Below are 288,358 nucleotides of genomic sequence, written 5' to 3' on the forward strand. Positions count from 1 at the left end.
AATGTCAATATCTTCTCCTTCATCTCCTGTCAGCTGGACGCCCGCTCCTCGTCACTGAAACAGGCTGGAAATGGAGAACTCCCACACTCACTGAATGACAGTGCTGGAGCTGTATAAACAAAGGTTTCTGTGTCAGTAATTCAGGGGTATCCAGACTTCCTCCTCTGCTGTCTCCTGCAGTCCCGGACCTGCCTTTAAAGGAGTAGTTCGACATTTGGACTAAACACTTCTTGCTGAGAGTTAGATGAGAAGATCGATACCACTCATGTCTCTCGGGTAAATATGACATTACCACCAGCAGACAGTTAGCTTAGCTTAGCATAAAGACAGGAAACGGGGGGGGGGGGCAGCTAGCCTGGCTCCATCCAAAGGTAACAGAATATGCTTACCATGGCTCTTGCTTCATATTTAGCATACAGATATGAGAGTGGTATTGATATTCTCATCTAACGCTGTAAGAAAGCAGAAAAGCGGATTTCCCAAAATGTCAAAATGTTCTTTTTAAAACGGGTATAAAACCTCCATCGAGGGGTGGTTTGAAGGTCTGTGTCAAGAGATGAGATTTGGCCGGTTCAGGTTTTGAGAAAAGCGAACGACACCCAACATGTTGTGGTGCCCTTGAGAAAAAACATTACTGTTTTTATTCAGTGACATGCCCAAAATGGGTGTGAAGACGTGCAGTGGTTTATTCACATATTGGTGTTAAAAGCCTGAGAAACCTGGGAAAGTGTCAAAATGACTCGCTTCTGTCGTCATGTACTGAGGTGCCCTTGATTAGATGTTTTTTCTGGTTAGCTTCCAGATGAAGGTGGTCCATCTGTGCAAATATAAAGCAGGGGTGTGCTGCAAAAAACTATGACGCTTGGAAAAACAAAGTCCCCCTGAAAAACCTGTTAATGCTGAGTGATGCGGGCCAGAGACAGCACACGGATCTGTGCGTCTCCCTGGTGAGTCATGTGGCTTCAAGAAATCTGCCATCATGTAACCCAGCAACAACACATGAAGCCAAGGCTGACTGGAAGTAAAAAAAACAAAACAAAACATACACACCTCACCCTCATTCTGTCACACATGTAAATCTGTCAGGTCCAGCTTGACAACTCCACGAAAACATGTGCAGCCCTCAACATCCCCCCCAAAAAATTGTGTTGGCGTAATCAGATTAATTCAGGAGCTAATTTGTTGCCGTCGACTGGGCCTGGCTGCCTTCAGTAGCGCAGATCCATAACTTATCGAAAGCTGATTAACACATCAATCCTCCTGCTTGTGCGTGCTCAGAGCACCGAGCTGTGTGGCTGTCAGGATTACTTAAAGTGTGAACAGAAGACCAAGGCATCCAGACGTGAGAGCTGTGTATTAACTCTCACTCCTGTCACCGCAGGCTCTCATCACAGTGGTACCTCAAGTCGGGCATTACATCTTCAAATATATTATTGTAAGTCATCCCATTTCATAAAATCAAAAACTGTTCACTCTTCTGTGAATGTAAAAGTGAAGGATGGGATTTGGTGAGAATCACCAGATTGTGTCTCAACAGTGACCTCTGTGTCCAGCTGTGACAAAGCGTCCTTGAACAAGAACGTCATTAAAGGACGCAGCTGCCTCTGACCTTTGACCTCTCCAGTGGAATGTGCACATCTCTAGATCTAATGTCTGACATCTCGAGTAACTCCTTCCCAAATGCAACTGAATCTCAGATTGAAGCTCTGTGTTGCTCTTCTCCAGCTCCCTCTGGGACTCAGACTGTGTGATGCCTCCCGCTGGTGACTTTTGGCAGAAAGGCGACATCCAAAACTGTTCCCCCAATCTGCTAATGAGCCTAAGAGACAAACGGAGTGGGGGGTGGGGTGCAGCAGGCACGTCTCGTGCGGGCCCCGGCAGGATGGTAAACCCGAGCTGGCGTGATAGGTCCTGACAGCAGCACAGTCTTGGCCATGAGCACAAACTGCCTCGCTTACGTAACCAGCCCATTGTTCCCCACCATGTCATGGCCATTAAAATTCATAGGAATCACATTACGCCCCAAACAAGCGTTTGCTGCAGCAGCAGGAAGGTGATGCAGGGTTTAGTCGAAGAGAAAAAGACGAAATTTGAATGAGTTAAAGTGGAAACACGAGACACGCGGTCAGGCAAATTCACCTCCCCCTGTAAGTCAGTGGGCGCTTTCCAAAGAGCAGAGGCGGCAAACTGCTTAGCTGACATAACACAAACACTCCTTCGCACCTATAAGGCTGTGCTGACACTTCACCACCTGTTCATAGCACTTCTGCCATCAAAAGATGATCACAGGCAGGTTATTTATAGCTGTACATCTGTGAAGAGACGCATCTCTTTAGAGCATCAGTCGTTTTGTCTTGTGATCCTCGTCACTGGTTGCTCCTGCGTCGCTGAGCAGTTAAATCAAAGAACCGTTTCCTTTTTTCTGGTTGTTCGGTGCAATCCAAGGGGACAAACTAGTCGGCATTGAACAAATACGACAGCAAAACCTGTTGAGAAAACAGGTGCGATGACAAATGAGCATCTCAAACACACTGAAGAGTCCAGACACTCAGTTTGAGAGATACATACATTTAAAATAAAGAGATATTTCTCTTTAAATATCTCTGATCTATTACAGACTACAGAGCATGCTGTAGTTTGAGCTGTTGGTCTCCATTTCCAAACCTGGATGGGCCTCACCACTCTCAACCTATCACGTTCCAAGTTCCCTTGAGCACCTCAAGGATAGATTTAGATCATTTTTGTGAGCCATGATGGAGTCCCTTTGTAGCGTGACTCCATTGTAAGTAAATAGTACTGTCAAGATGCCCTTGAGCAAGGCATTTAATCATTTTAACAGAAAATTACTAATTTCATTATGGCCAAATGTTCTACGTCCTATTGTTGAATCCATCTCTGCTGAATATTTCCACTATGGACTGTTAAATATATAAATATGTCATGTGTTAAACCCTAATACAGTGTGCATTCAGAACACACACACACACACCCACACACCCACACACACACACACACACACACACACACACAGAGGGAAAAATGCTTGTATGCTCCACACTCCTCACTCTCTCACATGCACACTGATATAATGATGCAGGTGTTTCCACACTGTTCAGATGGAATGATTTATTCATAATCATGATAGCATAATAAAACAATGAACATTGAAAGCACTGACAGTTGAACCCAAGGCCTCTCACACACAGCATGCACCACCCTGACCCCAGCGTTCACAGAGACACTGAACATTCCTCGCGCCAGGAGACTCCTGGCTTCATAAGTCCTCCTTTTTTTTTCTTTTTTTTTTTTTTTTAATTCTCCGCCCCAGTCAGTTTTTTTCCTTGTTCTTTTTTTTTTTTTTAATCCTTTAAATATATTTTGATATAAAAAACAAGCCCACGTATGATGAATCAACCATGTTTGTGAACTGCCTCTCCCCCTTGTCCTCCTGTTATTGTCCTGCACCCCCCCCCCCACACACACACCACCACACACCACCACTCCTCCTCTGGGCTGTATTGGTTGGAGGACGAACATGATACTGGCCTCCCAAATCCTCTCTCTTCTTGCACCTTATCTTCATGGACACTTGGAAAAACCCCCCAAAAACAACAGTCTGATGGGGTGATGGTGGAGGTAGGGGGAAGCAGCACTAAAAAACAGTTTGATAACCTCCCTGAAAAAAAAAGAAAGCAATAAAAAAGATTTCTTAAAAAAAGTAATTAAAAAAAATCAAACTACAACAGTCCAATTGAAAGAAGTGCTGGAGGGAAGTCTGGAGCTCTGTAGACTGGAGGCACTTTGGCACAGAGCGAAGGCCCCACACCTGACACCACGCCGAGGGGGAGGGAGGGATGGGAGGGAGGGATAGAAGGAGGGATGGAATGACAGAGAGCTGGGCTGAAGTCATGCAGAGCCACACGGTGATACAGAGGATCCAGGAATGATGGAGGGTCAAGGGGAAGAAGAAAGAGCACCTGACAAACGTGGAGGAAAAGGCCAGCCTCCCCTCCAGTTAATGCCATGTTCAGGAGAGGAGGAGGGGAGGAAAAAATGCGAAAGAAAAGGGATCCTCCAGGCAGAGGAGGACGAGAAACTTGGACCAAGAGAGAAGAGACAGAGAGAGCGAGTGAGCAGCGGCAGGTATAGAAGGAGGAAAGAGCAGTGGCCTATCGAGAGAAGAGGAAACTGTCTGGCAAAAGCTATACAACACAAACAGAAAAACAGTCCTTGTATGGAAGCAGAGGGCGGCTGGAGGGCGCCTGAGGTCGGGGGAGGGGGCACAGGTCATGGCAGTCCCACAGGTCAACAGGCTGGGCAGGCAGGAGGAAGGTGCTGTGGTCCCTCTTCTTCTCCTCCTCCTCCTCTTCCCACTCTACAGCTGTGCTGGGCTGTGTCCCGCCCCCCTCCTCTATCCCCCTTCGCCCCCCACCCCGGGCCTCCTCTTCACAGGTAGAGCTCCTTGGCTCTGATATGCTGCAGCTTCTCCCTCAGCATGCGGAAGGAGGGGCGCACCACGGAGTCCAGGGTCCAGCACTGCTTCATCAGGTCGTACACCACGGGCGGGCAGCCGTCCGGGGCGTCCATCTTGTATCCCTTCTCTACCCGGGGCACCACCTCTTTCAGCGGCTGGGAGACAGAGACAGAGTGATGCTGACGTAGATTCATGTACACCACAACACGCCACGAGGTCATTCCTCACAACAACAAATAACTGAATATGTAAATATTACAAGTGGCGAATAATTTAGTCACATTTTCATCCCCTGCTCCAGCAGTCTGGTGGCACAAATCTAATTATTTTGAGGTCAACACAGGTACAAGACTCCTAATTCTCTAATCTCAGTACAAAAACAAAGGATAAATGAATAAATAATTAAATACTGGTCCCAGCAATGAAGCCTGCCATCTGCTGGTACAGCTCAGACCCTGGTGAGGCTCAGAAATCTGGTGTTCAGGTACTTACAATTCTGGGGTAAGGCACACGCCCAAAGGAATAGATCTCCCAAAGTAGGATTCCATAACTCCAGACGTCCGACTTGGTGGAAAACCTCTGTTGTGCAAAAAAAAAAAGCAAAAAAAGCAAAGGCATTTAGAGAACAGCTCAAGTAGTTTGTGCTTCCTCTATCCATCAAAACTAAACTAGGTCTTGGTTTGTTTTAGTGCTGTTTCAGGAGTGAGGAAACGTGAATAATATGACAACAACCATTGTTTTGATGGTGTCTATATTGAAGTTTTTTTCAGGGGCAACTCCAAATATGTTCAGTGAGTTGAAATAGCCAGGAGAGAAATATGAGCTAAAAGCTGTCCAAGCTTTTCTATCAACACATTAGTGTCTTAATTAAATGTATGAGTGATTTAAGAGAAATTCTACTTCAAAGTTCCTCTAGTATGAACAAAATTCATGAGTAGTCCTGACCTGTGGTACGACTCATCTACAGACAGCCTGCCTTTCTTCGTAGGGGAGGGGAAAACACTTGCCTGACTTAAGAATTATAAGCTGAAGCAAACTTTTTACATCAAGTTTATGCAGTTAAGAGAGTTTGGTGAATCTGAGCTGGAACAGTCACGTAAAACAGTTAAGAGAGATTTAGGATAGGAAAACAAAAATGTTCTTGCATGAGGCCCAATGTTTGATTTTTCTTGGTTAATGTGATGTCAGAGCAGAGTCAACAAACTATTGTTATTATCATCCGTACTTAAGAATTGTCCTACGACTTGACATCTCAGTGCGCCCCCCCATCTTCCCTCACCTTCTCTCTTAGTGCTTCGGGGGAGGTCCATTTGACGGGCAGCTTGGCAGTGTCCTGTATGGAGGAAGCCTCCTTGGTGAGGCCGAAGTCGCTGACCTTGGCGATGTTGTCGTCAGACACCAGCACGTTACGGGCGGCCAGGTCTCTGTGGACGAAGTTGTTGGCCTCCAGGTACTCCATGGCTTCACACACATCACTGGGTGACACAGCGCGGCAGGGGAGATGATGAGTGACGACTAAGATAATAACAACCCACAGGTGTGCATCTGCTCCTTAATCTATGCGGACATATTTGTGACTGCAGTTACGACTTTTATCATTCGCTCTGCCAGGACACATCGAATAATCAAATACAATGAATGAAATATAAAAGGTGGTGAAATTGGAAGAGAAAAAACTAAATCCCAATACTTTTCCTCCTTGACTTGCTTTATGTTCGTGCAGTTGAAATCTAATCTCTTTCACTCATCTATCAAGTTCATTCAAGGGTTACATGGCTCACCCTGAAGATGCATCATGAACCACTTCCTTGTGGACGCAGTGTTTACACTTAGGTAATGGTAGCACTCATTCTAAGTTGTGCTGGGTTACAGCATCAGCTAAATGCCTGCTAAATTAAAAATAAATGAGACTTCAAGGCACTTGACTTGCAGATAAAGCAGCCGTTTATCGAGGCGCTCAACCTGCAGGGTGGTTGCTTGAGTAAACAAATGGTTCTTTTGTGTTTCTAGTCAAGAGTGTGACTCTGCTCTTTTGAAATTCTATTCAAGTCCTGACAGCTAAAGAGCAACAGTTTAGCTCCAGACCCTGAGCTGTGCTGATTAAACAGTTGTCTTTTCTACAGATGCAATAAGTACTTGAACAGAGATGAAGAGGACTCACAGTGAGAACTTGAGTAAGCAGTCTCCACCGAGCACGGTCCGTCCTCGAGAGCGCAGGTAATCCACTAGGCTGCCCTGTGACATGGTTCAGATCGTTAACACAACGTGTGGAGGACATGGAGCACTTTTAGCATGAATGGTTCATCTGAAGAACAAATCCCTGACACAGAAAGTGTTGGTGTATTCTCATGTCAATTTACAGATTCAAACATTGAGGTGGCTACAAACAGGACTGAGTGACAGTTCTTGTCATTCAAATGTCTTTTCTAGGACATCTGTTATTTAGATTATTAACTTGTTATTTAGGTGATTGTTAATATTGGCTTGACTTATTTACATATTTGCTAACTGGCGAAGAGTTAGATGAGAAGATCAACAAAAGTCTCATATCTGTACATATGAGATCGTGTCTGTCAGTAGTCTGTTAGCTTAGCTTAACATAAACACTGAACACAGGGGGAAACACCTAGCTTGGCTCTAGTCTACCGACCAGTATCTCTGACGCTCACTAATGAACGTGTTGTATGTCATTAGATGTGCCGTTCTATTTCTTGTCAGAGAGCAGTTGCCAGGCAACCAACAGAGACTCCTGGAAGTTACTGCTCCGAGCCAAGAAATAGTCCGGTACATAATCCTCCGTAAAATGGTGTCGGTTTTTGTACAGATTAAGCAAATGAAATGTTTGAAAATATAAGCATATTTCCAACACTGTTCCCACATGATTGTGAACACGTTGAGGCTTGTGAAAAAGCTCGTTGTGTGACAGACCTTAGCCATGTACTCTGTGACGATGTAGAGACTGCCCCTCTCCTCGACAATTACCCCTAGCAACTGCACCAGGTTGTTGTGCCTCAGTTGCCTGCACAAAACATAACAAGGTGTGTGAAAAATAACCTGTGATAGAAAACGAAAGAGAAGTACACCACACACACAAAAATATATTTCACAGGTAGTGTGAAGGCCAGAGGAACAGTTGGAGGATCTTACGTCATGACTGAGGCCTCGGCAATGAAAGCCTGCGCTGTGGCGTCATTTTTGATACACTTGACCGCCACCTTGGTCCCTCTGTAGTCTCCCACCATCACATCTGACAAGGACGCAGACAAAGAGAAGTTTTAGTACAATATCCAAGGCGACCTTGGTCTCTGTTATTATGGCTCTGATGTATGAAATTAAATGACGCAGAGATCCTTGTGAAATCAGTTCCTCACCTCCAAACTCCCCTTTGCCAATGGTCTGCAGGAGCTTCAGCTCCTTTCTGTTCAAGGCCCAGCCGCCTGCCAAGAGAGGACCCATAACACTTAGCAGACTTCACAGTCAACGACAATCATGCTCTAATGAGATTATCTTAAATCACCAAGGGAAAAGGGTGCATTATAAAAAGGCAAAAAACATTTTCATAGCACATTTATACCATTTTGAAAGTAACACTGACATCAAAGAACCAGAACTACTAAACTCTTCGGAAAATGTAAGTGAGTTTCTAGATGCATCTCTCATGTGGGAGGAAAAGTGTTGATTTATTCGAACATTTAGCTTTTCCCAGTTTTCTGGTGTAAGGATTAGCCGGGTCAGATGGGCGCTTGCAGAGGACTGAAGAGAGACAGAGGTGGAGGAAGACTCAGATTGACCTTGAGAACTAGTGAAGCCCAGCAGTCGTCCCCAGACACACAAAGATTAATTATCCTCTGTTGATTAATGCTATTAGGACGAGGGTGATAGTGGATTCTTGTAGGAGATATAGGCTTTGTCTGTTTACTGTGCATGTGCCACAGACTTGTGAGGTTTACATGAAAGTATATGAACACAAGCACAATAATGTCCCTGTGTGCATTGGTGCCAGTGTCCCTGTAGAGCAGTGTAATGAGCTGAGTTTGTCCTTACTCCTGGAGAACTCGTCTTGCGCTGCCACTGTTCCCTCCATCAACTTGGGTTTAATCAGCCTGGTGCAAAGGCCATCGGCATCTTTGGTGTAATGCTGGGGACAGAGTTAGAGAGAATAAAATGCATTTATTAATACATAAAGACAAGCATCAGTATGCTTAAGTGTTGGAAATTACAATAAAAATAATTCAGTTTATTATTTTCGTAAAGTGCTTCACTGTCTGAATAAAAAAAGTCTTCAGTATATACTGAAAGCCAATGCATCTGTACTGCAGTCATAGATCTATTGAGGTGACAGGATGAGGCATTTACTGTGGGAACCAGCAGCAGAGGAGGAGTGTGTGGGTGTGAGAGAGGTCAATGCATTTGACCCTTCACCCCTAGAAACACAGCAAACCAAACAAACCCCAAACCCATCAATATCTGCTCATCATCAGGTTAGACATTAGCATCATGAATGCAGATGTCCCATTTTGGTGACATTCTATTAATGTGAGACAGAAAATGAACCTTGAACTCCAAATTTAAGAGACAGAAAAAGAAACAAATGTGTGAGACAAACAGTGAATCAGTGTCTTCCTAACAGACAGCTGAGGAAACCTGTGTGACCACTAAATTAATAAAAACAGGAAAAGAGGACGCTACCCCACCAATAACAAAACCAATGTTATACAACTGCAGCATGACGAATTGACCGAGTGTAGGTCACCCTGACAACCACCAGGGGGCAGCATGGTGAAGGAAGGGTCAGCTCCACATCATATTTAAGATTTTCTTCAGCATACATCAGAGACGTAACTCTATCATGTAGTATTATATATAGTGTTTTCTACATCATCTGAAGTGTGCAGTAAAGAAAACTCTAAATGTTGCATAATTAGTACTGCTTTAACACATTACAAGTACTTAAAGTCAGTCGTTTAATGCACAACAATGTGTTTTTAGTACGCAATGGTATTGGATAAATCAAGATCTTCCCATATACTGTATAATTAACTCAGATGGGTGTAACCACAGAGTAAAAATACAAAATGGGCATTGTAGCTGAAAATACTTTCATTGTCCTGCTACACCCATGTAAATACCATATGGAGCCATCTTTGTTTCACAGGCCTGGGTCTGTACATATTTATGCATACAGTGTGTACATGCTATATGTGTGTATATGTAGGTCTGTGTGAAACCTGCTGTGACAGGCCAATAAGAGCGGGTCAGGCAGAGGAGAGGAACAGTGAGCAAGCCAGAAAAACACACATGAATGTGCGAAATCCTCTAATAGGCCATTATAGAGAGAAAGAGAAGACACGGGGGAATGCAGACAGCGGAGAGGAGAATGATATAGGCAGAATGAAAAAGAGAAACGTAGGGAGGGGAGGCAAAGTAAGAGGCTGAGATGGAAAACAAAGAGAGGAGGAAAGAAAGCAATATGCCAGGTAGACATGAGGGAACACAAAGAGAGGGAGGGAGGGAGGGGAGGTGGAGAGAGGAAGAGGAGGCAGGGCCGAGCCTGGAGGGTGTGAACGAGAGAGAGAGAGAGAGAGAGGCTAGAGAGACGGAGATCGTGGGTGGCAGATAACAAGAATGCACCGGGGATGTAGATGGTCTCAGTGCCAGCTGGCACATTCCTGTCGTCCACTTCCACTGCCCCGCAAGGCAGAGAGATGAGGTCCAATTAAAAGTGTGATAGCCGCCAATCCTGCTCTTCTCTTTATCCGAGAGGATGAAAGGCCTCTCTCTCCCTCTCCCCCCCCCCCCTCTCTCTCTCTCTCTGTCATCATGTCTCCTGTCTTCCCCTCTCTACTCTCTGCCCTTCCTCTGAACTGGCTTTCAGACAACAGGCAGGGAGTGAGAGGATCAGACAGCTTTATGAAGAATGTGAACATGTACTTGAGTCTGATATTTAGGGAAACTCCATGGGGACGCTGAATGTGCATGTATGTGTGTGTTTACAGAGTTATGTAATCATAGTGCTGCATGACTGATCACAGTGTAACTAGATGTAATTAACTCATTGTTAATACTGGCATAAACACTGGAGGATGGATTCCGTATCTCAATCATAACATCATAAATATATACACTGTTTTATTCCCAACTTCACATAGACGTATAGATCCAATTTGTAATGAACTGTAATAGACTTGTAATTTCTTACACGGGTGTACAGCAAGATTATGAGAAATGCCATGTTAGCTGAGGATTTAGTCAGTAAAATAATAACATAACAGACTTTGACTGTTTCACTACAATGTCTGATTGACAATGAGTGGTGATCCTAGGACGATTTTGACAACATACATATCACCTGAGACAAAGTGAGAAACAAAGTCGAGTTGATGAGATAACTCCCACCGACTTGTTGGGGACGTATCTACGGGTGTTTGCTGTTTTTATATGTGGATTGAAAACAAGAGCTGACTCTTTTTTTTACTGATGTATCTGCAGATTATATTATTTTGTTGATCAATCGTTTGGTCTATAGTCAGAAAATAGTGAAAAATGCCCATCACAACTTCCAACAGGACGTCTTCAAAGGTACTCAGTTTACTATCACAAGAGAGACAAAAACCAAATCCTCACAACTGAGAAGCTGCAACAGCAGAATATTTGGCATTTTTGCTTGAAAAATAACAATTAATAAATGATTGACTTTAATGATTAATTGACTGTTTTTAAGCTCTGTTCTTCCTGAAAAAACGGATGTGGCATTATGTTTGTGGACTCCATATTCTAAACCACATTTTCTGCCACAGCAGAATGAAAAGCATGAACTTTCAGGAGAAAGAGGAAGTATCTTCTGTAACATGAAACAAGACTGAAATTTATGGACTGAACTTCAGTGGTTAAAGGTTTCATTTTCTTCTTACCAACAACTCTCTTTGCAGGCTCTGTCAGTGGTTCAGCTGAACACTTTTCACTATTATTAAAGACAAACCAACCAATTGACACTGATAATGGGTGGCCAAGTATCCTTTTCATCTGCCAAACCGAAAGCCAAAAGTATTATGGGTAGCAAGGGTATTATGTACAGAAAATATAGGAGCTTAAATGGCAGCTATGCTCTCTGTTGGGCCTCACCTCAACCAGCTGCATGAGGTTCTCAAAGTACTCCTCCTCGTCGATGGTGAGCTTGCCGTTGTGGTAGATGATGCGGTAGTGCTCCACCTTGCCGTCGCAGCTGACGCACAGGGTGTAGTCGCCGGGATAGTTGGTGCTCTCCCTCACCAGGAACAAGCCCGTCTCCGGAGGGTAGAGGAGCCGCTCGGCCTGCTCCCGAGTTATCTTCCCATGGAACCAGCTACGAGGAGGGAAGAGGGGACAAGAGGAGGAAAGGAGGAATACAAAAGGGAAAGACAGAGAAGACTGGTTAGAGGATTGTTTGAGATTTAAAAACTGACCTGCACTGTTTGTTTACACACACACACACACACACACACACACACACACACACACACACACACACACACACACACACACACACACACACACACACACACACACACACACACACACAGTCACTGCACTCATTTGGCTTATTTGCAACTTCAACCAGACCGAAGGATCCACTTCCACATATCACAGCCCACAACCCTCCTCTGAAATGAGAAGTAAAAAACAAGAGTGTGGCGGTAATGGGAAGCCGGCAGCCGCAGCACTTCCAGTCTGTTCAGCTCGAGCGGAGCAGGGGTGGGGTCCTCACGACTCCAGGTGTCAGTGAGAAAGTACCTGAATCCAAATAACAGGAAACATGGTGCTCACAAACACACACATGCATGCGAGCACACACACTGATTTGGAAATCAGAGTACTCCAGCTAGCATATCCATGTTTCTCAAAACCGGGATAAGATGGTTTACGTGTGCAGCACATAACCAATCATAACCAGGATACTAGTGTGCATGCAAATGTCTTAAAAATCTCTTCTATGCCAACACAAATACTTCTCACTGACATTGTGTTTCTGTTTCAAACAGCAAATGAACTGTTACCTGCGATCTGCAGCTGTTCAAGTGTAATGTATCTTAGAATCCCGATACAATACAGTTAGACTATAACAAAATCTGAGTCCTCATTGTTATCAGAAGAGATATCACTTCTCTTCTGCCTCTACAGACCCGTGGTCCTGAGCTCAAACACACCATCATTCCAGCACCGTATCCCATCGATTTATGTCACTTCTTGGTCATATTAGCCGCGAACAGTGGCAGCCCACAGGGTCTCTCTATCCGTCTTGGCTGGTGAATGTGTGGTAATCAACGGCTATAATTGATTTAGCCCGTCTTCCCGTGGCCGCCTCGTCACTCCCGCCTCCTCCTCCTGTTCGTACTCTGCCTCCTCAGACAGCAGAGGCCCTTGTGGCAAAGCAGCTTAATACGGTTTGAGTTGATTAGATCAGTACAGGCAGCTTCTCCGATGGACAGCAGCTCCTTAACTCCCACTAATCCGAGAGCAGGCGCCAAGCGTGGACGGCCCAGAGACACACATAGCCCTTTGGTGGACACACACTAGCTGTTCTGTCCATGGCAATTAACTGCAGTTTTCATACATTACGTCATACTGAAATAAGAAAGGCACAAAAATGTGGTAAACAACTTAGTGGGGACAACAGGAAAGGAGGAAGTAGGGCAGCAGGATTGAACACCTCAGCTCTCATTATGGGTGGTGCTGTCGTGTGTGGCAGATGTCTGCCACACGGGGGCAGCAGAGAGAGAGAGCAAGCTGTTAAGATGCCAGTGAGGGAGGAGAGGACTGTATTTACTGCAGAGTATCAATCGGCCAAAGTGAGCATGGGGACAGAGGACCACAGCTGAACCCTTATGTAACCCAGAGGAGAGGGAGAGGTCTTCTCGGAGACATCTGTTAGTCATTCACAACTAAATCGACTAGTCCCTGTGGGTTACAGCTAATGGCTCCAGAAAAAGGACTTCTGATGACTTGAGTGTTTTGAAAACACGTAACTATGCAGCGATCTCGAGATATGAGGTCAGCAAGTGTAACCATGCTAAATATGTGGGAGTCTATTCATTCCTTTAAGTGAGATCTAAGTAAAATCTATGACTTCTTCTGTAGTGTTGACTGATGTTGTCAATCAATCGCTTAACATCTTTTGTGCTGCTTGTTTCTCTCAACAAAGAAAAACATACTAGTATTTGGTAACAACCCTACCAAAGTGGAAACCAACTACTTGTCAGACTACAGGAATAATTACATGATCAGTCAAGGTGAGCATCTCTTAGTAAAGTTAAATGTAATCAGAGCGACAGCAAAGACAGAGCTAGCATTGGAGTTTAGTAAACCATGCTGTTGTTGTGTGTTTGCAAAGTCCCCACAGTTGCACCAGGCTAATTTAAAGTAACCACTGGGCCTCTTTAGACCACCTACAACAACATGCCAGTGCTGGATGACCCTACGACCATGCTCTAAATGGTGTGGACAGGCAGTATGAGTGGTGGCAAAAGGAGAGGTCAAAGCTTTCAGCAGCAGCTGATGAAGTGAGACAAAGAGGGTCAAAAGTCTATTTAAATGTTTCCTGCCAACGAGATGTTACAGTGGCATACCACCGTCGCTGTGAGTACTGTTGAACTAAAGATTTCCCTGCTTAGGACTTCCTAAAAGTTTGATCCTGGGGCTGATCACTGTATTTGGAGAGCACACATTCTCTTAGGGTATATGGACTTCCTCCTGGGATTACAATGTAAGGATGGGTCAGTTCAGTCACACAAGACAGCCCCTAATATTTATACACTAAACAGTCTTTTCTGTAAAAGCACCAAAGCACAATATTGGAAACACTGATGAACTTAAATAACTATGTTTAAAGATTGGGTATAATCCTACATTTCCTCACATCAGACTGAAATTAAAAACTTTCTACTAATCTGTAAAGTTTCAATACTTGTTTATTATCACTTGAGGGATACACACACAAGCTTTGGCGGCTTTCAGATGACAACATCTCATAGCTATGTGATGATACTGTAGCAGCCTGTGTGCTCTCGGCTTTCCTGTCTCGTTTCATTTGCATATGCCTCTCGTTATGTTTTCCTCTTTTTGAAATAGCTGCTGTTTCAAAAGAGCCTGATTCAAATGTAGTACGCAGCTGGTCGTGGCCTCGGCGGCAGCCAGATGCAGACAAGAGAAGACACAGTGCAAACCAAAAGACTGTAAGACTTTTGATGCGTTGCCTGACTTTTGAAATCAACACTACATTTCCCCTCGCTGCAGGGAGCAGAAGTGAACAGGGGTACAACAAACTTGTGCACACACTTAAGAAGGAAAAAGAGCATAAGATGTCAGAGACATAACCATAGCAAAAAGAGTTCATATTCCTGTATTATACTTTGGCATTATGTGTCATCATTGTCCTACAATGTTCTATTATAGAAATGCTTTTTATCACAGCTTACACTATATAAACCGGTTTACATGGACTCAAATTATGTGTAAACACAACAACACAAAGAATAATGTTTGAGCGTGTGCGTATGTTTCTAAATAAATACATGACACATTCAAGAAAGTCCACACACACACACACACACACACACACACACACACACACACACACACACACACACACACACACACACACACACACACACACACACACACACACACACACACACACACACACACACACACACACACACACACACACACACACACACACACACACAGTTACAGTTACATTGGGTTTCTCAATTACTCCTCTGGTACTTACGGCATAAGACTGAGTTTCCCTCCTGACTTGACTCCTTCCCTTTTCTGGACATAGTTAGCCGGGATTGTGCCCTCTCTTCCCACTGTGTTCCTCGCTCTGTACCAGTTGGGATCCTGAAACAACCAAACACACGACAACACAACCTTAAGATTGGTGCTAATAATTGAGGTGTGCTACCAAGTTATTCTGTAGGTGAGGAGCATTCCTGTCCCTAAAGTTGAGAGTTGGTAGCAGAAGTGTAGCACTGGGGTTAGAAACCTACAGTACTTCCAAAATCAACTTACACTACTGGTTCAATTAGATATTTGTGGGCATTAGTTGTTGTATTAGTTGTTGCATTAGTTGTTGCATTAGTTGTTGCATTAGTGCGGGCTGCTGTATATCTGAGGCACCAGCAGGAGCCAGAGAGTGCCTCTTGCTAAAAGGAAGTATATTTTGCTAATTGCATGTTTCCTCTGATTGTTAGCAGCATGCCTGTTGATGTATTTCTGTATCAGGATATCAGCATTAGGGGGGAAGCTTGTAGTTGTCTTTTAGTATCCCACTTTAACTATAAACTACTAGTATTGGTTCATAATTTAACTTGACCCAAAAATATGAAAATCAATGTTATCCTTAAGACAGGAGTCTTATTAATATACATATTGTGGCCCAAATAAGACACTATACACTTCAGCTAAATGAAATTGCTGCTTTGGATATTTCAAGCTAGAAGAAGCAGCTGTCCCTTTAGCCTGTAATCATTAATATAAGTTGGTTTTTGAGAAATAAACAAAAATGTGGAATATGAAGACTAGTAGAGACAACGTTAGCAGTGTTGAGGTGGATTGTGGGAAAGCAGAAACAAGTATTGAGCCTTCTGGAGGTGTGATTACCCTAATTCCTTTAGATTAAGTGGGCGAAGAATGGCACTGTTAGTGTGACAGTCCTGTAGATTTAAACTAACATAGTCAGCCACTTTTTCTTTTCAATTAACTTCTTAATACTTGTTTCAATATTCTAATTGTTTTCAGTACATGATCAGTAACTGGGGAAATGAAAACTGTAATGTATAACTGTGCAACCTCATGAAGAAGTCAATTAAAAAGCTTTTAAACAATTAACTCTTCACTCATTCCTCCAGTAATAATGATTAGGCCGGTATAGCAGCTTTGGAGGGCTTATTTAGTCCAACGCACAATATATTCCGAGCCACCTGCCTACTTACCCTGGTGACTCCGATGATGGTCAGTACATCTCCCTTACAGAAAGGCAGGTCCTGTTCGTTGGCAGTCTGGAAGTTGTACTTGGCTACACACTCTGTGCCAGTCGACCATGGTGCCTACATCACACAGGGCAGAGAGGTACCAACGTTAATCACAGCGATGTATGTCAGTTTAGTATGAGGAGGTGAACTGAAGTATTTGTGACAGACAAGTTACAACACACAGTCAAAAATAGAGGCAGAAAGGCACTGACATAATTAAGTGGACAGTTAGATCTATTTCACAATGTTATGACATTGTGGCTCAGTCATTAACACCACAGTCTCACAGCAGGACAGTTCTGGGTTTGAAATCTTTCTTTGTGGAGTCTTTCTATGTTCTTCCCATGTTTGTGTGCTTTTCTTCCGTATTCCAAGGACATGATTTATCGCCTCTTGTGATGGGTTCATCCAGTACAGTTAGCTACAAAAAAAAACTCAATAAAACTACAACAAATAAAGTCGTAAATAACACAAATTTGACTCTTATAACAACAGGCATTCAAACACAAAGCAGATGTCTAAACAGATATTCACATGGACCTTTTGTGATTTTCACACATATGCCACCACAATTTATTAATTGGTAAAATAAATGATATATATTTTAATATGGCTGGAGGCATGTTATAGTGGTAGTATAGTGTGTCAGAATAATTAATATTTTGTTTTCATTGTCAGACACAAATGTAAATGACAGCAAGAGTAAGGATGCTTCGTGTATTCAGTTTGCACCGTTAGATCAGTACAGTGGTGTGATCAAAAACATACCACAATAGAGCGAATGAGATGAAATGAGAAAGCCAGAGTACAAAGCAGCAGGTGTGAATGAGTGAGTAAGGTCCTTGTACAAGCGGCTTTATTCCTGACAACAAACGGTACCACTGATTGTGTCTGATGCAGTCTCAGTCAATGCTGCATAATGTGCTTGGACCACTGGTGACGACTGCGGCGGAGGGTTATGTAGATATAGAAAAACCTTGCTTCTCCACATTGGACAAATTGGTTTGGCTAGATAGAATGTATTGGTGGGGACATTTCCTTGAGGATCTTTAGTTATAAGAAAAACACGGGCTACATGTAACCTGAAGCTGCCTTCACAGATTTTAGAGCCAACATAGGTTTTCCCTGTGTGTGCCACTAATTATTCAGTTTTGTTGGGATCTGATGGCTAAACATTTTAAAATGGCATATTCACGTAAACATCTTCCCCCAGCATAGTCAAATATATCAATACGTCAACTATATACATTATGTCATTATTGCTTCACATTCCAACTCTAGTTCACCTCACGAGCGACCTACCGGTCAGTTCGGTGGTTTACTGCGTTTGCTTGCTCAATGGATGGCTGGATGCTGACGCTCAACACTTCACATAAACACAAATCTTTGCCCTTTTGGTCGCAGGTTGGTAAGATTACAAACAGGTCACACTTCAAAATATTCTGGGTCAAGAACACTTTGTGACCTCATAGTTCCAGAAACCCAATCAATATGAAGCCACAATCACACTGAATCCATATGCATATATGGTGCTATAAACCACAGTTTTCTGTCAGGGTCTCGAGGCTCACATATGTTGAGTAATCTGACATGGTTATTGATTGTGGCATTACAAACTGAATTATTAGTTGCAACTTAGATTCACTGTCAAAAACATGAAAACTTCAGTAAAAAAGCATACGAAAAATAAATTCAATGCATGTATCACAACCTAACTCATATGCAGGAAAACATTACATTCTCATTTTATTTGCGATTCTTTTTAAATTTGTTTTTAAAAATGTCACCTGACTATAGTGAAGCTCTGTGGTGTGAGAGCTACAAACAACCTAAGGACATGTGACGGCAGAGGATGCAGGGGAGAAAGTAATCCTACTCTGAAGCTAGCACTTGAGAAGCATTAGTTAAACCACTGAGACAGCCAGGTAATGTGAAACCCCTAAAGCTGAGCCAGACACTTTGATGGATATGTGCGCACCAGCTATGTGCGCTAATACATTACTACAGATGTGGGTTCATTTCAACACCTCGGTGTCTTGCACACATTCCCTGGCGTGCACATGCATGCTCACATTTGTGTACGTGTGTGCATGTTAGTTAACCTTTATTCAGTCAAATAGTCAAAGTTATGTAAATTATATAACAGTATATCTTGAATATTGGTCGCTAAAAATATATATTCAAAGTGCATCTTTTCTTCATATCCTCTCAGTACCTGTGGTGATTGTTTTTTTCTGCTTAACTAATCTTGAAAAAGTGCTACGTGCCTGACACATACTGCTGAAACAATTAGTCTATTAATCAAGTGAGAGAAAATTAATAACCAACAATTCTGATCATTGATTAATAAGCAAAAACACCAATAAATTGCTGGTTCCAGCTTCTTCAATGTGAGGATTGGCAGCTAGATTTTTGCTGAATATCATTATAAGCTGCATATCTTTTCTGCTTGTTTGACAAAACAAGGTGTTAAAAGATGTCACAGTGAAACTGTGATGGAAATGTTTCACTATTTTATAGACCAAGTGATTCATTTAAAACAAAATTGGCTGATAAATTGGTAATGGAAATAATCATCAGTTGCAATTACTTCCACAATTTACCTTTTAATTTCTACCTTCCTTGTTAATATGGAGTGTTATCCACGCAGTAGCTGAGGGTGTGACTTCATGTGATGTCGACCTCAGCTTAGCACACACAGAGCGGAGCAGAGGAGAGACAGGTGAAGTGAACATTACTCGAGTTGACGACAACTCGTTACATAACGCTGAAATTCAACCGTGTTGTTCTGTCAGGAGATGCCGTGACTTAAACAGTGAGTAATATTGTTTTATCTATGAGCCCTGCAGTTTTAGTACTATGTGTATTCTTACAATTTAGAACAGTAGTATTGTAACAGTATTGCAGTCACATTCCCTTCCACAATCACGATGTCTGTTTCCTTCTGCTGGTGTGGCTGCTAAGAAGCCAACGGTAGCAGATTCCGGTTACTGTTGTGTGTGAACTGTGAACCTGTGCACAAGTACACTGGGAATTTTGCAATTTGTGCTTCACTTACGTGCATCCCAGACATGATGAAGGGAATTGGGCAGCAGGTGTCCTCAGGCAGGTAGCGGTCACTGTTCAGCTAGTACCATCAGAGCTGTAACAAAAGAAGCAAATCATTAGAAATACAACCAACGACAATCTCTTTGATTTAGAAGCTAAATACAAGCTACACTCTGAAATTGGCACACTTTTGGTGACTTCTCTACATTACAGATAATTAATGATCTCTGTCTTTGTCTGCAAGATGTATGTATGTATGTATGTGAGTAATCATTGCTGACAATGGTTATTGCAGTCCATATTTTAATATCTTGACATGTGTACACACTGCTAACATGGACAATTGCCCATCCACAGAAATCAAGTCACAACCTCATCTTGTTTCCCATTTCAGTATTCAGCTATAGCAGGGTTACCAAGTCTTTATCAGTTTTTGTTTAACAAAAACAATGTACAGGTCTCCATCAACAAAACATTTTGTAGCACAAGAAATTCAGTAGGGTAGTTTGTATGGGTATGTTTTATAGTAATGCTATACGGATTGGATGCAACATCTGAAATTGTGAAACTGTTGATGAGTGAAAGGCAGCTCTCTGGTATTAGCCAAGTCTGTTGAGCATCTTGATTTTGTAGCCAATTACTTGTCTTTTAAAAAAAGGTGACCTTGATACAGTGATAGAGAGAGAGAGAGAGAGAGAGAGAGAGAGAGAGAGAGAGAGAGAGAGAGAGAGAGAGAGAGAGAGAGAGAGAGAGGTTTCTGGCAAAACATCACCTACTTCCAAGGTGCATGGAGAAGGGGAAAGTCTGAAGGAGTCAAAACTAAAGCAACACTTGTAGTATATAGAACAACTTTATTGTTACACTGACATGTTTCGACTTGAGGCCTTCATGATGACCCTGATGAAGGCCACAAGCCGAAACGTAAAATTGGTAAAATAATGCAAGAAAGTGTGTGCCTGAGGGTGTGTGTGTCTACATGTGTGCTTATATAAACCCATAACTGTGTGGTTTGATTTATGTGTTAACGGCCACGCAGCCTTTAAAAGTTGTTTTTAAATTTCTTTTTATTAAGACAGTGGTAAATCAGTGGCAGCAAACTAAATACTACCACAGTTTGAAGGTGTAACAGTAACTGAATAAGGCCTCCCACAGTAGCCTCCATTCAAAGCATCTCACTTCCGACCAGTCCAGAGAACAGGAAGTTGAAATGGGGAGGGAGAAGGAGGAAGTTGCTTACGCATATTTTCCAGTGCTTTGTACAAGGTAGGGAGGGGCTGTAGCTGGAGTCCAATGTGACCATGGATACTCTGGTCACTGCCTCACATTAGACTGAATACAGCCACTCTTCACTCTTGTTTTCCCACTTACACAGTAACTTAGTGCTCTGTGTAATTTTAGAGCAATGAAAATGATGCATCTCCTTCAGAGGGCCTGGCTACCGGTTAGCATGCTCCCTGAGAGCGTCTATGGCCAAGCTTCACAGTACTGCCATATCCTGTGTTTAAACAGGAAACAGCCTAATTGCAGGCCATTGCAGATCTGTATGCAAACTGACGGAGCCAAATATATCCAAGGCCAGGCTGCTCTGCTGCACCCCGAGGGCACCCGCTTCTTTCCCTCTGCTCTTCTTTAAGTCTAACACACAGCCACACTAGCTAGCCAATAGAGGAGAGACAAGTGAGTGCTATTCTTATCTCTATCTAGTGCTGAGGAATGCCTTCAAGCTATTCAAGAGCTTCAGCATCACACTGCTCACATCGCTCTCCTTAAGTTAGTCAAGTTTTCTATAGCAGACTGTAGAGCAAGGCAGAAGAGGAAATACAGGCCAGGAAATCCGGTTGGAAGACTTATCAGATGGCAAGATGCTGCACAACAGTTTATATCCCTTTAAAACAGGATTTTACAACTCTGCTATAAAAGATATCATAGCAGCGATGATCCTGATTTATGCCATTTAAAGTGTAGTGTAATGTCATGTAGTTTTGCCATTAGCAAATTTTACCAGGTGCGTGTGCTTGCATCAATTGGAATGCACTTCTGGCTGTTGTTGCCGTGTATAGTAGCTACGGTTGAGCTGGAATCAACTGTTTTGCCAGACTGAGCTGCGTTTTTTTGCCGAAAGCCCTCAGAAGAAATGAACAGAATGAGGAGCCCAGCATTTTTTGATGCAGGGCTATTGCTGGTCTAAACGCGGCCTAATAATTTATATTCTAACCATGATCTATGTCTAGCTGAGTTCTTGACACCACCACTTGAATCACAACTTTTTCACAAATAGTCTAACTTTATGGCTCTTCATATGTTAAAAGGTCACACATCAAAGTACACACTTTACATTCTAGTTCACTCTAGCTACCAGATGCGCCAAACACAAGTGGAAATCACTTCCTTCTTAACTTCCCTCCTCCTAATTTTCTCCCTTTATGCAACAGGAGCTGCTGGTGACAGTGTCATGGCAACACACTGGGAAGTGATGCATCAAACGCTGCTGTTACATCAGCACTGCCTTTTCCTTTGCTATGACAGTAATATTGCTATTGTTTGTGTCTTACATGCCATTTTCATTGTAACTAGTATTGTGTTCTACTTAAACCGTCTTTGTGCTGCATATCCACTGCTACAACCATCTTCAAATCCAGATGAAAGTGATAAAGTGAATGTGGGGTCTTGCAGCGCTACTATCTACTTTATGTCTATATGATTGTTTCAACCCAGTAGTTTTCATTGCACTGTGCCTCTAAGACAAATTCCTGCATATTCATTATACTTTGAGAATAAAGCAATTCTAACTTGTTTCTGCACTTCACCAACATCCAGAATCCTGAAGCTATGCTGCTCTGTTCAACACAAAGCACGACTTCATCAAAAGACATCCTATGGCAAGTCTGCGGCTTTGCTTGAAGACGTCCAGGACTTGTTAAAGTCTTCTCCAATGTGTTGGAAGACAAATCATCTATGAAAAGACCATCAAGGAGGTCTCTACCACCTCTGTTGAGATAGCAGTGAAGAAAAGATCATTCCTACACTCACATATCAGGGGGAAAACCATCACCACCAACATATAGCTGCTCTGGCACTGGATGAGAGACTGTCTTGGTCCAGTGACAGTACAGACAATGATGACAGAGTAATAGCACATTTCCCTAATTCACAATTGTTAGCAATGACAAGAAACTAAGCTTAAATCACCATCTTACAATTGCACAAATCAGTCTCCCGGTTAACTGTCAATGGAGCAGATTTGTCTCTTGATGGAGTTAAGAGACTTGTATCTCCATATTTTTCCTTTAGTAGCAAGTTGCAATTTACAATTTTGGATACTCAGATTACACTCTAATCCAGATCTTATTAGCTGACACCCCACCCAAGAATCACAACGCTGTTTGTACTGGATGCCTACCATGTGTAAGCAACAGTGAGAATGTTTAGCTGATTGTTGCTTTGTCAGCTTTCCCTGGATAAATAAAAGCTTGAACAGAAATCACCAGAGAGGGCTGGTGTTTCACTGAGACTGCTGTTGTCGGTTTCTAAAACTACTGTGGCAAAGCCTCGGGTTATGTAAACAGAAGACTGGTCCAAGCAGGCCCAAGGCCATCCAAAGATTACAGTCCTGCGAGCACAGCATCTACCAGAGGTTAAAAAAAGTCTACTTTTACTTGGGGTGTCAATTTAACTTGGCCCAGATACATGTCCATTTAAAATCCGGATATCATTAATTGTCCTGAGGGAAATTCAGTTTACTGAGTCAGCATTGAACAGCTCCTATCACGCTCAACAAAGGACATCATTATTCATCATTCATTAAGCAGTAAACAACATTCCCATCAAATTCCAAGTCTGGTTAGTCAACTAATGCCACACAAGAGCTCCTGTATACTGCAAGGAGAGCACTATACACAACACTGAATGTTTTTATATTTGTTATAATACAGCTGTGTGTTCATTCTTTGAGAACGCAGTTTTTCTACATTGGTAGAAATACTACCCTCAAAGGACTCAAATCAATACTCATGTTTTGCCAAACGTTTGTTGGCAATCAAAGAGGATGGGCATGAAGTAGGGGAAGGTAAAGTTGCATATACTGGTTGCAGAGACTGGTGGAGCTGGAAGTAAATAAAACCATGTGCTCACGTGAACGTGGATAAAGCTGCATTCAACCTGACCAAAGTCATATCATGTTGAGGTCAGGTGTCTGGTCAACTTTTTTGGATTTCTATGGCTGACTGATTTGAAAGTGAGAACCATTGTTTGCACCTGCAGTGAGTTTAACATACTCAGAGATAAACATCTTTATGTACAGACCTGTCTGTGACCGATTGCCTTCCTGTGCAATCAGACTGCAGGTGGGTGGACGCAAACAGGCCTGGACACTTCCCTCTACAAACAACCACAATTCATTTATACATTTATTTCTAGTATTGTATAACTATGTCTGATGTAGTATATATAGACTGTCTATTTTTAACCATGAAAGACTCCCAACAACAATGTCTTATCTCTTAAAAAGGATTTCCAAGGCAGCATCACAAGTATAGTTCAGCTATGGCTATCGAACCTTGACTCAGGCTCAGTACAAACTTTTTATGGTGGAGCGTACTGGAAGCAAAAGAAACGGGAGAAATATGGAAATGTGACCTACTGGGTATGCAAATATACAGTATAAGCTCCCAGTGCTGGAGGCTCTGCAGAGTGGACAGCATGGAACTGTCAACAACAAATGACTCGTGGCTGCATCACATTTCCCCATATGTTAAGTATTTGACAGCAGGCCTGTTTGCAACAGCAAATGATGAACACATATGAGGCGAATCAGGTGGTGTTCATGGCACACAGTGAACAATACGATACCCCTGGTTGGGAAATATGCAAATACAGATGTGTGTACAAAAGTGAGGTAATACATTTTAGTGTCTGCCCCTGTTTGATATTCAGCACAATTTAACATTTTAACTGTCACTGTTTCACATTTACATTACAGACATTCAGCTGAGGCTGACAGATCCTTTTTATTACAGGATAAACCCTTCATCTACTTGACCACTCTGCTGTCCAAACTGTGAGTTTCAACTTACAGTAACAACGCTGATTTGTGAATAAAAGAAATATATCCTGATCAAAAGAAATTCAAATGGTCATTTTAAGTGCAAGTCTAACAATAAGGAACACACAAAAAAAAAACAGACAAGCCTTTGAAAGATTGTGGCTGACCAGACTGTGTCTTCATTAAAACACAGCACACTACAAGACCAACAGGCTGACAGTTGAATAGAAGAAGCAGATCTGAAGAAAACATAGGGAAGAAAACACCACCAGACAGAGACTTGTCCACCCTAAGGACTGTACTGAACACAATGTAGCAGGGCTGTAGCTGGATTTAAAGAAGTGGGGGAGCACATCAAAGTGGCCACACACAGACATGGCAGCCTCTCTTTGTGTTGAGCTCCCTCCCTGCATCTGCAACGATGTGAGAGGAACCAGGAAGTGGGCTTCCATTAGTGCAAATGCAGACGGATAATGTTCCCAGAGATGGAAGTCGTATCCCCAGACATTTAATAAGCCTCAGTGTCCTCATGTCCTTTTCATCTGGATGAGCTGTCTCCCACCACAGCAGGCAGTCACTACAGGGCCTCCACATGCTTCAATGATCACATGACTCTGATAGTGTTCAGTGCAATGATGAGGCAAAACCACCATTTCTCCAACATGTTTAAACAAAACCAAATATTCTTCTTTCCAAATAACATCAAAATAACAGACAGAATAAGGAATTTAAAAGAAATTTCCTTTCTGATGCCCAGATACATATAGTCCTGGCATAATTTAGGTATCGGCTAAAATAAAGCCAATCAAAATCGAATCCTGTCTACTGTGTTTTGTCCACCTCAGCCTGCAATGCTTTGCAGCCCTGCTCTACTTTACAGCAGCCAGCTCACTGGATCAGCATTCTGCTGCATTTCCAAGTCAAAAGTTGTATTATTAGTGTGTGTGAATGTGAAAAACTATTTGGGCACACCAGTTCAGACAGAGAAGTGGTCACTTTTAAGTTTAATGCTAACAAATCTGTTATCTCTCCTCTCTCTTTGAGTGTGCAACACCTTTTTAAGCCTGCGCTGTTTACCGTCACTTTCACCTGCTAAAATGACAAACAGCACCGGCGGCAGATCATTCCAGCTGTTCCATTCCAAAAATTAATTTTTTTTTCTGTCATCAAGTTACTCTTGGAATTAGTCTGTTGTCAGGTTTGTATGCTCTCTGCAGCTGATGTTGGTACTTGGCCACAGATCATTTGTGAGGGAAGAAGCTCCACTCTATAAAAACAACTGTCCAATCAGAGCGACTGAGTGCTGCAGTAATTCCAACAACTCCACAAGAGTGAGGAGTCCTCCGTCTCAAGTCAAATTCAGGAGTCAAATTCTCTTACTTAAATCTTCATTCATATTGTGTCAATAATTTAAGCTTATGAACTGATAAAATCAATTTTGACCCAGGACTTCCAGTATTTGGATCAAGGAACTCGTGAAAAATAAGGTGCATCAGATTTAGTAGTCTACAGCTGTTATTTCAATGTGTCAGATACACATTTAATCAACATTACAATAAATATAAGTATCAGATCCAACTCTGTTTCAGCAGATACCCATTATTAAAGACTTTTTTCCCCCTACTCTTTTGAGAAAAAGAGTGACATGGTTATTTCATTGAAGTCCTATCTCTCAGCACTTGTCAAATGCAAATTCCATATTCACTCTTGCTTTAGACCTGGTTTTGCCCATTAAGTCGTGAGAACAATATCTAGGTCTCTGGCTTGTTAGTTGTTCAACTCTGTGCCAGACAACCCTTTACTTGGCATCACTGTAATTACTTGCCGGACATGTAAAGTAAACCAGGCATGAGTGATAGCTGAGAGGGATTCAGACTCAAAACATACAGACTGGAGACAGCAAGCTGAAAGCGCCTGATGACTGAGATGTTGATTTTCAGTGGGATTACTGGCAGTACATTTTGACATTACAGGGAGTCATTATGTTTATATTCATATTAAAAAAATATTGCTTATTGGAGGTCTAAAATGCCTTAAGCAAAGGACGCATTGCACCTGTGCATCACTGTTACAATTACCTGATTTACAGCTGGGGAGGAGTGAAAAGTGGACTGAAAGTCAGGCATCCTACTCTCACCTACATCCATCTACAACTACCGCTTACTGTACACCCTCAACCCCAGGGAACAAGTGGTGGTAGTCTCTACTCATTTTACACAAAGTAGGAACCTGATTTGAGAACTGATACTACATTTGAGCCATTTCAGATAAGGGTGCTTATTTTGTGGTGTCTATCAACATATTCAGCAGGTTAAACTAAATTCAATCAGGTACTTAATTCTATATTTACTCAGGGTTGGGTGATATGCTGATATATAAGTTGAGACGATAGAAATTTGCTATTCCATTATCTCTGGGTACATTACAACATTGAAGGCTATATTATCACTGAAGTTTTTGCATTAATGATGAAGTACCATGATATGTCAGGTATTCAATATGCTGGATTAACCAAAAAAGGACAAATCTGACGGTGTAGTTTTGCTGCTGAACAGGTAAGAGCAGTTATGCAACTTTAAAATATGTCCCTCAGAAAAAAAATGCTGGAGTGGTAATCAAAATCAATGTTGACAACAATCCTTGAGCACATGCTGTGCCAGTGATTTAGCCAGCAGGAACAATTTACCGCAAATCACATCACTAATCAAACCTTTCAACCAACAAAGATTAGAAATGTATTACTAAATATAAACTTTAAAAAAGCTCAGATACTTTGAGTATGATATCACTCAAACAATCAATCAAGAGATAATACCAGGAAGGAAACTAAAGTTGAGTAAGTATTCTGGTACAAACAGGTGCATGGAAGGGACACTCAAATCTTAAGTAGAGCAGAGAGACAGGAGAGGGCTGCAAGGGATGGTAAATAATAAAGGAGAAGATCATGGAGAAAAAGGAAGTTAAGAGAGACTGTGGCTTACTCAATCATTACAACTGGGTGCCTGCCTCTGCCATCTGCCACATGAAACATTTCTAGCCATCTTCACCTGCAGTTTTCCTACAGAAATGCTTTTCCCTGTTCTCTCCTCTTTGGCTAAGCAGCAATATAAAGAAGGACAAATGCAGTCTTCTGGGTTGAGGTTGTTTTGCGGGCTTTTAAGCATTTATTAGCAGCAACCAGCAGCTCTATAGCTCGCTCCATCGGTCAGTGCACAAAAATTTCTCCAGCCTTTGGCGCCCACAGTCAATGTTCATGCCAATTGGCTAAAAAGGACCGTGACAATGGGAGTGGCCTGTCAAAAAAAGGAACATAACTTCCAAATGGATTCACAGACTTGCACAAGATTTGGTGGAAAGGGTTGGCCATTAGCCAAAAGACAGCTGATAATCATTATTCAATGGCCATATAGCATATCTAGGAGGCTGACATTTGCCACGGAGGTCAAGTGTTTGTGAGATCGTGTGGGTGTGTGAATGCATGAACATGTGGATGCATGCGCGTAAGTGGTCGCAGCTATTGCGAATTTGTGCTTGTTTAACTATAAAACTGCCCAACACAACCACAGCTTCTAGGATCAACCAGCAGCTGCACTAGAGGGATTATATATAAATGCCTTGCTCAAGGGCATCTCATGGTTAATCTTTGAGTGAGGAGAGGAGTGCAAGATTAATGATATTTCCCCAAAACAGATTTACCAGCTGGCTCTGAGATTTGAACTTACAACCTTCAGTGCACAAGTTTGGGACTATTTGCCATGCTCCCTGTAACAGACAGTAATAAGACATGATGGCTTGAATAAGTCTGAATGTGTCACCAACTCCCAAATGTGATCAGGAATACCAACAAAGTACACAGGGGTTCACATCCTCTATTTGCACTACAGCAAAAGAGTCATGTGCGTGTCTAATCCACAGCCGTCGTCCCCTATTTTTATCTAACTGAATGAAAAATAGAGCAGCGTGACAGAGAAACTTCTCCCACTACAGACAGACAGACAGGCAGACAGACAGACAGGTGGGTAGACAGGCAGCCCTCCTGCCTGCCTCTCTGACGTAACAAGTGACAGGCTCGGGCTTGCCACTGATGACAGATTACAAAAGCAGGGAGGCAGGAAGTGGAAGAAAGAAAGGAAGAGAGGGAGAGAACCCCCCCCCCCCCCCTTGAGCTCTGGGAGGGTGCTGGACTGGAGAAAGCAGAGGGGAGGAAGGGTAGTGGTGGTGACAGCTTATTGTTTGAGCTCTGTGTGCTGTGGTTCCAGCCCCAGCGTACACTCATCCAGGCCTGGCTATTTATATCCTCTCAATATCCATGCAGGGGGAGGCAGGCTGCAGTCGTTTCCATCATTGCATACATTATGGAGACGCTGCATTAAAGACTGCCTGCTGTGAGTGTGTGGCTGCTTGTACTACTTTTCTGTTGGGTGCTGTTTCCAGGATTGTATGTGGTTTTATTTTTTTACAAGCACGTTTGTACAAGTAAAAAAAAATGTTAGAGTAACCAAATATATTAAAGGGGCAGTCCAATTTAGCATTGCATTTCCATAAAATAGGGGCACTTATAAGAGACAGATCTAAAATTTAGACAGATTTAAATCATGATGTTACAATGGTAGAGGGCTCAGTGGTGCGGGACGATGGAATCGCCCTACCCTAGTTGAGTACCCTCTTAAAAATCAAAGGAATTCAAATGAATGTAAGTTGCAGGAGGTATGCATGTGTCTGTGTTAAAATGCAGAGTGGGATAGAAGGATAGAATGACTGAGGACTACCGTGTCCTGAGTGCAAAATGATATGGAGATGTGGAGGCCGGTAAGAGTAGGAAGCTCCCAAAGTGGTGATGGGAGGGTTGGGAGGTGGAGGTGGAGAGGATGCAGGCTGAGAGCCAGAGAGTTGTGGGATTCTGGGACTCTGTGCTCCTCTGACAAGACATCTGCTTGGCAGGTGTGCACACACACACACACACACACACACACACACACACACACACACACACACACACACACACTTCAGCCTTTGCTTATCCTGTCAATGTTACTGAACGTTCACTGACAACATACACACAACCACCACCAAGTACACCCAAAATGCCCTCATCCTTTCCCTAATATATGCTGCCACATACATATGCATACACATTCTTCCTTCGTGGCCTAATGTATGCTGTCTCTCAGAGACACACACACATACACATGCAGAAGTGGCTTTAAACATCCCAGGGGGTGAGAGAGAATGAGTGAGGAGGAAGGGGGAAAGCAGCCTGCTGCTGCTTCCATTGCCTCTCCTCCTCCTTTGATGGCAACACATGACAAGTCCTCCATTCAGAGGAGGAGGAGGAGACGAGGAGGCAAAGCACGGGGATGGAGACACAAAGAATGTCATTAGCGGCAGCCACAGCAGGGTGCTGGTACAATATGGCAGCGGCATTAGCGGTGACTGGAGCTCCAAATCTCTTAAATAAAAGAAGCATTCAGTGGCAGCAGCACTGACACCATGGAGAAAATCAGACACAGTGGACTAAAAAGAAGGGAGAGAGGGAGGAGAGAGGCACATAGGGAGAAGATGGAGACTGAGAGGGAAAGGCTAAAGGCAAAATCCAAGTTGCAAAGGACACTGAAATACTATTTGGCAAAAAATAGAGATTATACAGATTACCTGAGCAGTGAGTAATCCCAAATTGAGAAAGAAAATGACTGTGTGCAGATTCAGAGAGTGCAGCCTCTAAAACGAAGGTAGACACAGACAAACCTGCTTGCCCGAGAGAGAACAAGGACAGATAGGATAAGAAATGTACTTTCTTCTGAAAAATGAGATACACAGGTTGTCACGTTCAACACAAGGGTGGTCTATACCTGGAGCACTGGAAAACTGTGCAACTGTTTCTGCTCAGCAATCCTCCCTGAAATGATTTCTAAACATAATGAATTTGACACATTAGCAGATGTTACATGAATTAACTGACAAATGAGTTTTGGTAGATAAAAAATAATAAAGGTAAGTTGAGTGAAACTGCCCTAATGTTCATTATTCTCTTCAAGTAGCCTAATTATATGTTTGAGCTACATTTCTGGCCCAGCTATACATCTTTGTTTTCTGTTACATAATTACATTTACTGTTACATTTTCTAACTGTAAATTAATCTTACCATTTCAGTGTTTTGAAATTTAAGAAACATTTTGTTCCAAGGAAGTGCAGTTGAATTAACAGTTCACAGCTAGATAATGACAGCACAACACAGTGAGACCGAGACATGGGGAGATGTAGAAAGGGAGACGCAGATGATACAGAGAGAGAGGAAGGGAGAGAAAGAGATGCTCACAGATGGAGAGGACAGAGATCAGGAGAGCAAGGGCATAGCAAAAGAGGAGTAAGAGGAGTGTAGAGGAGTGGAGTAGAGGGGTGTAGACGACAGGAGGATGGAGGACAGACAGACATGGAGGTGTCGAAGACTGCCTGGTTTCTTGGCGGAGGACCGGGTATCCTGGTCCTTAATATTAACAGCAGTCATCTGTCAGTTCCAATGCCAACCATGAATAATAGAGGCTCCACCCAGCTATGCCAGCACTCTGAATTATTAATTCACAACCACAGACTTGCATTAGCGCACAGTGTGGGGCACTCTCCACTGTGGGGTACAAGCGTGCGCTCACATGCAAGAAGTGAAAATGTGTGTGCACACACATGCACATTCTTGCATGCATATTCACACACTGACAAGAAGTGAAATCATGGTACTCTCTCCTCTGGTGCAGAGCTGCTGATATATTTTACATTTTCGACAACAAATGTGGTTTATTTAGAATAAACATTGCTGTTACTTTAATGTCACCATCATGTCATATCACCATTTCAGAGAGAGTGAATAATCGTGGAATTATGGACATTCAATCAACACTAAAAAGGGTCTTTATATTTAGAATGCTTGTTGCCAAAAATGTCAATACACTGATATAAATGCCCCAAATCTTTGAGAGACTAAAGTGATAAAGTGCCCTTGAAATATCTAGCAAAATAAGCAGTTAATAATCATCACCGTTTCAGCCACAATAGTACAACCCTAGAGACAACGTTAACTAGGTCATTAGTTTCTTTTCATAGGCTAGGTTAACAAATGTAGCCTAATTATCTGAAAGGAGAACTGCCTGTCAGTGTAATGCTACTTTGATAGTACATTGTACATTGTGTATAAACTGGTTATCAGTGAAGGTCTGAGTGCTGGGGTGTGTGTCTGTCTGAATGTGTGTGAGTCATTGACAATACACTGAGGAATGTATTGTCATTTCTCCCCACATACCATGTGCCCTAGTTTATTAACTTACACCACACATACAATGATTCACATGCAAGCACAATCATGTGCACACAGACAACTCTTACTCGTATCACTGGCTTTGCATCTGCTGTAAGGAGTACCTCATCTAGAAGACAGATTCTCCTACACTCCACACCTCTCATGATCAAAGCAGAAAACGACTCTTCTTCCCCTCACACAAGGCCAGCCAGCGCAGCCTGCCAACCTGTCTCTAGTGTCAGGCAGGAAAACAAAACATCAGCTGAAACTGAAAAGAAAACTGAAACACGGCGAAAAGCCCACAGTGCATGTAGACTAAAAGGACATACAGCTGAGTTAAAGTATAAAATGTGTCTGTTTTACAGGGAGAGTGTTGTGTAGGCTGAGCATTTGCATTTGGGCACCACATTCAGAGTCTGTTTTCACCTGTAGAGGAGGACATTGGGTTAAAAGGTGATGGTAATGGTGTGGGTGAGAAAACCCAGGGAGAGAGTGAAACACACAGGAGGCATCACAGAGGAGAATTTCTCCTAATGCAGAGCCAATGTTTGCAGAGGCAGCAACTGCAAATCTTGCCTGCGGAGAGCAGGGCTCAGGGATTTCTTCAGTAAATTCACAAAAAGCCTCGCACACACTGCGTGCAGTGATAACCCTGCTCACTCTCACAGCCCAGGGACGGGCACACAGCCTCAAAGAGGATTCTGTGTAAATAGGGCTGAGCAGTACGACTATAAATCTATATCACAATATATTTTCAATATTACCCAGGGACAACGTATATCATGATCATTTTGTTCCTCGTAATTCCTAGTGAATGTGAATTTATGTGAAAACAAACACCCATCTACATGTACCTCCTCCCTATTCACTCTGCCTTTGCTTGTATGTTCACCTGGAAGGTAAACCACATCAAAGACCATTGCAGGGTCCCAGAGTAGCACTACGGCTGTCCTGACACCTGTAGTCCAGTACTGTTGGTCCAAATAAAATAAAATAAAAAACCACTGGTGTGAACACAGCATTAGTGTTCCTCTGACAGCTTCTTTAAACTGCTAGTGGTACTAAGTAATGGTTAATTTTAGAGCCACAACAATTAGTCAATGAATTGATTAGTTGACGGAGAGATAATTAATCGGCTACTATTTTGATAATCAATACATTTTTAAGACAAATACTAAGTCTCTGTTTCCAGCTTCTCAAATATGAATATTTTTTGGTATCACAACACTTGTATGATAATGAACTGAACAATTTCTGATTCTGAACACTTTTGGTTTTTGGACCTCGTGCCCTTTGGGAAATTGTGATGGACATTTTTCACCATTTTCTGACATTTTGCAGAGAAAATATGACAGATTAATCAATAATGATAGTAATCACCAGTTGCAGCCCAAGTTATTTTCAATATCTATTAATCTCAACTATTTTTCTTTCTGATCAGTAGTTAAAAAGCCAAATTATATTCAATTTACAATTATACAAACAGCAAAACACACAGTAGAGAGACAGTAGGAAGGAACAGCACAGGACACACTATGGACACCTGAGATAATATAATGCATTGCATTTTGCAGTTAAACACAGCAAGCACAGGCTCTCAAATTAGGTAAGACTTCAGCCATGTGCTGGCTTCAACAACAACAACAACATACTATTCAATATATATACATGTATGGCCATACGCTTATAACGGTGTTCAGCCCTAGTCCAGGAACAATGCTTTACATGAGAATATAAACAGAATGGTACTTTCTTACTGCAATAACATCATGGTGATGAAGTGCCTCCTATGCCAACACCAATAGACAATCTCCTGGTTGCTTGGCTGGGCCAAAATGGAGGAAGCATATTTGGCAACAACCATGAAAATAATCTACGGCCTAACATTTATCCAAACTCTGCCCCTTACTTGACACAATGAGGTAAGCACTGAAACAAGTCAAAGAATATGCAGGGAGGGGTCAGCGTATCCTAAATGGCTGGTACATTCTTAAGTTCCCAGGAGACTAAAGACGGAGCTTTGCAGAAACTTGAGACGGGTGGCTTTATTTTCCTCCAATGCTGACCCAATGGTCTACTCAGAGGCTAGGACATCAGCAAGAACAGCAGATGATCTGCGCACATGTGTGTGTGTGTGTGTGTGAGACAGAGAAACTGACCAAGTAATAACATATATAAATATATAATATATGGGTGTGTATATGGTGTGAGGGACTGAACACGTGTACAAATAAGTGAATGAGTAAGACTGAAACGAGAGACCCCATGTGAATTTGAAGTGTGAATGTAATTGTGAATGAGCGAAAATGAAAGTCAACGGGTTAGCAATATCACCACGGCCTATAAATACAAATCACTACAAACACTCAACTGCAGTATTCCCATTTCTGCAATTGACTGACATTTCTAGGAACCAAGAACCGAACAAGCATTCCATGTCGAAAGGAAAAAATTGATGTGGTGACTTGTAGTCACATTTACACGGCAAAGCCACATATTTAGTGTGGCTATTGTTTAGGCCTACACCTACTAACTAAATTGATCACGAAATAAGATGTATTGGGTTCTGGGTGGCTTACCACTTAGGCTGAACAATTTCCAGGGAGACACCATGTATCAGGTGGCAAAACAATATTGATTTTTCACAACCTGCACTGAGCAGAGGACAGACAGAAACGACGCATGTACATACACATTAATATTCTGAAAATGATATCCCGGATAAGGTCTTTACTGGTTGATTCGTGCAAATACTATATCCTAGTAAACAGTTTACTCTGGGAATAATATTTAGGAATAATAGTTTTCCTGCTGTGTTCATCAGTGGTGTGCTACTTTGATACTCACAACTCTGTGGAAACAGCACTTGCACTGGTCACCAGTCCCAACAGTAAACAGGATATTTTGATTACAGCCCATAACATACCAGTTAATATCCATATATCTTTGCTGGTATAATACTATAGTATATTACTGATTTATTACAGTAAATGAGTGCATGCGACAACTCACAAACATACCCTAAATATGATGATGTTAGGATGCATAATGAGCTAGTGAGCAAGAGAAAAACAAAAATAAAAGGCCAAAAAGGGAAGTGATAGGAGACAGAGGGACAATATTGCTGTAGAACTCACAAGACTGCTGTTGTGATTTACAGCTGTGCTTCATTATGATCAATGATTATGTGAAACTGCTGCCTTTTCTGTTCTAAGTCTGAAAACATTCCAGGGAAAGACGCCCACTAGGTCATAAATAATCACTCGTATTAAATAACCACTAGTAATTCTGTATAATATTATGAATACGTTTTAAATGACCTGCACCAGGCTGACCACAGCCTGAGAGAAGATGGGTGAGGAGAGCGGAGGGATGTGGACACATTCAGAAATGTTACCAATATCAAATCTGTAGCAGCAAGGAAAAACTGGACAGATACCACCAGATACCAACCCATCCAGGCACTGGAGTAGCGACATGGACACAATCCCTCACTGGCTTCCCACAGGTGAACACAGACTATTGTATTCATTACACATCCAGCTGTTTGTATTTCTAATAGTATGTGCCGTTGGCCTACATGTGGCAGTTAATGGGGATTTAAATAAATAATCAAAAGTATTGATTCTCAGATACTGCAAAGAATATGGGGTCAGCTCCTCCAGCTATGGCAAAACATTTTTACATTTTACATGTTAGCTGCAACCCTAATTCAGAGCGTGCAATAAGACAACATGGACCATTTCCCTACATTTTCAACATTTCAAGCAGTGATTGAGAGGGTTATGGGTATCCTAGGTTTTCCGTGTATGATAAAATGGTAGAAGATAAGACCTAAAGAGTTGTCCATCTGCCCATCTCTAAATCCATCTTTACATGCATCCATCTATCCAGCTACCTACCTCTCGGTAAGCCGTGGGGCTCATCAGCTGGTGTATTGGAAACATGCTCAGATGTAGGCCACGGTCAACAATAAACATCTCTACACTGCGCAGATCTTCTGGTTTAATCTCTCAATTGAAAATATCAGGAATAAAATTTGCTTTTATTAAAAAGATAGCCTGAAGGGAATTCTACATTCAGAAAAGATCAAGTAAAAGCTTCCTTTACTAGACACCCCTGTGTAGACCTAATTCAGGTCCCTTTACTTTTCAGCACTCTCCGTGACATCATTAAAGCAAAAGCGTTTACTGTATCTTTGAAGTGCATCGATGATTCAATTGCGCAAAAAACTACTCTGGAGTGCACTGAACAGCGGATAAAAGAGGGAGCACTGGAGCCTCCCTGCTGAGACAGGATTCATTGTCATAATCATCATCACCATCATCATCATCAGTGATTCATCCTGTATTCCTTTTAGGACTTTCACAATAATGGCAGCAGAGTTTAATATCTCTATAAAAACCAACTATACTGTCCTGACTGCACTACTTCCTCTTTATCTCCCAGGATTGGCCTAAATTTGAAGGACTTCAGTGAACCAGGACACTGGTGGTGTTGTGTGCAGGGAGACAGTGTTCGGACAGTGGAAGCCTCCACATATAAATGACATGTTGACAGAGGTCTTTTGGTACAATCAACTTTCTGCTTGTGTCCAGAGATCAGTTTGATACTTCATCTCTGTGTGTGTATGTGACACTGGGTATACTGTGCATCAATATGGATAAAATTGTCCACATCATGAGAGTTGCAGTACATTTTATGGGGATTAAAATTTGTAACAGTTTATAGGTAAAACATCCAGATGGCAAAGTCTGTTTTAAACAAAAAAACAAGAGCGAGAGAGATGCGTCGTCGGCCCACTTTTATTATGCACCAGGCCACATCCTCCTCAAGATCCTCAATACCAGTTCAACTGGTGCCTTCTGTTGAAGCATGTTCAACTTTCCATACAGTTGATGCGCTCGTCATTGTCACTTTTCGTGAACCAGCCAATCACAGCCTGGATGGGAGGGGACGTTAAAAAGGTTGATGTGCTACAGTAAACTTCCGAAATGTTGAACGCATTGTTACGTATGAATGGTAATGATTATTGACAAGTTAATAATAAAGGTAGTAAAACCCTAAAGGAAACACTGTAGTAATTTCACATGTGCCACAGTGTCATTTGACAATGTCAAAACAAGTAGGCTGATGCGAGTTAAGCAGACCTGCATCATATGTGCTTCTCCCAAATGAAAAGATGCTCCAGGCCTCGGCTTTTCTGCATTTTCTGCACTCAAAGGAGGAACTGTTTCCCTCAGCTCATTAATTAAAATCAGCTCTCGCACTACCCAAAAACAAAGACTGATGTCATCCTGCTGATCTGTCATTTAAATAACAAACCACTGTGTCGCGCTGGTTTGCACCACGGGGTAGCTCAGGGTATAGATGGGGGTGGTTAGTGAGGGATGAGCAGGGCCATATCCAAGCTGGTGACTTGATAGTTTTGTTTAATTTATGTCTTGGAGCTGAGGAATTCTTCACCATGCCGTTTCTAAATTATCACCTCAGGTAGAAAATCATTATGTGGATAATAAAACATTTCAGCTGCTGGTTGTTGTTTGTTTGTTGACAGTTGCATATTGCAAGTATACAGTGTTCAAAATGAAAATGTTATTCTTTGACGCACGGATGGAGTCCCTAATTTTGAACGCCACATCAGGTCCAGCAGCAACACATGAACAGCACAAAGAGGAAAAATAAACAATGAGATATGACAATGTCTGAAATGGCATATTCTAGAAATGCTAAAATGTTGGATTATCATTATCCTTGCAAGAAAGAGTTCCCAGTGGGAAATCTCTGGAGGCCGGGGGCGTAGTGAAAGACTCGGCATGTGTCAGGCCTGCAGCTCTACTCATTGCCTACATTGTGCAGCTAGCCAGCAGGCGTGGCGATAGAAGCCTCCCAGCCTTCAAGGAGCTGCCTGACTGACCGGCCGCTGCCCAGATGGAGAGGCCTCACTGAGTTTGCACGCAAGATGGCAGCCACAATGCCACTATTCTACTGGGCAGCGTGATCACTAGGAAGAAGGGTATGAGGGGGGCTGCCTCTACCACAGCTTGGCAGGTGCTGAACAGAGAAGATACAGGAGTGACACAGCACTGGGGAAAATATTTAGGACCAGTCATGATTGTGGTCTTTGTATTTTAGGCAGCCTGGCCGGGTTTATGTAGCACCTTCAGTCAATTTTCTATTATTATTTAATTGACTAATCTATGATGAAACAACACTCACATCACACTGCATCTAAAAGATTATCGAGGCAAAGAAAAATATATATAAAATACTGTGTTGCAATGGCAGGTTTTGCCGAGAGGATTAGTTGATTAATGGAATAGTCGACTGACAAAAATGAATCTGCAACTATCTTGACAATGGATTCATCATTTAAGTCATTTTTAAAGCAAAAGTACCAAAAAGTTTACTGGTTCCAATTTCTTAAATCTGAGGATTTGCTGGTTTTTGTTGTGCCAATTTGAAGTTGAGCAATTTGAAGACATCAACGTGGGCTTTGGGAAACTGCAGACATTTTTCACTATTTTCTGACATTTTACCAAACAACTAATCGGTTAATCGAGAAAACAATCAGCAGATTAATGGATAATTCAAATAATCATAATCATGCATCCCTAATGGGAACCCATATGTTATTATTATGTACAATACATACAACAGTTTATTTGCTTCACTCTGATTAGTAGTATGATGAGCAGGCAACACAGTATATATAATCATCCAGAAAGACAGTCATGTCTGGTATCCACAAATCACAATGATGAAACTGTATACAGCACTGTTAAAAGGATACACCTCTTCTGTTTCTCCAAAAGTTTAAAAAGAGGAAGCACTGCAGGTGCACTGCAGACCTGCTGCCAGTTTCACTTTCTATCACTCTTCCTAAGTAAGTGGACTGTGGCACTGCTCGCCACCTTTGCATCTTTGAATGTCTACAATAAACCAGCATGAATAAGAATGCGCACATGCCTTATCAGACACAGTGTGTGGGTTTAAAGACTCATGCACTTCATTTTGCAGCTACTAACACACTATACCAGGCTGCTGAAATGCAGGTAGCCATGAAGTAAACGCTGTTGAATGCATCTATACAGAGTGATACAGCCTACTGTGCGGAGTATGTCTTCCACCATCTGTGATGTCCTGTTGCTCATGAGTGTCAGTATACTGTTAAGCTCTGCACCAAAGTCACTACGATAAATTCCTCCTCTGTTATGGCACTCGCTGATTAAAGAGACAGCGGACATTGAAGAGAAGAAGCTGGAGGGGAAAAGCGAACAAAACGCGGTCATTGTGTTGAGGTCAGCAGGGCCTTGGACAGGCTTCAAATGTGCAATGAGATGGTCAGTGTACAGACAGAGGAGCCATTACTTCCCTGCTGAGCACATAAGCCAAGCTCAGAGCTTAACGTAAGACAGTAACACAGCTCAGCTCCTCGCAGCTTTAAGGATCGACTAGACAGGGTTTTTTTTCTCCTCCTCATAACTCATCGTTAAAAAGAAGAGAGCCGACATGTAGCTGGGCTTGCAGACATGTCATGTCACCTCTAGTCCTCGTCCGGCTGCACCTCGATTAGACTACTCCGATCTAGTCAGTCAGTCAGTGAGACTGGAAGGGAGCTATTGACAAAGAGAAGATGGGGAAGGGAAGAACTTAGTGCGGTCGAAGATTTAATCTGTGAGTCTTCTGCCACTTTACTAGATGGGTCTGACTTCACAGATGGAGAGCTGTACAGTCTCACTACTGAGAACAGGGCTGAGTCACGCTGTGTTTAGAGGACTGATACATTACACAGAGTGCTGAACTAAAACATTTTGTGCTTCAAATTTTGTCACATATAAAAAGGACTTCTTGCACAAAAAGAAAAAGGCATTAATTGCAACTAATATCAGCACAGACTCTCCGGGCACTATGTCGGACATCCTAGCATGCAGGTTAGCCCTGACAGACGCAGCATATGGATTCCTAACATGTTGCAGTCTGGTTCACAAGATTCCTCTGGGGATAATGAATGCCAAAGCCCTCACACCCCCACCTTGCTCCAAACAATCTTCGTAACAGATTTATCCAATAGAAAACCCAAAGCTGTCATGCTGCTTCATCAGCACTCTGCACTCACTATAATCAGCACAACAGTTAAGACAGGTGGGCATCAAAATGAGTCATTTAATGTAATGTTCTATGAAATCATACAGTCCACTTGCCCATGTCTCTATCCAGATTGCAGGTCAGCCTCGAACTGACTGTTGCAATCAGTTATTAAAATAGGCAACAAGATCTGGAGGGAAGATATTTTAGATTTTGAGCAGATAACAAGCGCAGACATTGAGATAACACACTAATCATAAGATTTGTTCCCTGAAACAACACAAGAGTAGGATTGTAAGTGATAAGATGTGTTACAAAGCAGAGCAATCAGGTAGCCTTCACCTAAAGTACATGGGAACAATGTATAACAAGTAACAATGCACTACATACATGGCAACAGTCATGCCACAGCTTGCACAGGTATGTACATTTCAACATTTCAACATTTTAGTCAGACAGTTACCTTGAATTACTGAGTGAGGAACTAACAGTGCCAAAGCTGCAGGGACAGCAGGCTTCATGCTGCTCTGATTCATCAAATACAAACGCCATTTAAACAATACCACAAATTATTTTGAATGCATTCCATGTTCTTTAAACTGTGCGTTAGCAAACATACACGCTCAAGTGTCCTTGAGCAAGACCCAGAGGATGGTGTTCTGTAGCTTAATCTGAACTCTGACCTCCCTGTGGAGGGGTGCAGGAGAAATCTATTTCCCTGTGGGATAATCAGTATCATCATAACAAAGCACCCCCACCCCAATTATCTGCTGTCATCATCTACAGGCAACTCAGTTGGGGCACTGTCCCTTCATCACCATTATATACAGTGATATGTGTTCACTTAAAACCAAGACAAATACTAAAGAATGTAATCATGGAAGACACATTATATTAAGACAATATCAGTGGAGAGATACAAATCAGAGTTGCCTCAATGTAAGGGGCTGAGCCTCAGCTCCAGCCCTGTGTTCTAACTTAGAGCAGCGCAGAGGAGGCTAAGATTGCTAGGTCCATTATCGGACAGAATCGTCCGTTAATTTTACGTCCTCTTTTCCCAGCTAAATACACAACAATAACAAAAGGCCAGACCATAATATAAGCACAGGTTCAATATGCACATGATTATTATTTCAACGACACACTAACTGCCCCTCTACAGTCACTTCCACGACATTTTACACAAATCCAAAACGGCGCATCCGCCTGTAGCACAATGCTGCATGGTTCCATGTTTTACTGACTCCCAGCTTTATCTTTGGGTTTCCCTACAGTGCTGGACCACACCGTGTCAACAAATACTGATGGAGGACAGAGAATAGAGGCAAAGGTAAAGGTCAAGCCCACAAAGCGTTAGCCGTGACCAAGACGTCCTACTATGGAGGGGGCGAAAAAGGTGGGTGACTCGGGGGTTTTGGGCACAGCCGCAAAATCGCCCTTAACAAAAACCTAATAGTAGGAAACATAAACGAACACAAACGTCGTTTAACAGTTGCGTTGAAGTGTTTGCTGCTCTACTGTCAAACCTAATGAATGTAATGGGGGATAGACTGGAGGGACAAAACCTATTAAGACCTAGCATAAATTGTGTCCGACAATGGATCTCGTGACGTTACACTGTATGTTAACTAGCAGCTAACGCTAACGCTCTCAAAACAGGTTTAATGTTAGCTCTGGGCAGTGAAAACCGCTCGTCACAACATGACACTTTAAAGCTGTTGGTGAATGTAAAGTAAACCCAAGACAGATACAGAATATACAGCCCAACAATGACACCCCTCACCCCCCGCCCCCCGCGCGCTATCCTGAAGCTTCCCAAGCTAAAAACGTTGCAGCGGCAGCAGCAACACACCGAGACAAAACAGTGACTGCGCTGTGGGCAACTCACCCAAAATATACCACTGTAGTATCGACCAGATGTTGCTGCAAATTAGCGATGAAGGCCCATTAGGATGACTCCTGCGGTCGGGGGGCATCCAGGTTGAGCGGCTTTAGGAGTAGACAATCCCAAACGTGGCTTCCCTTTGACGGTTGTCCGTACTCGGTCTGCATATGTGTGTATGTTTGCGGGTGCGAGGCGAAGCTCTGCGAGGCCTGCTGCTGCTGCTGGAGGAAATGGTCTCCGCTCCGTCAGCGGAGCACGCATGCGCAGAGGAATAGAACAGCCACGGGGCGAGCGGTCTGTGAGCACAACCGTGTGGCCAACAGGTGAGACTGTCAACTGATGGCAGACTTGTTACTGCCTGCTGCGCTTCAAACCGGGCAAAACCACAGTATGGATGTGCTCTCTGTGGTAATTCAGTGCAGTATGTTCAAACTGGACTCCCACAAGTGTTATTCATTAAGGGAAATTCATGTGACGAGTGTTAAAATATTCCATGCAGTAATTAAAATGAATGATGGGTGAATTCCATTTAGCTGCGTCAGTGTCATGGCTTGCTGGGACACTTGAATAGAACACAGCCATCGTTAACAGGATTAGCAACACCTGAGCTTTTCCTCCTAGGGCAAGTCAAAAAGTCTGCTGTGAAATGCGTTTCATAACTTTATTGCAGTGATACAAGAAGTATTCAAATTTGTGTAAAAAAGGGTGTGTAAAGTGCCAGTGTCACTACCAGAAAATTGACCCCACAAATAGTCTTATATTATTATGAAAAAGTAAAGATAAGTATCACAAGTACAGTACAACTCACTATGCAGAGTGTTATATCACTGGATGGCTATTCCTGATGCATTCACGTGTAAGTCAAATTTGAATGTTGCAGCTGGTCAAGGGGCCAATTCTTCCTCCTTTCCTGGGTTGAATCTATAAGAACACATCATACCATTATATTTTTTATTATATGTATGTTAAATCTTAAAATCCAAAGTATTAACCAGTAACTATCTGTCAAATAAAGTAAAAAGTATAACATTTCCCTCTTAAATGTAGTGGAGTTGAATTATATAGTAGCATTAAATGGAAATACCCAAGTATGACCATGACCCAGATCCAGCACACTTTACACAGGGTTTGCAAGACTTATTTTTATTTCATTTGTGTATAAAGCAGCACCCGCTGTCACCCTGGCATCTGAATTTGTCAGAGGATCCAGGCTGAATGTTCATTAATGAGATATTTTTTGCTTTGCCTGGTGCTTCATGTGTATACCTAAAGATACATAAACAACCTACACAGCATGTCTTTAACAGTTAGTCTTACAAAATATTTTCAAGATTCTCCAGAGTTGACTATACTCCTGAAAACTGAGATACAAACCCATCAGAAATAAATGCACCTTATTTTGTATTGCAAGGAATTCTTTTTAAAATAATTTCTTAATCACAATGATCCCATGTGAAGTGTTTCATTTAATCTTTGCTGGAATCTTTGCTGCTTAAACTGTCTGGGTTTCCCTGAGTGAGGCTCTCAGGGAAATTTTAAATATTTAATTTACATTAATATTCAGATCTCTTATTTAGAACTTTATAGAAGCACCAACAGTTTAAACTTCATCTACCCTGCCGCCCTCTACCAGCTTTACATACCTGATTCGGGAAAGGAGATAAAAGCACAATTCTCAGATTCCTTGGGGAGCCGTCAATTGAAAAATAAATGTGTGGCAGAAAAGCCCCAGCCATTGCTTTAACCAAAATCGATCACCCCTCCAGTAAAAGGATGTGTTTAAAGACTGCAGTTTGCGGTTTGTGAACATTAAAGGATTCATTAAATCCAAGAGTAGAAATTAGTTGAGAGGACCCATCCATCTGTCATTTATAAATTCTTCTATAACTTATTTATGCGTTTTTTGACTATTTTTTTTCAGTTGGAAAAGAAGTTCATAACAAAAGGACTTCAGGGCTCTTAAAAAAAAGCTACCTACAGAATTTCATAGTTGCCAGTCATATACCACTCAAATAAGGTTTTTTGTTCTTGTTGACATTTTGCTGATCTGAGGTTTTAACAGAAGATCACTACGCTAATCAAAAAGGGAGGAAGCTGGTGGTTATTTCACTGGAGGTGGCTGAATCTGACGGGTCCAAATGGGAAACTATCTTTAATCCCTATAGATGAACCTGGTCCAGGATATCTTTGGTCCTTGGAATGTGTTCTTCAAATTCCTGTCTAATCTGCAAGACTTCAGAAATACAGAACTTGAACCACTTTTAATTTTCAGTGTCAGTGGTTATAAACTCAAAGACACCCAACAGTGCAAGAGTGCTATCTGATGTGATGTCAATGCAAACAGAATGATTTTCATTCATTATTCCTGAGACATATTCCAAAAATAAATACAAATATACATGTTGATTCTGTGTAACATCACCTTTTCAGAGAAACATGCTACAACCATTTCTAGACAAAACCCAAACACCCATTTGAGTAAGTAAAAAAATGCATTAAATTGAAAGACAATGGACATCAACTGTAGGGAAGATGAATGGCAGATTTGGGTTGGCAGATAGCTTTAGGCCGAGCTGTGCTGCTCCCAGTCACAGGGTCAGGATCAGACTCCACATGCAATCTAAAGGAGGAAACAGGAACTGTGTCTCTGCTGCTATGACCCTGGTCACAGGGTCAGAGGTCAGAGAGACTTACAGTGGTCAGCATTTTGTAAACATATTCACGTCGTCCAGAGCCCTTATCAAAACACGCCAAAGAACAGGAAACCTTTCCCTCTCAAAAACAAGAGGTGTCGCACGCAATGTGCAGCAAACCCTGGGAGTTTCCAGCGGGTGAGAGGAAAAACCCACACCATAAGCTTTCAGATGGGTCAAGTTGTATACATTTTGTAACAAAATACTGTTCTGGTCATGAAGTTGCTCTTCAGCCATTGCCACATAAACAATGGTACCTTTACTCACTGTGGAAAAGCAGACCATTCCTCCTATTGTCCATTTCTAACTAAGTGCAGTGTCAGTGGCTACTCTGTTATGCCTGGTGCAGAGGAATGACAAATTTACTTCCAAAAGGTGAGTGGTAGCTGATTCCAACTTCCTGGAAAACCAGCTTAGGGATGCCAATGTCACAGAGGTAGACTCTGCTCTCCGCCTTGGCTAAAGGTAGTGGAAGGCCCAAAGAGAGGGTCCACTTTGCCTCGACTGTCTGATGCTGCTCGCTGACCGCAGGATCGATACTCAGGACAGGAGCCCGGTTCTGGTTGGCCCAGTCAGCGGCTGATTGGTACCAGGACTGCTCCCTCAACAGTCGGTTCTCGTGGCAGTCCAGGCAGTTGATGACCAGATCGACGGGGCTTGCTGGCAGATCTGGGTCAGAGGAAAAGGAGAAGCGACGTTAAGTTTAATGGACACAGTGTTTCAAAACTTCCTCACAAAACCACAAGAGAAAACATTTTTGATGCATGCGATTCTGCTAAAAACACTCTTTACTGCCTATCTAAAGGAATTTTAAATGTGGAGATATAAAGGAGAATGGTACAACATGAGTCATGCCTTACATGCTGCTGCTCCACTAGAGGGCAACATTTATCTGCACTGGTTTGTTCCAACAGAACAATATGAACTGATCCCAACACAGACACTCTGAATGATGTTTACATTTATCACCATCACTTTGGACACAGATCATCCCACACACCTAGCTTGGTCCTTCCCATCATTGTCACTGTATCCTGAGTAGACGGGGCTTAATCATCTAAATACTGTTTGTGTGTTTTACCTTTGACGCTGGCCACCTGCTTGCTGCTGGTCCTGCTGTAGAGGTTGACCTCACTGGTGACTGACTCCTGCATTTTGAGAAAGTTGGGCAGGAACAGGATGACCTCCACTTCATGGTTGGCCAAGTGTCTACCACAGCTGATTCCCTGGGCTCCCTGGATGTGAGGCCCACACAGAAGGACCACGGTGGGCCTCTGGTGGACATTTTTGGGGGTGAGTCTGGGGACATTCAAGAGATGGAGAAGTTACTCGACAAACAAAGACAACAAATGTAGTATTCATATCCATGTCATAAGAGCTTGATGCTGTCTGGCTGATATCCAACCCTAACCCAGTCCACTCGAGGACAACATAAGACATGATTGTTTAAGGACACCAGGGAGCCCTCAGTGCTGCCAGTGTACAGCATGTGCCGTTCAGAACCTGCATGCTATGCCAACTCATACTGTGATTCAATCACTTACAGTACAAGTAGGTTAAAAACACTACATACACATTTGCTTCAAAAAGATTCCTGGCTCATCATTAATCTGTGTCAGACAGGACAGAGATACATAGATACATATACATAAAAATCTTTTTAGAAAACATTAACAAACATTAACAGCAATAACAAAGGTGGTAAAGCATATCTGATGTTCAACAAGACCTTGGTAGTGTGGTATGTTTACTGAATTTTGATATTTTACAACTTATTTTTAATGACTACTTATTCTCACCCCACAATCTCCATAGCCCATCACATCATCACTTACTTATTATTAATCTTTCTTGTTAGAAACATGGTTCAAGTTTAAAACAGGTAACAGTGAAGACATTTATTGTTATAATGACAAAAAGCTGTCCATAAATTGAAGATTGATGTCCATGGTCCAATTGTGCTGTTATTTACAATAGTTACCATTACATGCATGAATAACTTAAATAATTAATAATAAAGACAGTACCTGGCTGAAACTATGCTCACCATCTTATTCATAATCACAGCTTTAAAACATCCTATTAGTTATGACTTACTGGACAGTTTTGGAAGCTTGGTCTAAGGGTTGCATATCTGTTCACTTTTTGAGTATGAATTGAGTGCCTGTTGGCTGTCAGGGAAATAGTGGAACACCATTGTAGTGTCTGTGATTACTTGCCTGGTATTACAATACAAAAATTAAACTTAATCTGAGCTCTCCGTAGTTCGTGCGTAAATTTGAGACATGCAAGTATTACAGTGCTAAATCGAGAAAAGGATCTGAGACAGTAAACCTGTTTGTTATGTGAGCCTCCGCGCTGGGGTTCTTTGATCTTAAATAAGACTACGCCGCTCATAAAAGGTGCAGGTAAATAATACCAAACAGGGCTGCTTCAGTCTATTAGGATGTTCTTGACCTGCAGTGTGACTGGTAGAAACATGGTAGTAAAGATGATTGCCATGGAAACTGGAAAACATGACATGAAAACAAAAAGTTGGACAGACCAGCTCTAATGATTGTATAACTACTCTGACAGGGAGGTTTGGCACCTTGCTGCGCATTCTTCTTATTATTATACAAATGACAGTGGCTCTCTCTGCACAGTACTGTACACCAGATGAGAAGTCATGTATGCCAGGAACTGATTAATAATCTTTTACACACCTAGCAGACATTGGTAGACTACCTCATTACACCAGCGCCCAGAGTGGTATTTTTACATTTCTTACCTGTTTGGTCCGCCCAGCAGAGTGAGAGCCATCTGACTGGAACAAACACCTATAGTCTCTAGCCTGCGCTCCAGAGACAGGCCCCAACGCTCTGCAGCTGCTAGTAGACGCTTATGAAGCTCATAGGGGACACTGGGAACCACCAAGCCTGAATCTGCAGAGAGAAAACATGGGGGGGGAGATTAGATAGCATGTCAGTGCTATTCTAAACTTTGTCATTTCTGATATAACAGAACATAGAAGCAATGAGCAAGAAACTATCCGTGTAACAACACTGATTGTATGAGTTAGTAGTATATTTGATGTATGCCTAAATCTTACATTTCAAAATCGCTTACTCTCTGAAACAGAGAAAGACAGAGAATTTATCAAATTTAGGGAAAGGGTAGTAAATTTAATCTGGAAATATTTGTCCAAAATTAAATCCTGAAAAAAAAAAAAAAAGCTGAATATACATACACGTATTTGTGCCCTCACATTCCTGCATCCATTGCAATGGTCTGACATGTATCATCTTTCTAAATTAGACCTCAATTGTAATACATCTTCAGTAATAAGTCCTATGTCATTTTACAATTTATCTCCATCAGCACACTTTGAAAAACAACAGCTGGACTAGAAGTAAAACCCAGAAACTTGACTTCCAAGATAACGACAAACGTTGGTCTACAGATAAACACAGATCCTCATGTGAGGAACCCATTCCCCCCAGGGAAAAGCCCTTCCTCCCCCCCATGACCTGATCTTATTCCCATCACGGAAGATTCTCCATTTCCTCTACTGTTTGTCACTGCTGTCTGCGGCAACAAAGGGAAGATTGGCAGCCTTTACAAAACATGACAAACATGAGGCAGCCAGAGTGAGACGCCTATTCCCAGCGGGCCCGAAGTTCACACGCACCATCACATGGTTTCTGACCAATCCCCAATCCTCAGCTCTGGGACGGGCCTGCACTGAGCTGGACCCCCCACATCGGCTGCTGTCTCAGTCAAAACATACAGCAGGTTGGCGTGACAAAAAGGGGACAAACATCATATACATATGAACACCTGCACTTGTATCCAAATGGCTCGTGGTGAGAGATTGAGAAGGACTGAAGATGGGGGAGGCATGGTGGTGACTGGGCTCAACAGTGGATTCAACTTTTTTAAGCTTTTTCAGTATTTCCTAGACTGTAATTTTAAGTTTGGACTAAGTCACGCAACTTATTTTCAGTTGTCCTTCATGTACAGAACTATGTAATGCATTTAAAGGAATGCACAGCTTTTTTCAAATAGGCATGTCTTTGATGGAGCACTCGTCAATACTTAATGAAAACGCAACATCAAAACTATATATATTGCCACGTCAGAAAATGCAGTGCACCCTAGTCTGTTTTCATGGTTACACAGCTGTGCAAAAATCAAAAACTACAGCAATTCCTCCTGTTCGCATTAGGGGTCAAACTCAGATATTGGTTGTGGGCATAGACACAAGTCTATTTGGCACCAAGGAAGCAATGCTGTCACTATGGCAAAAATGTTTTACCTGACAAACATATAATACATCCATCACTTACAACACCAGGGAAACTATCTTTTCTACTCTTGCACAAATAGCCATATAAGTTAAACCCTTGATGAGTAAAAAAAAAAATATACATATTATAGTTTCTGGAAGGTGACAGACACAGCCAATATATATATGCCGATACCAATATGTCTATATAGATATATCTGACTGGTCAATTTATCAGTCTCTGCAGAGAACCAAAAAAAATGGAGTAAAGGAGAATTGTGTCACATGGACTTTGGGCTGCACTGCTGTAGTCCCTCATTACCACAAGGGTTGATCTATTTTATCTCAGGAGGCCTGACATGCAGCACACAATGTTTAGATTTTATATAGAAAATTCTCAGATCAGATATCTAGTGGCTACATTTAACAATTTTCACATTTCCACTCACTCCCACTATTACTTCGACCCTGTTTTTCAAAAGTATTTTCTGTTATGAAACTCACCTTCTCTTTAGTTACCATCTTTCTTTTGAGAAAAATGCTTAAATCCCTTTGGTTTTATATGTCTTGTCATGTCAAGTCACCTAACCATGTCAGAATTGTTCTCTCCTGTGTATTTTTTGAATGACTGTATTACAGAACTACAATTCACCCTTTTATCACTGTACAAACTGAAGTGTGTGGAAACCTTTTAAAGAGCCGGAGCTAATCCCTAGCTGTCTATTGCCTGTGGCACATTAGAAGGGTAATGAAAGTCAAGCTGGGGGAACTGCACGGCTCAGGATCCCTTTGATAAATAAAGCTGCTGGGAGGCACTTAAGTCCTTAATGGCCTCCTACAGATCTCTGGCCTGGTAGCTGAGAACTTGGTGGCCTCATTGGTGTGCACGATTTCACACTGACAAAACACGCGCACGCTAGCATACACCTCATCCTGCGTCCTGATGTACAAACACATATACAAGTTTTCAGTGTTTCAACATGGACAGAGTGACACACACATTCAACCATGCAACATACACACACACACCCACTTACACCAGATAATTACATATAAACACAGAGACTCATGCCGTGCCGGACTGAAATTCTCGCTTATCTTTAGGTTGGCCCTGCTCCCCTCCCACTATTCTTTTATCGATAATGCTCAAAGACTGCTCATATGTTTCAGTGGGCAAAAGAAATCTGAAACATGCCAATCCTCACGTGAGCGATAAGCACAGTAAAGTCAACTGCCTCTTGTCATGCAAACTGCTGCCTTGAGTGCCAAGCTCAGGGGAAGTGGGAGTTGCACTTGTGTGCACTAATTGCTTTTCAACCATCCCACCAGGTGCACTTCTTAATAACTCTCTTGCTGAAGTTGTTCCCCCCCCTCCTTCCACATACACACGCCATCTCCTCCTCCCTCACGCTCTCACATAGATGCAGTGATTTACACACACACACCCACTTTCGATGTGGTGTGAAAACAAACTCAACAGTCAACTAGCTAAACCGGGCAGCCATGAGTACGCAGCGGCACTAAAATAAACTGAGCTGGAAGCAATCCTTCAAGCATGACAAGGGAACTGACGGGACTGAAAGCAATACACGCTGGCTGGATGCGGGCCATGTGTGACTCAGGCTTGTGCGGGGATAGGGAGGGTTAGACGAGGCAGCTCCATTCCTCGCTGCTGCGCTGCAGGAGATGAACTACGTTGACCTGAACTCTGAGGAGGTAACAAAATGGGCCTCAGAAAACAAGCTTAATTCTCTCTTTATCATTTTGGTGCATCTTTGGTGCCAACAGCTCATTGTTGGGGCTTTCTGCACTGTGTTTCGCACAGATCGCTTATTAATCAAACCATGTAAAATACTGTATTTCATTGGATTTTATGGTAGTTAAGTTTGCTTCTGTAGATAGCCCCCTACAATTCGTCTGTTCCTGTCAATTACTCGGTTAAACTGTGAATTTTCCAAGCAAGCTATAATTGCTGCTGCTGGACACTTCTCCTCAAATTCATGTAAAGCATAAAGTGTTATTGACAGAAGTGTAGGATCAAAAACTCTTGACTTCAAAGAAACCAAAGAATATTTCACACAGTCGACCACTTCTACTCACTTCACAGGTGAAAGAACAAAAAGAAAAATCATATGAATTTTACCTGATGATGGTTTGAGGGCAGAAAAGTGAAAACAAATGGTCAACAGTGTGCAGGATTTTTGGATTTATGATCATATAAGACTTTAATTAAATATAAAATTCATATGAAGGTCGATGGATCAAAACCTCAAAACTGCAGCTTAAAACTTCCCATGTTCCCAACTTCCCAGGCATCACTTCCCCATGTTTACTACAGTTGCTGTGTTTCCCAACCCCCCAGTGCTCGCCTTCTGCTTACTGACAGCATGCAGTTTCAAGAGATCATAAAACACACAGAGGTTCACATCTATCCCAAGGTCACTGGGTCAGACAGGTTAAAATATTTTGTGATGACACAAACTTACTTCAAAGTTTGCATGCTTGCTTTCTCCAAAAAAAAAAAATGGCACAAATAACTAAATAAATAAATAAATAAAAGAAAACTGGGAAAACCAGCTGACGGTTGGCTTGGTTGCAATTTGTGTTGTGGCCTGTCTTGTTTGCGCTGAGGTTTCACTGCACAGCTGGACTCAATCACACCACAGGAAAGCAAGACAATAGCAGAACTAAACTTACACAGACTGCAACAATACAATAAACAATAGTCTATAGAAACTGGCCTGTCAAACCCCATGCCAGTGCGTTATGGCAACCCTAACATACAGCTGGGCACTATGTGTTTCTTTGTTGATTTATCTGTTTACTGGCAAAGATTCCAGGTCAAAAGCACTGCGGTTTGTTCCTGCTTCAGAGGTGCTGTTTATGTAAGGCTGTAGGGCGGCATGCTAATTACAGAGTGCAGAGGATGGGGATTATGATGACAGCCCTGGGAAGCAGATCTGCCTGCACGGTAAGAAAAGGAGGCTCTGCTTGGCAGCTCTCTGCTGAATGGTAGACAGCTGCTCCTGCTGAGCTGCGCTGTGTCACCACAATCAGATAGACAGTCTGGGATAGAAATCCTAGAAACACCATCACTGCTACAACCGGCCTGTCACCTACACAGCCTGGGGAATAAGTAGCTAAAACTCTTATCAACCATCATCCTTGTTCCAGTCATGCTAGCCCTATTATTCTCCAGGACAGGGGAGATACTGCATATAGGACCATGAATGCGGAGCAAAATCACAAACATGAGATAAGAATCAATTCTGATAACCGACATAAAAACCCCCAGAAATTCATATTTAATGCACTGCTGTCAACGTGAAACACAAATCATATTTCAAGAGATAACTTGGACGTGGACCAGCCAAAAGAAGGGCTTTTATTGAGCATCACGATGGGGCTGATTTGTCCAACATATACTTGCTTCCCTAACTTACTCCACATCAACCCTGTAAACTACTTTATCTTGTGACCCCTGTCGTTCCAGCATAACCAATCGGCATACACCATACCACCCACCACTCTCTCCATTACCATCCACCCTCCACCTTCTCACAGCTCCAGTTCTTACAGAGTGAAATGATACAAAGACTGAGCCATTTCCCCCACACCATGGACTCCAGGGCCTGTGTTAGCGTGCTGTTCGCTTATCTTATGTCTGTATTAACCAGTTACGTAACAGTCAGGTTCCTAGAGTGAGCTGAAGTGTGGCAGGGGGAGTGGAAGTCCATGATTAACAGTAACCAGGAGCACAAAATTCCAGTCAGCCTGCCCCAAGGTGACCTCTCTCTGGCCAATGGGATAGATAGGCGTTGCGTCCACTGTGACCCCCCCCACACACACACCCCCACCCTTCTCTTACAGTGCATGTGTTTTTTTCCCCTCATTGTGTTTAATAGAAAGAGACACTGCAGCACATTCCTCAGCGAGAGCTTGTCGGTATTGTGCTCAGGATCAAGTGTAAAAAAAAAAAAAAAAAGTAAAATATTTAAACTTTTAGGAAGAGCTGTAGCTGTGCTTCCCAACTGTGCTGCAAAACAGTGTTATGAGATAAACAGATGGTACTCCTGGTCAAGGTTTAAACACAGTGGAAAAAACTACTCCCTCCAATACAAACACCATGTTCACAAAGCTGACATGCTCACTGATAAAATGTCCCAAAGAGGGCCTTCTTTTTATCTCAAGGTGTTTCCCAGTACAAAAAGACACAATGTTAACTATCTCATGTGAAATTAGATTATGGTGAGTTATCTTATATAATTATCTTGGAAAGCAGGTGGGTGAGAGCAGGCGTATAGTAAGGTTGTCAAAGTGGGTCCATAAAACCTTAAACACCTGAATTATTCTTTTTCTTTCTTCCTATCATATACACAAAACCTCTAATGACAGTCTTGTCTGCACACACCTTGTTCTTACACACTAGTATTGTGACTGATTTACTTTATGAATAATAACATGTTTTGTTTTATAAGAATAAACTTTATATAGTTTTACTGATCAAAGACTGTCTCTTCATGCACAGTAGCTAGTCCATAAGTGCTGAAATGATTCATGAATTGATAGAAAATTAATGTAAAATATTTTTGATAGTTTCCAGCTTCTCAAATGGGAGAATTTGATGATTTTCCTGTGCTATATATTTGTAAATTAAATACATTGGTGTTTTAGAATGTTGGGAAAAAAACAGGCAATATAAAAAGGAGGCTGGCAATGTTCTATATTTTTTCCTAAATATCAACAAATCCCATGAGCAAAACTACTTAGTCCGTCTCTCAATACTTTCTAACTTTCCTACCCTGTCTGTGGTACCCAACCCCAAGCCCATTGGTTGCTACTGAAAATGTAAATCTATAAAAATGTTTTTTTCAAAGGCTTAGTCATTTTTTTTAACAGGAGTACATAGTGCATTTGTTGGGGGACTATTCATCTGTGGATTTGGTGCCCCAGTGAGTATTTACAGCGGCAGGACAGGGTATGTGGGACTGACTACAGTGACAACATCAAGGTCTTAGGCACAGAGGAATAAGATATATCAGTCTATGGCTACACAGACACTACTTGGGGGAGGAACAATTAATTGTTGGTTTTGTTCTTTTCTATGCATTTCCTGACAATAAGAAAAATATAAAATATCACAACAGTTTTCTTTAAGGTAGTCATCTTTGGCTCTGGTAAACTGGCAGATTCCATGGGTCACGTCAGGATCAACTACACAACTGTGTTCAAGGATTCTACAAAACTGTGCCCAGTAAATATTTCTTGTTGAGGCAAATTGAGCATGGGTCTTTGACAGCCAGTTGCACTAATACACCACATGATTCAACAACTGCCTCTTTGCAAATGACCAGTTTCAACATTTGTTGAAAGGTCCATTGCTGCCATATAGATTGACAACACTATGTTAAGGAATCTAGAGTAACAGAAGAGGCCATAAGAACGTGTGTGTGTGTGTGTGTGTGTGTGTGTGTGTGTGCGTGCATTTTGTTCTCACCGGTACAGTACTCTTTGCCCCCATGCTGGGGCACTGTTATCTGTCGGTATATAACAGGCTTCACCTCCAGAATATTCTCATCGTGGCGATAGGACAGGGCCTTCTGTTCGCCCTGCGTGCTGTGATGCTGTGCCCTGTTGCTGGTGCTGTTGGTCCCTTCAATCTGGGAGAAGACGGCAGCTTTGTCGAAAAGAGCCAGGTTTCCCTCGAAGTCAAAGTCTGTGCCCATGTCCTCGTCAGTTCCGTCTCCGAAGCACTCGTCATCCTTTGGCCTCATCGGCCCTCCGTTCCTCACACTGCTTTTCTTTGGTATGGCCTGTGAGGCCCCTCTGCTGTTAGATGAACCTGTAGGGGCTGGAAAACACACACACAGAGACATTGACATGTAAGCGAAATGACATGAAATGTTGTGTTTTATAGTTATGTTCAGAATCAGAATGTCCATACTTTAAGTAGCATCGAAATCGAGACAGCCATATACTGTATGACCTTCCCGAAAATTTATAAATTCTCACTAACACAAACAGCAAAAATCCCCATGTCCTCTCCCAGCACACTCACTCTGCACATGTAACTTACATCAACCCACACCCATGCCCCACCTTTAGCCTTCCTGTGATGTAATGTTTGTCTCATGGTTTCATTGTTTGTTTTGTCATCTTTCTATCGAATCACCTATGTTTTATCCTACTTCACCAATAATTAAAAAAAGACAAAATCCAGCTTACTTGGCATGCAATGATTCATTACTACACTAATGCGCTAAAATAAATAAATCAATTGAGAAACTCTGACGTCAGCAATAATCCATAGGCAATGCTTTAAATTGAACTTATTGTTATTAACTCAATTTCAACAAAAACAGTATGTTTATTTCATAATTCTGCTTTATTTGACCTTGTAGAAAAATAAAGTAGTAATAGTTACTGGACAAATGGTGACCTAAAAAAAATCAGAATACAATTAGTTCAGCATCTACGTTAACCAGCATTTCACACCCCTACCTTCAACCAATGTCATTGAAGATGAAGGTTGACCTACAGATTATATATGAAAAGAAGGGTTGGTAAGGTTGCCCAAAAATATATGATCACATTTTACTGTACTAGCAACACTTTAAGTCCCCCTATTTAGCATTTATAAGCAATATATAAACATGTGACAATGGTAGTAATGTAGTTGTAAGCAGATTAGGTGTTATTGTAAGTAAGTAAGTTTATTTAATATAGCACCTTTCACAAAGTAAGGTCACAAAGTGCTTCACAATAATAAAATTGTAAAAAAATAAGGCCATAAAAACAGTAAAAAATAAAGAGACAAACAATAAGAAAGCAACGAATAGGCCTTAAAAACACACAATTACAAGCACTAGACACCTAGAGGCGAGAAGAAGGCCAGTTTGAATAAATGAGTCTTTAAAAGGCGTCAACAGAGATGTGTATTAATGTCAACACCTACAACTCCTCCCGTGGGCACCCATAAGTGGAGGCTGCTGTGTAGATCATTGATGACAATATAGTAAAACACAGTTGTAATAATATAAAATGTTGTTATAGCTGCATACAGCTACATTATATTGTGTTAGAAAGCATTTATTAAATGTTTGTATACTGCTTATAACATGTTATTGAAATGTTTAATATATCCCCGAGTGCAAGACGCACTTGTCATTTGTTATTATGAAAAATAATCATATATACTTGACATATAACAGTAGGTTGGAAAAGGAAACGTAGGAAATGCAATTGCAGTTCATTGGATGTTTAAGGTTATAAAATTGTATTTTACTCCAAATTTAATTCCTGAGGAAATATCTCCAAAACAGTATGAGAATCATAATCTAACATACAGTGCAGTCAGTTATGTAAATGCTAAATTGATAACATACAAATTTGGCATGGGTTATTACCAAGAAATACCATCTCTCAACTCTGCTCACCTCCGAATCACCTCTGAAAGGAGCTATGAGCTGTACTATACATTGGCGTATTGAATAAAAGGTATAACACGCGCACAATAAGTTCCGACACTTCTGACTGGATGATCGAAACTCCTTTTATCTTGTGTAACTCTTCTTCTCCTCTCACGGTTAGTTACTATAACCCGCTGAGAACAAAACACTGCTGACACACAAAACATAAAATGACCAACTGAGCGGCACTCAATAAAGTTTACATACATGTAAGCGCAAACAAAAAAAAAAACTAAATGAACAGAGAACAAAAAAAAAAGAAAAACTGGAAAAACCTGGCCTTCAACTCCAACCACACTGAGCTCTCACGCTAACCAGGACACAGAGAGGCACAGTCGCACGCTACTGTCACTGTGACAGCTAAGGTACTTTGGACTCTCACGCAAAACACTGGGAGGCTCAGTCATAGTACACTGGCATTGATACAAAGCCACAAACCAACTATGAGCTAATTGAGACCTGCCTCAATATCACAATACTACCTTACAACCAGCACTACAGCAACAGACAGGACTGATTTATCAGTGTTTCCACCACTGCTCTGACAAAATATTAAGTAATACTAATGGGCCTAATTTCCCTCTAAACACAGACAAGTGTACTATTACTGCGTGTAGTGTTACTATTAAGTGATTTACTAATTATAACACATTACAAGCAGCAAGAAAAACATTGTTGAGACTGGTCCAACATGTTGGGGAGAAGGGTGGTGGGTTAGTGTGTTCACCTGTGTGAGCAGGGATAAAAGCCTGTGTCCTTATTACCACAAGCCAGCAATGTCTTTATTTACAAGGAAGTGTTTTGTCATGCTATGAATCAAAAATCTGAATGAACTGGGCAGAGCTCCAAGTCAAACAGGCTAATGAATAACAAGTAGCGAGACAGACAGCGAACTTCACGGATTTCAGTTTAGACAAACGTACCATCACAAATTAGCACGACTACACAGGCCAGGAATATTTCAAACTGAAATATGGGTTACGGTAAAATTGTACCGTTAAATACACGCATGTTAAAAGTAGGGCTCGAAAGTAGGCAATAGTTATTACTAGAGTTTTCACAGCAGTTACAGGCCTGGAAAATTGAATATTTAAGCTGTTTGTCACCATAATCTATACTGTTTATCAATGTTATCAAGGAAGCATTAATCAGATGATACAGGTATGGCTATAGAAGATATACAGAATCAGAATCAGAATCAGAAATACTTTATTGTTCCCCGGGGGGGATATTGTACAAGTACAGGAGAAGGACAGTGTGTAAAACCTACAGGCCAAGTAAAGGCGTTCAAATGTAAGACTAAATGGACGTCCAGCTATAGCAACTCTGTCTATCTGTAACATCCAGTCAAGAAAAGGAAGAAAGAGCGTGTGGAGACTGTACGAAACAGAACTAGGGCTGACAAGATTGAGCTACCAGCACTGCTATATATAAGAAATGTGCTTGTTGCCGGTTTGAATGACTGAACCAGCAGGGAAAATCTGAAATGGGAACAAGAATCTGCGACACCTCAGTAACTAAAGCTGATGTGCGCGCGAGCCAGGCATTTAAAACACACAGGAGATGCTGTGTGGTTCATTTGTCAAAGTCTGTAATCACACAATGTGAAGCTAAACAAAACGTGGCCGCACAGCAAAGCCTTTAAAAGATATATAGAGGTTTAAATGAAATCTGAAGCAGGGATTTATGGGAAAAACACCAAGCTGCACACAATTTCACTCCATATACAGAGGTAGCATGCTAGTTATGGGAACAGTTTTCATAAGGGCAGAGTCATGAGAATGCCCTTTTAATGAGATGTGTTGGATGGAATTCGACGTCTGGAGGCCTATGCATCATTCACAAAAGCACTTTCTAAATTCCCATCCTACTCTCCCAGAAAGATCAATGGCAGATATTCAGAAACCATTTCTGGAATCCGTGATCTTGTATAAGCAACAGCCCACCCTGCTTTCCCTCCTTTGTGGCCGGGGGCTTCTTGGGAGCATGGCATTGCGTGTGAAAGGACCAGCCCTGCCCAAGCCACTCAGCACTTTGGCCCCATGCAATTTGGGCATTAGCTCCCTGGCCACCAGCCTGAGAGCTGGAGATTAAAATAAAAACTCAAAAGGTAAACACTGCTTCCACAATTGATATCGCTTTGGCCTTCCGAGCACACTGGGACAACACGGCTTCCTGTCGGGGAGGAGGGGGGGTCTGGTTTCCTGTGCTGAGCAGGAGCGAGGGAGGGAGAGGAGATGGGGAGAGAGAGACAGAGGACAGGAGGGCACCGAGGCACGAAAGCCAGGCTTTGCATAACCTTCTCTTTAGGAGCAGACACGGAGAGGGAGGGGGAATGTTTATTGATCTTAGTCACACACATATTGTAAAGAGGAACTTTGGTACAAGCCTTTAGCACGCTATGGGAATCTTGGGGGGAGGGAGTCATAGCAAGACAGTGTTTGGTCCCATGCTCGAACTTCTTAATAGGAACTAATGACACACAGGGAGCAGGAGCAGAGGCTGGGTCAACGGGCTACGAGTCTTGCTGACACAAAACAAAAAATGCAGATATGAACACATTTCTTTTCACAACAGATTTCCATGCTTCATCTTCCATGCACAGGAAAAAGCACCAAGGCAAGAGGTCATTTTTACAACCAGGCTGAAGAATATTACACATTGTCCATTAGCCAATCCTATTGACCTCTGACTTCTCCATTGTTTGGTGATCATGAGTGTGAAAGTGAACGGACTTTAACTGATTCCGGCAGAGGCCACGGAGCTGTCCAAGCAGACATCCTGCTGACTGGATGTTGACAAGAGGAAATGCCATTTTTAACCTTTATCTAATCAGGAAGGTTGAGTAACACATTCTTATTTTTACAACTACATGTACGACTTAGGACTAGAGAATGCAGATGTGTTTTTCTGTATAAACAGGTGTCAAAACCATCTCCACAGCTCATCACTGTAGTTATTTAGATGTTTATTAAATCACATTTTGGGTAGAAAAAGGTTCATTTCTGTTAACAAAACACTTAAACTGATTCCTGCCATAAAAGCCAAACTACAGCCAAATTGAAGGTTTTAAGGTTAGCTATTTAACAGTTAAAATGACAACAGTTTTCAAAAAGTACCTAACAGCACACACATAACCTCAAAGCAAACCACTACAAACAATGGCATCACAAATTACTACAGAGCACTACTACTGAGTTGAATCAATCCTTCATCTGCACAGTCTGAGCTCTAATATTAAACAATAACATCAGCTTCACAATGGTAGAATGTTTTGGCTAGGGCCACTGTGTGACACTGCTAATTGTTCCTGTTACTTTGTCTCCCCTTTCTTTAGACTAGTCGAGCAGGTGGTAACATAAACGTCAACATTGATCAAAACCTCACATTATATGAATTACTTTAAACTAAATTCTTATCCCTAAGAAACTGTTTTCCACCAAAGCCAAGCAACGTCCAACACACATTCAACCCTGGTCTGGAGGAAGGTCTGGTATCACACTGACCCACTTGGATCGACTGCAAGGAGTGTCAGTTACTTTAAAGCCCCTTTTCAGAGTGTATTATTTATTTTGTCTCTCCCCTGTATGAAGATGCATACTGATATACAGTGTATACTTATTTTTGGGATGACACGCTTTGTCAAATTAAAGTATTATGTCCGGTGATTTTTTTATTGTCAATAAATCTCATGAAAAGAGCAAAACCCTAAATGAATTGATCGAACTAACAAATATAAATAATCTCATTCCTCTGTTCCATAAAGCTCCATTGTTGTCCAAAAACAAATCAACGAGGCTCACCGTTGCAATGGGTGACATGTTCCTTCATTGCCACGAACACTGTCATTTGTTTCTGAGTCGATCCCACGTTCACCGATCTGGTACTAGTGCACAAAATCTGTGGCTGAAAATGTTCCCCTACAAGTACACCATTTACTCTAATTTGAACAATGTTTGCTAAAAACTACAGTACCTATGTGTTTTTGAAATTGACTGAGCTGTAATGAAATTAAATGAAATATTTGTGACCCGTTTTTAAAGAATTTCAGAAGGAACTAATACCTGCTGGGTAAGTAAGGACGTATTGAGAGACAGGCCGCTGCACTGTTGGTTTTTGTCTTTTCAAGGGATTTGATGACAATGACACAGAGAATATCGGCAGCCTTATTCAATAACAAAAAACCTGTGTGCTTGAAGCATCACGCTTTTAGTGGCACCGGAGTATTGTTATTTGGTCCACATGCAGTGTGTGAAAACTTGTTAGACAGTATAATAATCTGAAAAATAATTTGATCTGCAGAGAAAACTGACTTCCTTTCTTTTGTAGGCCACAAAACATCACATATATCAGTGATGTTGGGTGACTTTGCATTTTTTGCACATCTGCAGTGGCAACTTTCTGGGAAGTATGAATGAGTGTTGGGTAATGTGTGACACTGCTGTGTGTCACATTTCCTTCAGCCAATGAACAATATCTATTTACTGTCCTTTAACAAACGAGTACTGTACGGCCATCGCTGAGTAAATTCCTGTCATGTAGTACATGACTCCCAACATGCATTTTGCAACAATAGCTCTGTGGTTTAAGAACTAGGAAATGCAGCTTCACAATGAATAAGCAAAAGCTTCAAATAAACGGGGCTTTCTTAACCTATGAGAACATCAATCTGTCTTAATATTTTGGAACATTTGTAAAATAACCCGTCAATCTTCTAGTATTCCACTACACTGTCCCGCTCTCTTCGGACAGAGTTCAGTTGTTGAAGCTTGATTAGCACCTGCAGTGAAAAGGTCACAGGCTTCAGCACAAAACCTGATTCTGTTATCTGCTGCTGAAGCTGTTAGCAAATATAACTCATACTTGGAGAGCACAGTTTACATTAGGAGATGAGCCAATGGTGACAAGTCAAGTTGCTGTATGAGCTAATGCTCACATCCGGCTATCTCTTGGTGTATTTCTTACCTTACCAGACGTTAATTACACAAAAGACGTCAAACCATTATAAATGAAAGGGACTAGAATTCACCAAAGTATGTCCAATTAATTAGACATTTTATGTAACATTCTACATATTAGGCATTATGAAACTCTAAATAATGTCAATATGTTTTCACTATGGTCTCTACCAAAGAAAATGAACTGTGAGTGTGATTAAACCCTAGGTCTACCTACCTCTGCGCAGGATGGTGATTGGAGCAGTGCAAGACTGAGAGCTGCTGCTTGTTACTGGGGGGTGAGAGATTCTGTTACTCTGACCAATGCGTCCTGAAGGCATGAGGCTGGCCTCTGTTGCAGCTCCCTGGCCAGAGCCGGCCTTGTTGACTGTATTCTGAATATCTAGGAACTTCAACTCCTTGATATCCATGGCACTAGAAGACAAACAAATTACTGACCTTACTCAAACTGTGTTGTGCTGGTCTACTGGAAAATGCACCACTCCATACATGGTTGCTACAAATTTATCCCCATTTTAAAATTCAACATGTCTCCAGACATTTATTTTCAGTCGCCAAGTTTAAACAATCAGACATGGCCTGTGTAGCTCATTGGGTGGAAAAAGGCACTAACATTTAAAGGGATAAGGCTTGAATTTTGAATGAATGCAAACAGACATCATGCCTTGTCAACCATGTAGCATTGTAGCTGTTTACAGAGCAGCTGTGAAGATGGAAGAGAGACTAATTGCCACCATGATGACCTTTTCAGAGCTGTACAACCCTGCCATGAGGGAGTGCAAAGATGCCGGCGCACAATGCTTAACATAGGGTTTAATTTACACACCTCCACCAAGGGTGCACAATCCTCTACATTTGGTTAAAAAATAGTTGGAAAATTTACATTATCTACAACTAGAGCTGGATCTGACATTTGGATCTGGATTGACAGACATTTTAATACAAGTAAGTGCAGTAGATCAGAAAGACCAAAAAGTGTACAAAAGCCCTGTCTCATACGAAATAAAATCGTTTGGATCTAACTTGCATTAAAACGGATCACTGGTTTGTCAGCCTTTTCCACCAAATGTTATTGAGACCTTTAAACAAGTTTTCACTAAAAATACAAAGACAAATCTTCTTACGGAAACATTTGAGTACTTGTAGAGCCTTCAACATTGCCTAAGAAGAATTGGTTAAATCTGTGCATTTCCTGTTGATGTGCCGGATCTTCTTTCTCACCTGAAAGTGACCTCAGGGACAGGGCATCTGACCCCATTGTGATAGGGCTGTCTCAGTGAGATGGTCTGGCTGCCGTGATCAACAGATGACACCTCTCCCTGATAAACTCCCAACGTCAGCCCACAGTTAATAGACACAACACTACCCAACCAGTCTGTGGCCATCCTGTTTACTGTGATCCTATGGTTCAAAATCACAAACAAGAGAAATGATAATCAACCTACAGCAGTTATAACATTTACTGTATCTTAAGATTGTCTTGTCAAACATTTCAGAGGGGTGGGGGTTGCTTTGGGGAGACTCAGACTTATCAGAATCAGAAGTACTTTATTGATACCCGGGGGGAAATTGTGACCTCAGTATTTCTAAAATCATGGCTATGGCCCTGATCATCTGGCCTCCCTGCTATGAAGTATTAAACCAAACACCATTGAATAATCAGCTAGATTATAGTTGCTAATCTTATGGGCAAATGATTTACCCAGCACACTTTAATTGAAGGCATACACATTGAGATGGTCCTCTGGCCCACTCGGTCCACTAACGTTATGCAGCACCTGATGTTAATTAGTTGGTTCACGCTGCTCCCCTGCACTGGAACTGGGGAGTTAACGCTACTTCCACCGGTGCAGAGAAGAAAAGGCGATGAAATGACCATTTATATTTGAGATTTAACTAATTTAACTTAGAACTAATGGACAGCTTGTCGTTATGGGATGCCCGTCGTATTAAAAACAGGACGCTTACATTGAAAGGGCGTCATTTATGTCCCACTATGCACCGGGCTTTGTGGAAATACTAGCTAACATAGCTAATGTTAAGTTAAAAGGTTTTTACATGTGTTGCGTGAACTTGGCTGACGTAGAATTGAGTATTAAAAACTTGGGGGACAAAATAACCTTAAAATGACATCCATATGATGGCAGTGTTTAGAGAAATATAAGGACAGTCACATTTAAATAGCTATACAACCAGTAAGCTGTAATTGCTAGCTGGACAGCTAACATTAGCTTCGCTCCTGTCCGCCTTGTATGCTGTTTATCTAAGCGGACTGTTGTAAACTTGTGACGAGTGCTTAATGTTTTTGAATACTCAACCTGAGCATAATCAGTCAATGATGGAAAGATTTACCTTGTCGACAATCTGTAGCGAGGTGTGAAGGAAAGCCAAAGCTCCAGCTGTTGTTTGTGCCGTTTTCCGGGCTGATACGCGACGTCACTTCCCGGATCTCCCACGTGGGTTTGTTGTGATTTTTTTTCTCTCTTAAATTTAAATCCGTTCTCGTGAGAACTCAATATTCTGACACATTCTTCACTGTACCACTGTGTGGTTGACTTTCTTTCAAATCAAGCAAACAACAGGAACAAGATCATTACAACATATCTTTTATTTTATTTGTGTGGCTGACTAAAGAATGCTCCGATCATATGCCCTTAGACTTTATACAATCATTGATACATTAGAGATAGAAATACAAAATTGTATAGCCTTCTAATATTGTCCAAAAATCACTGGGACTCTTTTGGCGTCCTGATATTTCACACAGATGCACAGCAAAACTACTGCACCTCAAATATATACATAAAAATGACTTTATAAAATATAAAGAACTCAATATACACACAAAATCACATTTTGGGATACAAATATAGCTGTTCAGTTCAGAGACCTGTGTCACAGAAGAAAAACATGTAGGTTGCAGTGGTCTAAATAGTAATGCCTATCCAGTAAAACATACTGCTTGTCACAAAGTTGAACAAGGCAACTTGTTTTCTTTGTCTCTGAGTGTTTAACTTTGTATAACTTCTTACTGGGAGCAGTATAGTTTACAACACAATGCGGGGGAACCAAGTGTCTCCTTATACTTCACTTAGAAGCAGCAATCATGCAGGAATATCTCTTAGAGAAATCAAGACAGAGATGTGTTCATACAGACTTGGACATCTCTAACAATCTGCAGCAAGCAAAATTCACTTATTAGCTTCAATGTCATTAGCTCTGTATATCAAATTCGGCATCCAGTGCCTCACAATCTGAGAAAGATGCTTCTTTCACTGACCCCTGACCATGACCCATACAGTGTCAGTATCAACTTATACCACCTTTTGAGTCGTATATGGTACATTCTAAAAAACTTCAATTCTCATTCCTCGCTCGCATCGTGGCTCTCAGTTGGCAGCGTTTGTGCTTCATTGTGAGTCCGTATTCTGGAGTCATGTCCACCGTCTCTCCAGGAATCACGTGGAAGTGCAGCTTCTGGACAATGATTGCCAAGAAGAGGAAGACTTCATTTCGTGCAATGACCTCGCCGATGCAGCGCCGCTTTCCCATGCCAAACACCATCACCTTCTCCCCCTCTAGCTTGTTGAGCTCAGTGCCATCGACGCTCAGGAAGCGGTCTGGGTTGAAGGAGGACGGATCTTTCCACAGCTCCCTGAAAAGTGCAGAGAATGAAGAAATAAGATAAGCTGCACAAATAGCCATGTCAGGGTTAGAAAAAAACGCAGGTCCATGACCAATTATTGGTTTAATTGGGTTTGGGACGTGACTGAGGATTGCTATTGTCTTCCTTCACAACTACCAATGAGGTGCCCTCGAGCAAGGCATGAAACCCCCTCTGCTTTGACAGAGCTCTCTCTACAGTATGAATGTACAATCTTTAACCGTTCCAACAAAGTGTAACAAAAAGAACTTACGGATCGTGGTTGATCTGCCACTGATTGATGAAGACACAGGTGTCTTTGGGGATGAAATACCCGTTCAGAGATGTATCTTTTGTTGTGCTGAAAAAGAAGGACAAAGTGTTAGTCGATTGTGTATTTACAGGTTTAAATCACATTCATTCTAATGTTTGTGTGGTTCTATGAGAACTTAGCATGTCATTTAACACCTAATTTATGTAGGCACATGTGGTACTCTTGTGCATCTAGAAGAGATGAACCTCACCAGTGTGGGATTGTGAAGGGCAGGAATGAAGAATGGCGAAAGATCTCCAGGATGAAGGCTTCTAGAAATGGTAAGTTGGGTTTATCAGAGAGAAGAGGAGTGCGATCCACACCCACATTTTTCTCTGGAAAAGAAAAGGACATCATTGACTATTAGTTCAGCATGATGATGGAGGTTGCAGTCTGTAGTCCTGTCTCACATTTTTACTTGTTTGAAGAATCACAATCAAGCATTTAACTCAACATCGAGAGCAGCAAAATGTATGTTCCTGCATTGTATCCAGTATCATCAAAGCATGTGCTTATTAGACTTTTACTGTCCTGTGAGATAAATGTGATATCATAATAACATAATGTAATATAAATATCAGTACTTACTCAGTTCTTGATAAAGCCTTTCCTGTATCTCTGGGTTAGCCACCAAGTACATCACTGACCAAGACAGGGCAGTGGAGATAGTGTCAAAACCTGGAAAAGAAACATAACCTCTGTGAGGACGCTTTTATTTACGGAGAGGTAACTTCCAATCAGATCATTCGACATGAGAAATTCAACCTACCAGCTCCAAACAGGTCATTGACAATTCCTACAATCTTCTCATCTGACATCTGGACGTTGGAGTTCTCATCCAGCTTCCTGTCCTCGCAGTGATCAATGAGGGAGTCGGTGATGTCACGAATGTTGTCCTGAAAGAAGATGATTGGACCATCTCAGTAAATCTTTCACACACAGTGAAAAGTAGAAACAATTTCTCATTTTCATTTATGAAGACAGGAATACTGTGGCATACCTTGTTGTAGGTGGCATAGTGCTCGTTGACGATCCTCTGCACAAATGTGTCGAAGCGAGCGTTGATGTTCAGAAAGTTCTTCATTGCTGCACTTGGCAGAAACTGAAGAGCAGGGATGAAGTCTGCAGGGTTGCCGTTGCTCACCACCTGGCCAAACTCCTCGCTGAGGTTCACCAAGCTGACCAGCTCCTGGTCGTTGTGGTCATAGCGTCGGCCAAAGCACATTCCACAGATGACATTAGCAACGGAGACAACAATGTGGCGGAAGGGGTCGAAGCTGCCGTCAGCCTTCATGACAGAGTTGAGCTGTTTGACCAGATACTCTCCCTCCTTGCAGATGTGTTCCTCCAGCATGCAGCAGTACTCTGGGGTCGTGCCCTCCAGGGTGGAGAAGGAGCGCAGTGCACTGTAGGCCAGCTTCCTGCGGGCGCGCCAGACGCCGGCCTGATCGGTGCTGAAGGCCAGACTCTTGCCGTTGTTGATGAACCTGAAGCTGTACAGGTCAGGCCTGCCCGCAAAGTCATCCCCCTGCTTGACGAGAGCCTGTCGAACGGTTTCACTGCCACTCAGCACGACCACAGGCCGCATGCCAATCTGGATCTGGAAGACATGGCCGTAGCGCTTGCTCATGGCAGAGAGACTCAGGTAAGGTTTGCTACCCACCTCCAGCACATTCCCAATGATAGGCAGGGGCTTAGGTCCGGGCAGCCGACGAAGCCCCTCAGGAATCTCAGTGTGGAAAAACTTTAGGATCAGGTAGACCACACACACCACTGCCATGGCCACCAAACTCTCGGACACTGACACTGATCCAATGAATGGCAGTATCATTAGCGCCATGATGACAACTCCTTTTTTTTCTAGCTTCTGCACAACCTGGGAATTAAATAGGAGGGGCATTAGAGTAGTGAAGGCAGGGAGGAAGATAAGTGTTGTGCAACATGTTGACTACATGCACCGTAAAGTTTCAAGTAACTGAAGACTGTCACACAGCATGTGTTTGTCATTAATTGGACTCTATAGGTTCACATGCTGCACAAAAACACTCTTTACAAGTGGTATGCTAAGTCTGTTCCCACCATACCATGACTCATAGAAACCCCATGAATACAACATAATGATTAAAAAGAATATGCATATTAAAAGTTGCCACCGCAAAAAAGCCAGAACTCATACTTATTAACAGCTATGCTTGCAAAATAATTTCAGCACTTTGCTCTTATCACTGAGACAATGCCTGCTCAGTTAGAAATCAATCTGTCGTCATATGCATGTATTAAGCTTACCTTAGTAGAAGGGTAAAAGAGGAGCGATGCTGTGGTCCCAGAGGCACCTTTCAAAAGGCAGTTTTGTATCGTGGAGTAGAGTTATTCTCGAGTTAAAGCTCTTGATAACCCCGAAACAGAGAATGGGCTCTTGCTTTATAGTGCGCTCCACAACTTCATTGGCTGCTGTTCATGACGTAATCTCTCTCTCTGTCTCTCTCTCGCTCTCTCGCTCTCTCTCTGTTTGTCATGAATGAAGTTTAGGGCAGAGAAAAGGTGTGTGTGTGTGTGTGTGTGTGTGTGTGTGTGTAATTTGAAACAGTTTGAAACTTCGTGCCAGTGAAGATAGTGATTGTGTATTTCACAGTTGTTGAAACTGACTTTATAGCCTAAACGCGTTTTATGTTTTATAGCTTATGGACAGATAAAACACACTAGCCATCACAGGCAAGTATCATTTCCAACACTATAAAAATCCAATCTGTGATAACACGCTTCAATTTAATCCACGACATCTACTGTTCTGCAGGTTGTTTTAAAATGACCTGCAGATGCAATCCTGATTTTGTCTTTTATTTATTTATTTTTTGCAATATTTGGGCTGTGATATGTATTCCATGTTATATGTTTGTATTAGCCCGTAAATGCGCTGCCTATATAAAATATGACCTGTGCTTGCTGATGCAGAAACCTTATTAATCTAACTCTCTTCTGATCAAATAATCAGATCCACGGGGCTATCAATATCTCACGTGTTACAAATGACCTTCCTATACCTATGAGGTCTTTATTGCAGAGGAGTTGTCATTAAGGCGACGCACGCGATGTTGTTGCTTAGCCAGTCCTTTGATGAGATGATATTGTGATTTCAGACTGACTTAATATTTTGGGTGGTGTGATTTTATTGCTCAAGACTGAGTAAAAAAAAGAAACTACAACAGTGCTAAATGAAAGGCAGTAATCTAAGACATCAGGAAACTTGTCCCACTTTAGAAGTGATGGAATATTGACCACCATGTCCGTGTCATAGCTTTCTGTCTTCTAAAGTCAGCCCTGTTTGCGTACTGTAATAAAATCAAAGTTTGGGGGTGAGAATAGGAGTTTGTGATGACTGCCACAACAACCAGCCAGGCGGGTTTACGTCCTGATAAAACTCTCAAATGCCGTGTCGTGCTTGTACCTGTTGATTCTCAGTTAAACATTGACCAGTTGCGTGAGAGCGCAGTGATCAAACCCTCACCTCCCCTTTGAAGAGGATGCTGGGGGGGGAGGGCGGGGGGGGGTCAATGAATCGTGCTGCACTGCTGGAGTGCGAGGGTATCTGAGTTCAGTACCATTCCTCTTAGTCCCCTTTTCATTCTTTTGTGCCCACGGAGCGTTTTCAAAGTAATGCTGCGTGCCATTTGCTTTTGTGCGCCAAATCTAATATCTGATCACTTCATTCGATGCATGAGCCGAGGAATGAGAATTATAAGCGTCGGTACGTTTCTTTTTTAAACCTTCAAACTGTTACATATCACAGCTGGGATTTACCAACCTCCGTCGGTATGTCCACGGTCTGTGTGCAACAAGTGCTGCACCGAAATCTGCTGAAAGTCTGCGACCGTCAGCGATGGAGAGAAGACTTGTGGCTCTGCAGACAGATTTAATCAGACCGACAGATTCTGCTATCACAGCGATCAAAACGTTCACGGTGAAAGTATGACCCCAGATATGATGAAAATAAGATTATATAACAGCCTCCTTCGTTCGGCTTGCGTCTATATTCTGCTTTGTTTCTCTTTGCATCTGTCCATGTTAGTATTGCAGCTTTGACACAAACTAACCAGATGCTAAATGAATGGGAGGATTTTCCACAGACATGGCCAAAGACTCATTATATGGTAAATCCTACTTCATCACCAACAACAAAGTTTATATGGATGAATCTATCTTTTCCATAGACTGATCAGTCATCCTCATTTAGCTCATGAAGAAGCTGATTTGTTTTCTTTCATCTGGAGCTTTACATGGAGAAACCTTGTCATTGAAAACTCTGAATCTAAAGCTGTCAGTGTGGCTTTGGGTTTTTGTTTTACTGAATTTGAACATCAAGTCTGGAACTGAAGAGTTTTATTCAGTCCCAGGTGGATTTTGAGATTTGGATCAGCACAGCCACATGACAGTGAATGGATGAAGGACTGAAGTATAACCAGTAGTGGATATCATCGTCATACTTGTGTCACTTTTGTGGGGGGAAAAAAAGCATTAAAAACTGCCACATGAAGAAAAAAATGTGAAGGCTCAGGGCTCCAAAATGATTCTCAACACAAGCACTTTATCAGTGGTGTGTGAAAGGTTCAGCCATTTTCTTTTATTCAAAATATTATATAATCGAGGACAATGTAAAGGTCAATTATAATTGTGATTTAATCAGTGAAAAATAACAAGTTCACGCTATGGGATTTTAATTTTTGTTTGCCTTCCTTTAATGATGTATTTCTAATTGTGCAATTCCAAGCGGCCTAGGAAGGAGCCATAATCACCCTGTTATCTCCTGAAATTAGACTCACAGCCTGAATTTATAAATATACTCATTAAAGTGCTCTGTCTTCCAGAAGTGAGCATATAAACAGAGGAGGCTGATTTATCTTCATTTAATATTTTCTGGTAGTGTGTCCAAGATGTGTCTTTAATTCAAGCAAGTTATGCAGCTGGTTGGTTCCAAACAGAACAATTTTTGGGGGTTTTGCCAAGGGTTTTTTTTTAAGGTTAGTTGAGTTATTATTAATGTTGTTCGGCGTGTATTTAAACTCGCGCTTGAAGCTACTTGTTTGTCTCCACAAACAGGCCTACATACATTGCTATGAAGTCAGGGGAGGCTTTTGAATTAAGGAAAAAGTCCGGCAGGTAAAGGTTGTGCTTGTTCATTTATTTTGGTAATCCGCGCGGCTCAGCGCTGTCCTGATCCTCCCGGACTGTGTGCTCCCTCTCCGGGGACTCTCGCCGTGCGCCGCGGGGCTGCGCCTCTGGTGCTGCAGGTTGCGTGAGAAGCGGAGCTGCCGTCCAGAGGGGAGGGTCTCGGTCTTCTGGACAATCCTAAATCTGCTTGGTCAAGTCACGCGAAGGCAGCAGCCTCTGGAAAAGACACAAGGGTCTTAAACCTGCAGAACAAAGAGCGCAGGACGCGGGAGTCTCTTTTTTTCCCCCGCTTGGGCACGAAGGTGCACATATTTGCGCGCTATAGCTTCTGTAAATGCGAGGATCTTGGGGCTTTGGAGTCATGCAATCTGCCACTCAGGCTTCATTCATTTCAGTCATGCAACACTGGTGGGGCCGGACTGGGCAGCCACACAGGCGAGAACCCACCAAAACAAGTTATGAAAACTGGAACTTAAAAACAAGGAGAACTAGTCTCCCTTTCTCTCACGCAGCGGGTCCCGAAGTGGAGCCCGGGGTCCTAGAAGAGGAAGTAAGGAGTCTTTCGGCCAAATTAAGACTTATTTTAAGTTGATCATTTTCTCACCAGTCTCAACAGTGAGAGAATGGAAAAGACGCCTAATTTGATCAGTGGTTTAATTTTCCGATCTGATTTAAATACCAAAAAAGTTTACATTTCCATTGTAAAAAGACAATATATTAATAATATGAACATTTTGAGAATCCCACAATGAGATAGAAAACCCAGCTCTTAATCCAATATGTTTAAAATCAGACAGATTTAAATCACATACAATATGATTTATAGCTCAATGAACTAGAGTGAAAAACAAACACTGAAAGAAGACATTTGTCATATTACAGCTGCAAAAATAAGCCACAGTGCCGGTTGACAAATAACAATGAACTACTGTCTGTGTAGTTCTGATGGACATAATGCTGGTTATATATTGCACATCAGGTGACATCCTGTTGCTCTTGTGGGTCAGTAGGTAAAGAGAAATCCCATCTCTCAGCAGTGTTACAGAACAGGTCCAAATTAGGGAGAATTAGTCAGCACAGACTCGTTTTAGTACAGTGCAGCGAACCTCAACACATTTGAATCTTGAGAAATGTTTCCAAGTGATCCTGTTACTGCACAGTGTTAAGTAATCAAGGTGAATCTGATCCACACTTCAATCACTGCGTCTCTTAAGTGAGTGTGATTGTGTTCCTCGGGGATGAAACTGAACCTGATTAAAGATGAACGTGACTGTGGTTGTGGACCGCCCGAGGTGAGAGCCGGCTGCATTCTTAGTGAGCGCTCAGGCTGCAGGAGTGTGCGTCAGATCACAACAGGTGAGCAGCACTCACAGCCGGAGACGGAGCAACTGTAAATGTCACACACACAACTGGGCTGAAAAACGGCACCTCACATTTTACATTTACATTCTGGGCATATAGTCCTCGCGTCAGCCAAGCTTCAACTTCTAGAGGTCACAAATCTGACAAGCACCTGCTCCTGCAAGAAAAAGAGCAGGTGAAAGAATAGAGAAAAAAATCAAAGCTGAAGTAAGAGGAAGGATGTGGAAGCTCGGCTGCGAGTCAGTGGGGGGATTCTGTGCTGAGGCAGTCTCCTAACTTCTTAAAAATATTACAGAGATTGCAGGCGCCTACAGGAAGTGAGGAGTAGTGCTACTGTACAGATCCACAGCCATGTGTAGAGTTGACCACAGCCCAAGCAGGGGTGGGTCGTGTGAGGATGAGCTGGAATGCAGAGCTCGATGCTGGCCTGGAGCTGTGTGGTGTCCACTTCACACAACTGGGAAGAAAAAACAGGAAGAAGAATGTTTCGCCCACAGCCATATCCCTCTTAAAGAATTTTTGGACATAAAAGCAGGTGTAATGACTGTGAAGGTTGTTAGTTTCTACTCACGCAAAGGCTGTCACGCACACACCTTCAGCAGCAGGTGTGTACCTCCACTGTGTGAGTGTCTTTGCATACCGGCGCTGTCAGGTTTTTTCTTTGTGCAGGTTTTCCTGATTTAGCACGAGCTGAATGACTGGATGCACCTCCACGGGTTGTCATGAAGCATAGAACCTCTTCAAAACATGTAGATAAAGATAATAAATTAAACCACAAACACTGAGGTTTTGACCGTTGGAGTCGTCACTGTTTGTTACCTGTAATAGGCTGACTGTGGCACTCCAGCAAATGAGTCTTATACTTCCATAAAAATGGAGGACTCACAAGCAGTGTTGGGCAAGTTACTTGAAAACGGTTATCAATTTACTCATTACGCATTGCTCAATGAAAAAGTAGTTACATAACTAATTATTCAACAGCAAAAGTAATTAATTACTTCTTACTTTTTTTTATTTGTTACTCAGCACAGCTCCGTCAAAGGTGCCTGTAACCAATTTCAAATCCTCCACATCCACATGTCACATCTTTTGTATTTAATGTGTGGTTTAAGATATCCTGACTTTTAGTCCTTAAGGGTCAGGCTCTCTCTAAATTTCCCACAATGCCATTCAGTAGCATCTACACCACCTCACCACCAGGGTTATTGTTTTCAAACTTTAGAAAAGCCTCAGACGACACACAGCTGTTTCCACAGTAGCACTTCTCATGAACTGAACTTCATGTGTAAAACTGGTGGAGTGGCCCTTTAATGCGTACTCTACTGGTGCATTAAGTGCAAATTCAAAAGCTAAGCTACTGTAACATGAATGTACTAATACAGCTGCTCTGCTATCAAAGAGAACAATGGCTTGACCAGCGGGACATCGGTGAACAGGCTCCTGGCCTTGCGTGTGCTCCATCGGGCAAACCTTAATAGGATTATTTTGGACTGCAGGTCGTGACACCTCACATGAATGTTGCCAATGACCTAATACAAACTTACAGCGTATCCCAGTCACCGCAATGTGGAGCTGAAGTGCGTATGATTGTGTCAGACACAGTGATGAAGTTTTTGTACATCATCGCGTGCTCCACAAAGCTGCATTTGAGGTTTTCCATCACACATTATCGTCTCTTATCTTATCAGTTGCAGGTGATGTGGTCAAAGTACTCGATTTGACAGTAAAACAATATACGGCTGGGTGTAAAAGTTCTTGTTTCATTAGGTCGTAGTTGCAACTTACAGTGTGTTAAGTGATATACATATATGTCATTTGATGAGGTTAGTTACAGTACTGATGTACTTTTCTTTCTTTTTTTTTTTCTGTTTCCCTTTTTAGTTATGACTTGCAGTTCTAGTCATATAGTTAATATCGCATCATTATTATTGATGCATTACTTTACTTTTTGTAAGCTGATCATTTATTTTATATATAAAATAAAAAGTACAATATTTCCCTCTGAAATGTAGTGGTGTAGAAGTATGAAGGCGCATGAAATGGAAATACTCAGGTAAAGTACAAGTACCTCAAAACTGTACTTAAATACAGTTCATGTGGAGAAGGGTTGCATTACCTATCGACTTCAGTTATATCGGTTTGCAACTCCTCAGTAAATGTACTTAGTTATGTTCCAGCACTGGAATGGATGATGTTACCAGATGCCACGTAATATTTTAGCTATAAATGCAACATTGTCAACAGAAGGGAACAAACTTCTAAACTACAATTTACATGTTCATATAGAACAACTTAAGTTTTAAGCTGTTTTTACACTTCAGATCCTGTTTAAAGCTGCATTAATCAGCCACTAGACAGCATAAGTTAGAGTTAACAGTTGCAGAGTTGTGTTTCTGTCCAGCTGACAAATATAAATAAATCTCCTTTTAACTCTGGTTTGGTTTTGGGAAAAATATTTGGGTCTTGAGTTGGCTTGCTGTTTGACTTTCTAACTTTAGTTGCAAACTTTGTTTTATGAAATGCTAAACTAAGAGAAAAGGCTTTAGAGCTGTAGAGTGGGGTGATGATTCTATACAGGTTTGTCACTGTGAGCAACACTTCTCACATTACTCACAGTCATTCTATTATCTATAAAACATATTGATTAATGGAGGTTTAAATATTCTCCTGGGAGATGGGAGAAAGTTTTTTTTTCTTTTCTTTTTTTCTTCACCATGGCGCCAGCATGCGGCCACGACCAGACAGTTAATTAGGGTCATGACCTCAATTCACTCACTTGCAGAGGTGGATGGTGTGTGATACTGCCCGCAGTCAGGATTTGTCCCACCGTCACTAAACTTGTGTTTTAAATATAGGATAGGGGTCCTAACTTAAGGAACTCTTCTCTCATTTTGTCAAAAATACATCTTCCAAAATAGACATAAAAATATTTTAACTTTGTTTTATATAAGCTCTTTTTGACCTTTTTATAGGCATTTATTTTACATTTTAACTCAACTATCCCTAGAATACAGTGTCACAATCCCTATCCATGTGATACCAGCTTGTGCTGTTTGATGGTGAATACATGTGGTAACTTTCTTTGATTATTTCAGTGTTGGATATTTTGCAATGCAGAACATTGATATTTTGACTCAAAGTGTATTTCATTTCCATTTGGTTCAAATAAAAAGAGTAACCTCAACAATAAGTGTGTATTGGTTTAGAATAGCAGGTATGATGGTGCAAAACTATTTGAGAAGTTGTTCATGAGTTATATCCATTATGCTGTGTTAAGCTGAAACTAAGCCAAATGTTCACACGCGCACTGCGTGTCTGGCCACGTTTACTTCTCTGCAGTGTGGGTCATGACTCTCCTCTGACACGCATCTTAAGGGGTTTCCCTTTATGATCTCGCCTTCCCTGGCCATGCCTATTTACGCTCAGTCATGACACCTTCGTGCTCCGCTGGAGAGGGAGAGGTGACAGAAAGATGGATGACCGAGATATTTCCGCACGCAACTATTGTTATTGCCGCGGAGCGTAAATACTGGCTTGCATAAGGACGGAGGAGGGTTGTGGGCATGGGAGGGAGGGGAAACCATTAGCTCAGTTACTAATCTGGTATTCACGAGTGTCAGGAAGGGAAGGTGATCCAGTACCCCCCCCCCCTCCCATACACACACACACACACGCACACACACACAATAGCCTATGTGAAAAGCATTTCCCCTCTCAGGGACTCTGCACTATATTTACGTTGAGTTCACGGTTGCGTGTGAAAGACAAATCAGCAGCGGCTGATCAGCTGATTTGGGTGCTTACGTGGTGACCCACACTGACCCCGTTATCTATTGATTGTCTCTGTTTTGACCCGAGCTAATGTAACATCCATCTGACTCCATCCTTTAAAATAGTCACCTGTTGCACCAGCCAGCGGGCCTTTTGATGAACCACAGTCTTATCATGGTGTCCTGGAGTGAACATCTACTACCAACATGTTTCAGAAAAACATGGATTCTTTGCCTTTTGTTTCTTCAAACACTGAACCTTACACATGACCACATTAGTTTGATAGTGATTATTTAAACGTTAAATATTACCTACTATTGTTATATCAACTTGAAAAATCTGCTCTGTGAGAGAATTAGGTGTATCTGTTAAAACAAAATAAAATAAAGGGACAAAATCACAACATGAAGAGCACCTTGAAAGACAGCTGCATTGCACAAATTCAAATTCATCAGTGGGTGAAAGCTTGATACTGAGGCAGAATGAAATGCCCAGTGTCATGCTAGATGTATTTTGTGTGTGCATCTTGTGTATTCCACAGTGAATCTGAACATCTAAATTACAGTAGGTGGTTTCACATTTCTGCTGGTGATAAAGGTAACAGTGTAATTTGGTGCCATGAGTCCATTTCCTCATGTTACAACAAACTATCATCGTTTGTCATGTCTGTGTTGTGAGCATCTTTAAGGTCCGACACTGAGTGGTGGAAATGAGATGAACAGTCTTTAAATTCTTGAATTTAATACATAAAAATACTGTTTGAGATTGATTCATATGTAGGTTTAATATTGCTGTAATATTCTGTCCATGTAGTGAGCAGAGATTCACTGCTGTTGACCTCATCAGTTTGTGGTCACTCTTATTGTGTCATGATGAGGCCATTTATCCTCTATAGGATAAAACCCGGTGTATAGTTTTGTGTATTTGTTCTGGTAGCCAATCCTTTTTTTTCCTATGGGGAAATAAGATATGGATAAGCTTGGCACGCAAAACAAGTCATGCATGACAGAAATTAACCTCTTCTGCCCCCTACACACACACACACACACACACACACACACACACACACACGTTGCCCCCACCACAACCTTCATTCTCTCTGCAGTGCAAACCAACTAGGCCGTCAACCAGCCTATCATCTACGAGTTAATCCACAGAGAATGATTTCAGCAAAGAGGTCTCACTCTGATCCATTTTCTTAGAACCATAAGGGATGGGAAATTTAGCATAATCAGTTGTTGTAAATAACCGTCATTAGAATCATGTTAAGTTTGTCCAAATAAGCACTCATCTTGTGGACATAAGTGTTACCACACATAAGTAAAAGACTCTAGAGATTGGAGTGAGAAATCTATTCTTAAGAACTACTGTCTCACCCTCAACATGTGAATTTAAGCACATTTATACATGAGTGTATGTGTGTATTATCTATGCTTGTATGTGCATTGTGACATTGTTGGCAAGTGTGTTGTGTGATGCAGCGGCTCTGAGCCCAACACAAATATTTCCGCGGGAGTATATCTTATCTTATCTTATCTAATTTGTGTGTTTGTTTGCTCAGTGTGGTGAGTCATTAAAAAATTTCCATGCAGAGAGAATTTATAGGAAAGCATTTCTCTTTAGTGCAGTAGGGTTAACATAGAGCAGGGCAAAAACAAAAAGAAAGAAAAATAGTGGTGCATGTTGTTGACGGGAAACTGGGCCAGTTTTTTTCACCTACTGAGTGATTCCTCCCTCAATAGACGATCTACGGGTTAATCATTGTGCATTGCGTGCAGACTGTGTTTGCTTGGACAGAGCCAAGGGTCGGGAGGTTGTGTACAGAAAGAGCTGAGTGAGGTATCGGTCACCCTTTTCTATCAAAACAATCATCGGACGTTTTTTTTAGACGGCACGCTAAGTTGTGTAAAATCAAAAGAAAGAAAAAAAGTTTGCGGCCATGCACTTGTGGGCCAACTGTGCATTTTGGTGGAATAATGCACAACATGAGTAAAAACAAAATGAACTTGAAATCACTCTGCATACATCAGCTCCTCACAGGGAAATGACAAAACAAGTTGTAGTAAAACTAGAAAAAGGAAATGTTCTGACAGACAGACAGACAGATGGAGAATAACTATTTTGTTGTGCACACTACAGAACATGGAGCGTGATGAGACTGAAGTCTGCTTTGATCCGAAACCAAAAAACAGACAGATCCTCTGTGGTGTGAACTCATGAGTGTGAGTGCTCTTCCATGCGTATTAATATCTCAGTTATCCTGGCTCCAGAAACCTGGAAAAGCTCTCATAATGGTTTAGAGAAACCCAAGCTATCTGTAGTGCCCATAGGAACCGGATTGCTGTGGTATGTTTATCCAGGTTTCTGCAAAAAACAAAAAATGTGATATAAAACAATGATGATCTACAAACTGAAATGAAAGTGAATAAATGTTTATAAATGGGTCTTCTGGTGACCATCTCCATGTTTGAGGGAAGTTGCTGAGGATGTATGTGTGTGTGTGTGTGTGTTGTTGCCAGGAATCTATCTGCAGTGAGTGGTGTGTCTTCAGGATGCATCAGTAGGCCTCTCCCCAGGGTGCTGTTAATTAATCAAATCAAACGTATTAGAGCATAACAGTAACCCTTCTGAGACAGGGTGGCCCACTCAACTGGTTACATACGCAGACATATACAAACAATAGTGGAGAAGGATGCTGTCTACTGAACTTTTAAAAGAACAAGGAAAAGTCAAAGGCAAAGGCAAAATTAACAGTGACTGGAAAGAAAACCTTTGGAGGAACTTAATGAATAACATCCTCCTGGCTCCTGAGTCTCTCAGGAGAGGGCGTCTGCTTGTGTTGGAGAAGTCATAACTGGTTCAATCTATTACAATACAGCCCCCTTGCCAAATCTGAAAGTATGCTATAAATGGTTGTGCCCATTGTGTGTGGGGGGGGGGGGGGGGCAAAAGTATTCCTCCTTGGTCATGTGATACACCTCCTTGTCATTGCACCTTTCCATGCGCACCCCCCCCCCCCCCCCCCTTGCCAAGTCAAACAGGTCAGATGCTGGAACCACGACACAGCCTGGAAAAGTTGTTCATACAACGTGCAGCTTTGTGCAGGTGTCTTGCCATGTGCCAAAGTGGGAGGAGAGACCCAGTAATGGTCTGTCATCCTGAATCAGCAGGCTCCATAACTGTTTTGGTGTCAAGAGACAGCACCAATCTGAAAAGTGTAGCCAATGCGGAAGTGCCTTAACCCTGCATTCTTTCTGATGGCCAGCCGGGGGCGTCTCCATGGGCTGCAAAAACAAGTTGGATTGTACAGAAGTCTATGAGACCCTAAAATGACCCTACCTTGATTTATTACCTCAGTAAACATTTTCATAATGAATTTAGGGTCTCAATTGCTAGATTCGCCTTCAATACAGCATGATGTTCATTTTGTCAATCATGGTCCCATTTAGAGTAAAATTTAGAGTCGCCTTGGTAGCGACCTGTCAATCACAATCCTCTCGTCCAAATATGGTCACTTCTGGTTCCAAAAAAAACTAGCCGAAAGCCAAAATGGTAGTCCATAAAGCAATGGGTGATGTCACAGTGGCTACGTCCACTTCTTTTATACAGTCTATGGTCAAGAGTCACGGCGCCTACAGTGCATGGCACTCACTATGCTCTATTTTGCCACTTTAGTTTGTAGAACCACATTCACATATACCTCTCCAAAATCACAAAAAACCTTTTATGTATGTTATATTTGTCTGTTACTTTCATTATAGACATTTTAACCTGGAGACATGTTTAAATGTTCAGCAAAAATATAGCTTCCTTCCGAGACTGGCAATAATAGCAGGAAGGTGAGCTGTTGTATGTTGACACTTGCGACTCAGCATAATAATAACAAAGGAATATGATATCCTCTGAGGAGAAGCTGGTCTGGACTTTCTAACCAAACTGTCGCCATGCCATGTTGGGGAGAGCGCTGCTTTTTAAGTCGATGAGATGAGACCATGTGAATGTCAGTGATTATTACCAGCCGCCAACCGACCCACTGATAATGTATGATAATTAATTCTTTCTAAACCCACCTCGTTTCCATGTGGCCCATGGGTGTACCATCCATCTCCAAACTACCAAAAGTGCGCTGCCATGTCCCCTGCTCGTTGCACTTTGTACACTTGACTGGGGTTTGCACTCAGTCCAACAAAATCTATTTCTACTCTCTACTCTCGGGTTAGGTCTATAATGCATAAGTGCTCACGTATGTATTGTGTGTTATAGTGCAGAGTTAGTAATACTTTTACTACTTTCTTGGGAAAGAAGGGAAAGAATTTCACATAACTTTCTGCACCCCTCAGTCTTGTTCAATAGTTGAATTTTGCATAAATGTGACCCAAACGTTTCCCCACATTGCAATACAGATAATAGTCCTGCTCCTTCATACTCACTGAATTCTGAGGTAACAAGCAATCACACTGAAAAACTCTGGTTTGCAAATTTATTACAGATGAATACATTTTCTTTCTTTCTTTCTTTCTTTCTTTCTTTCTTTTCTGTCGTCTGCATTCATAGAAACTTGGGTACAGAGGGTGTTAGAATCCAAACAGAATGATCGGCAGAGGTGAATAATTCCCTTGCGTGAGGAAGCTCTGGTTATGCATGTACACGTGTAGCACTGAGGCTTTTGTGTGCCAAGCTTTATCTCCTTAATCAGTTCTCTTTGCCACCAGTTAATCATTTGTGCATGCCAGGGCTCAGACACATTGGATTCATTACACACGGTGGGAGAACAGAGGCAGGATGACGACACCCTGGCTGATAGTGCTGACTTAGCCGCTGGACAGTGGTGTAAATTACACAGCCACTGGCCTTCCTTTTTTACCAGTGGGAATAGATTTAATCGTGTGCATTGTGAAGCACTCCAACATCTGATCCCTCTGTGTCTCAACATGCTCTTTTGTGCGACACAGTAACTGACAAGGAGACAGATAAAAAGAAACGCAAAAGGGCTGACACATCTGGCCACTGGGCTTGTGTGTGTGTGTTTGCATGTATGCATATGAATGGGTTATTGTGTGTGACAGGGCCCATTTGTGCAGTTTCACAGCTTGTTTTCAACTTATCTACAGTGATGACTTATGGTAAAACATAAAGGAAACGTGAGAAAACAAACACACTTCCATGTGCTTACATATGCATGTATACATTATGCAAATCCAGGCCGATGCAGAAAAAAAGGGAAGAAGTACGTTAACAGCGCTGGTTGTTGTGTGCCGTGCTGGCATGTGTGATAAGTAAAGGCAGTAATCCAGCAGCTTGTTAGCTCGCTGGCCCTCACTCAGCAGGAGATTAAAGATGGTCATCATGATACGGGAATGTTAAAGAGACACGACAGAAAGCGCTGAAGGAACAGGCCACACCTGGCATACGTATATGTCGCAATGCTTGTCGGTGTGCGTGTGTATGTCCGCCGCTGTAGTTATGTGTAGAGGTGAGGATGCGTGTAAACTTTAGGCATGCGTGTGTGTGAGAATGATTGAGAGAGGAGTCTGGCTGTGTGCTGCCAATGGGTGTAACCTGGCTTAAATAAATTTTGATCCCTACAGGGCAGCACTGCTTGTCATCCACCCTTCTCTGGGATGTAAGCATCGCATAAACACCACAACAAAAATCTGGCTCTCCTCCCATCATCTCCTTCTTCCACCCTTTCTCCTTCACACGTTTACAGAAAGGCTCATCTTGTCTGTCCACAATCTGCATTCAAACAAGCATGCTTCATAACAAAAACTGAGAGCTAATGAGTGACATGGAAATCACATAATTGATACAATTGATAATGTAGTTTGGACTGATCTCATGTCACATGCGGCGACAGGACACAGCGTTCGCACAGTCTGCCCTCCGGTACCACATCAAATCAGGTGACAAATAGATCTGCCAACAGTCCCATTATCTTGCCTGTCAGGTGAGAAATGATTCTGATTTGATCTCGAGCCAGTTCTCAGCTTCCAAATGTAATTTATGAGCAATCATAATTGTAGCAGTTCCACAAAGATCTGCCTAAAACGTTACTGCTTGGCCTCAGGTGCACTGTGGCTTTATAATGTCGGACTGAGTGTCTTTGATGTTTGTGTGTTCTGCCAGTGATACTCCAAAATCATTCTGGATACTTCTAACATGTTACAAGCTTCCTTGTTGCCTTAAAACGCTACAGCAAGTTACCTAAACTCGGATATATAGTACTCAGATTTGTTCAAAGATCATTAGTGGACCGTCAGTTCAATCAGCAAATGCTTTCCAGTGATAGCAATCATTTCATTAGTGAAGTGGTTTTAGTATCAGCTGTTGTGTGATTTAATGTGTCAAATAAACACTAGACCTTTTGTTGCAAGGTAAGAGGCTGACGTCAGCAGAGAAGGTGGACGCTGTTGCAGCTGTAGATAGGAAGATAAGTAGATAAGACATTAGCACCAGTCTCTGTGAATATTAGGTCCGTCTCTAATTCACTTTAGTTTATTTCCTGTTTCGGTGCAAGCTCCTGGTCAGCTCTGGCAGACTTCAAGGTCCAACTGTGACCTGCAAATGTGCCCGGTCAACCAACAGAAGTAGCATTGTGTTGATGCATCTTGAGTTTGGAAATGGAGAAGTCACTCGTTTAAGGGCATGCCAGCACCCAGTTTTGCTCAATATTACATTACTAGACTACATACTGATTATTTACTATTGACATCGCTGCTGTGTGCGGGGCAGTTTCTTTAGACTGAAGACAAATGTGGCCCAGGGTTGCAAAACCTTAATCATTATATTGTCCACAAGTAAGTGTCAGTCTGTTTCATGTGATTCACCCTCTGCACGCTCACTCTCTGTCACGACACAGCCTGACCCATTGTGTAACAGGTCAACCAACAATGACACACCACATCCAAGTATAGGTAGGCATTATGCAACAATGTGTGAGTTACAGTGCCGGTGTCCTAAGTTGCAAGATTGATAGGGTTGTTGATCACTTCCATTCAGTGGATATTTCACTTGTCTCTGAAATTTTCATTTAAAATATCCAAAAATATCAGCAAGATTTTATGCCATTGAAGAAATTGTTTGATATTTTGAGTAATACGCTCATTTGCCTTCTTGCACAGAGTTAGATCAATACCACTTTCATGTCCGTACAGCACATATGAAGCAAAAAGCAGCATTCTGTTAGCTTAGCTTAGCACAACAACTGAAAACAGGGGGAGACAGCTACACTTTGTGTATTTTTTTGACAGATTCGACAAACGAGATATAACGTGTTAATTAGTGAGCTTTAGAGGTGCTGGTAGGTGGATTTTGTTACATTTGGACAGAGCCAGGCTAGCAGTGTTAAGCTAAGCTAACCAGCTGCTGGCGGTAGCTTCATATTTAGCACACAGACATGAGCGTGCAACACAAAATATCTAAAACATTTTCGATGTAAATCCATGCAGTGTGCATAAAGAGGGCAGCAAAGGAAGGGGAGGAAAGATGTTCACACATGGGTGTGGCACCAACGATGTCCAACGCCTCAGTTTCTTGTATGTGCACAAAGGCAAGTGAGTAAATGCGCAAGTATGCCACTTTGCATTCCAGTTCCCAGCGTGACTCATATGTATGCTTTCGAGCAATCAACCTAAATGCTTCAGACTTGCAAAGAGAGGTGGTGGTGGCTGCAACAAAAATTGGTTAAATACAGTATGATGATCCTCATGGAGACTAATGATTTGGCTAATATAGAAATGCACAATACTGTATGTTATAGGTGTCACTATTAAATAAATTACACAATATTAACACTGTACAAACTGTACAGAAGGAGCCACATGTAAGGCCAGTTTTGCAGATATGCTTTTTTGTTTTTCTCCAAATGAGCGTCATTAAGCTCCAGGCTCCACAGTGAGGACATAAACAATCTTGGAGACACTCCCAAGCAGATATGAATGAAAACTTTTTTCTGAATGACAGCAGCTGCTTGACAAAGAGTTGTCTCTGTCTGTCATTCAAGACCTTTTCTACTGACAAGGTGTTTTCTTTGGCAGTGGCGGGCTCCAAATTGTAGGGCAGAGGAAATATCTGACAGTACAGGCATGGGATCTGTTTGCCATTGGTGCATCATAGCTCCTTTGCTCAAATATAATGATAATAAGATGGTTTTATATGTGTTATCATAGATAGGTAGGGAACAGTTGGAGGACCCCTCCCCTTTGTATTGTGTTTACAAAGCAATAACTGGGAACGGTCGTAATTCTTAGAACGCCATTTGGAGGGACTTGTTTAGCTCCTACTTCAGAGTACGAACTCTCCCAGAACAAGAGGAACCTTGAGTGACATAAGTGTACATTAATTGGTCGAACACGAGCCAATGCAGCAACGGTAGCCTTAAAAAATTTACCAAAACACAGACAAATGGACCGACTGTGTCCTGGCTTTATTGAGTGTCTATGTGACGGGGGAAATACAACGCAATTTTGACTCGTCAAAGTGAAATATAAAAATCTTGTGTGTGACATTGCTATACCAACCTCCCGCCGGCTTACGGCACTTCAGCACCTATTTGCCGGTGCAAATGCAAACAGAAAAGAAGCCCTTGAAGGTATGACGTTCTTGGGAGAGCTCCCCAGTAGAAAGTTCTTCTCAGGGAGTCCCCAGAACTGTTTGGTCTGAAAAAATAATCTCATGTATGATTTTACACACCACATATTCAAGTTTCAAAGTAAGAATTGTTTCGCTGAACTACAGTGATCTGTTTGCTTCTCTTCTCTTTAGAGAAAACTTTGTGTAAACAGTGTTTCCTCGTTTTGTTTTCTTCAATGTGAACTCACCTGGCAGATACTGAATGTTTGCCACTCAGTAGGGAATGATCGTGGCAACAAAAACACATCTTTCATGGGCTTACCACCCATAAACAGCACCAGTTGTGTTTTGATGGAGCCACTGCGAATGGGACTGATCCCAGATCTTGCACTGTACTTTAAAATAAGTTACCATAACACACTTAGTTGAACAAGTCATGTTTATTTGCTGTGTTTATCAGATGACAAAAGTATAGCGTGAAAAGGCAGGCAATTTTGAAGATTCAAATCTGGAAAACACTGATTGAAAGTTGACTCAGCCTGACAGATGTGTGTCTCCAAACTGAATCAACAACTATTTGATGACATTTCAAACACAGCTGCTATGTTTTTCAGTTTGAAAATCAGATTCAAATACCCATGGCCACCCAAAGAGTGGTGTGAAAGAGATGAATATTTTGTACAGACATTCTGAAGTGTTGTCTGTCCCAAGCAAATGCCTGTTGAGCCTTGTCAGACCACAGTGAGAAAAGCCAAAATTATAAGCTGCTGTTGTGCAAAAGGACATCAATGAGTTACTTTTAATGAAAAATGAAAGCCATGGTTTCAGATTTGAGGATCCAGATTCTCATCCCAACCAACACACTGCTCCAGTGTACACCCTAATGTCACCAAACAGGACGTTTCCTGACCTCTGCTGCAACTTGATATCCCCTCCATGACTATCACAAATGGGAGAGGTGACACCCTTGTCAACATGCCTGACTTTGTGCCAAGAATGTAATCATAGCTCTGACTTCCAGCATACAGGAAGTCTTGCTGCAGCAACCCCTTCATAATCCAGAACTTTCCTCAGGGAAAAATGGTCACAAGTGGTTTCCAGAATTACAAGATATATGCACACCACATTAGCAAATTCACCCGTCAGTTATCTGGATCTGCACTATGGGATAGTTGTTCCTCCTAAATATGAGGTTCAACAATCATCTTTTTTTCAGGACCATGACATAGGCTGTCCAATGGAAGCTGAGTATGATTCCATGACAGTTGAAGAAGCATCTTTTTTAGGCAGTCTGTGTGTTGGTCCAGGCCACTTTGGTCCAAACTGAAATAACTCAAAACCTATTGGATATATTGCCATGGAATTTGGTACAGATATCTACAGTGCCCATCCAGAAGATAAATCTTAATGACCTAAGTGATCCCTGACGTTTCCTATAGCACCACTAGAAGGTCAAATCTTTCACTTATCCTGCTTATCCTCTGAAACATTTTAATGTCCACTGGGTGGATTGACACAAATCTTTGGGTCCCAAAAATGTATTGCTCCCAGACAATGTATCCAGGCATGTCCCTCTCTGGATGAATTGTATTGACTTTTGTGATCCTCTGACTTTTCCTCCTGTGCCATTGTCAGCAATTAGCAAATATTTTAATTTGTCCAATAGTTTATGACCAAAATGAATGGCAATCCCATCAGCCTCAGTTGTACTTTGTGTTATGTGCTCATGTGCAATTGTTAGCATGCTAACATGCTTAACTGAGATGCTCAACTTGGTAAACATACCAACTCTACATCAACATGATCAAAGTAGACACGGTGACCAGACATCCCGGTTTTGTCCCGGTTTCAAGCTGGGTGTCCCGAGTCCCGACAAATATCTGCAAAACACTAAAATGTTTCGGTTTTCAATATTCACTATCAAATCGTCCCAGTTTTCACCACACTTAAAATAGTAATTATAATATTATACTTGTTTTACTCAACACTGATTTGTCTGTATTTGTGTCAATCAATCAATGTGTCGTTGTCAAGGCTGTTGCTAGGCTATGAGTCATATGATGGTTGTGGCTCTTTCTGATAGAACCTGTCAGTATGCTAAGAGGTAGCTGTCATGACGAAGAAAAAGTCGGTCTTTTCCAAAAAGCTCCAGGAGGTTTACTCCTTCCTTCATAAAGTCCCTGGCTACAAAAACGCTCCGTTCATGGTGTTGAAAGGTGCGTTCGGTAGGTGTGCTAAGCGCTGAAATACTTGTCCCCCATCCTGATGAAAACGCCTATGGTGCATGCATAAGTGCATACATGTGTGTGCGCAAGAATGTGCAGTACACTTAAAGGTCCCGGTTAGGGGGTTTGGAAATATGGTCAACCTAGTTATACAGCTAGGGGCTCTAGCATGGCTGTACACTCTTGTGTGACACCAACCTCTTTGTCAATCCAGGGCCATTGTTCCACGATATACATGTGACATTTCAAATATGTGCCATCCATGACAGCTCAACAGTATTTCAAGGAGTCAGCCCATGCCATCAGGCTCAGCTTGACATCACTGCTTTTGCATGGCTAGATTCCTCAAAGGCAACATGGCCATTGAGGTCTCTTAGTAGGACTATAGGGGATAATCGGTCTCCCTCTATCCACATAACTTGCCTTGGAAACCTGGGTCCCAAAAATACTGCTAGAGGTTAGTTCCTCAAGAATATCTCAGCACAAGATATCAGCAAATTGGCTGCTTCTCTCCAAAAAGGTATCAGTATAATGTTCACCCTTCAACAAGCTGTTAACATCGCGGGTATGAGTGTATGATTCATAGTTATGCAACAGAGAAATGTGCGCACAATGAGGAATGTAACCTATATTACAGTAACCGAGGGTTGAGCTCAAAACATAAATATCATTGAGAGCAGTGCCAGGGTTAATTACATGCTTTCATGACCCAGCAGGCACTGCTCTGTTGTTGTCTTAACTATTATCAACAGGATAGGCATGCTCTCTCTGTGTGTGCTTTATTTTTATTGTGTATGTGTGAATCCATGTGTGAATAGAGAGAAAGAAAGAAAGAAACAACCTCTGTCATGTTGCTGTAGCAAAACCATCAACATCTAAATGACTGGAAGCATTGACTTCTTTTCATTCAGATTCTTTTTAGATCTAACTGCTGTGGAAATGCCCCTGTTCCCTTCGGATGAGTCCATCAACGAGACACGATGAAACACCACCACAGCCTTTTGATGTTGCCTGATTTCTGAGATAGACTGTAAATCAAAACTCCTTTTAAACTGTCTGTCAAACATTTTTGTAAGTGGAATGTTTCCTGCCTTTCTCCCCAGTCAGACTATACACCTGGTGATACACACATTAGCACCCATGCATGCATACTAGCACATATAGACGTTATGCATTCACTAAAGAAAATGTTTACCCCCGCACCTTCAACAGTTGATCACATGTTGGTGGTATTTAGGGGGTCCAGCGTATGTTCAAAAATGTTCAAATTTGGAGAAGGCCCCATATTCCCTCAAAATAAAAAGAATAGTCCACAGTTTGATTGTACAATGTTCTGACATTGACCTACATGGTTGTACTTAAATTACATGATATAGGCCTAAAATATGCCAAATACCCTTACACCAATTAAGTTGTATTGTACTTTTTCAATGAACAAGATTGAAAGGGGAGTACTGAAATAGCGTTGCAATTTCTTTAAGCATAAGATTGTATTCAAACAGCGTTAACAATAATATACATTAACAAACCACATTAACAAAATACGTAAAACTGGAACAACAGGAACATTGATAACAATCTCACACAAGATAAAGGATACCCACTGAGAGAGACTGCACAGCTGGTGCTACTGTGTATTATTAATGGGGAGCAATACATTAAAGCAGACTACATCACTGTCATAATGCAGTGACTGACTGCTCTCTAATACAATTCTATACCCCTCTTGTCCCCCATTGTACTTCCTGCTTAGTCGGATCAGCTTGGCCTCCAATTTCCTCCACTTGCTACGTCCTGGTAGGGGAGTCTCTGCCATCAACACTTTGTCAGCTGGTCCTTCAGGTGCCGGATGAAGAGCCAGAGCAAAGGGTGACGAACTTGGACCACATCATTCAGTATCCTCTGATACACTAAGCTGACAATGCCTTGAGTCTGATGAGGTGGCACTGAAGGGTGTGTGGGTGTGACCTCATGACTGCAACCATGACCTCTGAGACCCTGTAATACTACTGGAGGGCTGAGGGAACATAGGGTGAGGGAACATAGACACGCTCCCGAGTTCAGTTGTCCCAGCTGGAAGTTCATAAAGTGTTGTGTTTTTCTTTTTTAAGATCAGAAAGACTTGTTTCTTTAAAGCCATTTTTGTTTTCTTAGTCAGTGGAACAGTGTTTATTAAGCTTGGGAGCCTGATCTTACTGTATATGAAAACACAAGCCGCTATATATACACAGGTATATGTACATATTTTGATATATGAATAGTGTAAAATGACAGAAATTAAAAATGGGTAGTGTATTTTCCATTTTGGGTCCCACATTAGTTTTCTGTCAAGTTTAGCCTGTTGCTCAATTTACCAACAGAACAGAGACATAATAGTCCATTACACAGTACAATATGTGAGCATACACTAGGTGCAGATGCTCCTCCTGCACCTGTACATTCCTATCAAATTCACATATGTTTAGACTGCTGCTGAACCAAATCTAAACATCCATTTAGTATTCTTATTAGCCGGTCATGGGGAAAGCTTTGTTGGCTTTTACACATTTGGTTTTCTTCCCATTCTCAGATTGTGAAATAATAAGAGTAAAACAACTTTCCAGTGCTTACAGATATAAAGAGAAAGTAGAAGTGTTGATAATAATTTAACAGTGCCTGACATGTAACTGGATACTATTTGGGAACTTGGTAGGTTGGTGGTGGTTTTCAGATTGGGGTGTTCACCGACATGCTGTTAGTTATGTCCTATAACTGACTTTTCCTCTAGCAACACTAGCAGGTTAAATGTTTCACTTATTCTGTGAAATATTTTAATATCCACTGGATGGATTGGCACAAATTTTTGGGGCCAAAAAATTAATTGTTGTGATTGCTGTTATTTTAGTTTAACATCTAGTGCATTGGTGTTTCCTACTCTATATTTGTTGAGACAGAAAATATTTGTATTTATTGAGAGAAAACAGGAGGTGGGAATGTGTTTGTTGCCATTAAATTGTGTTGTACAATTACCTGTTAATATAATTAAGTGAAACAGCATGACAGCACTGCTGAGCACCATTTGTTGTTGTCAAATTCACATTATCCCTTTTTTGTAAAAGGGAGGAATACAATCATAGAAAGAGGAAATTCAAGCCCCTGGTGTCCAGGCCAGAAGTTAATTTATTGTAAATCTGTGAACGCCTGCTGCTGGATGAATAACAAATAGTAATGGTTCAAAAAAGGGCACGAGACTCCAGTTTCCATGCCACTCTCCAGCCAGTTCCACACAGCTGCTGTCTAAGCAAGACCTTTGTTATGGTGGGAGTCATTTCGTAATGCTACTGGTGTCTGCACATTGGTTGCCAAGCTCTAATTGAATTATCAGCCTGTTTTCCAAAGCAGGCCACTTGGAAATTCCACTATCATAGATACTACTATCATGCCAGAAAACTCAGTATGCTTGGGCCAAAAGCAACAGTTTGTGTGTGTGTGTGTGTGTGTGTGTGTGTGTGTGTGTGTGTGTCTATTTCTCTGCTCCAGTGTGAGCAGAATGAGTGTGCTGTGCATATATCAACCTTGACAATCAAAGTGATTTGTACTGAGATTAAACAAACACAAGGGTTAAACCTGGAAGCTCCAGGTGTCTTAAACAGCTCTATTGCCCACATGAGCACCTTTGGTTGATTTAGTGGTTCGTTGGCATGCCATCACAGCTACCCAGCTGTGGTTTGGCCCCAAAATATCAACAAGTCCTCAGTTTCACACAACAGGTAAGCGGAAAGCAGACGTCGGAGATTAACTGCCATTGCAAAGCCAATCACTGTTGACAGGAGATGTTACAACTTGCATTTGTTTTGAAGAATGTGAAGACTGTAGGAACACACGTCATTATGGCAATATTATTATTTTCTTTAATCATAAAACAAGCTCATGTAAAATGCTGCCATTATGTTGCTGACAGGAAAATGATTGGCAGGGTTACGTGCAAAGAGTGACTGCTGTGAGAACGGGGAACTGATTAATTTGAAACACCGGTGATATTGTGAAATAGGCTCATGGATGTTATGATGACTTGAAGCGGAAAGTGTTCATGTTGTGACTAATTTACCAAATACTGACATTTGTATATTACACAGAGCAAAAGGGAAATGTATTTCTGCATCTATGAAATACAGGTAAAGACCTCATAGGACACTTGAATTCAGTGACCTTCTCTCCATCCTAGAGGCCACCAGTTATTTACAATACCTAAGGTACTACTCAAAGTTAAAGTCTTCAATGTTGCAGGTAATAATAAGCTAATGCTAAAGGTGAAATAGCTTTACAACCACAACACCAGACACTTAGTCATCTTTGCTGTAGATTGAATGTCTGAAACTTTTTGGCTATAAAGCAACATAAGCATTAATGTGGAGTTTTGTTTCTGGCAAACTGATGAATGTCCAATATTCACTCTGCTTTTCTGTTTTTGGTCTCCACCGGCTCCTGAGGGAAATATCTGGCTTAAGCTGCTAAATGCTCCACATATGTACTGAAGTTTTTTTTTTTTTTGTGCCAGATTTCCACTAAGTCGAGGTACTGGCTGCATTTACTAACACTTCCAGGGTTGGAGGTTTTATTTCCTGTGTTGCTAATCACTGTGCAGAGATTCGCCTCTTGTGGTAAGATGCTCCAAATAGTCAGTTGGAGACATACGTATATGTTTATGTCTGTCATTGAGAATTTACATGCCTCTAAGCATGTAAAAAGAAAAAAGCTAGTTGTAAGTGCCGCTGCCACAGGCCAGGTGAGGAGGTCGGTAGGTCTAAAAAGATGAAGCTGTTGTCCTCACGCAAGGCAACTCTGCAACGAGGCAACGCTCTTTTTTTTTCCCCCTAAAAAAACAAGAGAACTGTGGACTCGCTCATCCGGTTTTTCACAATCTTGGCTCTGCTGCGTGCATGCGAACAGCTTGTAAATGACAGAGGAAGCCAAGGTGTATAGAGACCAAGTGCCTCAGGCCAGGGGAGTTTACACAGCGTGTTGCCATTAATCCACCCTCTCAGATTTTTCTCTTCAATTCTGCCATAACAATGCCAATCAAGTGCAACTCTCCTGTGAAGCTAAGTAAAAGCGTTTGGCAACTCTCTGATATGCATTCTTGACAGATGTGATATTGTGTCTACGTAAAGTCCGCCAAGAGGCACGACTGAGGAGAATCAAACCATGCGTGTGTCGTTAGCATGGCAAATAAATCTGTGAGAAAATGTGGAAATCCAGTGCTCTTGCACTCCATATTAATTGTTTACATTAAACCATTTTTTGTGTTTTAACCATTTGTTGCCTACACTGAGCTTCTCTGAGCTTGCATGGGTGCATCATAGGGATCTGCACAGAAAAAAATTCTCAAACACACTAGGACCAATTACGGTGAGCATACAACTTCCTCTGAAAGAAAATGTCAGGTTAACCACTGTTGTAATGTCAGGTCTTGATTGAGGGATCAGTGCTTCTGAAAGAGCCTCATGCAGTGGCTCCTTAAACAGACACCTTTAGGACAACAGATGATACATACTGTTCATGGGATTGGTGGCGTGTTTTTGACACAGCTAATAAGTCCATTACTCATCAGACAAGCTCCGATTCTCAGGCCTCTTAGCAGCTTCATTATGAACAGAATGACAGAAGTCGGCCTACAATCGGAAGAGGGTGTGCCCAGAGACAAGGACTGGAAGAGGAACAAGCTTCAGAGAGTAAACTAGGGTGCTTAGCACTCAGCCTCAGGCACGTAACTCAGATTTAAGAATGAGTTAGCGTGTCAAGATAGCGTGTCTTGCAGCAGACCACGCCTGCACCTGTCAGGTGTTCTGTGGCATGCCTGTGTTTCGTGCGGGAGATCATATGTACGTGCATGGCTGCACGTTAGATAGTAGGACATGTCTATATGCGTGTGGGCTCCCTCTTCTTGTTGCACGCAGCTGCATACCCTAGCGATGATGGACACCTGTAATTTACCCTTAACGCCTTCAATGGCTACGGATCCCTGGAAACATCTAAATATTTTTCAGGAACTGCAGCGGTTCAGCTGCTGGGCCATGGCAACTTCCTAGCCCTTTTTCTGACACATTCAATCTGATTATATAAACTGTAAGATTTCTGTGTCACTTGTAACTGTTCCAATTACCTGACCGAGGCTGTTCCAACCTGTGTTGTGAGTGAGCAATGTTCACAATTTTCACATTACATAATCCACATATATAGCAGAAATCCATCCTGTAGGTAACATCTGCAGGTAACTTCAGGTGACCCCTGACATGTAGGTAATGAATACTCTTCACATGCCTCCTGCTGAAAAATCTACTTCCTGTCAAACTGAAACCTCAAATGACAACAGGTACATATCATCACATTATAAAGTTGTTATAGCTAACACATCCAGCAACATTAGCCTTCATTTGGAGCGGTTTGCCTGATGAATGCACTCTATATTCACTCTTCTTGTAGCTCTTTAGTCGCTAAATGCTCCACTATGCTCACCAGTTATTTGCTAGCTAGTTGCTAGTTGTCCCTCTGCCATTTGGTGCTGGGTAGGTTGCAAACAGTACTGTGGGTTTATCAGAGCTTTTTTGCTGAAAACATCTGCTGAGACTGAATCAAAATAGTAAAAAAAAAAAAAAAAAAAGGCAAAGCAAAACAATGAGCTTAAAGACGCTGTAAAGCTCTGTAAAGCTGAGAGAAACTTCAGAGTTGGGTGATAATTTGCTGTGGGTTTGTTACTATGAGCGACCCCTTTTGCATTACACATAGTCATTTGAGCCATTGTGAATATAAAAATACTGACTAGTGCAGCTTTAAAGTTTGCACTCCATGCTATCATACCAGAGGGCTTTAAAGAAATGATAGAGGTGAAAGATGTTACATAGGCGCACTCACTTGCTGCTGTTTGTATTTCACTCTTTTAGGTTTTGTCCTGCCCATGGATGAGATTTTCTGCCGGTCTCCATAGCCAGCACCTGAATGTTATCATTGACATGTGTACGTGCCTCTTCTTTCTGTCACTAGGTGGTTCCTTCATGGGTTTCAAAGACGAGATGAATGATAAAGTTGCAGCTATGTTGACCTGCTTCTGGAGACTGCATTCATTCTGAAAACTATTTTTATACTTCTGTGAAGGGAGCTTACTTATGCTGCTTTCAGGGTGGATATGCTGTTTTTTTTCTGTCCTCTATGAAACTGTGGGGAAAAGTTCTTCTCCTTCTCATGGGATGAATGCTGTGTCCATATTATTTCATGGCAAAAATGAAGCAATAACTGCAGGGAGGTTTCAGGAAGCCCACACACAAATAATACCATAAAAGTCCCTGGTGTCATTGTGAGAATTTAGATTAGGATCGAGTACTTTCTGGGTGGAATGAAGAGAATGAAGAGTCAGTTAGAGGACACTACCAAATGAAGAATAAAGAAGAAGAATAATGTTTGTGATATGTGTTTGGATTACCAGGGTTTTTTCCCCCAGAGGCTGATGGTCCTGGTTGTCCCCTGACCTCTGTTTTCCTTACAGAACCACATCAGATACTTGGCCTCCAGAAGCTGATGTGCCCTGCGAATTTCTTAATCATTGGATGTATTGATGCCTGCTTCATTAGCCATCAGTACCATCATCATAAGAGTGGTTATTTACTGACACATCATTTCTGGCGTAGTACAGACACATCAGTGTATGCAACTTACACACTATTCACATTACCATTAACATTTAACTAAGCATATCACATTTTTAAGATTTCTTTTTTTATATATCATTATTTTGGGGGTATTTTGATGCCTTTATTTGTTAATTGACAGTTGAGAGACAACAGGAAATGAGGGAAGACCTGCAACAAAGGTTCCTGGTCTGATGCAAACCGGGGACGTTGTGGTTTATGGTGGTCACCTCAGCCCCATTGGGCACCTTACATTTTTAAATGCATGTTTCCTACCTTCAACGCTGAGAGTGTGAGGCTTGTGACAGGTAATCATTGCTTTGGGATGATTTGAAAATGATTATTATTTTTATTATTATTATTTTTCAGTTTCCAGTTTCTGCATGTTGATTTTGTATTGTACTGTATTGACCAGAAGGCAATGATGATGATGATGATGATGATGCCTGGAATGTATGAAATCAATTCCCAAATGGTATACATTGGAAAAATGGTGTTCTCTTTTCATAGCAATTGGGGGCAGTGAGTTGGAGAGCCTTTCTGACCTGTTGAACACTGAATAATGTACCACTTCTGATTGTGACCTCTGACCCTCCCCTGAAGGCAGCCAAGATGTCCAAATGCAGATTAACAGAAGAGAACATAATAACTGCATTAATAGACCTGAATATACACTCAACCGCACACATGTCCAAGAACACACACACACACACTAACAGACATGCACACAGGCCACTCTTACAAGCTCCTTCACACACGTAAACACACGCAGGAGCCCAGACTGTTTGAAGTGACAGCCCTGTCGTGCATGACATGTATTTATGAATGCTATAGTGCGCCAGGACGGAAATTCCCCTCATACTAGGAAACATCTGGCCAAATTTTATCTGTTGTATCTTTATTCTCATCTAAAGATGCCAGCAAATAACTGAGTTTGGCATCCCAACATTATAAAAATACTTATGTTATGTCATAGTCAGTGATATGATTGTAGAAAGAGTTTTAAAAAGAGATACAGTATATATTTTTAGAAAACCTGTGATCTTAAAGGGGTATCATCAGTGATGCCAATAAAAAATATATTTTTCCTCAATGTTATGTTGACAATTCTGAATTATGATAGGAGTTGTAAATGTAAGATATTAAAATGTATAAAATGTATTATAAGATAAATCAATGTCAGCTTTTGATCCTATTGCCGATCTCATTATGAAGGAGCTGACAGATCTATTGTTGCTGGTGGTATGTGAACTTTTTGCTTCGACGTGCACTCTGTAGACCTCGTCTCTGCTGTCCCCTACAGGCGGAGAGGAAAGCCTCCAATTGCATGACAAGTGGTGAAGGAAATGAGATAATCTCTCTCACTCTCCTGCCTTTCTCTCACTGACATGCTTCTTAAATTGTTTCATCTTGTTTTTCCTGATACTGGTTGCTCCGGCAACGACTGTACTGTGAGCAGTGACCGCACGGCAGGGGGCGGAGCTGTTGGGTGAGAAGCCTGTCAAGTAAAACACACACACACACACACACACACACACACACACACACTGATGTGGATGTAAGGATAAATATATAAATGCATAAATTAGATATGATGCACACAAACCTACATTAAAAAAATACACATGACCAATAAAGGCTACTGTATCTATCTGTACCAAGGCTACTTTTATTGGTACAAAGACACACACGCAGCTGTGATAGACACTCACAATCTTTCTCACACAGAAGCACAGCAGAATTTGCCGAGATCCCTTCATCAGGATCAAAGCGCATCAAATGCAGCAAAAGGCCAGACAGTGTGAACTCCACCACAGCAGATCAAACAACACCCTGTGTGTCAGTTTTCAACCATGTCTTGGTGGTGGGTACGAGCCCAGGCAGGCCCCCTCTTGACAGCCTGTGGTCTTTAATGATCCCTCCAGCTGTTTATACCCAGGCATTTGACCTCTAACCTCCGATACTTACACCTCTCATAATGACACCCAGCCACGCTACAGTTCAACAGTGGGGACCGAGGATAATGAGTGGGGGCATGTGGCTCGCACATAAATGCTAAGATGATTTACTTGTTTTCCATAACCTGCATGTTTGGGAAACTATGAATATTTTTGGGTGGTAATTATGTGAGGATGTAAAAACTGTGAAAACATTGGTTGTCTCACCTGGTTGGTATTCAGAGCAATATTCAGGGGATTCTCTGTGATTTAGAACCCTCTGCTGGTGGAGAGGCTTCACTTCAGGTAGCAGGAGGGCAGATTAACTTGTTATTTAGTAGCAGAAATACAGAGTGGTGAAAATGTTTTGCTTTTTTAAACCATTATTTGTCCAAAGTTTACTGAGCATCAGCAGCGCCACTGGAGCAGATTGGGTTGTAAATCCCTGTAATCCCTTTTGGGATTTGAATTGATGACCTTTAGTCTCTTGGGATCTGTTACCCTTATGGCTTTCATGGTTTAAACTATTGCAAATAATCACTGTTTTATAGTAGTGAACTGCACTGCATTTCCAACAGATCATTTAGGGCTATCGTTGCTAAAGCAGCATTCACATCATATTGTATCAAAAAAACATCACATCAGCCCCTTAGTTGTAATTACGAGTAGGAGATATTAGAAATTTCTGATGGCTATTTGATGTCTCCAGCTAAGTTGAATGAAGTGTCAACAGACTGGTGCCAAAATGACTGCAATGTGTAGTGGGCAGTGCAGAGTTACATGAGAAGATTGATACCACTCTTATGTACGTTAAATAAGCTGGAGCTAGGAGACAGTTAGCTTAGCATAGCATAAAGACTGGAAAGAGGGGAAACAGCTAGTCTGGCTCTGTCCAAAGTCAACAAAATGAGCCTACCAACTCCTGTAAAGCTTACTAATTTACACGTTTTATCTGTCAGATATATCTTGTTTGTTGAATTTGCAAAAAACACTGTTTAACTGTTTCCCCGTTTCCAGTCGTTCCATGCTAAGCTCTCAGCGAGAAAGCAAATAATCATATTTCCCAAAATGTTGAACCTTACCTTTAATTGGTTCATTTATGGCTCCATCTTCTTTATTTTATAGGGTTTTTTTGCTCACAAACTAAAACTGAGCTGCATGACACAAGATAATACTGAACTTTTTTGATTCACTCACTTTGCCATGCTTTGCCACAATATGTATGTTTATTACTTCTTTGGAATTTGATGATCCATTAACAAAAAGTAAACATTAAAAAGGTTCAAATCTAGATTTAGACAAACCTTTGTTACCAGCTGCGACAGTGTGTGGCTGGTACCGTTTTCACCTTGTGTGTCTGTTTGTGTGTGTCATCATGGCAAAATGTGGTCCAGGAGACACCTACTGTCGCGGGAACTACCACAGAAGCTATTTTGAGTACTTTGCCAAGTGTTTATATGTCTGTCTGTCTGTCTGACAGACACAACTGTGCAAGATGCAGTCACGAAAAAGCAAGGAGAGGGAGGGGCCCCCCCACTTTCCCAAGCCGTGGATCACTGTATCCCAGTATGTTAGTATTTGGGTGTGGTCCGAACGTCAACATGTTGATGGGTGCTGTGATCCCATGCTCTAGTTGGCAGCTGCTTCACAGTAAAACGCTTTCAAGCAGCCTTCCTTCTTCATGTTTCTTGGTTCTGGTCTGGTCTGCCAAGTGAAAGTATGAGAATATGTGTTACCCTCGTCCCCATGAAACTGTTCCCTTCAGGCCATTTCTCTGATTAAGAATATGTTCACAGTCAACTTGCCTGATAATATATGGATTATATAAAAAAGTGATCCTCTGCCTCCCTGGACCTTTCCCAATGCATAAATCCATTTTATCCTTTTAATTTAAATGTTTGATTGTCTACAATCTTCCGGTGTAATATTTAATACTGCATGTTATTTCTAAGCAGCAGGTCCTACTTATTCAAAATGTCTCTTTTTAATTATATCTAGATGAACATATTGCAGCAGCAAGTTTTATAATACTTGAACTTGAGTTGTTTAATTGTACAATTACAAAAATACATCAGGCATTACTGTTTTTGTCCAACAGTACAGGATTGGGATTGTAATACTCATGAATCTCATGAATTGGTTTGTGAACATGCCCCAGAGAGCTCACACTTGAGGGCTGGATACTGCAGACAGGTGCAGGGGAGGCTCACAGTGCGGGTCCTGGGTCTTTGTGCCAACGCGGCCTGCAGGCAAACTGTCAGTGGCAGCAGAGCTTCCACGGACAGACTCAGGAACGGGAAGCGATGTAGACGATAAAGTTCATCGTTTGAAGTGGTTCAGCTCAGAGACACAAAGGCACACACTGGGTCTTTCTCACTCCATGTCCTGCACACACACACATCCCTCTCTCACACCACAGCGTGTGGAAGGCAGCCAGACAGTGCTCACAGTGGTTAAGAGAGTCTGTGGTCCAATTTATATATACAGTTTATATAATCCTCGTATCTCTCCGTTTTACTGTCTGTGGCAGTGTTGAGGAATTATGTACATGTTGGCAGTTTGACCACCAGCATCCTTTATCAAGAAAGAAAAAAGGTTTGCTGGGTTTTTTTTTTGCTGGGTTTGAGTGAGAGTTTTAGTTAGTGTGAGTGGGATGTCAAAGGTCAGGTATTGAGCATGAGATCTCCTTGTCCAGATCCCCACTCCACAAAATCCACTTCCCCACTGGAATGAGGGGGACTGTCCAGAGAGATGCCCCGCCGCTCCCCAAACACCTTCTCCTGCAGCTCAATGATGTCGTTGCGGATATCAGCCATCATTAGCAAAAGGAAGTCGAAGGAGCCGGGTGGTCCCTGGGGACAGAGGACACATTGAGGAATTGATTAAGATGCCCTGCGTGTCATTTTTCACTGGGTTTGGTCAATCAGTAAATTGGGTTTCCTTCTGGGAGGTGTGAGGCACAATAGACCCTCTTCACAGCAGAAAAAAAGGTATATTACACTGATACAAAATAACACAAAATACATATTGTATATGAAAGCTGCAGTCGCTCATTGATTACACTAACTACCACATCCACTTCAAATATGAAAATACAATGAGATGACAGCTATTGATGCAGGAAAGAAAACCTGGCCACTATGGCAACAAAGGATAAAAGTTAAATTAAAATCCAATAATTAAAACATAGTTACATTACAGATACAGAGCAGTTTTTGGTTGTTATGGTAACTATAAATGGATTTACAAATGCAAGTTGTAGATTACAAATGACAAATTCACAGACAAAGCTTCAAATGCCGCTTTAGTTTAATTCTAATCCTAGATGTAATCTAAAATAAATTAAGGAATTAGCATTTGGAAAAATGGGACTGTAGCATTTTCAGGGCATGTTTGTGAGTAGATTCATGCAGAAGTTTTACAAATGTGGTTTAAGTGTGAATTAACTTACAGGCGGACCTCTGGGACCTGGAGCTCCTCTGTCACCCTGCAGATGAATAACAGCACCAGTTAACCCAATTTCAACAGACACAGCTTTGTTCTGTATAGCAAGTAACGACTCGCTGAATTGCAATGTAGACACTAGATGGCAACAGTGCAGCTCCACACATGAATCCTGCACACAGACATACACAAGACAAGAATTCAAGGCACAATTGAGGAAAATAAGGATATGTAATAATGACCTTCAGTCCGTCTCTTCCTGATGCCCCAGTGGGTCCCTGGATGAGTGAGAAGACACAGGTATGAGAAGGTTTGTCAAGCTAATAATATGAGAAGAATATGAGGAGGCATTCATGGACACACTTTTTGTTCGGTAAACACATTCATTCATGTTGTTGCAACTGCAGAGAAGCAGGTTTCCTTTTAATTGGAGCAACAGTGTCCTGCTTAAGCAGACTTTTGACAAGTCACAGCAGGAAAAGCGCAGGTATAATTAATAACATTCATAATGCAGTGCACACAGGTGTGACGGATACAGGGCCCAGGTGTTGTGTAGGCTGCCTCACTGTCATGACTTCCTGGGACACTTCAGTGTAACAGAGCCATAGTTAATGACATTAGCTACAGCTTTCATGAAATGGGAAGTCTATTTAGAACCAGAGATGACAGGAAGTTGTAGCAGCTCTGAAGTTAAATCTTGAATATGTGACCAGGTTTGGCAGTTTTGATCAGAAATTAGCAAAACTCTGCACAAAACTCCACCATACAGTTTTAACCATCAGTTCCTCCCTTCTTCATAAGAGCTGAATTTGGGGAGTGATGAGTGACTGTGCCATCTCATGTTCGATATGTACTTGGTTGCTCACATAAAATCAGTGGTACCAAACCCACATTAGTATGACTCCGGCTGACACGTTGAAGACGTGACCTCCAGGTTTTGAGACCCAACTCTGATGTCCTGAAGTCGAGGCTCCAGTGGGAACAACACTGAAAAGCTTCTGAGTTCAAAACAGATGTGATAACCCCTACATTAAGGAATAGTTGGGTTTTGTTTTGTTTTTACCACTGGCCCCCTGCGGCCTCTTTTGATGTGCTTCAGGTCGGGCTCTGGACCCATGGGTCCCATGTCTCCCCGTGGACCCCGAGGGCCAGGTGGGCCCCTCTCTCCTGGGTCCCCTCTCTCTCCCGGTTCTCCTGGGTGTCCTGGTGAGGACAGATGATAGAGAGGACTATTTATAATTGGATAGTATTTAGCATCAGTGACAATCTGCAATATCACAACAGGAAACAAAGCAAAACATTTACTTCATTCCGCAAAGAGGTCATTTAAAACCCTGGTCACCTTAAAGCTTTGGTTTTAGAAATAATTTGATGTCCAAAATTACGCTTAAAGGTGACACGTACCCCACACTTTCCTGCTTATGTACATTTTTCTACATTACATTCCTCTTTACCCTATTTCTTTTTGTTATTCTAACAACTTTAAGCAAAACACTTTTCCAATCTTATAGTTATATCTACATTACCTGGGACCCCAGGAGCTCCTGGAGGGCCGGGTAGACCAGCATGACAAGTGCTGTCAGGACTTTTTCCCACCCTCCCCAGAGATGGCTTGTCACTGCTGTTAGCCAGGCCAGGCACCTACAAACACCCAGAGGAAAGACTAAGTAGGATGAATTGAGGAAAGCAAAGTCTGGAGTGTTGATCCCCACATTTTTTTTTTCATGTTTTTCAGTCTGCTACATGCCGACCGTGTTGACACATTGGCTGTAGTAAGTTTAGGAATCAATCAATGAGTGTTATCAATCATATAAAATATGAATATATAAAAATAATTCTAAGTACATTCAAATACTATGGTTACCAAAGAGTACCAAAACTACTGGTGAATACTTTTTAGTTTTAAGTGGACTCTCTAGCCTCTTTACAGTAGACGTGTTACCTGGTTGGGGGACTGTGTGTTGCCCAGCCTTAGTTTTAGCTGCAGCAGATTGTTTTTCATGTTCATGAAATCCTGACAGGTGAACGAGCAGGTACCAGCACTCATCAAGGTGTCTGACTTCCCAGACGAACTCACTGCGAGACAAAACATAACTTTAAAATGTTTCCAGCACACATTTTCAGCACGGGTGGTCATACCAGGAATCAAACCCCTGACGTTGACATTACTGGTGTCACATGTCAGATCACACTCAATCACAATCATAATTTACTACATTTCCAGGGTGTAAAATAGTCAAACTATTATTGTACAAACATTAAAACAACCATCACTCATTGTTAACATGGACAAATGGAGCAATGAACCCATGTACATAGATACTGACTTTACTGAAACATATGAACTCACAGTTGTGTACAGGGATGCAGGAGTGCTGGTCCGGTGCGAGTATGTATCCACTGCGACATCGACACAGGAAGCTGCCCGCTGTGTTCACACACTCATGGTCACACATGCTGCTGTCTGGGTGCTCACACTCATCAATGTCTGCGTGTATGTGTGTGAAGGGGGAGAGAGAGAGAAAAAAAAAAGTACATGTAGCTATATGGCATTTTACATTATGTGCCTCTGGGGTGCAGAAATGATGAATGAATTGCTTTATAGCCAAGAGGGAAACTGCTTTGCTACACAACACAGCAGGATGGCGCTGTTTTTCCAGCTAAGAAAAATCACTTCCAACATGTTAGTGCTCTTTGAAGAAGCCAAAAGGAAGTTATTTGTTTGAGAAACCTCTTTTGATATGCATATTGGTCACTGTGAGGAATAAAGGACTGTGGTGTGATGGGGTGAGAAATGGGTGAGAAATATCCCATGGCAGTGATAGACGTGATAGTGATAGATAGACATATTTAAGCAGGAGATGAGAAGGGAATGCACTGACCCAGACAGTATGGAGATTTGTGGCTGCGGTGTCTTTCTCGATCGAATCGATAGCCGGGGTAACATGTGCAGACAACTCGTCCAAAGTTATCAGTGCACTGCTGCTCGCAGGGCGACGCTGCACACACATCTACGTCTACAGACAGAGAGAGGCAGAGAGCACGTTAGAGTTATTCAGGATCACTGTCTGAAAACCAACATTACTGTAATCACCCAGGAGCACTACTGGTCTTTATGACCACCTCCGTACACTCATAAAGCTCCACATCCATAACTGGGAACTGACCAGTACAGCTCTATAGGCCCTTTCTCACAGAAGAGTGTAGATAACAAAATGAGTGATGGCTGAATTCCATGTAGCTGCTTCGGTTTCAGGGTCCTGCTATTGTGCATGCTGGATCACTGTCATGGCTTACTGGCTTACTAAATGTAATGATCTTTCATCAAATTACATCAGACCTAGTTGTGAGTGCCCAACACACAAGAACCATTGGCATGCACAGTTCCTTTATAAGATCCCAGGACTGTTATGCCTCAATTAAAGCCTCTGGCTATGAAAAGTGCCAAAACATTTAAATAAATGAATACATTAAATGGGAAACAAAGATAATTACTGATGCCTTTTCACCGTTACTTTATTACATATAAATATATATGCTCAACAGACATGGAGGAACAGTGTTCTCTAGTGGCCGATGTGAATCACAGTCATTCTATGGAGGCATACTACAGTCTATAAGTCTATAAGTATTGACGCCATAGACAATTGACAACCTGTTTGTGAATACTGTTCACCAGTGTTCCTGGTCACGATTATGCAAGTCCAATTTTCAGTCAATGACCACAACAAAATATGGCAGCTGACAGTGCCAAAGCTGTAGGCAGTTTCTTTTTGGCTGTCATGTTGTTTGTTCCAGTGCACTGCAAAGTGCTAGTTATCTGAAATGACTCCTTAAACATAATTACTCCAAATTGACAAAAGTCGACCATAATATGTGCATTATCTGCACTTCTTTGGAGGTCCAAATAGACAAAGATGATCTCCCGGCTGTGCTTTGTGCAGCCTGTTTTAATCTATAAACTGCTGAAACTGAGAAACTATATCAGATTTGCAGAATGTGAATCAGATCTGAGAGTTCATGAGCCAAACTTAGAGGACAATGTGTATGGTTTACCTACTTTCAGGTATGCACTGGCCCATCACAAACCTGAATCCTTCACAGCATTTCCTCCTGCAATAAAAAAAAAAATTCAGATGTTATATTTATTATCATTTTCACGTCAGCAGGGCCAGCCCTTCAGCCTATCATCATTAAAGGAATAGTCTGACATTTTGGGAAATATGCTTATTTGCTTTCTTTCGGAAAGTTAGATGAGCAGAGTGATATCACTCTCATGTCTGTACAATAAGTATATAGCTAGCAACTGGTTATCTTAGCTTAGCATAACAACAGGAAACATGGGGGAAACAGCTAGCATGGCTCTTCCAAAGGTAACAAAATCCACCTATACCAGCACCTGCTGATTAGAATGTTATATCTGGTTTGTTTAATTGTACAAAAACCAAAATGTAACTGTGGTTTTGTATGTTGTACCGGCCCAGATTGGTAGGTTGAAGAAAGGATATTTTCTAAAGTTGCTAAATTAAGTTAGTGATAAAACAGATTAAACCAGCATGATGATATGTTAAATCTGCATTGACAAAACAGTGCACAGTTCATGATGAGTGGTCCTTGAGCTGCTGAACAAGAGTATCCACTAGCCACCTGGCAAAGAGGAGACCATGCTGCACCAATTAGCAAGCGACATGGTGAGCATTTTGCAGAGAAAATGTGTGTTGAATGTTGAAACTAAGAGAAAAACTTCAGAGAGGAGTCTAATAAACTGAGTCCATCAAGAGGGCAGTGTCAATGTGTATGCTTAGCAAAGAAACACATTTAAAACACTGTGTAACTCCAACAGTCAGGCTACAGAGGGTGGCTCTTATCACAGTGTATTGCTAAACATATGGGAAACCATTCGCAGAATCCATAAAGGATTCCTCAACAGTGCAGAGGTGTTGTTTGATGGACTGCCCGATAAAGACCTGATCACATCCCGGACTTAAAAAGACTTGCTTCTGTCTGTTGAGAGGTGAATTAATAAAATGGCATAAAATGTACATATCTTATGTGGATTAAAGTTTGGACATCAAAGACATCCCACTTCTCACAGTCGGCTGATAACAGACCATTCAGAGGCATGTGTGCATGGACGTGTGTGTGTGTGTTCAATCAAATCATTTTTTAGGGGTCATTCTTTTGCCATTTCTGCACTGCAGACACACTTGTAAGCTCTTTGCAAACACCAGCTGACTCCGGCTTCTGGTCTGTTCTCCTGTTTCCAGTCCACAGTGAAAAAGTCCATTGATGAATGTAAATACATGTGGAAGAGTAGCTGCAGTTAAGGCACCACTTATTCTAATTTGGCTTGTTTCTCTTTTTGTTCCCTGGCCAGTGCTTGAACCCTGGCCAAATAAACAACTAAAAACTGTTAATTGAACTTTTTAAACCTTTACAGTCACTGCTTTTATGATGCAGGCTCGTAACAGTTCGATGGATTACAGTGTTTTTGAAATACAGCATTGCGCAATGAATATTGGGCAACTATTTCTCCCAAAATTGATTTATGGTGTTTGGCAATGACACTCGTCCAGTCATCCCACAACAATACTCCACATGTTACAGACATTACAGTTGGAAAAACAGAGAGGAAACGACTCGGAAACTGGAGCAGCACAGCCACGCAACAAATATCACACTCACACTCACACACACACACACACACACACACACTCCTGTACTAAAAACTGCATGCTGTTACCGGAGGGGATTTAGCATGCTGCCTCATTCACTTCCCCCTCGAGACAACAAGATGCTTTTATTCTCCTCCAGCCTCCATGCAGTGTAACCCTAAATCACTCTGAGACCCCCCCCCCCCCCCCGCCGAATGAAAAAGAACCTATAAAACGGCCCAAACTGATGAGATCCAGATGAGAGCAGCTTTAATCTGCAGCCTGTAGCTGGGAGTGTTGAGAGGGATGGATAAGGCCGGACTGAGGTGCAGAAAGGAGAGTGAACGCTGAGATGAACATCAGTCAATCCGTCAATCAGTTAGTCAGAAATCTAAGTTGGGTTAATGTGTTGCAGATGCAAGTCTGTCCTGGGGAGGAACTCCAGAAGTTTATTCCTTTGCATGAAAGCCACTAAAATGTGACGAGCCGATCTGGTTCTGATGTGACGGTCACAACTTCTATTAAATCAGAGACTGCACTGCTCAGCTGATCAGGTAACCAGGGATGTACCGATCTGATATACCAAATCAGAATCAATACTGATGCTGGCCTTATCGGTTATTAGCCATGACGTGACGGATCCACATTAAATAAAGTTTCCTTCATCATGATTATTGCAGTGCCACAGCAATCTCTGGCCTCATGCTACCTTACATAAAAATGATTCCAATGAGATCTCATTACACTTCAGCTGGATTAAGTCTCAAAATAAATATATAGCAGATGAGTATTTGCAGTACAACTGATAAATGTTGCCTAACATTTAGACCACAAGATGTACTCTGTTCTCTCAGTTTAGTAATACTAACTAGTCTACTCACTACTACTAGTCTAATGTCAGAATCAAACATTCTCCATTCATTTTTTGCTTCAGATCATTAAACCAACATTGTTCTTAAGTATTTATTCTATTACTGATAGGTTTGCTAAGGTAGAAGAGAAAACACTGCACGCAACCAAATAAAAGAAGAGAAACGTTTAACAATCTGTACAGTTGAGTTAATAAATCATCAGCCATGCTGGCGGCTCTGTGAGGCCGTACTCAGGCACAGCAGTCCTTTGAGCTAAACATCAGCACGCTAACACGATCCAAGCTTGTATGGCGCATTATGTAGGCTTATGTGACGCATGTGAGTGCGTATACCTGGACTTTGCTTTGTCTCTTTCTCCTTTGTTTCCTTCTGGATTTACGGCATCAGACTTGGCTCTCACCTCAACTCTGGACCCTGCATTGGCCCCTGCACGTACTTTCAAAGCTACTAACCTTCCCACTCACACACAAACACATCCTTACATACTCAGTGAAACCCTAATGCTAGTGGTAAAGCATCAGACTTCTGCACATTTGTCAAAAATGTGAAAGAAGCCAAAACAGACCAACTGAAAGCTCACACAAGAAACTTAGAGTGCACAGGAAAGATAAAGACATGAATGCCAGCAACAGATCAGCCCAATACTACTACTAAATTAAAACTTTCACCTGATGATGGCGCTACGTGGAAAGTTAAGAGATCACTAAAGTTATTACATTTCATTCTGAGGAGGGCCTTTCGTCTGTACCAGATTTTCTGGCAATCCATCAGGCAGTTGTTGAGACATTTCACTCAAAACAACTGATATAATAATTGTCAATCTGCTGGTGGTGCTAGAGGAAAAGTCAGGGGATCACCAAAGTCAGAGGGATTCATCATCGGGCAGCCATGAATGTCTGTACCAAATTTCATGGAATTCATTCAATAGTTTTTGAGCTATTTCAGTCTTGATCAAAGCAACAGACATTACCATCCCTTGAGCCGCTAGCATGGCTAAAAACATGACTTCTAGGCCAACTTAGAGCATCTAAATAACCAAGACAGTGGCAAATAGTCAGAGACTCCTGTCTCCTATCAAAGATCTACAGAGCAGCAAAAGCCAACTGATCTCACCAAAAACACACTACACATCCACAAACGTCGTCAGGCCGTCTGTCAGTCTGTCAGTCAGTCAGAAATGCAGCAGCCTCTGCAGATGAGGGTGGAGGGAGCGGTGACCCGTGAGTTTTTGTTTTGGGATGTGAAAGTATGTTGGTCAGACAGGCAACAGGCCCGGTCAACATGACACGGTCTCTAAAACACACACCATTACACTCAGTGGAATCTGACTTATGCGTGTCTGGTGGGAATGCAATGTGTTTCTTTTATCCGTCTATATAATATAACAAGTACAAATATATACAAGTTGTAGCAGTATTGTTTTGGCAAGGACAAAAATTGAATATCAAAATACTGACTATCAGCAGCCTTGAAAAAGTAACCTACCTTCCAAAACCTGGGACAATCTAACTGTGTGTGTCTGTGAGGCTACATCTGCACATGCAACATGTGTGTGTCTGAGAGAGTCTGTGTGAGGGCTGGCATACCATCCAGTAATTGGGTACAGCCTTTTAATATCAGTCAGGGTTTATTAGTGAGAGCGATCCATGACGCTAGCAAGCTCCCTCTCCTCCTCTCTGCTTTTTCATGTCCTCTCTGTGCACTTTACTTCGCTTGCCCTACATCCAGTCTGTGATTTGAAACATGTCAATTCATATTCAAGCCGTTCTATCGGCCTCTTGTTTCACAGTGCAGTCCATCGGTTCACTAGTTGTTGACATAATCTCCGTCTCTCTCTCTCTCTCTCTTCTCTTCAGACTGACATGTTGCTGGCCTCATGCTGCCCTCTGTCCATGAAACCTGATGAGGTGTCTGCCTTTTCCATCTTTATTTCATTCAGAGGAATATTTTTCTGTCTGCCAGGAGGATTTAACAGTCACTTTTAAACTACAGCACCAAACAGGACTATCTGTCAGCTAGTTTTTTTTTACAATTGCTTACAGGCAAGTTCTCTTTTTAAAAACTCCTCTCACAGTTTTCTTTTCCAACACGTCCAAAATGCAACCGAAACACCACACGCACATCTCAGGATCAACTCCTGTACCATAGAAGAGCTTTCAGGCTGCAGAGCGGTTGCAGTGCTTTCAACTTTTTCAACTTGTGTGACCATGGCAACCGCAGAAACCACAGCAAGGGAACTGATACAGCAGCTGGTTTTACTGGTGTTTCAGTTCCCTGGATTATCTACCTCTTCACCATCAGAGAACAGATCAATGAAGAGAAGTGCTGGTATCATATCCACATCGCATCTTATGTCATCCTTATGGGTTCTAATGTAGCAATACTATTTACAAGAGTTGTGAAACTGTATCCCAGTCTGTACAAATGTACTCATATTTGTGAATGTGTACATGCACCTCTGTGTATTTACATTTGTAAGTGTACTTAGTGAGTGAATACTTAAAAATGCAGCCATTTGGAAGGTGTACCTAAAGCGTAACTAGTATTTATAGTATTTTACACATCCTCTTATGGGCATTTAGAGATTAGAGTACCCGAGTACACACATACGAAATGAGATGCAGTTCTTTCCACAACACACACATTTGCAGATAACTTTGCTAGATTATTGGCCCTCTACTGATCCAGTAGAACAGCGTATATTGTGTAATAAAACAGCCAGACAAGGTGACATAAACAAGAAATCAACTAAACTAAACAACCACAGCACTGCAGTGTTCAGTGGATTTTGGCCAAAAGGAGTAGTGAATTATTCAGTTCTTCACACTTATTGTACTACATAGTAGACGTGAAACAGGATTTTGTTACTAAATTCATATATGTTGTGATACGAAGCAATTTGCATATGTTTCACAGCTGGTTAGCTCTGAATTAAGTTAATAAATGGATGACAGAAATGTTTGGAGGGGTGTGTCTTGAGGATGGCTGATGGTGTCTACATGCAACCTCCAGCATGTCATAACTACTCAGACATTGAGTCTGCATGCCACTCTGACCTGAGTTCATTCAAAGCATCCTAAACTCCACCCCTGCCCATCCTCCTCTCTGGCCTCTGGGTACCAACTTTCTCCCACCAGTCCCTCGTGTTGGTGGTGGCTGACCCAGCAGCTACATGCCCAGCGAGGGGTGCAGGCAGGCCCATGGACGAGCCCAGTCTGCTGCGACAGCTGCTTCCAAAATCAGCACGGCGACACTGGAAGAAACTCTGAGACAGGATCCAGAGGCAGGCCTGGGCCTGGATCACTTTACACTGAAGATAATGTACTTTAGCAAGGGTTCTCCTTCCGGGGGGGGGGGGGGGGGGGGGGCTGTTATGGTTTCCCATCCAGCGTTACTGTGATCTATTTGTGCATTCGCAGGCAGGAATGTGCTACAAAGAGAGGATATTCATTAGAGCACCCCAAGAAAACCTCACTACCTCCCCAAGTCTCCAGCCCAGACAATGCAGGGGTCCTGAGAGCAGGGCACAGTATGGATGATGCTTTCCATGGACGATGCTGTCACTATGCATTACGAGTCCCATTCACATTACAGAATGTTGTTCTTCTAGTTTGTAGGTAGAGTTTCTGCATGTGAGGGAGATTATAAGAGACTTCAGTATCCTTCTCCTCTGATGTCCTTTGAAATAAATCACATCTCCGGTGAATCGCTTCAGATTGCAAAGATGTTTGATGATCTGAGGGGGATGTCAGGATGATGAGGGAGGAAATGCCACACGTAAGAAATGAAGGAGGAGGACATTGACAGGAGGAGGAGGATGGTTAAAAGACAGGGATGAAGGTTGTTGTCAGCATAGAGTTTCCCTCTTGGGACTTGGTGGGAGGAACACAGGAAGTGGAGCTCCATGGAGGTCAATGGCCTCTTGACACGCCAGGACAGGAGACCGGCCGTGTGTGTGTGTGTGTGTGTATATATGTGTGTGTGTAGACCTTGTCATTTTGATGGATGCTTCTTACTGATGAAGCTTATACGTGTTACAATTACAGCATGTTGTATTCATCAACCATGCTGTAATTGATTTATTTGCTCAGGAACAGCTCACAGTCGCAGGCAGTTCAAAAACTTGGCTGTTGGTGTTGTGTGTGATGATGGATTATGCTGAAGCACATTAGCATGATGAAACCAACATTTTTGGAGGGCTGCCATGTCGATTTCTTATATGTATTCCTTTTAGGAGTCAGTATCGTTTATTTTCACAAGTTGAGCTTTTTTGTTTTTGTGTCTTCAATGTGTAGCTAATTTTCTGCTGTTGGTGGGATTTAAAGAGATTTTTTTATGAGGTGTTCTGTCCATAAGCCCTTTGTGTGTTTTCTAAATCCCCAGTGAAGGCACATTTATTCTACTTCATAAGAAGGGTAAACTAATTGGCACTTTCCCACCCATTTGTCTCACAATACAACCTAATGAAGAGAGAACTCCAACTTGTGACAACTCCCACTCTAAAAATCGCTCTCATGATCTTGGAGGTTTCGTCTCCACAAATGAAACAAAACCAGCCTCTACGTCAGCTTCCTCCCACAGGTGTGAAAGTGTTGCGCACAGCCGCATGTACAGCTCTTTTAGTGTTAGCGTATAATTGTGTGTGTTTTTGAAACTCGCGTGAGTATACATATGTGAAGGTGTCAGCGTGGCGAGCGTGAGCACCTCCCCTCTGTTTATTTGCTCTGCCAGCCCACTTCCAGGACCTGGGCCTCGGGGGAAACATCAGAGCACCGGTCTAACAGAGGGAGCTTTGACTGGGAGCACAGGAGGTCTGAACCACTTCCACCAGAATACAGGCTGACCTGCACTCCTCCTCCTCCCCTCTGTTATGCCTCGCCTCTCCACACTCGCCTCATCTTTCCATCATTTCTCCTGCCGGTCTCCCACCCTCACCCCCTCTTTAAAAACACTGTTTAACCTTTTGTCCCTTGCTCTAATTTCACCACCATCATCATTGCAGGGTCATTTATAGAGATGTTTTTGATACAACCATTGAACATCTGAAGCGATAGACTGCTTTTATATTTTAAACTTAAAGTCATTTTATCAGAAGAATATTTTTTATGAGCGTCTGGTAACTGCTATTGTAAATGCTCGCTGCTCCCTGCTGCCTTTGTTCTCACAGTTAATGAGTGTTGAGGTTTTACTGTTACTGATCACTTTCCAACATAGGTTGAAGGAGCCGGCTTTCCTCCCTCACTGTCTCTCTTTCTCTCTTACTATCGGCTGTTGAAGGAAGAGCTCAACAGTTTGATACCACTCTTATGTCTATACGCTAAGTATGGACCTGGAGACAGGAGGTGATTCGCTTAGCTTAGCATAAAGGCTGGAAGTAACAGGAAGCAGCTAGCCTGGCTCAATCACAGAGATAAATAATCTGACTGCCAGCATCTCTAAAGGTCACTAATTAACATGTCTTTTATGTAATCTGTACACAAACAGAACAATTACTGGTTTTTATGTGGAGTTACGTGCTGTAACTATCTCTTGTCAAGAAAGTGAATTACTGCATTTTCTGATATATCAAACTTTTCCTGCAAGATGTGATATTTCAAGGATGAAACAAGGATGTTATTTTCAAGGATGAAACAAGTTTCTGTGGGCCGCGCTACCCCTGGTTCCGGTCTGGCTGGGGATCTTTGTTACATCTCTCACTCCATTGTTTCCTGTCATGTCTCTGCTGGTGTTATCTGATGAATGCGTAAAATAATTTAAAGAAAGTAGTTGGTTTGCCAGAAAACATTATTTGCTGAGATAAATAGAGATGTACATTGAATCTTGTTTAAAAGAATGTGACTAGTTAAAGATTTTGTGTGTGATTTTGTGAAGAGTTAAAGAACACGCTTATCTTAGAGGGAGTTTTGTGCTATAGCTATTTTTGACAAACAACAGTTTATCCATCCGCCCAGCACTTCTGTGCAGCATCTCTGGCTATAGTGCAGGTTGCCAGGTACAATTTTGTGATAGGTTTCTGTACAGGCATAATGGTACCAAACCCTCCAACCTCATGTAACGATAAGACTTCAGGATGCTGAATATAGTCACTCTGTTAGGTAGATTTAGCACATACTTCTCACTACAAGCACAAATTGTCGTTTTGACACTCTTCTGTTTATGTACAGATTAAACAAACAAGATACAAATGTGTTAATTGGTGAGCTTTAGGGGTGCTGTTACCCAATGTTTCCAGCCTTTATGCTAAGCTAATGTCCCAAGCACCCAAAAATAAATAATAATGAACTATTCCTTTAAAAGACAGCTAAATCCTTAAAATATGACAAACAGCAAAGAAAATAAGTGGAATCATCTAATTGGCAGCGTTATTCAAAGTGTTTATGTGAGATCGGACCCCTTTCCTGCCTTTTTATTTGTTGTTCCATTTTACACAAAACCTCAGACACCACAAACCAGATTTCCAACTAAACCTGTAGTTTCTCACCACTTCATTGTGACATTTTGTAAATTACCATAAATTGTTTCTTCATGCACGATTTTCCGAACCACTGACCAGGTCTGACTGAAACGTGGGCGAATGATTCACTTTCACACTTCATGCCAGACGTTCAAATTGGCTCATGAATGCTTAAGTCAAAACAAGGTGGGTTTGTAAGTGCTTTGCCACTAAGAGCAAGAGGAACATTTATGGGGCAACATGTTTATTGTTGCCTGATTTTCACTTGTTTCAAGAGGAGTTCTGAGCTGCACGCACTGATCTGCTCTGTCCAAGTCTACAAGGATATAGAGGACTGGTATAACAGTAAATGTAGGAGTAAATGTTTAAAATGTTGCCAAAAGGTTTCTATAATGATCAGTATTGTTCTTAGATGTCAGCTAAACACATTTATTTCTGTCAAATATTTTACAGACAGGCGTTTTAATGTCTGTAACAGCTGTCATGTTTTAGGCCAAAAAGACTTTGATTTACTCACTGGCCCTCTGATACCAGATGTTAATGCCTCCTGCCCACATTGTGAAAGTATCTGGGAAATATTGCAATATCGCTATTTACTGGACCAATGTTTCCATCATTAGTCACTGTATTATTCACTGACTTTTTTGGCATAACACAAATGGATGAAAACCGAGCTGTGGACTGGTAGAATGTGTCACATCAGTACGTATGTGTGACAAAGAGAAAGCTGTCAAAAGTAACACTTATTTTTACCTGGACACTTGAATAACGCTTTCATATATAAATGTTTTAGCTGAATTAATTGTGCAGGATATAGTGGCTGATGTTCCGATACAGACATACGGGAACAGAGAGGATGGAAACAGTGACCAAAGTGGGATGGGTAAGCGCAAGATAAGGGTGAGTGAGAGCAGCTAAGCAGTGAGGTCAAGCTAACGACAGATCCCTCATAATGATGTGTCTGGTTCAGTTTTCATGCCAGACAGGAAAGCTGTTTTAAAGGAGGACCTCTTTACTAAAAATCCCACTAGAGACTGTAACTGAGGCTCACAGTAATGGACTGATAAGGTCCTTCAAGTCTTTTAAATGGCCTTGTGACTGCCTTGATGTTGAAAAATCCTGGAGGTATTGAGAGATTTATAACTTTTTTCAGTTGTAAGTCCCCAGCTGCTACACTCCACACCTCCTCTCTTCTCCATTTTCAATTTTTCTTACATGAGAGAAAGCTTCATGCAATACAGGAACATGCATCCTGCTGGGCTTGTCGACTTCAAACAATACAGCAACAACAATGCCGTTCCAGTCTGCTATCAATTGGCCGTGATTTGTTTTGCTGAGGTATTAACAGTGACAGCGCAGCCATAAAAGGGCTGAAAAGAGCTAATCTAGAGCAGATTGTACACAAAACAGAGGGGGAAAAAACAGCCATTGTGCTTGTCCAGAGGGCCGTTCAGGTGCGCACTAATCAGAAAAAGATGGAAGATGGTGACTGGAGTTTTTTGGGAGGTCCGACTCTGGTCTACAGCTCTACGAAGACAATTATACCTCCATTAAACACAGGAAGCGTAACTCGCAGGCCTCGTAAAGGTTTTCTCAGAGAAAATGAAGACATAGGACAGCGTTAAGTGCTTCTCAGTGTAATGAAATGACAAAACTCAAGAGCAGTATAGCTTCGCTGAAAGAATCTTGTGTCAACTCCAAGTGTGAGAAAAATGAACAGGTTACTGTTCCCACAGCTTGGGGTTTGTTGATCACCATCCAAAGTATACAGAGAGCAAACGCCAAAGGGAGAAAAGAGAGTGATAGTTTGAATAGGATGCCCCCGTGGACCTGCATGCAGAGCAAACAACCCGTAAGTGGATCGTGTTCAGCTGAATGTGTTAGTCGACTATTTGTGTCCACTTGGCGAGAGCAGAGATTTCACCAAGCATTGGAACGTTTTTGAGCTCACAAGCTTGAAGCAAAAAAAATGTACTTTATCGCCTGCGTTAATGATGAGGACTGAGCTGAAGACAGAGCTGTCAGCGCTTCACTAAAGTCCTCTGTATGATAAACAGTAGACTGTTGGTGGAGGGAATTTACTCACCAGAGCACATACACACATGCAATATGTATATACCATATATGCACACACACATGTTCACGGTTTATCAAATGTTGTTCCACTCAATACCACCAGACATCTACAGAGTCAGACTGGGATACTCAACTTGCTTTGCCCGGGGGCCACTTCAGCAGGATGACACGAGGCCGGGGGCCAGTTAATAAACAAACATTAATATCATTTCTTCCAGAAAGCCTTTCTAACAAGTGGTTAACGTTGTGAAACGGTCGCAGTTTGGTTAAGTTTAGGCACCAAAACTACTCGGTTAGGTTTAGGAAAAGATCATGGTTTGGGTTAAAATAATAAGTCATCGATGACTTTTGGTTTCACACAGGACACCAACAGCGGTCTCCTGGTTCCTGGTGAAAGTTCCTGGCTTTCTGTCGGGAAGGAAAACTTTTGTGCACTGAGCAAAAACAAGCAAAAAGGATGATTTCATTGATGTGCACCTGTGCACACACACACACACACACACACACACAGAGACACACATAAAAGTATCAAATGTAGTGTCCAGACGTCTACAAAGTATAACACACACGTGCACCCATGCACAAACATATTCACACACTACTCATAAACATAACACACACACACACTGATGCAGGCATCTGGTCCTTGTTACCTGTTTCAGAACAAAATCAAATCACCTCCTTCCATTTGTCAGCCAGGGCTTTCCTGCTGTTTGACATAACTGGCTTTAGCGCCTAATCTCACAGTTTACTGTTTGCCCATGTTTGTATTGATCCTATTACTGGAGGACATGCCACTGGGGCTGCTGCTGGAAGTGTGGGAGTTATATCATTATTGAGCGATGATAACATGTACAAACACCACATTCTTTAGAAAGGAAGACGAAAAAAACAGACGCACATTTTCAATTCAAGTGAGAAAAACTAGAACTAACATCATCCGTGCAGTAGGGTGTTTTTTTCAGCGACAGCAGCAACATAATGGCTTGTTTTATGGCTTGTAAGAGGGGGACCTCTGACTGCAGATCCCAGCAGGCCCTGAACGTTCAGCCCTGCAGTGTATAGTATGTGCCACACACCAACATATGGACACATGTGGACACACACACGCACACACACACACGCCTGCTTTCTCTTCACTTGCTATAGAAAGCAGCCATCTGTCTTTACAACCAGACACAGATGAATAGCAATTCAATGATGTGATACATTCTGCCTGTTTCTCTCGCTGTGTCTGTCTGTCGGACACAGAGACACTGTCAGTTTGCAGTCCATTTCATTGACATACATGTTAGCTAACCCGTATGGTAAAGCACTTCCATACAACTGAACAAAAATAAAGTTAGCACCTAGGCTTTTTGTCTTTTTACTCATTTGACCAACTGACAAAAGATTGTTAATCTTGACTAATGTTATTAGTGCTAGCGTTAGCTTGCATAGGCTGCTCTCCATGTGCCTTCAGAACTCATTAGGAAGGATCTGACTTTCAGAACTCTGTTTTGTCAGTGTCTGACTCTGTTTGTGTTCATTCTGTGAAACACATGATGTTCCAACTAGCTGCTGACAGAAAAAATCAAGCAAGACAAGAGCAAAAACTTTTTCTTCCACAAAGATGTTTGACATGCCACAGTGGGAAAAGCATAGGTGTAAATAATAAAATTAATGATGGATGAATTTCCTCTGCTTCAGTTTCAGAATCCTGTTATTGTTATTATTATAACTGCCATGCCATAACAACAAAAGTAATGATAATAATAGTGATCATAATAATGATAATAATAATACAAATAGCTGTTACTGTGCATGCTAGCTTACTCTAATACTGTCATGACTTACTGGACACTGGTGCTGTGTCCCAATTTCACTGTGTGTGTGTGTGTGTGTGTGTGTGTATGTGTGTGTGTATATATATATATATATATATATATATATATATATATATATATATATATATACATACATACATACCCTTTGCCATTGTTTATTTTCTGTAGCCTAGAGTGCCCTCAAAGAATTCCCACAATGGAATGAAAAAAATAGTGTCCATTACTTGTACACTACTTTCTACTAACAATCCCACAATGCAATGCTCCACATTAACCACATAACCCTCTCCAAATGTATCAGTGATAAACACGCCAGTCAAATAGACATTTTGCACTGTGGGCAGTTTGATGTGTTATAGCAGGAAAAGCACAGGTGTAAATAATAATACAACAGATGGCTCCACTCCATTAAAGTGTCTTGGTAAACCTTGACAGCGAGCCAGTATGCACAATACCAGGGAACTTGAACTGAATACTTAGATTGAATGCAGCCATAATGTTATTACCAACACCTGTGTTTCTCCTGCTATGACAAGTCAAAATGGCTGCTGTGAAAAAAGTCAACTCAAACATACTTCTGTATTTATAAAACGACTGATGTTTCTGGCTCAAAGAGAAAAACAAAGGAGGGGAGGGGAATGAGGAATAGAAGACAGATAAACACACGAGGCAGAGTGAAGGTGAGTCACAGATGGAGTGAGAGGAAGTACAAACTGAGAGACAGGGAGAAAAAGATACAGACAAAAAAGGAAGAAAGATGGGCAGGATGGATGGAGGTGTAAGAGGATGACAGGAAAGAGAGATAAAAAAAAAGAGAAAAAAAGAGACAGTGAGGGTAATGGATGCAAAAAAAACAAGAATGGGAGGAAAGAATTTGAGAGGAAATGCAAGAGGGAGCGTAAAGTGAATGTAATGTTGATGAACGTCTGATTCACTGACTTCTTGCTCTTTTTAAAGACCTTTTACGTGGTTTTCCAGGCAAATCCCCCGCCGAGGAGAGCGCTCCGCCTGCCAGGGTGCAGCTTTATTTCGCTTGGATCGCAAAAATCCCTCCACTTCCAAATCCCCCCTCTCCTTTACTATACTTTCTTTCCTTTTCTACACTTTGCCACCTTCCTGTAGTTCTCCCTGCTGTGCACGTTTTGTATGCTTTTTTGTATTATTAAGATCACTACGCTGGAAACAACCTTTTAATAATTAAATATATGCTTAATGATGATGTTGAGAAACTGGATTTGGGTTTTTTTCACAGAGCATCAAGCCCAAACTGGGCAGTGAAAAGTGTTTTGGGGATCAGGACTGTGTTAAGAGTGTTCTTCTGTCGTCCATCTCTCCTCCTGTTTCCCCAGTTCCTGCAGGTTTTCTGCATTTCAAGTGTCAGAGTACTATCCAAGAAACATGCTTCAGCTTTTCCATTTATGACTGAAGGGCATGGTATCATTGTTGATTAGCTGGAATAACTGTTGACTGCATGAAAGTCACCATGATGTTAGAGAGTGAAGAACCGCTCACAGCAGCATACATTATGTTTTTCCTCGTTTACTGGGGACGCTGTGTCTCTCATGTGGCTTTCACATCTTTATCTGCCTTGTTTACTTCGTATGTGTCTCGTTAGTCTCATGTCAGTGTTTGGTTAGCTGAATAACTCATTACCTCAGCTTATTTTATATCTAATCTGCTTTGCTGTTGCTCTTTTCTGGACTGCTTGTGGTAATTTTGTTTATGTTCTCTACTCTGACTGGAAGTCCTGCTTTCAATTGGCCTGTTTTTGGAAGGTGTTTTTTCGTCACACTCTCTGACAACTGGGGTTTCACAAGGACGTGTATGTGTGTGATTTTGTGTTTATGGGATGGGTTAGTAGCTTTGAAAGTATGTGCAATGACTAGGGTTGGTTGAAATTGAGAAGTTTGGACTTATTTTGTACAACTGACATTACATTTTTTTATTATTACAGAGAGAGTAAAGTACCAAAAAAGAATTCCAGGTATTGGTATTGGTTCAAATATGAACTCTACCCTACCCTAGCAATGACCATGCAGGACCTAGAGTTGAGGTGAGAGCAGAGTCTAATGTCGTAAATCGAGAGGGAAACAAAGGAGGTGAGAGGAAGCTTAAGACTCTGAGATAATGCTATTTTATCTTAAGTCCTGCATTGAAGGTGTCAAGGAGCAAAGTTTACATACACTCACACATGCATCACGTACAAAATACACCATAAAACCTTGGATCTCAGTCACCAGCTGTCAGTATGTTAATCAATCATCCCGGCAAGTCAATCAGTCAGTCAGCAAATTGGTCCGTCAGTTACACGTTCAATCTTCAGGATATCCTTCAGCAGTAAGCAGACTCTGTGTCTCCCATCTCAGTGTTATTTCAGAGGTTTAACTGCTGAAACTTTACACATCCTCATCTCTCAGAGGGACCATGACACCAGAGATGCTCCCCTGTGGCCTCATCCTACCCCCATCTAAGGACACCACGGTCCAAATCAACAGGACACAAGTAGAGGCTGCTGGTGCTCCGATAAAAGAGCATATCAAGACAGACTACAGTGTTTCCTGTCATACTTATAAATATATAAATATATCTATAAATGATCAGACATTTTTGACAAGAACAGGATACACTTTTCAAAACTAACCTTGCTGAACTTCTCTGGTTAACAACCGTCAAAGTTCTTTAATTATTAATTCATTGCGCACACTTCAAAACAACACTTAGCATGTACGAAACTTGCTGTTTATGTCATTTGACCTGACCTCAACCCCAGCGTTAATACTCAGGCTACTAGACGAAGGCCTGGCTTCTGTCTCTCCAGAGCAAAACAGAGAATCTGAGTCCAACAAGAAAAAGAGAAGCCGTAGAGTGGAGACGGAGTCCAGGCCATGAGTCGGGTTTCGTTAATGAACACTTTAAATGTTTCTGGGTGACACACAGGGCAACCATGGGTGGGGGGTTTATCCTTGGACTTGGTGCTTGAGAATCTGTACCTCTTACAGACCACTATAGAGTTTCCATACATGTTAACAAGGTCTTTAACATTTCCACCTTGTCCTTTCTGACCAAAAAAAAAAAAAAGAAAACAGAAGAAATATGCAGAAGTTTTGTTTGGCAGGATGTTCAAAGTATGCTATAAACATACACTGTGGCATGACCTTCAAAACCACCAGTATCCACTCTCCACTCTTTCGTGACAGGCCTTCATGTCCGACATGATCTGGCATGGCCTGTATAAGGAGCAATGGCTAGCTCTTAACTAAAGAGTAGAGGTCAGCAAACAAATAGCTAACCTTCAATAACCCTATTAAGGAAGTCATTCAGATTGCATGAAACACAAAGCAAAGTCTAAAGCTGTGGACCACTAACTCAACCCAAAAAAGACACTGTTAGGCACTGTGGTTCACTTAGTGGAACAAGCAAATCCCAACAAAAGAGCCAACAACAATGTTCACCGACTACAAGCTACCAAGTACAAATTTGAAGCTCATGTGGTCTTTACAAAGTCATGGCTTCATATTTCTGGGTCTGTCACGGACAAAACAAGTTTGCATTGGAAAGACTTTACCAGCTTCAGATGCTGATATGGTATCATATGTGGGTGAAACACATAATCTATATATACCCGTAAAGTACAGGTGTCAATGAAACAAACAATTTTGAGGTCCCCACAATCCAAATCATGAGTACAGGTGACACACCTGGCCAAACTGACTGAATGTTAAAGTCGGTTGTAGAACTATAGATGACTGAACAAGACTAAGCGTCTACAGCCAAGCTAGGAGCTCTAGCTTTGAGTTCAATGCTAACGTCAGCATGCTAACAATGACAATGCTAACATACTGATGTTTAGCAAGTATCACAAACCATGTTCAAAATCTTAGTTTAGCACGTTAGCTTGCTAACATTCCCTTTTCAGCACTAAACACAAAGTACAGCTGAGACTGGTGGGAATGTTATTAGTTGTCCTATAGTTGTGGAGATATTTCACTCAAAACCACAAATTTCAACCTCATGGTGGTGCAAAAGGAAAAGTCAATGGATCACAAAAGCCAGTAGGTTTCCAAAAAAAAGGTTTTGGACCAACTGATGTACCAACCAACAGAAAGATGACCATTGCCATCCCAAAATCTCAAAAGAATTGGATGTAAATTGCAGCATTTTCTTTTTTCTTCTTTTTTTTTAAATTTTGCGAAGCTGACACCAAATAACTACAGGAACTTGGTAGTAGAGCTTGTTAGGGGTGATACACAGTCTGGGAGAGAAGGTTTGCCTGATAAGACACTTTAGTTGCAGAGAAAGTTGGATTATTCTGATTGGATTGTGGTTTCCTCTGCCTTGGCTTGTAAAAATAGTTCTGAACTAGATTGCTTCATGTGGGAAAAATTGCAAACATTTGTTGCATAAGTACTAAAGGGATTGGGTAAAATTTGAAATCTTGAAAATAAAACAGCGATTAGTTAATTGTGCTTTAATTCCTGGAGGGATCGAAAAAGGTTTTAAACCACACAGCTACATAATCATAAAAAACTTTCACCCACTTTCAATCAGTAAACACAGGGAACTTGGAACTTGGACGGAACAATACTTTAATATAATGAATTTTCAGGATACATGTGTATCATTTTAAAGGGTGGAAATCACAAGAATACACTCATCCAAACTGTATTTTGGCAACAGAGAGGAAGAAACAGAATGTAGCTACAGTATATCTGATGTGGACACAATCCACGTATGAGACGCATGTGAACGCCAGCTGTAAAGAGGCCTTCCTGCCTTCTGACCAACAGTCATCACGCAATCATATGTTCACACAGGCAAACCCTACAAGATGGTATAATGAGTCAAGACAGGAAGCGGTTGTGGTTAAAATCTAAGGTTTACTTAAACTAAACCTGTCATTATTAAGGTCTGCATTATGTCTTTGACCAGTGAAGCTCTTTTGTATAGTTGGCATACATATAGTAGGCTCAAAAGATCAGAAACAGGTACATAATGTCAACAATGAAGAGCCCTATGTCTAGTGATGCTGGTAAAGATGTAGTCAGGTGATCAAGCACAGCTGTATTTGTGTATTGTATGTGTGGAAAGTGAGTACTTCATCTATAACAGATGAATAGTGAATTTGAAAGCAAAAATGTGTGAAATGGGCCAACAGTGTAATGATATCAGAGACCCCCGCAAAGACGCTTCAGAGGCGAATATTCTGCCAAAATGACCAAATCTTGTGTGACTCAGCCTTGAGATATTCCTGCAGGCAAAGTCAAGAAACACTGATTGTAACCTTTTCTTTCTTTTTTTCTAACCCTGATTTTTCTCTCTCTCAAATACAGCTTGTGCTGCACTGTTCATAGGACCACATCTGCACTCACTGCGGGTATATGCTTGTGGAGGAAAGTAAAACGGGAGAAGTGGGAAGAATGTGTACACATCCTAAATCAATAAACGTCTTCACTTGGTTAAATCCTCTCACTTAAGAAGAGAAAGAGATGCACTTTAAAAATGTGAGGAAAGAGGAATCGAGGAAACGGATGGTCGATGGCCTACGTTCCTTGGGGAATGAAAAGTGCTAAAATGTAGTGTAACAGTAGTACAAATAGAGAAGGGTCACAAAGTCTGCAAACGTGCTCAGTTGTGTCTGTTATACAGCAATATCTATCTTGACGATACAGGAAACTGTTCATTATGTATGTTGTCTTGCTATCAGCTTTTAGAAACGCCACCAACTGCTGTAAATTGCTTCTATGTTGTTTCTTTATCTACATTTCATTATCTTTATTCCAGACGCAGGCTTTTCAGCCTGCTTGGCTCTTTTTGTCGCAGAGAAAAACAGGTCCAAATAGGGAACAAGATTCTAAAACAAGTAGCCTGTAGTCTGCCAGTGTTAACTAACATTAGCCACCATAAGCTACAGGTCACACCAGATCAAGTATAAGGCTATAGCTGCAAAACCTCTGAGTGAACTGAAATGAGTAAGGGTGCGTTTAGTGCTTATGAAGTAAACTTTGCATTTGTAAGAGAATGAACATGCTATTTGTTCTTTGAAAAGTTACATAGTCTCCCTTTAAAAACAATTAATTATCAAAATTAGATACATTCTTCTGGCCATCAACAAAAAAAATTGATAATTTTCCCTATAAATCCCTTACTTCTTTAAATCTTTTGGTTATTTTATGCACGCTTGCTGTCCAATCCAGCTCATTGATCAGGACTTATTATTTTCAGTTAAGGTTGATTCCAGCGCTAACATTTGAGCTACAACATTGGCTATACATGCTGACCTCAGACCAACATTAAAGTCCCTCTCATGCCACCCCACACATACTCAAATGGCATTTAGTATTGATGTGTGACCTGTACACTGAAAATTCAAACGTGACTTATCCTGGCAGTGGTGAAGTACTGAACACTTGGGGTACTGCTGATCTCAATGAGTTCTGCTGTTTGGTGACTCATTCAGGTGCTGGAAACCAGCACGTTTGTTTTGCCCATTTCTCATTTCTGTTTCACCAACAATATAAAACGTCAAAGTGTATTCTGCAGAAATGGAATCAGTAAAAGGTTAACTTCCTCTAAACGCCAGCAGAAATTATTCAGGGACCCTGATCTCTGTGAGATGATAATGTAACACAAGATGATCACTGCTTATGAACTTATAGGATACTATGGAATACAAGGCTACAATGATCCCACTGAGAGAGATGGGTCATTGTAGCAACAAAAGTAGCACAAAGTATGGAAACAATAAAAAACAATCATGTTTCCATGACATCTATCATCATCCCTTACTTAATCTAAGTAAGAGCCTCACATACTGTAGCATGATATTATGGGTTTTATCGACTGCAGTAATGAGCCCTGCTGATTATTTAAACCAGAACAACATGCCAATCAAGTGAAAGGATGGTTTATAGTTTAGCGGATCAGTCCTGTCTGAGTTGGACTCCACAGCTGAGAGTGTTTAGAGAGAGAGGCTTCAAAAAGCAGCAGAAAATTATCTCTCATCATTATAAACCTGCTCCAACAGCCAGCACAGACAATACAGAGACAATTCATTCAGACTCATACATAAACATGCAAGCTCACACACACACTCACTGAGAATCATGGGTATGAACCATGTATATTTGGCTTGGCATGGCTGAAATCTGACCTCCAGCGAAGACAGAATAAGAGCCCGAAATGGCCAGAACAATAGAAATGTAGAAATCGATCTGATTCACCCTCATCGCTGTGAAAACCACAGTGGAGGAGGAGGAGGAGACCTGCGGCTGGCAAGGTCTTTGTTTAGATGGTGAGAGCAGTGAGGTTTTACTTCTGCACAACACCACAGAGCCCTCTGAGACAGAGACATTACATTTACATTTTTGGCATTTAGCAAACAGTCCACAGCAACACACTGACTGAGTGCAGCTGAAGAAGACGACGGCAAGACCAAGAAGATCAGCTACGTTTAAAGAAACCAAGTGGAAGAAGTGGAAAGAGTCAGAGTCCTAGTGCGCTGACAACAGTTTGGACAAACTAAATAAATCATCACAAGAAATTGTTCAATATTTCTTAAACATCAAAGGATACTTCTCATAAAATCTCACGTCTTGTGTTGAGTACTAACATAATTTAAGTACCATAATTTGCTTCACTGTTTTGATAGCAACTAAGCCCACTCTCTTTGGGAAGGTGTGAATTTTTCCAAGTGATTAACATGTCATCTTCAATCAGAACTCTAGAAATATCACTTTTTCCCTGAATATTTGAATATGAGAGAGGAGTGCCAGGTGAAGAAATAAGAGAAGAAAAACAGAAATTATTGGAAAATGTCCAACCTGTCTTGACACAACAGAGCTGTGGGTAGAGATTAGACTGTCAGACTGACCAGGTCTGGGTCAAATACAGTTTAAAAACTTAAATTGTCCAATCAAAGCTTGGCAACAGTAACAAGGCACGGTAGGCCTGTCAAGCTTGGGATTTCTCCACATGTGTGCAGTCATCACAGTAGTAAAAACAATACTCAACATAATTAGTTTAGTGCCTTTTTAATATCCCCTTTTCAAAACCAAAAACACAAGAGCAAAAGTGCAAGAAATTTATTAAACAGCGTGTTTATCTGCTCTAAAACCAAAATGCAATTGTTAGCATGTCCAGCTACTGTAACTGCCTTACTAACTATGGTGGAAATACTGTTTAGTATTTCCCCACTATGTGGATGCGGGCCATAAGTTCAGATTTTATGCTAACGTTAGCTCTCTAACATTGTCCTGCCCTTTATTGGATTTGGGGAAGTCTTCAGCAACTTCAGAAACCCCTGCCAATGTTATCCGAGATAGTGCTATGTTTGCACTTAACACACTGGTAAGTCCTTAAGGTAAGCAGCCAAACAGGGTTATACTGTATTACAAAGTAAAAATGACCAACTAATACAAGAACAATGTTCTTTACAGACAGTCAGTTGTATGCTGAGTTATCTGGAGAACGTCACTGAGTAAAACCCAGAACCTCCACAAATCTGGAACATGGACGGTAAAAAAACAGATCACTAAACCTACTTTGTAAAACTGGCCTCAGACCTAAAGTAAGACGTAAACATCTGTCCAGACATACTTATACTTTCAGTCTGTCTTAAGAGATGGAAATATGTATGGCTACTTCATCAGCCCTGTCTGGACAACACACTGCTCTCACTGAAACTGAATTGAAAGTAATATTTATGTACAGACACAATGGATCAATCCGGTCTCCCCTGAAGTTATGTGCAAAATCAATTTGATCCAGGTCTGAGCTGAGCTGCCTTGAGAAACATGGCAAGGAAACTACAACCTCATCTAATCCACCTCCTCCAGCACCACACATCTCTTGTATAGCCAGAAATTAAACACGACGCAGAGCCTGTTACAGTCTAACCTTGACAGTAAACAGATCAGATGGTCTGGCCTCACACCAGACCTGGTGCCTCATTTATTAAAGGATCTTCTTACGCCAACAACCAAATCCAAGCCAAAGTTTGGCTCCAGAAGAAAGTTATCTAAACTTCAAAATGATTGATTTTCTCCTGTTGTGTATGATGTATCATGAGCTCAAAGTCTTACAACCTTCCATAACGTCTACATTGAATTCATTTATTTCTTTCAACCTATGTTTCAAGGTGCTCATATGATATGATATCAAAGGATATTTTCATGAGTTAGACCCCAGGAGACTATGTAATAGAAAAGGAAGAGCAAGAAAGGAACCAGTTTCATCAAGAAATATTTCTTACCTTTCAAAAACTGCCCAATAATCCTCTTATATCATCTTTGTGTATTTGCCTTTGTTTAAATTACAAAAGAACACTTCTCTATTCACTAATGATTCAATAGTTCAACCAAATTTGGTGTTGGTAATCATTATAAGGAGTCTGTAATCCCTGGCTTCCTCTGAATGGATACAGTGCAATAAAAATAACCCTGTCAGACTACTTCTACATTTTAGGTTATGATGCAGGCCTAACTCCCTGAGGGGGATGCCTTCCCTAAATGTTTTAGCTCTGGACTCAAGCTGAGAGACAGAAAGTTCAAGTTCTGTTTTACTGTCCCAGAGCGAGGCTGGTGGAATTCAGTTCAGTGCAGATGCAATCTCAGAACCAATCAGCTATCGTCTGACGACCATTTAACCTCTGGAGGCAACGGCCAATGTTTCAGGGCTCCTGGTGGAGCCAGCTGATATCCAGATAATGGATATCCAGGCCAAGACTTCCTCTTGCTTACGCCGGTCATTGTTTACAGTCCGATTAGAGACTTGAGACATGAGAAACGGATTACATTATTATATTATTATAAACAGATATCTGCATATGAATGCGAAAACGTCGTCAGATGATAGCCGATGGGTTCCTAGATTGCATTTTGGTCTTTTGCTCTCCACACGGACTGTTGACCTGCATGTACCAAAGCCCGCTCAAACGTGATTGGTCAATACTACTCAGGCGCTTCTGATAATCTTGTCTCTTGCCTACAGATTCCACATTCATATGCAGATATCTGTTTATAGAGATAAGTGCAGTACAAGTAAACATTTGTCATCTTGACTTCTTTAAGGGTAACTGCTGATGGCTGACAAATTACAACACTTTTGCAAACTGCATCTTCAGTGAAGATCATCATTCAGTCTCTGAGTGATGATCTTCAGGAAATTGTTTCTCTCCCAAGTGGATATATGGTTTCCAAAAGGGGATATACTGTGTGGAGTTCTGGAAATGACACAGCAGGGTGGTTTAGTGGTTACAGAAACTGTTCCATAACCCCAGAAAGTTTCAGGTTCAATCCTCCCTACAGGCATCAGCAGCCGCTTGTCCTGTCAGTGTCCTTGAGCAAATCACTGTTCTGGGAAAGACAGTCAGCTGAATACCAAAATATATAGAATAATGTACAGTAACTCCCTGTTGTTTCACTCAGTGGCTCAGACTCGAGTCTTACCTGAAACAAGTGCTGTTCTTCCCCCCAGCTCTGACACAGGGATACTCCACGGTCAAGATCTTATTATCTGGACACTCCGTTCTGAGAAAAGAAAGACACACAGTTCTATACATAGTCATGAAACACGGAGAGAGAGATGGGGAATGGCATGCAACCAAGGTCCAGGACTGGACGTAAACAGAGGATGTTGCGGTTCATGGTCAGCGCCTTAACCCTTAGGCCACCAGGGCTCCCCCATGTTTGTAGTTTTAAATAGTTACACCTGGTAGCTGTCCAGTGCAGCAAGGGGCTAAACATCAACAGTACTTTGACATGAACTGCTAAAATGCCACTTTTTTTCTTTTTTGTGTATTATACCGTTTTATACATACTACTACTAGATCCCGACCGATAGTTTTGAGGTCGATATCGACATCGATGTTTTAGAGATTCAAAAAGTCGAAAATAGTCAGTCGACTGAAAAATAATCGGCAACTATTCTGATTTAATGTTCAAGCAATTGTTTTGGGAGAAAAGTTTGCAAACTTTCTATTATTCCAGTTTCTCTAATGTGACAATTTGATGTTTTTCTCTGTTTCATAGTTTTGTAAATTGAATATTGTAAACAAGTGCTCGCAAAATGAATATGGGTTTTGGACTGTTTGTTTCGATGACTTCACCTTGGCCTCAGACATTTGATGGGCCAAACGATTAACCAATCAATAAAGAAAAAGCAATCGTTAGTTGCAGCCCTAAAACACATAATATAAACAAATAATTCCTTAAATTATGCTATTATGGGTTAAGAATCGTGACCAAGATGTACTGAGCGGGACATTTTACAGTTGAAAACTGTGTCCAAACATGTCCGTTCTCTCTGCTGCACTGTTACTCACTGACCTCAAACATATTGTTGGCATATCTATATGTTACTTATCGGCAGACATATATGCCAATACTGGTATATATATATCGGCCATAAGCTAAAATTGACTGACATCTTGGCCCTGCTGATTTATCGGTTTAGCTCTCAGCTCTCCTGTAGTTCTACAGCGAGACATTTGAAAATTAAAATGACATGAAACAGTTCAAGATGTAAAATAAAGTAACAACGTATGTAAAAGCTACTAGTCTGATTTTATTAAGGGGATGTAGTCATTCACAGTCTATACTGTTTCAACTAAACCATGTAGGCTGAAGATTACTTTAGATTACACTATACCTTTAAAGCATGAATCTGAGAGCTTGTGATTCCTTGTGATTTTTGAACAAGGTGCAGAGAATGTATATACATATAACAGAATCAAGGCTTATGATCTAGGGTTTAACCTGCTCCTCAGTGGTTTCCTCCCCTCCTCAGAATATTGGGTGCATGTGCTCCGCTCACATCCTCTCCTCGCCTCCTGACCTGCTGTCTCCGGGCACCTTAATAGCATCTGTCATGTTATGTCTGAGCACAAGTAACATTTGGCTCTCTCCACCGCGACCGATCCCAACCATTTGGAGTTTCCCTTTGCCTTTTGCATTTCCTCGAAAATCACATTAGATGAGACGCGCTGCGGCGGTTCATCCAGAGGTCTCCTCTTTGACAGCCTGCTCTCACAGTATGTCGTAAAAAGCAGAAAGCAATAAAGCATAGACTAAACTCCATTATGGCTTTTGGCACCGTGTGCTAATCTGATAGTGAAGTGCTTGTTTTGAGTTTAAATTAAATGCCGAAACAAACAATATGGGTGGAGTGAATGTAGCCAAGACGTTTACAGATCTTTAGTCTCGCATTAATCTAAAAAAAACCCCAAAACACTGTTGATCATCAGTAAACTCTTATTCAAACGTTGTGGCTGAAGTTGAAAAACAAATGTTTTGTTGGTGAAACTTTCTGTGAAGGCTTTTCGTGGAGTGCCTTTGTAAACCACTGCATCCCTGATTAAACTCATTATGGATGAGCTTGTCTTGGCGTCATCAGCCTACTGCCGCTCATTCACGAGAGATCAAGATATTTTTAGGATCCTCTAATCAAGTCCACGAGACTCACCTCGAGGTGTCCACTGCAAGCGTCGTCCTGATCGAGCTGGCACCAGATTCCCACAGGAAAACAACACAGATAGCGCCAAATGGTAAAAGAGTCGCACCATAAAGTTGACCCATGTCCCCTCTGCGCTCCGGGACAGATGATCTTGATTCAAGTGAAAACGCCTTCACATCAGCAACGCGCCGACGTTTTCATCTGTCAGTGACCCGCGCGGGTAGTAGTATCAAAATATCAGGGATCCTTGTCAACTATCCCGCAGAGGTGACGCACATGGAGCCTGTGGGATGAGAAGTGCTGCGCTGCGCGTCCGGAGCCCCGTCCCAACTTTACGCACTGAGGCAGAGACCCCTTGGAGAGCTACTGAAGGGTTTACAGCCCAGTGTGTTTTCACTAATCCCCCTGGATTTACATTCCTGCCTTTAAAGAAGAGATCTGAAGTGACGGAGTATACAGCCGCACTGCCCATTGGTGATGCTGGCGTATAGTATAATAATATCAATAATAATAAAAAAAAAGAATTACCTCCAAGTTTACACTGCGTATATTTTGAAAGTCAACACATTTCGTAATTCGAGTTAGCAACATCAACATCACAGTGAGCTGGGAGGAAATTCAGCCATTGGGGGGCGCTATTGGACCCTGTGACGTGAAAAATGGGGTTAATGAGATTAGAAATGTCTAATGTGGAATAACAATCAATCATTAAAAAAAATAGCCAGGGCAGACTAATGACAAATGCACAGAACACCAAAAAGGATAACGATACAATTTTACATCAAAATTAAGACACATTCAGTGTAGCACATTTAACAAAAAGAGAATCAAATTGTAAACGAAATGAAAAACAAAGCAAAAGGTAAGAAAATACAATAATAATGAAATAGGAGTGCATATAAAATTGGCCCAGAGTTTAAGAAAAAAACAAAAAACACTGTCAAACAGATATGATTCAAAAATGATAAATGTTGAGGCAATGCCAGATCTTCTCGAAGTTCCAAGTATGTGCCGCAGAGCAGCTAAAAGCAGTTTTCACCATGTTTGGATTTCATTTTGGGACTAACCAGACCAGTGCCAAGCCCAGAGGTTTAGTGTGTCGATGCTGCAGCAGAAGATCCAAGATGTATTTTGGTTCCAAACCACTTAGTGATTTATAAAGGAGCAGTCATTTGACATCAGCTCTTTGACAGACTGAAATTCAGTGCAGAGATTTGACAATTGGTGTGATGTGGTCTTTGTTTGGACCGAATGAGCTGCAGCTGTCTGTTTTTAGAAATACCAGAGGAAACCTCATTACAAGCATTGTAGAAATAAAGACATGTACCAGCTTCTCTAAATATTGTTTGAACATGAATTCTGACAGCTGTTTAAATTTAGATCTGAATCCATTATGATTCACTGACTGCAAGTTAAGATGAGCACCAACTTTCAGTCTTTCCTCTTTGGCACCAACATTTATAACTTCAGTTTTATCCACTTTAAACACAATTGTGGTGCATCTACTGAGGTATTGATTCGGTCAGTGCATCAGGCAGTCTATGAGACAATACTCACTTTATGATGATACAATGAAGATACGTAAATGTAAGTGTCATCGGCATAATTATGACATGAAAATTAATTGTTTTTGTTGTATGTTGTTGACGCAGCAACAATTTCCAAGCAGCCTCAGTCCAATTAGTTTCTGAAGTCCCATCTGCATCTTTGAGGAACGATTTGTCTCTGATCTTTGCAAAAGTTAGCAAAGAGCAGGCTGTTGTCATAGCAGTAACAAATGTGTTGCATCAGATGAGACAAAACCTGGTGTAGGGTCCACTTGTGGCCAAAAAGCTATTGGAAACAAGAAGATCCAAGATAGAGTCAGGACTAGGAATAACTGAAAGATGTGCTAATGAAGACTGAAGAAAGGGATTTTTTTTTTTTAAATCTCCATGTAGAGGTCAGTTTTCTATGCATAATAATTCTCCGCTCATTATTTGTGTTTCAATCGCAGCCTGATTACTTGAGCTGTAACTTTGTCATAGGCTGTGGATTGCGCACACTGCTCTCTGATTAACCCAGCACGCTATGTACAGACTTTGTATTTCTCCATTATTGTGATGGATTGTAATATGCACATTAACATCTAGAATCTAGGACATTAACCCATAAGAACCCAGACCCATTTCCCCTCAAAGGACAATTATGGGGAATACACCACAGACCAAGTGGACCACATTGAAGACATTTCTGATGGGTTTTTTTTATACTACCTCTTAATGTCAAAGATCTGTGATGTTACATATACGTTACATTGGGCGTTTATGGTAAATTTACTTGTTTTATTGTTTTATATTAATTTGTTCAAGAAACATGGTCAAAACAGGTTGACTGTATACAGGACACACTATTAGAGCATTAGAATCGTTAAATGGGTTTTAACTTACCTTTAGTATCAAAATACAGGCTTTTTGAAATGAGTTGCTTCCTTCACTTGTGTTTACATGTCACACCACCATTTTGAAAAGGTCCCGACCTGCCACAGTCACATGACTGTGACATGACCACCACACCAGGATGTTTCGTATATGTCCTTTAGGGACTTAATGAGTTAAGATCAAGCACAAAGCTGTACAAGGAAGATTCTGGGGCCTTTGAAGTGTGTGTTACACTGGTGTCACCATGGGTTCTTATGGGTTAATGAACATGCATGACCATGCGAGCTGTACATTTCAGTTTCTTTTCATTAGTGCTGAAAAGAATATTATTCGTCATTTATCTCACAGGCCTTTCATATTACTGTGAAATGCAAATGTCTGAGCTGGCCAGGTTAGAAGATGCTGTCTCTTTATTCCTCTTCTTGACATATGGTTAATATAAAATAACATTAATACAAATTGGAGCCTGCCCTAGATGAGTAATTGAAGGAAATCAGAGCCAAATTGTATTGCTCAATATTTTCTGCTTACAGAACCTGATGAGAAAAAAAAGCTACAGTAATCCTATAATACATTTTAGTGGCATATTACACATACATCCCTACACATTTGTAAGTGCATTAAGTAATGTATACTATACTAATAATGTCATATGATATTTTAAAAATGGCATAAATAAGGTCATCGTAATCTCACACACGTTCCTATCTGAACAAAAACACTTCCCTGAATAGGATATAAATGTGGTGGTGAGTTTTTATTCAGGTTGCCAGTTGCAGTACTTGAGTTTCTCCTGATTCCCCCGTAAGAAATTAAGGGTTATTCCGTTGTAGTGAGAGCAGATCTGACCAATAGTCACCTCAGTGGAAAGCACGGCGCAGTGGTCGGTGGACGGTCAGGCGATGTTAGGTAACTCTGCACTCAGCGGTCTCCTACACCGTCTATTCCCCCCGGTGCATGGGGTTCTTGGCCACTGTTCAATAGAAACAGCTGGTTTTATTCACCACAAATGAATCATGTTAGAAATACACATGCACTCACTTACACACATACTGTATACATGCATGCACACAGTAACTTGGTCTAGCACATCAAATTAAACTGCACAGTCTCCTTTGGCTCCGTTCCCTCTAGAATCAAACAAATTCATAAAATATATAAAGCAACATTATTAAAGAACCGCAGCAAAAGGCAGCTGTTGAAATGGCCGTCTCTGCTTCGTTATTACGACCACACAGGCCACGGTTTCTCTTGTTCCCACGAAGGAAAGTCTCCATCCTCGGTTTACTTTGGTTGTGGTTTTTATTTGGTGTTTGTGTATCTGCATATAAGCAGGCTGGAAGAAATGTGTTTTTCATTGAGGGCCAAGGCCACATTCTGCAGTGTTACCAACTTCTTGTCATTCATGGATAAAACTGCCCAATTGTGAAACACATAGAAGACATTTTTCCTTAACTTCCCAAAGGAGTTAGAGGGGACTTTAAACTTGTGACATTAAATGGGCAAGTCACCTTTAGCCACTGTGAATATAGTGCATTTACCGTTGATTCCTTATTGCTTGAAATGTATCATTGGATGATTATGTTTACATGCACACCAATCAGCTAATTACTACTAATCCAACAACTCAATTTCCCAGTACTTTAAGACATGCACTGTTTATACTGATCTGATTGCTGTATTTGCATATGCCAGTTACTGGGACACTGAGCAGAAATGTGGATGTCTAAATGCACCTCTTCTGATTGGGACTTGATTTAGGATGTGACAGTTGAAACAAAGCCCTCTGCCAAATGTGCTGTCTTTGCACAGTCTTTCTTACCGTGAAGACAATGCACTGTAGGACTCCTGGCGACAGGGGACTGACCAGTGCCTGCCTGGCTCCACAGGGATTTGCAGAAAAACTGTCAAAGACAAAGTGATGCAGCGGTGGGTTTCTGGGATCCCTCTTTTGTATGTCCCTTGCCTCCACTTACAGATACAAACAAAGTGCTGTTTGGCACAAAGTCATATAAAATGTTAGTGAAAGTCTTGGTTGCTTATCTATATAATGTTTTCTAACAAGCAAGCTACTCACTAACTTGCAAGCATTGACACACCCACAGCAATGAGCAAGAATGGAGGTGATGTTGCACATTTGTTCACTTGAAGTGGATCTTCACTAGCCTGGCATCACACAACTCTGAATTAGTCTGGAACCTCTCAGTTAATTTTTGATTTCCAAGGGGGGTTATCAACAGGCGCTGACCAAAATGCCTCTGGACGCTACAACCAATCAGAACAACGAAACTGTGACGTAACGGTAGGCTGCTAGGTGGGGTAGCTAGTTCCAACATCCAATTCATATGGCTTCTAGTTCCACATCATACACAGATGTTTGGCATGACATGATTTAGAAGCCATCACTTGCATTGCTGCATAAAGGGCCAGTATAAGATTAAGAAGGACCTTTTTTTAACTGTGAATCGTGCAAAGCTACTCCAGTGGAATCCCAGAATATAAATATAGAGCTGAAATGAGCATAATATTGGACTGACGCGATAGCTGATTCAGAACGTTACACATCAGTGGCAGCCATCTTGGTTGTTTACAAAAATGCCTCAAACCCCGCCCCACATTAGATAAACAGTTGTAACTGGCCCGACCTGAATCAGGCCGGATGGAAATCTGTTTGAACGGGAGGGGGGGCCACACGCATTTGCCAGAGCAAATAACACATGACCTCGCAGATTCGTCTGGTTCCCAGGCTAGATCTTCACTGTTAGAAGACAACTGGTCCACCAACAGACATGCTAAACCACAACTGTCTTGATTAGAACCTGCCAGTCCTGGGTAAATGCACTAATATGAGCAAGGCATTTGCGTTTTTGTGAGATAATCTCTTTCAAGTAGCCTACCCCTATTGCAGGACCCAATTTGTTTTTAGCAACAACAAACCATTAGCAGGACTCGAATGACTGAAGGAATACTTGTGGGTGGACGTCTTTCTTATTTTTGCCTACATTAGATCCAGGAGAGCAATCCTTGACGATGCTATCTGTGTTGAGTATGTGGAAGACATTAGCCTCTTTAGAAGCCTCATCTCTTCTTTCAGACAAGTCAATGCACGTGCAGGTTCAGCATCTGAACATGTGAAATGGTATGACCCTGAATGACAGGATTCGCGCATGAGAAACATGTTGTTGTATCTGAGTGGAGAGGCCGAGTTTATGGCTGGTTATCCGTGTTGGCCCTTAAGACTCTTTCTTATTAGACACAAATCGCATGGTGGGGAGGCATCAAAGCTCTTTCATCAGTTAGGAGTACTGACCCACACTAGTATGTCAGTGGATGACCTACTGCTGGTTTTTGGCGAAAGTTTAGAAAATCAAATAGAGTGCTGCCCCAAAGGAAGGAAGCTGCAATCAATCCATGAATCCATCCCACTCCCTTCATGACCTTCACTCATACAAACTGAGCCCCCCCCCCCCCCCCCCGGACAAAGCATGTCCAGCAGTCCTTTTTACATACTGCAGTCTTTGACCTTTGACTCTGACATGCTTGAAGTATGATGCCTTTCCCCTTTTTAAAAATATGGTTTGCTTCTTTCTATGTAAAGAAGACTGTACGATAAACACTCAAACTGTCTCTCAAACGCCCTCTCAGACAACCAATCAGGTCTTTCAACATTGTGCTGTCATTTTAAGAACCGGTGTCCCCTTTCGTATAGTAAGAAAAAGAAAGTCTCACCGCAGACGTTACACAATGCTAAGAGGTACGATACTGCACGCACTTTTGCAATTTTTGCCATTGATAGATATTTAATCCACTGAAACAACTGCATATCAAAACTGAAGTAAACACCAGAGACATGTTACAGTCTTACACACCGAGTAAAAAGAGAAGTTTTAGTTAGCAAATAACTATGACTAATTCTTTTTCCTCATGATGCTTTTTGTCCTTCCAGTCCATCATGATATGCACACTGGACAAGTAACATTTTCCAGTCTCTATGTTGGAAAAATATTCAAATCTCCCTTGCCTGATAAACGTAACACAGTATCATGACCTCATGTCACAAGATATAATTTATTTCTACAAGTGTGCTCAAAGACAAAAGAATCTCTGTAATCTCTCTTACAGATATCTCTCTGATTATTCATAATTGTAGTCTTCCACGGCCATTAGCAACACTCCCATCCAACGCTGCTTGTCAATAAAATACTGACGAGGAGATGTAAGAAATCTGGCTAACATTTTCTGTCTTCCAGTTGGACACGTTGCTGCAGTTCTGTTTTTATTGTAGCTGTGTTGCTTGGAAACTGTGGGAGTTTCAGGAATATGAGCGGTGCGTGCCTCTCTTATCATAGTAAACACCTGACTGTTCAAGCCAAGTAACACAGACATGATCCATCAGTGTCAGAACAAATCATGTGGAAGGAAAACCTCTTTTGCAATATGACATATTACACAACTCAAATGTTTTGGTGTTGGTTTATGTTTAGCAGAGACAAAAGTTAACACATTGACATTTGGCTGACCTTTGGACAAATGCTTTGGCTTGCATCTTTTTTTCTTTCCTGCATCATTTCTGACAATTTGTTGGTTTCATTACAACTGACAGCAATGGATTTAACAGAACCTATTTAGCAGGACAACCACAGACTTGTCCTTTTAGATGTCTTTATCGGGTCTCATTACTACATGTCGGCAGGAGTTGAGGTAAAGGTGTCGTGTAGTACATGCCTTATTCTTACCCTGACTTGGACCTGGGGCCTTTGCTCCACTGGGACAAGGTATGAATTTGTAAAAACACAGCGGCATCACCTCTTATTTTTTCATGAAATTCAAACTGGAAAAGGTAGACTTCTTTTCTACTTATAAAAAGCTCTAGAGATGTGGCGCGGCCAATGGAAAATGATCTTTTGGTTTACTTTACAAGGTTTTGTCCTCCCACCTTCCAACTGCTGTTCAACATCTGACTTTCAGCTTGAGAGCCAGGCTTCTTTTGGAAAATGTTATTTTTGATACTTCTTTACTGCAGGTTTTCTGTGTGAAATGTACAGTATGAATAATACACATTTCCTAGAACTGTCACTACTACCACTCCAATATCTAATTTTCCCATTTGTCTGCATTATATCAAGCTCTGCCAATCATAAAATCCACTCTCTGAACGTTATTGTCCGACCATTGTTGTGAGATGCACATGAACCTGCTCACATGCAGGCAGGGGGTAGAAAACAAACCAGAATGACAGAGAGCTCATGAGAGATCAACATGAAAAGGGTTAGGGTTAGGGTTAGTGCCTTAGAAGTGCACAAATTGCAAAAAACTCAATATCCCAAGAGGGAAACCTCTCTGTTATCTCAGAGCGCACAATTGCAGTACTGTGAACAAATGTTTAATAAGACAGCTCACACTGTTGCATGTTTATGGCTGTTTAATGAATTGTGCAAAGGTTTGTCAGGCCTCTGTGATCAATGCTTTGGTGATCAGTTTCAGTGTACATGTCAGTGACAGCTGATAGAGGTGGCAGACTGGCAGGCTTTGGATGTAAAATGCATCACCTTGTTAGGCTTGCAGTATTTCAGAGGGGAAAAAAACCCAAACCAGTGTCCATGTCCCTTTTCATGATCCTGTGTGGCTGATCAATAATACTTATTGAATCCTATATTGACAGTTTCTTATCAGTGACACTTTTCCAGTACACTGCCGGCATCTGAGGTTGTTTGCAGGTTAAGGACATGTGTCCACATGGCGTTTTTTTCTGGCAGGGTGCTGGGGTGAAGCACTTGTGCGGTGAGAGAAAAAAACACGGCTAACAACAAGCTAATAATGTGAAGGCTGATGAAAGCACAACACTCACCAGCAACAATTAGTGCTTTTCTGAGATTTTCAACTTGAAGCGCTTTTTTAAAACCTTTTCATTAGGTGGCCACATACACGCTCTCCTCATTGGGAACAATTGAAAATAGACGCTGGCGCTAAGAAAAAATACGCTGTGTGGACATAGGCCCTTAAGGCACTTCTGCATTGGCTTCACTTTTCAGACCCGGAGGTTGGTGCTTGTTTGGGACACATAAGCAATTTGTCACTATCTGCAAGAGCTAATTTTGTGTGTCTTGTTAGTTAACTAGAGCTGACAGATGTCTATCAGTGTATCGCTTGTAGTGAAAAAGTTTTGGAAATGCTGCGACTGCTGCATACATACTGCAAAAATTACAATACACTGTAAGCTATCATAACATCGTGTTTTCTACTCTCCTGCTTAGCACCCTTCCTCAGTTTGTATATTCATTGAGAAATACAATCCAGAACAGTTTATGAAATGCTCATTTATGAAGTAATGGTGGAGATTTTATGCAAATTCACCGCTGTTGTCCTAACCGCTACACAATCATCTAATCTTTCGGAATAAATTGCCATAAACAAAAACTGGTTTCCAGCTAAAGGTTTTGTTCACAGTTCACGCCAAACCTCTTTAACCCCTTTGAATTCTGTCACCCCAACTGTACCCGCACAAGCTCTGATTTATAGTTTGTAGGAGGCTTTGAAAGGGAGAGTTTCTTTTGCTCTCACAGGTGCACACAACAGTAAGCAGCTGAAAACACAGACTCTCACAAGCAAGTCCGGCCTCGACATGACTCAGACCTCAGCACATGTTGCCCCGAGCAGCACTGCAGCCATGTGCTGGAGCTGTGTCAACTGTGATGGATTTGGCTCGGTTCGGTGGATGATGATGACGTGATATGGTAGTCTACATGAGAAGAAAGAACAACAATAGAAAGGATGATTCTGGGGACAACTGAACTATCAGTTACAAAGCCTGAGCATTGTGTTATCACAGGTGAGATGTTGCTGAATCAGTTAATTAAGATTATTATATTTGGTTAACATACATCTGTTGTTCATGAGATCTTCTTCACTGAAAATGTTTTTGCTGTAAAGGAAGTGATTACATTTTCGGCATAAATAAATGAGGATCATTTTGGGAAATCTGCTTTTTTGCAGTTAGATGAGCAGATCACTGACACTACCGCTCTTATATCTGTCAGTTAAATATGAAGATACAGCCAGTACTGTGGCTCTGTCCAATGTTAACAAGGTCGCCTAACAGCAACTCTAAATCTTATGAATTAACACATTATATTGCTATATATATCTCTCATTGTTTATCCAAGCAAAAAAACAAGTGTGACAGGGGGTTATGTGCAGGACTATTTCTCAGCCAGACGCAGTAACTTTCTAACTTCTTTTCATCACCACGAGGCGGCCGGGGATGCCAGTGTTTGTTATTGAAATTTAGAGGTGCTGGAAAGCAGATTTTGAGACAGGCTAGCTGTTCCCCCTGTTTCCAGTCTTTATACTATGTTTAGCTAAGGTAAGCGACTGCTGGCTGTAGCTTCATATTTAGCATACAGACATGAGAGAGGTATTAATCTTCTGATCTAACTGGGAAAGAAAGTGAAAAAGCTGATTTCCCAAAATGTTCCTTGAAGCTAATGCTTAAATGCTAATGCTAAATTCCTTTGAGCATGAGCAATAGCAATCTACCTCGCCCGAATAAACAAATAAAAAGAGCACCACCTGCAGAAACTCAACCCTTATTAGTGCAATATTTTAGGTAAAACATGTCACAATGTTCTCCAAGAGGTTCAGTTCAGATTAGAAACACCACAGCAATGACAGAACGTTACCAAAGAACATCAAGTTGTAGATAAAACTTTGAGTTATTGAGGTGAACCTGCAGCAAATGTTGCAATAGCACAAATACTCCCCAATGACAACACCTACAGTATTAGTCCTTCTTTTGAAACTGGGAGGGAATTTATCTTTTACTTTCTTAAAACTTTCTTGTCCCATGTATGACCTTCATCAGTCATGCCTGTGGTACTTACTGTAAGTGTAAGGGTTTACACTGGCTTAGTGGGAGGGTATATTTTGATAAATGAGAAGCTGTGTAAACTAATGTAGGCGTATTAACCCTTAACTACATCCTACTCGGTCAGAGGGGGATGGCGTCATAGTAGCACTGTGACCCAGCCAGGCGGAGAGGGCTCACACTTTGTGTGTGTTCAGTGATTGGTTTAATGGGGTAGAAACGGTGGCTATGTCTGGAATTCCTCCCAACACGGCCATGACCTCCTCGGACGGGAGGGATTACATGCTGTGGGAGAGGACGGACCTTCTTTTTTCACACACTGGGCAGATCCTGCGGTCAGACATGCAGATCAGCAACATCACAGGGCCACAAAGTAAAAGGGTCTGTGACTTTAGGTGCTACCCTCGACAATTTTCTGCTCATGCAGGCTTACAAGGTTTACAAGGTTTACAAAGACCCCCTGACTCTGACTGACCCTCAATACAAATACTGTAGATTATTTGGGGGGGGGGGTGAAAACACTAGCATTTAGTTCTTTGCATCAGGACCTCTATAATTTAGTCCTCCTCCACAGGAAAGGTTAAATACTTGACCCTACAGCACTACAGGATTTTCAGAAATCCATAACCAAATGTAGCACACAGTATGATCGCATTGAATTACCAGCATGCATTGTCACAGTAGGAATCAGAGCCCTACGCCTGGCAGTGATCTACCACTTGAGCTAAATGGGACCACATGCAGACAAAAGTCAGATATACGACAGCAAAAAAAAGTGTTCATAGTTGGAACTCTATTCCCCCTGCTGACTTGTAATTTATACCATGCCAGCATGAACTGAATGGGGAAAATGTGTAAATCTGCTCGGTGAAACTGCGAATTAAACAGTTCTGAAAAGATAATGTGAAAGCCTCGTCATGAATCAGGCTGCACCATATACAGCTGTGTGGCCCAGGACAAACATTCCTGCATGCAGTAAGTCACACAGATGGCGGTGGAACACACACAATGGAAAAGACAGGATTATTCATCATTCAATTCACACTCAGGGGAAATATTTTATGTCTTCACTGGCTTTGGAGGTGAAGTTGCCCCAAAGGGAGCAGAGACAGGGCGACTAATGGGGCCAATTTTTTCTCTCATTAATGGCACACTGAGCCAAAGCGAAGGTCTGCTCACTGTCCACTCAGCACCAGGCTTCCCAAGTTATTCGCTATGCTTTCATTAAATGGACAATGTGCTTCCTCGGAACCCAGAGCTAATCAGATCAACTGGATGAATAACGACGGCAGGTAATTCTAATTAGAGCTGCGTACTAAATCTTATTGTCTGTACGTGAGGTCTTGCTACCACACAATGTTAGCATGTGTTCTGGGTGTGTGTGTGTGTGTGTGTGTGTGTGTGTGTGGGCGTGTTAGACAAACAAGGTGAAATATGGTATGGGCTCTAAAAAATAACTGCCGCTCACAATATCAATTATAGACAGCTGCACAGTGTACGTATTGCAGTACTGTTGTACCCACAGTCACAGCAAAGAGTGCCTTCAGAGGTATTAGGTCAAGTCAAAGGTATTTGTATTACTCATAATCACTGTTGGTGCCTCAAAGGCTTCACACAACAGGAATATAGAAAGCTGGGGCGTCATCCAGAATGATTGCTGGGACAGAAGAGGAAACAATCAAGGGCTGTAGGGTGATGGTGCTGCTCAACAGTGGTGGAAAGTAATCAGTTGCTTTATTCATGTATTGTACTTAAGTACAATTTTGTGATACTTGTACTTTACTTATTATAGAATGTAGAGTTCTAAAGTTATAAAAAGTGTATAAAACAGAGCATTCGCATTTTAGAATCAGAATCAGAAATACTTTATTGATATATATATATATATATATATATATATATGTATGTATTGCACTGTCATTTAAGAATAAGTAATAGTGAGGTAGTATATGTAGAAGATTTCCAGTCTGTTTCTTCTGAGTGTCTGACACTCAGAGGGAGGAGTTTGATGGCCACAGGCAGGAATGATTTCCTGTGGCGCTCCGTTGTACATTTGGGAGGAATGAGTCTCCCACTGAAGGTGCTCTTGTGTCTGACCAGTACGTCATGGAGAGGATGTGAGACATTGTCCAAGATGACCGGCAGCTTGGACAGCATCCTCGGACAGCATACGTTATACTTCTACTCCACTACATTTCGAAGGGGATATATTGCACTCTTTACTCCACTACATTTATCTCACAGCTATAGGTACTTTACTGATTCAGATTTTACATGAAAACATGTGATCATGTTTACCCCTTAGCAAAACGCGGTGTAACCTCGGCACCTAAATAACAAAATGTTTTGTCATTGCCTTCCAAAATGACCAGTACTGGCATGGCAACAACCCTTAACATTAAAAATGCATTTTTCTGCCCAAGTCCATGCCTGCCAGTTCTAACCTATCCCATGCAGGTACGTAACAGGTAATAACAAATAATGACCAGAAACATTACACATCTGACCATTACAAATCCAGTCCTATGAGCATTTTCTTCTTGCAGGTGAGGACAGTCTCCACAGTGCACACGGACCAGGAAACAGGACACATTAACTGAAGGCAACTACTGTAGTTTAACCGTATTCAGTGAAGAGGCTTCATCACAGCCTTCCATCCTGCAAAACAGTTGGTAAATGACAGTTCAAGTTAACATGTCTCTATCTCTAAACATTGAAGACATCAGTCGAAACTGCCTCTCTAATCACAACAGCGTGGCTGTTCTAAATCGGGATTTACAACCCACATTAAAATCAACACAGGTTTCCTGGTTACCACAAGAACTTAGCATTAAAACCACTTTTTTGTTTTTAGAGCAACATTAGCTCTGTTTATGAGGAATTATAAATATGACTGGAACACGTCTTTGCCCAATCAAACTGTTTGGTTGAAACTACCTGTTGTTTTACAGTTTCCTTTTACTCGCCTTGCAAAAAGAATACACATGCTGAAAATATAAGACAGACCCACAGCGCTCCCATGGTCACTGACCTAAATAAAAAGCCGTCCTCCATAATTTCCTTTATGAGGACAAATAGGTACTTGTCCCTGCAGACCTACAGGTCAACCCTCGAAGACCTGACAGAGGCCGAACTAAGATATGTGAGATGCAATATAAACAAATACAGAACAAATTGGACTTCAGGCAACAAATAAATTCTGCAGTCTTTAACAAGGCGGGCTTTATTCTGCAGAAAGGGCAGTTTGGAAATGGGTGGAAAGTGGTGATTTTAAAACTGTAAAGGTGCCAGTAAGCAAGAGCAGATGGGGACAGCGAGAAAACTACTTGTGGTAAAGCCCCCAATTGCCCTGTGTAAATGTTTGGCTTTATTACTCTCCCGTCTTCACTGTTCCTTGTAAATCTGTGAGTTGTGAAGGTCGTCATCACGGGAAAATGCAGAATGCAAGCACCAAGGAAGTTGTGTCATTAACAAACAATGATTTGAGCAAGCGGGGATGAATTAAAAAGCATTTGATTGCATTAACCAAAACCATCTGATGATGAGCGACAGTTGGTCTACTGCAGGGAGGGCTGAAGAGGGAACCACTGTTGTTGAAAGCCGACAGTGGAGGTCTGTAACACAGTGTCTTTCTAACTCTCTACCTTTGAGGTGAGAAAGGAAAGAAAAAACATGAACACTCCCCTGAATACTTTTACACTGTAAGACATCATCGAGTCACATCAAGAGGGACAAACTTGTTACACACTGTGACTGTTTCCATTCAAGAAAACTGAGACGAAACATCCCTGCAGATGGAATTCATTCTAGTCTATTCAGGCGTTGGCCAATGGCAAAATAATATTACAGAATATAACAGTTTTATTCTTAATTGATTCTCATTAATCAGTTAATTGGCATAGAACGCACCGCATGGAGGATACACAGTCTTGGTGTTCAGTTACATGATCAGTGTAATGGTAGCCTGGCAGCCAGATACCTCACATGCCCTCCTCTCTAACCATCAGGCTGTTGCTGGTTTCTGATTTTATTAACAACACACCATCTTTGTGGGAGAAAATAAGGGATTTTCCAGTTCTGTCAATCTGAGATAACACTCTCACATGTTGTGTGAAGTTCATCACATAGATATCACAGAAAGGCCTGTTTTGCAGTTTGTCTTATGAGAAACAGGCAGATGTGTGTGAGTGTGTGAGTAACGTTGTGACTGTACCTGCAGTTGTTGAATGTCTGTGTGTGTGTGTGTGTGTGTGTGTGTCTGCAAATGAATAGATACATCTGTGTGGTCTGTATCCGCGTGCAGCCTGACGTGATGTAGAGCCAAGGCAGAGAAGGGGTTGATAAGGAACAAAGGGGTCAATAGGACCTGGGCCAGGCTCTTTCAGCTCTATAGGAACATAGCCACGACAATAGACACAAAGTCTGTCACACTAAGTGCCTGATTTAGCCAGAACAATTTGAATCCAGCTTTTTCTCTCTGGCCTCTCATACATCATTGTGTGACACAGAAACATCCTCCCTTGTCTGGGTGCCACCACTTTGATCTGAGGCTCCTAATTAAGAACGTATATCAAGTAATATGTATTTTTTTTTGTTTTCTCTGCCTTTTTACAAATCAACATGTAACACTTGGAAAAGTCTTAGAGCTGACCTTCTGTGGATCACATGTTGAGCCTGAAATGTTTCCCCCAACATCATTGTCACATAATCATCTGACTTCCATTATTTATTTATTTCCCCTGGCAGGCGAACAGAGCCGAGGTGACGCAGAGTCGCCGGAGCCTGCAGGCTGGGAGTGGAGAGTAGTACATGGAGAAAGATGTTAGGGCTGAGGAGTAGAAAGCATGCAGCTCACACGGCTGTGATTAAAAAAGCAGAGATGCAGTACATACGTATGCATATTGATCAATCCTTTGTTCCATGTTGTTAATGAAACATGTATTATGGGGATAATATGACAGGTTTTATTTTACGTTTGCTGAAAAACTGCATTTCTGACTCTTAAATGATGACTGTAGTAAGGAACAGCATTGTATTTACTATCAAGTATGGTGTTTAGTAACTTTAACTTTCACTTTCCTCCACAAGATGAACCGTTATCTCTACAAGAGTGGGCTTGTCACCAGTTAACTGACACCTGGCAGCCGCAATAATCTGAATGGATGAAGAAAGTGAGTAAAGTGAATTTATTCGTCTTCCTAAACAAATACTGCCATGGCTCCTTACAGCAAGGCATTTAACCCCAATTCGCTGCAATTGAACTGCTTTGTGGGTGTTTTAGAATTGAGGCCTTAGGTAAATAAAAGTAACACCACAATGTCATAGTGCTCCTTTAAAAGCTCCACAGGACACATGAGAAGTAATATGAAAGGCTTTTCTTTACTAAGCAAATATCGAATGAGAAATAAGAGTGTGTGTTCCTTTTATGAACATCCATGGAAAATCATTGATTTTGCTGATTTCGACATCAAACTGACTCCATAATGTTCAAATAATAATACTAATCTGGATTGAATGTGGTGACAGTTTCTCTAATAGAATAGAAGAATATAAGGCTCCAGCCCCTGAAATGTTGTCATTGAATGGTCTGAAATCCCCCAGGGTTGAAACACCACTAATAGCACCCTTTCACAGCATCCTCAAACCCATCAAATGTTCAAAAATGCGTTTCGTGCAGAAGAGCCTGTCAGCAAACACAACAATGGAGACAGTTTGAGCACAAACGAGTCTCATGTGTTTTTGCTTAACGTTGCCTGGCCCATTGTTTACACAGAGACAAGAGAGCCACACTGAGTCCAGCTGCTCTGGAATATTTGGGCCTCGCAGTCTTTAACACATCTTCATTGGAGCTCTCGTCAAGCCTCCCCTGCAGCTGCAGCCATGCGCCATGCTGTCCCGCTGGATGCACAGCAGGGACAGTTTGTTGTGCTGGAGACATGTGTGTGAATATACAGTGTGTAGAGTAACACCTGTTACATTTTCCATTCTGACTCTTTGGTTTCTTTCATCAGCTGCCATCACCTTCAGTCTAAAGGTAACAGTGTCAATTCTTTATCCCTTTTAGCTATTAATGGTTAAACAAACTGTACCAGTTCAATGCTGTCATATTATTGTGAGATGCAAGTGGGGAGGATGTTGCATATGACTTCTTAGTGAAGTATTAAAAATGCTGCGGAGGGTTTTGCTTTTTTAAAAGTGAAACATAAGTTTCAGCCCCCACCCCACACCAATGATTTTTGTACAGTCCCTAATGCCCTTAAGAAATGTGTTTTGTCCACATTATATGGTTTAGTGGGCCTTCAGAAACACATGTCTGTAAGAGAGTTAGCATGTTTACTTGTTTTGTCAGCCTGTCTCTCACTTACACACTCCCAGCAACCTGAACGGCGTCCAGTCGTCTTCGATCCAGCAGGCATTTGATCCGCCGCTGACAGACTCGAGACCTCTGACCGCGCTGTGATTTCAGGGCCCAGAGCAACCTGAGCCGGAGGGGTTAAAGTTCTGAGCTGGCACAAGGGGGGGGGGTGTAAGCTGGTCTAATCATGACTGAGCGTTCATTAATCATGGTCACAGAAAGCAGTAATAAAGGCAAAGATACAGATCTGATCTCAGATATGGCTCTCTGATCCTCCACCAGGTTTGTAGTGGGCTCCAGATGTGAGGGCTGACAGTGGAATCACTCACTCACACACACGCAGGTCCATGCACACGCATTGTATTGCACATAACATTCACATGTATTCACACACACAAGGGATTTTGTAAAATCATGTGCAGGTTTTGCCTTCAAAGAGCAGAGAGGCAGGGTGTGTTTGTTTTGACATAATGTGGCTCAAATCTGGCCATCTAGTCATTGTGTGTGTGTGTGTGTGTGTGTGTGTGTGTGTGTGTGTGTGTGTGCCAACAGCAAAGTCATGTTTTCCAGGTTTAGTTCAGTTCAGTTATAGTTTCAGATGCTTTAGCTCAGAGATCCACAAGAGGGCAACATTTAAGCAGTTTTTATCAGAACTCATGGTCAAAGTTTCATAGTACTCACAGTCTGGCCAGGAAATCACATGTCAAATCAGGACATTATAAAGCTCTTCAATTACTGTAGTTTTCTTTATCATTATACATTATTAAAAAATGTGCAACATTTAATATCCATTTACTTTTATAAACATTAAATCATATTTTTATGATGGATAGTCTTTATTTTTCAGAAGATGAAAGTCTAGTTTTAGTTTTTAAAGGAGTTAAACTGTAAACATTTTCAGATGCAATTGAAATTAATAGACTGATAAGTAAAACTCTTTTCTTCAAAGGTGTTGTTTGCCACACACATATATGAATGGGCTCTGCTGGTACCAAATGTATTATAAATCTCAGGTAAGATCTACTATTCTTTCAAGCCCACAAAAATATGAAATACCTTTTACATTCTCATAATTTTGAGATACAATGCATACACAAAAATACATACAATTCCCTCTATGGTCTTTAGCTTGCACAGGTGGAGGAGCTTGAGCAACCCAAAGCCAACTGCCATCTGAGGTGAATGCTGAAGATATGACCAACTTTCTGGTGGAGCAACTACACTACACCTACTCTGCTCACTACAATCTGTCTCTAGAAACAAGGAGAGACATTAAAGATGGAGCTTTTGTTTCCTTTCTGTTTAAAAGGCCTTGGGAGCCTGAACAGGAGGATTTCTGAAGAAGCTGATACATACTGACCTGACCTGATCTTGTAACAGTGTCTCTCTAATCTCTCTAATAAAGGTTTAAAATGGCCTGAAAATACTTTAAACAGACTTCTCAAATCTCTAGCCAGAACTCAGTGAACATCCACCTATCTGATATATAAGTCTGTAACCTGATGTGATTTTCATTTTAAGATTGGGGCAAAGTTAAAGAAAACAATAGATCAAAACTCTTGCGTTCTTTATTTATACATTTATTCTGTCTGTGATGGTGCAATGCAGTGTTTCACAACTTCTAACTGGGTCACAGTGCCATTTACGTAAACTACACTGGGATGACAGGAGAGGTTACTGACAGTCTGTGCACTCCCAAGGTATGCCACTCCTATTGATCGGGGTGCCAAGAGGAAGCAGAGCACAGTCAATATGTGAGACCAAGATGGGGTGAGACGCAGAGAGGTGAATCAGCCTGTAGGTAGACAACAGCACTGGGGTAATGCTCACAACTGACTGAGTTAATCCTCAAAATGCCAGGATGGCTTCATCACTTTGTTTCCATAGTTGTATATTGTCATCTTGTAACAGTATCAGTCAAGCATTTTTTTTATTTTCCCGGTGCATCGCATTGTCACGCATTCAGGTAAAAACAATTGTATTTTGTAAGATATCCTGCACTTTAATCTTCACATGTAAACTACAAGTAACAAAACATGATGATAATATTTCTGACTTATCAGTGAAGAGTCGGGAGCCATGCTAGCAGTTAGAGGCCGTACTTAGGCACAGTGATGCTCTATCAAAGTTGTTAAAGTCACAATTTCATAATGAACACAGATTTACTTATTGTCAAGAAAGCCTCCCTCTCTCCCCTTGCTTCGTTACACAGTTTTAGTCATCATTTTATCATGAGACCTCCATGACGGAGTGAAGAAACTCTGCAGTGAATACAAGTGATGAAGCAGTGTGTGGGCTGTGAAGCTGCTTTAATCTAAAGGGACTGCTTCTTAAAGAAGTTTTAAATCTTTTTGTCATGGCAGAACTGAAAAACATTTGGTTTGAGCATGTAGGTGGCACGCTGCAGCATCCAATTTAGCCTGGTGGAGGACACATCCCCTCTACCCCAGAACAGAAAGGCCCTGCTGCCTCCTCAGATGAAAGCAGGTGCACGGTGACGGGCCGTAAATGTCAGACCGTGGGTCTAGTGAAGGCAACCGAGGCTGTGCAAGACTGAAGGAGTGAGTCACAGATGCATCCTGCACTCCTTAAGACTGGAGATCATTAGTTCTGAAATCATTAGCCTGATTGTAATGGTTAACAATGATAGTTTCTATGCTAATGCTCCACAGCTTATAAACCACACAAGATATCTTCCCACGTATGCCACCAGTGACGTCTGTGCCCCCACACAAATGAATAAAACTTTCTCAGTATGATCTGTACACTGTTTCAGAGGGGAATTATTACTGACTTTTACCCAGAGGGCGGTCAGAGGTGAACAGACAGGTAGACGAGCTGGCACGTGCAGATCAATAGCGCCAAAACACAGCTGACAGTCAGAGTCAGACCAACGGAGGGTTGTTCAGGGACTGTGAGTCAGGGACTGCTGCTTACTGGAGTGGACAGAGTTAGCGCTAGTTTTATTTTTCTGTCTTTGTACAGGAAAGAACATAGTGTCCAGTCCGCTCAGAGTCCAGGTAGTTTTATTTTACATAACAGGAGAGGACGTGAAACATTCTGCTGTGGTTCAGCGTGCAGCATCATGCAGCACAACAAAGTCAAACAATAATGAGCAGCTTGGAGAAATAGCCACTTTCACATGAGGCACACTTAAGTATTTATAGAACTAATAACTGTATTAATGGATAATCAATACTTTTGGGTTGCTTTTAAAAAGGTTGTGGGGAAAAAAAACTCTTACAGGTTAAAATGCTAATAAGTCATTTAAAAAGGCTAATAAACCATCATTTCTGCAGTCACATATGTTAATAAAGTCATTAATAGAAAAATTTATCAAGTTATAATAAGCCATCAGCAAAAGTTAGTAAGTCATCTGATACAGAATGATATCTATATTTTAACTTACCTAAATTAATAAAACTTATTTTTATTTGAACCCTACCTGTAAAACCAAATGAAAAACGTAAGTGTAAACTGAGTCTAAATAAAAGTTTAAGTTAAGTTAAACTGTTAATGTCCAGATAAAATAAGTTGGCTAATAATAATAATAATAATAATAATAATACAAATAAGTGCCATTTTACAGACACTTTTGAGATGGTCCCTGACTTCAGACTACTGACAAGTCGCGTAAAGTGTCAGGCTTCAGTAGCGGATCATGAGGCATGAATATCTCTGGAAAGATGTGGCTGCTTTTCATGTGTGTTCACAGCGCATTACCTGTTCATATCAGAATAACGCATTTGCATTTGTTCATACCCATATCATCAAGTTTGCATTTGTAAATGTTAATAATTAAATGCTCTGCAGGACTTTTCCAGAAGGTCAGAAATGGTCCACCCGATGAACTAAAGAGCTACAAAGCAACCTGTTGGAGGAGGATAAACTTATGACTGCTATGTCATTGTTTATAATTGATCTATAAAGCATCAGTAAATTATGTATTAAGTCTTAATAAAGCCATTAGTCACAACTTATAAACCTTTTATAAAGGGTGATTTATTAGACAGTGGCACCAGGGAACCCTTTTTCCTCTTTTCCCTGTTTTCTCGTCTCTCTTACTCAACTTAACTCAACCTGATGTTTTCAGGAACTGTTCTGTGTCTCAGCATCTGACCCAGGGAATCTCATATTCTCCACTTAGCTGCTTTGATGCATCTTTGTAACAGTGGCAGAGTCACTGCAGGCCCACACAGACAGAAGATTACACTGCGGATAGATCAACAAAATCTCATTTACTTAGCCTCCCCCAGGAGAGGAGGGCAGATCAGAGGAATGAAGAAAGGGAGGCGTGTCTGTATCAAATGCTTTACAGCCTCATGCCAGGGATTTTATTTCATATCCTTTACACTAAACAGGATGTGGAGTATTTTGTGCTTTCATGTGTAAAGGATTTATTTTTTTTTTTTACCACAGAAGCATCCTGGGAAAATATTTGCTCAAATCCACTTCACCTCAGTCAGTATTGTGAAGTTACAGTTAATCCCTATCCTATATAGAGGATTATATATTTTACTGCCTGCATTTATTAAGATTATACTTTAGCACTTGCATTACACTAACTTGAAAATAAATACAGTGAATAAAACAACAGTCAAATGAAACTATTGTTAGCTTTCCTCTAGATTATCCTCAAGCTCATCTGGAGCTTTTCTGGACCTCACTTCATGGACAGAAGTGATGGCTCGAGCCAGCAGAAGGTGCAAATTACAGGGGCAGAAGAAGCCATGAAAGGGAAGAAAAACAGCTGAATGGGAAGCCTGACTTGATATGATGAGTGTAATTAAGTGCAAGAATGTGTTTTCCGTCCAACTGTGCCCATGAGATACACTATCACACATCTTACACATTGTGATGGTTTTCCGACTCACAAGGACCCGAGACGTGACTTTTTTGTGTGGGTGTGTGCATTAGTGTGTTTACTGTTACTACGTGTGTGTATGTGACAGTAGTCGCATTTGTTTGATCTGATATGACATAAGATCACCCTAGGACTTAGATTACATCACCTCAGGATTGCACATCCTATGGATATTTATAACTATCGGGAGGAATGTCACGCACCGTGAACGGGAAACATTGACTAAATGATGAAGCATACATTTCGCACAGCATCTCCGTCAGGACAAGATGATTTGAATGCAGGCGGTGTGAAAAATCCACCAGGAAAGGCCAGGGGAAAGGTTTGCATGTGTCTCTGGAACATGAAAGGGAATTAAAGGGAGATTCTGCATTAAAACTTTTACTTTTATTGTGCTGTTCCAGTAATCAGAGTGGTAAGACAAGCGACTGCTCATAGAGTTGTAGTTTAAAACATGGCATACAATTGAGTTTTATTTTACTGAGTGCAAGGCGTCCAGTGGCGAAGCAGAAAATGTCCCCATATTCCCATAAAAGCACCATGATGGCCGTCATAACGTCTGAGGAGTTTAGCTATTCCTTGTCCTTCAACGTGCCATCAAGAGCAGGTTTCACAGTTTGCTCTTCAAACTTCAAGTTTGCTGACTTCATCACAGCCTGAGTCTCTGGAGCGTCACCTAAACTCAATAAAAATCCACGATGGTTTGGCAAAAGCCCCTTTACATAATATATCAATTTATTCTAAATTCTTCAAAACTGTTTCCCTTTTGAAAGCAAAGACGTTCATGTACAGTTGAGACAACACATGCCACCAGCAGGCATCAACATGGTCAATGCAAACACAACACAATTCCTTTATAGAAGCCAAACAAATGTTACATGTTACTATCAAAAACACATTACTTTTTCTGTCAATGTTATATATGTGAAGGCTGCTGAATAAACGTTAAGAATTGTTATGTTCAAACTCACTTTGTTAGGGCAGGTGTCACACAAATGTCAGCTTAATAGCGTAATATTAATGTGTCTCGTGGCTAAATAGAGGGAAAAAGTAATATTTCTATTCCCACTGAGTGTTTGAGTTTGAGTTTGTTTCAGTTGTCCAACTTAATCATCCAACTCCACTTCAAAAAAGAAGAGAATGCAAGTGTGTATTTATATGTGATCAATCTGGCATTGACTGACTGACTCAATGAATGATGGATGATTTCAATCAGTTTTTCTTATATATATATACTAAATATTTATTAGTATTTAATACTAAATTACTATATCTATTTCCGTTTGTATTTTGTAGTGTTCCATTGGCTGCAGATTAAACTGTCCATGCTGAGACAGTCCGGTTAAGTTATGTTATTCTTCACTGGGGTCTCTCTTGAATTGGCCTCATGAATCAAAAATCAAGACTTGTGTCCAGTAACAAAGTACAAAAGCAAGGGAGCTACAGCGTATGAGTAGTGCATGATCGACAGTCAGTAATATTGTTTGGTAATGCTACTGCTTGGTCACAATCACTTGACCAGCAAAGACCTGATGTTGCACAGAAACACAGCTGACAAAATGTAAAGTGGTTCTTCATTCTCGTATTCTTCTGTTTTGCATTATGTTGAATAGAGTTGTAACTATTATAGAAATATCTTATTATGCATTTGCTGCACAATAGAAGGCCAAATGCAGACGACTAAACATTACACAGTAAAACCAGGTAAGTATCCATTAGGACTAAGCTGTGGTATGTGTGAACCATCGAGCCTGACATGTAATTGTAGCTTGATGAAAAGAGAACAAAACTTACAAATCCTCTTGGATACTGAACAAAATAAAACAATAATTCAGCAGGCATGCCACACAATGTGCATACATATCAGTAAGGAGAGGTTTTAACAGCGTGTGGACAAATACTGGCACAGTAATACACCACAGCAAACCACGAGCAGAGTGGCAACATATATGCTCCGTAACTTTCCAACAAGTTCTAGTCAACATTAACCTTTTTGTAGCCTCTGAGCACAAACACAAACAGCACCACAACATCAGCACGAGTTGCATACAACCAGAATGACACAGTTATACAGACTACAGTTTCAAGAAGTCACGGTGGAAATAATCACAAAGGCAATGTCAGGATGCAGAATACGGTTGATATGAAGAAAGCTCCTCCATACAGTGACCAGCGCTTCTCCTTCTAAAGCTCTGTAGATACTCACGGACCATCTGAATATGTGTCTCTCCCTAAAACAGCATCACCAGTTACTGAACTCATGAACACTATCTGTTGATAAATGACATGGAGAACTATCAAAGCTGCCATAGCTACCAAAAATCCACAACAGACCGGAAAATAAAAAGACTAAAAATAAATACTCTGAACGCGGGAGAGGCGTGTGCACCCTAATCGCAAATCATTCCCACCTAACTCCACCTCTCTGTGTTTCACTCCGTGGGCGGAGGAGGAGCAGCAGCTCAGTCAATCAGTCTGATTGGATGGCGTGCCAGCGGGCCGTCTCTGTTTGACCCCGACTGCACGTTTCCTTCCAGTGTCCCTGTCCCGCCTCTGAAGCATCGCTGCCAATCAACACGCGACCCAGAACGCTGCTCTTAGTGTAGAGACGGCCCTGTGGACACACAGAGACAACTGAATTAAAAACAAATCTTTTCAGTTCAGCATATTTACATGAAACTGCATGTTGCCGTTTAATATGTGATGTATATAATGGAGAATACCTGCATGACTATAAACTCAAGCACCAATGGCAGCTGAGTGATGTCACCAGAGGGCAGGTCAAACAGGAACGGAGCGTTCCAGACGGGGTTTGGACCGCTGGCCCCTTTGGTCTCCTTGGTACCAATTACTTTCCCATCTTGACGCAGGTTGATGACAACGTAGTGGTCTGTGGGGAAAAAAGTGACATCCACACTCATGATTTTGTTTATTTATTTCAAAAAGAAATTCTATTTATGTCATATTTAGATGTTTCTTTAGGGTAAACAAAAACAACAGGAGCAGACATTTGTGGTCAGTGTTGGTGTGTTTTGTTCTTTTATCTTCACATGAAACGGTCCACACATGTTGATCTACCTCCTCATCACCCGCTCTCATCACTTCTCCACTGTCATTGTTCCAAATCTGCATCATCATTTTCAAAATACAATTTCCCTTGTAACTCCATTCTAGCATGCTAATTGGATTTACTAAAATTAAAAAGCATCACACATCTGCAAAGGGTGTGTATTCTGACAGATTTCAGGAACAACTTAACACGTAACGCACCATGTTGCCTAAAACTGTCTAGTTTAGGAGCGGGAGAACCAAAACATCAAAGTTGGTTTCCTCTCAGAGAATCTCCTGCTTCCTCCTCTCGTCCCCAGCATCATCAGAGCAGAGCTTTAAATCAGATGCAGTGAGATATGATACAGACAGGAGGGGAAATGACAGCGGGCCAATCGGTTCCTAATCTGATTATACTACAAGCCAATCAGGGATCTGGTCCGTCTGACTGCAGCTGAGGCAACAGAGGAGAATACAGACAGGGGCTGGAAACGCTTGGATGTTTGTGGATGTTGTTACACTTTCTACTGGTCGATCATAAAGAGTCCATATTGTTTTTACATTTTAAGCAAGTTTAGGAATCTTTGGTGCGACACAAAGTGAGTTGGTTGTGGGTTGAATGGCTGGGACTTGGGGGTTTAAAGCTGTATGCAAATATTTGGAAAAGCCAAAAACTAAGAAAGGGTTCAAATGAATGTAATAAATAGTAATGAATTTAAAAACGAAGAATTGAAAGTCCTTTACCATAAAATACTGAGAGTCACTTCTTAAAGTGGCTATACCCATGTTGATGTTGGTTCACAGGACTACTTGTATGTGAGAGTTGTCGCTCATAGTGACCAATCCGCAGGAAATTATCACTTGACTCTGCAGTTCCCCTCTCTCTCAGCATCTTTCAGCTCATTGTTTTGGTTTTTTGGCCTGCAACTTCACTGTTTTGGTTCACTCTCACAGATGTCATGGACCTGGTTTTCCATCAAAGTAACTAATAAATCTGATAAATTAACTGTACACTACCTGCTCAACAGCTGACGGACACGTTTAGCGAGTCACCGGTGGACATAGAGGAGGGTTTAGCAGCTACAGAGCCAATATTTCCCTCAGGAGTTGGTAGAGACCAAAAACAGAGCTAAAAGCAGAGTGAATATTGGACTTGTATTCATTAAGCATCCATAAATACAACCAAATGGATGTTACTGTAACTGTAACTGCTGGATGTGTAAATAAGCAACTGTTTGCTGACAAGTTGGTAATATCAATTTAAAAGGTGATGATATGTCGGTATCGTGTTTCAGTTTGTTTCTGTTGCCTTCAAGAGTCTAAAAATAATTAGTTACTGCAGGTTTTATAAAGGTATTTCATTTACTACATGTATTGCAGTTTTACTTAACATGCAACTGAGTGAACTGATTCCAAACCAGTTGTTATTGTGTCTTTAAGAGAGTTTTAGAGAACGCTTAAAACCAACTATATACTGCTATATACAAATACAGAAGTACTGTGTTATCTTTCCCAAACCTTATCCAAGTGGTCATAGTCACCAAAACTTAACCAGACATTAACCACAGATGTGGCACATGGGTTGTTTTGGCTTGGTCAATATTTTGTCTTTTTATTATGAGGAGGTGTTGGGCATGTAATCCTGCTGTTAGGCGCACCAGATCAGCAAACATGCAATGAGGCAATGACAAGCAGCCTCTTTTATTGTTTGGGTATGAGCTTTTTTTGGTCTTTACCTGGAGCTCCAGGGATCCGCGTGAGCTTGGCCAGATTCTCAGCCTTTCGGACCATCACCTTGATGCGCTGGGCCAGCGTCTGGTACTGCAGCAGGATGAGCAGCTGGCCCAAAGCCCGCGGCGCACACACCAAGCTCTTCTTCCTGTGACCCAATGTTTCCTGAGAACTCACACTCTGAGGGTGAGAAGGAGGGGAAAACCAAGAGATAAAGAAAACATGTCAGAGATTTGGCGGGGGCGGGGGGGCATGTCTTCTTTCACTCAGCAGATGTTCACTTCATCCTTTGGGAGGCTGGGAATGAAATGAAACCAAGAGAATAGTGCAGATTGGAGCTGTAACTCATGCTCATGAATATGTTTCCATAGTTCTGATAGTCAATGAGTCGACCAAGTCATTGACACTGTCAGAATTGATGTTTCAGTTCCCCTTCAAAAAAGGGACATGCCGTGAATCACTGCCTGTTTCAATCAAAAGTATGTATCCACAATATCATCCGTTTGTATTCATGAGGCATGTTAGATTGACCTGCCTGAGGAGCTCAGCTAGGCTACAGCTGTATCACATTTTCAATCACTATACTTTAAGTATTTACATGTAGCTGTCAGGGTTAAGCATTTTGTTGCCAATTTGACCACAAGTCCTAAAATAATACAGACGTTCATGCACTAAGGCACTCTGGATAAAAGTAATATCTACCGTGTAAGTCTGATGGTAATTTCCATCTGATTTCCTGTCAGATCTCATCAGCTTGCATTGTTTGGGGTCCAATGAGTCACAGTCTGCTGTCAACTGGCTGACTGTTAGCCCGCCAGCAGCTTGCTAAGGCCGGGCAGCAGAGTGTGAAGGCTATTTCATCCAACAAGTGAGTTTTGGTTCACTGCCTCTGTCACTAGCACTTTGCCTCAGAGACCGTCACTCACACTTAGGCTGCTTTTTAAAAAAGGAGAGACGTTATTCTGCAAACACACATGGCCAAACAAGCCTTAAAGCTACAGCAAGAGATTTGTTTTTTCAGAGAAGGAAAGTTTTTCAACCTGTCATCAAACTTGAGTTTCCAGCTGATACTGGTCACTTCATGGCCAGCTTCCTAATGGTGAAACTTCAACATTTTCAACATTAGTTTTGGTCTCGTTTGGGGAGGAGGTGCACATTCAGCTCGCTGTGGAGGCTATCCCCTCACATACTGTAAACCAGAATCTTTCCAGAGGTGTGGCCCCTGAATTGTGAAGCAGCCATGAAGGTATTACACACTCAGGATGAATATATATATAATATTTTATACGTCGCACCTTCTTTGTATCAACTATTTGAAAAACTCAGAGCTACAAGAAATGAATCACAATGAATGCACTGCAAAGACAAGTGATGTCATATCTGTGTAAGAAATGCATTTTTCTCATAAATCATAAATTACAAGTCATTCGTGGAGAATCACTGGGGTAACCAACTGCCCACAGTAGTAGAAGTCTTCATTGACAAGTAAAAACTGTGTTGTATCCTTCTCACATCATCTCTTTCTTATTTTCTCTAAAACTGTAACTGCAGAGATGAAGTAATTCGGTTTAAAGCTGGCTACGAAAACTGCCTGCATCACAATAACCTCCTCATCCTCAAAATGTCTCTGTATTTGAAAAAAGACCTACAGTAACTACTTTTATGTTAGAAAACTGGCTCTTATTTCTGAGGCTGCAGAGGTCTATTATCATTTGGTGTCTCTGTTCACTCTGGATATCTTGGGTTACATAACAGACTCATTACATGAGTCATCCAGTGATCTCCAAAGCATGGAAGCTTCAGAAGAGAGGGGAAAAGGTACTTTGAGACTGACAAACTGCTCCCTGTGGTCTTACCATTATTTATGGAGGAATGATTGACTGAACATTCACTCTCTATCAGCAACTTCACATTCACACGCACATTCTCAACATGCAAACTTTCGAACGTCATAGACTTCACCTCCAGGTCATTTCCACCTGCTGGCAATACAGTAAACAAAGGGTTATACTGGTGGTACTGGTGAAAGCTATAACATAAATCATTATTATTATCATTGTTGTTGCATTATAACTTCTGATCACTAGTGACCACACTGTTGCTGCTGAACAACACTCTATGTAAGCAAGAAAGAAATCCTGTGCCACTTTTACTTTACACCAGTTTGACATATTTCTTTCCTGTCATATAACTTGGTAAGAAGACTGCTTCCCATCAGGTGTGTTTGTGCTTTCAACTTGTTCCAGTCACACATGATATTAATGCCTTAGTGATTGAAATGTCCAGGTTCAGGTATACTGCTCCCCCAGACTTTTCGGTATAAGATTAAGATTTTTTTTTTTACATAATACTAAATTGTTTTACCTATTACATTGTAGTGGCAAAAGTAATTATTCATATACTGAAGCGGAAACACAAGAAGGTGGCGGGAGTCCCATCTGTGGTTAGGTTTAGGCAACAAAAGCACTTTGGTTAAGGTTAGGGAAAGACCATGGTTTCAGTTAAACGTTAACAAACACATTGTGTCTTAAGTCACTTTTTCTGTATTAAACCAGACCATGATCTTTCCTGAACCTTGTGCTGTCAGAGCCTAAACAGGCTCTTTGCTATCAGGTTAGCCATAAGAGTTTGATAATCCAATGGTACATCAGGGTTGAGTTTGTTTTTCTTTCTGCACCCTGGTGGGGGACTCTCTGTACTGTGAAATGATTGCTAGTAATGTTGGGTATCAAACTCCAACTCAGCAGCCTCGAGTGACTTTTAGCTCTTTTCGCCTTGCCAGACGAACAAACCAAAACAGTGCTGTTTTTTATAAACCATGGGCATCTGCCTTCAGCCCACAGGCTGAAATAAGCCAGTTTGATCCTCAAGCACAGCACAAAATTGTGTAATGTTATTCTTACTCATAATTGGCTGACAATAAAAAGGCTGGAATTAATATATGACTGTAATTAAAAATAAAGAGCCTGCATACTCAGAAAACTAAGAACTTAATGCTGATCATCCTGACACTCAATAGCAGCCCTGTCGTGATGAGGCTCCTCTCGTGATAAAGTGCACAGTCCTCAAATAGCTGCTGCCGCAGATTAATAATCATCAATTCTCCGGCTGGTCCCATTACACTGATTACAAAACCTGGCATTTTACTATAAATTCAGGAAGTGCCTACATTAAAAGATGGAGTCACCACTGCACAGCCTCCGCACACGCACCCACTCTTTAAAGAATGAGCAGCCCACTCTCTTTCACGGGAACCTCCTGCTCCACATCCACACACATCCACACGTTCCACACATTCACGCCCAACAGCTGCTGTCATTAAGAAAGAGAAGGTTGATGGTGTGTGGAGGAGCCATACATGGACATGAAAGGAGGGACAGAGGTAAGTACACCTGCCTCAGATTTTCACGCAACTATAAAATGTGAGAAATGATACTGGCCTCCCCACCAAGCACACAGTACGTCTGTTTGGCAACTGACTGACTGAGTAATGTCCACTGAACCCCCCCCCCCCTCTGTTATTAATGCCCTCTGGCAGTGTTTCAACAGAGCCGCAGAGGGCACCGCGTGGGCACGCTGCCAATTTGCTGCACTCTGCTTGTTTTCTCTGCAGTCACTAACAACAACGTCACCATGACTAACAACAGTGGAAAACTGGCTAATGGGAGAACTGATTAGACGCTACATTCCATCATGGATAAAACATGATATGTGCTATTTATACTGTAGGCCTGCGTGCGGAGTTTCCTTATCCGTTAAATCAACTGATTCAGACTTTGTTAACAACATTTTTGAAAGAAATAACGTAGTACATACAAAAAGTGCGTACAGTCAGTGGCCCCAAAAAGGAGTTGCAACCCGACCCATACCAGGTCTTTGCTGCACACGTTCTGGTCCACTTTGTCTCTGACTTGGGTCTAAGGTCTGTGCAAAATTTTGACTGGATCTGACAGGACCCAAAAGGACCGGAGAAAGAGCCTCATAACATGCACAACACATGCTGCATCTTCAGCCAGCCAATCAAATGACTCTACTGACTTGAATGTCTCATCATTGCTTCTACATTTTGCCAAATACCCTTATTCACTTTCTTGCTGAGAGTAAGATAAGAAGATCCATACCACTCTCATGTCTGTCCGATCAATATGTAGCTACAGCCACCAGCCAGTTAGCTTAGCTTAGCTTAAAGACTGGAAACAGGGGGAAACAGTTAGCCTGGCTTTTGTCTGAAGACATCACAATCTGCCTACCAGCACCTCTAAAGCTCACTAATCAACGCGTTATATCTCGTCTGTTTAAGCTACACAAAAACCAGTCTAAAGATCACTTTTATCAAACTCTGAAGACACTTTCACTTAGTTCTTGGGGTCCATTTGGGTTCAGGTCTAGTTGCTGACAACCAGGTCCTACTTGGGTTTGTGTCAGAAGACCTCTAATCTGCAATCCGGCTTCCACTGCACTTTTGTGTTTTCTTACTCTATTCACTTGGAATTGTAATGTATACAACAAATAAAAGAAATGATCTAATTACCATATACCTTTTTTAGCTTGCTTTTAGTATGGCTGAGCTGCCTGGTGTAGGTGGCAGTGGTGTCAGGCTCCCAGTCCATGTGTTCACAGGGCAGCTCCACCGCCCCCAGCGCAGCCTCTCTTAGCCCTGAGAAGTCCCTGCTGTAGACGGCAAGTCTCAAGGTGCAGGTGCACAGCTCTTCCACAGAGCCCACCTGCAGAACAAAGCTCTGGCTGTGGAGGTCTGGGCTGAGGCTGCGGCGCCGAGATGCTATCTGCTGAGGGGAGGGGCAGAGGGGAGGAAGGCTGGCCCGGACAAACACCCCGCTGCGCTTTCGACTGGCCCCCGAGAGCCCCAGGATGTTGACAACCAGGGTGCCACAGACAGAGGAGAAGAGCAAGGAGAAGTGCAGGAGAGGAGCTGGCTTGGAGGGGATGGAGAGAGAGTTAGAGCCATACTGTGATAGACAGGGCTCCCCCTGCTGGTTGGCAGCTCTGGCAGCACCAGCGGCCAGTTGACTGCTCTCGCTGTAAAGAAAACTTTCACCGCTCACAGTGCTGCGGCGACCCAGGGCCCGACAGGACTTGGACACCAGGCTCAGCTTGGTGAGGGAAGGCAGGGAGGCTCTGCCGTGACTTGGGCGTTTATTGGGTGAGCAGGCAACAGCCGGGGTGCTGAGGCGTCGCATCGGAAAAGAAGACCCAGGAGACTGCACCCGATCAGCTGATCTCGTAGGGCTGGAGTCAAATGGCAGAGCAGTGAGGTCATCCTCAGAGGGAGAAGAGCTGCTTTTAGAGGAAGGGAACTCCAGCACGTCCCCATCCAGCTCCTCGTACTGCTGCTTGACGGGCCGGGTACACAGAGATGGAGTCAATGTCACAGTCATGCTCTCAACAGGATGAGGAGACAAGAAAACTGCCTCCTTATCCTCAGATGAAACACTCTTCCTTCTGCGACAGCAAAGGATGCAACCGAGAACCAGACAGTAGCAGAACACAGCCAGACCCACAGCCAGCAGGATCTGCAGGTTAACTAGGCAGACAGAAAATAAGGCAGGCACGGTTTAATATTATGTTAGTGGGATTAGTGAGGAGCATGAGAAAGAGAGACGGAGGCAGTCTGAGTGAGAGAGAAGAAGGAAGCAATTGGGAGAAATAAAAAGAGAGAAAACAGGGAAAACACAGAGACAAGTGAAGAAGAGAGAATTGTCACAAACTAACAAATTGAATCAGGACCAGTGACCTGTCAGTACAGAAAAAACAGAGAGACTTTCAATGAAGCCACTTTCATGATGAAAGACCTTTGGACATCTGACTCTAAACATTATCTTGCTGTGTCTGCACTCTGCGTCCTTGATGAGATTAAAGAGGAAATGTCTCAGGGTTAAGATCATAATTGTATAAAAGGTATTGTCAGAGTTGCTGCTTTGGTCCAAAGCAATGCGTTGGTGTCAATGTTCCTGGTAATCACATCGTGAGTGTGTGAGTGTGTGTGTGTGTGTGTGTGTGTGTGTGTGTGTGTGTGTGTTCATCATTCGAGCATCTTGCTGATTGCACATTCATGGTCAGCATTACCATTTGAACCAGTTAAACTATGATGCTGTCAGTATTGCTAGGAAAAACAAAAAAAACATTACAAGTTTCCCCACACATTGACAACATTACTCCACATATTCATTCTGTATATGTGTTAAAGCACTTCACAGTATAGCACAGTTATATACTAGAATATTCAAATCACAGACAGCATTATGCCTGCACCATCACATCAAATGAAATGAGCTTTGCATTATTTCCTTGAAACGAAGCCATACTGTAATTAAAAAAACATGAAATCTTGAATTGAATTTCAAAATAAAGGTCTATGGGTTTGTACGTATAAAATCATGACGGAGCTGCAAGAGTTTGTGAGATTGAAGCCGTTAAAGCTGGACCCTGATGTCCATTTCATGTCAGATAATGAGGGTGTGTTGGGGATGACTCATGCATCAGACATACTGGTGGTGAAAACAAGGTTGCAAAGCGGTGAGCTTCAGCCAGTGACCACCATGAGGGAAACAACCAGCAATGACAAAAAAAATAATAATTTCTGTCTGTTATTATAGAAGACTTTCTACTAATCCATCTCTTATTAGGGGGAAATGCTTTCATTCTTTTTTTCTTACATTTGCCTAAGATATAGAAGGATGTGTCGAGTTTAGGTGAACCACATCTTTGAAGTGAACAGATTGGTTTAATCAGAAGCAAAATATTGAAGAAACAAAAAATTCATCTGTTTATCTTATTATGAGGGGTGTGTTCCAATAAGCACCAAACATACATTCTCTCATCACAACAGGCTATTATCAGACAGCAAAATCAAGCACGAGGTGAATACTTATAAAGATGCGATCACTATCAAAGCAAAGTGAGTGCTAACTATTAGTGCAGATCCATTTCAGCCCAGTCTAAGAGCCTGTCCAGGAGCAGGCAGCTCCTCCATTAAGAGATGAAAGGGAAAGGCTGAAGGAATCACTCTAAAATATGAACCTGAGCTATGCCAATTCGGCATTTCAATCATGCATATAGTAATGACAACATGGGGAATGACATTGACAAGTGTTTGAAGCTTATTCTGACCTCTGGGCTTGAATAATCTTTTTTATTTGTCTAGAAACTCTTGATCCTTATTCACACAAAGTTATCTAAAACAAACGAATTAGAGACACCTTCCCACTGAGCCTCTGTGCAGTCCATGCATCAGTTGGCTGAGTGCATAAAAATCTCCTTAAACAGCCCTTCCAGTACTTAACAGCATCAGGATTTATTAATGAAATCTGTACAACGTCCTGATATGATAAAAAAAAAAAAAAAAAAAAAATCTTTCAATAACAATATACAGGGAGGCTACACTTTAAAACAAAGACAGAGTTTGCAGACAAACAGCAGTAAAAGTAGGAAACACACACAGGCTGAAGAACACTTAAAGGCTTCCTACCTCCCAGAATATACTGCGACATGTTCCCACGCAGTTTGATGTGTGTGTCGAGTCAGTGGGAGCGCTCTTTATGGGAGCGCACAGTCGCCAGTGCGCAGGGACCTGGAGCCTTCCAGCCAATAGCTGCGCCGAGTGACTGGGCTTTCACTTCAATGGCGCTGACTGTGCGTTGGCGGCAGAAAGTGTCCGCTGCCTTCTTAAAAACACGCGCTACCATTCATTGTCAATTACAGTAATTAGGCCTGTAGTTTCTCTGCTGTATGTCACAACGAGGACAAGCAACATCACCCCAGCAGTCATGTCAGAGACTCGTGCCAGGCCATAATCAAAGTTAGAGACTGCATGCCATTGAAATCTGCCTCCAATATCATTTCTGTTGCGAACTTACATGACAGATACGTTCCGGCAAAGTAAGGGGCTGTATGAAAATGATTAGGCGGGGATGTGGAGTCAGAGAAGGGGGAGGGCAATACATTTCTTCTTCTCTTTCTTTTTGCTGAAGGGATAGTCTGATATTTCGGCAGTCTTTTTTTATTTCATCTTTTTTTGTGTGTGTGTGCCAGATTTACTGAAGAAAAACACCCCATCAAAATAGTTCTGTTAAAAAAGTCACACTGACGTTTGTTCAGGTGCTCATCTCTTTTGATGAGTTTGGTTTTAATGGTCTTGAGGGATAGCAGTGGATTTATCCAAAGAGCGCACCATTTTTTTTAACCAGCCAAAATACATTTACTTCTGCATCATAACAACTACTGTAAAGTTAGATTTATCATATAGAGTTAACCTATGATATATCACTGATGGGTGAAGCGAAAAATATGGTTCTGAAGCTCCTCAGCAGCTGCCGCCTGTGAGCCGTTCACTTATTCAGTGACTGTTAACTGTTCATCTTGGTTCAAAAATAAAGAGCAGCAGGAAGTCCTTACATGAAATTTGGACCATGTAAAAATGACTGCTCCCTTAATATATTAAGCTTGGAATCGGTAAGTAATCATATCTCCTCAGTGCAAAGTGCAGAGAAAGTATTTTGTCACACAATTACAAAATTAGAAATAAGATCATTTCCATTATGGATTCATCTGTTGATTATCTTTTCAATTAAACACTTAATTGTCAGAAAATAGAGAAAAACACCCATCACAAGTTCCAGGATGACGTCATCAAATCGCTTCCTTTGTCCAACAAACAGTCGAAAAAGCTAAAGATATTCAATTTACAAAGATTTTTGTATTATATAAAAGAGAGAAAAGCAGAAAATCCACATTTGAGAGGCTGGGACCAGTGAGTGTTTTTTTTCTTAATCAACGACATACACTGAAACTCTTAATACAACTACACACTCCCACAGTTAGCATTGAACATAAGAGTCCTTGTGTTGTGAATGCATGCATTTCCATTGGGGTGCATGTCACATACATGTCACTGTCTTGGATCTACCACCTACACATCCACCACAACAATAAGAGGCTGAGTCACTCTGCACCAAACATGTGTGAATGTGTATTGGCTCTCTTTTCTCCCCTCCCCCCTCCAGTTTCTTTTTCATTAACAAAATGCAGAGTTTGGTTTACGGAGAACATCTCCTTGGCACTGAAACAGGCAGCTTTTTGTTCACAATCAATTTGATCTAATAATTCCTCACAGGAGGCTTAAAAGGCTGTCCTTTAAGTGAAGAGCCCGCCAACAATTCAGTGTTTTCCATGTTTATTCATTCTGTGTGAGCTTTCCAAAAGGTTACTGTAAAAGCGTTTATAGTGTCACTACTGTATTTTCATTTACAGTATACTCACTGTGGTTTTCCATTTACATTCAATTCTGCTGCACATTTTTAAAGCGCTTAATAGGTTAGGACCAAAATACATCTCCGACCTCCTTCACTGTTACAAACCAGCCAGACCCCTCAGGTCCTCAGGTGCTGGTCTACTGACTGTTCCCAGGGTCAGAACAAAGCATGGAGAAGCAGCCTTTTGTTTTTATGCTCACCATACCTGGAATAAACTGCCAGAGACTCTGAGATCTGCCACCACAGTACAATAATAAATGTTATCAGATTTTTTTTGTAGAAATGTGACAATACGAATGGAATAGTTTGTGTTATGATCAAACTACTATAAAGAGGCATTTTCCATTCAGATGCATCTCTACATCCACCTGCCCATGGCCTCTCTGTCCTGTCTCTGGAGTAACCAGGTGGAAGCAGTCTTTCAGCGAAGTGGCGAGTTCTACAGGAAGAAATGGCAAATATTAAGAGGATGGTGGACTGAAATAAAAACACATGCATAATAATGTTAGTTAGCCCAGCTCTAACTAAAAATGAAAACTTTAATCTGGCTGAAAGCATTTTACAGGCACAAACCACCCTGTTTACAAATCCGTGGGCACGGGTTGCAAATCAGGCAGGCAAGAAATATCTTTAACCCTTTTTGCAGGAACCCTGTATAAAAACACACTTGGCTGTTTGCTTGCAGGTCATAGCAGAGCAGTATCATAGGAGGTGCGTGTTTGGCAGTTGGCAATTACTCAAAAGAATTGTTTGAGGTCCAATTCATGAAAATTAAGAATGCTTGACAAAAAGTGAGACTAAAAGTAATATACAAAAGACTATGACAAAAACTAAATCAAAATAAAAAGCAAAATGAACACTGCAGCCAGCCACAGACCACGCAGTCCATGATGGTGACGTTTTCGAGCTGGCAGGTGATAATGAGGTCAGAGCTGATAGAGCCGCTCTGCTGGAGGCGCCTCAGGTTGTTCCAGCCTAACATGATGGTGATGAGTCCCACGATGAACGTCACCGTCCATCATACCACCACTGCCAGACACCGCTCATCGAGCGGTCACCATCCACTTGTACCTGCAGGAGCAAACTACACACAATCATGTCAGCATCTTCTCCCACAGCGCTGTCAGGGCATGCATGCTTTCTTATTTACTTCATTTTTTCATTTTGGCCGTGTCCATAACCACGAAGATGGTGAAGCAGATCGAAGAGACCCAGGACAGGTAGCTCAAAGTTGAGAGACACTGAGCAAGATTCAGAAAGACAGAGGGACTGGCACACAGACAAACTTAATAGTACGGCAAAAATAGTCAAATGTAGAAAAAAAATGAAAGATCTGATCTGAAGTTTGGATACAACATTAATGAAGAATATTTAGGAGACTCTGGTTTAAGGACTTTATCAACTCAATGGTGTGTCGGTTAGGACAGATGAGCACAGGTAGGAGGTTCCATTTGAATATTTTATTGTAAGGCAGTTGAGCTGGTTTGTCTGACAACGGAAGAGAAGGATAAAGAATATTAAACTAGACATCATGGTTCCTGATTTAAAATAATTAATAATCCAACAAAGGTAATTTAACTTCAAACACAATAACTATAAACCTATAAATCGGGAAATAACTTAACAGAAACTTAATCAACACAACAAATAAAGAATGGTCTTCTAAGATCACTATAAACGCATTTAAATCAAAGGAACTCACATTTCATATACTCAGTTCAAACAGTTCGATTGAAGGATGAGGCATCCACATGCTCCTTCGTTCTCCAGAGAAAAAGATGCCACATGTGAGCTGGCTGCTACATATAGACTCTGGGCTCCGCCCATCCAGGAAGAGGGAGACAGGTAGAGGAGTGCTTGGGGATTTTCCACAATTAATGTAATGCTTTATTTCAGGGTCTTTTCCTGTATGTTTCCCATGAAGAACTGAAATTTACCAAATGATTTCTTTCCAGGACACTAATCAGAAAATCACAGACCCATAAGATAAAGGGTTACCAAAGTTTCTTTGGGGACTTCCAATAAAACTTCTCTTGCTGACCAGATTCATCAAATGACCTCATGCTGCGCACTACTTAGAAACTCCAACTAGTAAAAAAACAGCCTCGCACACGGTCCTATCAAATCACACTTTGGAGTGATCCTTCTCTCAATGGCTGGAAGGTTTGGATTAAGGTGTTTGCATGCAGTTCTAAATTCATGCTTAAATTTAACAAATTATATTTTTTTATTTGATTACACGTTGCATTTTGTCGGAAAGTGCCATGGCATGAGTGGGATAATACCCTCAAAGCTGTATATTCAAAGCTTGTAATTGTTGGGGCCTTTACATAACCAGTTTTGGATGTCACTGGTTTCTCAGTGGTTGGGGGATGATACTGTATATACAGAGTGTGTGTGAGTGTGTGCATACCTTGATAATCCCATTCCAGTTGTCTCCTGCGCAGACTTTGTCTGGTGTGCTGATGTAAACCCGGGCACACAGAAGCCCACAGCACAGACATACAGACATTGATTGTGTGGACATGTTGGTTTCAACCAATAAAATCCTCAAGATATGTGAAGAATCAAGCACACACAGATTATTCATCCCCAAAAATGACGGAAGGTAAAATGACAATGGCTAAATGCTGCTCTGGGTTGGCTGTGGTATTACCTACACTGCCTCCAGTGGTAGGCTGCTCCTTGAGGTTTAACTAAAGGGTTTCTTGCTTTCTTTGTGAATGGAAACAATGTGCATACTGCATAAAGTAAGCCTATGTGTATGTGTGTGCTCTGCTACTAGTGTGGCTGACCTAGCTGGCCAAAGATGGAAAAGAAGAATGTAAAGAGAAGGCAAATATTTCCAACCTGGAACCAGGTGCTAGTTTTGAGAATTGTCTTTATATATTTTTTGTTGATACTAGTGTACTTTTTCCTCATTTTATTAATTGAAAAATAACAATAACAGCCGAATACACAAGGCAGGGCAGAGGCAGGTGCCTATATATGACTAAAGATTATCCTACATGGTGTCACAATAAGCCATTCTGGGCGTCAACATCGATGCTGCTGCGCGCTATAACTGCGGAGCTCAGCGCACATCACTAGCAGCAAGTGTGTGACACACCAGGAGGAACAATGGTCCTGTCGCTTTTAACGGTGTATTTATTATCTTCGAGCCTCAGCAGACTGACAGCGGTGAACTCAACGCATTCACCGAGGATGGTCTTCACAGACAAAGGTACCAAACACTTTTCTTCAACTTTGGAAAACGAAATAGTTTTGACGTCGCGCGGGATGTGGTGTAGCGGAGACAACAGGACCAGGAACACGTTTAACGGTGTGGGCGAAGGTCTCTTTCCGGTTCATTTTAAAGAGTATAATACGAGAAATAACACCAGCGTTTTGGCAGGATCTCACAGGGTCATTAATAATGGAAGAACGTAACTTATAATGTAAACATCATTTCAAATATTACATTCATTGTAAACGTATTGGTCAAAGCCGCCATATGAATATCATGGTAATATCAGGTATTTACAAACTATGTACAGAAGAAGAGAACAACGTTCATGTCGACATTTTCAGTCCATGGAAACAAGGTTGGACCAATAAGGGAAGTTGTGGCTTCCATGTGTGAACGAGAACAACAGGCCTTTTAAATAGGAGACATTTGTGACATGTCACAGTTGCAAACACACACACACACACACACACACACACACACACACACACACGGCTGTTTTAATAATAACATTAATGACGGCTGAATTCCATTTAGCTGCTTCAGTTTCAGGGCCCTGTCACAGCTCGCTGGGACACTTGAATAGAGCAAAGCCACTATTAATGTTATCAGTAACACCGTACAATTCAAAACGTAAATTCATTGTGTCTTTGACATCGACATGAGGGTGGAACACATTATGCGTTCTCCCATGGTCACCCCGACACTGACTCTTTTGCTATTTGAACAAACCTCATAGAGCTTCTTATAAAAGAACTGAGGAAAAGTCTGTGTACCACATTTCATGGAAATGAGATATTTCAGTCTGGACCAACGTGGTGGACCTACAGGCCATAAAGCCACATCGCTTGCTTGGCAATGCACATGCACAGTCCTTGTTTGTCATTCAATCTTTTTTTTTATTAACTCTAGAGACTGCAATGAAAAGGTTACCTTTACCTGGACAACAGGCACCAGTACGGATTCTTCTTGAAGGGCCAGACACCATCACAGCTGTCGGACAAAAACACCTGATTTCATTCAACTTTCACAATTCTCAGAAGGTAGTGAGCTTTTCTGATGGTGTTTAATTACGTAACTCAGGCTTTAAGTAAGGCCTAGAGTATGCAATCAAGTAGCAGATAGCATGCCTTTATAATGATGTGATGGTCCTGCATTCTTCTCCTCACAGACTCGAGTGGAAAGGAGGGTGATGTGGAAAGAATGCAAATATGGACTTACAGAAAGAGTGAGCACCAAAAGACTTCATAGCAAACAGACAAGTATTTGGTACGTTGATCAGATTTGATTGAGATATCAAAAAACAATTTGTGCATTTGTCATTCAGGGTTGCAACTATAACATCACTGTGGTCCACAAGAGGGAAGAGGCCAACCAGGTGTTTGTGTGTGGAACCAATGACATGGAGACAATGTGCTGTGACATGGTAGGACACTGCAGAGATGTGCTGGATGTGTTACTGAGAATGGAGGGGAAATATGGAAATGTCTGTTGGGAATAGTCACTGGTTGTGCTCCTTTCTGTCGGGTCACAGTGGCTATCACTGCTCAGTATGAGCCACTTCCTCTTGTGTTTGTTTAAAGCAAATGAGACACTTTCGGCTGATTCAAGTTTTTCCAGCTGTACCTGAACATCAAATGCGTAAACCTTTATGGATTGGGTATATATGGAATCATTAAACCCCATGTGTGCTGCCCGTGATGGAGAATAACAGGGACATTTTAAGACCTATTGTGTTTTCTTGTAGAATTTATCAGAGCAGTCACCCATGTGCACTCCCTCTGAAAAAATGGGGAGCATAAAAGACAGCATAAGGGACTTTATCATAATGGAAGGGGAACCGTCTGCCCTCGTGGGTGAGTTTCTGTACACACACTACAGGATTTCTTTTTGTATCTCCTGATGAGTCTCTGCTTTCTGATTCACCAGTTTTCCATGTTGACTTATATTTAATCCTTTATTAATTAATTTATGCAGGGAAGGAGTCTGCCAAACATCTATGCCCCTTTTCAGCACTACTAACCTGCTGTACACTTTCTGATGATTTCGTCTCCTTCTTCGCTGTACCATTGCCTGGTGTTTCCTGCTTCTACCAACTAGTCACTCCAGACTCCAGTTTCTCCCACTGGCATCAAGCCAGTACAGACACGTTATGTTTCTACAGCGTTGCCAGATGGGGAAGGTTAAACTATCGTACCAGGGCCATCAAATGATTGTAGCGTAGTGGCGGGAGAGAGAACACGCATAGCCTACACCAAGCATTATTGGCTGGAAAGAGGTCACATGAGAAGAGATGTGTAAACGCAGACCAAGGATCTATATTTTGCTATCCTGATCATGTCGGGAAATCATAAAATGGCACTTTTGGCATTATCATTTTATAGACGGCAAAATTATCTTACAAATACGACAATTATTGTACATTTGGCAACGCAGTGTTGTTATCAGCAAGCAGTTTTTCATGCTATCACTGACAGGAGAAACTGGTGTCAGGAGTATGAATAGTGAACTCATGTTTGCCACAAACCAAAAGCACAGTGATGCTGCTTAACCTTAACTATTGTAATCATCTGTTCTGTCTTTGCAGAATCAGCAGGAAGTGAAGATCTCTACATAACATACTCTGGATCTAAAGAGTATGTCGGCATCCACAAATTTGGGAGAAAACGAGTTGGACCGCCAAAACATAATAAAGGTATTTGCATGGTTTTCCGCGAGGACGGTTATTTTGAAGTTTATTTTGTCAAAATGATGTTTCCTTAAACATTCATATGTCCTCAAGCTACAGAGACAAATGATTACTTTGCTTTTCCGTCTTCAGAGCAGCACTATGTGGGTTTGGTGTTTAGCAGACGTAGATCCAGTACCTTGCAGGACAAAGTTTATGCCTTCTATAAGGAGAAAAACGGAGACACAGGCTTGTACAGCGAAATGTGGCTCCCTTTCGTGACCCGGGTTTGCACGGTAAGCAAACATTTTAGCAAGAGTATATGAGTAAAAAGTTATTTTTAGCATCGGATATGTGCACAACGTACCTGCTGTAAACAGAAGGTGTAACCGCATCCATTGCATATGCTAATCAATGAAGGAGTGATTGATCCTTTGGCCGTGCGTTGCTTCTAGGCAGATATTGGTGGTCCCAAGAACAACCTGCAGTTTAGCTGGACGTCCCAGGTGAATGCCAGGCTCTTCTGTGGAGACACCACCAGCGGACAGCACTTCTCTGAGCTGGTAGACGTGGCTACTGTGCAAGCAGACCGGTGGCAGGAAACAAGGGTGTATGCACTCTTCAGAAATGAATGGTAGGACTCCATTATTATCATGAGTTCAAGCAAGAGTGGAGCGGATATTGTAAGGTTTTACTACACTTTACTTACACAGCTATTTTCCAAGTTTGAATTAATTTGGGTTGAAAGAGATTATCTCAAACATTAGTACAGTAAGTATAGTAAAAGTATAACTTGCCTGATCAAATGTTGTGCTTGACTGATGTCCCGTTTTGGCAAAGTTCCACAATGATTTAAGGGGAAGACCACAATGACTTGGCTGTTGTGTCTTCATGTAGACAACAGCAGTCACTTGTTATGTCTGCAAATTTAAGTACAGAACCACAAACCTCCAGGATGGGAATAAAAGCAAGAGAAATGCCAGTCGACAAAATGGCCAAAACATTGTAGATGGTATTCCTTGTGCTTTGTTTTCACTTCTTCTTTGTTTTTTTTTGTTTTTTTGGGGGGAGGGGCAAAGTTGAGTCCAATTCCTCTTTTGTAAACTTAGCCCTCAGCCCTTTTTCGCTGTTGTTAAGCTGCATGGCTGAAATCTGTACTGACCTCACAGCAGTTCCTTGTTGCTGCAGATGTGTCTGTGTTCATCAGCTGACCCCTGTGTGTCTCTCTGCAGGGGTATGAGTGCTGTGTGTGTCTACACGATACAAGATATAGACAACATCTTCATGACTTCTCCATTTAAAGGCTACAGCATGGCCAACTCAGAGAGCAGGCCCAGAAAGGTACGTGTCCGTGAAATTGATCTGAAGTGAAAAAGTCAGAGCTGCCAACCCTCACACACGCTCACGCCTCACGTCCATTTTCTCAAGCAGTGAAAAACAAATATATAACTGATAATGTTGCAGCGCGAATCAATTCCGCTCAGCTGATGCAACAGCAGCATAGTAAGTAGTCCAAAGTAATCAAGTGGACCCCCTCTCAAGCTGTGAGTCGGTCGCAGACAGTTCGTGAGTAGAGTGGGAACGTTACTGGTTTTATGATGAAGTGAAGTGAAGTGAATCATTTCCAAAAATAGCAAGTTTGATGAATTGATCTCTGTCCGTCGTTAATTCATTGATGTCTATTACCATCTAAAAATGTAAAAGTTAAGTGTGGGTTAACGGTAAAGTTAAGAGGGATTATGGTCGTTAGATTTAAGACAATGAGATGATGGTTTTACATTTTTTTATTTTATATATATTTCTAAAAAGGGAGTAAAAAAGGCATGTATTTTGAGTTAGAGTGAGAAGGTATCATCATAATGTCCTCTCATAATAATGAGTAATGCAAAGTTTTCAAAAGAGGTTGCAAATAGAACATTATCTGTTGGTAGTGCCATAAATAATGTGCCATAGATCTACCAGTCCTGTTCTTCAAAGTATAGCTTACATCCCTAATTGACTATCACAGCATGTGATGTTCAGTAGGGTTGAGGGTTTTTCTGACGCATATTTACCACTTTTCTGGCAGAATGATTAAAAGCATGATGGTCATCTTAATCATAATGTGTTGCTTTTAATTAGCTGAGAATATGATAAAAGCATGTAAAAATGCAGAAAATCATATTCAATTCAATCGTATCCACATTTCGGCAACAAAATGACTCCATAGATGAACTAGAATACATTTTCTGGGGGAAATTCCCCAGATACCCTGTTTAGGATTGGTCTCCTGATTTAGGAGACCAAACTTCACCAAACCAAACAGACACCGACTTCACCGACACCGAATCTCACTCCAAACTAAATTGAAATGTTGGCAGTCCTGTGAAAAATGGAACTTGTTTCATCACAAAATGATTCCTGGCATAACTGCTCTCTTTCAAACCATGTGCTTAAATATAGTTAAAAAGTAGAAGGTGTAATTCATTCAGCATAATAAACATGACTGTGATGCTCTTTTTATTGATAAATCAACATTTCAGCACATCTTGAAACATAATTTGATATTTTCTCAAATTTGTTTTCCAAATTAGGCACTTTGCATATTTTCTAGTAGCTTTAAAGTTAACACTGGTGTCCTTAAAATACCAAATAACTGTATTATTATTGTTCTGTGTTTTGTATTTTAAAGCCACTATTTGTAGAAATTCCCCACTTGTTCACTTTCAGTGGTAGCATCAAAAAAGATAGCATGCTGCTACGCCATCCCATCCCTGGTTTTACTGTCAGTGTCAACCTACATTTGATGTATGTTGTCATCACATGCAAATTTGAGACCACTTTTAAAGGGTTCTTCTTTTAAAACAAGTCAGCTGGAAAAACTATCACAGGAGCTAACGAAACCGATTATCACGCTGAGAGATGAGAAGCCTGCGTTTATTGACCTCCATCTGAAATCAAGGAGCCATTGTTTCCAAACGTCTGCCACCACTATTATTGTACAGTGCACGTGTGCCATGTGAGAACACAAAGCACAAACACAAAGCTTGGCAGCAAAGCTTAACGGTCCGTTGGTGCGCAACCATAACCAAAACATGCCTTTTCCTTCAGTGTGTTGCAGACAGCACAAAGATCCCTTTGGACGCCCTGAGGATGATCGAGAAGACTTCAGAGATGGAGCAATGGGTCCGGCCTATGAACAACTCTGGCCCACTTCTCTTTAACCCCCACAGCTACTCTCACATCTACGTCGACAGTTCCCACCAGAGGAAGCATCACCACCCGGTCCTGTTTCTGTCTCTAAGTGAGTACTAGAGTAAAATTAGAAGCTGATTATTATATAGAATAGTGTGCTGTATATTTGTGAACATTTCCTTTAAACAGTGTGTTGTATGTTGTACTGGGTGAAAAGCATTTGAACAACCAATTTTTTTTTTTGACAGTTTAAATAAGCAAGAGAAGTTCAGTTTAACTCGCAGCAGCACAAGACTGAATAGGACTGAGTTGTAGAGCAGGATGGTTCACCTACAGGGCAGATGTGGGTGTGTGGTGTGACTCATTGAGGGTTTGAGCATGTGGTAAAGGTTGGCTTAATTTAACATTAACCTCCTCCTGGAAAAGTTGGCTCTATCCTGTGGACTAGATTCAGCGTGGCTTGGCATCTTAAAAGCTATGTGCGCAGCAGAAATGAATTATCCCCACTTTCTGTGTAAGAAAATATGAACTATAATGATGCCACAGCTATTGAGCATAGCTTTAAAACACATATTTTGTGGAAACAGCCTCTGAGGGGAGCGTTACCTATGGCAGTGTTTGACTGACAGGGGGGTCGTGGTTCAAGTTACAGTACTGACATCTTCAGAAGCACCAAAAATTCACTCCCAGTAGAAATAATTCAAATTCCTTTTCCTTTTGGTAATTTGCACAAATGGACTTTATTTTCAGTTCAGTTTAAACATTTGGAAGGCTGAAAGTTTTGAAAAGTCTAAAATAGCATGTGGAAGAGTAAACCAAATCTGGCTTGCAGCCGCTCTTTAATTGCATTGTGTGACCCAAATAGAGCCTGTCAGCACTTAAGACTGATGTGCGATGACACGACTTGGCGAAGTCTAAATAGATATTGACCAAATAAGGAAGAGGAAACTTCAAAAAAAATAAAACTGCTAGAGGCAATGTTTACACAAGTTTCTCTCAACAGACGTCATCATTTTTTATTCAAAACATTTGATAGGCTTCACCGTAAGAGTCATATGAGGTGAATGAAACATGAGATATGATGCTTTGTGGTTGCACCCTGTGCCTAGACAAGGTTTGAGTATGTAGTCATCCTTCTTCCTGTGTCTTTAAACAGAAAATGGAGGCATTCATAAGGTGATGCAGAATGAAAACCCAACCTTTGTCATCGCTGAGTATCGACCTTTCCACCACTGGACCCACATCCTCGGCGTCATCCTCCACCCCTCCTCTGTGAGTAACACAACGCCGCCTACACAACTATTCTGAACTATTATTCCCCACCCAGACACAAGAATGGGGGTATGGAGTTCATGGTTATAGCGAGTTAAATGAAAACTGTTGTACTTCTTCAAGAAGGGTGTGCAACTTAGATCTTTTGGATCTAAACTTTTACAGTGATATTAGTGTTTTACTGTACAATTCGAGACCCTCTGTGTGTATCATTGCAGAGGAAGCTATATGTAAACTCCAGAAGTGAACTGGTCCAGCTTGACGTGGCAAACTGTGCCCAGTATGGAGACAACTGTGAGGAATGCGTCTTAGCCAGAGACCCATACTGCGGCTGGAAAGGCTCCCGCTGCACCCCTGCGACAACGTAAGACCAAATTTAATCTGAATATCCAAACACACACTTTCATTTCACGTCCAAAGACATGTAGCAGTCTTAGCTTAAAGGTTTTCTCTTCCAACAAAAAGATATGTTTACTGTTTCTCACTGAAATACATTATGTGTGTGCGTGCTGACGTGTTTACAATACAAACTAAACGGGGATCCTACTCATAAAGACATAGGCCCATAGCGCTGCTACAGCAGTGGTCAAAAACGTCATAATTCATACACGTTTAACACCACAGGGTCATTCAAGCCAGCCCTACAGTGTGTACACAATGTCTCACCATCAGTCACTTAGTGAATATTGTTTCATCACACTTGTGGTGTAATGTGGCATAACTTTCTACAGCTGATTCACTACTAACTGCACCTTCACCTGGAATCTCCACTCCCAGTATGGAGCAACTGTGAGGATGTTGATCATGTTACGAAAATATTTCAACACTCGACCGATATGAACAGCTAGTTATCTGCTCACTGCACAGTACAGTTATCTTCATAAGCCTGTCATCATTATTAAAAGACAAACCACACCAATGTCACAAGATGACATTTTAAATGATGCTACATTTTTCCCACATACATTTTATTTAATTTATTTAGCCATTAATTGGCAGAAAATATGAGTGGATACTGAGCATAGGGGAGAAGAGTGGAGGAGATGATTATGCTGCAGGAGGTGGTTTTAGATTTTAGATTTCCCCCAAAACAAATGAGCATGTTGTTGGTTTGGTAGAGCACATAGCACTGAGCATGTGGCTGTCATGACATTTGGCAGCTGAACAGCAGTCACCTGACTGTCTGACTTAAGTAAGTGCAATGTTATGCAATGTTAAGTACAGAACTGCCAATGTCAGAAAAAGAAGGTTTATTACACAAATGATCTCGTGATGAGACATGTTTTTCATCACATTGAGAAAAGTTTCTCAATGTAATAAAATATGTAAAACATGTAGTGGCTTTTTTTTTCATGTTATAGCTACTTTTATCTATCAGGAAATATATGTAATAAAAAAATGTACTCTCTTGAGGAAATAGAAATAAACTCTCATCCTGTACAGCCACTTTTAGCCATCAAGTCTGATGATAAAAGGGTGTCAGCATAACCAGAAAACCTTCTCGTGCTAATGAGAACTTTTTTCATTATCTTATGTTGAGTTTTTTTCTTTCTTATCATGATGATACTGAGAGTTTTCTCACGAGGCAGTTCTGTGTGTTCCAAATAAAACTAATGACACCTATTAAGAAGAAGCGTAGGGATCATGTGTGCTGGTATTGTTATTACATTCTCACTTTACATCTAGAGCTTTAGTCCAGCCGGCACAGAGAGTCAGTCAGTCACAAGTTTACTTGAATTTGACTTTTAAACCTGACAGACTGCTTTCCCTGCAAGCAAGAAGAATATTTGTTTTAGAGAGGCTTTTTCTTAGAAAATGTCAAGTGAGCTAGAACATATAGATATATCAGTATGTGGTGGTGGTGGTGTGTGTGTGTTTGGGTGGGTAACCTTTTGCACCTGCATATACCCCCCCACCCTGCTACCCCCTTCACATGCACACAGAGTCTCTTTGAGCATGGCAAGCGAAGAACTGTACTTGTTAGCTGATTTGTTATGTGCTGTTATGAATCTAGGTGGAATCTAGTGAAAATCCCCCCCGAAAACTCCAAACAAAATATGGGAATGTACCATACAAGTTATTACTGAGAACAGTACTGAATGTAGATGACTGCAGTTATTGAATCATTTCAGTTTCATTTGAATTGTTTGGCTTGCCTTTAGTTTAATAAAACGATCAGAATAATACTTGATACATGATCTTACATGTATATATGCTTATGTTACCTAGCATCCACTGTAAGAGTATATTGTGACAATTGTGTATCTCGTGTACAGCACTGAGTCATGTGCTCTGCATTACCATCCATTTAAATGTCAGATGTACTTACATGAGCTGGCAGGTAATGCAGTTTTTGTAGTTTCCTGGTTCATTAACACTCACAATGTCTTTAATGGCACATTTGTCTAACTCAGACACCCGTTCCTTTCACAGTGATTCACTGCAGGATGTGGCCCAAGGGAACCATGCCATCTGCGCGTTTGTGTCAAAGCTCCCTGAGAAAGGTATGAAGATATTTTTTACTTAGTTTTTAGTGCCCAGTCTGTATTGTTTGAGACCAATAAATCATAGGTGTGCTCACATTCACAGCTGAAAACTTTATATGGTTTGCTAAAAAAACAAGAAATGTACCTCTGTTCCCGGATCCAAGTGCCTTGCCAAGAGGCCTGTCATGCTCTAATTGAAATAAGAAACCTGTCTGGTTAAGTAAAGGTTGAATACATAAAACAGAGCAAACATCCGCCTAGAAGCTAAACAGTCTGTCTTGTGTTCGTTTCTCAGCGTTTATATATGCCCATGAGACACATGCAGACGAGGCCGAGGGCATCACACTCGCCCCTCAGTCCAAGTATTTCCTCCAGTGCCCAGTGTCATCCCATCACGCCCAGTATACCTGGCATCACCTCGAAAACTCCACATCCTGCAGCTCGAGGGAGCCGCAGTGCCTCCTTCTGATCGACAGCATGGGCCCCGAGCAGGTGGGAACTTACAGGTGTGTGTCGGAAGAGAGGGGCTACAGCCGAGTCCTGGCAGAGTACCAACTGCAGCTGGAGAGCAGGGCGGCCCACCACTCATCCAGCTCGCTGGTCTGGGTTTGTCAAATGGCCGTTCTGATCGGTGCCATTTTTATTTGCACTGGACACTGTTAATGAGAACAGATGTCTAAATTGTGCAGACAATCTGCTTTATTGATTATGGAAATGGAAATTGCTTCCATGTCTATTCCACACAATTAGCCCCGCATATAAATGCATATTTTCAAAAGAATGTAAAAAATGTAAAATGGGTGTAAAAGTTCTGCTTCAGCATATCTGAATCCTTTGACACTTCACTGCACTTGGTGTTTGTGGCAGAATGTCCTTTTAACCAGTATTGATGCAATATTTTGTTAGTGTAATGTAAGTTGAATTGTTATTTGATTGTTATTATATTATGAATAATTCCGTTCCAATACCTCGAATATCTCAGTGCAAAACTACACACAACTGTGTGGAGCCAGCCCCAGTTCATGCCTCTCATGTATTATTACATTATTACAGCCAAAGATTGTAGTTTAAAAATTATAAAAAGAAAAAATATCTCCTTGCTTGTTTTGGACACTAGAAAACTTTAACATATATATTATTTACAATTAATTATGGCAATACAATAACAGAAATAATTTAAAAAAAAGAATATTAATAAATGTATCTTATAATTCAACTTTTTAAATTTTGTTAGCGTGTCATACAAATTGAGCAAGAAGATATGTCTCCTCCGCTGCCATCTTTGGATTACGAAATACATGTTGAGTTGCAGAGAAAACTGGTTAAAAAAGCTGTGTTAAAAGCTGTTAAATGACCCACTGGGGTTTTGAAAGATTGACATTCATAAAACCAGATGTTTAGCTGGAATGTAATAATACTATATGTTGGGTAGCCTGAAATATGTTGAAACCACATTGATGCGGGTAAAAGAAGAAAGCAATTTGAGCCTTGCAACATGATAGTAGCATGATTTTGAAATACTACCTTCAAGTGCATCCGTTACCTTCAGTGTGAAATTCTGGCCAAATGGAGGTGACGTACTTTCCTATCTTGGATAATACCTCAGACTTGCCGAGAGACTTTGGGTTACAACAGACTGAGCCATGTTCTGCTTTTAAAGACTTCTCTGTTAGGCAAGTTAAAGGTAACACCTTCATGTTGTGAAATAATGCTGCATTTTGCCAAATGTTTGAGGCTACACAAATGAAGCCACAATGTTAGTCAACACAAAATTCCTTTCACCAGTATTTTCTAACTTTGCTGCATTCAGTTATCTTAAAGTCAGGGAGTTTTAGCACTTTATTTTTCACATGCGTTTGATATGACCGTGTGATAGTTATCTTTAAAGGGTCCGTTCATCAAAATCACACACATCTTAAACATGTTACATCTTGGATGCACAGTTTAGTGTAGATCTATGAATTAATCACATCAAGAAGGGTGGATGACGTGTGATGACTGATGACTGGTAATTGCAAGTAAAGGCAATAATATGGTAATACTGAAAATAACCTTCTCATTGTTCCTCAGAGTAAATTATTAAGCAATACAATGACAAAACTAGTGTTGAACTGAATAATGTATTTTTAAAAATCTAATTTCACCCTTTTTTTTTTTTTTTTTAAAAAGGTCAGTTCACTCAAATGACACAACGAAAAAAAAGCTATTCAGCTTTGGTTTCATTGAATATATCCATCTCTCAGATTTCTGCCTCCACCCCAAAACAATGGAGGTGAATGCTGCTTCACACCATTACAGACTTCCCAGGTGTGTCCTGGTTGCAGACGTTGCCGTTATACTGATATACTGTATATTTGCCCCGGTGTCCAGACATCGGTAAAAGAGGTGCGTCGGCCATTGTTTCTGATGCCCACGTAAACTATTACATGGTCATGTTTGTTATGTCCGTAACATTTCATTTTTAAACTGTACACACTGGAGCTTTGCAATGCTTAATTTATTTTTTCAAGGTACGGAAATAAATTGAATGATGAACTGTGTATCTGTCTATGTGCGTTGTTCCTTTTTCATATAAATCAATGCAAATCTGTTTCCCTTCTGCAGTTTACTGTAACTGTTAGTCGACTGATTTAGTTCTTCAAACCTGCTGTAGAAAATAATAGCAGAAGGTTACATGCATCACTTCACGTTTTACTTTCTGCTCCACTTGGCTTCCTCACACATTGCCACTGCCAAAAAAAACAGTCCCCTTCAAAAAGATAAGGGAAAAACTGCTGGCTCAGGTCTGGTCTCCTCCAGAACCATCACTGGAGGGGAAATACAGCAAGGGTTGATGGGAAGACTTTTCATAACTTCCATTGTGACACTTCCTGAACACCACGAGCTCGCAACACGTTGGTCTGTGGTGGTGATTTCTGTCACATCCAGCTCACTTGAGAAATGTTATTGATCAGATTTAAATATCGGGACTTCCCAACGCCAGAGGGACTCATACAAAGCCTGGGCCAAAACGACAGATTTCAATAATGGAGCCTGGAGGAGGTATTTGCTGTCTGGGAACTTGCTAAACCTGTGACATAGAAACCTGCCTCTGGGCTGTTTGCAAAAAAAGGAAATGAATGTGTTTTTTTTCACCTTACTGAAATTCACTTTAAAAGGATGCAGAAATGTTTCACCATGCCTCTTCTCTTCATTTTGCAGTAAAGCAGAAACAGCAGCGGGTATGAATTGCATGTTTGCAAGCACCACATGTGGAGGTGTCAGAGACGCCTCAACGCTTTAAAGAGGAAATGAAACCAACACACATGCAAATAAGATATAAAGTAAAACTTTATCATGACATACAAGTTTAAAGCCCTGAGAACCATATCTTTATATTACTAATATGAACAAAACTGAATGTGTGAAAACCACTTTGGAAAAGTGCTCCTCTTAAATACAATCAGCACAAACCAGTTTTTACAAGCATTCATGTGTTTTGTCCTATTTTTTGTTTGCTTTAATCAAAGAGAAAACTATAATATCAGTAATATCATTATTATCATGTCCATAATAATAATAACAGTACAAAAATATGCACAAACCCCACAGTTGAATTAATATACGGAGCATTGTACAAGCCAAAAACAACAACATAAAATTGATAAATGAGGTATTCGATAACCACTTGCATATGCGCCTGTTTTTACACAGATCAGGTTAGTTATTTTTTTAAAACAATTTAAAACTGAATTAATTCCAAAATCATCTGAGAGACAAAAGGTTCTGCAGACTTCCAACTTCACAGCTTCCTGAGTGACGAGACCTTGCCTGCAGTTACTGACGACAAAAAATACAAAAATGCAACACCAAAACCAAAGTAGCATTCAGCGAAGTGACCACAGCTTCCGTCAGTACTCGTCCCCTCAATGCAGCTTCAACATCGAATGCAACAGTGACTGCAGCCCACTGCCCTGAGGTATTGTGGTATGACGAGGTAGGGGCGGTCTCTAATAGACACACACACACACACACACACACACACACACAGGTACAACACATCATACATACTCATCCACGCAGCGGGTCAGGTGGCAGCAGCCTGGAGGTCAGTGAGGTGACCAGAGGGTTGCTGGTTTGAAGCCCAGAGATCATAGAGGAGAAGTGAATGACCACCCCTCAACATGTTCCCCTCCCCGACAGCAAAGTGCCCTTCAACAGCAGATGATGGCTGTGGGTGTAATGGGTAGTTCCCAGTGAACAAAATGGGAGGCTAATGAAGGAGAGAACTTTCACTTTTTCATCAAAAGTCATGTCTGAGCAAGTGTCTCCTCCTATGATATAATAGACGTGGGCGCCACACACACACACACACACAGACACACACACACACACACACACACACACACACACACACAAAGGCAGTGAAGCTACACTATCAAACAGTCGTTGCTTAGACCAAGCAGATGAAACAGAAAGCTTGGACTTAGAAACAACAAAATGTTTTAGCAACACAGCCTAAATGATTAAGCTCAACTGTTACTAAAAACAAGGTCCACCAGGAAAAAAAAAGACACAAATAAATAGCAAAACTCAGTTGTTAACTCAACAGCATGAATGAAAACTGGTGTCTTAACGTCTGATTGAATTGCTCAACAAAATGAAAAAGTGATTGCTCTCCAAAGGATTAAGCTCGAAGAGAAAGACATTTTCCCAGCCAGTCGGGTAGCGAAACCTGCACTGGCCGGATCTCACCAGCAACTACTTTAAGGCAGCATCTACAGCCCTCACCTATATAAAATACAGTTATGTGTCATACAGGGTTTCCGAAGGGTACGCCAAAACCCTCAACTGTGATCTGCACTGCAAAACGTCTGCAAAAACCTGACACGTAAGGACTAAAATACAGTCTAATAAAAGCAACAAGGCTGCCCACCTCAGGTCACACTGGGCTTAGAGAGGTTTCTAAACTGTTCAAATGCCTCACATTCAACACAGATAAAGATAGAAAATTCATTTTCATCCTTTATGGTATTCCAAAATGCTAAAAATTGACTTTTAAAGGGAGAAAAATAATATACAATTGGAGGGCTAATCTAGCCGTTTCTGGAAGTGGGTGTTTTAATAAAGGGGCCACTGTCCACACTGGCTGAGAGGGCCTGCGTCCACACTGGGTGTTAAAAACAACCCCAAGAGCTCATAAATGTAAATTATAAGATTAAATTAGGGAGACAGCTCAAAAAAGCCACAGCATCTGGACTACTGTTCTGGATAACAAGACTTAAATATCTGCTAACTAAAATGTCCATCTGTACATGTTATGTAATCAGACTTTGAGTCTTTAAATCCAGTTTTAAATGTACTTATTTCCATTGTAACTTTCTAATAATCATGCCGTAAAACGGGAAACAAGGGCATTTACCTCACCTAAAGATATTTTCACTTGCTTTAGGAAAAACTCAAAATTAGTTTTTGCAGTCCAAAATAGACCTTGAACTGCCGGGCTGTGCACCACAGCAGGTGTGGGCAGGATTGTATGAGGGATCAGTCAAGGGGAGCAACCTGGCTAGTCTTTGGTATCTAGCTGTGCAATAACCCGAGGCTAGCGTGAACCAGAAGATTCGGGGTGTTAAACCACTGGTCACATGATTGTACACATGCATATCATTTTACCGCTGTGGTGAAAGAAGACATGTAAACTGCGATGTAGGTGTTTGCAGTCAAATGTAAGGTTAACATGGAGTTTTTTGGGGAGTTTTTTGACCCCTGCGACCTTGAAACCTGTTAACAATCCTATAGATCTACACGTGTTAGAGAGGAACCAACTATTCTTTTCCTCTTCCTTGCAGATATAATCATTCTCCTCAGACAACAACTTGAGGAACCCAAAAAAAAGAAAACGGAAGAAAGCATAAAACAAGTTCTACAAGTAAATACAAGAGGAGAGAGATATCATCTGTTTACCATCCCAGTTCTGTTTGTCCCCAAAAACCACCAGTAGTGTGTCGGTACGTTCATGTGAGTTTCAGTTCAGATAGGATTTCCCATCCCGGGTCGGGGCGTCAAGTCTTGATGGCTTTGCAGCCGTATGAGGTATGTAGTGTAGCTCTCCTTCTGAGAGAGTCTCATGAGGTATTCTCAAACAGTCATGTAGACTTGTGCATTGTTCAGGTATGACTCCTTTCTTCTTCTTTAAATTAACAGTGATTCCTCGCAGTTGTCACATTCCTTCCTGAGAGAGGCAACCCTCCAGAGCAGACAGGCCGGCATGAGGTCTGAGAACCACGCATCAATAACGACATTCGGCTCTGTGGCTGCAGCTGGAGGAAGGATGCACAAACAAAACGGGGCGACAACAAACTCAAACCTTGACTCTGTACTACAGGGGCCGGGTGGAGAAAAGAGCTCTGGGTCTGCTCGGCCAGCTGCAGGTGGACTAGAGATGCCGATCCCCCAACTTTGTGCGCTACGTGCTTAAAAACAGCTTGTGCAGACCTGCAGTAAGTTGAATTTTAGGTGGACATAAAAATCCTGTGCATTGCTAGTGAGGGTTTACAGTTTGGTGGTCCATATTGGAAGGTTTGTGTACATCATTAACCCTCCAAATATTATAATGGAATTCTGAACTGAGGGCAGAGTTGTGAAATCAGGTATCTAATGTGCTGATCTACAGCATCTGATCATTCACCAGTTTGAGTTCAGCATTGAGTCTACAGCGTGTTAAAAGAAACCTGAGCGGCCCGGGTTGGAGGCATGTCACTGTGAGGTGGGTGCTCTGCACATGAGGTTCCACTGGTGAGAGTAACCCAAATTCCCCTGATTGCAACTAGGTCAAAAAAGAATACAAAAATAAAGTTGATTCAGGTTAAATATACTACAGCTCCTGAGGTAAAGACACCACTGCAGGTTACTTGATTTGAGGTATGTAGAAAGAGAAAAAAAAAAAAAAACTAAAAACAAAAATCATTCTAAAACACAAAATCAAAAAAAGACAACAAAATGGCAACAAACAAACAAAATGTCCTAAGATAAAACTTTTCAAGTTCAGTTGTGACTACACCTGTCAGTGGGTTTTGGCTGAGCTGATTGTGTTTAGCATGTACATTAGGATTAACAAGTGTGTGCGTGTGTGTGTGTGGGTGCAGATTGTGTGTCGGTATGTGTTAATCGTGTGTGTTTGTAGTGTAGTGTGTGTATGTATTTGTATGTTGAGTAAAATGCATAGCTGTGCGTTTGGGCACGTGTTGTCGTATAATATTCTTGGGCTCTGTGTTCATGATTGGACAGCCAAGAGGTTGACAGGGTTGATGAGGTATTTGTTGTGCAACAGTTTGTTATTCTTAATGATTTCTCATTGTACTGTATATTCTTGCTGGGCCTCCCGGTGGAAGAGAGGCATGGGGAGCAGGTACAAAGGGCGGCCTGAGTTAGGGTGACCCGCTGGGGGCCGGCTCAGACGAGCTGGGACCCTTGGAGGAGGAGGAGGACGTGGGGCTGAGGGTCTGAGCCAGGGGTGCAGAGAAGCCAAAGCTAGAGCTGGTTCCAGCAGGGGAGGCTGAAGCAGTGGCAGCCGACACAGTGGGCCCAGGCGCCCCTCCAGACTTCTGGGCAAACAGGGTTCCTGGAGGAGAACGGGAGACACTGTTACATAAACATGGTGCCTTTATCACGACAAGGGTTACATTAGTCCTAGTTACAAACTTCTGAACTTGGAAATGTCCTTTAGGTGGAACAGATAGAAGTAAAAGATTATTACTATTCATCAATGATATGTGACATTTAATAACCCTTCCCCCAAACAAACCTGAGTAGATTGTGCCATTGACCTCCACTGAGACAGTGATGCTGGCATTTCCATTGGTTGAGATGCTCAGAGACATGTCCTGCTGCTTCTCATCTAAAGAAACAGAAATAACAGTGCATTGAGGATTTTGTTTGTGTATTCATGTGACATATTTTCCTTCAAAATCCCAACATGCTTATCCAGTGATGGTGGGCTTGGAAATACTCAATATGAAATCAACTCAATTCAGTTTTCAAAGGGCTAAATTATTAACTAAACTAAATTTATTGTATTGGTTTGTTGAGTTCTGAGATTTGTGTTTTTAATGTACGTACCTATCGTTGGGTTTGTGTTTTGTACTGTCTCTTGTGTATCTGTAGTTGGGTTTTATGTATTTTTGAGGCCCATCTAGGGACGAGCATTGCAAATCAGCTTAGGCTATAAACACTGTGCTGTGTGGCATTGATTTATTCTACATACTTGTCCCTATACAAATAAACATTAAATAAATAAATAAATACATTGTAGAATAGAGTCACTGTCAGTGTCTCTGACACTATTTTCTACTTTTTACTGTGGTTGTAGTTATTTTGTTAAATCACATGTTGATAAAAACATGATGTGACAAACAACAAAGGAAGTCGGATGTTGGTTCAACAGAACATCGTCTGGTGCATGTCTTTGTTGAAATTAAATGTGGAAAGTTCCTCTTTTGACTGAACGGAAACACACTGAATTTGCAGTATTGTGAGACACTTGGCAGCACTGACCTCTGGTGGTAATGGTGGGGGCTCCCATGCGCAGGTTCATGGGCATCTGGGAAGCCATGGCCAGCAGGTTGTGTTGGAAAGCCTGCTGCATCAGACGCTGCTGCTCTTCTGCCAGACGGGCCATCTTCCTCTCTGGCCCGTCTCCTCCGCCGGTCTCCAGCTTTTCTCTCAGCTGCTCCAGCGTGGCAGCTCTCGCCAAACCCGCAACCTGCTGCTGACCCAGGGCCAGCGCCATGGAGGGTCTCGCAGCCATGATGGAGGGGGTCAGGTCATCTGAAGAGAGAGAAATGGAGGGTTAGTTTAATGAATTGTAATGGAACCATTAGTCCATCTACATCGACTGAAAATGTGTTCAGGAATCTACATGGGGGAATGAATATAATAAGTGGGTATCAAAAATGGATGGAAAGATCCTCTACCATATTTTTACTATGGGAAAATCTGAATATTTCATCACATTAAATGAAATAACATTTTCATGTCCATCAGAAAATAATTTGATCCCAGGTAGATTTGAAGCATATTATATATAGCTGCATATCATGAAAGACTTAATGAAAGAAGTGTGTTACGATTCCAAGGCTATATTTACGTGGCTTTACTTTTTAAAACAAAGTAAGTGACTCCAAGTGATTTTGTTTCTAATGGACTACATAGACCATCAGTACAGACCAAATTATCCTTCAAGCATTCTCTACTTAGTATAATTTCTAGTTAAATGAAACCAGCCTTTATTAAACTGATAGCCCCCTGTGAAACTCCTTAAAAAAGGATCCCTGTTGGTCAGACAAACCACGTGCCATCCTACATGACCACATAAAGTGAGCGACAAGTAAAATACAGTGCATTACACAAGTCAAACCATGGATACTGTTGGGGTCCACAGCAGAGTCACATTCCAGCCAAGTCAAAGTGACATCAGATAAGACAGCAGGGTAATGACAGTTATCAACAGGATCCTACTGATGTGGACTGAAGGCTTCAAAGTTCAAAAAGTGCCCCCCAGTGTGGGAACCATGTTATTAATCAGTAGTAAAGGTGAGGGCTCTCAGCAGCCTAAGGCAAAATTGGTTCACACATGGACTCTTAAACACCTGGATGGACTACACACACACACACACATACACACACACACACACACAGTGGGATACTTTTAAGGGAAGGAACATGACTCGTAATACACAAATGTAACAGCAAATGTAATAGCACACTCTCATACAAACATTCCTGCATGCACACACACTCATACCAATACAAATGCATACATGCACATTGACACACATTTAACAAAAAAGAAGCAGATGCTGTGATGAAAACAATTTCAGTCTACTGTCAGACATATATCATTTATTTTAAATGCTTTGTAATCATGTTAATTCTGAAAAAAGCCTCCTTAAATCTGTAAGTGCTGTTCCATTCATGTGTTTATCCACTGCTATAACCACATGTAGCTTTTCTAAATTGCGACAGAGGGCAGTATTTCCCTATAAATACTTCTCTAATGAGTCTCAGCACATCTGTAACTGGAATACTCCAGTTCAATCCAACCTGTACAGAGAGGCTACCGTCTCTGAAGTAAACATTTACCCAGTTTAATATAACCTCCATCAATCCAGAGAAGGCTTTCTGAGCATGTGCTTGTTTTTTTTCTTCACCCTTCATAGTTACACACATGTATAATCGAGAGCAGGCGGCTTGTTTTAGAAAGTAACCCCCACATACTGTAAAATTATTTTCACCACATTTTTATTTGTGGAATAAAGATTAGCCTCCTCTTGATGCTGTCATGAGGCTTTGTGATTATTATCAGAATATATATTATACTAAGTGGCGTAAATATAATGAGGTTACTGTCTCTTCAAGTAAAAACACATCAATGTATTTTTTGTACATGAAGGTCAGTGTTTGCCTGATTATGATTACAGACTAGAGGTCTCTATGTCTCTATGTCTGGTTGTCGACTGTACGGTTCCTACCTTTCTTCAGGGAAGATCCTGGTGAGGCCTGCAGACCGTTGAGTGCCCCTGAGGTCCCTGCCCCCAGAACTGAAAGATGCATCTTGGGAGGTGAGAGGATGTGAGGAGCCGTGCTGGGAGAGGGAGAGAAGCGGAAGAGGCTGCTGCTGTAGCTCGGACGGCGGCCCTCGCGTCGGTTACTGTCGATGGCAGCCTGGAGCTCACCAGGGGAGCTGAGGCCTTTCCTCTCACACTCATATGGGTACAAGTATTTCATATACCTGAAGAGGAGAACACACAGAAACCAGGCCTCTTCTTTACATGACATCTACAAAATTAAATAACTCCAAAAAGCTGACAGTAACCCTCTTCCTCAGGTGCATATAATTACACAGAATTTGATGAGAAACCTGGTATGAACATTTAAAGGGGCTCAGTTTCAGCTCTGTTTTTTTTCCATCCCATGAGAACATATGGTAAAATAAACATACAGCATTGTGCATGCTGACTGCATAATTGTGGAATAGCAGCACAAAGGATCAATAAGAAACTAAGAGCAGCGTCCATTAGATAGAGGTAGCTGAGCAACGCCACACAACAGCCCACCGACATTAAAAATACATAAAGGTTCATTAGGGCACCCTGCTAGTGGACAGGACAGAGAGGTGTTACATCTACTGGAGGATTTCCATCAAGAGAGCAAGAGAGTTTGAGTCGAGTCTCTGCGTACAAGCTGTCAGTCAAACCTCACCTTAGTCATTGTGAACTCTGACCCAGATCCCGTCAATAAATCTATGGGAATCAATAGGCTCTATGTGTGATGTAATGGACAAAGGGGTTGAATGTGAAGAGGGAAGGTGGTCTAGTGGAGGAAACAGACTCGCATGTGTATAAACACACTGGGTTAATATTGACATCTGCACTCATACCAATACACACATAAATCCACATACTCTAATACTACACACACACACACACACACACACACACACACACACACACACACACACACACACACACTACTACAGCCAATGAAATGCATTTTGCTGGTAGTTTTGTGACTTACTGTGTGCGCAGGGTGAAAGCTGCACTGGTGATGGAGGTAGGCAGGTTGAGTCCCTTTGTGATTTCTCTCCAGATCTTCTTGTTGATAACCTCCACCAGGCCCCCCTTCTCTGTCACCAGCTTGTACAGCATGTACAGATCCAGGACCTGCTTGGCCATGATGGGTATACGATTGACCGGGGTTCCTACGGAGGAGAGGAAAACCATAATATAAATCAATACAGTACTGTACAAATCATACATCCGAATTGGAACAGTCTTGTGACGCACAGCTTTGTGGTGGAGGAATTTATTTCATGCAGTGCATTTGTGTATCACATGTGCATGCATTTTTTAACATGGACAATCCAAACAGGAATGGAACCCATAATGCTGACAATTTCTCTTGTGTGCATCAATGCTGAGGCATATTGGCACCCAACACAGAAAAAACATTTAAAGCTGCTACAGTGAAAATGACAAAGCAGGATGAATTCTACATTATGCATTAATTCATCAACCAGTCAATGTTGAGACAGCCAGGATCATTTTGTGACCTCTAGATGCTGATCTGTCAGGATGCTGGTAAGACAAGGGTGGCAGGCCTGATGCCTACACGGCTGTTAAATTTGGCTTGAAAACATATTAGCCCAGTTAAGGCAATCTGGCTTGACCTGGAAAAGGGGATTCGCAAACAACACAAAGCAAAGCGGCTCTAGACTTTTGATACAGATGCATTAATCTTGTCAACAGCTTATCTGCAGTGGAGCTTGCAGGGAGTGTGTGGGGAGGAGGCGGAGGGAGGACAACGAGGAGGGAGGAGGGGGTGGTTTGCAGTATGCAACAGAATCAAAAAGTGCAATGTGCAACAGTGTAAGCATGGAGTGGGAGGAGGGGACTGGGGATTGTGACGACCTGCTAATCCATGGGCCGCAGTGGGTGGGGGGTTCCTGGATAGGCTAGTATAATGAAGCTTATTTAGAGGATTGTACCGAGTAAATCCACACCCCTCTGCTGTTAGTGCTGCCGGACCCAGCGCAGGGGAGTCGTACAGATTTGCCCTCACAGCTAATGCCAGCCAATCCTTCAGCCCCTCCACAGGCTGCTCTTAACCTGGAATCAGACTCATTAATGACTTTGTAAAATAGCAGTGTGATCAGGCCATGAAGATTAGCCCTGATTCATTTTCTTAAGTTAGCAACATGTCTTTAAGCCATGTGCAAGGGGCCTCTGTGAACACATGGACCTACACAAGTGTGGAGATCAGAATGGTGTGACAGCACTGTTAAGCTGCGTTTCCAACCAAAGCTGTACCTACATGTACCTAAACCCTATATCTGTTTTGTGTTTCCACTTCAGACAGTACTCTTAAATGTAGGTAGGGTTATTACCTGATGGTAATGATGGTGACATCATGGCTAATGCGACACAGTAAACGAAAGGAACGTCTGCACCTTGTGGATCGTCCACTTGCAATTGCATGCAGACATTTTCAGAATTAAATAAAAATAATTTGTGTGGAGTTACAAATGGAGTGTTTCTATTGGTATCATGCACAAATAACCTTTTTAATGTGTAACAAACTGAACTAAACTGGACTGCTTGGTGGAAACACAAGGCACTATGGCTTCGTTAGGCACACTATTGGTTGTAATGTTGGTGGTGTAGGAACTAAAGCCTTCTCTACTGTTGTGTTCACTGGAAATCACTCTTAAAGCTTGTCTAGAACTACAGCAGATTTCTAGAAGACAAAGGCGGGACATACGGTGGGAGAGACCTGTAATATCAGTGGTTCTCTCTTGGGGAAGCTGATGAGGCTGCAACATCGAACAATCATTGTTTGGCACCACAGTTTCCTCATTCTGCACGTTAACATTGCCACAATGGGACATGACAAAAGTTTTTAAGGGTTGCAGGCTAAAGAGAATAGGAACCTATGGCTTGCTATAACTAGAGAACTGTTAACAGATAAGGCATGTAGAATCATCTAGAATCTAGTAAGCACCGTGGAACCAGTTTATTAGGCACACCTTTAAAATCTAATGCAATGCAATACAACCCTCTAAACAGACCTGTAATAAACGTAATCAAAACGCAACAGGATGTATGTGGTTAATAATGTTCAGCTTATTAAAGATGCAGAAAATGCTGTTCTGGGAAAACAGCAATCCTATCTCCAGAGCCAATTAACTTAGCAAATCAAGAGGGCCTTTGCCAATATGCCAGTTTTGCAACCAAGTTAACTATATATATATATATATATATATATATTATTTTTTTTTGTATATATAGGTAGTATATAAATGCGTACAAAAATGAAAACCAGTAATGTAATAGTATAATAGGCAACTGTGCACTACATTATCACATTCCTATCAGACTGAAAAGAGAGTAAAGTTTATTCTGAGGTGACACAGTAAGCTAAATGGAGATGATCTTCCACTACATCTCTGGGCAGTAGCAACATTTCCAGAACAAGCAGTGGTTCAAAGCACCAGGACCAGCTCTGCTGCCAGCGCCTCGTCAGTTATTTAATGCAGCATTGGACATCAATCCTGCATCAAACAATTAGTACAACTAGAGGGGTCAGAGATCAGCCAGGGGTTATTGATGTGTGAATTAAACTGCAGGTCAGCAGGAAGCCATGTTTTCATACCGGCCCGAACATGAACAATGAGAGCACAACAAATGAGACACAACAGCACTGGCCCCATAGTGACAGGCCAGCAGTTAGTTAGGCTTTAATTCACGCCTATGCATTTATTCACTCCTTTTTCTGTAGCTGCTGTCAAATCTAATCAGATTTAATGTATTTACAAGGAACTACTTTTTGAGCACATCACCACACAAAGCAAGCCAAAAAAATTCAGACAGACAAATTTCAGACGTGTGTATGTGTCCGTACGAGAGTAAACCAAATAACTATCTATATATCTTAAGTGAACCAGAGGTCGTTTTGAAACCTAAAACAGCATTAATTAGTCAACACTTGACATCAGTGAGGTTTCACATTTCAACCTGACCAAACCCCATATGAAACCGCTGGGAAAGCACCTTTGATAATACCGTAAATGACCCAGAAATCACATTAGCAACACTTGGGCAGTTAGCTAGAGAGTTCCATAATTTGAGAGAACCAATGTGCCGCCTGCCTTTGGAGTCCAACATCTGCTCCGCTTCCAGCCCTGGAGACATTTAGCTCTAACAGGCTTAATTAGACCAGTCCAAAACATGTCTTTTGATCACAGCAGCCCAAATTCTCTGCCTCACACGTAACCTTATTGCTAATTTTTCTTTAGAGAAGACTAGAAACATCGTGATCTGCAATGATACCACTTCATGGCACTGGGCCATGCAGACCTCAAGTAGGTTCAGCTACTATTGGGTATTTCATCTATTATTGGGTATTTCATCTCTCTGTAAAGCCCTGATTTGTCCACTTGGCTGCTCTGAGCCAATCTGTAATTGGCTGCAGGCTTCACCTCCCATCATCCTTTGCCCTGGACTGATTTTCCCCCTGGGATAGGGCCATCAGGAGGCTAGTGATTAATGGCACCAGGGGTCAGAGGTCGCTCTGGTGGGAAGTGCCGCGGCTGAGGGCCCCTGAACCACTCCCTAAGTCCTTCCTCCGACTTCCACAGTGAACACAGGAGCCACACGGCAAGTCTTCAAACGGCTAGACTCGAAATGATAAGGGCTACAGATAGAGAGTCAGACAGAGGAGAAAGAGGGTTGGACAAACACAGGCATTTCAGGGATAATACTTTTGGAGAGAGTTTGATATTAGGTGGTATAGCTGATATTTTGTGTAGTAAATCAATGTCTTCATATTTGATGAATGTCATGACTGTGATGATTTCCCAGCAGTGTAGAAATTACTGACAGCATTTACACTGTGGGAAAATAAATCTTCATTGACACACAACAGAATGATAGTGAAACATGTTCATTCAAACTCAATTATACAGTAAAATATGCAATCAAGTAAAAAGCCTTTTAGCTATTGTTTCAGAGGCTGGAGACATTGATCACACCATACATACACAATTTGTAATAATCACCAATACTGGCCTCATGCATTTAGAAAAACCCAACAGACTGTGACAGACAGCGACAAGCTGTCCATCTGGATCAAACATTAACATTTCCCACCTCACATTGAGATAGAAAGCTCAATGTGAGGACAAAAAAAAGGAAAAAAAGGAACAAGGTCACTTTATCTGACCCCTGACCTATTTTTAGTAGGAAACAGCTGTTCACATTAAAGGGCCTCCATAATAAATCAATTGGGTGCCCCTGACGCCAGTAGTGGTAAATTACATATCGCTGACTTCACATGATGGGCATTTTTTAAATAATTAAGTGACAGAGTGACAGCCTTCCAGTGGGCAACACACAGGAAATTAATTTTTTACTGAATGAGCATTGGCTGGTGTGAGGTTTCACTGCCATCTACAATGAAGAAAGACTAGGGAGAGAAGGAAACACCACAACTACTCAAAATCTTTGGCTGCTTTAATTCTGGTAATCATTTCAAAGATTATTCTGTTGGATTATTCTACTTTTTTGACTCATATTAGTGACATGAAAGCTGATGCAAAGAGAGCATAAGACAATAAAAACACAGAAAAAGAGCAGGATGCAGAAAAGAATAAAGAGAGATGATCAGAGATAATTTAAAAAAATGTGAGAAAGAGAAAAAAGAAGGTATGAAGAGAGAGACAGTTTTTGCCGCCTTTAGGAGGGAAGGATGGAAGGACGAAAGGAAGGAAGGGAGGAAGGAAGGGGGAGGTGTAGTAGCTAGCCAGCTGTAGAAAGACTGGATTACTGCTGTAAGGAAGGTGTCAGCCAACACAAACAGCCCCTGGCCTCATGGCAGTGTCTGAGTCCTTTCAGAGCACCCACACCCCAGCCACACACCCACATCTTCCTCCTCCTCCTCCTCCCTAACTCAATCACCATATCTACACACCAGATTAGACCCAACCTGGGACACATCTCACTCTCATAGAGTATTTCCTAAATTCAATTTAAGTACATTCATGTAGCGTACTGGAATGACTGTAGTACACTCTAATGCCAAAGCTGTATAAATTGTCCACCATCAAGATACATTATTTGAAGGCATAAACTGCACCAGTGAGTATTACTGCTGGTATTTCAAACTGCTTAAAGTTCTGCAATTCATGCTGTTCAACACTTCCAATTCATGAATTCCTATTTAACATGAGCCAGTGTTTGAGTTGTTTTTTGTTTACGTTTACATGGCCACCATATGTGTTATACTCTTGCCTTTTTTTAGAGCAGCATCCTTTCGGAGAAAAAGATTAATAAAGAAGGTGATACACCAATGTTTTGTTCATATCCTACCTGAAGTTATTTATGTTTGCCATCTTGCATTCATAGTTTGGAAAATTGTGCTTGATTTTTTTTAAGGTAGTATCAATAGAGAACAGCCCAAACCCTTCATTAACACGGGACAGAGAGACACTGACAGGAGAGACAAGTGTCTGGACTCCACATGCTAGGAGTTTACTTTATGCCGGCAGCCCCTCGCCGTTTAGTTTATATGTTCGTTCGCCGGGGCAGCACATTGTCAGGACCCTGCTGTCCGCTGGGGCATGTTTGTTTTATTTTTAATGCATGGCCAGGGACATAAAAGGTAAAAAAGCCTCGAGTGTATGGAATTTGCTATCTTTAGTCCAGGCAGAGCCACCACTCGCATGACGGACCAATTCATATCAAGTGTTAAGATATGTACCCTCCACATAAGGGAAGTTAAATGTAACATTACACTATAGATACATCGCTATTCTAAGCACGAAGCTAAAGCCACAGCTGGTAGAGATACAGACAGAGAGATAGAAAGAGAGGGACAGTCGTCGAATAAAGTCTATAATACAGTATGTCGGTCAATATGCTGTATAGCGTTGGCTGCACAGGTTTCCTTGCTGTCATGTCAATAAGGTGCAATTAATGTGAATTGTCAGGGGGAGAAAGGCAGAGAGGCAAACAAAGGTAGAGAGGCAAGACAGGAAATAGAAAGAAATAATGACTTATCTTCCACCAGCTGTACATAACCATGATGAAAAGCAACACAAAAAAACAAGGAGTCTTTTAAACTCAAAAATAAAAGACATCCTACAAAATGAACATGGGTCCCGTGAAGCCACATGTATTCATCTACAGAGACATAAAGACAATGTGCTACAACCTTATCAAGTCACACCATGACATGAAAGGACTCAACAACAGTGTCAAGTCAAGTCAGTTTTATGTAAATGTAATGTCAAATTATGTAGTCCAATATTAAAAATCAAAAATTTGCCTCAAGGTGCTTTACAATCGGTACAGCATACGACACTGTCTATCCTTTGACTCTTGATTCGGATAAGGAAAAACTCCCCCAAAACAACTTGGGGGAGAAAAAAAACAATAAAGGGATTAACACATGTAAGGAAAACAAAAGGGAAAGTATATTCTTCATCAGTGCAATTCAGTGACAAAGCAAGCGTACATATGTCAGATGAGCTCAAAAACAGGGCTTTTTCACATGAGCACGTGTGTCCCTCTACGGATTAGATAAAGAATAAAACTACGGACTTTCAAGTAATTATCTTGATATGAGAAAAACTGTAGCACCACCTGACTAGAATCTTTACTTGGTCTGACAAATGCAATAGACTAATTTCATTATTGTAGGAAGATCAAATACCAAAAGAACCTTCTCTCTTGTCTCTTCCTCTCAGTTTTCTTTCCGTCTCAACAAAAAGAACAAACACTAAGGGGGGAAAAAAAAGCAAACATCCAATGATGGATAAGTCACTTGAAGCTATATTTACTCAGAAACAGTGAGAATGGCTTCTTAGTAAGAATTATTACAGAGAGCAGGCAGCCAGTATATTAAAGAAGCTGTCTTCTGTGCACTGTCAACTGCTTCAGCCTGTGGTGTAAAACAGCCTCACAAAACTGGCCAGGCTCCAAACATCAGCCACAAGCTGTAAATCTCACCGGGTGCTGTTCACACACTGGGGAGGCTGTCTACAAGTTATGACACTATTAGAACTTGAATCACACAATTAGAAGTTTGTCAAGTGCAATTAAGCAATACATCTCTGCACTGACAGGCTTGATACAGTTTTATATGATATTCAAAGTACTGTTAACGGTTTTGTCCGGCCTTAAGCTTTTGACAGTCATGTCAGTAAAGCATGTTTCGGCTGAATTAGAGAGACGGACAGAAAGAAAAAGAGAGAGAAACATGACTCCTTCTCCATGGGTCATGAGGATGGGTCACCTGGTGAAATGGAGGGGGAGGAGGATTGAAAAAGCTGGATGGCGCGAAAAGTGAGATGGCCTCTCCAACTGTAACCCAAGTCCCCTCGATCCCCAGAGACCTGGCAGATCAACTGACTAGACCCCAATCAACACCGACTGATATGGAGCAGACAGAGAGATGGATGAATGGACGGATGGATGGACGGACAAAAGGATGGTTGATGTCTCTCATGCTTTCTCTCTCTCTTTTCCTTCAGAAATTGAAAGGACATCTGACATTTGCAAACTGTATGCTACACAGGAAAATTAAATAAATCAAATTAAAATAATGCAAGCAATACAAGTTTTAGCCCATGAAATGCTGCAATTTCGTGACAGAGATTCATAGAACAGTTATGGATATAATTAAAGAAATGGATAGATAATTGATGGTTGAAGGGAACCTGATAGTCTGCTACCCACCTCCCCTACATTGGTGAAATGTACTCCCCTCTGCTCTGTTTTGTGCTTGACAAAAAAAATGGACTGACTCAACCTGTGTCTACTATGTGTAACTGCTTATGCATTCACCCAGCAGCCATATTTGAAGGTAACCAACCACTACCTGGGAATGTTTGCCTTACGTTGACCAGTGAAATTGTGCATGTGGCTGATGAATTTGCAATGCACTAGCCAGAGGCCAGCGCTTTGAGTGTGTTATTGTGAGGCCAGCATTGCCCACACTTACTCTATGATTAATGAATCAGACAATAAAATCTCTATTGCATTGTACAGACCTATGATTTTAGGGTTGATTTTGACAATGCTTGCCCTCAGGAAAATGTGTTTTTTCTAATAACTTCATGTCTTCAGCACAACAGGCTGTACGCCTCCACTCAAACTACAGCAACCACTAAAACCTGTTGCATTGTTCATGCACGAGACATGCGTTTAGTGTGTGGACAACATGTCTCCACCCTTGCTGCATAATTCTGGTAAGACCTGGTTTTGTTGAATGTTGTATTGCTAGTGCTGATAAAAGATCAGATGTTCTCTTACGTATTCTGCTGAGTACGAGCATGTTTTTTTTAAGAGAATTTGTTTCTTTATTTTTTTGTTTTTCAAGAGCAGATTTACAGAGTGTGGTTATTGGAAGAGGGGGAGGTAAAACCTTTGTTGACATATGCAGTGGTTATAAGCACTGATGATACAGGCCTGTATTGTGACTTACAGTCACTTAGGAAAAGGTCAATGAAAGATGTTTTCTACCCACAAGCTGAACTACCCAAGAGCAAGCATGAAAACACTAAAAGGTATATAGTCAACTAAATTTCAAGACGTATTAACTGCTATCAAAATATGTTTGCTGTATAAACTTAAGACTATCTAGTTTTTAAATTTGTTGCATCAGATATTAAACAGTAAATATTATACCCTCAATAAGAAAGGACAGAATATATCAACTTTATAGAATATATCAAGTCTTTTTGCGTCACAATTTCAAACTTAACAGCTAATAGTGAATGACCTCTGCTCTATATTTACATCTGACAGGAAGATCAAGTGAGAGAAAAGTAACCCAATAGCCTGGCCTTGTAAACAGCCATCTCTGATCTTTGCAGAAATGTCAAGAATGTATATGTCACAGCAACATGACAATGGTATGTTGTACGCAAAATAGGGGGATGGGCTTTGGCATCAACTGTAGATTCCTGTGATAAAGATGCAGAGGTTGGGCTCAACTTTTTCCACTCGAGTAGCCTGAAACTCAGGTATAACAAACATTTAAAATGAATAAAAAGACCAAGAAAGGGTTAAGAGACCATGTATAAGAAAAACAACGTTAGGAAGAGAGAGGCTGTGGAAGATCGGAGAAAAGTTCAGAATTAGAAACCACATCTCTTGAGAGCATGAGTCCATCTGTGGCCCACACTGGTGACAGTTCACTGGTCAGACAGGGTGTAGCTGGTTTAAAGGGGAAGTAGGTGGCAGTGATGCCTTAACTGGCAGGTGCAACACTGAGGGTCTCCTTCTCCCTTCGAGCAAGCTTTATAACACAGCTAACTGCTTCAATCAATGGACACCGAGTTGACAGATAAAGCCATCAGCTGACGAGCCCCATTTGGGGCCCAGCACCACGGATCAATACGGGAGACATCAGCTGCTATAAGCTGAGGAGAAAGGCAGATATGTTGAAACAAGCGAAGAGATTGTGGGGGGTTGTGCATTCATCTTGGAAATTCTAACTCCCATCAATGCTTATTACTTTTGGAATCCATGACAGTGGGTCACACAATTACCTTTCAGGTAATGCTCTTAATGCAGAGTGACTTAAAATGAGGCCAACAGCAGAATATGCTTGTTATCATGTTACAAATAATACCCTGTATCAAAAGAAAGAAGACTGCTAATTACTACATTTAAAACAGGCAATAGTTCTTATGGCCTTAAACATCTACAGGCTTTCAATACTTTTTGAGGACCCCAAGGTACACAACAGAATGAAAGGTCAGGTATGCTGTATACTACAGCATGAAAAGTCAAGTTCTAAGCCTAGCTGCAGAAGATGAAAACACACTCACCTATCCTAACTTGTTAACTGACCATTACCTTTACCCAAACAACAAACCACATCAAGTAAAATGGCACAGACAAAGAGGCAATAACATTTGGCGGCTGTGTGTTTCACGTCCATTTCTTCTCTCAAATCAAGCGTCTTGTTTTCCATTAGGCCCCTTTGCGCTCAGATCTCCATTACTGCGTGGCTTATGCAACACTGCTGCAGAGCTGCACTGGAAGTGAGCTCAGGGCTATTGTATCGGAGTAGGGCTCCTCTGGGGGCTGTAATGTATTTTGTACTATCCATCACAGGGGTGTGGAGGCCAGGAAACATTGCTTTAAGAGCACACACAGGACACAGATGGAGAAACAAGACACACAGACATGCAGAGATAGCAGACGTTTGGGAAATTTGTTGATCACAGGAGAGCTTCATGTGGGAACAGCTAAAAGCCCCCACAAAAAAAATTGAGAGTAAAAAAAAGTTAAATATTTCACACGAAAGGCAGGTGACTTTGTAGGAATAAAACATTTTCAAAGAAATGCCAAAAATGGATGTGGCTTCATCATAATGGGGCTTTTCTTGATTTATAAAAATGTTTAGTCCTGGCTTAACTTGTATGACTCACCTAAATCTACGCTGAATAAAACAAATTAATGCCAAGGGTATGTCCATCATACCTTTGTACTGTTTTTCTAATTAATAAAAGACATATATGACTGATCACTTTTGTCTGTTTTCTTCCAACAATTTGAATTCATTAAAATAATAAAATCATGTAAAATTAACTTTCCTCACACCATTGCTCCATCAAGCCTTTTATCTTTTTTCTGAAAACCAAATATCTTTTGCCTCATTAGGCAGTTTTCACATTATGCCTTTTAGAAAAGTTCCTCGATCGCAAAGACATTGTTTGTTTGGGGAGAAAGAATGCTTGCTGCTTCAGTTAGTAATAAAACGCGCTCTTCATAAAACAGCTTGCGCTTTAACCGACTACCTCCCTCACACGTCTTTCGTACAAATGTAATAGTATCTGATTGCCACAATTGTTTTTCAGGGGGTTTGCAAATATATCCCACTGACGACAAACCAAGATGCATGGGTGAGCTGAGAAGCCAGCATTATTTTTACCCTGACCAATGACCTCGCTAGGAAGCATGAATCTGCTTTAGGCCAGCGCTCGGCCTCTTCCTTGCTCATTTACTTATGAGCTTGGTGATTAAGAATCTCCCAGCTCTGCAGCTTAGAGACTCAAATCCCTGTACAGTATGGTCGTAATTAAAGATGGACAGCACAGAGGCAATCCAGGGCTGTGGAACAATCTGGCTAAATGTCAGAGGAAATAACAGGGAGGCAGTGCGGATTGGGGGGTTGGGATGAAGAGACAGAGAGAGGAAGAGACACAAAGAGTAGTCTTGGTTGACAAGAAACAAACAAAACCAAAAACAGGTCTAAAGATTTTAATCATCTCCCAACACACCCACACACACAAAAACATCAGGAAAACTACTATTTCCTTTTGTTTTGAAGGAAGAGAAGAGCATAACCACCGTAGATGTGCTCGTTCCACAAAGACTGGGCTGTAATTTGCCAGCCAACGGGTGGAGTTTACCAAAAGCAAAGATAATCTCAGCCCTCAAATATATCAACACGGTGACCACAAAATCTTTGATCACAAATGCAGGGGAGGATGTGTACAATAAGAATAGTTTCGCCAGTTCGTTTGGAGTCTGTCTTGGGGTGATGATTAGAAAGCAGTGGTTGGATTCTATGTATCATTTGGGTCCCCACCCTTTCCTGCGATCAGGGGCCCTTTGGTGCCAGTGCTGGTCTTTTACTACGTTTGCCTGATTATCTTTCTATCTGGTTGGTGAGCTTGGTCAGCTTCAGCCCACTGACTAAGTGCTTTCAAACGGACATGAAAGAGCAGGGCCTTGTTTCTACACAAGCTGGCCGATGCCTCCCTTAACCTCCCCTCTGTCACCCTGGCACCTCATCTCCTGCTGTGGTCTCCGTGTCTGCTCTCTCCATCCTTCATCCTCTCTTTTCTCCCTTTTCACACATAAAGACACGCGACAGTCACTCCCTTGTCTGCTGTCCGTCAGCGTTGCCCTATCAAAAAGGTTGGCCCCCACTTATTTGGAGATCATTAATCATCCCGTGTAGGACAGGAGGCCCCTTAATCCAGCCCCTCCCCCCCCCCCCAGCTTCACCACGCAGGCCACAGCGCGGCCCTCCGCCCCTATCCCCCATGGTGTTATCAAGTTTCAGTGGTTGTAACTGTAGCACAATAAACAGAGGGGGGAGGAGAATGGGGTGGGGGCAAGGGAGGAGGAAGGGGATGGAGACAGAAAGAAAAGAAAGACAAGAGAGGACAAAATGTCATTTCCTAACTACATTTTATTGTTGCATTCTATGTAAAACGTGCTTCTGGGGTCTCGAAAACTGCATCCATAATGAGTCAGAATATAGAAACTAGTTGAAATTAGCTGTCCAGCAAAGTCACAGTTCAAAGGGTCGAACTTAAATGAAAAATCATTTCACCCGTAATGCAACACTATCTAAAATGGACAGATGTGCTCACAATACCCAGTGTTTTTGTTGTTAAACCAACCAGGTGCTGCCACTTTCCAGAAGTTGTGGGGTGTTAACTAAAGGAAAATGAGGCCATATCAAAGAGCCAGAGAATGTTCCTATTGTAGTGTGGTGTTTGTACAGAGGGCCCGCCTGTTACGAGGGCCAGTGTGAGGCTGACCAGGGGAGTAATATAATGCATACATGGATCCCCCAGAGCCCATTCATGGTGTAATTGGTGTGGACAGAGCGCTCGGTCTCAGGGTTACAGTTAGGGAACTTCCTCTAATGTCCTGCTGGGAGGCCACTCTTCCCACACCGCAAATACTGCAAAAAAATATCCAGCTTAACCTGGATGTGAAGTTCTTGTTTTAATTAAAATTTGAGAAAAACTGGCAGAGACATGAGCCATTTTTATTTGTGTTTTTCAGAGTGGTCTTGTCTGTAGCAAATAAAAAATGGCAGGTTTTATTTTTTCAGTAAAGGAAAATAAGTACGGAAGAACAAATATTACACCAAATGATTAACTTACTCAATTTTGATTATAACAAACAAAAGCCCATGTATGACATTTTGCAATATTGCCTCTGAAAACATTACTGGCAGCCACAGGCAGTAGGTTTAACTGTCGAGCTGCAGCTAAAGGAGACATCTTCATTATAATCATTAGCATCTCCCCTTCCTCCCCTCCTGTTCTAATTCTGTACATCTTTCTCCAGCCCCATCAAGACCACTGCAACTTAAATGGCACAGACAAGTCCGGCTTACCACATTATTACTATTAACAGAGCTAAATCTACTACGTAGGGATTTCCCCCTAAAATAACTGCAAAGCAGCGATAGCACACCATGTGGTCCCTCTTAAGCTGAATCTACACTTCCCATTAAGAGTGTCACACTGGAATGGATCTAGCATTTGCTGACCGCGACGTGTGGGGTTTTCTGGCTGGAGTAGAGGGAGCTGAAACACTTGTCTTCAACCCCCCGTCACCCCCTCCCTTCTCGACTGATGATTTCACTGAACAGGAGCCTCTCTCTCTCTGGCTCTGTCCATCACAGCCTGCGGCCATTAATCATCTCAAGTGGACAGCGCTGACAGGCAGTTGGCTGCATCACTCTTTTATTTTGTTCTTTTTTTTTTTTTTTTTTTTTTTTTTTTTTTTTAAATTGCACACCCGTAGTTCCCGCAGCCTCACTTACTGCTCCCCCCACGATTACCTCTTCACAACCCCACCTCCTGCCCCAAAACCCCCATCCTGAATGAGAGAGTGGCCGGGTGTCAAACCAAAACAAACATTCACCCATCTGCTTAATCGAAACCTTTGAGGTGGTTAATGGCGTCGAGCCAGCGTCAAAGCTTTTCTCTGCGCTCCCAGTGGGGGTGAAACAGCAAAACCTGTAATGGATATGATGACCAGTGATGTCGGTGTAACTAGCTAACGCTAATATCCTCCACCCACACTCCTCCAACATGAGCAGCCCTGGTGCATTTCCATTACATTTACATGTCAGGCCATTAGCTGATGTTTCTATCTGCAGTGAATGGCACTATGTTCCCCTGTAGAATAAAGCTCTAGTACAGAGGTCGATGGTGAAAGCGATGGGGGCCCAACTATGGACGTTGGGAGTAGTCAGCAAAGAATTAAGAGCAAAGGAAGTAAAGGTAGAGAGGGTTAACATGCGTGTCTATTGCCATTTCTGTGATGCAGAGTCCATCAATGGGCCCCTTTACGCACACACAGGATTTAGGACAGCTGCTAAAATTCCTCAACCATTAACACACACACACACACACACACACACACACACACACACACACGTGCCTGTTTTTCAGTGCAGAGGCAGGAAATGGGAATCCCTCGTAAGTTTTCCTTCCGCTGTTGCTTTCCCTGTCAAGGCCTTGAGGCCCCACAACGAGGTGGGAAAAGCACTTCACCATTTGTCTCTCTCCATCCAGAGATTCCACTGAATTTCACTCAACCTCGGCTTCACAAAATGAGGTAGTGGTTTTAAGCAATCGGCTTGGAAGGTCAGTCAAATGAAGAGGCTGGCATTTCCCATATCAGCAGCTGTTATTCCCCCTTCTTCCACATCGTGACATTAAATTAAAAAGGCTTTTTAAGTACTCTTTCATTAAAAAAAAAAAGAAGAGTGCAATAATCATGACCCCATATCTATGAAGTGAAATTGAAGGAGGAGCAAACGCACAGTAATTAGAGGGTGCCATAAACAAGAGCTTAGCAAGGCTTGCTTTTCATCTCATATAGTCTTGGCACTAAGAGTAAAAAGGGAATCCAGCCAAGCAATTTGTTCCCTGTGATTAAGACTCCAGTTTGAGAGACAGCAGAGGTCAGCCAAGTGCCTCTTGTCTTAAGGGAGGGGTGAAGAACTCAATCTAGAGTGGCTGAAATTATACCCTACCCTATTGTACAGTGGTTGCATCAGGTCTCTAATGTCAGTGGCACCATCCCCATCATATCCTGCATCCATACTTGAGGCACCATGCCGTTTAATTTTCACCTTTCCAGTTCTAACGGGGAGAAGGTAATTTTGTTCTTGTGCCCTTTCACTTTCCCAAATGAAAACACTTGTGTATAATAAATACAAAGCCTCTGTTTCTCACCATATTCTTTTTCCTTTGCCTCACACTTATATCTATTATAGATGAGCACTCTGGAGACACGGTTATATTTGTTTCAACTGTTGTCAGGCACTGACCCTTGCGCTCTCGCACTACTGGTCACTTGTACTAACGTTGATCGAGGAACTTGATCCATGCAAGCCGATTCCAGTTGCACTCTGTAATTCACTCTGGAAATGTAATTCAACTAATCAAAGTGTAAATGACAAGAGTACTCATTTTCTAATTCGAATTGTTATTAGTGAATCAGCGTTTTGTTTTCTTTGCATTGAGGTGGGATGGTTTCACAAGCTAATTTGTCTTTTTTTTTTTTTTTTTTTAAATCAATGTTACAATTCCTTCCATATTTGTGTTGCTAAAAACACAACAATGGGATGATAAAAAAAGACAGGCTTGTTTTCACTTAAAAGTCACCTATTTTTTCCTGCCTTAAGCAAATGCAAATTTGGTGAAAATAATGTGACGTGTCGCGCTGCAATCAGCCGGTTATCTGCTGTCAGGTGGCATTTTTGTCAGCTTGATAGATTTCTCAGTCTGACCAGCATGAGGAAAGGGTCAGCCAACCACTCCCAGCGTCTGCCACTGGACAGAGATGCTAACAGGGCCCTGACAGGTCCTGTCCCTCCCTCTCTCTGACTTGGCTTAATTCATCACCCTCCAAACAAGACCACCGGGTGCTTAGACCAGACCAGACACTCAGAAGCTGCTGCTCTCGTGAATGTGAGCTCGCCAACATATGCGTGCAAGTACACACACATGCACATCAATGCACGAGGACACATCTACACCATCATCATCCGTCACAGTCTGACAAAACAAACTATGCATCACATACACACTCGCATACATATCATATCACCCATCATAGCCAGTGACAAAACATAATGAAGTATGAAGCACACACACACTCACAGGCCATCATCACCCATCACAGCCTGCCAAAACATAATGGAAAGTATGCACCACTGTAATAACATTGTGATTCACCTTGGGAGGTAATGCTCAAGCCATGTAACTTGCTTGGCAACAGATTTGTCTGATAAAAGAAGTGCTAAGTACATTAGCTGGTCAGAGGGGTCTTGTAGGCAGTGTCAAAGCAGCATGCGGTCAGCTGAGCCTCCCCGGCTGTTGGTCAACTTAATAAGTTAGGCCACTGCCAGATCCTCTTGGCTCTGATACTGCAGAACCACAGGATCAACGGAGGCAGATCTCACCTGCTGACCCCTTAAGGCCTTTACTCTGGGGAGGGGAATTAGTAAAGGATTTCTTAGCCAGTGAGAGTTACAGCATGTTTTTTGAGTTGATCAGTGACATGGCACACTTGACAACCCTGGGACAAGCCAATACATTTGGAAGACCAAAGCCACAAAGGAAAGAACTAATACATAACTGTATTAAGTACTTTTATTCTTGCATAGGTTCTATCGGCTCTAACAATTGCATGACCAAATAAACCGTTTGTGCTGTAGGCCTAACACCAATCAATCTAGAGTAAAATTCCAGACGCTCTGTAAAAAAAATAGCAACCCTCCTCACACTGAGACAGGAAATGACTCTTAACAAATGGTAGTCATGTGGTATTTGCTTTTTCCACATAGGCAGAGGGTGAGGAATTAACTCCAACCAATGTCACATTTGTGGCAAGTAGTAGTAGTATTTCTATAGGATTTAAAACGCTGTAGATGCCTTGAGAGTTGAGAAAGCATAGGTGTGTAGTTTTGAATTGTCTACATGATATAAAATGTCTGAAACCACAGAGCTAAACCCAGAGGTTTCAATCAGGAACCCACTGACAAAGTACACTTCAACAAAAGCTCTATTTTCACCCAATTGTAACATGCAGAAGACTCAAAAGGAAACACGTTCGTAGAAAATGACCCTTATGTACTTAGAGAATTACTTGAATTCCATCTAAATCCCAACTGAACCTGAAGCGTGTGCCAATTCGTGCTGAATCTGATGTAGTGTAGTAATCGATGAGAGTGCAAGTGAAGAGGCAGCTGCTGTTTTATATAATGTGGATCTTCTGGAGAATACTCTTACCTCTTTTCTGCATGAAGGTGAAGAGGTCATCCAAAAACTCCTTCCTTTTGGGGTCAGAGTCCAGTTCATACAGCTGAAAGAGAAAACAGAAGCTTAATAGGGACTGGTGCACAAACTTGGCCACTGCATGTAGCCAGCAGTCGCCTGCAGTTCTGTGTGTCTGGCACTGTTGGCTCTAGTCGTTCGCCACATTCAGCATATTAAAATCGTCACTGGAAGTAGAGCCTGGCTGTTAAGGCCAGTTAGTTGTGCAGCTTTTATTTGTCGCTTCTGCCCCTTGTTTTCCTTCTTCTAACATGCCTGATAATGTCAGTGCAAAGCAAAGAAAAAAACAAATTTTTTCAACAGACATATTCTCTATTTCTACAATTTAATAAGATACACAGTGACGTGAAAATGGTTGGCTAGTTTGTTTTGTTTGTCTCTGCAACGTTTGCAGTCTGGAGAATACTTCAAAAGATGATCCTACTTACAATTTCCACTAGTTTGACTTTCATAAGAAATAATGTTATTATGAAATTGTGCAACGGTTTCCTTTTTGTTTTTTTAATGACTGAAGCCAACCGGTGATCACAGTCTCCAAAAGCTCACCTTAGCAAAGTCTCTAGACGCCTCTCCTCTTCCTCTGCTACTGTCGGCCTCATCCGCCCAACCGGCACTCCCGTTCTACAACAAACAAGAGACACACAGGTAAGTGTCAGTAAACAAACAGAGAGTGGTTACAAAAAGGTATGAAGGGGATCCAGTCTGCAGTGGTCTCATATAATTACCTATGAGTCTTTCAAAAGGAACACGATTATCTATTAGTTGAGATTATGCTTTTAGTATTTCACCTTTATTTGATCGTGACAGCAGAGAGACACAAAGTGTGTCATGCAACAAATTGAACTGAACAGGGGACGTTAACTGGTTCCACCGCTACTGTAGTTGCAAATTTGTAATTCTTAAGAATGGACAATGACCTCCAAGGTTCTTTCTAAAATGTGTTAATTTGAGGGTTGACACTGATCATCAGTCAATAAGTAAGTAAGTTCATATCGGGTGACAAAGACAGAGTCAACTCTAAGCTAGTTACAACAACTGCCAACATTCTGCAACACAAACACATGAAAACTAATATATACTCAAACTCCAAGAGAGCATTTTTCTAGGGGTTGGAGGAGTAACCTCTGGAGTTATTGTGCCCCTGAGCTCCTGTGTCCCCCTCCCCCTTCATCCTCAAACATCTCCATTTGACCTAAACCATCTGCATCTGGGCCTGCCCTGCCCCCACCCATGTCTTCCGACCCAGCTGGATACAAGGGCCCCCCATCCTTCAATCTTAACGCAGCTGTGACGGGTGGCCAAGTTCATGGAGTGTAACTGGCTGTCAGGAGGGGCCAGGGGAGGGTGGGCTGGTCAGTAGCCCTAGCGCGCGTGCACACACACACACACAAACACACACGGTCTGATCATGGCTGCGTGTATGTTTGTGAGTGCAGGGAGGGGGGCTATGGCCCCACAAGACGGGAAGGAAGGAAAATAGGGGCAGAAAGGGGTGCATGGTATGTGCCGACCAGGAATGTCTCCTAAAGACAAAACCTATAAAAGCATCAGGAATCAAAACAAGATCCGTTCGGAGGGGGACGTTAATAGCTGCAGCCCAGGGTCTAGTTTCAAACGGGAGCCCATTGGTCAGTGGCAATTACAAGGCCTGAAATGAGAGCTGGCAGGGCAAAGGTTGTCAAGGCCCCTGAGAGCCAGTCATTTTCACCCTCTCACTCTCTGTACGTGTAACGCTTGTCAACATTCACGCTCCCTAAACAAATACTCATCAGCCATCAACTTGCAAACCCACTGCAAATGGTATGTTTGAGGGTGGAGCGAACACATGAAGACTTTTGTTACAAAATGAGTTCTCTGATATTTAGAATAGCCAACACCCTCTCTTACATATCAAAGCAAAAATAGTCTCCAAAATAGTAACCTTACACAACATGGATAACTGTGAAACCAGCATGAACAATTTAGTTCCAAAATGCTACATTTCCAGTACGGAAAGACAAATACTTCAAGTCCAATATTATCAATTTTCAAAGACATACCAGCAGATTGCTACCCTCTAAAACAATATATCCATTTTCAAAAAAGCTATTATTTTACACACACTGGCTTCTCAGCAGATATCTTGTGTTGAAAATGAGTCTATTAACACAGCTAATTCCTTATCAAAATTACATTTGGCTGTCAACGTACAGTATCTATAGTATGTCATGAAGATTACGACAGGATCATCATGTGAAGGTAAATATACAGTATAGTACATTTGGAGGCCGTACAGACCTTTGCACACAATTTGACCACCTCTGTTAACCTTTAACCATTATAAATGATTATAGCAGAAGATAATTCAGATTGTAGCCATGTATAATCTCACATGCTTGCTCTTGCATGAAAAAAACGTTGCATTCGGCACCTTTTATACATGCTGCATGTTCCCTATTCAATAGCCCAGAGGTTGACACTGTGTAATCTTACTAACAGTAACCAAACAAGAAGTCATAAAACTACGTGGGAAACGCCATCATTCAGCTTGTTAGTGGGTATACTTGGCTAATCTTACAACAATTCCACTCCTATGTACAGAATATCAATACTAGTTGTTTAATAAAAGTTATATAAACCTGTGCTGATAAAACCCTAAAGAGCATATTTGCAACAACAGTATGACCCGTGTGTGTACATCTAGGACACACTGATAGTTACACTAACTGAACAACAGTGACCAACACTAGAACGAACTCCAATGTAATTACAAAAGAGCAGGCAATAGCTGCTGGGTTGCTGGCCTTGGATTTGTTAGGTGAAGACAAATGTGTTTACACACAAACCATATGCACATCCACCCACACACACAAACACACACAAACAAACTCATGCCTTCTGAGGGACATTCTATGGGAGTGCAGGGGTCAAGGTGTTCCTGACACCAACAACAAAAGATCTAAAGTGACAGAACACCACTGTCCAGTCAGGGTCAGACAGTCACAAAACATCACAAATATATTACTGGTGTTTATCGATAGATGTGGGAGATAAAAATTAATAATGAGTAATGCTTGAAAATGTACTACTCTTCCATGTTCCACTGAATCAAATTGTTTTATTGCAGTATAATCTAGAAAATGTTCTCACACTGTGATAGATTACTCTCCCAGCAAACATCTGTTGAGATTTCCCATCCAATTTAAACAGAACAACAGATCCACTCAAGTTTGATCCAACACACAGAGGACCGACTACTGTAGCATCGCTTTGATTTGACGGTGGAGTGCTCTCTTGTACTGAACAAGGACTGTCAGTTCGTCCTCTTCAACTGCAGTAAAGTGTAGAGGGCTGGCTGAGGCTGAATGGCTGGTAGGATGAAAAGCACAGACGGCAGTAAAGATAAAACGACTGTAGCTCTGACTACTATGTGAGCACAAAGAATGAAACAGTGATAGACTTTAAAAGATATTATCAATTATTTTAACACACAGTCTTAACCAAAGCAACTCACAACAACCAAGAAGGGGACAGCAACAAAGACATGTCTGCACCATGTGGCTGACAGTATGGGACAACTGCCAATGATCCCTTGTGATTGGGTCTGGGAGTGTAAATTCTGCTGTCACTTGTCATAACGCAAGTAAGTTCAGCTGCATCTATAGAAAACCTGTCTGCTCCTCTAGCTGGTTCAGGAAAAAAGCACAGTAATTGGAACATGGGAGCCGTTAACCATGAATAGACATGTTGGCTCTTGAATTGGGACCTTGGTCAGCTGAGGAATGTTAACACTATGTTGCTTTTTGTCAAGTTAGAGTGGCTACTGATGTTTTGGGACCACTCCTTATGATCAGTCACCTCAGCCCCTTCATCACATCCAGCGCTCCACCCAGAAATGACTCCTTTAAAAAAAGAAATTCCCACACCCTAACTACTCTCATGACCGGCACGACAAGGCTTGCCCGATATAATTCACAATTGTTTCAAATTGTTTGTTTGTTTGTAGTGTTTAAAGCTTGCGTCTATATGCTTATGCATGTACCTTTGTTACAGCAGTATATTTTTTTACATTTTAGACAGTCCTATAGCCAGAAATTTGAGAGTATTTAAACAAACTAAAATTCAATTAGGTCAAATTAAATTATAATATTCAAATAAAGCATTAAACATGTCTGCGTATCTATGCATGTGCGTCTGTGAGGACAGTGAGTGTAGGACGAACAGAAGCCTTCATATGTTTAAGCAGCCCATGTTTCCTGTCTGTCTCTCTCTCTCTCATGCTGTTAGTGGGTTTACTGGCCAGGCAGTGGGTGGCCTAATCACATTATGGCCATACGTGACTGACTGGCGCAGCTCCAAATCAGGGATAAGAACGAGGTCGATGACCAGAAGTGAGCTGTAGCTGGTCATCGCTGGGGGGGGGGGGGGGGGGGGTTGTCCACACGTTGACATACAAACAGTGCCTCTGTACCATAAAAAAGTTCTCTCTATGGAAATGTTCTTTGAGTGAGGGTCCTCTGAGGTTTATGTGCCTTGGTGGTCACCACGTCATATTCATATGTTTTCACTTGGTATTATTCTGTACAGTTTGTTAAAATGGGTCATAAGTCACCCTCCACTATTATTCTAGAGCTGACATGAAATTAATTTGTACAGTTCTGTCACTTACCATGTCCTTAAAAAATTCTTGTTATTTTTCAGATGAGGAAGATTCGGCTTATTTTATATTTCCTTTCCCTAAAACACTCAATTTCGAGTGCACCAGTTGTGAAATTCATGCATTTGGATTGTGTATTCATGTGAGATTATTGTCAGCCATTACAATGGACCACCTTCCGTCTGCAACAAGTTAGACATTCTTTGCATATCCCTCCATATCGGACAAGCTACGCAACACAGGTTGATGCATAGCTTGGGGGTAATTCTACACAGCCATTATAGAAAGATGTCTGGAGTAGAGCCACCATTTTAGTGAGGCCAGGCATGCCGGAACAAGAAGGGTTAATGGCTGCTGCTTGGGGAATGGGGGATGGATGGCATTGATTGCTCAGGATGTTGACAGCACTTCTCCAATTTGATAGTGGAGCTGTTATTAGATGAAGAGGCTCGTTCTTAATAAAGGCATCATGTGATTTGCCTTCACTCTTCAAGAAGGAGGAGGTTGGGCGAGCTCAAATAGCAGCCACTGAGCTACTGAGATATTCATTGTGTTAGACTCACTTTGGGAATCACCTCAAGGTAATAAAAGCAGGGGAAAAACTGGATCAAGTACATTTCCACACATGCTTTGAAAAAGGTCAGCAGCCAATTGCATACTGAGTAGGCAGCATTGAACCTATGCAAAGTAGGTCACTTTCATACTATAGATAACCGGCTGGATGACTCTGGCATGGGAATCATGGGATGGCAGAAAAGTGACACCATGGCTCATCTGAAATGTGGAGTAAACCTGAAAACGGTTGTTACAGCCTGCCAGTGTGAACCAGCGGACTAAACAAGGCCTAATGAAGAGAGGCACGTGCCTCTGCCATATTAGAGCCCTGTTAGCGAGCTACTGTCATGGCTCTCTGTCTCGCACCCAACGCAGCTCCACACTGCAAACCAAGTCCCCTGGGCCACAACCATTGAACAGGAGGCCCAAATCAATAGCCCTGGATGTGCAAACACAGGGAAGTCCCCAGCCCCCTCTGGACGCAATCTCACAGCACACGTCAATACTCATCATCCTCAGTCATCTACCGCCACGCCAGGGAAACTGTGATGAGGGCAGGATCACAGCTCCCAGGGTGACCTAACCCCTTCACCTCCAACAAGACACCCTAACTTTGACTAACATAGTCAAGGTTTCCATGGGAAACCCTCATCAAATTGCAGTTATCTACAAAAAAAGGTGTGTAAACAGCCACACGTACCCTTCATGAAAAATACACCTACATACAAGGAAAATCACTGTGGCAACCCCAGGCAGTAAATCAAGGGTCACAAAATGTAACTGTGCTCCGCCAGAATAGATGCAGGAGGGAGGGTGACTTTAGTGAAATTCACAACATTCAACATTCCTGTACACCAGTAACAGGACCTCACAATAACAGGAGAGCCCCTCTCATCCCACAGGTACTCTTAACATCTCATTCCCGGACTAATCTTTTTTAGCCAAATTGCTGCCTGTCAAAACAGTTCAGTGAGGGAAATCTTTTAAACAGACACAGCGGCAGTAATTTAATCACAATCAAGGCCTCCAGCAGAAGTCTGGAGCGCAGCCAACAATAGTGATAAATGGCAAGAAGCCAGAAAAGAGGCTACACATATGCTTAGTAGTTAAACCTGCTTATTTTGTACATTTGACTAAACAAAAAACTAGCCATTAAAACTACTCCGGATGCAGGTTCATGTATAGAGACACGAGACAACTTTATAGGTATTTGCTTTGTACACCTATTTGTGAAGACAACAGGATCTGTGATTAAAGCAGATTACATATACAGTAGTAAGCCTGTTCCCTGAACAAGGGCCCAGATTCCTTTAGTTTAAGACCATCTGCAAAGTCGCCTTCATGCTCTCAAAGAAAGCGAATCTGCTTCCTCTCAGCATGCCTGTAAAAACGAGCATTGCGGGGGGCAGCAATCTCTAATCCAAATCAAATAATTGGGCCTTGATCCCACGGCGGGACCCCAGGAATCATTTATAGTGCCTCTTGCCATGGGGAGGGGGTGACGGGTGAGGGGCGAGGGGCGGGTGCGTTGGGCTGAGCGGATGGCGTCCTTTATCTGCAAACTACTGTAAAGGATCCCATGGTGAGCTGCCCATACGCTACTGCCAACAAAGGCTCTGGCTAATCGTGATTCCATGTGCGACAAGAGGGAAGTAAATCTCACTGCCACTCGGCAACATATGGTAGTGTTCCTACTTGCAAACAGATCGACTGCTGATTCTCTGTTCTCATTAAGGATTATTATGGAGCATAAAAAGGGTCAAATATCACATGAGAGCAGGCTGGCAGCAAAGAATAGGGCCCTGGGGCATTCCTGCCTCTGAGTGTCCGGTCATGTTTGTAGCTGGAAGAGATTTCTGGCTTTTGCGGGAACAGACAAAGTGGCAGGGACAAGGGGCTAAACGTCCAGGGGCAGAACGTGTTGCTACCTGCCGCGGCCTCTGTGGTGCTGCACCTCTAAAAAGGCCACTGAAAAACAGGCCTCTAGGCAAGACCACCCCTCCCTCCATTAATCACTCCAATTACAAAGCTGAAAAAGAGAAACAGAGGAAAAAGGAGAGAGGGGGGGGGGGGCAGACAGACATGCAGAAGAAAAACACACACACTGATCACCAAACTTTTTCACCTCGTCCAATTTCACACCCAGAGAGGGAGAGAAAGAGAGAGAGAGAGAGAGAGAGAGAGAGAGAGCATGCCGTAAAAGAAAGAAAGGGGTGGATCTGCATATTTAGTTCCTGGGTAAACACGTCTGTTGGTGACCAGCAAGTCTGGTTTGCCAAATAAACTGACTGCATTTGTTCAGCTCCAGCCCTTTCACCAAGACACCACATTCCACAGGCAGAGGCCCCATCCCCCATTACACTAGCTGGCCCCTTTCGCTGCTTCACACAAATGCAACGTTTATAGGCTGGTGTGGCCAGAAGTTCACACTCATTGGTTCAAAGACCCTTTCACAGGCAGAGCAAACATTTTAGTGAATCACATCTGTGCAACCACATACAGTACTCCATGAGTTAACCCTTTCCCGTGAAGTTTCAGGCCCATAGGAAACTAGACCTCAGACTAGATTTTATAACTAAACTATGCACAGACTTGCATGAGGCCCTCTCATTGCCCCCTCACTGATAATTTGATTTGAAGTTATTACTTTTGCTCTGTGAAGTGTACAGTGACAGATATTAAGTTGTCTCAAATATGCAAAGCACTTGTCTTTTCACAAAGACACAAATGCAAGTCCTCACAGCACAATCAAACTACATTTGTTATGACCCCTTTTAATCAATGCCACTTTGAGCAAGAAGCTATACTGCTGCATTCAGGTCAACGCAGCTATTAGCTGTTTCTTCTGGGTTAAAAGCTTTGGCTAAAAATACCTTGCATATCTCACATCTTTCAAAGAGCAAGCATCCACTTCACCCCCATGCTAATGGCAGCTGGCAACATCACACAGACCTGATAGGGCTTCATATACATTCTCATTACACTGACAGCGCCGGGAACTTGATACATTCACAATCAACAAAAAACCTTCACTACTATTAGGACACATCACATCTAATTACTTATGAAATGACAGAGGTCACAACGTCTGCAGTCAGATGGGTAAATTACTTCTTTGTCTGGCGGTGGGGCAGAGAGATATAGGAGGGCTAGAAACCAGTCCCGTTATACTCAGGGTTTCCTCCATCAGAGGAGTTAGTGTTGTAGTGACTATCTCTCTGAATCTGCAGTATCAAATGTTCAAACCATAAGCGCAATTCACAGCTTTCTGTAGAGTCTAATCGATAGGGAGTGATTTCCCTGTTCAGAGGTATCTGTTTCCTCTCAGCTAGCGTTAAGTGTGCAGGGGCATTCCACCTCTGACAGACCAGTACCCCCCAAGGACCCAGGCTGGGATGGTGCAGCCCGTCACGCATCTGGAGCTCATCTCCAGGGGCCGACAAGCCACTACATCTCTACTGGACGCTCAAAAGACAGCAGTGACACCCAAAAACTTGAAAAGAACAACCAAACCATTCCAAGCTCATGATTAGAGCAGGAACCATTGAACCAAAACTTCAGAAAACAAACCTTCGGTCATTTCAGTGGGAGTCATGCAACCATTATTAGCCAGCAGCTATCAAGTTCAATGGCTTAAAATGTTAGCTTATCCAGTGAAATAGTACCTCAAACCTTTTTCCATTGGTCATTTACACTTTGTGACAGGTTTTAAAATGAGAACACAGTTTTTGTAACACAACACTGCAGTTGTATGTGACCAGCAAAGTAATTAATATGTGCCATGGTAATATGGACGATAAATGATGCTTGAATCACATCGGAAGCTAATGGGAGCTAATTAGCAGGGCTAATAAGCTCTGTTCATCGTTACAACTGCCAAACTGCACAAAGTCTATATTTGCAAACCGGCACTGAATAGTGTGTTAACCATCCATATGCACTAGATATCACTGTGAGTAATCGCCTGTCAGCTATGTTAGCTTCACCCGCCAGGCCACTTCAAACTAAGCTCAATCCATTTTTGTATGGAGAAAAAAAGCTTAGCCTACAAATGTCTTTACCAAGAAGAAAAATAAAATGGCTGATCTCAAGTATTACTGGTTTTTATTACGAGAATATAGCATGGTCAGGGGTGAGTCCTGTGCTCAAGAAAAAAAAAACGCTTTTTGTTTGGTCAATCAAAGTCATTGACATATATGTTAACATATACACACACATATATACACACATTATATATATATATATATATATATATATATATATATATATATATATATACACACACAGACACACACACACACACACACACATACATATATATATATATATATATATATATATATATATATATATATATATATATATATATATATATATATATAGCCGACCTTCAGCCTACCAAACCAAGTGCGCCAACACAGATCATGTTAAATACTCTGTATGTCCCCTTTCTGAATAAGATGGTTTAAGAGGAAATTATATTTGGCAGGTAAATTATTATGCTTAGTCAAACTAGTTATTTAAATCGTTGACGGCCTCAAGATACAGAACCTGTCCACTTAAATGCTTGCTAGCTACCACTCTATGCAGCAGTTCAGTCCATAAAGAGACATCACAGAAGGCTATATATGATCAGATTAGATAAAACTGTAATGATTCTCATGGGGAAATTGGGTTGTTGCAGCACCAGGGAATATGATATAGATAACAGAGTAAACAGACCGTACTGAATGTAATACAACAGCACCAAAAGCTCATACTGAGAATAGCAAAGCCAATAAATTCAAAGACATACAGCATTTGCAATGACGGACTTAAGCACGTTTGCACGTGTTTGCACAGTACATGGTTCACATTTACTCACCCTTATTTAGATTTAATTCAGCTCCTATGGTGCGCAATTAGCCTATATTCAACCAAACACTATAAAGAATGTTTTTTCAATGATGCTAACTCCACAAAGCACAAGTAGCTCTATTTGATTATCTAATTTGCCTTCACATTTTTACATGTATGCTCACTCATATAAAGTGCACATGCATTACTTAATGTGGGACAAAGTATAAGTGAGCAACTGAGAACAACACTGCCTCCAAATGCATTAGACTTTGTTCCAATTTTGTGCTATCAATCATTCAGTAAGCATTGCTTTTTTGTTTTGTTTTTTTAAACAAATGAGCTGACCACACATTCTCCCTGTGATGAAAGCGTGGAGCTTCCTCAGGTTTTCTAATCACATTTATTTAGGGCAGGAAAACCTGAGATGTCTTTGTTTGACCAGATGGCCGGCTAATCAAGGCTGGCTCCACTGGGGGTTGGGGCATCCCAAATCTGCCACAAACATTATTGAACCATGTTCTACATTAATATGCTGATGTTTGTTAAAACAGAGCCTTGTGGTCTAATACACATTGTCTACATTTCAGATGTTGAGAACCACACTCTATACCAGTATCTGCTTTAGATCAATGAGGCGAGCCAAGATTGTATTTCTGTTGTCAAATAATAAAGTGCAAAGGAAACATTCAACATGACATTTCCATCACATGGAACGATAACAAACAAAAGAGTAACATTTCTGATAACCTCCTCAAGCTACAACATATAGTTCTTATAATAACCTACATTCACTGTAGTCCCTGCTGTTAATATTTCAATTTTCTGTGCCACTCTTTAATCATTTACTAACGTGGCTTTTGAAATTATTGACTGCAGTTGACGTGGTCCATAGTACTATTCACAGTGTGATTGTCTATTAACCAGATCAGCTACAGGTTACAGCCTGATGTGTTTTTGTCATCTGAAATGATTCAATACAGGCAGTTCAATACAGGTGGTGAATCAAACAATTTGTGTGCTGCTGACACCCATGCAAACATTAATCTAAAAAGGGTCATTCCATTTTCTCATTACAAATGCTCAAATATTTTACTCTATAAAGCTAAATACATGAACTGATAATAGACATGAAGTGTCTAATATACTGTGTCAATCAATCACTAAACTACAAACATGACTTTGCTCATGCTAGTGGGAATAATGTTTTTTTTCCTTATATGAAGTTGTGTGTACACTAGCACAATATTTAGGATTACTAGCCAGTGGCTTTGACAGACACACTGCTTGCTGTTGATTTCTGTGATTCAGGAAGTGAGCAGCTTAGCAAGATGTACAGCCCTGCGTGTAGAATGTAAATGATGGAAGCTGAGCTGTGAACACATTGCTTTTAATGTAATGCGACGTTTCCTGGGCAGCAGCCAGGAGCTTTTTTTCCCCTTCCTTCCTGCTCTGTTGGTAGCTCCCTCTTACAAGCACATGATTACGCTCAGCTTGTGTTTGAAGACTTGGCAGACAAACAACCTGGCCACATGCTACTCTAAACTACATGGGATTTTTGGCAGGCGGTGCAATGAATGTGCAGACTGAAAAGCAGACGAGCTACAGTGAAAGGAAAGCCTCCTTCTCCTCCGCGTGGCTTTGTGGAAGGTCCCAGTCAGCTGCTGTGTTTACCTAAGGGCCTTGACACAGTGGCCCAGTTAGCACCTTCAGGCTGACACCAGCCTGGAGCTCAGCCAAAGCAGTGGCAAAAGACAGCCAAGAAAGCCACTAACAATAGACAACTCTCACTCTTCACCCTCTCACCTCCTCACTGCCTGGCCCTTTCTACAAGGACCAAAGCAGAGGCCAGGACTCAAAGAGACCATATCTTTTGCCTGCAACACAGACGTTCTGATGTCCCTGATATGACACAGCCTACACCTGCAAATCATTTTTGAAACGCCTGCTGTCTGGTAGGTCCTTAGATTGGCATGACATTAACACAAACCACCGTGAATGTTAGTGAAGTCACTTTACATGGAATCAGTGTATCCAGTGTATCGAAGCTCAATACTTCTTTTGGTACAAACCAATGTGTTGGCAACACATTTTGAGTATTGAAAACAAAAGTAATAAAAGCTGATTTGTGATTCAAATAATAGACTATTTTATTTAGGCAAAACTTTTAACATAGAAATATATTTAGCGTGACAAGGCTTCATGCTAGAAAACTCTCTCTTTTTACATTTTAAATGGATCATCAAAATCCCTTTAAATACCAAGTCCATGCAAAGAATGAGTCATGTGAGCAGTGGTGCAAAGACAGACCAACAAGTTAAGTACACAGTATATAAGAGACCATACATGGCACAAGGACAACAGGACCTCACATACTGTGCCAAGGGTCACTGCAACACACAGTGTGAACAGTAGTCTATGTACATGCGTCCTGTATATATCACTATACACAGTCAGCCTATATAAAACTCAAGGAGACTTTGCTCAACAGTGTCATATGACCATGGCTCCATTTCCCTGCAGCTGCCGAAGGGGTTGGTGGATGTCTTTGTTTCATTTGGCTATTCCCCTTTCTCCGTTTGCCTTCATTAAAGAGCAGGTGTTGAGATATGCTGAGTGGGAGTGGTTGTAAAGGACGAATGGAACCAGCAATGGTGTTGGGAGGGGGGCTTGTGGTTTCACTAACAACTGATCAAATTACAGCAGGCATCAGTAGCTCAGCTTCCATTAGAAGCAAGGAAGTCAATCCTCCAGGGTCGAGTTGGGAGAAAAGTGTGACAACTCTAATGGACATGCACCATTTGCATCTAAATGCGAGAAGTTTTTGCATTTCAATTCAATTAAATGGAGACGAGCAGCGTGGCCCTCAGTGACGATGCGCATGAGGGGTCATCCATAAAGTAATTTGCATGATGCTGCAGGAGCGATTACTTCAGCTGAAAGGCAGACACCTCCAATACAAAAGGCAAGGAGACCATGTGCTCTTAACAGGTACACTTGGCAAAGCTAAATGAAATAGGTCTATTGAGAGGAGCACAACAGACTTCTTCCTCATGCTGCACCTCCCACATGGGATCTGAACGGGAGTATAGAACACGCAAACATGTCCACAGTGCAAATCACTGGAGCATACAAATACTAAAACCACAAAGGAAATGAGCATTTCAACGTTGCAACAGCTGCTTTTTCTATCTCTCTGAAGGATGTATGAACATGAGGAACGGGGAAAGTCCAAATATGAGCCACAAAGAACTGCCACTTGTAAAGTAGTAATTAAGCCTAGTGAAATTTTGATCTAATGTTGAATATGTAACGTGCATTTGAACGGACATGATGCTAGAATTGTTTAGTTGAAAACACATAGCTCTTATGTGATGTGTTACTTTGAAACACAGGTTGCCAAATGTTTTCAAACCATGGGACCACAGAGGTCCATTTGAAAGAAGTGTGGTCCTGGTATTCTCCATCTTGGATGTTTGTGTGGCTTCTATTTCACCCACATTAACAGTTTAGAGTGAAAATGTAACCATTAGTGTAAATCATTACTCATTTGGATGGAGAACACCAAAGGATCCTCTCAAGGATGCAGGACCATGAATCCATGACTAAGTAACCTACAATCTACATCTAGTAGTCTTGTGTGTGGATGGCAAAATCATCATGACAAACTAGATACTGCCAATCAGTGCTGTGTTTGACCAAACCATGGCATGGCTGAGGTGAGGGGACTGGACCCACCATGAGAAGCCTCCTCCCGTCTGCCAGCAGCAGATGTGCCCTTTGGGACTCAGACAAATAAAAAAAAAAAAGTGTTTCTGCCTGCACCAGCGGGCCCTCCCATCCAGCTCCTCCCATTCAGGCCCTTTGGCTTTTTTCTTTTACAGCCCCTGCGACACTGAGTGAAATGAATTGAAAGATCACCAATCAGGGATCCGACTACAACACGGACATGCACCCACCCACCCCCATCAAACCCTCTGTCTCTTGTTGGGAGCCCCCGGTGGGAATGTTCACTGTTTGAAGAGTTAACTCTTTAATTCCGTCTGGAATGTTTCCTCTGGGTGGGGCAGTGCAGTGTGTTGAGCCAGACCACTAACCCCTCTTCTCCTTCCACAGCACCCCCCCCCCCCCCCCCCCATCTCCCTACTAAATTCAATACCTCTATTTCTGGGCAGGGGGAATCGTCCACACTTAGCTGTTAAGAGCAGGTCAGCACAAAATGAAGCATGGTCTATGCTAGTAGGATTGCACACAGATAAATCTGAAACTTCCATTTGCATGTGAAAAATGTCCCACCCACACTGACCTTTTAGGGTCGTTTAATAGATGCTTGCCATCCACACTAATGTACCAAAACACATAGGAAATTGTTAAAATCTCAGTTGAGCAAGTTCAGGTCTCTTGAGCCACTGCTGCACTCACACACATGACAACTAGGCATCAAAGCATTGCCACACTATTATGTGATCCTGAAGATTTTAAGTTCATCCAGGTTAATATGGCTGCCAAATATGTCACCATGTGGGGATGGGAGGTAAAAATTAGCAGAAATATTCAAGTTTTCAAATTAATGTATCATATAATATCATAATGTGGTTATTCGCATGAACAGCTCACAGGATAGATAGTGTGATAATGAATGCTATGGTTTGAAGAACAAAATTGTATTACTTCACTTCACCTTTTGTATGTGACTATTTTAAATACAACAGACAATTTAAATTAAGTTAAATGTTCCAATATTGCCTGTGCACAAACACTACTGGAAACTGGAAGTGCAAAATATAATTATGCACCACTAATTGTGCAGTTGTGGGCCTTTATTTGTTTCCATCCTGAAACAAATTCCACCGTAGCCATTACAGTGGGGCCACATTAAGCACTGAGTAGCATCAGTCAGAAACGGGCCATTACAAAAGGCAATCCTGAGCTAAAAGCCCAGTCGCCTCCATCCGACCCGACCAGCCCAGACCTGCAGTTAATGAGGCAAAGCCAGGTTCACACAGCACTGAACTATGAAGATAAACTGAAAAATCTCAGAGCAATTCACTGTTTAAATTAATGTGTAAACACTACACCTCACCTCAGTCTGTAAAAAATGCTTCACTACCAAAACCCACCTTGTTTTTTGAGAGTTTAGCACTTCATACAAATATGTGCAAAAGTAAAATAAATAGATAATTAAAATGGTAAAATAAATGTACCAGATGGGTCACTTAAAAACAACATTTCTTCTTATTAAACATTAACAATAGCATGTAAATCTTTTGATTTGGTCTGTTTTAGCAAACAAAGCAAGAGCACATCATATTCATAATGGACTTGTTCTGGTTGAACAAATGCAGGTCAGCCAAAATTTGGAGGGGAATTTCACCCCAGTGAGCCAAGAAATAAAGCTAAAATCAGACACCTTTAGCCAGCCTAATCTGTATTGAGATCAGTGTTGTAGCTTTAAGGGCACATTTGGAAATGAGGTTATCCATTTAGTGTCCATGCCATTCATCACAGATGCCATTAGTAATATAATTTTGTAGTCATGAAGTCATCCGGATGACAAAGAACCTGGTGAGGAATTAAAGAGATTCACATTCACAAGGACAAATGAAGAAAAATGGAAAATACATTTCAGTGAGGGTGCATCAGGAACACATCTAACAAGGAAACTAGGTAATCTTTTGGAGTTCCATTTAGATTACAGTCACATATTCTTTGACACATAAGGTCAAGGAACCACATTTGTGATGATTTGACATGTCATTCCTTTTCTTTGATTACAATGGATTCAACGGTTACAACAGACACGAACAGTCAGGGTTGAGGTCTTCAATTCCCCGAGTAGCTCAACAGTTTGAGCATGGCAGAGACGAAGCAGGTCTCACACATTATAGTCATGCTTCTTGTTCTGAACAAGCACTGCATGTTTTCATGGGCCTCAGCCTCCCTCGTTATTTCTCATCTGAATGACCTCCATTTGCAGGCGGTTCAACAAACAGGGGTCAGACGGTAATTCCAGCCTTATTACATCACCATAACAGGAAGTCCAGTAAACAGAATAAGACTAAGTACACCATTTAAAACCCACTGACAGTTATGGCATGTGAGACACCAAACCTAACATTCAGTAAGCAGTAACCAGGTCAGGTTGGTATACAGCATGCGCACCAGGCAGTGAGGCCTCCTGGCTCCCACCGCAACACCACTGAGAGACATGGTGACACTGTTGTATGTTTCTCACACATCCAGCAGCCTTCCCAACAACACTGCAGCGGTGGGCTGATACACCAGGGTAGAGTTGTTCCACATTCCACTGTCCACATGTAAACCTGAGTCCATCTGCTAAATACAATGTCCTCCTCATTTATCATAAATGAACCATAAATGAGGCCAAACATTCCTGCCTCTAAAAGCTCACACACAATCCTTATTGATCTCTGCACTGCAGCCGTGCAGCTCCCCACTTCCTGGCTGATGTGTTGCTGGGGCGACAGCTAAATTATGCAACAGCGCAGGCTCAACGGACGAGCTTCAGTGCCTGAGCAGCAGAAGAAGGACTCAAGGGTGGCAAATGATGGCAGGGCTCAGCAGCAACAGATTACCCAGTTACCCCCCCAGAAACCACATTTGGACCATTGTGGGCTGGGTGCCCTTGTTGGCCACCACTTTTCCTGTGTCAAATATATCCCTCAGCCAAGTTGAAGACTAGTTCTACCTTCTTCTGTTCTGTCAAGGCATATGAGAGTACTGATTTACTTACTAGGAAATTATAAAACAACCAAGTTCTCCAGCTTTTCCTGGTTTGGAGCATTTCCAGATTAAAAATGTCTCTGATCTGACCCAAACTACAAATCTAATTTAGATTTGCAATTATCCAGCCTCTTGTAATTGAGCCTGCAAAATACACTGCCTTGCAAATGTACAATCAAAATGTACTAGGCTGACGTTCTTGGCTATTAGTCTACGTGACACAATGAAAGAGAGAACCAAAGTATTCTTAATATAATTTTCTTAATTGAATCATGGGACACCATTACTCAAGAGCACCAACACTCCAATTAGAAACAATTAAAATGTGGCTACCAATCTGTCAACTCGATGCCTAGTTTGATGCCTGGCAAGCCCTCCTACAACCTACTATTCAGCCCTGTGATGTGATGAGAGACGTACTCTTATCGGTTTCTATGTCTTGTAGCCTTGCCAATTCTCCCCCTCTGTGATCACAACAATGCAAATGCAGACATGCTCTGCTCACCATCTCCACTTGGTCTCATTTGCTGGAAGGTGGAGTCACGCAGGAAAGAACAGCATGTGAACATAAAACTTGCAAACCTGGAGAACGAAAGCCATCGCACTCACACACCACCTGTAGAATACCACACAACATTTCTCAGTTACGACATCCAGCTAATCCAACTGAAGCGATGTCCCCACCGATATAGTGGGACATAAGACAAGCTGCAGGCATGATTAAAACTCTATTAATCACAGAGGGCTTATCGCAAGGAGCAGAAGAGTGTATGGGCATGTGTGTGTGAGCAGTGGGGGTTGGGGGGTGGATTACAGGGGTCATGCAGCCTCTGTCCCACTGCGGTGCAGGCCAGAGAGCTGAGGCCGGCCGGCTGCCCGTCCTGGCCCTCTCCCCACGCGACGCCTTTGTCCACCCCCTTGTTTGACATTTATTTACTCTGCTGTTTAGGACGGGGCTGAGGTCACCACTCATACATCACTGACACAAAAACACTGACTACCCGTGTCTGTCCACCCCCATTTGACCTGTATAGGCCCTCACCACTCGTACACTCAAAACACTCATTACAGTACTACAAGACGGACAAATCAAATGGTTGTCAGTCAAGTGTTGCTGCTGGGTGAGGCAAATTGCATACGACTAAATATTACCTTGTTACTACAGGGATATGTTCAGGTTGATCCATCTTATTCTGGTATGTTAGTTTCCACCCATTGGACTTTTGCAATCATCACTATTACTTGCTTGAATTTTTTTTTTTAATTTCTATTTAAATATGGTTTGCTATGGCTCAAGCTCTTGGCAGTATCTCCGTCACAGCAATCACACACACAGGGTGCTTTGGGTAAAAGCCTCCACCCAAAGTGACCGGCTACAGGAAATGTAAATGTCTTCCGTACATTTGCCTCTTTTAGCTAGTCATCCCATTTCCCCTCTGTCACTGCTTTTAGAACATAATAAATGTGCTCCCCGCATTATTACAGGGGTCGGTATTTGCGGCATCTGCCAGGCTCGTCTGTGGCCTCTCAAAGACAATGACATCAAAAAAAAACCCTGCCCTGCCTCCACTGTCCCCCTCCCCCTACAGCGGTGCAACCTGAAACTGCCTGAAGAGATGAGCCGTCATTAAATACTGCAGAGCTGACATAATGACAGGAAAGATAAAAGAGAGGAAACAAAAAAAGGCCAGACCAATTCTCGTCCCATAATGCCTCCCCCAACCCCTAGGCTCGGCCCGCCTCTCCTAATAAAAGACACCAGACCACAGATAGGGCACTGGTCAGCTACAACTTTGCTGCTGTGATCTTCTGTTCTGACAACGCTCACACAAAGCCTGGCCACCTCGCAGAATAATACTACTCCACTCTTCCTGACACCTCTGGAAACAATAAGCAGCCCAAACAATGCAGTGAGACTCCATTTCATACAATGTTCATATCCAATAGTGTGAAGTTTTTAATCATCTCCAGCAGATCCCTGTGAGGGCAGAGGCTCAAGTTGATATACAATAATAATAAAAATGCAACTACTACTGCTCCTCCTCTTGCTTCTATACTACTGCCTTCCCCAAATTTGGAAATGAGGTCTAGAGAAGCACCATTCAAAGACATTTGCCTTTAAATAGACAGTAATAAAATCCAGACACATGATAGTCCAGCACCCTCAGCCCACTGATCAATCTCAGATATGTCCTCTGACACGGCCCACTCTTGTGCAACTAAGGCTTTTTATAACACCCACAGGCTGCTGAGCTCTCTTTAAACTGCTATGTCCCAAGCTAAGATGCTAACCCACGTGTAGCTCGGCGGGGCTCCCAGTTGGCATTCCAACGTTTTGTAACACTGTGCTGAGGCAATATTTACCTTCAAGGGAAAGTGCACTTGGCACACAGCCGAAACTCTTGGAGTGGGGTGGGGGGGTTGTGACGGGTAGCTACAGCGTACTACATCAAACCTTCCCACCCACCCCAAAATCCTCGTGCTGACCCGGCCAACCACCCACAGCCTCACAGCAGCAGCCCTGCCCTGCCTGACTCCGCTACCTGGATCAGAGCCAAACCAGAGGCTGAGCGAAGCGCCAAGAGGGACAGAGAATGAGAGAGAGACGCACATGCAGAATGTGAGCGCTGAGGGGGCGAACTAGTGAGCGTGTACACATTGTGCCCCAGCTTGGCCCTCTGCCAGGACTCACTTAGGAGGATTTCTAGCCACAAAAGACAATCGGCAGTCAACCATCCACAGAGATTTGAAGTGTCTCACAAAGATACTGCTGGAGAGGTTTGTCCCACAGTCAAGATTAAGCAGTCACTCACAGTAGGGGGCTGGACTGAGAAATCTAACAAAACACTCAATGGGAGAGTGGTGAACAGTGAAAGGCCTTATGCCTGTGGGTCACAATGAACAACAGTGTTTTGATTATGCAGCTCTGTGTTGACTCACTACATTTAAGGAAAGATAGAACAATTTTAAAGACAGATTAGGACAGGAGTAATCCTGCCTTTATACACATGGCAGGAAGCCAGCTAAGGTTTTAGGGGCAATGTTTGGAAGACATAACTGGGAAAAGACCAAAACAGGAATTGGAGGAGGAAACAGTGTAGCAAGGAGCTAAGGCAGGGTACTAACCTGTCTGAAGTGATCATCAAAGCCCCAGTCTGCCTGTCCGTTTGGAGAAGTAGCAGAGTGAGGCCCTGCAGGGGACAGGCCCTCGTCAGGTTCCTGCTTCACTCTGATAGGTGGGGATGCAGCCCTCTGAGGGGCCGACGCAGAGTAACTACCAAACGGACGGGCCGGGATGCGGGAGGCGCTCTGCTGCAAAGCGAGGGTCTGCTTGCGGAGGAACTCCAGACCACTGGCACTTCCCTCATCCTCATCACTGCCCTCGTCCCCCTCCATCATCTCATTGTCGTCATCCTCATCCCCAGAGTCCCGGCCTCTGTCCTCGTCATCCTCTCTTTCCGAGTCCACACTGCTCTGATTGGACACCCGGGGAGGCAACACGCCACCAGGTACCATTCCAGCAAGGCCTTTGCCCATGAAGCTGGCCCCAGAAGCCCGGGCAGCCGCCAGGATGGCCTGCTGGGCAGCGACCTGCTGCGCATACATGATGTGGGCCTCTCGCAGCTTCCTCTCCTTGCGTTCCATTTCCAATCGGGCCTGCTGCTGGCGCTGGAGCTGCTCCATGACTGCCTCCAGCTTCATCCCTCCCGAAGAGGTGCTCTGAGGAAAGGCCACACCAGGCTCCTGAGACATGCTGGGCTATGGGAGGAAGAGAAGGAGTCATGGATGACCTACAAAATACTGAAATCAAATGACCCCTTTATCTCATTACACAGGATGAAAGTAGACACGTTTAAGGTACATGCAGCCCCCCCAACATAATAATTCTACACTGGAATCAAAGGAGACATAAACTCAGACACAATAACACTGATAATCCAACCACATTATTATTATTTCAATTTTATTTATAAGCCACATGTTAATATTGTTGAGCAACAACCTGTTTATGAGCAACATTAATCCCTCTTCCTCTCAGGTACATGAAGTAAAAACGTGCTATGTTGTAACTCCTTGCACACTTTAGTCAATGTTTGAACCGGGGGCCCTGAGCTGAGTGCCACAGTCAAAAGTTGGAAAAGCATCAAAGCAATAAATCTGAACTATATATATATATATATATATATATATATATATATATATATATATATATATATATAAAGAAAATATGTATAGCCTACTATCTGGCTTAGACAAACTTAAAACAAACGTAAGCATGTGTAAAAGCAGAAGAAGCAGGAAAATTCACTGTAACCACAGTAACCAACGTAACTGGCTCATTACAGAGTAGCTAGACCAAAAAAGGACTAAAGCAATTCTACAGAGCACTTTAAAAAGGTTTTAGGGAGTGGACACAGATATCACAGCTAGACGTGAAAACACGGACACTACAGCAGCCAAGCACGAAAAATACTTTGGAAATACCAGAAGACAAAATAATTAAAATGTTAGTAATTCATTTTAAGTATTAGTTCTCGTGGGAGTGGCACAATGATTCCTAATAACATTATACCTTGAAACGCCTTTATCAAATGAAGGGTGAAATGGATAAAAGGGTAAAATGCTCCTTCACATAGCTAGTGCTCAAACTAATTAATCCGAGAGGGAGGTAAACTACTTGAAAATAGCCTCCAGCAAAAACTTCACTGTTACAGGAAAAGGAAGGTAAACTGACCTCCAGTCATCTCAACAAGGCAAACAACAACCCAAGTGAAAAACAAATCAGTTGAAACTGTAAAAATAAAAATGCACACCTTTTCCGCATTTAGGCTATCTGCCACATCCTCAAAATACGTGGATAACGTAAGCGTAATAGGTTTTGGGAGAAGTTACCGTACATACAAGCAAAACTAACGTCAGCCGACTAACGCTGTGAATTTTTTCAAAAAAATGTATTACAGTGTTGTCCTACGGTTGTAAAATAAATAAAAAAAAGTAACGTACCATAAAGATCAAATTAGCTCTGAAAGTGTTTCCTTCTGTTTCTTTTTTGAAAATGTAACGTTAAGCTAGCTGACGCTCTTCCGTAAATAAAAGACGGTCAAACTGCGTCTTTCGGGAGGGTTTTTCAGCTCGTCACAGATCACAGAAACGTAGAGGGAGGCCGAGCAGGACCGCGACTCACCATTTGTGCCTTACTACTGCCTGAATTGTCCACCATCCCTCCTTCCTTGGCTTTATCCTCCTTCTTCTTCCCTCGTTTGTGGCACTCGTTCAAACACTTGTAAACACACACACGCGCGCGCGCACGGGGAGAGCAATACTGTGCATGCACCGTACGTTAGCTTCCGACTGATCCGCCGGCAGAAAGGCGCTGTATGCTCTCTTCAGGGCGACCTCTCCAAGTGTGGCGGCGTTTTTCTTGCTTGCTTTCCCCACTGATTTTCGTGATTTTCTTCTTTAATAGTAGAGGGGACCGACTGGAAAATGGCCCGATCTCATATCTCAGAGAGCGCTGAGGTAACTCCCTTCAGTCGCTTTTTTTTTTTTTTTTTTTTTTCCTCCCCTTCAATTGACACCCCCAGCATGGCACACAACAAGCATTTAGGCCCGCCCAGCGACAGCAACAAGTCTCACAACCTTTTCAGCTTCTTATGAAGTAGCTTTCCCTTGGAGTTTTTCCATTTCTTTATTCATATGCTTATATCCATTTAGTTGGTTAGAATGTAGATAGGTCTATGCAAGTCACATAATCTCAATAAATAGCTTCAAGCAAAAGTATGTATACGTTTCAAAGCTTTCAAATTGCGAAATAGTCATGAAGTGTCAAATGAATGTATCAATACAATCTCTTGACCTATAAATATACATGTGTAATTGACATGGATGCTATCACTGAACACACACATATATATATATATATATATATATATTTATATATATATATATATATATATATATATATTTGAAAGCCACATTGCATGGTTGGAAATGTATATTTTGCCAAAGCAGATCGGTCTCTCGTTAAGCATTCCAAGTTATACGTGGCCTTTTTGCAGTACGGCATCTTTCTCTGGATGCGATATAACATGACAATGATTATGATGCAATGTTTAAATGACATACTACAAAAACCTCACGGTCAGGTGCCTGACAGTGAGGGCTACATTATTGCATCGAGGATACAGCACAGCTCCATGCTGCCCCCTGTTGGAAACAACACTACTAAGTAATGGTCAATGCCTTTTGTGAACCACCTAAAGGGCTGCAATTAACGATTATTTTCATTAATTAACCTGCAGATTATTTTCACGATTAATCGATTAGTCTATAAAATGTGAAAAATGCTCAACGGCTTCAAATCGCCTCTTTTGTCCAACCAACAGTCCAAAACCCAAAGACTCTTCATTCACTGTCGTAAAGGACAAAGAAAAGCACATTTAAGAAGCTGGAATCGGTTGCGGCTCTACTGTATATAACTCCTGTACATCCCATAATTAAAAAGGCTTATTGACATACTACCTCCTTACACAAGCACTGCTACACTAATAATTGTAATCAGTCATACACATCAAAGTATAGATAATAGTTTTATTTAATAATGTAAACCAATAGACAGTACAATCAAATAAAAAAAGACTAGTGTTTACCATTATAAAATAACTATTTCAGTTATTGCATTTAGCACTCAACAACACTATATTGTCACAATGTCGTATAACAAGCAGATTGTCCCAATAGTTGCATAGTACAGGTGAGTCAAGTGTACTTGCTACTGACCACTGGTGTTAAGTGCAATATTAGTGAACATTAAAAACATCGTGCAGAGCCAGGGCCGGAGTCAATACACTTTAAATTCAGCTGTTAACATTTAAAGCATTTTACCTCACACTTGTATCAAGTGACTCACACTTAGTGTAATAGTAGAATCAGCTTTTATTCCTAAATCTCCCACATTACAACCATGGAGTGGACTGTGAGGAGATAATGTACATCACTCGTGTTAATAATGTGACATTTTCATTGCAAAAATCCACGTTCCTGAATTTGGATTAGTGAATTCATCCCGACAAATCAAGGTTTCCTACTATTTTCCTTGCACAAAATGTCATACTCCTTCCAGTCCTTAACTTCTTTACGGTGGTCAAGTGGTCTGCTATACCATTTATTTCTATGACCGAGAGTTACGCCTTGTAACAACCCACATCACAGCGTGAGAAATAACAGTGTGGTCTGTAGGTAAGTAAAACAGCAGCCATACATTTATCCTGACCTAAAACCTGTATGCACTTAAACAGTTGTGCAATTTTATTTTATTTTACAAATGTATGTGAAAGGCAAATTACTTTCTAGTTGCACACTCACGCACACAAAAATCTCCTGAGAAAGTGATCACTGTCACTTGCTCTGATATAACATTTTTTGTTAATGCAGTTTCAAAATGAACACCAACAATGAATTGTAAAATATATATGTAACACAAGTGAACATACATTTATAAAAGTGGAAAAAGAAAATAATATATATATTTTTTTTAGATTAAAGATTGCCATTTTCGGCACATCCGCGTGTCCATTGTGTAGGAAACAGACACATAACACAAACAGAAAATAAATTCCAACACAGTTTAAACTTGATGTATGTAAATTATAAATAACAAGGGGTAGACAAATACCTCAATCCTAATGCAAACCCGCTTTACTGCTTTTAACCTGTAACACTTATTTTTAGTGTCCCAAATGTACTAACAATTAAATAAATAAAAGACTGTAACTCAGATCTGCCGTCCACACACACTCTGATGTGTTAAGGATCCTTTTTAAGAGTTATATCTGATCGTGGACATGGCCGTAGTCCAAAATGTTACATATAGTGTACATCTAGGCAAGAAAAATAAATAAATAAATCAATGTAAATCTATTTTTGAATTCTTCCTATCCATCTGAAATTGCTTTCTGGAGCATATCAATAATAAAAAAAAGAGAATTTAAATTATGAATGTACACATATCTAGCCACATAAACAAATGTCTTAAGATGACTTATATGGGAACCTGTAATATATTTTGCTTTTATGCCTACATTCTTTTTGTAACAAGTGGCGGGTATTGGTTTCTGGAATGAAACTTATTTCTACAGCACAGAGACTGTAAAGTCCAATATAATCAGATGTCATTGGTTCATCTATCAGAGCACTTAATTAACTCAATACACAGCAGTGTAACATTTGGTAAGTGTAGGTGTCACCCATTCAAACAGTGGATAACTTTGTGGGACAACTTTTCATTAAGTTTTTTCTCAGTACAGTATATCTTCTACAGGCAGAGGATGAGCGAGTCCTTCTTGGTATGTAGCAATTTGCTCACTGACGGCTCGCAAAATGTAATGACTCATTTGATTCAATTCAGTGCTCTGCTTCATAGTTAAAAAACGCATCCTAAAAGTTGTTATTTTTTTGGTGGAATAGGAGTAACATAATTGTGGTGGCAGCCATCTCATTTTGGAATAAAACTCAAATGTCACTTTTGAGGAATAAAAACAAAACAAAACAAAAAACAGACAGTTAATGCAACAGTAGTCAGGGAATGTCAATGGTCAAGTGAGGTGCCTTCATATAGCAGTTAGTTAATGACTGGAAAACTCAAATTCACCCGGAACATTAAAACAGAAAAACACATACGCGTATGCATGTGGTGCTTAGAGCGCTGCAGACCTGTTCACCAGAGTGGAAAAGACAGAACCCGCTCTCCGTTGGGTCAACGAGGACATATCCCAAATGATGAATTACTCTGCCACTCTATTTAGAGCAGTGGCATAGTTAGCATTTCATGTAGTTCTACAAAAAGAAAAATTTAAAAACATGTCAAGCTTTGGGGTCACAGTGGATAAGGCTTGTTCTTACGTCCATCTGCGTTTTGATGTGGGTTGAGCGATCACTGTGCACGCAGTCCTGCATTAGCGAGACTTTGGCTTCAGAGCTGGAAGTCGTCAGGCAGCACAGCAGTGGAGCTTAGTTAGGAAGAAGGCCTCAGACACCAGTAACTAAAGTCAGGGACGGGAACCGGAGCCGAGTCTTTGTAATGTTCCGAGTCACGGCACCGGCATCACTGCATGGAGCAGGACGGGCCCTGGGAGCAGCAGCACACAGAGGAGCCCATGGCTTTGGGCGGAATCAGGTCCAAGTCCTCGTCATCGGGGATTTCGTCCAGACGGTAGCCGTCCTGAAGCAGCTGCCTGCTTAAATCAGGATGGACCTGGAAAGCAAAGAGGAAGACCTCACTAACGCACACACATCAGAGTAAAAAGGCTAAACTCAGGTTAATCTGTTGTGTGTAGTGACCTTTTTGTACCCCATGATTACCTACGCCTGCTGCTATGAACAAACTAAATAAATATTTTTTAATGGTTTAGGTACCTCCTCAGTCAGCAACCGAGCAAAATCAGGTCATAGAGGATCTAAATAGTAATATGTATGATGTTCTTTATGCCTTTGCTATACTCACTTTTTGGCTGTTACACTCTAATTTGCCGTCAAAATACGGTTTATAATGTGGTATTCAAAAAAATGTTCACTTCAAACAAGAAGCAAGTCAAACAAGCCACAGCAGCCATGTAGTTTACGATGGAAATAAGCCACAGATGTCAACAAGAACTCTCACCTAAATTGTTGTAAGGCACTTGGATATTTAAATGAAAAAAAGTTCCTTGAGTAGCCAGGCAAAGAAAAATATCATCTATGAATGGATATGAATTATTTAAAGATCCAACTGGCTTTTGGGTTCAAGTTAGAGTGCCACCAGTTAATCACTTTTAGCGATTACAAAGTAATGTTTAAGTGGCAGTAAACCTTTTGTTTTTAAATTTACTTTTGAATCACGTGAACCCATAATAACTCAAATACAGTATAGAAATATTCTGCTGGGATGGGGTTGATGAGTCTGTGGCCCACCCATAAAGTAACTCTGTTTAAATTCAGATTTTTTTTGGATGTATCTCAGCTATGATGGAAATTCTACAGTCACTCAATAGCAATGCAAGAAAACAAGTAAGACCAAGTGTTAGCTCTGCTAAAAGGAGGCGTAAACAACCCTGACTGCATATCTGAAGTCAAGAAATAGCCAGAGGCTCAGTGTGTGTGTGTGACTGAAAAACAACAATAGTACAAAGTCAAAAATTAAGTATATACTGTTCCTACAATATGTATGAATGCATGCACAGACTGGCCACAATCCCAAATGTTTGATGTACGTATAGCAGTTGTACTTACGATAACTTATTTTATCTGAGTTGTTTTCTGTTGAGCACTTGAGACAAAATAGTTCCTTTTAACACCTTACCTACTTACTAATATCATTTGGTGGGGCAACTATTCTACAAAAAGCCCTCATTTAATTGGCCAGTTCTTTTATCAGGCAGACAGATTTTTCTTTTCTCCTCGGGTGCTAAATATTTGCACTGTGAAGGGCAAAGTTACACTTTTGACTGTGTGTTGACAAGCTCAACCGATGTGTTTGTGAAAGATTGCACAGAAGTCACAAAGATGAAAGGACAAACTGGAAAAAATAAAGCCCAGGTTGAAGATAACACAAATGATCTTTGAACAACATGTGTGGATGGCAAAAAAAAAGTCACCCAGCCAGTTAGACAGTGTGGTAACTGAGATTCTGAGAGCGTCTGAAGAAGGTCCCGTGGGGCAAACTCACCTCAGCTGAAGAGTATCCTGAGGAATACTGCTCAAAATCGATCTCTTCGTCACTGTAAGGACAAGTGAGACAGGTTCTGTCATTCTGAGGTAAACAATGTAAAGGTGTCAACCAGAAATGCAAAATTCTAACTGGAACCAGTAAATATCCAGATGACATGATTTTATGAGGACAATTAGTTTTAGACTTTGCTTCTCGTAACATTCTTTGAACGGAGAACTGAAACTAGAACAAACATTTCCATTGGGACATATTTTGCTGAGACACTCTGATGAACTCGTACATGTTCTCTCAGACCAAAATGTCATTTTACAGCATTATTTTATGATAAAATACAATAATTTGTGAGGAATTAAGAACATATATTTTAGATGTCTAAACACCATGGGAAAGCAATAAAGAGAATACTGGTTCTAGAAGAAACATCTACTGTGCTAACAGACTGTCAGTAAGCACTTCAGGGCTCAGTTTACTGCATATAGTAGGAATTCAACAGCATTATCACCTGTATACCCGGTGTAACCTTACCTGTCCGAGTCCAGTGCAACCAGAGAGTCCTCAGCGTGCTGACTCAGAGCCGCATAGCCCTTGTTATACTTCACCATCCTAAAAGGAGAATCAGAAACTGTAAAAAACAAACACTTCCTCCCCTGCATTATGCTGACTTCACAAAAAGCAGCTTCCTCGTTCCTCGTCATGCCTCCCCTCCTCACCTCTTAGCTCCTTGTTTGGGCTGATGCATCACTGGAGGTCCTGGTGAGAGGGCTTTCTTCTTCAGCGCTTTCCTCGCCATCTCCCTGTGTTTCTCTGTGAATAAGAGACATGTTTCTGCTGACGATCAAAGCAAAAGGTCACATAAGAATTTCATTGTGCTAATAACACTATATACTAAATACTCTTATCTCAGTGTAGGACTTGAGATGTGTGAAGCTTCAACTCTCAGCAAGTGAGAGGCCTTTGAGAATGACTGACATCACGGTTATGATAATCAGACCTGTAAGTGTAGACTCAACACATTTAAAAGATGAGAGAACAATTTGATGTCCATTTTTGTTTCTTTTTGGGTTTTTTTACTGCTCTGTTATTGTTCTGTTCTCATGGTCCAAGCTGACCTGAGCTGACAAAAAAAGGTAGTAGAAGTTTAAATATCTTTGTAAAAGCTTGCTGTTATTGTGAAAATCTTTGTACATCTGAACACCTGCTGGTGCATGTGTGCATGTTGCTCCTATCATTTGCACATTGAAGAACATTTGCTTAAGTTGCGTGTAACAGGCAGTTACCAAGAAATTAAGATGCCAAAAGGTTAATCATGTTTGAGGAATCCACCGGATAAACTCAGCTCCACTAACTGTTAAGTTTCCCTTTCCTATTTCCTGCGAGTTAACGTGTAAAACTGAGAAACAGTCTGTGAAATACTGTCATGTGTCTTTTGAAATGTGTCTCTCCAGTCTCACATGACAGATTGACATTGCCCATCACTTTACCGTGCATGAAACCCAACACTTCACCTCTCCTATGTGTGGAAATCCTCCCTGTCCATGACATTTGCCTGGATTATGTAGGAATGTGCAGCTACACTAAGTCTGTTTTGTAGAATGAATGAATGTCAGAGCATTAAGTGCAGAAACTTTTGTTGCAGGGATGTTGACAGCTTAGAGTTAAGCAGAACTTGCTGATCCACATAACATAAAGATACCAGGTTCTTAGATGTGATGGGTGTAAGCAGTGAACTACATTAAGAAAGCTAGACTATATGGAATGCATTCTATACACACAATCTGCTTGAAGCTGTGGGTGATTTAGCTCATCAGTGTCATGTGACTCAGGCTCTGATGTCCTGCCCCATACAACAGTAGGTACCACAGCTGAAATGAAGCAACAGTTATGAAAAGACTCCTGACCTACAGACATACATAATTATGAAATTACCTTTAAGTCATTGGTAATGATGAGTCAAGAAAATGCTTACGTAGTTTGAGGTGGATGGCCGGAGCTCTGGACATGATGTAAGGTCCTCTTTTCTCCACAGGCCTGATTCCTCCATCAGCAGTCTTAGGTCTTGTGCCACTACTGGGCCCCTGATGTTGCAGAAATGAAGGATTGTCTGTATTTCATATTCATGCATGGTAACCAAGTAAATGATCAGTCAATACTATGATAACTGACATCATGTGATGGCTAACTGACAACACAAACTTTTTAGGAGTCTTAGTAAGTCTTAAAAACCCACTCCAAAGTGGTTGAATAATCATCTTCATGAAACAAATTAGTTCATGTATGTCTCTTGTAACTCATTCTGATCTATTTTTAAGTTAGCTAAAGTCTGTCTCCAGTGGTAAACCACAACAGGTCACCAGATTAAAATTTGAAAATCGACAGCTGCTCTGCATTTCCCAGCAGTCCCTTCGCCTTATAGGAAGCGATGTTAAATTGAATGCGTCTATAAACCCATTAATCGTGTCATTCGATATAATTTACATTCAAAGCTAAAGTAATGTCTAACGACAGTAAGTTTACCCTCTCGACTCTCATTTTGTAAGCATGTCTCATCTTAACAACTGTCAAAAATCACAGGCTAGGCTAGTAACTTAGCCTCCCAGTTTCTATTTACAAGCTAGCGTTAGCAGACGGGCTAGCTTTAGCCGACATTACCGACAAAACCTGTGGCTCCGGCTGCGCTTCCAGCAGGGTGTCCTTCTCTGGCTCCTCTATGATGTCGTTCATCATCTTGGCGTTAGTTGTCACAATTTACTCCACAACACAGCCATGATGACAGGTGTCCCACCGGCGCGGGACTTTGTTGTTTTCTTCAGGCGCAGGTAGGCACTTCTGTTAGCTAGCTGTGCTATTATGCTATCAGTGGCAGGTTTTGTACAACTTCCGGGAAAAGTTCCAAAATAAAAACCCTAATTTGCTAACATGTTTTTTAAAAGGTATTTGATACACGTTATCCAAGAAGTAAGAAAATTCAACTGCAGCGTTTGTTTGTTTTTTGCAATTTCTGGTCAATAAACCATCGTGGACATTCTCCAGTTCATCATAGACGACAGAAAAGTTATCCAAGTAACGTTACACAAGAATAATGAAGCTAAAAGGGATTTATGCTGCAAAATGAACAACCCAGGAGAACGATTTCCGGCCTCCTGTCTCCCTCTGGTGGGTGAGAGAAACTCGATTTTAACACCCTGTTCTGTAATGTCATACTAAACAAAACAGCGGATGTCATAATAAAACCAATCAGGAAAAAAATGTTTTCTGAAAGTCTTTGGCTAATCCTTTGCGAAGGTTCTGTCCTCACGTAGCTCAAACTGAAGTCTTTGGGACATAAATACTGCAAGTAAAACATGGTTGGAGACTAATGATGCCCCATGGTAAATCTTCTCCTAGCTTAAATTAAATATCCTTAAATGAGGATAATGTAAAATCTGCAGCATTGATTGACTTTTAGTGTCTGTCTGGCCATCAGTTAGAGCACTATTTCACTATTTCTATTGACTGAGATAGCTGAATTGGTTGTGGTTTGTTTATAGTCTTTAACCCACCTGTACATGCACAACCGACATTTTCACACCAGACAATTTGACTTAAGGTCAAAAGGTAACTAATAACATCAACAATGGTTCCACTCTATTTAAATAGTCCAGCCAGCTATGCCAGTGAAGAAGCATGCATATTAGCAGGGAACTCCTAAATGGAATGTAGCCAACTTCAATATTATTTACACCTGTGCTTTTCCGTGTGTTATGATGAGTACAAGAAAAAAAAACATATACTTGAATTATTGGTTTTCTTTATTAGGTCCACCATTTTGTACACAATAGGACAGCATGGATTTAATCAACAATATAGACATATTTGACAGGAGACAATCAGGAGAGCTCATCTCTTTACGTATCAAATGACCTGAGGAAAGAGGAACAAAAGATATTCTCAGCTACAAGCAAGTAACATGCAATGTAATTCATGATCTCCTATACATTCGTAAACTAGGCCAGCATACACATACAGGGTCTGAGGACAACATCAGTAGTTATGTCTGACGCAATTCTCTTTCTAAAGCCACACTGCCTCCCCAGGTAACATGTAGCAGTATATGGTATAGTGCAGTCTCACCTTGACAGTCTATAACTTGTCAATGCCCAGCTCCTCTGGCGTTGAGATGCCGAGTTCTGACAGGGTGGGCTTCAGTTCTTGGATCAGGTAGGGATAGATGTCTTTACGGGGGCCTGCCTTGTCCTGCAAAACAGACAAAAAAAGTCAACAACAAATGAGCTTTCTGTCAGCGAGCAGTTAAGTAATGATTAGTTTCAACCAATATAATCTAGTTATTCATTTGCTATTTGGGATGTTGCATTATATGTTTTTTAATTATCATCTTTTTAAAATAGACAGTAATATTGTGTAATTTTCACCCTGCAGTAATATCAGGGTGAATTTTTATTTATGCTTTGTTGCTGTAGAAACAGTTGGGTCCTTTTTTCACATAAAATGTGTCAATATGAACTCCTAATGTGGACATCTTTGATTTGTCTTGTAAATGAAGCATGTTAAGAAATGCTCATTCAAGGAGTCACACTTCCCCCACTGAAACTAAGTTCAACAAAAAAGGTTTATGGCAGACCCTAAGTGAACCTATGAAGGGGCAGTCGCTCACCTTGATGGCCTCAAGGATACGGATGGCGCTGGCCAGGTCATTCAGTCTTCGGCAAGCCCTTAGTGCCGAATCCAGGATCTTAGGCTCGGGTACCAGGTCATACCCAATGAGGGTGTTCATGCCTTTGGATAAAACACATTGGAAAAAGCCCTGTTACTCCAAAGAATCAGTGATAGTAAGAAGAGCAAATGCAAACAATAACAGAGAGATGCAATATTAGCAGTTTTGCTATAGGTGGTTCCAGTGGGAATTAAACCTCACTACCACCACTGCTGGACAACATGGGAAATTATAATGACCAAATAATTAGGCTTATTTACTTTACGTAGGTCTGATATAGAGATTATACTGAATGCTTTTCTCATGACTTCCAAATTAACCCAAACTGGAACAGTAACAATAAGAGGACACATCATCAGAGTATGAACGACATAAACTGTCAACAAAGTCACCTTTCCTCAGTTCCCAGGCATCTATGTCAGGCTTGCTGAAGTAAGTGACCCAACGGGCATCAAACTCCTCGTCCGTCTCCACTTTGCCATGGGAGTAACATCTGGAGGCCAATGGAGCTGGAAAACATCAGGAGATATCTTTGAAATGTTTAAACACTAGTGGGGTGACGATACAATACAAGTTTCAAGAACTGTGAAATAAATAACGGAATAGAGACTGTGTCTTAGGAAACAGGCACAATAGTGGTTAGTTAAGCACTCCATTAAAATTATGTTTTCATATTTTCAGCTACATTGCCTCTGTCAGTGTGGTTGATGCTGAAGCCCATTTAAAAATAGTATATAATACAGGTCTACAAACATGACTTGGTATATGAGGTTGGTTTTAGTTCGTCATGTGATTTCTACGATACACACAATTCAACAATTTCAAAATTCAAGTATTACATTTTTTTAAACCATATTTTATCTCACAATAAATGACAATACTGCAATAGCACATATTTGGACTGACATATTTCCAACGATCCAAGTTCATGTCTATCCCATCTCCGCAACACAACAACAACAAATCATCTTAATCGAATCACATTTTTAACATAAAAAAATATGCATACAGTTTCTTGGAAGAGTGGATTGTCCTTACCAGCTGTTAAGTAGTCAGCATACATACCCATATACAGTAAGCTAACGAATGACCTAACTAAAGAGTTCAGGACAGTACATGTGGGTATTCAGTATTAGCATCAAAACAGGTCACATACTAAATTATGCTAGACCCCCATAGTAAACCATGTGTACATTTTAAATATATAACTATTTACATAATAAATTATATGGCTTGAATTAGATATTATTACAACGTGTTGATATCAGCTGCGTATAAACTGCGGCCACTGACACTCTCGAACTAACTGGAGGGTCATCGCAAGGTCGTGACTTTTTCGCTAAAACTCATTTCGCGCCTCTTCATTTAAAAGTCTTTATGAATGGTGGAAAAAGAGGAAAACATTCAATTCAAGACCACAAGGATAGCTAACCAGAAAAATAATTCAATGTCACCCTAAGTTAGCTTTCAAATTCACACATAGCAGTGGCTAAGCTAGGCAGCTAGCCGAGCAGACTTATTGTAGTCATCTTTAGTACAGAGGCTATTTAATTTTACGGTAGGCATAAAGCGGACGGCCCTACCTGAGTAACCGGGTCGTGACCGAGCCACACTCCGGGCCCCTGTGGCTGACAGTCGGAACACGGCTCGGAACATGGTACCGGAGAGGGTGCTAACCGTCCTGTGTGCTAAAGACGGAGACTCAGGACGGACAGCTACGATGAAGGCGACGAGGGTCACGTGACTGACGAAGATAGCCGAAGGCCACTTCGTCCAAGCTGCTGATAGGTCCTTTCTTAGACTACATTACTACTCATACTGTACGTGAGCAAGTGTTTTGGTTTTGACTAATTTCATTAGCAACATAATCTTATAAAGATCATTTTTAATATTTGTTTTCTAGCTCTTTTATTTTCTACGGTGTCTTTCACTTAATGCAGCACTGGTCTTGATTTGGGGTCAAATTAGCTTCATTGGTCGACCTCCAATGCAAATGACACATAAATCTTATTTATTCAGCTCTGACATTGCTTCAGGACAATTGACAAAATGCCAGACATCTATAATTATTTATGGGAGGTAAATAATTTAATTTACATCATATTGTAAGAAAAGGTGTCTGGAAAAAAGGGGATTGGGGCTTCTTGAAAGTAAATGGCTTCCAGTTGGGGCAACAACTATCATTTTGTAGGTAACAGGTAACAGCAAACAACCTGAGAACTGGACTTGGCTTTCAGTTTATTATTGGTACTCCAAAATCTTGGTTTGTGTATTTGGGTCAGGACATCACTGCCCAGATAAGGCAAGAAAATGCAGTACATAGACATATATTACCAGCAGAGGGAGCCCTTGGTTTAAAAATACACTCTTGAGCACTCAGTGTGCGACAACGCAAGTTTGTTTCATTTATTGGTCCAGCGGCAAATAACCTTTATAATAAATGCATGTGAGGAGCTGAAGAACTAACGGATGCCTCCCAAAACATGGCGTTATTATTTTAGATGAAAAATCATGTTGTGTTTAACAAACCACCAATGATCATATTTGTAGGATTTGTTTTTATGATAACATGGGTGATCATTTTAGTCTACTATGTGTGTATGCAAACACATGACATGCGTGAGCAGGGGCTGTGTAATGGATGTAACCAAGGTATGGCGGATTACCCTGTTGGGTGTATGATTCAAGTGTGTGTGTGTGTGTGTGTGTGTGATTGTGTTCTTAGTGACGTAGTAAACCCTAATCCACCCTAAGCCCAGGGCGCCACAGTAGATGTCCATTAGTGTAATGTGCTGCTGAACATCTTTCCTTCTCTTTCTCTATCGTGTCTGTCTTTTGTTTTCTTCCATTCCATCCATGCTACACACTCGTGCTTTAATATCTGTGTTGACATTGCACATTTTAGCCATTTATCTCCAGTTTTAGATCAACTCATGCATAGTTAGTGTAAGCTCTCTGACCTCTGACCTCCCTCTTTAAGGGCACGAGGGAAAACACATTTTGTTGAATTTGAATTTGATATTACTATGTTACACTTGTGAGTTGTAAAATGTTACCTAGCAATAACACCTGCAAAGAAGTCTTCATAGGGTGAATAAATCTACTGTGATTGTAACATCTCTTTTTTTCTTATATAAAGCTAGGTCATGTGACTCTGTGTGGAGGATGAAACTTGAAGTCCCCTAACAACGTGTCAGGGAAGGAAATTACTGCTTTGACACTGCAGAGAAATCAATCTCCTTCAAATTCATCATGAGACATGTAGAAAGATGGTGATATTTGAGTACAGATGTGATTTTGTGCACTGTAAAACCTCTGCAGTTTTGTTTATTTATTATTATTTGTCTGAAACATTTTATTTACATGATGAAAAAAAAGTAGTGCTGATCCCAGTGGATATTTATCTTCTTTTCACCTGATTAATGTGCTCTTGTCTAGAAGTCCCACTCTGATCACCTTTGTTCATGAGCACAATGAGCACCAAGGGCACAAGACTCGTTGTCACATCTATTGTCAAGATTCTGTTGTTCTAATTCTTGTATTCGTAATTTGTTGCTTGTGTCTTTTAGGAATTTGAAGCCACATCATTGGATCAGCTAAATGCTAAAGTAAAAAAGAAAACAACTCACCTTTTTAGTTTGAAGTCTTGAATTTTCATTGCTGTTCAAAATAAAATAACTCTTTGTAACTGCTTGTGTCTGCATCACCTTAATATAAGCGTATGCCTGTCATTGGGCTTTTCACATTGCATATTCTTAGTTCTTTTCACACTGGCACCTTTTTAGCCCAGTGTTTAGTCGATTTTCAGGAGATAACACTGCAAACTCGGGCCTAACGCTTCTCCAGAGCAGGGCCAGCAAGCCCTGGGCTAAAGCCGGGTTAGCCCGCTCTTATACAATAACTACATTCAGTCCAGTTTTTTCTCCCTACTTTTCTCTATTTTTGGTGTGGGTGACCAAAGTACTTTGAACCATGCTTGTCTTGGTTCTGAGCTTGGTGAGTTGCACAGGACCATGATATGAACTCAAACCAGTTTTGAAAGTCGTAAAAATAGAAAGGAAGCTCAGATTGGTTCTACAGTTATGATGGTTTTATTGGCATTTTCCAAGGTATTAATTTACAGTGATGGTCACAGTCTGGAAAGGTAAAGAGACATGAAACAAAAAGAGTGGCACTATTGCAGATAAATATGGGCCTCTCCTCTGTGTGGCCTACATATGTAGCATGCGGCTGCCATGTTAGGATATTTTTGCCTGGATAAATGAATTATTCAGTGTCTTAGCAGCGGATGGACATGCATAACACACTTAATGCGCTACTTGATATCGCTAGGGTTGAATCTTGGGTAAAGCAGTCTGGACTGGTATGTGAAGATGTTGTTGACCCCCCTGTAACTTTGCTGTTGAGCTCTGACCTCTAGCAAAGCTCCACCTCCTTTCATTATCAATCACAACGTTAGTTATCATGGTTAATGCCCAGTATGTTTCTGAGGGTTAAACAAGAGTCCCATCAACAATGCTACTCAGACCACAAACAAATGCAATTATCTGCATATACACTGAGCCTTATCATACAGTATTTATGAATTATGACAAACCAATTAAATATTCAACCCTTGCTTTTGAATGGTTAGATTTAGCTCCCTGAGGAAAAGTCATATACTATACAGTCAATAGCATCAAATTGTGTTAACACAGCTCCATCAATAGAGTTGGTAAAATACTGGTCAGGAACAAAAAGCCATGTTTTCATCCAAATGGCACAAATACTTAATTGAGCTCCAAGGTCTACTATGTCATTAAGATCTGAGTGGCTCAAAATCTACATTAAATGACTTTGTATTTAAACAGTAGCCTTGGTTACAAGCTGTGAGGGTTGTTATGTTCACTATATTCACCGCAAATCACTGTGGCCTTATCATGTAGCATCACAACATCTGAACTGATGAATACAGCGTCTTACATGAACAACACCACAATACCGACGTGGGGGGGGAGGACATCTTGGAGCAAGGTGTACATACAGTTTATATTACACACAGACTTAAAAAAAGAGTGATGAAGAAAACAGGACAAACGATCTAAATCGGTGAAGCCGTTTAAGAAGCACTATGTACAGCGTGGAGAGAGTTTGAGTGGGCGATGTGTAACAGAACTATTATTTCTTAACAAAATCAAAAGAGCGACAACACAATAACATTGACAACAAGGAGGGAAGTGAAGGGCAGGACTGAGAGGGGGGTCAGAGGAATATATGATATGTGCATGTGTGCAAACCTCTACAAGTATCACAGTAAAAGCATGACTTTGCAGCGCCGGCTGTCGAGCATAGGAAGTGGGCGCTGGGCGTTGGTGTTGGGGGCTGGGCTGGGTTTGGTTGGTGTTGTCATTTTCAGGGTGACTGGGGTTAAACAGGGATGAAAGCACTTTTTGCTGCAGTTTAGCCACTGCCCAACATCTTTGTAGCGCGCTGGTTGGCCTCGTCAATCCTGGTCTTGTTGGAATCAGCCTGAAAGAGAAAAGTAGTGGCTGTTACACAGCTCAGCTCGCAGTTGGTTAGAAAATGGCAAAGGGTGGGGGATGCTTTACTTTAAAGGAAAATTCCGGTTTATTTCAACTTGGTGTCTTCTCTCATGACAAAGAGTGATGAAGAAAACAGGACAAACGATCTAAATCGGTGAAGCCGTTTAAGAAGCACTACATACAGCGTGGAGAGAGTATGAGTGGGCGATGTGTAACAGAACTATTATTTCTTAACAAAATCAAAAGGTAATCAACTTGCCAGCTGATTATGTCAGCAATTATGTGACCCAAATGTAGATCCCATAATGGCTGTTTAAGGTGGCTTCTTTCCATTTTTACTTACAATCAGACTCAGAGACAAAAGTTTATTTGAAAAGCTGTAGGAGACTTATGGCGATTTGTTTGATTCCTTGTTTCCCGAATCCATTAACATATTTATGGGAAATACGCCAGGTTGAAATAAATCGCAATTATCCTTCAATGAAGACATACATATTGAACTAATGGACAAAGTGCACAGTTGGGGTGTTTCACATCCAGATTTACACACAAATTTTGTTCATGTGAATCCGATTTCCTTCATCACTATGTCAAACCTAAATCGGCTCAAAGTCAGCACAGCTGCATTTGCTGTTACTCAGCCTAATGCTGAGCATGTAATCCATGCTAAATACTCTATAGATTAGCTACCATTTTTCTAGATTTGTTTCCTTTCATGTACTTACTTTACCCACAGTTCTGACATTACACTGTTAAACTCCCAATTTCTGGTTGCCCCCATAGCTTTCCATACCCTCCCCTAGCATAAATACAAATAGGCCTATAAATGGTTATTTCAAAAAGTACTCTCTTAATTATCTCTTATCTCATAAATACAACAAAGGTGTACCTGTATTTTCTCCTTGATCCTCACATTGTAGTTCCATGTTCAGTTCAGTGACTCCATTTTAGTAGCTTATAGGTTTTGGAGCATTACACGTCTATCTAAATGTAAACTCTGTTGGCACTGTCTTTGCCCACCTTGGATTAAACGTTACTTTGACAGGTTGTTGTCTAGTAACGACCCGTTCCCATGAATAAGTATGAATTTAGCTGGTTAATGGTGAAGAGGCAACGACATCAGAGTCATGCAATTCTCTAGAAATGACACACCCTCTCCCACCAACTACAATCCAGTACTCTCCATAGCAGCGCTCTTCGCACAGTACCTTCTCCATAATCCTATCGATCTGGCGGTTCTGGGTGTCGATCTCCTGGCCCATGTCCAGGGCCATGTGACGCAGGTTGCCAATGATCCCGCCCACCTGCTCCAGGTTCTCATCCATCTCGTTCTCCCTGGCGTCCTCTGTTACCCTGAGACACACGAGAGGACGTGGGATTGATTATTGGCCAAAAATGATGTGGTAGCTACTGTTGTGTCACAAAACGGCACGGTGCAATACATCACACTATGTTTTAAATGAAATCATGAACAAATTCATCTCAGTGTCATTGGAATCCAAATATTGGGACATTTAAGGATAAAATAATAAGGCGTACTGGTTACTGCTCAAAATGTATCTATCTACAACATGGGCTGCTTTATCACACTGTTATGGGCTGTCTGAAGATTCAGTACCATGGACAGCACTTCACATGAGTATGGTTTTACTGCACATACCTTCAATATGTAAATCTTCAATCTAAGCCTCTAAACATCACGGTAAATTAACATAAAATGTTATTGATTCCCAAGGGAACACTGCGATGTTCCAGCAGCAAATAGTATGAAAATACAGGTGACCAGCTGACACATGGTCCATAATGATGGTAAAATGTTTCTTTAAAAAAGTAAAGATGGGAAACCTATTCCAGGATAAGGACGTAAACAGTATAAACACACACACACACACAGACAACCATACATGATCACTTATGCAGACACACAAAAACAAGCAAGCATGCCTGCTACACGCACTCACACAGACACACACTTACCTGCGGATGAAGCCCCCACTGATGGCCATCTGTTCACGCTCGTCCACCACTCGAGCCCCCGGCTGGCTGTTCACCACTCCATCCTGGTTCCCTCCCCAGGCCTGGCCCCCGCCCTTAATCCTACCACACACATATTTCAGTCAGAGCCAGAGTAACAGTTGCTGTTGTTGTGTGTGTGTGTAGATGTATTTGTATTTTGTGTGCATGTGTGCAATTGTTTACTTGTTTGTGAATGTAATCAAGACTAGGCATGCTGTGGGTGTGCATGTGAGTGTATGCTGGTCAGTATGTGTCACACTATGTGTATGTGTGTGTGTGTGTGTGTGTGTGTGTGTGTGCGCACTGGAGTGCATGTGTATATGCATGTCCATGTAAGTGCATGTTCACTAGCAGTGCACTATTAAAACATATACATGAATATATGTTTAGAATGCATTACGTAATATGGTGTCAAGCCAATTAGCCTGCTAAAAGCAACATGCCAGCCACGTATGATGAACTTACATGCATGCATTTGCAATCTGTTAGTGAATCATTGATCTATCTGTTAATGAATAATTGATCTAACGTGCAGATCAATTGAATATGAGCACAATAAGCTTGCATGTGGCTTGTGTTAGAAAGTAATTAAGGTCCTTTGAAGACTCAGGAAACCCTCTCCCACAAGCACATACAGAAGAGCACAAACACAACATAATAATTGGACTCCAGACAGGGGAGACACAAACACACACAAACACACAAACATGTAAACATGCAGGTTGAGAGGACATGCAAGGCAGAGACATCGTACACAATGTTTGACATGGGAAGGGAGAGCACGTGAAGAGGACCAGGATCAGACACATGCTGTATCTATTAAAAGAAGACCGAGCAGTTAGATCCAGTGTGGAAAATCAACCAAAAGAAACCCAAAGTGAACGGTGATCATTTTGCAAGTGAGACTAAGTGACACAGTAGCTGTGATCAGCCCTTCATTTCATCTGGATGGATAAATCTGTAGAATGATATACACTGTATACAGTCAAATAGGCAAATGTAATTCTTAGCATTTGTTTTTTTATGCTGGAGCACCTGATGAGTGGAGGTCATCACTGATGACAACACAACGGACAAAGTTTAGGCTATTAAAAAGTTTGTTTTTCCAATGAAAGACAACTACTGTATGCAACATTGTTGTCTTGAGGTGGTAAACCACATCCATCGGGTGCTCCAGGCAGTTTATAACAACAAGCAAGAATTATTTTTCTTATGCTATTTGACCCAGGGCTCCCATATAAAGAGTCTAGATCAGATGAAACACATGACATAACCACAGGATTACATAACAAGTGGTTCGTGATAGGGAGGACCAGAGAGCTATAGAATAGACAAGATCTGAACCCAAAACAATCACATATGGAAGCAGCAAACTCCAAATATACCTTCATACAGAAAACACGAAGTTCAATCCAAAATCATGTGGTGACTATTTTAAACTGAAAACAGCTCCTACAAAATGACAGCTGTGATGCAAATAAAGCAGATTAGTTACATGTGCTACTGTCAAGATCCTGTTCAGCCCTGTTTTGGAGAAAAGAATCGTCTGTTGTTAAAATGTCTACTGACGTATTTCATCTCCAGAATGGATATATATATATATATATATAAAATGTGGTAGTACACAATGAAGGCAAAACGAAGAAAAATAAATACTTGAAAAATGCAGGTTTTTTGGTTCTGCTTAATCCTTTCCTCAAGAATACAAACACTTCTACACTAATACCTGACCTGAGATATACAGTAGTGTATTCTACGCACTGCATTTGGTAAATCAAGGCATCACTTAATTCATTCCCAGAAGAATATCTGAGAAACATCTTGCTGCAAACCCAACACAAAATAACCAATATGGCCATTGAATATTTGTCAGCCACTTGTGTTTTCTATAGCTCTGAGATAGACAACTGTATACAGTACATGGATTGGTCCCAGAGTATAATATGCTCAGACATGACTCAGTGGCCATAGCTTGGCTGTTGAGGGCCAGTGAACGGATCACACAGGAGTTTGGCAAAACTGGCACCTTCATATGGAAGCATTCAAAGTACAAATAAAGGATTCAAGAGCTTTAATATTATATATATAATATATATATTAAGTGATGGCACCTGATGTTGAGTGTGCTCAAAAAGCAAGTTAGCCCCACTCTTGTATGATATTTCATTATATAGGACAGTCCTGAGGGAAGAGAGGCAGGGGCCCGCTGAGGTATCCTATAGGCACAGTTTATAATCTGAGGGTCGTATGCCATTGGTGTGTTAAAGAGTAAGTTAAACATTTTAGCAGCTCACATCACTTTAAATGTATTTTTATTCTATGTGTTTGATTATAAAGTAACATATATCAAGGCTTGCTTGCAATGTAACCAGTTCATGTGCACTGTCTGAAAAACGTATAAAGAATAGCATACATTCAAGAACAAATAAATCAATCATCTCCGAAGTAGGACCCCCAAACAATTACGCTTAAAGGAATACTTCCACATTTTGGGAAAAACAGGCTAGCTGTTTCCCTCCGTTACCAGTCTTTGTGCTAAGCTAAGCTAACCATCTGCTGGCTCCAAACACATATTTAGGCAAGAAAGAGAATAAGCATATTTCCCAAAATGTCAAACTATTCCTTTATGGTAGGTTTCCTATCTATATCAGTTGTATATATACTGTACTGTAATAATAAGCAGCCATTTTTTTCTGAAAATATAACTTCTAGGAACTGTGATACAGTCTTGTATGAAAGGTTCATTTTAAATTAGGTAACTTTCTTTTACTGTATTGCACGAGTCCCATGTAATCAATTAATTCATATAAAAAAATGTGAAACACCAACATTAATAGCTTTTCAAATGGCAGATTTAATTTAGTAATTTAGTAGAGAAGGCAACTAGTTGATTTATTCTTTGGTTGGACTTTGTACGCAGCATGATGCACCATGCTGCAGGGTGTTAAGGTGGGGGGCTTGGGTGGGGGGCTTGGGTTCGGGGTGGGGGGTGGTGGGGTGCCGTGGCTCAGATCCCTGTTGATGCCGCTACCTGCTGGAAGAGAATTTCTCATCCGATGTGGAATGAAGGGCTTTTTTTGAGGACAACAGCCGTGGAGGCCGGAGAGCAAACAAAAGTGACATCGGACCTGTTGTGCAGATGTGTGTGTTGTTCATGCATGCACACAATTGTTCACTTTATCTCAACCTTAATAAAGCAAACACACCCACACGCGCATGCTGTGCTGGTGCCTGTTCAGAGAGTGTGCTGTTGTGGCTACGGGCCTGACTGGTCACACCACAGTTCACCATGCTCTATACACCAGAAGCAGGCAGATGGATAGAGAGGCAGGAAGGCAGGCACTGAAACACATGTAGTCAGGCGACACAGGCAGCACCTACTTGTTACAGGGACATGAACATAGACCACAGAACTGTCCTAGATTGTTCAAATTCTTTTCTGCATCCTTCATGTCCTTATTGATTTGGTCCATCCCCTCCTCGATGCGCTCCAGTTGCTCTGATTACCAACACATTGTCATTTTTCCCAGCAAAAGAACGAAAGCACATGAGAAGAGAAGAGAGGAGGAAGAAGTCACGGGTGGAAGGAAGGGAGGGGAGTAGAGAGGAGAAACAAAGGAGAAGAGACAAAAAAAGACTTTGACTGTGACAAGAGAGACATCAGACATCACCACCACCACCACCAGCACTGGACAGGCAAGAGCTCGGGGCTCCTGACCGGTACCTACTTTTTAATACATGGGCATATCAGACCACAGCATTGTCCTATATCTTTTAAATCTTTCTCGGCCTCCTTCAGGTCTGCGTTCACCTTGTTCATGCCCTCTTCCACACGATCAAGTTGTTCTGGTGAGGACAAAGGCATGAGAGTAGTGAAATAAATTTGACTGGTGTGTTTTTTGAGGGTTGGCGCTCTACGCTACAGTGCAAGAGGCAGAATGTTTTGGCTACGTGCAGAAGGCAAAGCAGGCAAAAAGCATTACGAGTTGCTGGGGTGACATTGATTTTTGTCCTTGGATTCTACACGGTTCCAGAAGCTTTTGTTTCCTACCTCCATCCAAAGCGTATATATTACAGTACATATTGTTTTTATGAATGAGTATTTCACCTGAGTGGCAGTAGAAATAACCTGCATCAGTAGCAGTATGCCTCATCCAAAACTGCATCTGTCCATGAAGACGTTAATTCTGCCTGAACACTACTGCACATCAATGGGAGCAGCAATAGCAGGCAGAGAGTGAAAGAGACTGATAGGAGAACATGATAAAAGCAAATGAATGAATGAATCAATAAACAAATCATGACATGAATATGATGAAAAGCAGCATCAGGCACATGAAGCTGCCACTGCTTCCTTACTCAGATGGTCACAGAGCTATAAAAAGCTCTGATTCAAGGTCAGATCCTCTCTGGCTGGTTAATGGTTATAGGACATGATGGCAGTAATCTCCATCAGCAGAAAGGGGTCATTTTGTCTTTGAGGGAAAACTCCTTCGGTTTGATTAGTCACATTGTAGTTCAGAGGACACAGATGATCATGAACACTGGCTCAAGATCTGTAGAAATGAGTGCTACTGACCCACAACCAGGGCCTGTTGTAAAGAGAATGTCAGTATTCCCACAGCTCTGCTAAAGCTCCCAAAGCAAGGAGTACATAAAGAACTGTAGTGAAGAAGGTTGTTGAATCTGCTTGGGGTTTTTCCCCCCCAAATTAAAATAATACAATTATATCATGGACCCTTGCATCAGCTATGCAGACCTCTAGGTGCATTTCTTAACCCTAAATGCTGAGGTATCTGTAGCCACAGGAGGAATTGCCACGCCCAAAATGAGATGGCAACATTGGACCTGGGACAGGTGAAAAATAAATTCTGTTATCCCATTTAATACAGATACAGAACCTGAATAATATCTGACGGGAGAACTGAGATAACTAAGAAAATTCCTTTTGCATTACATTATACTCAACACTCACACTCAGTGTACGTACTGTTCTGGCTTCAGTAAAATAAAGAAAGAAAGAAGAAAGGGGAGAGAGGATCAGGAGACAGAATTGAGATGAATTTCAGCTAACTGTGAGGTAGAAATCTACTACCATGTTTAAGTGGAGTTTACCAACAAAGTGCTACACGCAACAACTAAATGGCCTCCAGCAGTAATCCCAGGCAGAGTGAGGGATTGAGTAGAGGAGGAACGTGAGAGAGTGAGGCATTGTTTATCTCCTCAGCTTCGGACAGGCCAGGCCAGATTTAGCAACCTGTTTCCTCCCCTCTGTCTGAGGATTACAGTGTAAGAGCCTCCCCTCCCGACCTTTCCCATAGTCAGTCACAGCTTCAACCAATCAGAAAGCAGAATGAGTACGATTGGCCTTTTTCACAGCAGACATTTTGACATGTCATGTTAGGATAAGCACAGGTGTTACTAATAACGATGACTTAATGATGACTCTGTTCTATTCAAGTGTCCCCGAGAGCCGTTACTGTGGGACAGGCTCAATATCAGGACCCTGAAACTGAAGCACCAACATGGAATTCATTGATTTTATTATTTACACCAGTGTTTTTCTTAAAGTGACATGTCAATATGTCATCATATCATTTTTATATTTCCATTTTTATATACTATGACAGGAACACAGGTGATCAAAAATCATTGAAATGAAGGAACTTGCTTTCCCTCAAACACAACCAGCAGCTTAAATCAATTCAGTTTTAAATTCTGGGCTCAATTTTGGATAAATTAAGCAACTATGGCACTGCGTTTTGTTGTCAACTGCACAGACAGTGTTAGTGCTTTGATTCGCGCCTTTGACTAGCTGCTTCTCCATGGCAACGGTGGTCAACCCACTTCGAGACTTTATAGGCTTTAGGCAACAGTTCTGTTTCTAACCTCTGGGAGAGACAGTCAGCTTCCTTAACAAGTAAAAAGAGAATCAGAAAAATAAAGTTTAGAAAGTTGTGCATTGATTGTCTATATTCTACTCTCATTATATTATTCTAGGTTCAAACGCCATCCTTTACATCTCCTCACAGGTTTAAATAAAGAATCATTTGACTCCCCAAGGAGAGTCAATGGCACAAGCAGTAAAGGTCTCCAGTCATCAGTTTAACATGTATTATTATGGACAAATATCTGCCACACTCCTTCTACATTTCCAACCTGCAGGAGCTACAATCAAACCAATGTTTTTTGCTCGGAGCTAAATGTCGTGAGTTGCTGCTGTCGTGGGCTCACTGAGGCAGAGCTGCGATCCATCAGCCCTGACTGAGGTGTAATACAGGTCAACATGCATGTAACAGCCGAGCAGGGAGGGACTCATTAGCTGCGCTGAGACCTCCACCACAGGTAATACATCACTGCAAGAAATGACACATCTCCTCCTATGTATGACCTGCGAGTGTGTGTGTGTGTGTGTGTGTGTGTGTGTGTGTGTGTAAAGGGCAGAGGGATTAGTTACACCCCAGTTTACAGCTCAACAAGACTGTATTCATTACTACAGGCATGAACAGCTATTACTAGTCTTTTTTTTCCCTTCATGGCAGAGGGAGCTCTTGATGTAAATAACATGACAAATATGTCAGAGCATCTAATGGCTCGGGCCTGTAGAGTTCAGTAGTTATTGTAAACGAGAGGGAGGGGCAGGCAAAGAGAGGAGGATAGATAGAACGAATGAAGCAAAGATAGAGCTTCATCATTATTGTAACCAAAGTGATTTCCAGACAGAGAAAAAGGAGAAGAAAGAAAGGAGAGGTCAGAAGAGAAAAGTGAAGGGAATGACAGCAGGGGCTGGTGGGAAAGAAGAGAAGGAGCATGAAATAGAGAGGAGTTAGATAGACAGAAAGTGAGAGAGACAGATGGGGGATCAGGTTAAGAGGACATTTGCTGAGAGGCAGAGGTAATTTAAATCTGTGAATTGATTGCGGTCCTGTGCTAACAGCAGTAAGCTGTGCACCGTGGCAGCCGTTACTCTGGAGGGAAGAAGATGGAGAGAGGGGAAACAGGCTATCTGTTCCTTTGACAGGCCAATTAGGCTGCTCTTTCACGCATGGAGCTGAGCACAAGCCAATGGTGGGTTTTATGGGGAGGGCAGGGGGCGACCCAGGGCCCACACTCACCAAGAGGGCCCATAAGGAGCCCATGAAAAGACCACACCCTACTTTTGTTTCTTTTCTTTTTACCATAAATGTAATTTTACTGATTAAAAAAACTCACTGCTGTACTCTGTCAGGCAAATATTATATATATATATATATATATATATATATATATATATATATATATATATATATATATATATAGTCAGATTTAATAGTGGGTTATGCATCAGTTTGCATTTTACTATTGTCTATCTGACTTTCGTTGTGCTTTGCTGTTTTGGTGGACTTGGTTGTCTTAAACGTTTAATTTTATAATTTATTTAGTTTGACATGAATGAGTGGGTCCAGCTTCAAAACACTGGATCCTACATTTGACAGTGTCATTTGTTAGGCCCCACCATTACTTGAGTAACTTCAAATTTCAAACAAAATTCCTCCAGAGCCACAAGGGACATTATACAATTGTTTTTGATGGATGGTGGATCAAGCTATCATCTGGGCAGAACTGAGGAGGATGTGGAGAAATATGAGAAAGATAGTGTACATGTTTGTCATTACCAGTCAAATTGATCATTCTTTCCCCTCAGAGAAATGATAATGGTAAAGTGTATCTAATACCAGCTGACCTCTGACCTCTCAGTTACTCAGTCCTGGAAAAGCAACCAGGTTTCAGAGAGCATGATTAAAAGCATTGATGTATTTGCTTTAAAGTGGTTTATGTCCTTGTTCTACTGCTGAAAAGTGCGTAACATATAGCTAAAATATAATCAGTGAGATCGTTTGTCTGACATATACAGTAAGCACCGTCGTGTAGTAATAGTGAGGCAAAGCAGACGGCTAGCTCAACAGTCACATCCAGTATAATCATTTTAGCCACTTCAGCTCATACTGCAGCTAAGGTTACCTTTAAGGACTGTGGCAGAAGCTCACAAAGAAATAAATGGTGCTTCTGCTTTAGTAATTATAAAAAGGTCCAAGGACCATAAAGGTCATTTTCCACTGAGATGTAAATTTGACTGGGCCTCTACAGCCTTATACTGGACATACTGCTGATGACGACTCTCCCGTTATGCAGCATGAAATAGCAGCAAGAGGCAACCAGCAGATTAAAAGTGAAGACAGGTGTTAGAGAGATAGTGCTTCATGTTCTCTCCCTATCAACTTACCTCCCTGTTCATCCAACATGACCAGAGTCCTGATGCCGGCATCTTTACTCTAACAGACAGACGGACAGGAAGAGAGATGAAAAAAAGAAAGAATAGAAGAGAAGATGGGGAAAAAGAGAAACAAATGTGACAGATCAGTAAAGGTCAACAGAGCAGAACAGAGCAGAAATATCAGGACAGCAGAGGTGGGTCAAATTACAATTTGAAATCACTTTTTTGACCGTGACTGGTCTTGTCTGGCACAACTATTATGGGAATATATTTTAGGAAATACACTTGACTGTCTTGGCTAGCTAGCTTGGCTCTGTCCAAAGGTAAATATAACATGTTAATTAGTGAGCTTTCAAGTCGCTAGTTTGCAGATATTTCTTTACCTTTGGATGGAGCCAGGCTAGCTCTTTCCCCCTGTTTCCAGTCTTTATGCTAAGCTAAGCTAAGCACTGTTTAATGGAATGCATGTTTTCCAAAATCTCTATTCCTTTAATCTAAAACTGTCATCAGTCGACAAAGACCTGGGAGGATTTGATTTGTTATATTTGACCCAAGAATGGAGCAAAATCATGGAAATAAAACACTACAGAGGAAATAAACGCTGCTCATCATGAGAATCTTATCCCGAAAATATCTTTTACATAGAGAATGGCAACATACCGTGTGCCACTTTTGTGTCAGGACTTTAATGTAACCTACATTAGGAGCTTTATTTGCTTACAATAAGTGAAAGTGTGAAAATCAATTAAACATAACACCACAAAACATAACCAGTGTCAGTGGTAGCCTACATGGAGGGTGAGGTGGTGCCAGGGTCAGGAGACCCTTTGGAACTGCCCATCAAGTTTATTTCTACAGAAGCATGCTTCATACACAGACAGACTTACGTCCAACTAATCAACAATCAGGCATAAAAGAAGTGCAAACCTCCTAGAGAAAAACCTCCAGAGAAAATGTCACAAATATATTCATGCATGATCCTGCACAGATTCCTGGGATAAACTCGTCCACCAAATGGCATGTGCTATATCTGTTATGTTCACAGGGCTGGTACCACCAGAGATTTGTTGACAAAGCTCCAGTAATGTAACATTCAGATTTGGCTTACAGAGTTGGCCCACTCTCAAACACACAAGCACACAGAAAATATGAACATTCATGCAGACTCATATGCTGGGCTTCATCACACACACCTCAGTAAGCACACAATAACCACATTAACCACTGTGCACACAACAAAACAACAGATTTGTCCTCTCTAAGAGCCAGAGGCCTCCTCTGACAGATATTAAAGACCAAAGGCCGTTCAGTTTATGCATCAGCTATTTCAGATCAAAGTGTGCTCTGACCTTCTTGGAGCAGTGATAGATAGAGACCAGCGCTGGAGGCCAGTTAGACATGTCACTGATATTAGTATCAATCAAACCGACCGCGAAAGCGATCTGCCACTGGCCATGGATCTGTATCAGTGTGGGGTTAAATTGTTATTGATCAATGAACACTCAGGATGTTTTCTCTGGATGACTAATCGAGTTAGAAGGTGAAAACCTTTATTTACATGAGCATTGTGGACAAATTAATCTTAATTTAATAATCCCTCAGCAGTTTGTTTGCAGATACATGTACTTTTTTAGTTTAGTTTTTCTTGTTTACCCTCTAGGAACCATGGGAAATCACAGACATGGGAGGGAAGTCGTGGCTCCTGAACTACAGGACAGGATATCTGACCACGCCAACTGGCAAAGTCTGATATGATGACATCACATCTTTCTGCATGGCTGGTTAAATACGCACACACATGCACACAGACTATCAGGTCTTTTTCACACTCTGCTGTGATACAGTGAGTCACACAGGCTACAGTTAGGACCTGGTGACTTTGTAGCAGTTTCTCCCAAAATAATTTTCTGATGAATATTTAAAACTCATCTTTCTTTCTTTCTTTGTTCTTAAATCTTTCTTTCTTAAATCATGTTCAGGCACAAAACCTATGTTGTCTTAAAGGTCAGGTGAATTACAGGTGTTACTAAAAGACTGAAGCTTATGTCTGTATCAGTTACAATCCTTAAAGGAAACACAACCATTGTCACTTTGCCCTGCATAAATGAAGTCAAGAAATGCTAAAGGCAATACAGGCAGGAAATACATGAAAAAAAAAAAAATAACTGAGGGAAAGAAGATAAAAAGAAGGAAAGACAAAAAGAACAAGACAAATAAAGAGAATGAAGGTTTGTTGACATTAAGACAGAGTCCTCAGTAGCCAGCTATTGATTTTTCATTGAGACATCCACTCTGCTGTCTCCTGGTGTCTATTCTAATTCAGTCACTGTAGAGACAACTGCACCACATGTCCACCTTCTGCCCTGCTACTGGTCAACCACTACCTGAGATGATATCTTGTAAACACAAATCTACTTGTGCATTTTAGGTTCATTTATTTTTCATTAGCTTATCAGAATCATGATGGTGCTTTAACATATAATCTGACAGACAACAAACATGTAAAAATATAACTGTACATTTTTGAAATTGAAAAAGTTGAGTATTTACAGGTAGAAGAATAATATAAGATAAATAATATACGAACATACAACTATAATAACAGACAGTGCAGTTGGCAGTAGAGTGACCAAATAAAGTGTCCAGTAGGGGGTGGGTGCGTTAATGTAACGCAGGGGGGGACAGGGGTGGTGTACATTAATATAGCGTATAACTTGTGTTTGTGTTTGTGTGTGTGTGTTGGGGGGGGGGGGGGGGGGGGGGCATGTTCGTCAGGTTGACTGCAGAGGGGGTAATTAGCTTCATTAGCTTCATTAGCTTAAAATGTCAAAATATTTTTTTCTAAAAAAGACGCTTCTTTGCTGTCTTGCAGAGAGATAGATATATCTATATTTACAATACAAACATGAGAGTGGTATCAATCCTCTCATGTAACTCATCTTAGTATTTAATGATTTCTTCCCCCAGAGAATCACATTCAAACCATTTGCCTTGGGTCTAGAGTAGCACTATAGCCTACAACACAATATCCATCCCAAAAAGTCTTCCAGTCTAAATCTTGTTTCTCCTATAACAGATGGAACCCCCCCCCCCCCCAAGTGAAAATCCCCTTTGAATGCAAATCAACAATACCATGTGATTTTTACGTCTTTAAACACAATCGAGGTTTTAAGACTCAAAGTGTGGTTTAAATGACTTGCTATGTTTTATATTTTTCTCATAGAGACAACAGTGTAGTGGTTTCTAGTCATTTTACAGCCTGAATGTGATATCACGTCCATCTTCAAACAGATCTCCCATTTCTCTGCTCCACAGAGGCGTTGAATTTGGACTTGATGTCCTTCACAGACTCCTCTCTACCTCTCTCCTTATCTTTTTACTCTTTTCTCGTCTCCATCTTGTGTTCATCTCCGTCTTACTTTCTGTCATTTTCATTTCCATCTCTCTCACCTGCTTTCTCCACATTTCATTCTGAGCCACCAAGTAGTTTCTCATTTCTGTTCCCTGCAGGCCTGGTGTGAAGATAACAGCTTTCATAAGAACTTCAATATCTCTGGATCTTTTCAATGAATGAATAAGAGAATTCATTACACCTCATGTCTCCATTGCTGATACGCTTCAGATACTGTGCATGGGAATTATGCATAGATTCAATTTTTGCTGTTTTAAAAGTAATGCAATTCAATGAAAATGTAGGTTTTAATACTAGAAATGGTAACCATGCCTGATCAGCTTCTCATAGAGACAACAAAGCTAGTGCAAAATAATTATTTTGAATTATTTTGAAAGATAATTGCCACTATAAATACTAATAAGACTTCAAGGAATAGTTTGAACTTTTTGGAAAATACGCTTATTCACATGCTTGCTGAGAGTTTGATTACAAGGTCAATATGACTGTCTGTTAAATATGAAGCTACAGCCAGCAGCCGGTTAGCTTAGCTTAGCATAACAACTAGAAACAGGCAGAAACTCTACGACGCCATTTTGTCACGTTTTGTTGTCAGATTAAACAAACAAGATATAAAATGTTAGTTAGAGGTACTGGTAGGTGGACGTTGTTAGCATCGGACAGAGGCAGGCTAGCTGTTTTCCCTTACTTCCAGTCTTTGTGCCAAGTTAAGCTAACCGTGTGCTGGCTCCAGCTACATATTTAGCATACAAACATGAGTGGTATCAATCTTCTCACCTAACTATGCAGCAAAGTACAATTCCTAAATCGTTGAACTATTCCTTTAATGGACTGATATAATTTGTGTCACTGATTTTTTCCTGTGTTAGTGGGCAGACAGAGGTCAGTTTGTGTGTGACATCATGTTATCTCTGCTCACAGCCAATAATGCACAGCCTTAACACACAGTCGAACAGACGTGTGTAAATCTACTACACTGTCAGACCTGTCCTGTTGACACACACACACGCAGGCCGCTGACTGTACTGTGCTGTGTACGATGTGATCGCACAGGACCCTGTATATTTACTCCAGTCAAATCAGAAGAAGCATCATCACTTGAATTTGAACAGTGCTCTCAGTCCTGACGCTTCAGACTTCAGCCCTGCACCTTTCTTTATTTGTGAGGTACCACAGGACGTGTCAGTCAGTTGATGGTAGGAGATACACTCTCGCATTTCCTGCAGTCTTACAAAATAAAGGTCATGTTGCACACACTGGAATTATGGGTCATATTTGCATGAGACAAGGACACATTACATCACTCACTGTGAGTGTTTCTACAGTCTGACCACTAACTGACATTGTTATGCAGTCTCTTTGTTTATAGAAATAACACACTCATGTTTCCGGGAAAGAATGTTCTCGAGTGTTTTATGGCTTTTATACATCAGTTATTACAGTAACACATGTGTACTGTACATGCTGTATATCCAGATATACAGCATATAATACAGAGCGTTTGTTATAATAGTCTTCTCAGATTTACCATGTACATTTTCATTTCATATAAACTGATTTCACTGTGTTGCTCTCTAATGTGAGTCGATGCAATGAGAATCCATGCATAACAACATTATGATACATGTTCTGAATGGATTTTATAATTACATTTTAGGTATTAGGCTGACGAATTCAGCCAGAGCAATTTACTGAGTACAAAATTAGAATAAGCATTCATTTCTGGATCATCAACATCATAACAAACAAGAGAGTTAGGAGAGTTAGAGCTGCAGTGCAAGAACAGAGTGGGTGTGATCCTTAAAGGATCTAGAAGAGGAGAGAAGGCTTAAAGAGGGAAGGGTTTTAGGGGATTTATTCTGCAAGGTTATTTTAACCATGTTTTACTTTCTTTCTGTTATTTTATGAACGGAGAATTATCCTTGTGTAGCACTCAAGATGGATAATTTTTTCACAACATTAAGGCATTACTGATAAAGTGTAAAGTGTTGACATTAACCTTAATTCATTTTTTAAAGTCTGCCACCAAAACAAGAGGAAAAAAAAAACAGACGTGTCGCCACAGGGTTTAATCAAAGTGAAGTCTGTTTAAGCTCTTCTGTAATTTCTTACAACACTCATTTACAGCCAGGCTATTTTTTCCAGTTAACAACAACATAAAGCCAAATGTGTGGACAGAGTGAAATCAGTGATGACCTCATCATGCAGGATAATTTGATGAAGTTGTTCAAGTAAACATCATAAAGAAGAAGAGTGTTGTTAGAAGCAAGGAAACAGCACAGAAAACTCCTGCAAAGCAAATCTGATAATGGAGACGATTACTGAGTTAAATGATCGACTACTTTCTGTAGGTGAAAATATGGAGTTTAGCTTTTCTTCAAGCTTAAATGAACAAATTAACATCAAACAGCTGTTTTTAAAGTGCTATCAAACCATCTAGTTTGTGTTTTTTCTCTCTCATAGCCTTCCTTTAATCATGAATGAATAATAATAATAAGTGGTAACGGTAATATTTGGGGTATTGCTTCATCTTCACAGAGAAAGCACAGGATAGCTTAAACTAAATGCCATCACTGTCCTTTAATATTTTTAGAAACACTATCAGATCTGGACAGGCCTGAACAGGCAGGTATCAGTGCACAGATCTCAGAGAGATCACTGGGCGAGTGTGCTCCCTGCGCTGACTGCTCTCCACTTATTCAATTAGTGTAAGCACACTGTAAACCCTTTTAACACAGAGGTCATGGAGTATTAGCACGTGCTCACGGTGTACTGGAAGGAGAGGTGCACTGAATGGTCAGAAACAGAATCCCTTTTATGACCAAATAATGCAGAAAATATAAAAATTACAGACTTGGTTTTAATTTTGGTAACACGGATAAAGAGTCAGTAAAATTAGAACAACTACAGATGAGACTGTTTCCTTATTTCTAGGCACGCAGAGGCATTACGACCGCTCTGTTTTGTTGCTATTCTGCATGCAGGTCCACTACTGTCAACATATGGACTATTAAAAACTAAAAGTCACACTGTCACATGATCAGCTTTGACCTTCAGAAAGCTGAAAATCTAATCACTTTACTTGTAAAAAGAATATTCAGGCCATAGTTTTATAATGTCTACTGTATTATATGAAGAGGCATGTTGAGTCTCATCCATAATCCATGCTGTCTTATTGCTACATTGCAGTCTATATTGAGCCCATTTCTCTGGAGAGATGGATAAAGAGCATGTTCTCAGCAAGAGAGGAGACAAGAAGCCAAAAACATGACACAGTCCCTGTTTGTCTGTGTCTTTCTCTGGTTTCGATTCAAGAACTGCCGTCTGGGAGCATCACATGGAGACACACTCTGTACGGACAAACCACAGGACATTTTCAAATCGGAGGTTGAAATGAGCAAATTGCATGCCCTTGGCATTAACTTCAAAGGTCAAATGTCCAGCTGCTGCCAGTGAAAAGGCTAGTCTGTCGAGCAGGTCACTGTTTAGGTCAGCCCCAGGTCTCACGCGGTCCCTCATGGCTTTGTCTCATTAAGACACGATGACTGGTCCAAAGGTTTGAGCAGGGCCATCTCTCTGAAGCCAGTAGCAGTAACTAGAGGCCCAACACACACTCATGGCAATCTAATGCCAGTAAAAACAGCAAAATCAGCTTGGAAATACTTAAAGCTGACTTAACGTTAGCTTTTCCTGGCATACTGACACAGTGTCCTGCCTTAGGTACCTGACAAACTAAGGGTAAGAAACAAGCTACAGTTCGGCAGCCCTGCATGTGAGCCTGGAAGAAGCAAAACTGCTGTCCCTGGATCTGCATGAACCACTGAAACAAGCACTGAGTTCGTAGGCAAAAGATATGAAGAACATCTATACCGTGATGTAAGATTTTATCCAGACTGCCCACTCCTAATGTGTAACCATGTGTGCGGTCATTCTATTGGCCTGTTCCCTACCTGTGAAATGTTTGCTTCATGGAAGAGGTGTTCAACATTACCCTGTTGGTGCCATTACTGTTTGAAGACCCAGTATGCTAAGTTTTCTTTGGGTGAGCTACCTGGGGGTTTCCTCCAGCTGATCTTACTCTGCTCTGAGAGTTGTTTAGTAAGGATGACGCACAATAAACTTTGGTTCATTCACATGTTTACCTGCTGATTAAAATTTGTATTTCACCTTTCAAATAATTGTTACTGAACCTACTGAGACTGTTCCCTCAATGAAGTCCCTCCTTTAATAGAGTTGAGGGTGAAGATGCAGACTGGCACGTAATAAATGAGTGCTAAAGAGCTGATCCATGAGCTGACTGACCAGGTGAAACCAAAAATGTACCTCAAACATAAAACTGAAGTTAAGTTAAGTTTAACCATGTACGGAGAAAAGGCTCCATCTTTAGTTTTTAACACAAGACAGGCATTGGTTAATGTCAACAAATCGTTGGTTGTGTAATCACGAGTTGTGGCCGGTCATGTGATGTGGACTCACCTCCTCGACCAGAGCCAGCATACGCCGAGTGCTCTCCAGAGACTGCAGGGAGAGAAAGAGAGAGCAAAATGATTAGCTGAGAGTCCACAAGAGAGCGAATACAGACATACAGACATACAACACAACACCTGTAACAACTATCAGAGAGACGTCTCAGTGTGTTAAGATGGAGCAATAAGAGGCATATTTGAAAGGTGAACAAAGGAGAGGAAAAGACCACCGCTTTATTCAAATGCGTAGACAGACAAATCACAGATACTCAGTCATGTAATGAGCCTTGATTATTCCTCTCCTTTTTTCTGCTCCCAGGATTAATTATCGGATTTCTACCTTTTGTTTGCGAACTTTCTACCCTCTGCTCGATCCCTCGGAATCTCATCCACTTCTTAAACCAAATACTTTTTCATCCCTAATCCTCATTTCACTCTTTCCCCTTTGTTATCTCCTCATCTCCCGCTTCTTCTCCTTCTCCCCTCTGTCGCTCCATCCATCTCTGCCTCCTTCGTTTCTCCCTTCCTTTCCTCCCATCACACCCGTGGAGCCTCTCGGCCTTGCATTATCTCCTCATGAATGTTTAATAAGGCCATTTGAGCTGCTCTATTATTCTGCTGCACAGAATTATCTGCTCTTTCCTGAGCTCCTCTCAACTCATTAAAAAGGCCAAAGTTCTCCCTTCTCCAAAAAAAGCTTCTCGTTCTTGATGAACAAGACTTAGAGAACAAACTGCTAAAACAAGGGGGGGGTCACATTAAAGCAGCTGAGGAGGCTTTGGAGACACATCTGCGTCCTTATGAGAACATGTCATTTTCAAATGGCACATCATCATGGTCATGAGGCCAAAATCAATTTAGACTGTAAAAATCTCTCAATTGTTCTGTTTTCTCCAAAAAAAAAGAGTTGAAAAGAAATAGTAGGTGATGTGTCCCATATTACGATAAATGCAACACTTCTTACTGAGATTAATAATGAATATATAACAAGCAATATTTCAGGATATTAGAAAATGTTTCCTTAAATGTGATACATGTTAAGGTGCACAATTAAAAAACTAGACAACAAATGTGATGTATTATCTATATTATCTATCTTTTCGATACTAGAGCAGATGACATCAGTGTTTGTGTGTGCGTCGACATGTAAGTATGTTTATCCAGGTGTGTGTCTTCTGCTGTACCTCATCAGCTATCTGGTCTGCGCGTGTCTGCAGGTCGGCCAGCTCATTGCGCATGTCTGATTCGTCCGCCATGATGACTGTTGAACTTTGACTTCAAACAAGAAAGACTGGGAGGGACAAAGAAAGAAAGGGAGGTTAGTACACCAACAAGTCAGAGGATTTCGGAGCGTTACCTAGCATTCAGATCGAAACAACAACACCACATCAACTTGAAACAACACATTGACACATCATTGACATCTTATCTTAAAGGCAGCACAGCTCTGATCCTTCATTATACTGGCTGCTTGTGATGACTTGAGAGGTCACTGAACTGTTGAGGTCGAATCAAGTTCAGTTTTCTAACAAATGAATGAATATTCATAATTGTCTTTTGAGAGTTCATCATCTTCTTCAGTTCGGATTCATCTTGAGGTTGGAGAGGTTGTTCGATAACATCAGGGTCAACAGTTCAATCATTCTAAGGAGTAGCTATTGTCAAAGTGTCCTTCAGCAAAACAGTCGAGGGCTTTTTACACCTTGACTTGACCCCTTTCTGAACTAAACTTGTCAAAGAGCCATTTTACACAAACTGGAACTACTTTTTGGGATTTCTCAATGCAGGTAAAGTTCTCTGAGTTCATATAAAGGTTCGTGGAAAAGTTCCTGTGGTCAGAGCTGACCAATACTGAAGTGTGAAAGCCTATGTCATACCTGCTCCGTCACTGCAGACAGTAAAGAAAAAGACCATCAACAAAAGAGATGAAACAGACTTTGAGATAAAAAAAAGGGCACCAGAGTTGTCAACTGAAGGCAAAAGTCTTACCTCATCAGCACAAGTGATGCATAATTCACTGTTTAAAACGCTGTGGGTAAATAGCTTCTGATTTTGTTTACAGCCTCAGTCACATGTGCAACCAACCGTGCGTATGTACACCCACAAACACACTCTCCACTGGAGAGATATTGCTGCTGCACACACCCCGAGTTCAAACCTCCACCCTGCTGACCCCGAATTTCCTCCTCAGGGATCAACAGTGAATCGAGATGAACGAGGGAGGAGCTCCATCACTCTACTGGTTTGAAGAAAAAGTATCAGGACAGAGACAAGGGTCTATTTTTGTTCCTCTGACGCGCTGCCAGACAGTATTTCATACAGCCACACGCAGCAGAGCTGGAGGTAGGGTCCATGAAAAATGTATGTGGCTGTAACTCTGCAGGCTGAAAGAGCGACATGCTGCTGCTGCTGCCGGGACGAAGGAGATGAGGGCTGACGAGACAAAGGAAACCAGCTCAGTCTCCTTGTTTCCTTCATCCCTTCTCTCCCCTCCCTCCACAACTGTTTCTCTGATGAATTAAGACTTTAATGAAGCAAATAATCTGATATGGTTCAATCAGATATCATTTGCTTTTTTTGTCTCTGTTGCACAAATCATATTGAGGAGTTTTTGTTCTAATGTGCCTTGTCGCTGATATAAATTAACCACCCAGCAGCCTTCAGTTTGGGGATCATTAAAGCTTTATGTAATCTAATCTACTGAAATATAAAGTGCAGCAATGGGACTGAGGGACCGCTGACTTTTGGACTCAATCAGGCACTGTCAGTTTTATTAATCTGCCACAGCAAAAATGACCAGGTTTTCATGGATAAAAGTGGAACGTGCTACAAAATCCAAATTATTCTAGGCTTACTTTAAGTTGCTATGATATTGCTACAGTATATTTAGGGTTATGCACCTGTCTAAAGCCATTAATGATCATTTGGCCTTCCACACCACACACCACAAAGCAGCAAAATAGCAAAAACAGCTGGGGAATTCTGATGATGTACCAGATTTTGGGACCTAAATAGTTAGTTTTCTGCTCAAGACCCGAGACATCCATCAATCAGTCCCAGTCAGAAGCTCTCTGAGGTGAATAGACACAAGGTCAGTTCGAGTCACAGCTGGATGTTTGATAAAGTATCTCCTTGTTCTGCTCCGCCTTCTGTCTGTCTGTTTCTGCCTCCATCCCAGTGGAGTCGTCAGGACGGTTAATAATTGAACATGTGCCGGGAAAAGAGATGAAAAAACCCCCAGCCTTTTCAAAGTGCTACTCTCCTTCTTTCAAGTCCTCTCTCTCTCTCTCTCTCTCTCTCTCTGTGTGTGTGTGTGTGTGTGTGTGTGTGTTTGTCTTCTATGCCTGGTACACAGTTGCATTTTGAAATATTTATGTTGACATTTTACATTTTAGCCATTTGGCTGACGCTGTAATCCAGAGCTCCTTAAGCTTCAGTTCATAGATCAGCTACATTACAGGTGAACAATACACACAGGAGACAAGGTTTTATGTTATAAAAGAGGAAACCTGGGGAGAAAAAATACAGCTGAACTGAACGGAAATCCACCTTGTTTTAGGTGGGACAAGAAACATGATTTTATCAGCAAAACATGACTTTTTAAAGTTCAGTCTGAACACAAATTCAATTAAATTAAAGAAATGCATCTCGCCTCCATTTTAGAAAATTATGTTTCAAAATGGCAACAAACCAAGGCTGATCACATCCATCGCCATGCTTACTCAATGCCCACTTGTTGATAGCATTGCCAGGGTTGTGTTGTCAATGGCAACAGTACTGATAATCTTCCATAAAAAAAAACTCTGTACTTGTCATGTACCCATCACAGTACATTTACAAACCTTTAACACCAACTAAATACTGTAGCATCTCACTCAGTCAATAACATCCAGACCTGTGCTCTCACATGCTCTGTCAAAATCATGATCAACATTTCAATTTATCTTTCTGATTCTGGTTCTGAGCATAGATCTTATTTTCAATTAAGCCTTTACCGTACACAACATCTATTCTGGGTGTTGTTGGTGAAGCTATTTAGTCTTCATTCTCTACATTTGCTTGTATGCCGAGTATAGGAATTATGTGCTCCCATCACTTGTCCCTGATTGGATAATCATTGGTCCCCTGTGACCTTAAAACATCTGATCTCACCCATAAATGTACAATCCCTGCATCCCTCTGCTGCTCCTCCTGGACATCCATTTAAAACCAATTTAGTTGCAGTTTAGCACAGATTCCATGCTTGTTGGACTGACAAGCATCTGATCATTTCCTGTTATAAGACATAACCCTGGTCCCAAATCCATACTACATATACGAGATCTAACAGCTTTTGAGTGTGTTCACACTGGGAAAGTGACAAAAGTAAGTATACTCAAAACAGTCAGTATGCATACTAAGTCAGTGCGTACATGAGCTAACCGTAGTATGTGCTTAAATAAAACCCACTGTCCTGTAAACACATACAGTATAATTTGCACACAACAACCAAGTAGAATTCTGTTGCTCTACTAAATTATCCTGCTGTCTTAGTTTGAGTTACAGTTACAAAACAAAAAGAAAACGGTGTGCTCATGTTAGCTCAGCTAGAGGTCCTCTCAGCTAGCTTTGGACTAAAGACACACAACACTACAGCGTCTCCTCTCAAGTCTGAGAGAAACCCATTGATTTTTACTTGTAGCGTCACTTCATTTACAGCCACAAAAACTCTCTACCTTTTCAGGTGACTCACTTTTTCAAGCTTGTTTGTTGAATGTTTTGCATTGTCACTCAAAAACAATCATCTCTTCACTCTCTCTCTCCCTGTCCATCCATCCCACTCTGAAAGTCACTTCCTCTGACAGACAGCGGACATAACACGAGGTCCGGCCGCCCCCATCCCCCACCTGCGGCCCTGCTGGCTGTCACTCGTCTCGACTGACGGCTGCTGTAAGGCCTGAACTGCCAGGCTCAGCCCGTGGAGAGATTAAAGTCAGCAGGGAAAGAGGATTTACTCTCCACTGTTTCCTCTCCTCCCTCTCATACACTCACTCCTCTAACTATATCTCCTCTCTCTTGCTGTCTTTGTTTCACTTCATCTCCTTCTCTCTGTCTATGAATGTGTACAGTGTATGTCCAGGTAAGAGAACGAGAGAAAAAATATTCCTGACAGGTAATAATGTATACCATGTACCTATAAATAAATGCCTCATCTGTAGCTGACTGATATATCACTACAATGACTCAATTTGCAGCTGAATACTTGACAGCTGGTGTCAATTGGGGTCTTCCCCAGGTCAAACCACCTGGTTCACAGGAGGTGGTTCATTTTCAAGTACTGGAATTAGGGCTGGATAGTCAGCATGAGAAGCAATTATGTCTGAAATCTTGCCACCTACAGAAAGTATCATTACATTTACAGGATGAGGACAAGGGACAAAAGAAAGTGAAACGCCACAGCAATGTGTGTTTCTCATCAAAGAAAAGGTGAGCAACAAATTCAAGCGGAGAACACTGACTTAAATGGAGACATTAAAAGGGCACCAATGAATTATTGATCAGAATATTAATAGCATTAATCCCAAAAGCTGTTAAAGGGAGATGCGGAAACAGGACGACAGGAGGTTTGGAAAGAGCCAGGACATGACCTCAATGAGCCAAACAGGTAAGAACCTGAACACAGCAGCATATTCACCATTTATTGTAACAAAAAGATGGAAATTGTTATTGTTTTGTTTTATTATTGGACCAAATCCCCATATGTCTGACTGAACAGTGAAAAGTGCAGCTGTTTATATTTGGACTCCTACGTCTGTCATTCTGTCTGCATTTCTTTTGTTGGTTTAGTTGGACGTTCTTGTCTGTTTGCCTCCCACTTCATCTGTCACATCCGTCAACACATCGCTTCCTTCCTACAAATCCATCTAGCACCAGTGCACCAGACAGGCTACCATCTCATGTCATGTTGTGGAGAGCTTTTGAACTAGTTAAGTTTGTTTCATAGCGTGTGTGAGAATAGAGCGTGGTGCAACAGAGCGGCATACAGTTTCGACACAGAGCTCCAGAAGGGGACTGGATTAGCACTGTCATAGGCTGACATGATTAACATACAGCTACACAGCCCTCGATCGCGGAAGAATCCAAAGACAAGCTATTTCAGGCAACAAAGAAAAATCCTGTCAAAGCATACAAATGGAAAATTCCTCTCTGAAAACCCTAAAAACTAAAAGCCCTGTTGAAAACACAGAATGCCTTTGTATGAACAAAACACAGAAAGAGCTGTCAGTGATGAAGGAGCATTGTTGGACTCTTTCAACTGTTGGTTGGAGTTTGCAATTTTTACATTATTATGAAAAACTATTTATTACATACTGATATGACTGATAGATGAGGGACACAACACTGCAGTTTTCAGTCCAAAGATTCAAGGATCTACAGTATGCGTTTATATGTATAATGTACTTCATATGCAGTGATTGTACCTACTGATAACATGTAATGACTACTGAAGTGTGTTTCATGGGACATTTGGAAATGTATTTCCTGTTTGAATAGGATGTGATATGGGACATAACAGCAACATAAAAAAGACTTGAAAAAAGATTTGAGAGGAGGGGCAGATGGTGGGACTGCTTGTGAGTTTTTGTTAACATCTACTTCTACAGGTCAGGATGAGGTCACTGTTAACACTCTAATCATCTCTATGGTTTGGTAGACCACATTTACAGTGATATCTTATATTTATGTGTGTGTGTGTGTGTGTGTGTGTGTGTGTGTGTAGAGTAATGTAAATGAATACCCCTCAAACAGTCTAACAACTTTGTTGCATGATCTACCAACTAGTTGAAATGGCCATTTATGGTAAGGGTAGTATTGTGAACAAATGTTTAACATAACAGACTACTATCATGGAATACAAAATGTATATGCTGTTCAATATGAATAGTGTTAATGTGAATTATAGGGTTAGGGTCAAAATCAATATGATTTTTTAGATGAATTAAATGAAAATGCAGTGATAATGAGGTCAATCCAGAGTAATACAGGTAATGACGATTGAACAAGCCAAATTAAAGCACAATAATAGTTTTGGACATTGACCACTTCACTCTGATCACTGAGGTCAGTCCAACTTCTGCCTAAAGTCTGTGTCCAGTTTGGGGGTTATAAGAAATATTTAAGGTAAAAAAAACAAACACCTATAATAAAGACAGAAGGTGCATTTTAGAATGACGGATATGCAGCATAGAATTTAGAAGTGGAAATAAACACCAGTCACTCTTCATCCTAAACACATGCAGCCAAACATACAGTAGTTCACAAGGTTCTGTTGCCCTCGTGGATACATACAAAGAAACATCAAATATTTTCTTTGACATTTGAAGCTATTCTGTCTCATCATGTGCCTCTGTAATATACAGTAGACTTTAATCAGGTTACAACATTTTCACTGAAATTCAGCACTAAACAGCCAACAATCCACCAGAGGATCACCAACAACACTGAAGAGGGTAAAACAAAGGATTTGTATCCAGATAGATGACTGCAAGGGACATCCATCAGCATTTATTAATTCACATCAACGTAGATGCTTCATTTACGTAAAGCATCTACCATTGAAAGTATTTCTGTGGGGTTCTGTTTGAGAGATGTTATAAAAATGCTAATTTAAATCTCCTTTGTAAGAATGAGTAAAAAAAACACCTGCAGGTAGATTTAATGCAGCCTGGATGATGGACAAATGCATTGCATCTACAATGTCCTCCACTGCATAGAGGGCCAATTCAGGAGAGTTGCAGGATGAAAAAGATGAAGTCACACTTGTTTAGCATCCTTCACTGTAGCAGACTGTCAGGCTGTCGTGATAAACTGCCTCGACTCTGAACCGAAAAGACTGCTATCAATCAAGCGCCGTGTTCAGTTGAGATAAACAATGTTTGTGAAGGAAATAGGACATCAGAACACTCTGGCTGCACTGAAATCCACAGTCAGGGAAACCAGGTCAGCTTGTCAGTTGTTCAGTTGTATGTTTCTCACGTGTTTATAGAAGCGCTAACCTAAATCTGGTGGATTTTTAGGATATCTAGTGCACTTTTCTCCCTCTTTCAGGCATTTGTATTTTTGCGGATTAGTAAGAGAGGCGGTGGGAAATGAGACGGTGGGCACAGTGTGACTGAAAATTAGCATTGCTATTTCTGTAATGCTCCCTTTGTTTGTATAAATGGATTTCTGGAGGGGCAACAATTCAACCCCGCAGGAAGAACATGCATGAAGGAGCAGTAATGGAAAGCTGAAAAAGTGTTCAACATAGTGAGATTAGTTTTTTGTTCTTATTCTTGCACAGCTCTTATCTCAGACTGAAGGTAAGTGAGGTGATATTAGTGATTTTGAACAAAGACACAGCAGAAATCTCTTTGAGGAACATTTACCATCCTCTTATTCCCTCTCTCCCTCCTCTATTTGCACCAGACTTGACCTCCTGCCTTCCATCGATGTTATCTTTCCTCCTGAAATCCTCTTGAAAATGAGTACAACAGCAGGTAAACCAGACCGCAGCTTAAAACTTTACAATAATGGCTTCATAATAATCTCTGTAATTACAACACCGACATGCCACCAATGCTTGCGTTCTCTCTTCTGTCCATTTAAACTGAAATTGAGGGAGACTGCAGACCCACCATGTCACACTAAATACAACAGTGTGCGTGTGTGTGTGTGTGTGTGTGTGTGTGTTCTCTGAGGGATAACACTTCTCTACACTCGAAAACTGAAAACTCCACACAGGGAGAACTGGTTCAAGGACGAGAAGGAAAGCAGCAGCAGCAGGGCAGACAAGGGTGTGTGTGTGTGTGTGTGTGTGTGTGTGTGTGTGTGTGTGTGTGGGAGCGTCCAACATCTTGCCACATCAAAGCAGAACCATGTTTCATTATTCACTGGATGAAGCCAGGTCAACATTATTAATACAACGGCTGTGTGTGTGCATGTGTTCACCTACATGTGGCTGTTCGTGTGCATGTGTGTACAGTATGTGTGGTCTAGGGGTTTTTGTATATCCTATACTATCAGGCACTCCATTATTATTGCAGCAGTTGGTCTCAGTGTGTGCCAGATTACATTATTTATTTTCATCGATTTAATGTATCTAATAATATGACTGTGACCATCTGGGGTCCCAACCTGGTTCAGAGGTGCACCTTAAAAACCTCTTAGAAATGAAGCCAAATGGTTCCAAAGATGCATGCTTACATACCATACCACTGCAGATTTGTAGCTGCAAACTGATTTGATTTTGCAAGGTGAACATTTTGCCTTCATTCATTGTCAGTTTGTGATGTAAATAACTGTGTTCACATGGATATGAGGCACAAGAACCATTCATATCCACACCAAAAAAACATTTGGATTTGTAGTTCATTTAGGTGCATAAGATAATATTCTTTAGCGTCTATTATTTTAGCCTGCCTGTGTCATCACTGAGATGATTTCATTTGGTAAAGGAGTCGGGCAGTCCTGACTTGAACTGATGGTGTCGTCCTAATCACAACTAGACCTTCAAGCAGGTATACCAGGGCCCAAAACCTTAACGCAAGTCAGAACCAGAATCAGCACAATATCAACGCTACATTTGCCTGCCGTACAGATTATAAAATATATTTAGGCACAATGAAATGAGGGAAATAACCAAATTCAAGTCAAGTCTCAGTGCATGTTTATATGTGCAGGAAGTTAAGTAAGCTATCTGATGCGGTGCCCCGGTCTGATCTCTTTCCGCTTTCTGTTGAAGTCAATACACTTTAATAGATCACACACACACACACACACACACACACGCAGTTGTGTAACCATGCAGATCCTACTCTACCCTGGAAAAACACTTATCCTGCCATCAGAGATGCTCTTGTTAAGATGGAGAGGCTGATACCCTTCAATTACACACGAACACACACTCGCCTATATTCACTGATGTCTGGTCAGTCTGTCAGTCGATTTTAACCTGCCTGCTCAGGACCAAACAGAGCAATATATATACAGTGTATATAATCAACCTTGTCGTACAGACTCAGCCTTCATATTATATTAGGTACATCCACACAACAGCGAAGGTCCAGGATTGTTGCAGCGCATCACTTCCTGTAGCTCATGTTTCTTTGTTTGTCTTCATTTCCTGCTGCGTCTCTCTTTCAGAATAATTTCAGGGTCTGAGAGATTAACTGTTCCATCTGTTCACTATATTCACACAACCCTGTCTCCTAGAAATTATGTTTACGTCGTACTAAATTGTTTAATTATGTCGTGGTGTGGTGCCAACGTAATCTCTGCCTGAATTATGTTCCGAGGCAAAGGTTTTTTTTTATTTATGTACCACACTGGAGTTACAGGACGGTAGTTAGGGCGGATGGTGAGCGTACAGAGTGCAGCGCTTTGAGACCAGAGTCTGAGGTCACTACAGGCGGATATTGTACTGCAAGATCTGATATTTTGGCAGCTATGTTAATTCACAGCATTTCCTCTTTTTGTTCACACAAAACCTAATCCGGTCAGCATCCATTGCTTTTCCTTTTAAACAAATTAGTTGTATATAAACATAATTTCTAGGAGACTGTGTAGTTTGTCACTTTTTGAGTTTAGAACCGTTTCTATCCATCTTCTAGCAGGCAAGTAAAACAAAAATGCACATTTGACTCCAAGGCAAATGAAAGTAGCGTTTTGTACTGCAGCTTATGCAGAAACGTGAGTCTATCACTGAAACTGAACATTTATTATTAGTCTATTGACCAAAAAAAGTATTAATTCAGTCATATCTATTCTATCTATTTCTATTACAAGTAGACAACGTGTTTTTGGTTTAGTGCAGTTTTTTACAATCCCACACACAAACCACCAGAGCATTCATACTGTACCTCCATGCTGACCCAGAAGCAGCAAACACATATGCCAAGACGTGACCGGGCCACAGAGCATGATGGGAGCCTGAGGGCTAAACTATTCTGACAGCACACCCACCACTTCATGCCTGACTGCTAATATACCATACACGTACCAATGCCACACACACGTATGCAAATGCACGGACTTAAAGAGTACACTAACATGCTATACCAGTCTAACACACATAGACATTCAAAAACAACTTGGCTGTTAATGCAAGTAAAAATAATGAGAATGAAATGAAAATTAAACTTAATCTTTGTGAGAAGATCTCTTTGTTTGATCTGCGATGACACAGAATTAAAGCCTACAGTCCTTTCTGGGTGACCTGCCATGGTCCTGAATGCGTTAAAGAACAATTCTGGATGCATAAAAATCACAATTTGCTCACATTGTTTTGTCACATTTAACTTCAAAACCAGACAGTGAAATGATAAGGCCAATCATGATCTGAATTCTCTGTAGTCTAGATGCAATCAGACCAGTATTTAAAATAACTTCAAATAGACTGATCTGAAGATAACTGGATAGAAAACCCTCATCTTTAAGCTATTATAGTTGCATGTGTGTTATAGTATAAGATGGATTTAACTTTGACTTGAAAAAACGTTTTCAAGTAAAGATTTTTTCTGAAACTTTCATGTGAACAAAATGTACTCAAGCATCTATGAGTTATTTCATTCTTATTTCCCATTCAATTCCTCTAGTAGCTAAAACTAGGCTTCTAGGTATAAGTACTTAAATTCAAAATATTGAAAAATGAAGAATGGAAGTCAGAGTGTTCAGAGAACAGCTTTATAATCACGCCTTCCCCATTTCCATCCAGGTTGACCACAGCGGTTGAATGTGAATGGAACAAGGTAGAAAAGCTCACACAGTGCTGGCTTTCTGCCCACAGAAATGCCTGCCGTGACAATATGGCGTCACCGAATTAAAACATTCCCTATGGAGAGACAGGAGGGACACACAGAGAGAAATCTGCTGTGGAAAATCACTGAGGAAATCACGCCGAAACATGTCCTTTTTGAGCTATTTTTCTGTGAAATTCCACCAAAATGGCCATGTTAACCAAAACACATGCCTATAATGTTACAAAACTTTGCACTTCCTTTATTTTTCAGAATCACAGACCCTAGGGGCTCATTTCTTGAGCACTATTGTTCCACAGAGTAATTGCATGCGGCCGCCACTCAGCGACTGAGCAAAGAGGTACAAGGTCACAACCTGACCACCTGGCAGCAAGTGTAAAAATGTAACGTTTCAGATGCCCAGCTCTGATTTTAACACCTTCGCTGTGACGGAGGATTAAGAGGCCCAAATGACAAATGGTTCCCAGCATTCAGGGCAATTTTGTCTCCGCTGAGCAGGGATGATGGAGCAGATTGTATTTCTGACATTTCCTCGTTATATAATCCAAAGGAGGACGTGCCGACAGAAAGCTCTGGTAGGAGGGCTGGGATTGAGACTAGATTAACCAGAGAAATGGACAGACGGGAAGATAGACAGTACAGAGGTGGCCAGTCAGAAAGGAAGAAAACACACATTAAAACCATTTCAGAAACAGTTTTGAACTGTATCAGAGGGATAATCACAGTAGACCCTTTATTAAAGGATGTGTCTAGCAACACCTTCAGACATCTTCTCAAACTCTATGATCTGTCAATTTTTACTGAACGTCAGTATGTTCACAATAAATTAGGCAGACAGAATGACATGCAGGCGCACAGATATGCAGGGAAACATGGTGGTGTGAGACGTACAGGAGATTCAAAGCAATCATCTGTGGCCTGCAGGGATAATCACTGCAAAGCCCCACTGTCCCATTCACCGAGGATAAAACCCACTGGATTAATCTGTAGGCCTACAGAATACACACACACACACACACACACACACACACACAGAGTTAGAGTTAGAGAGAGATGTCTCACAACACTTACATAACACATGGACCACTCTCCCTCTCGCTCTCTTTTACTTTCCCTCCCTCATACATGCTTTCCCTTTTCTTTCACTTTGGCATTCACAGCCTCTTTCTCACTAACACACACAAAACCTAGAGTGCACACAAACACACACACACACACACTCCACCACCCCCTCCTTTCCACCGTTTCTTCTCCTCTCTCCCCCCGCTTGCACACATTCACATGGACACCTGTCAACATGCTGCTCTGTACATGTTGTTCATTTGTACACTCACACATACACAGTGGTGACAAGCGCCTATAGTACGGTACATACAAATATAGTTATAGGTACATATACACACATATACATACAGGAGGAAGAAATATATGTAAAAATGACTGCTTATTGCTTATAACAAGCACTTAAATGACCGTGAGGGACCTTAAGCAGATCTTTCCATAAGACAAACTATTAATAATTTGACGTATTTTTATGTTGCAAAGAAAAACTCACGCATTATCACTTTAAAGTCTAATTCAGACTTGAACAACAAAAAAAAAAAAGTAAAGGTAAGAGAGGGGGCTGATGAGCATCCCTACAGAGTGTAGCTGCTGTACCAGAAGAATCAGGTTACTACAGACCTGCCATGTCATCCTGATCAATAAGAGGGGAACATATCACAGTTTCAAACACCTGAAAGGATCCATTTCGTCGATGGAGTATCAGGATGCATGTGTGTCTGTTTCTGTGACGGGAAAGAGGAGTTATTCAGCGCAAGAAACTATGTTCACATCCCTCTAAATGATGGTTTGCTTCTTTTAAGCTGACAGAGTACAGTGTTAAAGGTGCGCTGTGGAGTTTTCTTGGAAACAAAACAAGAAACACCAAAAGGCATGGTGTGTATCTTTGAGATCTAACAAACATGCTGCATGCATTTCCATCCTCATAAAACATTAGCATTTCAAAACATTTTTAACTGTGCATTGTATACATCCATGGTCACTTGCTAGCAGTCCTCTTCTTCTTCACTGCCTTTGCTGGCACATTGCTACGTTTGTGGTGCATTACCACTTCTAGTAGATCAGCGGAATATAGTGAAACCAACGGCAGGAATGTGACCAGCATGCTCGTGCTCGTGCTCGTGCTCGTGCTCGTGCTCGTGCTCGTGCTCGTGCGTCTTCATGCATGTGCAAGATACAAACAAAACGGAGACCGACTTGTAAGAGCATTGCTCCACTACTAGTGGTCAAAAACTCCACAGGGTACCTTTAAGTTACGTTAAGTTGCCAGAGATCACACAAAGTAATTGTTTTGCAAGTAATAAGAAAGTCTTGCATCTAAAGTCACAACTCACTGGTATTAAAGTCAGTTACGAGTCTCTTTTTTGTGAAGTCAAGTCATGTGACTCAAGTTGACATCTGTGGAAGCAGCACAAAGTCTAAATACACACTGTGTGGGTGAGCCCAAAACATCCTGCAGGGCTACTAAAAACATCGGCCCACCCAGAAAAGATGGAATTAAGAGTCTAATTTGATAAATGATGTGCTATCCAAACATCAACGGGTTTCAATAGTCCAAAACACTGTATATAAAAATCCTATGGTGTGAAAGAAGGCAGCAGTTGCCAAGAACGGACTGCAAATGTGATCTGATCTCCCTGCTCGTTTTATTGCTGAAACCTAATAAGCGAGCGGCATGCACTGAAAAAGAAGACTGTGATCACAGTGCATTCTTGGACATTACTGTTTTTCTACCATCTGGCATTTTTATAGCAGACTACATTGAAATTCAACAAGGAGAGTGGTACAAAAAGACCAAGATGAATAAATAACAAAGGGAATGTATTAAACTGTGTGTGTGTGTGTGTGTGTGTGTGTGTATGTGTGTGTGTGTGTGTGCCTGTGTGTGTGTGTGTGTGCCTGTGTGTTATCTACAGATGTAGCAGGACCAGGCTGGAGGCTGGTGGTGATTTCTCACCTTTCTGTGGGAAGGGTGATGGATTGGTGAGTGATGGGTGATGTGGGGGGCGAGAGGGGGTGGAAGAGGGGGAGCAGGGTTGTGACAGTTGAGGCAGGAGCCATTTTCTCACCGGGAACCTGATTATTTGTGCAGGGTACATGTTCCCTGGCACATTTAAGCTGTTTTACTCTACAGAGGGCGGCTGGCTAGCTAGGTGTTTAAAGTGCCTGACACAGGAGCAGAAAAACTCACCTGCTGCAGCCACAGTTCACACAATTCAATGCTCTTCACATTGTATTCATTGCATTTTGCTCTACTACACAACCAGTTTTATTTGTGGTCTTAAAATCCTTTCTATTAACCTAGAGCAGAAATTCAAGATATGTATTGTAAGTTTACTTTTGCTGTATTGTCTCACAAAAAAATAGAAATCACCACATACATTATATATCGAGGCTGGATGTGTTTTAGTTGGCCAGCATGTGTTGAGTGCTCATTTCCTGCCCTGTCCTGAAACATCTATCTGTTTACTCCTTGTTACAAACAACACCGGGCTGCCAAACAAAGGCAACACACACGTGTTGATCTGCTTAAGAGCCGGCCTGAGCTCTTTGTCCTCGCTGACATTAACACAGGTGCAGTGGCAGGACGGGAAGCAGGGAGGGCCAAAAGTTTGCATAATGCTATTTTTCCTGGAATGGAGGTGCAGCTCATTTCTAGAATAAAACAGTTATTAATAAAATGTTTTGACTTCAGTTCCTCAACAAAGTCCTGCCTTGAATAAAAAAACAAAAGGCTGTTTCTTTATGAATCTTGAAACACGGCTTGTCTCACAACATTATGAAGAAAGACTTTATTGAAATTAGCCTTTATCGGTCTTTTTAAGAAGAAATGCTGCTCCTCACTGAATCAGAGCTGTGACTGTTTGTTCCTGTGTTCCAAACTCTTGGTTTGCCAAACAACAACAACAACAACAACAACAACAACAACAGCTTTCTGGCCTTGAGTGCTTTCTACCACAAAGTACACACCTCTCCCCCATTAATGCCTCCCTTCTCTGTCAGTGTTTTATAAGGCCAACAAGCTCTGGCTCTGAGAACGCAGGAAACATTAAGTCAACAGGGATGGAGAAGGTCAGACCTCACCACACCTCAGCCAGAACAAGGCCTCCTCCATCACAACACCGCCGTGGCCAGTGGGCAAAACATCATCCAAATAAATGCAGATCAACTTGTACGAGGTATTTTCATGGTTTCAGGGATTTTCTTGACGCTCATGAAGTGACCTGCTTCATTCTGCCTTGCCTCACAACCAGAATAAAGACTTTGTGGGACATATTTGTATATTACAGCTCTGGTTTGAGAAGTTACAGCGTGTATGTCAGCGGGCTCCGGAGCTGTCCGCGGTGCTGAACATCATTCACCCTCCTGTAACCCTCCGCCTCACTTCCAGCCTTCAGAAACACGAGAAACAGCCTCATGGAGACTCCGCTTTATCCTTTAATTTAATCCTTACAACAAACAACTACTTTAATCTTCTAATGTGTTTAACACGGGAGCTGCCATCCAAACACCGGTCTGGTATCAGTGGAACCGGGAAAACGCCACAAAGTTCGACGCTTTCAGCGCATAAATCTGTGCTGAGACACCACAGCAACGTGACAGGGACATTTACACTCATATTCCCTGCAGATAGGACTTTATGGGCTTTGTTAAACTAGTCAGTGTTGTACAAAATCACGAGGAAATTAGCTCTAACAAACAGCAGACTATGTTACAGTAGCTGGAGAAAACTTTAACAAGGCAGCACACATAATAACCGTGTGAGAAATAAATAATAACTTTAAAGCCACATATTTTATGAATAATTCAAACTTTAATTGTTCAGATTTTTTTTAACAGTGGACCCGACTGAGTGAAATAAAACACACAAAAAAAGAAACTAGTCAACCCTACCTCGTTAAGTTTCTTCTGCTCGTCTTCTTCTTCTTCTTCTCTTTATTTGCCTGTGTTTGTTTCGGTACAGGATGAAAATGTCCGTCCGTGCTGTGGCTCCACTCAACGGGACTGTCCCCGGTGGAAACACACCGCCCTCCTCCGCTCCAGCTGTGAAGCGTGACGCACTGAGAAATCACACACTTCCTGTCAATGTATTACAAAATAAAACCTTAACGAAGCAAACTTTTTTTTTAGACGTTAATTCACCTCCGCAGCATGACGGAAAGTGTACCTTGGGACATTTGTGGCGAACGCCGCCTCTGTGTTGAGCTTCATTTCTACCAGCAGCATTTCCCGCCCAACTTCAGCCTCCGCTGAAAATTCTCCCTCTCAACATTGTCCCTAAACAACAGCAGCGCCCCAACAACAGGTCCGCTGCCCAGGCCAGGTGATGTAGTAGTAGTATGAGTAGTAGTAGTATAGCCCACATACTAATACTACTTTATGTTTTAGTAACACGTTGTTGCATGCGCTATTTGGCGCGTATTGATCTGTATGTGTTATCATTTTTATTACTGCTGTTGTCATTCTTAAAAGTTTGTACAGTTTATGTACATTTTTTTCGTTCCGATTTGTCATTTACATCTTTTGGTCGCTTTTAATGTGATGGTTAAGTCACCACACTTCCTGCCTCATTGTGTTGAATTTGATGTTGCTCACAAAATGGCCGCGCCCTCTGACGTCAGACGGAGTGGATAAAAGGTTTTGTTTTTGTTTTGTTTTCTGTCATTTTATTGAATGCAAACGTTATTTCCAACAGGCACCTGTAGAACATGACATTAGTTCATTATATTATAACTGAGAACATGGCTGAATATGACATGAATACTGATAAAAGCAAATAAAGTAAAATGAACAAAAGCAAATTATAATAAAATCTTAAATCTTAACTTATATACAAGATAAATTATGAAAGAGATACAACAAATCTGGTGTTCTGCATTAAAATTCAGTGTGTGTGTCATTTTCTCGAGTCCATCCTCTTCACACATCTGACCTTCGTTCCATTTGTCTGCTCAGAGGATGACATGTTGGGACCCTTCAAAGGGCACAACTTCTGCAGGTACTATCTGACACACACACACTGATGGCTTCTTGAGATGACACAACTGCACACGTGCACGTACATCCTCATGCACACACACACACAAAATACACAACACTGACACGCCACCATCACTTAGTAGTTCTCATTTCCAGCACAGAGACACTGACCCGCTGGTGGCTGATGGCATTTTGAAAGATGAGTGATTGTGCTACCATGTATGTCTTTTTTTTTTTTTACTGTAATTCAACTCATTTTAATTAAGTTAAATTCAATAAATTCTTCATTGGCATGAATGCTGCATAAACACTAAACCGCTGACACCCCAAAAAAAGAACAACAGGAGACAAACAAGGTTTCTATTAGAGCAGTAATAATCTCCCATTACCCTGTCACCTTAGTTTTTTACAGTTTACGTCACATTTCTCTGTACGAGTCCACGTTTTCCCAGTGTATACAGTCATGTGTATACTGTACATGTACATGAGTGTGCACAGCTCTCTGACAGAAAGGCTCTTTGAGATTCTCCTCAGTGTTTATAAAGCTGTTTCTCCCTGTAGTCCTTGACTTTACATAATCAAATACATGATTCTTTTTTTTTTTTGTTGTTGCAACGCCACAAGGCATGAGACATGCATACTGAAGTCAAAAACACACGGTAACCAAGCTTGAATAGACATGCCGCTGGGTACTCACTTGTCACATCAGCTGTGTGCTTCAGTCAGGCTCTCGTCACTTAAACCATGTCAACTTTTACATACTATCAGTGTTTTAAACAAACTAACCTGTGTTGTTTTTTCACTTTAAAGCAAACCTGAGTAAAAAAAAGTCTTTCGATGATTCATACCTGAAGCTAAATGTGCATATGCCAAAAAAGTACTGTAAGTCTAAAAAGTTTGATTCTTGGACAAACATCCTGCTCTAAGGAGGTCAAAGGTCAAAGGTGCATCAACGTTTTCTGTGACTCTCCAAAGATCATGTTAGAGAGGTCATGTGAGACTGAGAGAGGCATGCTGGGAAAAGAGAGAAAGGATGAAGTGCAAGTGTAGGTGTACAGATGACATCATCTCTGTCCTCCTCCACTCTCCCTATCTGTGGCTGTTGCTCACCTCACCACACCTCTGCTTGTCAGTTAACACATTGGACTGCATAATGCTCCTTTCTTCTTTCCTCTCTCCAGTCTCCAGACAGTTTACAGACATCCAGTTCAGCCCTTCAGGTCCGATGAGTAACGGTGGATCTGATATCTACAGGAGATGGATCGGCCTTTTCCACGTGGGGGTTCAGATCATTACTGTCCGACTGAAGAAACCATGAAAGACCTCTCTCCCAAACTGATGATCCAATAGCGATCAGCCTGAGCACAATGAATCTCACTGTATTGCCATTGATTGAAGCAGGACTGATTTCTCTCCTCGGGTGTGCAAATTCATGCACAACACAGTACATCCAGTAAAATTTCACCCCGGGGATCAATAAAGTATTTCTGATTCTGAAAAAAAGACAATCGAGTGCAGTTTCTGTGTGTGTGTGTATTACAGATGGTAAGGCTGCTATCGTGGCAGAGGTCAGTGATGGATGAACTGTACATTTTGAGCAGAGAGGAGCTCTGAAAAGAGGACAAGACTGTTCTGACTAAATCATCATTTTTAGACCCTGATTTAACACATCATGCCACACCAGAGGCAGATATGTAAATGGAGAGCTCACCATGGCTCATTCTCAGTAAATACCACACTGCATGTATTATCAGACACTGACATAGGAATACAACTCACCAACACCAGAATCTTTCAGAGAACGTTAGGCTAGGAGACTAAAACAGGTGATCAAAAGTAAAAAATACTCCCCCAAAATCAAAATTTTGTGTTCATGACGTGACATTTCACAGTCCATGTTAACTACAGCAGGCTGAACAACACTTGAGTCAGCTGTTGCTTAATCTCTCCCCCTCACTCTGCCCTGCCTGACTCACCTCAGAGAATTACTATTGTATGTATGATAAACCTGTTTCATATACTTCAAAATAAACTTGATTGAGTTTGGGGTAGACTTGAGCTGCAGAGTACAAAAACATCATTGCAAGTTTATGTAGACTTTCATCATGTTTTATATCTTTACATGAACATGCAGCGTGCATGTTATTTCATATGTGCAGTCAGCAGATATGTGAGAGTCCCAGAGGGAGGTCAGAGAGCTGAAGCACCAGCCAAAGAGGATCCTGGTCTCACACTCAGGCGAACACGCTATCGATCCCGGTAATGGAGCTGCTGCGTCTTCTGCTCCACTCTCCACAAGCCTCTATAACCACTTACATACACACATACATACATACGGTGTTTAGGCTTCAAGTGGTCATTCTTTTTCAGAGCACCTTCAATGACCAACAAGGATGTGCTCTTGGTTGACCAGCCTCCATAAAAGACGAGAATTCCCTTATGGACATTGGAAGCCTGTCACCATGCCAGAAATGTGACTTAATCCAAATAATACCTTTTTTGTTTAGTATTATCATTTAATAGGACAGCTGGTTTGAAAATGACTGTTCTAATGTTTAAATGCAACTTTGAATAAGGCTTACAAAATGTCTCTGCAAGAGCACCTCACTGTCTTTGGACTTGTACATTTGAGGCTCAGCTGATCGGCTTTTCCTGGGCTGAGACAATATTATTGTTTTATTATCTTCGGACGACTCATCCTGCGTCTCAAAGAATTGCTGAAGATGATAAACAAAATATGAGGCAGGGAGGGGATGCAGGTAAGACGAAACATGAGAGTAGTGCTGCATGTAATTGGGAAGCTAGCTGGTGTGGCAGAGAAGTAGATTGACTCAGGTGCTAAGCAAAGCTCCCCTGGCAAGCTTGTGCTCAGGGCTATTTGGCGCAACACCTTTGGGGTTGCCAGGATTTTCATTAGGTCTGTATCCCACATGCAGGGAAATCAAAGAGCTTGACTGTCCTGACCTACTGACACCGACAACTACATGTCACTGACAGAATTACAGCAGAGACAGATAGCCATGTTCGCTAAGAAACACTAACTCTAAACGTATACACATTCATATGTTCTTTTCTGTGAGACAACACGGAAAGAAACCAAGAAAATGAGAGTGTTTGGGATAGAAAACTTAAGCTGTTGTGACCCGTGTTAAGTACTTAGTGTTTTTTTCCAGTGTTTAACATGCACATTTCCAACAGTCACATTAACACATTTGCATGCATCCACTCTGACAAACTCTTTGGTGTAAAAAAAAAAAAAGATACAAATTCACTAAAAAGTCAAACATCAGTCAACATTTACTGCCAAACGCAACACAATCAAAACAAATGATAAATTAGAATTGTACAACAACAGTAATGAACATTAACACACAAGCGTCAGCTCAACAGGAGAATCACACAGTGCCTCTGAGGTGTACAAACCTTATTTCCTTCAGACGACGACCGCAAACTTCAAACTGAATGAGTCTGCAGACGTTAAACCTCTACAAGGTTGTCGCAACAATTTGATCATTTTGGTTCCTGCGAATAATATACAGAGTGCATAAACTTACATTAGACTCGAGTGTCTTGTTCAAAGACACACTGCGATTGCGGAAGAGTTAATGTGGCAGGGTCTTCTCTAAGAAGTCCCTTTACGTGCTGCTGAAAATTACATGTCAAATAGATACACATTCTTTTCAATTACAACCCTTCAAATTGTCTTCAGTAATCATTCAAACAAATGTTAGTATCTCAAATACAATGGGATGTGCCTGCTGCAATAAATGTCTGTGTGAAAAATGATTTATTTCACAAAAATCTAACCGTGCTTGTTCTTAAAAAGTGCCCGTTTGTGAGTAGTTACTTTAGGTCTAATACTGTTAGCTTGAGCACATAGGTGCACTGTTCACACATGGTAGTTATTATTCTGATCCCCACCACACACACAGGAACACACTCTTCCCAGCTGATAGGACTCAAGAACATCACGTAGGTTTGCGTCTTTGACTTAAGTGTTAAAACGTTGCCGACCGAGCCGTGTGTCCATCATCTGACCCACCAAACATCCACACAGGCTGCTTCTCTGCAGTTCTTAGTATTGTCAATCAAGCGCAGAGCTCCTGCACCTTCAAGATACACACAAAACGCCAGTTTTCTGTCACCTTCTGGAAAACCACTCAACAGCTCCTGAGCGAACGTGCGCATGACGTCATCCCTGGAGGTCAAAGGTCCGGAGGCAGTGACTGGAGCAGCAATATGCCACAAAACTCACAGTTGTCCTTCAGAGGAAAGAAGTGAGGAGAAAGTGTGAGAAAGATGAGCATGCAGGCTCAGCTGGGAACAATTCATTTATAGTTATCTTTCAACACTGTAGTGAAAGTTGCTATCTAGTTGTCACTAGTCTGTAGCAGCTCTGTAGGCAACCCTGGAAGGGAATGGAGGTGTGTTTGTTCTGACCTGCGGTGCACTCCTGCCAAAGCGGTGTCACGGAGGGGGAAGAGTTTGGGGTAAACGATGGTGAACATGGCTTGGCTGCAGCGGTGGCAGTGTCCCAGGGGGAACTGCAACAGGTCCAGGAGGCTCTTCGGGAGGGTGATGGGTGGCAGCAAGTTGAGGTCTAAAAACACAACAGTACAGGAAGCATTTGGAAAACTACGCTGTCAAACAAAGTGATTTTGCTTAGAAACATTCATTTTGTCATAGCTTCCTACTGTCGGACACCGGGGGCTGCTCAGTGCACACAAAAAACATACAAAACAAAACAACAAGAGTGAAGAGTATGTTATGTCTTAGTGAGGCACAGCTGCCCTCATATATACATGCAGGTATGCGGGGTGTAGAGCTCCTCACCTGTTGGCCGGTGGTGGTAGATGCGGTGCAGCGTTCTCATGGTGAGCTCCTCCAGGGGAACCACGTTATCTGTCTTCGAGCCCACCACCTTCACTTCGCCCGGAAGCCCAACCAGAGCCTCACTCAGCGCATTACCCAGCGCCTCACCCACGTCACCCTCCGTCACCTGGGCTGACACGCCGCACCTGTATGGGAGCAACACACACACACACACACACAGATATAGTCTGTCAATTTACTATTTTTAATCTAATATGCAGCACTTCTTTTATGGTGTTTTCATCATATGTTTCACTTTTTTATAATTTTGTTCCATTATTCAATCAATGCTAAGCTATAAAGTTAGCTGTTTAGTGACGTGTATTACCCGCTGCAGCCGATGACCTTGTTATATAAGTAGGAGGGAAGGCCTTTCAGGTCCACATTGTTGTCCACAAACACAAACTGCAGCTCCCGTGATCTGCCCAGATCTGAAACACACACACACACAGATATCAACATCGCCTCGCTCACTATATCTACATCACCATGGCAACACACAGATAAGGGGGTATATACTGACCGAGCGGCAGAAAGGTCAGCCGGTTGGCGGCCATGGAGAGCTGGTTGAGGCGGTGGAGCAAGCAGAGCTGCCGGGGGACGTGGCTCAACAGGTTGTGGTCCGCGGTCAGATTCTGCAGAGAAACACAGCGGTGCAACCGATCTGGTAGAGACATCAGCTGGTTCATCGACACGTCCAGAGTCTCCAGTTCCTGGAGATCACCGATCGCTGAGGGTGTCGGACAGACATGAGAAAACAAATCAACAACAAATCTAAGAATAAAAACAGCACAAAATTGAACAAAGTTTTTTTATGAGATAATTTGGAACTTTGAAACAAAATCCTTTGTCATTTTAAATGCTGACTAACAGCAGCAATGTTTTTCATCTAACATTTCCAAATAGTCTGGAACTTACATACACTGACTTACAGTGAGTGAGAGGATTCAGAGAGGAGAGGTCAAAAGGGACAGACATTTCTAACAAAATTACTACTTTGCACATTTCTAAACTGGGCATTTACAGTAAGTAAATGGCAATGAAATTTCATCAAGGACCATGACAAAAAAGAACAAAAGATCTTCAGAAGGCACACAGATCTCTGTCTGACTGAGAGTGTGTTATGATGTTAGCATGGACATACAGCACGACAGACAAAACATGCCTTTCCACATTTGAGTTGTTTGTGGGAGGACAAACAGACTAACTTTTTTTTTTTTTTTTTTTTTCACAAAATCTACTAAGATTGAAAATCATAATAAAAGATGAAAAGGTTACGTTGAACAACAGTTCATGGAGAATAAAATGGATTTTAGCATTGGTTACTGTATAATACCGTTCTTCCCCCACTGTGTTGATAACACTGTAAGAGTCTTATTCTGCAACACGGAGTAGCTGTTTTCTGTCTCTGTTGGTTGTCAGTTTAGTTGAGTAACTCTATTGCCCTCTGCTGGCAAATAAAATACTTACAACTCAATTCAAGTTGGTGTTCTCACAACTGCAAATTGACAGTCACTTCACAATAGTTGAGAGTGACAAAATGAACTTGAACTCAAAGAGCCCGGTGAACAATAACAAGACAGAAAGCTGCTGTGTTTTACCTGGAGGAAGGCATTTTAGCTGGTTATTTGACAGCCTCAGGTGCCGTAGAGACCTCAGTCGGCCAACCTCTGGGCAGAGGAGCTGGAGGGCGTTATTGCTCAGGTCCAATGACTGCAGTCTGGCCAGGTTTCCAATAGCTGGGGATCAAACCACAGTTGCCCTCATTGTGGTGTTGAGCAATTCACCTGTGTTGGGTCCGAGTCATACCCCCCCCCCCTTCAAAGTAACAGTTCAAATTAAGTTTAACAGATCAGGTCAAGATGTACTTTAGGTGACCTGTTCCCCCAATAGGGGGCCAGACTCTATGCCCGTATGCAACTGCTAAAACGACAGTTGAAGGTACAACCACACGCCTGTGGTTTCTGCATCTGCCGGACACCCTACGCTTGCAGTGAAAAACCACGGACGCACGGTTGTTTCGGTGCCTGCAGGCGCCTCTCTTTAAACACAGAAGTTGAAGCGTGCTTTGTTAAAATCTGGAAAATGTATTTTGTGATCTCATGTGTTGTTACCCAATAGGTTAGATGTTTTTTCAGAGGTAGACCTTTTATGGATCTCCGACCCCCAAGAACAGGGGGCAAGGGTTATAAAAGGAAGAGCAGAACAAAGGCCCGGGGCCCGCTTCTCTTTGGCTGCCTTTTTTGGTCCCTTGGGGTTCTTGGTTGTTTGTAGGACTATGTTACTTGGTTTTTGCTTAACTGCTTTTGTTCCTTTAAGTTTTATATTTTCTTCTTTTTAAACATTTTGTATCCATTTACTCTTTTGATAAAACTCCAATAAAACTGGGATTGTATTTTGTACATTCCAACCAAAATCCTGTGTTGCTCCTCTCTGAGATCATCTAAGTAGCCACCTTCAGGTAAGAAGACTACTCTCCTTGAGATATGCCGACAGTAGATAATAATTTGACTTTGATTGGTGAATTTTAATGAAAGCTGCTGTGTTTATATTGCAATGTACAACATGGAGGGACATGTTGAATGGGTTCAGCTCAGTTGTCTGATGTTTTGCTGCTGTTGTGTTATGTTTGGTGTTAAAGTTTTCTGAATATTTGGGACACAGGGAGGGATTAGGGCCTTCGAGGCGAGTGTTCGCAAACAACATTGTACCATTTTACATCTTATGTTATGTCGGCATTAATAAATCAATGTATTTTTCTATGATTTCTACAGCCTGAGCATCTAATCTTTATTGGTTTGCTTATTTAGTTTCATTCAATCTTTTTCTTTAAAGAGGTTTTCAGAAGGCCCTTGTTCAAACTACTGTCTACTGTTTCTTGCCATGTTTAATATTGTTGAATCACTTTGAATCTGTGTTTTAGTTTTCATCTGAAGTATGAAGGCCCAAATGTACTGAAAGCAATAACACTGGGGAACACAATTATTGTTGAGTTAGGTCTGCCAGCTGTTTTTAACTAATTTTTGGGTGCGGAATCCAAAACTGATCTCAGTTTTTCTCTATCACGTCAAGTTTTTGAACTATAGGATCCCCGTTTTCTTAAAAAATATGAAAAATACTGTACTTAACTGATATGTGTGTGACAGTACTGACCTATTGGGAGCTGCACACACCTCTCACCGCACTGTCTCAATTGTGACTGCACAAACAAGTTGCCACGTAGCTGTAGATGAGTCCAATCAGCTGTCAAGTCTTACTACAGCTAATCAGTGGAATTTTGCTTATCTGGAGGGTAAGCTGTGGAGAAAAAACTTGACGTGCTAGAAAAAAACTGACTGCAATTTTGGAATCAGCGTGCCAATTTTAGTTTTAATCAGCATAAAAATCTAACTCAACAGAAATTTCTTTTCAAATTGTTCCCCAGTGTAATCGATTAATTTGATGCTCCTATGGTGCACTGCAGGAATTCGATTTGAAATGCCAATACCATAGAAGCAGCAGCATTTTAGGAGAAGGTCGCTATTTATATGAAGGCAGGCACAAGTATGCTTTACAGATACCCCCATTCATTTTCTATACGGTCCTATTAGAGTAGTCTATAACGTTACATAAGGAAGGAGGGCAGCTGTTGGGTGCGTGCTGCTGCTGCTTTCGTCAGTTGGTAGGCAGTAGAACACTGGTGAAGCCAACTCCATACTATGTTAATTCATTGCTGTTGTTGGGTTGGGTGACAGAATGACAGAGTACCATGGATAGCGCCACTTGGCAAGGCGTGCCAAAACACTTATTTATAAACTTTGTAAAGATTTAACAGAAAATAATCACAAAATGCAATGTTAAATTCAAAATAAATAGGCTACAGTATATGCCTACTTGTCAGGCTAAGAAAACAGTCTGCTTTGATGATGCCATTTAAAACAATAGGTGTTCACTTTCAGTGCGTTTGGGCCTTAACAGTAAAATCAGTGAAGACACAGGCACATTATTATGACATAACAGAGGACTTACCTTCAGGAATGATGACTATGTTGTTTGAGTGCAAATACCTTATATGGAAACAAAAATGTTAGAATTTGTATAGACCAAACTATTTGATATCTCATTGGTTTATGTTCTAAAACAGTGTGAGGCCTT

The 288,358-nt window shown here is 41.5% G+C and overlaps 11 protein-coding genes across 16 annotated transcripts in view; 1 reads left to right on the top strand and 10 right to left on the bottom strand.

Annotated features, from left to right (window-relative positions):
• Positions 1 to 4,445: 4,445 nt before the first annotated feature.
• Positions 4,446 to 42,014, bottom strand: LOC139290388 (tyrosine-protein kinase CSK). The gene is made up of 13 exons (XM_070912196.1): positions 41,840 to 42,014; positions 19,544 to 19,627; positions 16,447 to 16,560; positions 15,240 to 15,352; positions 11,597 to 11,816; positions 8,519 to 8,612; positions 7,846 to 7,911; positions 7,622 to 7,721; positions 7,403 to 7,493; positions 6,636 to 6,709; positions 5,754 to 5,949; positions 4,967 to 5,053; positions 4,446 to 4,629 (listed from the first exon to the last, which is right to left on the bottom strand). Exons 2-13 carry the CDS (start codon positions 19,556 to 19,558, stop codon positions 4,447 to 4,449), a joined length of 1,353 nt encoding a protein of 450 aa, XP_070768297.1. The 5' UTR covers positions 19,559 to 19,627; positions 41,840 to 42,014; the 3' UTR covers position 4,446.
• Positions 42,015 to 44,863: 2,849 nt separating this feature from the next.
• LOC139287959 (enhancer of mRNA-decapping protein 3-like) lies at positions 44,864 to 62,608 on the bottom strand. Of its 2 annotated transcripts, none has more exons than XM_070909189.1 (6): positions 62,445 to 62,608; positions 61,441 to 61,637; positions 54,294 to 54,638; positions 47,300 to 47,453; positions 45,611 to 45,828; positions 44,864 to 45,198 (listed from the first exon to the last, which is right to left on the bottom strand). In XM_070909189.1, exons 1-6 carry the CDS (start codon positions 62,606 to 62,608, stop codon positions 44,864 to 44,866), a joined length of 1,413 nt encoding a protein of 470 aa, XP_070765290.1. The 2 variants fall into 2 exon arrangements, with proteins under 2 accessions (XP_070765290.1, XP_070765282.1); XM_070909181.1 differs by having other exon boundaries at positions 54,294 to 54,647.
• Positions 62,609 to 63,813: 1,205 nt separating this feature from the next.
• Positions 63,814 to 67,019, bottom strand: cyp1a (cytochrome P450, family 1, subfamily A). 2 transcript variants are annotated; one of them, XM_070908516.1, is made up of 6 exons: positions 66,180 to 67,019; positions 65,949 to 66,075; positions 65,768 to 65,857; positions 65,391 to 65,514; positions 65,141 to 65,227; positions 63,814 to 64,878 (listed from the first exon to the last, which is right to left on the bottom strand). In XM_070908516.1, the coding sequence occupies exons 1-6, from the start codon at positions 67,017 to 67,019 to the stop codon at positions 64,581 to 64,583; spliced, it is 1,566 nt and encodes a 521-aa protein (XP_070764617.1). In that variant the 3' UTR covers positions 63,814 to 64,580. The 2 variants fall into 2 exon arrangements, with proteins under 2 accessions (XP_070764617.1, XP_070764625.1); XM_070908524.1 differs by lacking the exon at positions 65,141 to 65,227 and having other exon boundaries at positions 66,180 to 67,010.
• A 31,516-nt stretch (positions 67,020 to 98,535) lies between these two features.
• LOC139288397 (collagen and calcium-binding EGF domain-containing protein 1-like) lies at positions 98,536 to 128,770 on the bottom strand. Its single transcript, XM_070909680.1, has 11 exons — positions 128,658 to 128,770; positions 126,644 to 126,724; positions 103,377 to 103,429; positions 102,199 to 102,333; positions 101,667 to 101,804; positions 101,259 to 101,392; positions 100,843 to 100,957; positions 100,380 to 100,519; positions 99,559 to 99,594; positions 99,324 to 99,359; positions 98,536 to 98,724 (listed from the first exon to the last, which is right to left on the bottom strand). The coding sequence occupies exons 1-11, from the start codon at positions 128,768 to 128,770 to the stop codon at positions 98,536 to 98,538; spliced, it is 1,170 nt and encodes a 389-aa protein (XP_070765781.1).
• Positions 128,771 to 152,621: 23,851 nt separating this feature from the next.
• LOC139289546 (synaptotagmin-5) lies at positions 152,622 to 162,438 on the bottom strand. The gene is made up of 5 exons (XM_070911174.1): positions 162,417 to 162,438; positions 159,469 to 160,472; positions 154,936 to 155,110; positions 152,875 to 153,041; positions 152,622 to 152,765 (listed from the first exon to the last, which is right to left on the bottom strand). Exons 1-5 carry the CDS (start codon positions 162,436 to 162,438, stop codon positions 152,622 to 152,624), a joined length of 1,512 nt encoding a protein of 503 aa, XP_070767275.1.
• Positions 162,439 to 167,319: 4,881 nt separating this feature from the next.
• Positions 167,320 to 177,688, top strand: LOC139285933 (semaphorin-7A-like). The gene is made up of 14 exons (XM_070906624.1): positions 167,320 to 167,422; positions 168,338 to 168,468; positions 168,597 to 168,653; positions 168,753 to 168,851; positions 169,173 to 169,281; positions 170,013 to 170,120; positions 170,247 to 170,389; positions 170,549 to 170,727; positions 171,326 to 171,434; positions 173,184 to 173,376; positions 174,424 to 174,539; positions 174,758 to 174,903; positions 176,973 to 177,043; positions 177,321 to 177,688. Exons 1-14 carry the CDS (start codon positions 167,320 to 167,322, stop codon positions 177,686 to 177,688), a joined length of 1,932 nt encoding a protein of 643 aa, XP_070762725.1.
• A 6,743-nt stretch (positions 177,689 to 184,431) lies between these two features.
• Positions 184,432 to 227,668, bottom strand: LOC139287187 (AT-rich interactive domain-containing protein 3B-like). Its single transcript, XM_070908191.1, has 9 exons — positions 227,633 to 227,668; positions 225,574 to 226,206; positions 206,223 to 206,297; positions 205,632 to 205,704; positions 188,579 to 188,762; positions 187,534 to 187,793; positions 185,558 to 185,830; positions 184,809 to 184,901; positions 184,432 to 184,625 (listed from the first exon to the last, which is right to left on the bottom strand). Exons 1-9 carry the CDS (start codon positions 227,666 to 227,668, stop codon positions 184,432 to 184,434), a joined length of 1,821 nt encoding a protein of 606 aa, XP_070764292.1.
• Positions 227,669 to 229,363: 1,695 nt separating this feature from the next.
• Positions 229,364 to 235,967, bottom strand: fam219b (family with sequence similarity 219 member B). 2 transcript variants are annotated; one of them, XM_070904993.1, is made up of 6 exons: positions 235,803 to 235,967; positions 235,119 to 235,240; positions 233,863 to 233,956; positions 233,678 to 233,755; positions 233,150 to 233,201; positions 229,364 to 231,700 (listed from the first exon to the last, which is right to left on the bottom strand). In XM_070904993.1, exons 1-6 carry the CDS (start codon positions 235,874 to 235,876, stop codon positions 231,551 to 231,553), a joined length of 570 nt encoding a protein of 189 aa, XP_070761094.1. In that variant the 5' UTR covers positions 235,877 to 235,967; the 3' UTR covers positions 229,364 to 231,550. The 2 variants fall into 2 exon arrangements, with proteins under 2 accessions (XP_070761094.1, XP_070761085.1); XM_070904984.1 differs by having other exon boundaries at positions 235,119 to 235,227; positions 235,802 to 235,967.
• Positions 235,968 to 236,922: 955 nt separating this feature from the next.
• LOC139284117 (cytochrome c oxidase subunit 5A, mitochondrial-like) lies at positions 236,923 to 239,589 on the bottom strand. Its single transcript, XM_070904296.1, has 5 exons — positions 239,447 to 239,589; positions 238,256 to 238,372; positions 237,804 to 237,925; positions 237,263 to 237,385; positions 236,923 to 237,052 (listed from the first exon to the last, which is right to left on the bottom strand). Exons 1-4 carry the CDS (start codon positions 239,517 to 239,519, stop codon positions 237,272 to 237,274), a joined length of 426 nt encoding a protein of 141 aa, XP_070760397.1. The 5' UTR covers positions 239,520 to 239,589; the 3' UTR covers positions 236,923 to 237,052; positions 237,263 to 237,271.
• A 3,713-nt stretch (positions 239,590 to 243,302) lies between these two features.
• Positions 243,303 to 262,789, bottom strand: LOC139282020 (synaptosomal-associated protein 25-A-like). Of its 2 annotated transcripts, none has more exons than XM_070901809.1 (7): positions 262,718 to 262,789; positions 261,544 to 261,585; positions 253,665 to 253,713; positions 248,783 to 248,900; positions 245,363 to 245,482; positions 244,594 to 244,738; positions 243,303 to 243,371 (listed from the first exon to the last, which is right to left on the bottom strand). In XM_070901809.1, exons 1-7 carry the CDS (start codon positions 262,787 to 262,789, stop codon positions 243,303 to 243,305), a joined length of 615 nt encoding a protein of 204 aa, XP_070757910.1. The 2 variants fall into 2 exon arrangements, with proteins under 2 accessions (XP_070757910.1, XP_070757911.1); XM_070901810.1 differs by lacking the exon at positions 248,783 to 248,900 and adding an exon at positions 249,130 to 249,247.
• A 19,842-nt stretch (positions 262,790 to 282,631) lies between these two features.
• The window catches only part of lrrc28 (leucine rich repeat containing 28), a 7,160-nt gene continuing 1,433 nt past the window's right edge, over positions 282,632 to 288,358 (bottom strand). The window contains exons 4-11 of one of the 2 annotated variants that reach the window (XM_070903421.1): positions 288,233 to 288,270; positions 285,826 to 285,963; positions 284,748 to 284,954; positions 284,553 to 284,655; positions 284,186 to 284,370; positions 283,793 to 283,952; positions 283,498 to 283,614; positions 282,632 to 282,874 (exon numbers count right to left, since the gene is read on the bottom strand). In XM_070903421.1, coding sequence (XP_070759522.1) covers positions 283,545 to 283,614; positions 283,793 to 283,952; positions 284,186 to 284,370; positions 284,553 to 284,655; positions 284,748 to 284,954; positions 285,826 to 285,963; positions 288,233 to 288,270 — 901 coding nt within the window. In that variant the 3' untranslated portion in view covers positions 282,632 to 282,874; positions 283,498 to 283,544. Of the gene's footprint in view, positions 283,615 to 283,792; positions 283,953 to 284,185; positions 284,371 to 284,552; positions 284,656 to 284,747; positions 284,955 to 285,825; positions 285,964 to 288,232; positions 288,271 to 288,358 lie in introns of both variants that reach the window. The other variant, XM_070903413.1, reaches the window with a different exon arrangement.

This window comes from Enoplosus armatus, chromosome 1, assembly GCF_043641665.1.
Source record: "Enoplosus armatus isolate fEnoArm2 chromosome 1, fEnoArm2.hap1, whole genome shotgun sequence".
NCBI classification, from domain to species: Eukaryota; Metazoa; Chordata; class Actinopteri; order Centrarchiformes; family Enoplosidae; genus Enoplosus; species Enoplosus armatus.

What these genes read in the sequence shown, in the direction of transcription:
- LOC139290388 (XM_070912196.1), bottom strand. An exon ending in GGGAAACTCAGTCTTATGCC is followed by an intron (nt 11,817 to 15,239) that starts GTAAGTACCAGA and finishes CCCTCCTCGTAG; the next exon opens with CTGGTTCCATGGGAAGATAA. An exon ending in GTGTGCCTTACCCCAGAATT is followed by an intron (nt 4,630 to 4,966) that starts GTAAGTACCTGA and finishes TCTGTCTCCCAG; the next exon opens with CCGCTGAAAGAGGTGGTGCC.
- LOC139287959 (XM_070909181.1), bottom strand. Translation starts at nt 62,608, where the DNA reads ATGGCCACAGACTGGTTGGGTAGTGTTGTGTCTATTAACTGTGGGCTG. An exon ending in CTGCTGGGCGGACCAAACAG is followed by an intron (nt 45,829 to 47,299) that starts GTAAGAAATGTA and finishes GAATGTCCCCAG; the next exon opens with ACTCACCCCCAAAAATGTCC. An exon ending in GCAGGTGGCCAGCGTCAAAG is followed by an intron (nt 45,199 to 45,610) that starts GTAAAACACACA and finishes CCTCTGACCCAG; the next exon opens with ATCTGCCAGCAAGCCCCGTC.
- cyp1a (XM_070908516.1), bottom strand. Translation starts at nt 67,019, where the DNA reads ATGGCGCTAATGATACTGCCATTCATTGGATCAGTGTCAGTGTCCGAG. An exon ending in CAATGACCTGTTTGGAGCTG is followed by an intron (nt 65,858 to 65,948) that starts GTAGGTTGAATT and finishes TTTCTTTTCCAG; the next exon opens with GTTTTGACACTATCTCCACT. An exon ending in TGGCAGATCAACCACGATCC is followed by an intron (nt 64,879 to 65,140) that starts GTAAGTTCTTTT and finishes TGCACTTTTCAG; the next exon opens with GGAGCTGTGGAAAGATCCGT.
- LOC139288397 (XM_070909680.1), bottom strand. Translation starts at nt 128,770, where the DNA reads ATGGGTCAACTTTATGGTGCGACTCTTTTACCATTTGGCGCTATCTGT. An exon ending in AGGAGCTCCTGGGGTCCCAG is followed by an intron (nt 100,520 to 100,842) that starts GTAATGTAGATA and finishes TGTCCTCACCAG; the next exon opens with GACACCCAGGAGAACCGGGA. An exon ending in GAGGCCGCAGGGGGCCAGTG is followed by an intron (nt 99,595 to 100,379) that starts GTAAAAACAAAA and finishes TCACTCATCCAG; the next exon opens with GGACCCACTGGGGCATCAGG.
- LOC139289546 (XM_070911174.1), bottom strand. Translation starts at nt 162,438, where the DNA reads ATGTCGCAGTATATTCTGGGAG. An exon ending in GTCGCAGTATATTCTGGGAG is followed by an intron (nt 160,473 to 162,416) that starts GTAGGAAGCCTT and finishes CTGTCTGCCTAG; the next exon opens with TTAACCTGCAGATCCTGCTG. An exon ending in TTGAGTTTATAGTCATGCAG is followed by an intron (nt 152,766 to 152,874) that starts GTATTCTCCATT and finishes GTGTGTCCACAG; the next exon opens with GGCCGTCTCTACACTAAGAG.
- LOC139285933 (XM_070906624.1), top strand. Translation starts at nt 167,320, where the DNA reads ATGGTCCTGTCGCTTTTAACGGTGTATTTATTATCTTCGAGCCTCAGC. An exon ending in ACCGCCAAAACATAATAAAG is followed by an intron (nt 170,121 to 170,246) that starts GTATTTGCATGG and finishes TTCCGTCTTCAG; the next exon opens with AGCAGCACTATGTGGGTTTG. An exon ending in CAGAGAGCAGGCCCAGAAAG is followed by an intron (nt 171,435 to 173,183) that starts GTACGTGTCCGT and finishes CTTTTCCTTCAG; the next exon opens with TGTGTTGCAGACAGCACAAA.
- LOC139287187 (XM_070908191.1), bottom strand. Translation starts at nt 227,668, where the DNA reads ATGGTGGACAATTCAGGCAGTAGTAAGGCACAAATG. An exon ending in GCAGTAGTAAGGCACAAATG is followed by an intron (nt 226,207 to 227,632) that starts GTGAGTCGCGGT and finishes TTCCTCCCATAG; the next exon opens with CCCAGCATGTCTCAGGAGCC. An exon ending in GCTTTCACCCTGCGCACACA is followed by an intron (nt 187,794 to 188,578) that starts GTAAGTCACAAA and finishes TCTCCTCTTCAG; the next exon opens with GTATATGAAATACTTGTACC.
- fam219b (XM_070904993.1), bottom strand. Translation starts at nt 235,876, where the DNA reads ATGATGAACGACATCATAGAGGAGCCAGAGAAGGACACCCTGCTGGAA. An exon ending in GGCCATCCACCTCAAACTAC is followed by an intron (nt 233,957 to 235,118) that starts GTAAGCATTTTC and finishes TCTTATTCACAG; the next exon opens with AGAAACACAGGGAGATGGCG. An exon ending in CAGGATACTCTTCAGCTGAG is followed by an intron (nt 231,701 to 233,149) that starts GTGAGTTTGCCC and finishes TTTGCTTTCCAG; the next exon opens with GTCCATCCTGATTTAAGCAG.
- LOC139284117 (XM_070904296.1), bottom strand. Translation starts at nt 239,519, where the DNA reads ATGTTCCGAGCCGTGTTCCGACTGTCAGCCACAGGGGCCCGGAGTGTG. An exon ending in GTCACGACCCGGTTACTCAG is followed by an intron (nt 238,373 to 239,446) that starts GTAGGGCCGTCC and finishes GATGTTTTCCAG; the next exon opens with CTCCATTGGCCTCCAGATGT. An exon ending in GTATCCTTGAGGCCATCAAG is followed by an intron (nt 237,386 to 237,803) that starts GTGAGCGACTGC and finishes TCTGTTTTGCAG; the next exon opens with GACAAGGCAGGCCCCCGTAA.
- LOC139282020 (XM_070901809.1), bottom strand. Translation starts at nt 262,789, where the DNA reads ATGGCGGACGAATCAGACATGCGCAATGAGCTGGCCGACCTGCAGACA. An exon ending in AGTGGGGGCTTCATCCGCAG is followed by an intron (nt 244,739 to 245,362) that starts GTAAGTGTGTGT and finishes CGTGTGTCTCAG; the next exon opens with GGTAACAGAGGACGCCAGGG. An exon ending in TCGATAGGATTATGGAGAAG is followed by an intron (nt 243,372 to 244,593) that starts GTACTGTGCGAA and finishes TTTCTCTTTCAG; the next exon opens with GCTGATTCCAACAAGACCAG.